Source organism: Schistocerca nitens, chromosome 8 (assembly GCF_023898315.1).
Source record: "Schistocerca nitens isolate TAMUIC-IGC-003100 chromosome 8, iqSchNite1.1, whole genome shotgun sequence".
NCBI classification, from domain to species: Eukaryota; Metazoa; Arthropoda; class Insecta; order Orthoptera; family Acrididae; genus Schistocerca; species Schistocerca nitens.
In genome coordinates this window covers 289690185-289978542 of record NC_064621.1, presented here as the reverse complement: position 1 = coordinate 289978542, position 288358 = coordinate 289690185, and the positions used below count along the sequence as shown (strand labels likewise).

General features: G+C 43.9%; 1 protein-coding gene across 1 annotated transcript; it reads left to right on the top strand.

Moving 5' to 3' along the window:
* Positions 1-108894: 108894 nt before the first annotated feature.
* Positions 108895-266116, top strand: LOC126199528 (loricrin-like). The gene is made up of 6 exons (XM_049936449.1): positions 108895-109100; positions 113373-113444; positions 139622-139746; positions 232037-232137; positions 232249-232423; positions 265971-266116. Exons 1-6 carry the CDS (start codon positions 108895-108897, stop codon positions 266114-266116), a joined length of 825 nt encoding a protein of 274 aa, XP_049792406.1.
* The last annotated feature ends 22242 nt before the right edge of the window (positions 266117-288358 follow it).

Sequence of the window (288358 nt, the reverse complement as noted above, 5' to 3'; positions counted from 1 at the left end):
ATGCAGATGATATCGCCATAATTACAGAAAGGAAAGAAGATTTAGAAGCCGCACTCAATGAAATGGAAAACACCTTAAAAGAACAGTATGGAATGAAAATAAATAAGAAAAAGACTAAAGTGATGGTGAGTGGCGCCCTGAACTACAATGAACCCATACGAATAACAATAAAGGGAGAGAAACTAGGGCAGGTTACAGAATTTAACTACTTAGGTAGCAAAATAACAGCAGATGGAAGGAGCAAAAGTGACATTAAAAACAGAATACAACTTGCCAAAATAGCATTCAATGGAAAAAGAAACTTACTGACGAGTAGAAATGTTAGTTTAGACGTAAGAAAGAGAGTCATGAAAACCTATGTGTGGAGTACAGCCCTTTACGGATGTGAAACTTGGACTAGTGGAAAAGAAGAAAAGAGAAGATTAGAGGCATTCGAAATGTGGTGCTACCGGAGAATGGAAAAAATCAGCTGGCGAGACAAGGCTACAAACGAAGATGTCCTCAGAAGAGTGAAAGAAAACAGATCTCTTTGGCGAAATATACAGAAAAGAAGAATAACCTTCATAGGTCACATTTTACGGCATAACAATTTCATTAAGAGAATATTAGAAGGAATCATTGAAGGAAGAACTCGCCGAGGACGACCTAGATTAAGCTACATTCAACAAGTAATAAATGACATCGGGTGCCAGACCTATGCAGATATGAAGAAGAAAGTTGACAAAAGAACGGAATGGCGTGCTGCTGCCAACCAACCTGTGGGTTGATAACCGAAGAAGAAGAAGAGAAGAAGAGAAACCGGGGACGTAGAAACGACGGAGAGGCTTCGTCCCTCTGTGGCCCTCAGTGGTTCACAACCCCACAACAGACCACAGCAGTCCACCAACCCCACCGCCGCCCCACACCGAATCCAGGGTTATTGAGTGGTTCAGCCCCCAGTGGAACCCTCCCCCCCCCCCCCCCCCACACACACACACCGGAAAAGTCTCATACCAGACGAATGAAACTCCAAATGTTAGCCTGTTAGCGTAATTAGTAGAGTAATTATCGTGTACGTGTGCATGGAGACAGTGTTTTCGCAGCAATAGCCGACTGAGGTGGAATAAGAGAAACCAGCCCGCATTCTCCGAGGTAGATGGGAAGCCGGCCAGAGTGGCTGAGCGTTTCTAGGCGCTACAGTCCGGCACCGCGCGACCGCTACGGTCGCAGGTTCGAATCCTGCCTCAGGTATGGATGTGTGTGATGTCCTTATGCTCGGTTTACACTAGCAAGTTATTGCAGCAATTTACTTACGCGGAGGGACTTGACGCGCGATTTGCGAGTGTAAACATATCGCTAAGTCGACTTGCGACTGTAGCAATTTATTACGGAAGTGACTCGCTGCACGTTTTCCGCTTCCAGTGTGAACACCACGCAAGAAGTATCTGCAAGTAACTTGCAGCTTTTAGGATTTATTTCTATTTCCTGCAAGCAGGAAGCGCAAGTTATAGTAAGTATGTCGTCTGCATAACACTCATATTTAACATTTTACTTAATGTGGTGACTTAATTTTATGCCACCATCTTACGTATTATATGCAAACAAATTTCAGAAATGGAGGAGAAACGGGAATGGATGAAGCAGGATACAGAACATGATGTGTTGGTGAATGTGCCAACACCTTGTAGATAGAGGAGGCCGAAATGCACGCTATCTAACGCAGACGGGCGTGAATTCTGGAACAGGATAAGTAGTGAATTCTAACAAGAAAAGTATGCAGCTCCTCTAATACTTAACTTTTATTTATCCTTGTTGTGAATACAGCATTCTGGATGAGACATTTCATACGATAACTATCAAACCATGTAAGGCTAATGGCGCCTTGCTAAGTCGTAGCCATTAACTTAGCTGAAGGCTATTCTGTCTCTCGGCAAATGAGAGCAAAGGCTTCGTCCGTATAGGCGCTAGCAACGTCGTCGTACAACTGGGGCGAGTTCTCGTACGTCTCTCGAGACCTGCCGTGTGGTGGCGCTTGGTCTGCGATCACACAGTGGCGACACGCGGGTCCGACATGTACTAATGGACCGCGGCCGATTTAAGCTACCACCTGGCAAGTGTGGTGTCTGGCGGTGACACCACAGAACATTTTATTGATGCCGTGGAGAGCTACCCCGAAATCCGGAACGTGCATAACCGAGACTTTAAGGATAGAGTGAAGAAGAAGAGCGCATTAAATGAAATCTCGTCGATATTCGACACATCTATAAAAGAAGTACATAGAAAGTAGCATAACTTGAAGACACAACCCTTTTGCCACCTGCATCCACTCGATTGTTGTTTTAGGAGTCTATAAAAAGACAATGTGTAATTATTACATGTTCTATTTACTTAGCTTGTCACTTTCCATTTTATGAGCATTAGAAAAAAAACATTTTTATAAGCATATTATTCTATAAAATGCAGTTTATTTCAATAAAAATGTAATTTCATTGTGTTTTCACATACCTTCAAATAATTTTCCCTTTTCAAGACGTTAAAAAACGCTCTACACTCATCGGGTACGATCAGAGAAATCGTGCTGACGGGAATATGAAACAAGTACATTAGGGACTTGTATGAGTCTCCTACAAAGAAAAGATTTCAAAATTCAAACTTCTTTTGGTTGTATTTTTCACCTAAATAAATGAAATGCGTATTTTATTCGTAGCTCACCGGTAGCTATAAATCACAGAGTGACTAGCAAACGTTCCTTTGCTAAAATAGCAGTACCGACGTTTGTGTCTCGTTTTGATATGACGGGCGCTATTAACATCAACAAATACTCAGCATCATTTGAGGACACTTTGCAAAAGTTTTCAAAAGTATCCATGCTCTCGATACTAAGTTCTTGCAAAAGGTTATTACAGGCACCATTTTGCAATCTTCTCATTATCCACTCTCTAACCCAAATACTTCTCATTTTTCTTTTTCACGTTTTGCATTATAATTACAAGAGCTGCAGCATATCTCACCCGCCTGCTTGTCATTTTACACTTCGGCTGACACTCGTAGTGGTACTGAAAGCATATGTAAACAGTATCAGCAAGTTGTTGACGCAAGTTTCTTGCCAAAGAACTTGCGGAAGAATCTTGCTTAATTCTTGCGCTGCTCTGTAAACACAGCTGCAAGCGGCTAGCGATAACTTGCAGCAATAACTTCTGCAAGCGACTTGCTAGTGTAAGCCCAGCTTTTGATTAGTTAGGTTTAAGTAGTTCTAAGTTTCTAGGGGACTGATGACCTCAGATGTTAAGTCCCATAGTGCTCAGAGCCATTTTAAGGAATTCGTGAAGCGTTTATCCATTATCTCGAACATGTCTGGCAAAGGCGTTGTTGTGCGATGGATCGGAGGTAGTTACACAACTGCTGTGTGTAAGGAAGACGACAGATGGTGGAGATGACGGCTGGAGAAAGGGCGTTGCGGCGGGCTCATCCGGGTGGGCGCTCTCGACTCGTCGGCAGGCGAGTAATCTGGCAGGCAGAGGGGGCCGCGTAGTTAGGCGGAGAGAGGGCCGGCGAGAGAGGAGCCGCGGCTGGCGGCGAGGCGGTCTGATGAGTCGGGTACCCGCTGACCGCGGCTCGCTGACGCGCTCCGACCCCGGCTCCCAATCAATCCCGGAGGCCGTCTGCCGTCTGCCGTAGCTGCTGTGTGGCCGCCCCCGCAGGCGGGGTGCGACGCGCCGACCGCCACCCGACGCCTCTGCTTCTACATCTACATCTACATCTACATCTACATCTACATCTACATCCATACTCCGCAAGCCACCTGACGGTGTGTGGCGGAGGGTACCCTGCGTACCTCTATCGGTTCTCCCTTCTATTCCATTCTCGTATTGTTCGTGGAAAGAAGGATTGTCGGTGTGCTTCTGTGTGGGCTCTAATCTCTCTGATTTTATCCTCATGGTCTCTTCGCGAGATATACGTAGGAGGGAGCAATATACTGCTTGACTCTTCGGAGAAGGTATGTTCTCGAAACTTTAACAAAAGCCCGTACCGAGCTACTGAGCGTCTCTCCTGCAGAGTCTTCCACTGGAGTTTATCATCTCCGTAACGCTTTCGCGATTACTAAATGATCCTGTAACGAAGCGCTCTGCTCTCCATTGGATCTTCTCTATCTCTTCTATCAACCCTATCTGGTACAGATCCCACACTGCTGAGCAGTGTTCAAGCAGTGGGCGAACAAGCGTACTGCAAACTACTTCCTTTGTTTTCGGATTGCATTTCTTTAGGATTCTTCCAATGAATCTCAGTCTGGCATCTGCTTTACCGACGATCAACTTTATATGATCATTCCATTTTAAATCACTCCTAATGCGTACTCCCCGATAATGCATGGAATTAACTGCTTCCAGTTGCTGACCTGCTATTTTGTAGCTAAATGATAAGGGATCTATCTTTCTATGTATTCGCAGCACATTACACTTGTCTACGTTGAGATTCAGTTGCCATTCCCTGCACCATGCGTCAATTCGTTGCAGATCCTCCTGCATTTCAGTACAATTTTCCATTGTTACAACCTCTCGATACACCACTGCATCATCTGCAAAAAGCCTCAGTGAACTTCCGATGTCATACACAAGGTCATTTATGTATATTGTGAATAGCAACGGTCCTATGACACTCCCCTGCAGCACACCTGAAATCACCCTTGCTTCGGAAGACTTCTCTTCCGCGGCTAGTCTCGCAAGCAGACCTTACGCAATAAAGCACTACTACGCAATTCTCAAAATACATTCGGAATTAATTCTAGTGCCCAATTCCACTCGTCACCTTTGAGGAATAATGTCAGACTAGCGGCAAGGACGCTGCACAGAGGCAATCTTTGAAAAAAGGAAACGAAGTAATGCAGCCTACGATACATTTACAATTCCCAATTCACGCGGTTATTTACCGGGTGATCAAAATGTCAGTATAAATTTGAAAACTGAATAAATCACGGAATAATGTAGATAGAGAGGTAAAAATTGACACACATGCTTGGAATGACATGGGGTTTTATTAGAACCAAAAACATAGAAACGTTCAAAAAATGCCCGACATATGGCGCTTCATCTGATCAATAGCCAGTGCTTTCCGTCGGTTCTCTACGCTCGTCTACAGCTCGTTGTCCGTGTCAAAATGTTGTCTTCACAGCCAGCGGTTAATGTGAGCAGAGATGAAACTCAGGACGAGTCAATTACGGGCTGGGTTGTGGGTGATCAAACACTACCCATCGAAAACGTGCTGGAGCATCTTCATTGCGACTGCAGAGTGCGGCCGGGAATTGTCATGAAGAATGAAACGCGTGAGAGCCATGTTATGTGGGATGCACGACATCAGGCGAAATCTCTCACCAGGTACTCGTACTTGACGGTAGCCCTATTTTCTAGGCATCTTTACGTGTTCATTGTACTCTCAGAATTGAAACGAGCAACGTGCTGCGATCAACGGGCATACCAGAGACACTACCCAACGCATCTGTGCATACCTTAATCGGATTTTCACAGTGGTTTCCATTTCGCGACCTATTGGAACTTACTTTCTTAACAGTATTCGTATATTTTGCAAAACAAAAAATACAAGGCGTTTCTAGGGGAACAGCAACTACCGGGTGATCAAAAACTCAGTATAAATTTGAAAACTGAATAAATCACGGAATAATGTAGGTAGAGAGGTACAAATTGACACACATGCTTGGAATGACATGGAGTTTTATTAGAACCAAAAAAATATAAACGTTCAAAAATGTCCGACAGATGGCGCTTCATCTGATCAGAATAGAAATAATTAGCACAACAAAATAAGACAAAGCAAAGATAATGTTCTTTACAGGAAATGCTCAATATGTCCACAATCATTCGTCAACAATAGCTGTAGCCGAGGAATAATGTTGTGAACAGCACTATAAATCATGTCCGGCGTTATGGTGAGGCATTGGCTTCGGATGTTGTTTTTCAGCATCCCTAGAGATGTCGGTCGATCACGATACACTTGCGACTTCAGGTAACCACAAAGCCAATAATAGCACGGACTGAGGGGGGCCAAGCATGACGAAAGTGGCGGCTGAGCACACGATCATCACCAAACGACACGCGCAAGAGATCTTTCAAGCGTCTAGCAATACTTTGTGTTTTTTTTTTTCCTAATAAAACCCCATGTCATTCCAAGCATGTGTGTCAATTTTTACCTCTCTATCTACATTATTCCGTGGTTTATTAAGTTTTCAAATTTATACTGACTTTTTGATCACCCGGTACTTAGCCACGAATTATATCGAAACGAATTGGAGATAACGGAATGAAATAAGGGCAAAATAAAAGACAAATATCTGGTAAACATTGACAAAAGCGACATACTGCAGGGACTGATTCCTGACTGGAAATGGAGCAAAAAAGGTCCTACGAAGGTGCGTCGGAAAATGTTTCGTTGCCACGTTCATGAATGGCAGCTGGCTCTTAAAGCTAAAAAAGTCAATGCGGATGAGTAGGAAAAAGAAAAGCGTAATGTTTGGTACATTAATAGTGTCCTGCTTGACTGTTAAATCGTTTAAATGTCAGGAAATAACGTTATGAAGCGTATGAAATGGATCGGGCATGTGAACATTAGTTGGTAGAAAGGCGAATGGTTCACTTCGGTGTGCTGGGAGTATTTTAGGAAAGAGTGGTTCACCTTTAAAGAAGACTGCATATAGGAACCCAGTGCGACCTAATGTTGAGTACTGCTGGCGTGTTTGGGATCCGCACCGGGTCAAATTGAAAGAAGACATCGAAGCAATGCAGAGGCGAACTGCTGGATTTGTTATCTGTAGGTTGGATCTGTATGCAAGCGTTACGGATATGCTTGAGGAGTTCAAGTGGAAATCCCTAGAGGCAAGGAGACATACATTTCGAAGAACACTATTGAGAAAGTTTAGAAAACTGGCATGTGAAGCTGACAGCAGAACAATCCTAATGCCACCAATAGGCCTATAAATTTCGCGTATGGTCCAAAAACATAATATACGACAAATTATGGCTCATACGGAGGCATATAGCCAGACTCATCTTCAGATGAACCCATGTTAGCAAAACGATGTAAAGACATAAAATTTGATGTTTGTTTTAAATTAATACATTCGTGACTAAAATGGTTCAAAATGGCTCTGAGCACTATGGGACTCAACTGCTGAGGTTATTAGTCCCCTAGAACTTAGAACTAGTTAAACCTAACTAACCTAAGGACATCACACACATCCATGCCCGAGGCAGGATTCGAACCTGCGACCGTAGCGGTCTTGCGGTTCCAGACTGCAGCGCCTTTAACCGCACGGCCACTTCGGCCGGCTGACTAAAATGGTCATTACTAATCGAAGCAAGTCTCTCGAGTTCGAATACTGTTGTAAATACTAGATTTTAAACCACGATATTCTATATGGAATTTTAAGACAGACCAACTGTTTCAAAAATTAACACAATATTATAATTACTTTCAAATAGATGATGAGAAACCGTCAGTCGCGATAGATCGAAGTAGCTTCTCACTGATTCTCAAGTTTATTCATTACAACATGTTACTCAGCTAGGTACGCGTTGCCGTAGAAGCAAAATGGTAAAAATCAGATGAGCCTTTACGCGGAGCATAGGGCTCCCGTAGCGAATGAGTGAAGTCACTCACATCCACCTGCAGAGAGGGCGCTACTCGCAGGAAGACCTGCCTTGTGTAGTCACTACCGTAACAATTTGAACTATCGCGTAACTACAATCGATACCTAACCAGGCTCCATTTGAATGAATAACACAAACAAAAACAACTTTTTATCTTCCGATTTGGCTAACTATAGGCCGCGTAAAACTCAAGGTTTCTTGACCTTTCTCTTACTCTTTTCCTAATACATCTTTATTCTTTCATCTCCTGTCTTCCTCTTCTCCTCGAAACTGTAATGTATGGACCTTCTTTTTAGTGATTTCTCTTCGGAGGATTTTATGCTGTTGACTTTCTTTCTGAGCTGTTACCTGTTTTTTGACTATCATAAAAGTTCTTGTGCATTTCTTTTTAACTTTGCTACCCACTTAGAGGTTGAGTCTAATGATATGATGCAACTGAAGATATTTTTGCTCAGTGAGTTTCCATCTATACTTTCTAGCTGTCCACCACACTGTCGTTCACACATTAGTCCGTGATCTTTTCGGTGTTCTTGAAGACTACCTCGTTTCTCACAATCTTCCAAGTCCAACAAGTAGACTTTTAGGATCCCAAAATTTTGTTGATAATCTTCCTTTCCTTCTGTTCAAGTTCTTCCAACTACCCTTTTCCTTTAAAATCATACACTCAGAAGCATGGAGTCCTACTAGTTACTGAATTCCCATGCCTGACTTTGGCCATGTAGGATACCGCTTACTTGTTGTACCTGCTCTGAGTTGGTTTATAAGCAAGGTCTGATTTTCTGCCTCTTACTTTGACAGACTGTTTATCCAGTGATTTGGGTTGGGTTCATTTTCCTACGTATTTGAACTGATTCTATTTTCAGTCTTCCCACAACTTACCTAGAAATATTTCTGCCCTTGGCAGTGGCCGAGCGGTTCTAGGTGCTACAGTCTGGAACCGCGCCACCGCTACGATCGCAGGTTCGAATCCTGCCTCGGGCATGGATGTGTGTGATGTCCTTAGCTTAGTTAGGTTTAAGTAGTTCTCAGTTCTAGAGGACTGATGACCTCAGAAGTTAAGTCCCATAGTGCTCAGAGCCACTTGATCCATTTTTTTGAACTCTTTTCAGCAGGACTTTGGAGAGTATCTTATAAGCAACTGAAAGTAACGAGTTTTCTCTGCATATTGCTTGTAAATGCTCAGGGCATTTATAGTTCCAGTTCGTGCGAATAAAAAATCGTTAGTTTCATTTCGTGTTCCTTTGATGAGAAGTGAAGTGTATTGCACATTGCTGTCAATTGGTTCTGGGCAGCCTATGCACGATACGGATGCTTCCAGCAAGCAGAAAGCCAAACTCTGGCGCCCGGTAGAGGCAAATGGCGCCGTGAGCTGCACCATCAGCACACTCGTCACACCCGGCCGACCGGCCAGGCCGCCAGGTAGCGCCCCCGAAAATTACGCCAGTAAATCCACGTTTAGTGGCGCCAGCGCCGGCGCGGGCCCTAACGCCTTGTTCCGCCTGCAGCGGCAGTTTGTCATTAGCGCGGCGCTCCATTACGCCCAGACGCTGGCGCCGCCGCCGGCAGACGCCTCTCCCGCCGCCATACCCTCCCCCCCCCAACCCTCCACCCACACCTCGCGCCTTCCGACGCCAGCCGAGGCGCCGCTACCGACGCGGCGCGCTTTATGAAGTCGCTCGTAAAAGGCCAGGAATCCAATTAGAAGAGGCTTGCCGGCGACTTGCGTTGACAGGTAATCGCCGCGTACCCACTTCTGACCCTCTCCGCCCCTCTGCCTTTCTCTCGGCTCTCCTTTTCCCTCCCGTTTTCCGCGCGGCCGCGATTCCGTCACTGTCGCTTCCGCCGTCCGGGACGTCGCCACCGACGTACTCGTCGCGATGTCTCTCAATCCACCGCTTTCCCATGCGCAGGTTTATCACCACGTCGCAAAATAGTCGAGGCTGCTCGAATTTATTAGGTCGTAGCGTTTTGTGCGCGACTGATTTTCAACCGTGAACTTATGCTGCGAAAATATTCATCTCAGTGGCAAGGAGGACGAGCAGCTCAGTGTAGACCTGTTCCTGGGCTCCTCCGGCAGAGCATAACGGCGGAAGCTCTCTGTAACCTCACGGTAAACGACGCGCAGGAAAGCTTCTTCTGAAACATAATTGGAGCGAATGGAGAAGTCGGTGGACTGAAGTAGGACCTACTGCGAAGGAGACGATCTCTTAAAGAACACATTAGTGCCGTGTGATTACAATTAAATTGCAATTACTCACAGAAGTCCCGTGTGGGCTGTAATCATCGTATGGCAGCGAAACTCGGTAGGTATTCTAATGCGTTAATGAGAAACAGATTTGCCCTGGAAAGAAATTAGTTCCAATTTTGGCCGCAAGTTGCAAATCGGGCGCTTTGAATCCTAGAAAGTCGTATAGAAATGTTACCATATGTAATGGATTTAGAACGGAACGTGGTCAGAAGAGATCGCTGAAGTGAGTAAGACAAAACGTTTATTTTATTATTCAACTTCGATTACAGAATTTATTCAATATAAGCAGCGAAGACGTCGACGAGATACCGTACAAGGCCAGATTTGCACTAGGTGACCAAAATTGGAACTTATGTTTTCCCAGTGTGAATCAGTTCCGTATTAACGCACTAACATACCTTCCAAATTTCGCAGCCTTATGACAATTACAGCTCACGCTGAATCTCCGTGAGTAGTTGTACAAAAAAATGGTTCAAATGGCTCTGAGCACTATGCGACTTAACTTCTGAGGTCATCAGTCGCCTAGAACTTAGAACCAATTAAACCTAACTAACCTAAGGACATCACAAACATCCATGCCCGAGGCAGGATTCGAACCTGCGACCGTAGCGGTCGCTCGGTTCCAGACTGTAGAGCCTAGAACCGCACGGCCACACCGGCCGGCGTAGTTCTACATCTACATACATACTCCGCAATCCACCATACGGTGCGTGGCACTTGAATTGTAAACACCTGGTACATGGTATGACTGTTGATATTTTTAAAAGTATCGGGAATTCGATGTATAGATATTTAAAAAATGTCATTATCAGCTCTCGATATAACGAAGGAGAGAATCGATATGTCGACAAAAAACGTCGACGTACCTGCTTATAAAAATATCGTCTGTACTTTGTAAATATACTGAGAGCTTTAGAGCTGTATATTTAAGAATTTATGTATTATTAGATATTCTGTACATCAACAAGGTAGTAGCTTTCCTTTCCCCCTTAGAGCAAGAACTGAAACGAAAACGATGCACGTTCACGCTTCACGATAAGCACCTTGCTAACTATGTTGACTGCAAGTAAGTGGCACAATAAATGGTGTCCGTTGAGTCAGTCATTTGGTTTCGTTCCACATCAGGTTTGTCCGCAACACTTCATATCGACTTCCCGTTTTTTTCATCCCGCCAAGGCTAACGACCTAGGAGTTGTCGTGTCAAAACTGCGTGGTGAAGCTACACGTTGAACTTTCTGTCGGTAGCACCGAGCGCCGATTGGGTCAGCATTTCCCATCACACGTCTCCGCCAACCGTAAGGACCAATCTTGTTGTTTAGATTTTTGTTCATCATCTTCAGCAACTGTTTGTGATGAATGCTGATGGGAAGAAATAGCACACTAGTTGCGCTGAAAAACTTTTTTAACGCAACTGGTCTGCTATTTCTTCACGTCGGAAATATTTTTATTCCATTCACTCCACCACTCCCCAGTGCAATCGGTCTTCTTCTGTTGTGCCACATATACTTGCTTCACATAGTCAAAGAAAAAGATTGGATGTGATGACAGCTCAAAAAGTAGTAAGACTCCTTCACACGATGAAAGTAAAATTATGTTCTACTACAGTTCCAAAAGGAAAACTTCAAATATAAACCGAAAATTGTGAAAAATATAAAATAAGAATATCGGCTCTCGATATTGCTCTTTTGAGATCGACATATCGTGTCCAGGCGTGTCGATTATGCCTTCAACCAGACAATCGTCGGAGTCGCATTTGGAGGCAACCCGGTCAGGCTGAACGCCTTAGACACACTGTCCAACGAGTACAGCAAGGTGGAGGTTCCTTGAAGTTTTGGGGTGGCATTATGTGGGGCCGACATACGCCGCTGGTGGTCATGGGAGGCGCCGTAACGGCTGTACGATACGTGAATGCCATCTTCCGACCGATAGAGCAACCATATTGGCAGTATATTTTTGAGGCATTCGTCTTCATGGACGACAATTCGCTCCTCCATCGTGTACATCTTGTGAATGACTTCCTTCAGGATTACGACATCGCTCGACTAGATAGACGTAACTTCAACTAAATTCCTAGGAATTACAATTACGAAAAACTTAAATTGGAAGGAACACATAGAAAATGTTGTGGGGAAGGCTAACCAAATACTGCGTTTTATTGGCAGGACACTTAGAAAATGTAACAGATCTACTAAGGAGATTGGCTACACAACGCTTGTCTGTCCTCTTTTAGAATACTGATGCGCGATGTGGGATCCTTACCAGATAAGACTGACGTAGTACATCAAAAATGTTCAAAGAAGGGCAGCACGTGTTGTATTATCGCGAGATATGGGAGAGAGTGTCACTGAAATGATACAGGATTTGGGCTCGACATCATTAAAAGAAAGGAGGCTTTCGTTGCGACGGAATCTTCTCACGAAATTCGTATCTCCAACTTCCTCCTCCGAATGGGAAAATGTTTTGTTCACGCAGATCTACATGGGGATAAACGGATCACCACAATAAAATAAGGGAAATCAGAGCTCGTACGGAAAGATATACGTGTTCGTTCTTTCCGCGCGCTATACGAGATTGGAATAATAGAGAATTGTGAAGGTGGTTCGATGAACCCTCTGCCAGGCACTTAAATGTGATTTTCAGAGTATCCATGTAGAGGTAGATGTAGATGTAGACCAACCACTCTGAGGGATCTATGCCGAATCGCCGTTGAGTGGGACAATTTGGACCAACAGTGCTTTGATGAACTTGTAGATTGTATGTGACGTCGAATACAGGCATGCATCAATGCAAGAGGACGTGCTACCAGGTATTAGAGGTACATGTGTGTACAGCGATCTGGACCACGACCTCTGAAGGTCTCGCTGTATGGCAGTGTGTGGTTTTCATGAGCAATAGAAAGGGAAATGATGTTTATATTGATCTCTGTTCCAATTTTCTGTACAGGTTACGGAACTCTCGGAACCGAGGTGATGCAAAACGTTTTTTGATATGTGTATATTTTGTGTGAGGCTGGTCATCTACGGATGACAAGTGCAACATACATCCATTTGAATTTGAACCTGCTTTCTGTAGTCAACAATTGGTTTCCTTCTACAATTTGAACACCCCCCCCCCCCTCCTCCACGGTCTCTTTCTAACACGCGCGCCCACAGACACACACACACACACACACGCACACACACACACTTCCCTCCATCATCAGGTTGATGATTCGTTGATGCTCAGGACATGTCCTATCAACCCATGTCTTATTTTAATGAAGCTGTGCCACGAATTTCTTTTTTCCCCAGTTCGATTCAATACCTCTCCTTCCAGTACTTGATCAATCTAACTAAAAATGTCCTACGCACACAGCTCCCGTCGCTCCGTCGTTATATTCACTTAGACACCGGTTCATATGAACTTACTTTCCCTGACAACAGTAGTTCATGATGGATTTGTAAACCAGTTTGTCACTGACAAGGCGTAACACTTGTCCGCAAACCCTGTCGGTTTGTATCTATTTACGACCACAGTTGTTATGGACATGTTACGTGTCTACAATTCCTTCTAGACATGTTGGGCAGCCTGTGTTGGCACACCAGTGAATCTGACAACTTCATTTGTGGTGTAGTCATCGACTCGTCGAAAAAGGTAGCTCCTTTCTGCATCTATGCTCTGCAAGTCACCTTGCGGTGTGTGGCGGAGGGTACTTTGTGTACCACTTTTACTCTCCCCCCCCCCCCCACATTCTAGTGTTCCAGTCACCAATAGTTAGCTTTTTAACTGTGCCTGTATTAGTACTGTATTCTTGATGTTATCTAGTTATTACGCTGTTTTTCGCCAGACTGTTATTTAAGGCATTTCTGATGATCACCTTGCCGGGGTTTTCTTCGCAATTCTTGAGTGTGAATGCAACTTGGTTTTCCGATTTATTATGACTTTTAATAGATTCTCGCCACGTTCGTCTGTATATCATCCACGCAACGGCGCTGATGACCTTGCTGTTAAGCACCTTCACGCATAAATCATCATCATCATCTGCTCACCATTGAGCTGTGTAATGAGTGGTCTGTCTGCGTGGAGTTGGTAGAAACCTTTTGCGATAAAACGGGTGTTCCTCTCTCCTGAAACCAGGACGATCTGACTGCGTTAGACTTGCGGTAAAGCCATCACTTTTAAGGTTACCTGTAAGGAAGGAACATGTTACAACTCCAGAATGGATAAACCTGCCTTGAAATGAAAGGCGCCTTGGTTTCTCTGTCTGATAAGTCACATGACCCTCCTCCGATTTGAAAATTACGAATACCAAACAAGATGGCGTCTTCCAAAATGCCTGTTATATTGACAACATAGGGTCACAAGTTCCCTGCCCCCCTCCCCTTCCCCTCCCATGTGCTACTTCTCGATTTTAAAATTTCTGTTTATCGACCTGCTTTCGTTTTGCAAGGGTTCCACACGTAAGAACCAACCTGTAAATTGAAATACAGTAGATACCGTAAATTGTCAGCTACACCGTGTATACTTGCAACTGATGAGCAACTGATACAGTGGTCTTCACACACGAGAAAATGAGTGAAGTGAGAAACTGGTGATACTGCCGCCACGAGGGTTGTGATGTCCCCTGCTTCCGCATGACGTCAGTGACGTCGTCTGATGCCGAAACAGGCGATTACCAGCACAGTGTAGGGCGCCAGATAAATCACGAGTCGCATCCAATCAGATTTTCAATCTCCATCTTCTCCCTCGTGCCACTGCTCACTCACACACACACACACACACACACACACACACACACACACACACACACACACACACACACGAGACAGCTCCCACAGGCAATGACAGAGATAACGAATCCGACACCGACGCCCGCACCAAAATATGAGCAGTTTGCCCTTCACAGCTCTGCCCACGCATTTGCTCTTAATATCGTATTTCACGCCTACGCTCACCCTCTCGCATCCTCCACACCTACACGTGGCAATTTACATTAGGGTAGCTTCGTAGCCGCTTCCAGCTGTCGCATGTTTCTCCGAAAGACTGTATTCCACAAAGTTACTTCATATAATTTTAGTTTGGGCACATCGCTAACAATAAAACTACACGAAAGACCAATACTGTGTGCGGACCTGGAGTCGAACTTAGACATTCGTCTGTCGCAAGCAATGCTCTCACCGTTTGACTTATCCAGACGAAACGCACGAACGTCTGGCTTTATTTCTGCCTCTGTCCTTTTCCATAACAGCTTGTACTCTTTGATGGAGCGGAAGTTTGGTTCTGAAATCCACCGCAGCCCTTATCTCGGAAATAACTGTTGATTTGTAAGACTTAACTCACACATCTGTCAATGATTCCACTGAAGGACACACGGGGGTGAATGTATCATTAAGCATTCAATTTCCACGAAGTACGACAAATCACAGAAGCTGCAAAATGTAATACGTTATCAAAGAAGTGATACACGGAACTGCTGCATGTAAACCAAGAGATCTGCCAATCATTTAGTCATTTTTAAGTGAAATTTGACAACAGGAAAGCATTTGATGCAGTGAGTTTTTACCTTGGACCATCTAACAGCGGCGCGGGAGTAGTCACGCGGTCACAGTTGCCCCCCCCCCCCCCGTCGGAGGCTCGAATCCTCCCTCAGGCATGGGAGGCATGGGAGTGTGTGTTGTCCTTAGTGTAAGTAGTAGTGCGTAAGCTTAGGGACCGATGGCCTCAGCAGTTTGGTCCCACAAGACCTTGCCACAAATTTCCAAATTTTCCATCTAACATGTACATACCAGTCGATTGAATCATATAAATGGAAGTTCATTATGTCCACGGAGGAATTAAGATTTAGCCTCCAAAGTAAAATCAGACGTTCTTGAGTTTCTGTGAAGCCGGTTTCCGCTGTCATTGATTCTACGTCCTTGAGAGGACGCAGTAGTGTCGTGTCGTGTGTGTGTGTGTGTGTGTGTGTGTGAGTGAGAGAGAGAGAGAGAGGAGAGAGAGAGAGAGAGAGTTTGTGCTTGTGTTTGTGTGTGGCAGAACTTGTCTCATCTCCTGTGCCAATACATTAACAACAAACTATTGAGGTTCATCTAAGGCCTAACGGTACCGACTGACCGCTGTGTCATTCTCAGCACACAGGTGTCACTGGACTCTGATATGGAGAGGCATGTGGTCAGCAGACCGCTCTCCTGGCCGTTGACAGTTTTCGTGACCGGAGACGCTGCCCCCCCCCATTCAAGTAGCTCCCCAGTTGGCTTCAGAATAGTGCTACCCACTTGCCAGTATCTCTCGGCAGACCAGACGGTCACCCATCCAAGTGTTAACCTACCCCGACAGCGCGTAACATCGGTGATCTCCCCAGCTGAATTTCATAGAACACGCATGAGACGTGATACGTCCCACATTCCTTCCCCATACTTCCCCTTAAACTCTTGCTACACTGAGATCAGATTACTTGTATTTAATCTACACCAAGGTAACACTTCAGTCTTGTACATGAAATAGGTTGCAATTAGAACATAACTTAGCTGTTTACAGCTCTACTTCCATATAGTATTTTATATATTGTGTATCATGAATTCCACAGATTGTACAATGACTCACTTCGACATGACTTTTAATAACAATTTTCCTTTCTTTGCGACGTTTGCACAAGTTTCATCTAATTCTGCAAATCATTTTTTTTAAACTATCATAATTTTCGTATTTTTCCTCGAAGTTTGGTTGTGAACAGGCTGGTGCAGACTTATGGATTGTGGAATGCAACTGAGTCTCTTGGGGAGGGAAATTAGCATTCCCCGTCGAGGTTTTCACTGAATTTGAAACTATTGAGGGAGACTGCTAAAAACTCGTATGACTCTGTCCATAACTCCCCAATAACTACAGAGGCGCAAACCATTGCAACTTTTTTCACACACCCCACCTCACTTACGTCTGCAACCGCTGAAAGAACGTATTTCCGTTCTGTGTCTGTCGCATGTATTCTTTATTTGACATACCAGCGTCATCTTCTTCTACTAAATGGGCATGGAACACTTTCTTCAGGATACTGGAGATCCTTTGAACGCGGTTCACTGCTTGTTTCTATAATTTAAACTAACTCTTCTAAAATTTATCCCAAAATAATAACAGTGTGAAACTAACATTGTGGTGCCAAGGCTCTGATCACGATTTTAGGGTATTATTATTGCAATGAACACAGATATGGCATAACTTTTTTAAACGTTGGCTCTAATTTTTTAGTTACTTTGTTCCTACAACCAAAACACCTATGAAAACACGAATATATACATGAAAATTATAAATCTGCTGAGAAACAGCACGAAAACAATGCTAATTCATTATAAAGCAAACACAAGAAGTAAACAGTGACATTGTAAAAATGGTTCAAATGGCTCTGAGCACTATGGGACTCAACATCTTAGGTCATAAGTCCCCTAGAACTTAGAACTACTTAAACCTAACTAACCTAAGGACATCACACACACCCATGCCCGAGGCAGGATTCGAACCTGCGACCGTAGCAGTCCCGCGGTTCCGGACTGCAGCGCCAGAACCGCTAGACCACCGCGGCCGGCCAGTGACATTGTAGTTCGTCCCTAACAGCAAACAGCATCGTATTTCTCAATTTATCATGAGGAAACTCAGTTTGTTTGATTGTCTCATATGTGACTGATGAGGACAGTCCCATATTATATTCTAGCAGTATGCCATCGTGTGATTTTTCCGTCTTCCTTGTTGCCTTTCCGCCATGTCATCTGACAATGAAAGTTCAGGTCATATGGTAAATCTGGAATATCATTGCTATGTGGCACTAATCGCCTTGCTGACTTCAAATCAGGATACTCCCACATCTGTTTCTTGTATTTATTTAACCCTTTTATACTCAAAACACAAAAATAACGGTCGCCTTGATGGCTTCGCGGTTCCCCCCGTACCATTGGCACTCCAAAGCTGTAATTTCTCTTTGTCTCTTTTGTGCAGTTTCGAAGACCCTCCACGCAGCATTTACAAACATTATGGTGAGCCTTAGGCTTATCTTGGTCCCCAACACGAATACCGAAGTATGTCAGATATGTTTGCTACACAATGTTAGTGATGTTGTGCCTATCTTTCAGTGAAGTGTATTCACCACATACATAGCAGAATTCAGCAGGGGACATGAAGTAACTGCGCCGCGAAAAGCTATTACTTCATATTTCACAGCAACAAAACACAGAAAATATGAACCTAAAATACTACTGGCCATTAAAATTGCTACACCACGAAGATGACGTGCTACAGACGCGAAACTTAACCGACAGGAAGAAGATGCTGTGATATGCAAATGATTAGCTTTTCAGAGCATTCACACAAGGTTGGAGCCGATGGCGACACGTACAACGTGTTGACACGAGGAAAGTTTCCAACCGATTTTTCATACACATACAGCAGTTGACCGGCGTTGCCTGGTGAAACGTTGTTGTGATGCCTTGTGTAAGGAGGAGAAATGCGTACCATCACGTTTCCGACTTTGATAAAGGTCGGAGTGTAACCTATCGCGATTGCGGTTTATCGTATCGCGACATTGCTGCTCGCGTTGGTCGAGATCCAATGACTGTTAGCAGTATATGGAATCGGTGGGTTCAGGAGGGTAATACGGAACGCCGTGCTGGATCCCAATATCACTAGCAGTCGAGATGACAGGCACCTTATCCGCATGGCTAAAACGGATCGTGCAGCCACGTCTCGATCCCTGAGTCAACAGATGGGGACGTTTGCAAGACAACAACCATCTGCACAAACAGTTCGACGATGTTTGCAGCAGCATGGACTATCAGCTCGGAGACCATAGCTGCGGTTACCCTTGACGTTGCATCACAGACAGGAGCGCCTGCGATGGTGACTCAACGACGAACCTGGGTGCACGAATGGCAAAACGTCATTTTTTCGGATGAATCCAGGTTCTGTTTACAGCATCATGATGGTCCCATCCGTGTTTGGCGACATCGCGGTGAACGCACATTGGAAGCGTGTATTCGTCAGCGCCATACTGGCGTATCACCCGGCGTGATGGTATGGGGTGCCATTGGTTACACGTCTCGGTCACCTCTTGTTCGCACTGACGGCACTTTGAAGACTGGACGTAACATTTCAGATGTGTTACGACCCGTGGCTCTACCCTTCATTCGATCCCTGCGAAACCCTACATTTCAGCAGGATAATGTACGACCGCATGTTGCAGGTCCTGTACGGGCCTTTCTGGATACAGAAAATGTTCGACAGCTGCCCTGGTCAGCACATTATCCAGATCTCTCGCCAATTGAAAACGTCTGGTCAATGGTGGCCGAGCAACTGGCTCGTCACAGTACGCCAGTCACTACTCTTGATGAACTGTGGTATCCTGTTGAAGCTGCATGGGCAACTGTACCTGGACACGCCATCCAAGCTCTGTTTGACGCAATGCCCAGGCGTATCAAGGCCGTTATTACGGCCAGAGGTGGTTGTTCTGGGTACTGATTTCTCAGGATCTATGACCTCAAATTTGGTGAAAATATAATCACATGTCAGTTCTAGTATAATATATTTGTCCAATGAATACCCGAGTATCATCTGCATTTCCTCTTGGTGTAGCAATTTTAATGGCCAGTAGTGTATATAATGTGACTCAATACAATGTTAGATAATGGAAAATAATCAAACATAAATTGAAACTAATGAAAGATTCTCCTACTTAAGTAAGCGGAGACAAGTCAGACTACAAAGTTTATTTGACAAATACACTGTGTCTTAAAAAATGGAACCAGTTTGGAAAAACCGATGACGGATTCGGATTCAGCGACACCGACGGTTCGAGGTAGCTTCTGTGGCACTTCGGTTTTTTTTTTAATCTGTGTAGTTTTTGTTTAAGTGCACACTATTCCTTCTTTTTCTTCAGTAATAGCAACACGAAGGTTGAAATACAATTCAGTGCACTCGCTCCCGCGGTCCGTTGCTTGATGAAACAAAACAACAACAAGAAAATATATTTTAGAGTGACGAGTGTATCTCCTAAAGTTATAGATATTCGTGGTGTCCGTTTTGTCGGACACGTCCGACGGAGCAGAGACCATTCATTTCTATAATTCCATGGACGCGATGGCACTTTAAGAAAAAGTTTTAGTGCGAATGCACAACCGACGACCGAACTCCTATGGGAATCAGAAAACTGCGAGTAAGGTGTTAATGGGCGGCGGCTGCGATGCTGCCTGCGGGAAGTTCGGAACGTGAGTCTGAAGGAAAGCGTGTCCGGACAGCCGATGCCGTTAAGGCAACAGTTCCACAGTAGCGGGGAGTCCCGGTCCGGCACAAATTTTTAACTCTCGTTGTTGCATTGACACAACGAACCCGCCAGGGTAGCCGACAGCGCTAACGCGCTGCTTCCTGGACTCGGGTAGGCGCGCCGGCCCCGGATCGAATCCGCCCGTCGGATTAACGACGAGGGCCAATGTGCCGGCCAGCCTGGATGTGGTTTTTAGGCGGTTTTCCACATCCCGCTAGATGAATACTGGGCTGGTCCCCATGTGCCGCTACAGTTACACGCTCGCAGACATCTGAACATATTCGCACTATTCCGTGGATTACACTCGATGCAGACAGTTGGGGTACACCAATCCCGTCTCGGGAGGTACGGGGTGGCGGCAGGAAGAGCATCCGGCCACCCCTTAACATTAACATGTCAAATCCGATTAACGATGGCTGACCCTGCGTAACAATGGGACAAGGCTCAAGCGATAGATAGATGGATGGATAGATAGATAGATAGTTGCATTGACGCAATGCCCTGTGCACCTGGAAGTCATTATTTCCTTCCTATCTCTTTCCCATCCCGTTTTCTTTTCATTCCTTTCACCCCAGTTATTCGTCTCCTTAAGTATTTGCGCTTGTCGATGTGCCCTAAGGAAATAGCCCACGAGTAAGTCATAGAGACATTTCTCCACTACACTCCCGTCACCTCACGGATAGAGTTTTTTAACCCTCTGGAAGTAATTAGGCAGTGGATTATGTAAAGGCAGGCCAGGTGCGGAGCGCGCGTTGGTTCGACGCCAGCAGCAAAATGAGTCATCTCCGGCACAAAGCGACGCAGCTACGCCCAAGCTGGGAGATCCGCCCATGGCGCCTAATAACTTATTCCGGCGTTTGTAAATTGTCTCTGCATCCCCTTCCCCCCCCCCCCTCACCACTCCTACACTGAGCTGGCGCTACCCCGGGCATTATTCGCTCCATCGCGCCTCTTCGGCCGCCCCTTCCTTTATTTATTTATTTTCCTTTTTTTTTCACCGGCAGGTAACAATGGGGAACACGGACGATAGAGCCCAGTCTCTTCCGGCGCGCGCTATGTAATTAGTTTTCTCAGGAGACGTGGACTGAAAGGGCAGGTCAGGATGACCTTTGGCTGCCCTCACCGACTCGAATGCTCTGCGCCTTCAACAGAGACAATGCACAGAACAGGCGGACGAAACAAAAACAATAGTACTGCTTAATCTTCTTTATAGATCACACAAAGAGAAACCGTTTCGAAATGGTAGACAGTGTATCTCAGAAGGCAGGGGTGACTGGCTAGAATATATCACTAATAACACCAGGCGTAAGCGCAAGGTCTTCCCCTGTGTACAGAAACTTGTTTCTAAGTATCTGTACTAGACACAGTTATGCAGTTTGTTGCAAATAGTGCTCAACTCACTTTTTCCCCTGGATACACTTCCATATTTGCACCGTTAGCTGCTTTTAGAAAGTTCCGGCGATACTAAGTTCCTTCTCAGCTCTTTGCCAACATCTTTTACGTTACCGCTTCTACAGCATCTCGTATTAGTGACGTAAGAGTTTGCACTTCAGGAAACGGCCATCTGAATATTTTATCCTTGACATAACCCCTCAATGTCAAGAGGAATAATGTATGGTGGCATGTTGGACACGATATTGGACCGACTCTACCGGTCCACATGTCCGCAAGAGTTTCATGCAAGAACTGGTGATCAAATATCTCTCAGGATGGTGGTTCACCATTTTGTTGAAAGACTGACTGCCCATGGCTGAAAACCCTGTAACTTCCGTTAATGGTAAGCTCAGTAAAAAACAACGGTCCAATAATTACATTTTACATCAAGCCACATCACGCATAACACTGTGCTCTACCTGCTGTACCATGTTACGTGGTTTCTCAGACATCTGGACCTGAACATTATGCCTGTTTACTTTCGCAGAGATATGTAAATTCGCTTCATTTGGGGAAAAAAACCGACTCGTCCCAGCAAGTTCCCAGCAAAAGCTCAGCTCTTCGGATTGTTTAGCTTGCAAGAGTTGTGTAATATCACATTATATTACGGAAAAAACTACGTCATATACTCTGCTGTTTGTAGGAACCAAAAAGGTTACCCCTTGCATCAGAAAACCGAACATTATCGTTGCATTATCTATGATTTTTATTATATCTGTTGTTGAATGTAACGTTAATTACTCAGATACTTTTCTTGCTCTGATAAAGACGAAGAGTACTTATAATTGCGAATATTACCGTATTAAAACTCGATAGTAAGAGTGAATGTTGACTTCAAGGAAGAAAAACGAGTGCTCATCTCTGATAAATACTGAGGTGAGACTCGAGCGTAAAAATTACTCGTTCTAGTCATTCTAATTCCACAGAAAGTTTCAGCTACATTACGGCGACGTGGAGTTGGAGAGACGCTGGGGTGATTATCGAGCAAACCTGCAAATAAACACGGCGACTTTCAACTGACTCAAGACCACGCACCAAGAAATCTGCCACATCTCTTTACCAACATATTACCACATAGCAAAACACACACAAGGCGAGTTTAGTTTCAATGGACAGTTCAATACACCATTTCAAAACCAAGAACACGTGCTAATCTTGTCTCTAAAACAATAAAATAGAGTAAAACTAACAATTTAGTTGTAGTTTGCGTACACTGAAATTCAGTCATTTGTGTAAAATATGCCAGTAGCTTTAAGCGTCTCATACCGTCCTTTGATGCTCTTCACACCTGTCGTACCTCGACCGAAGGTCCTTCCGAACTGTTGCTGGACTATAACAGGAACCGTGTTTCGTAAAACCGCAAAACACATCGTGCTTAGTCCTGCATATACGCCATTGCGATAGCAGGACTCCTAAATCACGCTACCTGCAACAAGAGAGACAGAAAATAAATCAAATGCTCTCAGAACACATGTAGAAGTGTAAACCTAGAGCTTCGTGAGCGAAGCTACCATTTGCAAAGAGCCGCATGGACACACGGAAGTGCATCTACAAAAAACTTTGGGTTACGCCATCATTTGCAATGAACATCATTGCTGTATCTAGAATAGCTCCTCAGAAATAAATTATAGTTATGAGGAAAATAAGTGGGCTATTCATTTATTAAGATCTGGTCGGTTGGGAAACGGAAACCACAGTGAAAATCATAACTATTTTCTACGCAACTGTTAGCTACACCTCCCTGGTGCTAAAATGGAGAAGGAAGATAAGCAAACCTTTTTTCCTCAAGATTGGCTCAAGATTCTTGAGTCAGATGAGGCCGACATACTTATTTCACGTAATTCCAATGCATACAACTGTCTTCTTTAATTCTAAACACGCTGCTGAAACACTGTTGTCAATGCTGGCGTATAGGATATCCAAATGCAGTATGATCGAAGTATCTCGTACTCATTTAAAATTCTTATTGAGGCACAGAGGTATAGGAAAATGTCATTGCATTCGAGAAAGGAAAGACCGGGGCTGATGTATCCTGTGCTGTACTTCTCCAACATCAGTCATGTTTAGCAGTTGCAAAACAGAGATGTTGACGATGTTCCCACTTCTTCTACAACAGCATAGAGTTGTGTGAGAAAAATAAGCCAAAACCAGAGTTTTTTTCTCGAACTTAATTTTGTTATTATCTTGTACAAAATTTGAAGATGGAAATTTGTGGTAAGTTTCTATGGGACCAAACTGTTTAGGTCATCGGCCCCTAGGCTTACATACTACTTAATCTAACTTAAACTAACTTACGCTAAGGACAACACACAGACCCATGCCCGAGGGGGAACTCGAACCTCCGACGGGGGGGAGCCGCACGGACCGTGGCAACGTGCGTAGACCTCGCAGCTACCCAGCTAGGCTTTGAAGATGTGAGAAATGGTTTCTGTTCAGTACAGTGCTACTAGTCCAAACAATATTGCTGTCTTTGTAAAGAAGCACCATGAAGTAATTATTCGAATGTGATGTGCATGTCCAGACAAACAAATAATTACAATAACAGAAAAAATTGAGTGATTTGTTCAAGACAAAGAGCTTCCTAAATTGAGCACATCAATAACACGATGTCCAACATATCGCCCTTATTGTTATTAAGCTTGGCATTTACCGATAAAGTTGTTCGATGTCCTAATGTGGGATAGCGTGCCAAACTATGCCCAATTGGCGCATTATCGTCAAAATCCCGAGCTGGTTGGAGGGCCCGGCCCAGAATGCTCCAAACGTTCGCTGTTGGGAAGAGATCCGGTGACCTTGCTGGCCAAGGTAGATTTCGGCAAGCACCATTCGGCCTGGAATCTTATTGACTAATATGGAAATGCCGTGTGGCTAGGGTCTCCGGCGGGTAGACAAGTCTTTCGAGTTGGCGCCACTTCGGCGACTTGCGTGTCGATGGGGATGAAATGACGATGATAAGGACACCCCAATACCGAGCCCTTGAGCGGAGAAAATCTCCGACCCAGCCGGGAATCGAACCCGGGCCGTTAGGTATGACATAGCGTCACACTGACCACTCAGCTACCAGGGGCGGACATTGACTGGTGCAGAACTGTCTTCAGTGATGAGTCCCGCTTCGAACTGAACCCCGATGACCAGCAAAGGCGTGTCTGCAGGCGTCCTGGACAGCAGTTGGCTACCAACCTCACTGTCGCCCGGCGTACGGCCCGACAGCCACGAGTAGAGGTCTGGGGTGCCGTGTCTTTCCATAGTAGGACCCCTTTGGCTGTGAAATGTGGCGCCCTCACAGCACAGCGGTACGTCGACGTTATTCTAAATGCAGTTCTGTTGCTCTTCATGGCAAACCATCCTGGGCTTTCGTTTCAACAAGATAATGCGCGCCCGTACCCGTCGAGGGTTTCTACTGCTCGCCTTCGCGTTTGCCAAACCCTACCTTGAACAGCAAGGTCGCCGGATAGCTACTTAATGGAGAGCATTTGGAGCATTATGCACAGTGTTTATAACGCTTTATTCTCTAACTTCGAAAAATAGTCTTATTGTTATTCTACATGATTTTTGGAAAGAAGTGGAGTGCAAATAGCTCTCTGCCATTCAAACAAAGCTTTCTTTTGTGAAGTAAATTATGATGCACATAATTATGTTATCCTAGCCTCTGCTATTCCTGTGAAACAGATTCGAGGCAAAATTACTGAAATTACATCGGCCCTGTGGGGTTAAGACCGTATTGAAATTCGTAAATGAATTTTGCACTGTACCGCCATTATAAAACATAGGGCTTAATGTATTAATGATGAATCAAGCACGTTCTTGTTCGCAAGTACTGAAACTGCGATAGGTCGAGAAAGCCGACCGGTCGTCCGCACTTCCGTACAAGCGTCAGCCGACACTATTTGTAAAAATAACTTCAGTTAAAAAAAAAAGGAGCTACTCAGAGTACTCAATCTACTCGAATAACACTCAAGACTTGCTTTACTATGGTATCATTAAATAAAACGGATCGCAGCTACATCATGGTGCGACATCAAGTAGAGAGAGAATACGAATTTGCTACAGAATCGTAAATCATCGTCTTATGTCCATTACATTAAAAACAATGTATGCACAACTATGAACATTACACAACGATTTCTTTGAGATATTGTTACTATGGTATCAACGTTCGATACCACACTTGTTAGGGGTTGCAGATATCGACCGCTAATAGATATCGCTGGACCCGCGAGTCGGACTAGCGCCGCTCAGCGGCTTGTCAGAAGTATCTAGCGAGCTCTCTTACACTCTTGCTCTGGACGTCAACTAGGAATGTAGCATAGCCTTCAGCTAATAGAAAGCAACCTCTAACAAGCTGCTTAGTCAAGTATGGCATAAGTAATTCCACTCTAGATATGTTTGTAATTATACGTATGCGGCATATGAAGAAGCCTGTAACACAAGTGAAGTACAATATGTATAATTTTTTATCAACGACTACTAATTATTTCAGTCGTTGCAAATACAGACTATGCATCCAGCTCCTTATCGACTTCACTGCCAAACCTGCAATATATGTTTCTATTTAGTATTGGCCACCTGTCATCATAGCAACTGACGACGAGAATCATAACAGTTACTCTTTGATAAGTTACAATATTATCTTCAGTACTTTGCCAATACATTAAAAACTTTACATCTTCTATTTCATATAAGTAGCTTCGAAAAAGAAGAAAAACAATTTAAAATACCAAAATAGTTAACGATGGTAAAAGGGAGAGCCGCAGACCTTCATACAGCTTGCAACTTGACGCTGCAACGCGTCAAATGGACAGAATTAGGCCCGATATCCCTCAGCAAGACATCCAAAAACTCTGTCAATCAATGCTGAGGCGATTGACTGCTTACATAATGGCTAGAGGTGGGCCAATGCTTTATTGACATGCTCAGTTTGTGAACCTCTTTCTCGTGAATAAATCACCCAATTTTTCTTAAATTGTAAATATTTATTTCTCTGTACAAGTACTTCGTCACTGGTATGGCACTTAGAACTTTCTTAATAAGTTATTTCTTTTCTGATTCGTCTCACAACTTTTTAAAATGATGAGGTGAGGAACGTAAGTCTGTCGTATCCCAATGTCTTTCCAAATTTTTTAATACAAATGAGTTAGTACAAAAAGAGATACATTGTTTTTTGATTCTCCTGGCGAGTGTGAGATATTCCGCTTAGGACTTTAGACATTTTGACTCTTTCATATTTAGATTTACATTTATCTATAGCTTGGTGGGTGGCTCTTGAAAAGGCGAACTGCAATTCCAACTCAGGTCAGTCCATGTTTTTTTTTTTTTTTTTTTTTCTGGCACTGACATTTGATGTTAAAGATGCTCACCGTGGATCAGCGAATGAGAAATGTCTCGTCCTGTTCTAGTAAACCAGAGATAACAACAGCAACGATGCTATGTGTAAAGAGACTGTGTGGTCCAATACGCGCAGGGAAGGTAGTTCTGAACGAAATTTAAACTCCGCTGTTCATTCCCGAGGCGTGCCTCTACAGCGCTGAAACAGTGCTGGGCTCCATTTGCAGCCTTGTTTCGCTGATCCCGACGTTCCGAGTGAGAGTAGAAAAATTTCCGCGATTTTGCCGCGCCCACTCGACACCGACAAATCATGCGTCCGTCACCGGCTTAAAATCGCGACAGTTCTGCCACTATTGAAGCGCCCATTTCGTTCCCCTCGCACACAGTCTGGATTTTTTTGCGACTTTTTTTGCGAAAAAAAGGGCGAAAGTCCCCACTTCGCTCTACACCGCTGAAATGGAATGAAGCTAAAGTGGTACAATGCTCTGTACCTACGGCTTATTGTTTTCCTTTCATTTATTCATGATAGTAAATCAATTGTGTCAATACGCCGGCACAGGGAAAGCTGGCAGAGCGGGCGAATTGAGTCGCAATCGGCCGGTTTGAGTGTAGTGGGGAGGATAATAGGCGCCGCCGGGCTCCACGAACAATACTACCGCTGGCTTTGCCCCCTCTTTCCCCTCCCTTCCATCCCACCCCCACCACAATGCCTCCACCCCTCCCGCCCCCACATACACCTACTCGCAGTAGCTCCGGAGGGGAGGGATGTAGAGGAAGAGAGGAATCAACAGAAAGAGGGGGGACTGCTACATTGTCCTCGCTTTTTATTTAATTTTTTTCCGGTTCTTTGATTTCGTGGCGGCAGTGCAATAAAGTAATCACATTATCCGACTTTTGTACCCAGACGCGGAGGGGATTGTGATTTTCGAGGCGAGCCGAGAGCCTCAATTGCTTTAATCTAATTACTTAATATTGTTCGTGCGGGCAGATTCCGTGGCGACTGCATGCCCAGAAGCCGACGTCGAACGTCGCGCCTGTCGAACAGCTCAAGTTCTGCGTCTCGCACACCGTTTTCTTCTATTCTGTACCATTTTTTTCTACCTGTACTCCTTCCGTGTAGTTGTCAAATTTGTCCAGTAAGTACCAATTTCACTCACCCTGACGGAACTATTACCTGTGTTGTTCATGTTAATTATGAATTTCGGTTGATGCGGTTCAGATAATTATGTAAAGGAAAGGAGGGGGTAGAAAGGAAAGGTAAAGAACTAATGATGATAGCTGTATCGGGATCTGATGCGGAATCAGCGGCGACGAGTGAAAGTTTTGCCAGACTGGGACTCAAACCCGGATCTCCTGCTTACTGGGCAGTTGCTACCCGGACACAGGGTTTAACGCAAATGCGCGGACTAATTCGGGCATATCCGAATGAACAGACACGACGCGTTCATATAACTGTTTCACAGAAATTTATCCAAATATTTCCGCCTAAAGCAAATTTAATAGTCCGTGGTGATCACAAAACTGGTCTCGTACAGCTTAAAGGTAGAAGCACGTGCAAAGTCTGGGCTTCTACCTTGTTCACCTACACTCCTGGAAATGGAAAAAAGAACACATTGACACCGGTGTGTCAGACCCACCATACTTGCTCCGGACACTGCGAGAGGGCTGTACAAGCAATGATCACACGCACGGCACAGCGGACACACCAGGAACCGCGGTGTTGGCCGTCGAATGGCGCTAGCTGCGCAGCATTTGTGCACCGCCGCCGTCAGTGTCAGCCAGTTTGCCGTGGCATACGGAGCTCCATCGCAGTCTTTAACACTGGTAGCATGCCGCGACAGCGTGGACGTGAACCGTATGTGCAGTTGACGGACTTTGAGCGAGGGCGTATAGTGGGCATGCGGGAGGCCGGGTGGACGTACCGCCGAATTGCTCAACACGTGGGGCGTGAGGTCTCCACAGTAGATCGATGTTGTCGCCAGTGGTCGGCGGAAGGTGCACGTGCCCGTCGACCTGGGACCGGACCGCAGCGACGCACGGATGCACGCCAAGACCGTAGGATCCTACGCAGTGCCGTAGGGGACCGCACCGCCACTTCCCAGCAAATTAGGGACACTGTTGCTCCTGGGGTATCGGCGAGGACCATTCGCAACCGTCTCCATGAAGCTGGGCTACGGTCCCGCACACCGTTAGGCCGTCTTCCGCTCACGCCCCAACATCGTGCAGCCCGCCTCCAGTGGTGTCGCGACAGGCGTGAATGGAGGGACGAATGGAGACGTGTCGTCTTCAGCGATGAGAGTCGCTTCTGCCTTGGTGCCAATGATGGTCGTATGCGTGTTTGGCGCCGTGCAGGTGAGCGCCACAATCAGGACTGCATACGACTGAGGCACACAGGGCCAACACCCGGCATCATGGTGTGGGGAGCGATCTCCTACACTGGCCGTACACCACTGGTGATCGTCGAGGGGACACTGAATAGTGCACGGTACATCCAAACCGTCATCGAACCCATCGTTCTACCATTCCTAGACCGGCAAGGGAACTTGCTGTTCCAACAGGACAATGCACGTCCGCATGTATCCCGTGCCACCCAACGTGCTCTAGAAGGTGTAAGTCAACTACCCTGGCCAGCAAGATCTCCGGATCTGTCCCCCATTGAGCATGTTTGGGACTGGATGAAGCGTCGTCTCACGCGGTCTGCACGCCCAGCACGAACGCTGGTCCAACTGAGGCGCCAGGTGGAAATGGCATGGCAAGCCGTTCCACAGGACTACATCCAGCATCTCTACGATCGTCTCCATGGGAGAATAGCAGCCTGCATTGCTGCGAAAGGTGGATGTACACTGTACTAGTGCCGACATTGTGCATGCTCTGTTGCCTGTGTCTATGTGCCTGTGGTTCTGTCAGTGTGATCATGTGATGTATCTGACCCCAGGAATGTGTCAATAAAGTTTCCCCTTCCTGGGACAATGAATTCACGGTGTTCTTATTTCAATTTCTAGGAGTGTATCTGCCAAATTCATATTTTAGAGACTTCAGTTTTACATAAGTATACATACACGCTAACACTGTGTGACCAAAACATTTGGAGAGATTTATTCTCCCATCTATACTGGCGCGCTTACTCATATTTCAGATATAGCTGAGGATCTAACTGCCATTCCTACCACAGGTGCGATGTTTTCGAAGTTTCTTTCAACAAATACCTTTCTTGGATGTTTTATAGAATTGTGTCTATGGTAGCTCGAGTTTCTTTCTGTCATTGTTTACTTTAGAAATTTGTTTGAACGGCGTTAATATTGTCATGAACGACTCAGCATGAGTCAGCTCAGAATTGTTGTGGTCCTCAGATACCAATACTCAACTATCCGTGTTTACATAAAAGTTTGGTTTGTAGACATGCATTATGTATCGACGTTTGGTCATAGTTATCAGTGCCTTTCATCAGAGTATATGACTGTCCCTCGTACATAGAACGGAAGCAGCTTAAATCACCGATCTACAGTCTCCCAACATTTCATTGTTACGAATTTCGCAGAAACAAGGCTTTTTCGGTATTTCTTTAAATGCACTGTTGTTTCTGTAAGTATATTTTAACAACAAGCAAATTATGACACAAAACTGACAAAATAACGCCACTAAAAGTTTAGAAAGTTGCATTCTAATGTGGCGTATGTTCGTGCCAGCCACTGAAATTGCGAAGACCCGATGTGGGTTATTCTGTATTCCACTTTCGATAATGCCTCGAAACGTTAAATTACACGTTACGGCATATGCGAGGGCTTAATTTTTTCAACATCCGATCATTCACGAAATGGAAACCACAGTAAAAATCAGAAATATTTTATTTGCAACCTTTAGCTACACCTTCCAATTACTTCTCTCCGTTGTGGCCGCTCCGGTTTAGGGTTTAGACATATTTTGTAGCTTGGTACCAACTTTCCAATATTCTCGTCATAGATTTCCGCCAGTTCTCTACCCAGGTCTGCAACTCGTTGTCCGTACCAAAACGCTGTCCTCATAGCCAGTGGTTCATGTGAACGAAGAGATGAAAATTGAAGGGAGCCGAGTTGTATAGTGTGTGATCAAAAGCTTCCCATCGGAAACGCTGCAGGAGCGTCTTCGCTCACACTGCAGTGTGCGACCGAGAATTGTAGTGAAGAAGGAAAAAATTGATTCGTATGGCTCTAAGAACAATGGGACTTAACATCTGAGGTCATCAGTCCCCCAGAACTTAGAACTACTTAAACCTAACTAACCTAAGGACGTCACACACATCCATGCCCAAGGCAGGATTCGAACCTGTTACCGTAGCAGCTGCTGGTTCCGGACTGAAGAACCGCTCGGCCACCGCGGCTGGCTAGTGAAGGAGGAGACGAACGACATTCATGTTATGTGGTCTGCGTGGAATCAGGCGAAAACACTTAGCAGACACCCATACCTGGCGTGAGACTCTATTTTCTATGCACCTTTACGAGCTCGCTGTGTGCTCTGAACTGAAAAGTGCGACTTGAAGTAATAGACGGGTATACTAGAGACACTGCGCCACACATCTGCGCAAAGAATCACTGCATTTTCACTGTTCTTTTTTCGCGCCTAATTGGTGGTTGAAAAAAAAAATAGCATTCATACATCGTCCGGATCTAAGTCCGTGTTAGCGTTCACATCCCTTGTTTTGATGACCTAACGCACAGTGTGATAGTAGGGGTTTGGGATTGGGGGCGAGGTGTTTCAGACACTTCATTAACTGTCATTGATGTGATATGTGAACCAGCTCGACTATTACTTTTTAGGCGTTCTCCTACACCCATGACACATAAGTGGAGGTGATTCCGAATACCCTTTCAGTCAAAATATCATCTACACGGGGCACCTTCACCCTATTCACAGCCAAAGGGAGCACACATCTTTCAATCCTTAGGTTAACATACGACAGCGGTGGCAGGTAAAAAATCTACAATACATATTTGACATCTCATGAAATACAAGTAAACCCCATAGCCACGTCACAACGCTAGGAAATAAAAGTGGTCTGGATCAAAGTAGACCAGTTTCTAGAAGAAATTCGACATCGATAACCTGCTGAGGGTGAGCAACGTCGTTGTCATGCTGCTTTATATTTTGCTTTTACCATTTGCTTAACATTCTTTCATATGTCTGCAATGAAGCAGTGTGTTTTGAGGTCCTAAATAATATTTCGAAGCAGTTAAGCAGTTCCTCTTCCTAACGAAACCTCTCTCTCTCTCTCTCTCTCTCTCTCTCTGTGTGTGTGTGTGTGTGTGTGTGTGTGTGTGTGTGTGTGTGTGTGTGTTCCAGAGAGAGAGAGAGAGAGAGAGAGAGAGAGAGAGAGAATGTCTGATAAACATATGCTACACAGAGTTGAAAGCAGTTATTGTCTCTGACCTCCACCGAACATACGCTTAGCACTATATTACAATTAAGTCAGCTTCATGAAGAATACCAGTAGTATGAGTTACAGCCATTATACAGAGAACCAAGCTTGTGTTCATGCTCTCGTGACTACGTTCATTTAAGGACGATACACACCTCTACACAAAAGTAATGCTTTGTAAGTGTTAGTAAGTAAAAGACCTCGAATAGTTTTCAGCCAAGGACTTCTATGTGTATATTTTGCAGGGTCTCAACACTATTGTTACGACTGCTGTCTGTTCATTAGACACTGTCTCCTTTACCGTGTTAAGAACACTTGTCCACCGTTGATAAGATGGCGAGATAATACAGCCTTTCCGCATAACGGAACTTTCCCGCTTTTTATAAAACTTTTCCAAATTTCTGGCGTGATAGAAAATGAAGCCTACTCATCTTAATTTTAAAATTTCCAATTAAAAGTTTGTCGCTTGTTTATAAGTTGTTTATTACGCTATGTTGTAAAAGAACAGGCGAAGAACTTTGAAGCAATTCAGCACCAGTATTAGATAGCCAAAGAAGACGCCGTATTTTTTTATACTTAGCTGTAAACCATTTTTATATGTAGTTACATTTTCATTAGCATACATTTCTTTCCATACTTCCGTTTCATGGTTTCTTTTAAGAATCCATTTTTCGACAGGTTCTAAAATGTGCTGGAAAGAAAACTTCTTCTAGTTGTCTCCACTGTCTTTCAGTTGTTAGTCACGTGTGTTGTGGCATTAAAGTCGACAGATGTTCACAGTTTGTTCACAATGCAAAGCCAGCTTACGGCGTCAAGAGGTTTAGCGAAACTATTCGTGGTCTATATCTTTGATAAAAGATGAGGGGCGTTTTTACTTTCGTAATGAAGTTGATAGGTTCTATAGCGAGCTTATCTGCCGGCATACTTCTTAATTGTTGAAACATCAGTACAGCATTTTCTGCGGGGAGAAAAAAATCGTTGTCACCTTATACATAATATGTGTATGTAACCGTTTAAAATGGTACGCAGGCTGAAGGATATATAAAAGTATCATTTGATACGGCGCATAATATGCGATCCATTGTTGGTTCATCTTTTGTCCCTGAAGAAAGCACAACACGTATTCTGTCTAATCTTTTCTTTTTTTAAAAAAAGCTGTTGTCAGTGAATGAGTGAGCAGATATATGATTATAAATAAAATGTTGATTCCAGTTCCTGAGCCTTCTCAGTAACATTTAATGGGTTATCGCATTATGTATGGAGCCAGAAAAGTCCTTTCCGATGCATGAAATACTAATGATTGATACGCTGATTTTCCGACGATGATTACAGTCATTCACATTACTGTTACGCATTCAATTCTCTTATAGATATTCCCATCCCTCATTCCCTTATTCTCGTCAGATTTTTAGATTTTTGGCTTCGTGTCTGCTGTGCACGCAGAGTAATTAGCGCACGTAATTAACGTGTAGTCACCAGGGTCGTGGCAAAGAGATGTATGATAGCCAGTTTACACGCATAGAGATTGCGAGCAATTAATCTTGGCTCTAAGCGTCCGTAAATAATGACTAATAGCGCACTTTTTAACAGAAAATCCAGCGACGTCAACGATTGGCACAGGTTTCCGCCCAGGTCGCGCGATGACGTTTCTAACAAAATATTTTGCCACAATACCTTCAATGCTAAGTAACTACTTCAAATGTGAAATAAAATTGTGAATCCATCACCGACATATAGTTATCAAAGTATCCTTTACATTAATTCCCGGAAACTACCTCTCATTCTCAATTTTTCGTTTGTCCGAAGTTATACATTCGGCGTATTTGGGTTGCCTCTTACTAGAAGAGTCATCAGCGTTGGCGTCTAGACGGTAGGTATGACACATTGTGAATGCATGTCTCATCTCATTCGGCGAGGAATAAAATTTAAGATTGTGAAAGTTACGTTTGTGATGATAGCGTCACCTATTATTTGACAACACACGTATTCATTGTTTCTGGGCAATTAACTGTGACAGAAAGCGCTGCACATAGCTCCTCCGTGCACGACTGGGCTTTGGTGCTGCTTATCTTACGATTTTGTTCATCCGCAATGATTTTGAGAAAATAATTTCAAAGGCAAAAAGACGATGTGCAGAAATACGCTGCCTGAGTAACTTATCTTGTGAGTTTGTCTCGCATCGGCGCAGGTGGACATGGTTATTAGCGTATGTGGCATGGTTGGCCGGATACCCTTCCTATCGCCAACCCGTTACTGTTTTGTAGCGCAACATACTGTGGCATACATTGTAGAACAAACATATACTTCCACAATTTTTTGGTCATCAGTCTTCTGACTGGTTTGATGCGGCCGGCCACGAATTCCTCTCCTGTGCCAACCTCTTCATCTCAGAGTAGCACTTGCAACCAAAGTCCTCAATTATTTGCTGAATGTATTCCAATCTCTAACTTCCTCAACAGTTTTTGCCCTCTACAGCTGCCTCAGGTACCATGGAAGTCATTCCCTCATGTCTTAACGGGTGTCCTATCATCCCGTCCCTCCATCTTATTAGTGTTTTTCACATACTCCTCTCCTCTCCGATTCTGCGCAGAACCTCCTCCTTCCTTACCTTATCAGTCCACCTAATTTTGAACATTGCTTCGATTCTCTTCTGTTGCGGTATTCCCACCGTCCATGTTTCACTACCATACAATGCTGTACTCCAGAAATACATTCTCCCGAATTTACTCCTCAAATTAAATCCTATGTTTCGTACTAGTAGACTTCTCTTGGCCATTACTAGTTTGCTTTTGATGTCGTCATTACTCCGCCTGTCATTGATTATTTTGCTGCCTAGGTAGTAGAATTCCGCAACTTCATCTACTGCGTGACCATAAATCCTGATTTTAAGTTTCTCACTGTTCTCAGTTCTGCTACTTCTCATTACTTTTGTCTTCCTTCGATTTACTCTCAATCCCTATTCTGCATTTATTAGATTGTTCATTCCATTCAGCAGATCATGTGATCCTTCTTCACTTTCACTCAAGATAGCAATGTCATCAGCGAATCGTATTATTGATATCCTTTCACCTTGAATTTTAATTCCACTCCTGAACCTCTTTTTTATTTCCATAATTTCTTCTTCGATGTACAGATTGAACAGTAGGGCGAAAGACTATATCCCTCTCTTACACACTTTTTAATCCAAGCATTTCGTTCTTGGTCGTCCACTCTCACTCTTTCTTCTTGGCTCATGTACATATTGTAAATTACCCATCTCTCCCTATACCTTACCCCTATTTTTCTCAGAATTTCGAACATCTTGGACCAATTTGCATCGTCGAACTCTTTTTCCAGATCGACAAATTTATGAACGTGTCTTGATTTGCACGTACATAAGCAATATAATTTCATTGTCTAATAATGGAAAAAATCGTACCGTCATTGCAGAATCCGATGAAATGGCAAAAATTGCCGAAATGAGCTCGACGAGAAGTAAATATAAGAGAAGCAGCCAAAACTTGAAGAATATATGTTCTCTGACCTGACATGTGCTGCGGTTCCATCAGAGAGCACGAAACGAAAAAGAAGAAATCAATATTTTTAGATAAATCGTGGTTTACTCGGAGGCTTACCAACAATCATTTTTCCCGTGGATGGTGTACAGCTGGTCTGTCCAGTAGGTGGGTAGGCGAGCCGGCGCGCGCCCCCGTTAGCTCGCTGGCTGAGAAGCAAGCGTTCGCGATAAAAAGGGGCGCTCAGAAGTCACTACGTAGCGCAGAAGAAAGGGGCCTGTGACGTGCTTCACAGCGCATGACACTAAAGATCTTACGAGTCCTTGCGATTTCCGCAGCGAGGTGCAAATTGGTTTTCTGTCGCCCATTGTTCCGCAATGGTCCATTGTTTTTGTAGACGCCATATTGCAACGTCGATTCGTCGGCTGCTCGTTAAGAGCGCGGTTTCGTCCGCGAATAATTGTGTCAGTACCTTTTACGGGAGCGCTGGAAGGTCTTTGACGCTCTGCATAGAAAGTCTCGGGGAAGGACTGAACCCTGTGGACTTCGAACCTGAAGATACATTGGACTGGAGTGGTTCAAAATGGTTCAAATGGCTCTGAGCAGTATGGGACTTAACTGCTGAGGTCATCAGTCCCCTAGACTGAGAACTACTTAAACGTAAATAACCTAAGGACATCACACACATCCATGCCCGAAGCAGGATTCGAACCTGCGACCGTAGCGGTCGCGCGGTTCCAGACTGTAGCACCTAGAACCACTCGGGACTGGAGTGGTGTCCCTCAGCCTTGACGTAGAATAATCTATCGTGTAGAAAGCTCTCGATAAATTCGATGCAATACCCGGGTTAGTCTGAGTAAGTGAAGTTTGCTGATCAGTTTGTTCTCCTAGACCAGATCGTACGCTTTCTGTACATTCACGAAGCCAGCTTCTGTCTGTCTGGAGCAGTTCACAGTGAATTGGCTTGATGTACAGAACGGAACAGGTAAGGGATAAAATGATGGTAACGGACGCTCTGCCACACAGAGTAGCTACGCCCCCCCAGGGGGTCCACAACTCTTTTGTGGACACGTGCGTAGCGAGCACGGGACCCCGAGCTAATGTGGCCCTCCTTCCTTTCCGGGCTGCATACCTTCCCTTTCCGCATCCTTCCCCATCCCCCATCTTCGCCCCCCCCCCTCACCTCTGGCTCTTTCCTTCCTTTTCTCCCCCTCTGGGGGAATGGTTTGTGCCTACGTCCGGAGACGGACGCTTGTAAATGTACCACATTCTTCGCCTTCCTTACTTGTAAGTCTTCATCCTTCCTTTGTCCTTTTCCTTACCTCTTCTCTCTACCCTTTTCTCCGCTGCGGCGTTTGAGACCTCTTCTTTCCTTTCCCTTTCTCTTTCTTCCTCCCTGTGCGTGTCTGAAGGCCGACCCACGCACTTCCATGCGTAGCCGGTGACGGGGTAACGCGTAATTCCCCGCCCCGGGTAGACAGGTAGGACACGTACGTACCCCCTGGTAACGGCCAGGCCCAGGGAGGGGTGATTACCCGAGCTGATACCTTCCGAAAGTGCCGATTGGTCCCTCCGTCCGTTTGTCGGGAGGTGTGACCTGAGGTGTGAACAATCACCTAAGGCGGGAGTGCCCTCAGAGAGGGCCCCCACAAGGGAGGAGCGCGCCATCGGAGACGCCGGTAATCATGGGGGATTCTTCCGCAATGGTTTCCTCATCTTCCACTATGTCTGCTCACAAACGTAAGGTCACTGAGTCTCAACCACAGTCAGTTCTTCCATCGTTGCCACAGTTCCTTGTTGTTTCTCGGTCTGATGAAGGTCACGACTTCTCCACGGTCAACCCTTTCATTATTCAGAAAGGTGTCGACGCAATTGCAGGTCCTGTAAAGTCTTGTTCCAGATTACGGAATGGCACCCTGTTGCTAGAAACACACAGTGCCCTCCAGGCACAAAAATTGCTGCGTACCTCACTACTACACACTTTCCCTGTCCGGGTGGAACCGCACCGTACCTTAAATTCCTCGCGTGGAGTCGTTTATACACGCTCCCTCGATGGACTGTCTGACGAAGAAATTCAGCACTACCTGTCAGACCAGGGCGTAACGGCTGTTCATAGGGTTATGAAAAGGGTTGACACGAACATCATTCCAACCCGCACTGTGTTTTTGACATTTGACAAAGTGCAACTCCCATCGAAAATCAAAGCCGGCTATGAGATAATTTCCGTTCGTCCTTACGTCCCAAACCCTACGCGTTGCTATCGGTGCCAGCGCTTCAATCACACCAGCCAGTCCTGTTCTAATCCGGCCAAATGTGTTACGTGTGGCAGGGATGCCCATGAGGGTGCTTGTCCACCTCCATCCCCTCGCTGTATCAACTGTATGGGTGACCACGCTGCATCCTCTAGAGATTGCCAAGTTTTTAAGAACGAAAAGCTCATCCAGGAAATAAGAGTGAAGGAAAAGGTGTCGACCTTTGCTGCTCGAAAATTATTCGCCAGTCGACAGCCCACCGTGCCTCAGACAGGCAAATACAGCACTGTCCTTGCTACTCCTCGGCCAACAAAGGAGGCGGCCACGCAAACTTGCGACCTCACCTTTAGTGCCACGGTCGTCAGGTCGGCCAGCGCGAAGATCGCCCGTTCAACTTCACCACTTTCGCCTGCCCACTCTATGGCTCACTCTTCGTCGGGTTCTACTAAATCTCGAGCCCAAAAGTCCGACACCAAGTCTTCGAAGAAAGAGCATACTCGTGAAGAGTTTTTACGTACGGCAACTTCACCACCATCGGTTCCTCCTTCCTCTAAACCTCATACTTCCAAGAAGGCTCCCAAGAAACCCAGTTCCTCTCCTTCTCCGCCAAGGCGTGTCCCATCCACAGCGCCACCTGGCGGAAATCGCCCTCGGCCGTCTTCTGTGTCGCCGAGGCGCACTGCTGGTGGCCGGTCAACCGGCCGATCGCTGGTGGCAGGAGCTGCTCCTGACCAGCCTATGGATCAGGATCTTCTGCCTTCGGCTGAATGCCATTCCATGCTGTCGGTCGCAAGCTCTGAGCAGTCGTTGAGTTGACAGCACCCTTGGTCGCATTCCTCCATTTTCTGTTCACCCTATGTCCATTATCCACTGGAATATCCGCGGCATTCGAGCCAATCGGGATGAATTGTCGATCCTCTTACGATCCTACTCGCCGGTCATCTTCTGTCTTCAGGAAACAAAGCTGCGTCCTAATGACCGCTTTGTTCTCCCTCATTTTCAGTCCGTCCGATATGACCTCCCCTCTGTGGAAGGCACTCCAGCACATGGAGGACTCATGATTCTTCTCCATGATACTCTCCATTATCATCCAATCCCCTTAGACAGTTCCTTCCAAGCTGTCGCCGTCCGTCTTTCCCTTTCTCGATACACGTTCTCTCTTTGTACTGTATACATTCCATCGTCCACACCAATGGCACGAGCTGATCTCCTTCATCTTCTTGGTCAGCTTCCACCCCCCTATTTGCTGGTTGGGGACTTCAATGCCCACCACCCGCTTTGGGGATCTCCACATCCTTGTCCACGTGGCTCCCTATTGCTAGACGTCTTCCACCAAGCGGATCTAGTTTGCCTCAACACTGGGGTCCCCACGTTTTTGTCTGCCTCCACGACAAATTTCTCTCATTTGGACCTTGCGATCGGTACTGTTCCGCTAGCTCGGCGTTTCGAATGGTTCGCCCTTGATGATACACACTCGAGTGACCACTTTCCATGTGTCCTTAGGCTGCAGCCTCAACTGCCATATATGCGCCCGCGACGCTGGAAGTTTGCCCAAGCCGATTGGACACTTTTTTCGTCTCTAGCGACATTCGATGACCGTCGCTTTCCCAGCGTCGACGATGAGGTCACACATATTACCGACGTTATTCTTACCGCTGCGGAACGTTCAATACCACGCACCTCCGAATTGCCCCGGCGCCCCCCAGTTCCTTGGTGGAACGAGGCATGCCGTGACGCAATCCGTGAGCGGCGACGTGCTCTTCGCATTTTCCGTCACCATCCTACTTTGGCAAACTGTATCCGCTATAAGCAACTCCGTGCGCGATGCCGTCGCGTCATCCGCGATAGCAAGAAGGCAAGCTGGAAATTCTTTATTAGCTCATTTAACACCTTCACTCCCTCCTCGGAAGTTTGGAGTCGGCTTCGACGGTTCTCAGGCGCGCCTAGTTTCTCCCCGGTCTCTGGGCTCACTGTCGCGCATGATACCTTAGTGGACCCTGTCGCAATTTCTAACTCATTGGGTCAGCACTTTGCTGAGATTTCGAGCTCTTCAAATTACCCGCCAGCGTTTCTCCCGAAGAAACGTGCAGCGGAAGTGCGACCTCTTGCTTTCTCCTCTCAAAATCGCGAAAGCTACAATACTGTTTTCTCCATGCGGGAACTCCAACATGCCCTCTCTTCTTCTCGCTCCTCCGCCCCTGGATCGGATGGTATCCATGTCCAAATGTTACTGCATTTATCAACCCATAGTTTGCGTTACCTCCTTCGCCTTTATAATCGAATTTGGACCGACAGTACCTTTCCCAGACGATGGCGGGAAGCTATCGTCGTTCCCATTCCGAAACCTGGAAAGGACAAACATCTCCCCTCTAGCTATCGCCCCATTTCTCTCACGAGTAGTGTCTGTAAGATTTTGGAGCGTATGGTGAATTACCGTTTAGCTTGGTGGCTGGAATCACGCAGTCTTTTAACACCTGCCCAATGCGGATTCCGAAAGCATCGCTCTGCAGTTGACCATCTTGTTGCTCTCTCCACTTATATCATGAACAATTTTCTCCGGCAACGCCAAACGGTAGCAATATTTTTTGATCTGGAGAGAGCATACGATACCTGTTGGAGGACAGGCATCCTCCGCACACTGTTCTCTTGGGGCTTTCGAGGCCGGCTGCCCCTTTTTCTTCGCGAATTTATGGCAGAGCGCACATTTAGGGTGCGGGTGAACACTACTCTCTCCCGTACTTTCTCCCAAGAAAACGGGGTACCCCAGGGCTCCGTGCTGAGTGTTGTACTGTTTGCCATCGCTATAAATCCAATTATGGATTGTCTCCTTCCCGATGTCTCGGGCTCCCTCTTTGTGGATGATTTTGCGATCTACTACAGCTCTCAACGGACCAGCCTTGTTGAACGACGTCTTCAAGGATGTCTCGATCGCCTCCACTCTTGGAGCCTCGAAACCGGCTTCCGTTTTTCTCCCAGTAAGACCGTTTGTATTAATTTTTGGCGACGTAAGGAGTTTCTTCCGCCCTCCTTACATCTAGGTCCTGTCAACCTTCCGTTTTCAGACGTCACTAAATTCTTGGGTCTTATGTTTGACAGAAAACTGTGCTGGTCCTCCCACGTTTCCTATCTTTCGGCTCGCTGTCTGCGAACGCTCAACACCCTCCGTGTCCTGAATGGTACCTCCTGGGGAGCGGACCGAGTGGTCCTTCTCCGCCTCTATCGCGCCTTAGTGCGCTCGAAATTGGGCTATGGAAGCATAGTCTACTCCTCTGCTCGGCCGTCTATTCTTCGGCGTCTCGACTCTATCCACCACCGTGGATTGCGTTTAGCGTCTGGAGCTTTTTACACTAGCCCTGTGGAAAGCCTTTATGCCGAGACTGCTGAACCTCCGCTGTCCAATCGGCGAGCGGTCCTTCTGAGCCGTTATGCTAGCCATCTGTCTTCCATGCCTGCTAATCCAGCCCATGACCCTTTTTTTGACGCCTCCTTTGATGTAGGGTATGCAGGCCGCTCCTCCTCCCTACTACCCCCGGGAGTCCGCTTCCGTCAACTGCTCCATTCTCTTTCCTTCCGCTTTCCTAAAACCTTCTTGACAACTTGGGGTACAGCACCGCCTTGGCTGCGTCCCCGGATCTGTCTGCTCCGTGATCTTTGTCAATTTCCCAAGGACGGTACACCTTCACTTGTTTATCGTCGGGCATTTGCTGCTCTATGTGCACAAATGACGGACGCCACATTTATTTACACCGACGGCTCAAAAACATCGTTGGGTGTAGGGAGTGCCTATATTGTTGGCGACGCCCCAAATCACTTTCGGCTTCCCGACCAGTGTTCGGTTTATACTGCGGAGCTTTTCGCTGTTCTCCAGGCTGTCCACTACATCCGCCGCCATCAGCGGATACAGTACGTAATCTGCTCAGATTCTCTCAGCTCTCTCCTCAGTCTCCAAGCTCTTTACCCTGTGCACCCTCTGGTCCACCGGATTCAGGACTGTCTGCGCTTGCTCCACCTGGGGGGCGTCTCGGTGGCGTTCCTCTGGCTCCCGGGACACGCTGGTATCTGTGGGAATGAGGCGGCTGATATAGCAGCCAAGGCTGCAGTTTCTCTTCCTCGGCCGGCTATTCAGTCGCTTCCCTTCACCGATCTACGGAGCGGTTTATGTCGCAAAGTTGCTCATTTATGGTATGCGCATTGGTCAACACTTCCCCGCAATAAATTGCGGGAAGTGAAAGCCCTTCCTTGCGCTTGGACCTCTTCCTCCCGAACGCGTCGTCGGGAGGAGGTAATTTTAGCTAGACTCCGGATAGGGCACTGTCTTTTTAGCCATCGACATCTTTTAAGCGGCGATCCTCCCCCACTCTGTCCCCACTGCTCTCAGCTGTGGACGGTACGACACCTTTTAATTGAATGCCCCTATTTTAATCCGTTACGCTCCCGTCTACAGCTATCGCCTGATCTATCGTCGATTTTAGCAGATGACACGCGCTCAGCCGACCGCGTTCTCCAGTTTATTAGTGACAGTGAAATGACGCCAGTCATTTGAAGTTTTATCGGGGACCATCAACCCCTCTCTGTAGTGGAATTTTAAGCCTTGTTTCTGCTTTTAGTGTCCAATTTTTTGAGTTTCGTTCCAATTTTTGCTGTTTTCAATTTTCAGTTTTTATTATTTCCTCAGTCATGGACCGGGCGCTAATGACCTTAGCAGTTTTGCGCCCTAAAACCAAAGTAAAAAAAAAAAATAAAAAAAAAATAAAAAAAAAAGAGTAGCTACGCTTATGGAATGCAGATGCTGATCTTAGACCTTCTGGTGCCTCTTACTGATGTTCTGTTTCGGCGAATGTACGCAGCGCAAGTGTGAGCGACTGGCGCCAGTAGGCAGTGACCGTGGAGCTCCACGGTGACCTCGCGGCTGCGCTCGCTGGCGCTTAGCAGCTCGCAACAAGTCGTGTGCGGACAGCGGACGCCGGCGAGTGGCTGGGCCGCAGCTGGGCTGAGAGCGCTGGAGGCTCATGAAATATTCCGCGTGTGCGCCGCCGCCGCAGCTGTTCAAACAGGAGGCGACTGCGCAGGCGCGCGGCCGGCCGGCATCATCGCGGCCTCAATAATTCAGTGCGCGCGGCCGCCCATCCACCCACGCAGGCTCCGCCGCGGCCATCTCTACCGGCACTTGTCCGCCGCAAAAACGACCGCCTGTCAGCTGTCACAGTCTGCTTTGCTGTCGTTAACAATCTGAGGAGTCACTTTTACGGTGCGAAGTTCATATCACGCCGAAGTATGAATTCGAGGTGTACAATTTCAGTAGCTACAGCAGAAGGTTTCAGATGCATTACATAGTTGTAAGACAGAGCTATCGGAATCATACTTTAGACTGCAGAATATCCAGTGGTAGATGCCGATTCCCCCTCCCACATCTCTCCATCGATCTCCTCCTGCCTACTCTATCTGTCGATCTCCTCCTCCCCCTCTCTCTGTCCATTTCCTCTCACCGAACGAGGTGGCGCAGTGGTTAGACGCTGGACTCGCATTCGGGAGGACGACGGTTCAGTCCCGCTTCCGGCCATCCTGATTAAGGTTTTCCATGATTTCCCTAAATCACTCCAGGAAAATGCCAGGATGGTTCCTTTGAAAGGGCACGGCCGACTTCCTTCCCCACCCTTCCCTAATCCGATGAGACCGATGACCTCGCTGTCTGGTCTCCTTCCCAAACAACCTAACCCAACCCCATTTCCTCTCTGTCTGCCCAGCTACTTCTCCGTCTTTCCTGTCTGCCCATCTCCTCCTCTCCTCTTTCTCTTCTCTGTCCATCTCATCCACTTACCTCTCACTATTCACTTTCTCCTCTCTCTCTCTCCCTCCCTCCCTCCCTCCCTCCCTCCCTCCCACCCCTCCTCTTCTCAAAGTGACCATCTGCAAGTGTATCCTCTGCAACAAACGCCGGTACTACACGCACAACATCCCTGTTGTGCTGGCAGTCTTGATGTCAGGGGCTCAAAAATCCATTTCACCAGTATCTCTGCTCCTGTGGTAGCTAGTAGGTTATAATCCACACAGTGCTGATTCCCAAGTAGCGAGTGGTACATGTACCGAACTTGGTTGAAATCGACACAGTGATTTAGGTGGAGATGCTGAATACAAACACACATCGCAGTAAAACCGAAATAATTGGAGAAATGTAGGAAATTAATGGGATGGGACTTGGAAAAGACCAGTCACTGACGAGAGTTTCGAAGGCAGCACTAGACAACAATTGGCAGAAGCAAGAGAAACGAATGAAATAGTTGAGTAAGCGATCGAATAGTGCGGGCAAAAGAGGATCAAATAGGCAAAAAGACAATTCCCAGCATAAATTATGGAATAACTTATGAAAATACTGAATTTGACGAAAATGTAAAAAAATCTCTAAAAATGTGTGTGACAGCAAAAGTATGATGGCAAAGCAGGAGTGGCTAGACGAGAAATGCAAGGCTGTAGAAGCAGGTAAGATTATAGGACAGATATATGCTTCATGTAGGAGCTTTGAAGATGCTTCTGAAGATAGGAGAAGCGCCTGTATGAATATTAGGAGCTGAGATCACAAGTCCAGGAAGGATACATGATGCAAACAGTACATACAGGATTATTACAAGGGAAACGAGCTTAAAGACAATATTATTGAAAGAGAAGATAAGATGCAAGATATGATAGAGTGAGACGAATTTGACAGAGCATTGAAAGATCTAAGTCGAAAAAAGACCTCTGGATTAGACGAAATTCCCTCCAGAATTATTGAGATCCTAGGGATATTCGCCCATGAGAAACCTAATCCACATGATATGCAAGATACGTGAGACACGCACAGCACGATACCCCTAGGTTTCATGGAGAATGTAATAATTCGAGTTCCAAATAAGGCACGTACTGACAGGTGGGTATATTACTGAACCTTGAGTTTAATAATCAATAGTTGCCAAATACTGATACTGATTACATATAGATTTACGGGAAGACTGCTACAAGGCGACCTCGGGGATGGTCAGTTTGGGGTCCAGAGGAATGTAGGAACATGTGAGACAAGACTGTCCACACGTCTTATATTAGAAGGTAGACGGGAGAAGTACAATCTTACGTTTATAGCATTCGTAATTTATAGAAAAATTTTACCGGCTTTCACTGGAGAACGAAGAGTTATCTACTGGTTGTACAGATACTCGACTGCACTAATAAAAGTCAAAGCGCGTGGAAGGGAAACAGCAGTTGAGAAGTTTACACTGAGCAGCAGTAAAGGACACCAAAGAGGAATCTGAGAAGGCAATTGAAGTTCAGAGTTAAGAAATAAAAACTTTGCGGTATGTCGATGACACGGTGTCTGGGGCGACAAAGGGCTTCAATGAACTACTGAACGGAGTGGATAGTGCCTCGTAAAGGTGTTATAACATGAATAGCAAGGGAAGTAAAACAAGAGTGATGGAATTTATTCGAATTAAATAAGATGAGGGTGACAGAATTAGATTAGGAAATGAGGCACTACAAACAGTCGATGTGTTTCGCTATTTCGCGATGAGCAATCTGACGATGTCCACGAAGAGAGGATATAAATGCAAACGGAGTAGAAAGAAAAAAATTCCGAAAAGATAAATTTGTTAGCATCTAATACAAATTCAAATGTTGGGAAATCTTTTCTGAAGGCGTTTGTTTGGAGAGTAGCATTGAACGGAAGCGAAACGTGGCCAATAAACAGTTAATTTTTGGGGCAACTTTAAGAGGCTGGAAGTAGAAGAAAATGCTTCACTTTCTTCTTAAAAGGAACAGGCTATTTAATTGTATGCAGGGTGCATGGCAGCTTGTTCCAGAGGTGGACAATACCAACAGATATCGAGTTCGTGGATGTTTTTTTACTAAGTCCTGTACCAGTTGAGACATACTGAGAACACTGCCCAGTTAAACAATGTAGGACAGTTTTATTGAAGTTAGTCCTACAGTGGAGAAAAGTTAATCGCTACAGTAGTTTTTGAAAGTTCATGATTAGCACAGAATTCACACAAGTCCAAACACAAGTTTAAGACCGTAATGATTAAACGGTCAAAGTTAATATTCACTCGGAAGTAGAACAAAATAACGTAGTGAAGGTCGACGCTCAATATTAAGTTCCTGGTCATCTCTGACGCTGAGGCCAAGCCCTGGTGATGGTGAAGGCAAAGTTGGGTGGTGCGGCATGGCGTCCTATGTAGCGAATACTTCGATCGACACTGATGCAGAACCGTGGGTGCAGTCGCCGCCTGGCCCGGATCCCGTACATAGGATTTTCTTTTGTTGATGGACACAGCTATGGTACTAGGTATTTGAGAATTTGTGCTTCGGTTATGATGAGATGACAAATGCTTAATCTCTGATGCAAGGTACTGAGGTGGATATACACCGAGGAGCCAATAAACTAGATATATCCTATGTTTGTCACGGAAATTATATGACCGCAGCCAGCTGGACGTTTCACATGCTGTGGCAATATGTTATGAAACTTTTAGAGCACACAGAAGCAAGCGGAATTCATTCTCCATGTGGCGACAATATTTTCTGCCCAGTTGAAATGCTGATCCAAAAATTACGTGATAGTTATTTACTGTCTTGTGATACGGTATTGGAATGCAATCGATAGGAACAAGAGGCAAGTTACTCCTTCATGATCGCATAAATGTTGCCACTCAGAGATTTGTCCCATAAGGAATTATAAAAGAGACGTTTCGATCATCCCTTAAAATGAAAATTTCTTGCCACAGCTCAGTTGCGTAAAGTTCTACGCGCAGTTTGTCGATAATCGAAGCTCCAGCACCGCTGTGTCATTACGAGCGATTGTAAGAGGAAATAAATACCCGTTCTGTGTTATGTATGCAAACGGGAGTGTGTTTTTATTTTCGCAGAGATAGCAGGCGTGTATAAACTTCATTTACAGAATATCGAATGGAGGGCGAGAGAAAATAAACCTGATCAATAGTTAATACTGTGCAAACAAATTAACCGGCCGCCCGTGGGCCGGCTGCGGGATATCGGCGTACCAAAGCGGCGTTCGCCCTCAAAGTCCGGCGGATCCAATTTGGCCACCTGAGGTGCAGCGACGGACAGTATTTCGTTACAGCGTGACACCGAGTGATACTGATGCTGTCGTTCATTAGTGTGGTTCGTAACAGGTTTTTGTGCTGGACAAGAGTTGACATTATGCAGGAGGAAGCAGCGGTTTTTAATAAGTGCGTTAACATGCGGATACTGAAAAGGTCACATAAAAAGGCTGGAGGGGGTGGGGGGAGGGGGCGCAAAGGGAAGCAGAAAGAGTGCTAAAGAAAATAACTGTGTGCACCATCTCAGCTTTCGTCGTATCTACATCTCTTTTATCCATACGCCACAAAGGACCTTACAGTGTGTGACGGTGGTTACTTCTGATGCCATTATCTGATCCACCCCTTGTCATCCTCTACCCCCTTTTTAATTCGCGAATACCGCGAATCAGTCGAACAAGTTATTGCAAGTCACCTCTTTCGTGCATGAATCGAATTTTCTTAAGATTCATCCAATGAATCTCAGTCTATTTGCTTTTCCTACAGTTTTTTTTATGTCGTCACGCCACTTTATGTTGCTGCGAATGGCTACTCCTAGATATTTTACGGTATCATGAAAAAAAAGATCGCTTCAATTCTATGGTAAACATTTATTTATAATGCCACTCGTTTCACGGCATTAGAGCCACAGCTTCAGGGACAGATCTGTATATAAACCAGAGCAATGCGTATAAAAATCCTGCTTCAGTTGAAATATAGTTGAACTGCATAGAAAACAGTATATAAAACTATATAGGAAAATTATGTGCTCGAATTTAGTTCATAGCTTAGTTCAGTCTCACTTTACCGCAGTTCACTTATTCTAGTGATTTGTCACCAGTAATGCATTCATTCAGTTATGGGTTTCTTCGCCTGTTTATGCACCAAATGTTACATTTATTTACGTTGAGAGTCGACTGCCTGTCCCTGCAGCAGCCGGCCGAAGTGGTCGTGCGGTTAAAGGCGCTGCAGTCTGGAACCGCAAGACCGCTACGGTCACAGGTTCGAATCCTGCCTCGGGCATGGATGTTTGTGATGTCCTTAGGTTAGTTAGGTTTAACTAGTTCTAAGTTCTAGGGGACTAATGACCTCAGCAGTTGAGTCCCATAGTGCTCAGAGCCATTTGTCCCTGCAGCAGTTGCCAATACTCTGCAAGCCTTCCTTCGGTTCGCTAAGGTATTCTGACGTTCTACCTTCTTACAGACAACCATATCACCTACGAACAGCCACACGGATAATCCAACGTTATCCATTAGATGCTTCATACGTATTGTAAACATTGATGTTGCTATAACTCTCAGTTAGAACGCTTTTGAAATAACATGTACATCTGCCGAATTTGCTCCGTTAAGAGCAATATGTTGAGTTCTATTGGCAAAAATGTCTTGAATCCAGTCACAACCCTGGTCCGGTACTCGATAAGCTCGAAGTTTTTTCACTAATCAGCATTGCGGGACGGGGTCAAATGCCTCCCTGAAGTCAGGAAACACTGCAGCAACCTGTACGCCGCTGCCTACAGCGCTCTGGATCTCGTCAACGAACACACAGAGCTGTGTTTCGCTAGATTTCTGTTGGCGGATTATAATGAACTTTGTCTCCTCAGAACTTTTGTACTTCAATTGAAATATTTGATTCTGTATAAATTTCGTCTTTACTTGAGTTAATTTTTACACTTGAACTATATGTACCTCATCCAAAGATACAATAATTTTGCAGATGGATGGTTGAGATGGCTCTGAGCACTATGAGACTCAACATCTGTGGTCATAAGTCCCCTAGAACTTAGAACTACTTAAACCTAACTAACCGAAGGACATCACACACATCCATGCCCGAGGCAGGATTCGAACCTGCGACCGTAGCAGTCGCGCGGTTCCTGACTGAGCGCCTAGAACCGCTAGACCACCGCGGCCGGCCAATTTTGCATATGTTTAATCACCAAAACATTATTTTTCTCATGGTATAATTATATTTTTATAGCTATTTATTTAGCAACTTCGATATTGAAACATGTAAATTAATAATTACAGTTGTCAACTGAGTTGAGTCAAAAACCACTTTATAATGACACTAATCTTATTACGCTCTAATTTTCATGTAAACAAAATTTCTGGTTTCATTTTTCCAATTTTATTATGAAAATTCAGTCGAAAGTTGTACAAAGATAATCTGTACACTTCAAAAATTTGCAGCCTTCATTATTAATTACTCGGCGTATAAATATTTATATACATAATTATTTCCAGAAAACATTATGTAAATTATATCTGAAAAGTAATTTCAATTAATGCAGCAACAATAAAATTCACCTTAATTACATCCCTTCGTAGAAGGATCTGGAAGATATGGACGTAATACTTATAGAAATTATAGGCGCCAAACACGCCTTAGAAGTTTTAGTTGTTGTAAAGATGGTCAATGTATCCATCAAGTTCTTTGTGTTATGTCGAAACGTTGCGCAATGCATTTACTTAACAGGTGGTGGTGTAGAAAGTGCCAAGAATTTATGAATTAATAATGTTGATTTCAAAAATGAACAATATTTCAGCGACTTTTACTGAAAAACCTTGGACTTGATAATTAGGAAGCATAAACAAGAACCGACTCCCTACACAATGAAACAGCCATAGCAAAAAAACAAGTAACATTTATCTGGTAATATCATGTATCTGTCCTTACGAAATTATATAAACGTTGACAACACTAGAATAGTTAGTTTAACGTAGGATATTTACTTTTTGAACCTTTATGAACATTAAGATAGTAAAGGATATATATAACATTATAGGATTCCATGCTGATTTTTATAGAGGAGACTTCGGTTTTCCAAAAGCGGCTTAATACATGAGCACAAAATTAATCTTCCTATTTCTACGACAGCTTCATGTCAATTATATACGCCTATAATTACGAACATCTGTCCTATGACTCTTCCTGAAAACAGGAATGGGCTGCATTATTTTCCAGTCTCTATGTACAGTTCGTTCTTCCATTTACCTGCGACAAACTACTCCTAGAATGGGAGAGAGTTCTTCCTCATGAGATCTGTAAAATCTTACTGGTATCTTATTAGGTCCACATCCCTCTAGACTATTAAGTGATTGTAGTTATTTTCTGTTCTGCAATCACTCACCTTAATATCTGCCAATTCGGCGTTCGTACGACGACTGGGAGCAGGATCTAGCTGTTAAAAGTCAGGACCTCGCCGTTTACAAGAATTTGTTTAGTTCTTTACAAAAAGTGTGAATTAATTTAGATATAACGTTTGCGGCCCTATTCGCTTCGATGGAAACATGTGACAACATCAAGTTCGCCAACCATTACCTTCTCGATCTGCACAGCAAAGTCTAATCTTTGACGCAGGTATTTAGATTTTGGAAGAGGAAATAATCCGGAGTATACACATAAGGCGAATAAAAAGATAGTCGCATTGTTGATAATTTCTTTTCACAGGGGAACAGGCGATTCATTGTGATCGGACTTCGTGTACGAGGTAGAAAAATCAGGAGAGATGAAGAGATTCAAACTTGGATTCGAATTGTTACTGATAGAATTCCTTATTTACTGTTTACTGGGATACTTTGGTTTGCAGTGAACGACACCACTGATACAGAAAAATATGATCAACACCGTCCTCACTGCTAATTTTCACGGAATCGATTGCGACCCTGAGATAGATAAACAAATGAATGTTCATCTTGCTAAAAAGGTTTTGGGTATATTCAGTGTTTGATAATATATACTGACAGGAATCTGTTCTCTTATCCACTTTTGCTCATGTCACTGCATTTGAGGAAATTTGATCATGCTCAAATCTGCATGAGAGATCGGAAAATCCCTTGTTTTAGGAATATACAGTCTTCCTTATATCAAGCAAGACGTCGCTTCCCTGTTATCTTGTTGCGCCACGCTGCTATCGGCCGATCATTGTATTCTTTGTAATTTTCTGTAGCTCAACTTTCATGAAAACATTCGTGCTGCTTAAAACGGATGTTCTACACAATGGCATCTTTTGAGTCAATTCGGTTATCTTTTTTGCTGAAAAATCAGCTTTGCACCCAGATTTAATTACTAATAATGAGTTTCTCCTTTTCGTCCTTCTTCCACTGATATAAAATCCTAGAGAAAAGTCCAAGATCAAGCCAGTCTAGCTCCGAACGATGCAATACAGATGCAATACAAAAGTATGTTTATTATTATTGTCGCTATTATTATTGTCAGTAGTAGTAGTAGTAACAGTAGTAGTAGCAGTGTACTGAAGCGTATCTGACACACGCACACACACACACACACACACACACACACACACACACACACGCTATCGTACTGCTGCCCGCAAAGGACAACAGTTAGGAACTGATGACTTTTAGCATGACTGTTCCAAATGGTGCTAATTACGTAGTTAAGTACTGTAGTCGTCCGAAAGACAAAGATTAAGGAAAATTTTTGAAAATCCTTAAGTATTGTAATGTGTTTTAACGGAAACTGTTAAGAAAAAAATCTGCTGTCACGCGTTCTTTGTGGTTCCCTTAATTAAGTGTATGATCCTTTAATATTTCTTGGAAGTACAGCACAGAACGTACACTCACGGATCAAACGTGTTTTGTCGATTAACATTTCAGTACATTAGTTTCGACGCAAGAAAGTCGTTACAGGTTCGGTTTCGACTTGAGACCTGTAATTATTGAACTCGTTCGGTAAGATGCGGTACTGCTGCTGCCTTCTCCGACGTTAAAGTTCGCCGAGAGTCACAACAGCGGCACAGTGCCTTGTTTCCGATGGGGTTTCATCGTTGCGCTGTTGCTTATAAACGCTTCATTTCCTTCACTTGGCTTCATTTCCTTTTCCATTTGCGCGGAGGTCACCGCTCCTGCGAGGCCGGGCGTAACGAAACGTTGTGCTTCTGAGCATCGTTAGCGGTCTTCCCCGTAACCGAAGTAAACGCTGCAGGCGGACACTGTGCTCAACATGCGCAAATGGGGCTTAGTATACATCGATAAATAGGCTCACCTTGTAAGTCGTTTATACAGGGTGTTACAAAAAGGTACGGCCAAACTTTCAGGAAACATTCCTCACACACAAAGAAGGAAAATATGTTATGTGGACATGTGTCCGGAAACGCTTACTTTCCGTGTTAGAGCTCATTTCATTACTTCTCTTCAAATCACATTAATCATGGAATGGAAACACACAGCAACAGAACGTACCAGCGTGACTTCAAACACTTTGTTACAAGAAATGTTCAAAATGTCCTCTGTTAGCGACGATACATGCATCCACCCTCCGTCGCATGGAATCCCTGATGCGCTGATGCAGCCCTGGAGAATGGCGTATTGTATCACAGCTGTCCACGAAGAGTCTCTACATTTGGTACCGGGGCTGCGTAGACAAGAGCTTTCAAATGCCCCCATAAATGAAAGTCAAGAGGGTGGAGGTGGGGAGAGCGTGGAGGCCATGGAATTGGTCCGCCTCTACCAATCCATCGGTCACCGAATCTGTTGTTGAGAAGCGTACGAACACTTCGACTGAAATGTGCGGTAACTCCATTGTGCATGAACCACATGTTGTGTCGTACTTGTAAAGGCACATGTTCTAGCAGCACAGGTAGAGTATCCCCTATGAAATCATGATAACATGCTCCATTGAGCGTAGGTGGAAGAAACTAAAATGAGCTCTAACATGGAAATTAAGCGTTTCCGGACACATGTACACATAACATCTTTTCTTTATTTGTGTGTGAGGAATGTTTCCTGAAAGTTTGTCCGTACCTTTTTGTAACACCCTGTAGATTGGTTTCTACAAGCCAGTCACTTCTTGAGCTTAAAATCTTCCTGAAGGACGCATAGTTCAGATTAATATGTTTGAAGAAGTTCTGTAGGTATTTATTATTAATTCTGGAAGTCTGTGACACACAGCCGTTACGTACGTACACCTCGCTCTCATCGAGACCTTTACAACCGAGCAACTTGATGGGAAAAACACACATTGGAAACAATTAGCGAGAAAATGGAAAGATAGAATGTGTCCATATGTGCAAGATACGTAAAAGGTTTCATGAATGGGAGAGTATGACTAACTGTAATAGTCTCGAAATTTTGTGAAACCTTATTAACCGCCGGCCGCGGTGGCCGAGCGGTTCTAGGGGCTTCAGTCCGGAACCGCGCTGCTGCTACGGTCGCAGGTTCGAATCCTGCCTCGGGCATGGATGTGTGTGATGTCCTTAGGTTAGCTAGGTTTACGTAGTTCTAAGTTCCAGGCGATTGACGACCTTAGATGTTAAGTCCAATAGTGCTCAGAGCCATTTGAACCAATTTGAACCTTATTAACCGTTAACGTTAGTCAACAGCAAACAGCGCGTAGCATATTCTGACGATAAATCTCCACAAGCACATGAATAATTAACACAGAAAATGATACCATTGGACTGCTCGGAAACAGCTCGATCACCGTATCTCTCTCCAATCGAGCACATATGGGGCACCATCGGGCCACAACTCCAGCGATAACCGTCCCTGCATTGCTGCAGGCATGGAACTCCATCACACACATTGAAATGCGGCACCTGTACAGCACAACGTACGTACAGTCGTATACTTGCGTTCAACATCCTGACTGTTACACCGGTTATTAATGCACTAGCATTTCACTTCTGCAATGGCTTACCTCGCGCTTATATTAACGTGTGATCTTGCACTATTAATCACTTAAATGTCTTGCTTAGCCAAATATATCTCCGAATTTTCATACCCTATACAATTTTTTTGTGAAATACCCGCAATTATTGTCACAAAATTTCGTACGTTAAAATGATATGCCCCTAACTTCGTCCTGCTAACGGTGACTACAGGGAGAACGACGCAACTTGATCGAGATTCTGATTTCGTTTCATAATTTATCCCAGATAGGGCAGTGAGCTTCTCGAAAGCGAGTGCATTTCAAAGAACTGCAACAAGCGATGCGAATCGATAGTATGACTCGACTTGCGATATACTACTGAGCTGCGCGCCTACATCCGCTTTGGTAACGACACACCTTCGACTCTGCCCGACCAAAAATTTCGCCCCACCCCACCTCCCTCGGTCCACGGAGGCAGCCACCTCTCCGACATCGTTCCATCAGCGGCGCGGCCGAAATGCAATTTTTGCAGAAATGTGTTAGGGAGGCGAACGCGTTGCTGGCGTTGGGGAGATAGGACGTATACAAATTGGGTTGGGGGCAGGGGTTGGACGCCAACGAGAGGAGGGGCAGGGGTGGAGGGGAAGGAGATGTTTGGGACGGAGGTCCGGGGGAAGTTGCCAGTGTGATGGGAGAAGGTCGAAGCCCTGGTGGCGTGGCAGGCGAGGGCCTGAAGATTGAATTGCTGATTAAATATTGGCCACCCTGCTGGTAGACTTGCTACGCAGGACGTAGTAGCTAGCTAGTTCCGCAGCGTAATTACCACGTGCTGCACCGGCGGGCGGCGCGTAGACCAATGAGAAGCTGAGAGTGGCGACTCCTGCCGACCGGTGTAAGGCGCACGCGCGCGCGCGACGCCAGAGCGCGGTTACATGGACGGGGCGTGCCCCAATCAGTGCTAATTCCGAGTTTAGCCAACGAGACAGAAACTGCAGCCGCGCGCCGGCGGGACGAGGGGGAACCCCCGGCCGAACGGCAAACGGCATCCAGATGAATCGCGCAGATTGGAGCCGGCGGTAGCCAAGCCGATTAAAAACGGCTGCCTCGCTTCCCGCCTGCACTCGCCGTATTCTCGTTTCCACGTTCCCTCGCTGTATTTCCCCGCCCTTTCCCAGGCCTTTTTTTCCTCTTCCCCCGCTATTTTCCTCGTCAGTTGCTTGCTGAACTGGATTGAAATGTAAAAATAGAGTGAAGTCAGCAACGTTTAGCAGTTCGAGAAGCGGGCACTCGACCTTTTTTTCTCGTCGCAATCGCTTTCACTACGGGGAACTAAAGGTAAATTGCTTGCGGCCGCGAGATGAACACGGAAACGAAGCTGAATTTTTAACTCAACATGAACGCAGTATTTTCCACGCTGAGTTAGTGAATAATACAGGCTCTTATAGTTCTTTGTAACACACGTGGTTAGGAAACACCTAGTGACTCCGAAAACCGACTGAATTTTAAGAACGATTTAAGACAGTTGTTTAGGACATGCTTTCATACACTCATCAAAAGTGTTAGGGCATCTCTGTGTAATGCAGAAGCAACCAGTTGATGACAGGAGACACCCAACAGTATAAAGGGCGGCGGGGATTGCTGGGTCTACACTGGAGAAACAGTAACAGCAGACTAGGTCGGTTACGAGAGTCACTGACTTCGAACGTGGAGTAGCCATTTGACGTCACGTGAATAACAGATCCATGAGGGACATGCACTTCTAAAGCTGCCCAAGTGCTCTGTGGGTGATGTGATTTTGAAATGGAAACGTGAAGGAACAACCACACCTAAATCAAGACCAGGTGGACATCATACACTGACGGAAAGGGACCGTCGAGCGTTGCGTAGAATGGTTCTAAAATATCTCATGAAATCGGTGGAAAGAATCACTCGTTAGTTCCAAAGTCCTACTAGCAGTCTACCTGGAGCAGTGACTGTGCGTTGGGGGTTAAAAGTAATCGAGTACAATGGTAACAGTTCCTCATAAGCAGACACATTTCTGTAGTCAGAGGTAAGCGGCACTTGAGATGCTACGACGAGCGACGCCACCAGGCAGTGGACAACTGGATATGAGTGATTTTGAGTGGTGAATTACACTAGACCGTGTGGAAGCGTTTGGGTTTGGCAGATGTCTGAAGAACAATACCTACCGTCATGTGTAGTGGCAAAAGTGAAGTACGGAGGACAGGTAGGTCCGAACAACACGCAAATACTACGGGCATGTTTTGGGAACCCGGAGGGACAGAGACGTTTTTTTTGTGGAACGCTACTGACAGAATGTAGAAAATCGGCATTTGAAGCTGCCTGTTGAACGATTCTACTGCCGCCAACATAAATTTCACCTAAGGACAACAAAGGTAAGGTACCAGAAATTAGGACTCGTACAGAGGCATATAGATAGTCATTTTTTTCCCCGCTGTATTTGCGAGTGGAACAGGAAAGAAATTGTTATGATGCGGGTCGGAAAATGTTACATTCCGAGTAGCGAAATGTCAAGTCCTCGTTTACAGTGATAAATGGGTGGAAAGTGGCCAATGGTATCTCTTGCCGTAGGAATCTGGACAGGCAATCAAAAGATCAGTTGACACAAGTGCCCTTAAAATAAACATAATTTACAAAATCTTGTTGCTGAAGACCACTTGTGGCAGCCATGGCTAGCTACAATACTGGCCACTAAAATTGCTACACCACGAAGGATACGAGCTACACACGCGAAATTTAACCAACAGGAAGAAGATGCTGTTATATGCAAATGATTAGCTTTTCAGAGCATTCACACAAGGTTGGCGCCGGTGGCGACACATACAACGTGCTAAGACGAGGAAAGTTTCCAACCGATTTCTCATACACAAACAGCAATGGACCGGCGTTGCCTGGTGAAACGTTGTTGTGATGCCTCGTGAAGGATCAGACATGCGTACCATCATGTTTCCGACTTTGATAAAGGTCGGATTGTGGCCTATCGCGATTGCGGTTTATCGTATAGCGACATTGCTGCTCGCGTTGGTCGACATCCAATGACTGTTAGCAGAATATGGAATCGGTGGGTTCAGGAGGGTAATACGGAACGCCGTGCTGGATCCCAACGGCCTCGTATCACTAGCAGTCGAGATGACAGGCCTCTTATCCGCATGGCCGTAACGGATCGTGCAGCCACGTCTCGATCCCTGAGTCAACAGATGGGGACCTTTGCACGACAACAACCATCTGCACGAACAGTTCGACGACGTTTGCAGCAGCATGGACTATCAGCTCGGAGACCATGGATGCGGTTACCCTTGACGCAGCATCACATTCAGGAGCGCCTGCGATGGTGAACTCGACGACGAACCTGGGTGCATGGATGGCAAGACGTCACTTTTTCGGATGAATCAAGGTTCTGTTTACATCATCACGATGGTCGCATCCATGTTTGGCGACATCGCGGTGAACGCACATTGGAAGCGTGTATTCGTCATCGCCATACTGGCGTATCACCCGGCGTGATGGTATGGGGTACCATTGGTTGCACGTCCCAGTCACCTCTTGTTCGCATTGACGGCTCTTTGAACAGTGGACATTACATTTCAGATGTGTTACGACCCGTGGCTCTACCCTTCATTCGATCCCAGCGAAGCCCTAGATTTCAGCAGGTTAATGCACGACCGCATGTTGCAGGTCCTTTACGGGCCTTTCTGGATACATAAAATGTTCGACTGCTGCCCTGGCCAGCACATTCTCCAGATCTCTCACCAACTGAAAACTTCTGGTCAATGGTGGCCGAGCAACTGGCTCGTCACAATACGCCAGTCACTACTCTTGATGGACTGTGGTATCGTGTTGAAGCTGCATGGGCATTTGTATCTGTACACGCCATCCAAGCTCTGTTTGACTCAATGCCCAGGCGTATCAAGGCCGTTATTACGGCCAGATGTGGTTGTTCTGGGTACTGATTTCTCAGGATCTATGCACCTAAATTGCGTGAAAATGTAATCACTTGTCAGTTCTAGTATAATATATTTGTCCAATGAATGCCCGTTTATCATCTACATTTCTTCTTGGTGTAGCAATTTTAATGGCCAGTAGTGTATAAGCAGAGACCCAGCCCGGGAGTGCGCCTATGAACACTGAATGTTTGCTGGCAGAGCTAGCTATCAACAGCTCGGTAACGTTCGGCACCACCTAGCAGCACGAAACTAGCTTATACCACCGTCGTGGCGGTTTTGTTGTTCGTCGGCCTGGAAGTTCTTCATTGGTCAGGTCATTCTATTCTAAGCGCCGCTTGCGGCGCCTGCGGGAAGCTTTATCGAGGCACCGGCTCCCACAGTATCGATAAGCTGCGATATTACAGAAACAACTATTAGTGGAAATGGTGCCCTCGGCCACACACCATGGGTATAGATATAGATGTAGGTGTTTTTCGTGATTAGTGTCTTGTCCCCTTATTGTGCTTAATATAACGGTAAATGTGGAAGGATATGAACACTCTTTACAGCATAGTAGGCAGCAATTCAGAGATGGTTATTGTCTAAGTATGGCAATGCATGCTCTTATAAAGCAGCAGCTGTGACTCAAGTGTTTGTGGATAATAACATTTCTGAAATGGACTGGCCTGCTCAGAATCCCGACCTGTAACCAATGTAATACCTTTGGGATGTATTAGAACGTCGATTAAAAGTGGCGAGAACAGCGTCAGACGTTGTCGTCAGCGTGAAGGATGGTTCAAATGGCTCTGAGCACTATGGGACTTAACATCTATGGTCATGAGTCCCCTAGAACTTAGAACTACTTAAACCTAACCAACCTAAGGACATCACACACAACACCCAGCCATCACGAGGCAGAGAAAATCCCTGACCCCGCCGGGAATCGAACCCGGGAACCTGGGAACCCGGGCGTGGGAAGCGAGAACGCTACCGCACGACCACGAGATGCGGGCAACAGCGTGAAGGACGCCGAGATGCCACGGACTGGAGTGAGACAGAGAGTTATGGGTCAGTTCAGCTTTCCTCAGGAATAGATACAACGGCTCTATGACACCCTTCCCAACCGACTCAGCTAATGCGTCCAGGTCAGAGGGCGTGCAAAGTCATACTGATATGTAGTCTCATGGAGCCAACTTCTTTGTAAATTTGATTCGATTGACAGGTAGTTTATTTTCAAGACGACAACGACAGTGAGAAAGGAATCTTTGAAAACGCCCATTCGCGTTAAGAAATGTTGCAATTAAAACTGAGTTCATTCCATGATAAACGTCAGTCGTTTTACTGACTTTTATTCAAAAGGACAAGCTAATGGATAGATTAGAAACAACGAAGAGTTTATTCATCGTGTAACTCATAACTTTCTGGAATACGAAAAAGAACACCAATAAATTCCCAGAAGAAAAACAGTTGAATGAAGTTGCAATGGACCCAGTTCGTTAAATATCACCTCGCTTGTTTATTAACAGATACATTCGTTTCTATTTTTTCCTTAATCTTATGGTACACCATTGTTTATGTGATCTTCTACTTTTGGTCTGGTTCCCAATCACGACTACTTACCGCAGAAATCGATAAACAGATCTTGAAACAAGTTTGCACTTCGTAGCTGTCAGATGAATCCTTACGCTATCCTGCGCTAATTTGCTGGAAAACCAGCCAGCGAGGTATCACTGCTAACAGAACAACAACTTCATGAAATATGTGAGGGGTTTCCGAGTAATCAGATATTAACAAGCACCCCGCCTGAGTAAGTCACAAATTTAAACTTATGGAGGGTGATCTTTCAGATAATAATACAAAGGGAGGAAAAGAAGAGGCTGTAAAGAAAAAAGGGAGAAAAGTGGCAGGCGCGCACAGACGGCTGGAAGTCCGTTAGAAATCGGTTAAGGAACAGTACGGCATTGTATCTACGTCAGTATGCGGAACAAATACAGCGGAAATTTAATTTACAAATTACGGTGTGATACAAGTGAAAAGGAAAATGGAAAAAAGTTATTCGAGAATATTGTGAGTAATAGCAAGTGTCTTTCAGAAGCCAATCAAAGATATTTTTCCATGGAATCTATTTATTTCGTTTGTACACTTTTTGTGTTTCAGACCACTTCATTCGTCTTCAGTTTGTAAAAGTCTCTGGTAAACCCATTACGAAAATAAATCACAAGTCTGTCTGTGAATTTAAACCTCAGTCTTACATTATATTATCCAGAATAGGCTTTCCGAAACACCTCTTCATTGAAAATGAAATGAGCGTTTGGTGTCATTGGCCGGGAGGCCCCTTGCGGGGCAGGTCCGGCTGCCTTGGTGCAGATCTTATCACATTCGACGCCACATTGGGCGACCTGCGCGCCGGATGCGGATGAAATGATGATGAAGACAGCACAACACCCAGTCCCTGAGCAGAGAAAATCCCCGACCCAGCCAGGAATAGAACCCGGACCCGTAGGACGGCAATCCGTCACGCTGACCACTCAGCTATCGGAGCGGACACCTCTTCATTTTTTGCCGAAATAACAAAAGTGTTAGTTAATCAGCAAGTTTTCGGCAGAAGGTGTCAAAACACACCTCAGCTGCGTAAGCTACAAATTTGAACATAGGCAGGGCGGTCTTCCAGAAAATAACACAAACGGAGAAGAGCAAATGGCTGTGAAGAAAAAGGACATATAGTTGAGTTAATTCACTTAATCATAAATTTAAAAAACTGTTAGTCATCTCTTCGTGAATAAGCACACCTATATACGTTGCTTTCATCGATACACTGCATTCGTTAATGTTTCTGAAAAGATTTTACGCCAGTCGTCGTAATGACTCCGAGAAGGGAAATATGTTCATTGTCTGGATGCTTACAGTGATGTCCCCAGTAATGAAATTTGTGATCTTCCAACCAAAGAATTTGCTACTGATGGAGATACGATTTGAACTGAAATCGTCAAGTATGGGTTAGAGATGGATGCTACTCAGAGCTATGATAGAAAACTGATCACCGAAACGGAAGCAGATGACAAGATAAAAACGAAGAATTACTCAACGGTTCGACCAGTAGTTCTTCAGCCAAAAAAATCCCTAAAGATTCAGTTTCTAAACACCTTATTCTTTAATAGACACACTGAACCTGAACCATAAGCTTTTTCAGAAGACTCTACACGGGCTACACAGAGCAAAGTCACGTTTCTGCTCTTCTCAAAGAGAAGGATTCAGACCACCATTTCTTTGTCCACCACCACCATCCCCCTTCCATTTCTCTCTCTCGCGTTCTAGAAAACGTGCAGGTTTCGGAACTAGGTCACAAGCTGTCAAGCTAGGCGCCTACACAGTTAGCAACGTGGGAACATGTAACTTGTGACACGTTCTTCAGATGTACTGTCACTGCAGATATCTCTATCGAACACGTCATGTGCTTAAGAAAAGGGTGCTGCAATGTCTGAACTTGATTCGAGGGGGTTTCTCACTGTGCTGTTTCCCCTGTCCGTACGAGAGAGTGTAATACTGTGTCTGTGTGTGTGTGCGCGCGCGCAACAAATCGGTCAAATTTGTACATTATATGGATTAGTAACCTGGCCCGGCGAATAAAAGGACTAAAAAATATCTTTCCATTTCCTAAACAGCTGGAACGACGAGCAGCGATGGGTGCATAACAGATTTGCGGAGGAACAGAATTAGCCGATGGAGGCATTGACGTGCAAGTACTTTCGAGTAGATAAGTAAATAAATATCAAATGTTCAAATGTGTGTGAAATCTTATGGGACTTAACTGCTGAGGTCATCAGTCACTAAGCTTACACACCACTTAACCTAAATTATCCTAAGGACAAACACACACACACACCCATGCCCGAGGGAGGACTCGAACCTCCGCCGGGACCAGCCGCACAGAAATAAATATCAACATTATAAATAAAAAACATGTAGATACAATCAGATGTTTCAAGCATTTAATTGTATGAACAACAGATGTGCTTGATCGATTGGTTATTGTTCAGAAACCGATTACCGTCTAGATTAGACCATCTTCAGACTGTTAAAAGCGTGATCAGCCGACCTTCATGGACAGGTTTGGTCTGGCACTCAGCTGATAATGTTTCATATAACCTGCAGATGGTTCAGTCTAGACCAAATTCGATTGCCGGCCGTGGTGACCATGCGGTTCTAGGCACTGCAGTCCGGAACCGCGGGACTGCTACGGTCGCAGGTTCGAATCCTGCCTCGGGCATGGATGTTTGTGATGTCCTTAGGTTAGTTAGGTTTAAGTAGTTCTAAGTTCTAGGGGACTAATGACCTAAGATGTTAAGTCCCATAGTACTCAGAGCCATTTGAACCATTTTGAACCAAATTCAATTCCTGAATAATAGAAAAAAGCAATTGCAGCTGCTGTACACATAAATAGTTTCCTCAAATACCTTAAATTTGTCAACCACCACTTGCACGAAATATTACAACCAAAGGCTATATCTAACACCATTCGATATAGTGTAAAGGACGTATTAGTTGACTTTAAGTTTCTAATCTAGTTTTTACTTCTATCTCATTATCAGCTACGTACTTCGCACTACATAATCTCTAAAAAAATTGATGGAATACACTGTAAATTCTATTTCAAAATCTACATATACATATCGCAAGCCACCACCATATGGTGCATGGTGGAGGATATCTTGTACCACTGCTGGTCATTCACTTTCCTATTCCACACGCAAACGAAGCGAGCGATAACCAAAGGTGTATATGCCTCCTATGAGCCCTAACTTATCTTCCCTCTGCAGTCCATATGTTAGATTAACGGTGGTGATAATCGAATCGTTCTGTGGTCAGAGACAAATGCCGGTTCTCTAAACTTTCTCAATAGTGTTTTGTGCAAAGAACGTAGCCTTGATCGAACCTAGCAGTAACAAATGTAATAGCATGCCTCGAAATTTCTTCGATGTCTTCCTTTAATCCGACCTGGTGTGGATCTCAAACGTTCGAGTTGTTTTGAAGAAAGGGTCGCATAAGTATTCTATACGCTCTCTCCTTTATAGATTATCTACACTTTCCTACAGTTCTACCAATTAAACACAAGTCGACCACTCGCCTTACGTGTTCGATTTGGTATCGCTTTGCAACGTTGCACCTAGATATTTAATCGACGTGATTGTATCAGGTAGCACGTCACCGTTACTGCACCATGACTATTAGCTAGCAAACCACTGTTATTGCATTCTAAGAAGACAAGATTGTTTTTCCTACTTGTAATCATGGGCGTAAATTTTTCCAGTTTTAGAGGAAGTTGCCATACATCACACCTAATCGTAATTCCGTCTGATTCAACTTTTACCCTCATACAAACACTCAACAACGATACTTTTCCCCACACGACCGTCGCATTTGTTCCTCACACTGTCGATCAGATCGTTTACGTATGTAGGGAACGGAACGGTCATTTCACACTTCCCTGAGGCACTCTGATGGTACCCCTGTCTCTAACAAATACTCGCCTTCCAGGAGAACGTAATGGGTCTTATTACTGTAAAAGTCTTCGAGGCACTCACTTACCAGAGAACCTATTCCATATGCTCGACCTTTCGTTAGCATTCTGCATGGGGCCACTGTGTTAAACGCTTTCCGTAAATCTCAAGAATACGGAACCTGCTAATTCCCTTCGTTCATGGTTCGCAGGAAATGCTACGAGAAAATGGTTAGCTGAGTTTCACCCGAGTGATACTTTCTAAAGCCGTCGTGGTTTATGGACAGGAGCTCTTGTTTACTAAGGAAATTTAGTGTATTCTGCAGCAAACCGACGTTGCGGATATTGGTTGGTAATTATGCGGACTTTTTTTATCCTTCTTACATCCGGGAGTTATCTGCATGAAATATTTGCCTGGGAGAGAGATTCGCGATGAATGCAAATTAAGTAAGAGGGCAATACCGAAGACTACTCTCTGTAAAACCGACTATGAATCCATCGGGACCTGTCGAAGTACTCTTATTTGTTTTCAACTCCTTCAGTTGCTTCTCAACGCCAGGAGTGGCTATTGTCATGACCTCCATACGGGAGTCTGAACGAAGATCAAACGATGATATATCTATATAAATCTATTGCGCAAATTTTTTAAACGCGACATTTAGAACTTCGGTTTTCCGTTTGCTGTCTTCTATTGCCACGCCACACGGGTCCAAGAGTGACTGAATAGCAGCTTCAATTCGCTTAGCGATTTTACGTAGTACCAGAAGTTTCTAGGGTTCTAGACTAGTTCGCCAACGTATGACGGTGGAATTTATATGCTTCGCGCCCCCATCTTTTTATACACACTCGAATTTCTACTAACCTTTCCCTGCCGACATTTGCGCGTCCCTTTTTTGAATCGATAGTCAAAGACTGCTGTTTCCCCTGAATTTTGTTATCAAATCACGGTGGATCTTCTACGACTTCAGTCAACTTACTCGGTACACACTTCTGCGGAGGGTGATTTAAATTCAGTTTAAGTTTTGCCCATAATTCCTTTTTGGCCATCATATTGGAACAAACTGAAATCTATTCATTTTCAAAGTAGAATACTAAGAACTGCTCAGTTACTTTTTCCAGCATAGAAGCTCTGGTTGCCGTCTTGATGGGTTTATTACCTTTAGCGACCATCGTCTCTATGATGACACCATGATCGTTAATCCCTGTCTTAATACGGACACTGTCTATAAGGTCATGCCTCTTTGCGAATACAAAGTCTAGAATACTTCCATTGCGATATTGCAGTGCTGCACAGGCACTGAAATATCGTATTTATCTGCCGATAATGGGCTAGTAACTTTCAATTAAAATGTCTCAATTGTACGGAAATATACATCGTGGATCTACCAGTGCGGGTTGTAGACACGGGATTCTGGCGGTGAAGCGTGATCGGATAGCCTAAAGTAAGGCAACCGCTCCCAATCGGCTGGAAATCCGCCTTGCACAAATTTTCATTGACATCATTCCATTATACAGACGATGGTTGTCCATATTCGCATCTACGAATACATTTTATGTATTTTCATTCCGTGTGTGTTGTTAGAGGCTCAAGAAAGTTTTCGGAGACTGTGTTCAGAGCTACTTCAAAAGACTGTCCGTCCTTACCACCTAGAATGAATTGATACACGTCCGTGTCTGTGCGCTGTAGGCTAAAGTCACCTCCTATTAGTGTTGAACGATCGGGGTATTTCAGCGCTGCTGAGCGTAGACGTTCTTTGGATGATTTTCCAGCCTCTGGCTAAGGTAACCTCCAGTGGAAGGTTGTACGCTTGCGCTCATGTCAGAAGTTGCCCCCAACTGGCTGCGCTAAGTACGGCCACTTACAGAATGAGAAGTGGTGACGCTTATTCCTCCTGACGACCGTTGATCTCAGATACGCACGTAATGGCTGTCAACTGCGCTAAGTGTAAGCTGCGCGTCGACCTGCACTACGCACTCACGCGTAGACGCACGCACGCACGCACTCACGCACGCAAAGCGCGTTGGATTATCTTAAAAGTTCCCGTTGCTCTCTTTAAATGCGACGTCGCCCTCGTTTTGTGCCTCTCCTTGAAAGCGTGAACTACTTACGTAATTGGGGACCCACTTACCTACTCCTGCGTCAGTCGTATGTAAAATTACTGCATCACTTGCACAGTTCTGTTGCAAAGTTGTATATATTCGGACCTCATGATCGAATGCTAAAGCACTTGCCTGAAAACTGCGGGATCGAATACCGACCGGACCACAAAAATTTTCAGTCTGCCTTTAACCCAGGCTTCAAAAATAGCTCGGAGCACTATGGGACTTAATTTCTGAGGTCATCAGTCCCCTAGAAGTTAGAACTACTTAAACGTAACTAACCTAAGGACATCACACACACCCATGCCCGAGGCAGGATTCGAACCTGCGACCGTAACGGTCGCGCGGTTCCAGACAGTAGCGCCTAGAACCGCTCGGCCACCCGGCCGGCAACCCAGGCTTCACTTCTCACTGATGTGACGAGTCACTACGAACGACACGTGGTTTGGATTCCACGTTAAGCTGAAGATCTCCTTTCCCTTGTCGGATAACTGAAGTAGATTTAGAGACAAGCAAGACGTCGAAACGGCGTCCAATTGAAAGAGACGCATCAGGCCGTTGAGGCACACGAAATTAATATATACAGTGTGCAACGGGTGTAAGGGCAGATATTTTTATACGTAGCACCTTTAAATACATCAGTGTGGTAGTTGTTTTTTCACAGCGTCCAACAGTCTTCCCACGAACGCGTCATAAACCTTACGAAAAATTGGAAATTTGTGGCAAGGTCTTATGGGAGCAAACTGCTGAGGTCATCGGTCCTGAGCTTACACACTACTTAATATAACTGAGACTAACTTTCGCTAAGGGCAACACACCAACCCATGCCCGAGGGAGGACTCGAACCTCCGACGGGGGGGGGGGGGGGGGGGGGGGAGCCGCGCGGACCGTGACAAGGCATCTGAGACAGCTCGGCTACTCCGCGTGGCTAAACTTTACGACCCGATGTTTCTTGCATGGCCGTAACTTGACCACGAAGTGGCCTACAGCTGTCAGTGTCGACTAATCGTTTTGCGTCCACGTGCCACGCAGATAAAACTTGACATATAATGTGAATTGCTTATCCAGAAGAACACTTTTGATTCATACTCAAGTACAGTTCCATCAGTGTGATATGGAGGCTCTCCGACAGATGGTCACAGCATGGGCTCACACGAACTCCAGCGGGAGTAACAAAGTTACGCACAAATTCCCAATTTGAACGTTGATATGAAGTCTACACAAGTTCTCCTTAGAGGCCTGTAAGCATTCCATCCAGTATCACACCACTATTTTTAAAGAGTGTGTTTTGTTATAGACATTTTGTTTCTCCCTTTTCTTGCTAACGAGAAGAGAAATCACTATGAATCACAGAGGAGAATATGTGGTTTACGATCTCTCGATCTCTGAGGAACTAACGTAGATAATATGACGAAGAGTGAAAAAGAGAAGGGGGGAAACACAGAGGGATGGAACGGGAGGGAAGATAGGAGGAAGGGCTGGGAGAGAGAAATGAGCCAATTTCGGTTTCCCATCTTTTCTGGCAGATAGTCAAAATCGAATTGGTAGATATGACGCCGGGAATTCGCAGCAAGTGGACGGGCGCTGGGGCTTATCGGCTGGTCTTAATATCGTTTTTATATCCGCCCTCCAGCGAACCCTCTTCGCTTGCAGAACACACCATCGGCCCTTCCTCCAGCACTGGAAAAAGTGCCGGCAGTCACCCGCTAACTCGGAGCTGCCCCCCTCCCTCTTACCCCCTGCCACTACAGCACACATAGCCACACACACACACACACACACACACACACACACACACACACACACACCACGTACCTCACGTACTGCCAGGCACGCAGTCAACCCCATAAAGTTACTGATGCGATAGATAAATCAGATGGTAAATATCCAGTACTCTCCTCCCACTTCCGCCTCACCCCCACCCCCACAAACCCAGCTGTACCACCCACTCTCCGCTGCCCACGTGGCGGGGGGCAGACCATAAAAAAGCGATTCGAGTGTGGTAAGCAGTAAAATATGGAAGGCGCGTAGCTGGTCGCGTTTTATCTGCCAGCGCGTGTCAATAAAGGGTGCTGTAGGGTTGCAGGCGGTGGGAATGGCCGCGTACCACGTGTAACCCTGCATTTGCGGCACGAGCAAGGGTTTTGTGGCGTAGATATTGATTTTACACTGCTCCACTGTTTCTCGCAAAGAAAGTAATCTGAAAGGTGCCGAGTGGGAAGTTGATCATCTGCTGGAAAATGTTTCTCTGAAGAAGCGTGCTATCTCTTTCCTTTTTTCTACTCCTCCCCCTTCCCTCTTGCATCCCTGATGATTGCTTTCCTTGTCCTCTTATTTACCTCTTGTTAACTTCTCTTATAAGCTACAAGGCAAAGACGGTACTTCAAAAATGGCTCTGAGCACTATGGGACCTAACTTCTGAGGTCATCAGTCCCCTAGACCTTAGAACTACTTAAACCTAACTAACCTAAGGACATCACACACATCCATGCCCGAGGCAGGATTCGAACCTGCGACCGTAGCGGTCGCGCGGTTCCTGACTGTAACGCTTAGAACCGCTTGGCCACTCCGGCCGGCAAAGACGGAACTAATGTGATTTCACTGTAATATCTCCACATGTCGACTATCCCAGGTGGAAGTACACTTTCCATGTTCTACAACACCCCAATAAGAGACACGAATGCTTACTCCAATTTTTTACCCCAGTCAGGTGGGAAGAACACGCACAATGCAATTACCAGAAAACTTACGTTAATCCCTTTTGTTTAAAATACTGTATTAATAACTTTGAATGCAAATAGTACAGAGCTCGTTTAATGAATTGCAAAATATTCACAATGTTAAACATTCGACATTAACATACAGTGTATCGTGCTGTCTAACATACAGTGTGTCGCTCTGTCATCAGGCTAATCTCTTACGAAATTTCGTATACCTATTTCTTTTGCTTTAGCCAACAACTCCTGGTCATTCTTAACAAATTCAAAAAAAATTCTTGACAACTCGAACCGTAAGTTACAACTCTCACATTTCGCCTTAACGAACTGTTATTGACATGGGGTTTCCATGGTTAGCCCTTTTCCGATATTTCTAAATGAATGTATAGCCGTTTAACTCGCTTAAAAGATGAATTACATATAATTAGTTCGATGTTAATCGTATTCATACTACAAACAACTAATGTCGAATAGAGACTGTTAACTATTGAAGTCTATTGTCCTACTGTGATATGTAGACTGTATTATTACGTTGCTTTGATAACTGACTTCGGCTACAGTTGAAATAAGGAAGATTGATCTCAACGTATTTAACAGCGAGATATAGGACAAACATGGATGTAATTTCGACTTATGTGTTACGCACATAATATAAATTAGCGGAAAATATAAACTACAGGATTTTAGCGTTCGTCCGTGGCTGATACGGAATAATTTTTTTAACCTCAGAGTCCTCGCGGTAGCATGCTACAGTAAAATCTTCTGGGTTTACAAGCCGTGTCACAATAAAACACTTGAGCTTTCTATAGCTGTGTACGGCATCGTTATCATGAGTTAAAATCACTAACTGTGATTTTGTCTACTGATGACGATGGCGTAGACAGCAATAGAAAGCTCAAGTGTTTTATTGTGACGCGGCTTGTAAACCCAGAAGATTTAATTGTACTTTTTTAACCTTTAAATATAGGAAATCCTTTACAATACAGGACGGTTTGCATCGCTACATGTTAAGGGGAGGTATTACAAATGGACGATGCAAGCGTAACCGTTTATCTAGAAATATTTTCAATTATTCTATAGGTAAACGCTCATGAATGTTCTTAACCGTTATAACATCGCCTTACTTATTATTTTAAAATTTATTATCTATTATTATTATTGTTTATTACTCAGGTTATGAAACTTAATAATACATTTTCAAGACATAACAATAATTTTAAATAAATTCGCTATACGTTTTTGGCTGTCTATTAAAAATTTACTCCAGCTCATTATAAAAAATGGCACTAATGGCTCTGAGCACTATTGGACTTAACTTCTGATGTCATCAGTCCCCTAGAACTTAGAACCATTTAAACCTACTGTAGCGCCTAGAACCGCTCGGCAATCCGGCCGGCAGCTCATTATCAATTTTAAACGATGTCACTACAATTTCAAGCCGTCCGCTACACAGTTCTAATTGTACTTGGAAGGCAATGTGTTTCACTGACTGGCACAGTGCCTCATTATGATCCTTCTTGGCGGTATATCTGTCCTTGGCGTGACACAGCAGCTCGTCTCATATCTACTAATTTCCTCTGTTCATCAGACGAGTTGGCATAGTGCAGAAGAGAACAAACTCACGTTAGGGAATACCGGGATAAAAAAATCCTCTTGTCAACCAGATTAAGGTTCCTCTTGGCTTCCCTAAAGCAAATAAGGGGAACGCTGCGCTGCTTCCTTTGAAAAGGACACAATCATCGGTTATAACTGAGCAAGTGTTAAGCATTGACTGATCTCAGCGACGACAGAATGTCAGCTACCTTCCTCCCATTTAGGACTGTTCAGTTTTGTTTTCATCCAACCCCATAAACAAAACTCTAACAGTATTAGGATTGTTGATCTTGCTATCTCAATGATGGCACACCTGCCACTATATTAGCCGTCACGTAACGACTCACTCAAGGTCACCTATTGCGTTGTAACCAACGGCTCCCCATGGACGAAAGACACATAAAGCAAGGAAAATTTACAAGAAGGCAAAGCTCTAAATATTTAGAAAGGTGAAAGCTTATGCAGGCACAGCTGAAGGCAAACAGACATTCATACGGAAGCGAGTGCTCACTTCTTATCGACACCTTTGTGTGGCGCTCTTCCGGCGGATCCAAGTCTGCTACAGAAATTTGGTAAAAGAAAAATCTGCCAAAGTTTTGCATTCCTTGCTGCGACAAGGCAAGGCAATCTTCCAGATTTGAAAAGCGAGACCAAAAGCTAACAGCTCTCCCCTCGCCAAGTAACAGCGCGCCACGCGGTCAGTCTAACTCACCCTTCTTCGACTGGAGCACAGCTGTGGACGCTTCCCGTACCGGCGGCAGACTGCCACCCTTTTTCCTCTCCAGCCTCCTCTACGCTCCGCGTGGACCGGAAAACCCAAAGATGTCATTTCCGCCACCAACCTAACGCAGGTGGATTTCTCACAAGTAGCGCAAACCTCTTTGCCTACTTGACCACTACGAGAGTTGGCTATTCTGTACAACTGCTGCTGAATCTGTATGACTATCGCAGACTTTCTGCAGCAGACTAGGCCACCGTCTAGCAACGTGACACACAACGACATTCAATCACACCACTATGAGTTATGAGAAAAGATAAACAAGGAAAGAAAGAGAAATACTAGTGAAAATGGGCTACCGGACTAATGAAAGGTGTCTACAGGACCCTTTCAGCGTCTCACCCCGCTCACACCTGGACGTACCGGCTGATCTATAGTCACAGTTCGCTATTTCCGTCTGTTTGGTTTTGCTTTGTTCCATTAACTCGTTCTACTTTACATACAGTTATCAGTGATAGTGCTTAACTACAACACAACATTGAGTATGAGGGCTCGGAAAAGTACATTCTTCTGCTTCTAAATGACATATGTCTTAAGTTCAGATATTTGACGATGGACACAAATTTCTTGTGGAAGGAAGGAATATTCCCACCTCGTAAACTACAGTTTCGCACGCTATTCATTTATTGAGTAGTGATTACAATAATGATGTGATTTATCTGGACAAAACTTGGGTTTCGAAAACTATACGAGCACATATATTTGGCAATTCTCTAAAGGAAATGGTAACCCGGGAATAACTAGAGGCACTTTTGTGCAGGGAATATCGGTGTTTTGAGTTACGGGCATAATGATGGAGAGTCTGAAAGAATGGCAAATACAAGTCCTCCAGGCTGAAGGGAATGTTCTCGGTCGTTTCAAGGTGAGCCGTCGGATCAAGAACCCTGGGGACGGCAAGCAAGTTCCCACGCGCTGCTGCATACGGAGTATCTCGCAAGGAAATCTAGTTTACAACTGACGGAATACAGTAATGATGTCTCAGTTGTAACCAAAATTAATTTTATAATCTTCTTAACAGCTTTCTCGCTGGAAGTTTGTAAGAGATCCATTACAACGCAAATTCAACAGCGACGATATTTTTCGTTGCATTCGTGAAACAATTTTTACTCCTCTTACGGTATTTTACTTTTTATCTCGGAATATGCTGACAAAATGTGCATAGCATGCGTCTCCAACCGTTGATAATGTGCATACATTTTTTTCAGTCCAAATATATTAATTTTTCTGTCTGTTTCCTCAGCTGAAATAAGAAAAATAAATTTTCATAAAAATATCTTGGCTCGTTAATTTTCATTTGTTTGTTTGTTTATTTATTTATTTCGTAACGACCGGCTTTTGGAGAGCGCTGCACCTCATTTTAGACAAAACACAGAAAATGTATGAGATTTCTTCGAAAATTTTATTAATATTTTAAATTATCACTAACTCGCGATGCTTTAAGACGGTGAGATGACCTCGCTTTGGCTATTTCTGTGACCCCTGTAGTTCACCGGTCGAGTTCGACTGAGATGTAGCCTAACATGTTTAGCAGGATGTAGTTGGACTGAATCACGGCAGAAATATGTTGCAGTCTATGTGGCTGACGTAATATCTCAACTATCATATATTGCATAACAGCTATGTAACTGTGTCCTATAAGTCATTCTTCAAAAGTATCAGCGTCCGAATAGCATAAAACAAACATGAAAAATAATGTTAGGTGAAAGTGTTCTGTCTCTGAAACAATTCGGAAGGAAGGAAAATTAGGATTTAGCGCCCAGTTGCCACTGAGGCCTTCACAGGAGGAGTTCAATTCGAAATAGTCGAGGATGGGGAACGAAATCATTCGTATCCTCTTCAAAGGAACCATCCTGACATTTGTCTTAAGCGATTTATAAAAACTACAGAACACCTAAACCAGGATGCAGGGACAGTAATTTGAACCGCGAACGCCAATTCCCTCGGAATAAGGCAAATATGTGTGCCAAAGTTTTCCTCAAATAAGCTCACCAAACATTAGCTTTACCCTCAGGCGCATACGTTTTATTGTTGTCCATGCCCCATTTCCGACTCTAATCACCCCTTAGTCGACAGAATGTAAAGGACAAAGCCTTCTTTATCTTTCTTTCGATATTATTGCTGCATCAAAGACCAGTAACAGAACTGAGCGGGCAGCCAGTACTGTTAGGTACCGGTCAAGTATGCCGAGCTCTGTGCATTTCGCGAGAGTGCTGGCAGTAATAACTGCTCTTCGTCGCAGATATCTCTGATAACACATATTTATCCAGTCTGACTTCATAATTGCTAAGTATTGCAAATACAGTATGGTTACAAAAGGAAATTGCAATGTGGGTCACGACAATCAGTTGTTCCTGGTGAGTATGGGGCTCGCCCACAGCTCAAATGTTTACTGCAAAATTACGAGCCAGATATGTTAAGAATGCTGTAAAGTGTAGTTATTTCTTTGCTAGCAGTTCATATCTTCCAATAATGCTGCAAACGGTCCTGCGGCTACAAGGCTTTGCAGTTCTTCAGTTGTTCCATTTAGCTTTCTATCTGATCTCCATTTTGCAAATTTCTTCGTCTTCCAAGTCATGTTTTTGTGTCCAGGAGGGGACAAGCCGAATTCTCATAAGCCCAAGGGCTCTTAGTTTATTACTTGTGATGCGCAAATCTTTTTCGTCATATCTGTTCTTAAAACGTTTAACAAGAAGAATCTGTGAATAAAAGATTGTAACCTACGGAAAATATATCGTAGATAAAGTATTATTTACAAGAAGTATGTCATCTTTTTTCGTATAATGTCATTCCTAAACCGTCTAGTCCCGAATTAAGAAATATATATACATTCTCTATATTTTTATCTGCACTGTTACCGCCATCTTTTCTATAGCTAGAAATATTCCTTTGCGTTACCGGTACACGTTTCGATCAATTTAACTCTCAACTGCTTCCCTCGACTCATTTTTTTAGTCTTCTTCTTCTTCAACTCTTCTCCGTTCCACCTAACAGATTGGTTTGCATACTGTCGAAGGATGACGGAGTGGGTCTAATGGACTCAAGTTCGGGTAAGCAGAGTAGCTTCTGATTACTCTTTTACCGACTCCGTTAATGGACTTCGGAAGCAAGAACAAAAATTAGTGCTCCGTCAGTATCGGTGGCCGACAGAACTACGGGTTCCTAAAGATACAGGTAGCACACCACAGCACACAGAAACTAACTTCCTACCTTCAATCTTTTTGTTTTGAGGTGAAGTTCACAGAGAAGATCCAAAGAGAAATGGTGCTTTTCGACACGGGTTCGCTTAGGAAGCACAAGATCGTCACGGAAATACTCACCAGACTCTTGATATTGATAAAAAATGACGAAGAAGCTTCTTGAAAGTCTTCGTCAGGATCTCAGCCTTGTATCTACGTAGGTTTAAGTGTAACGTTGATCGTCAGAGGAAACATGTAACTGGAAACATTTGACACGTAATGCCATAGATGATTATGAAGATTTAAGCGGATGAATAATGTACGAATGACGAAGCAAAAATAGAATTGGTCAGGAAATAATGTGTACAATAGTTTCACCAGAACAAGGTCCTATTGGTTGGACATTTGTTACGACAACTTGAAATAGTTACCTTGGCGCTGGATTGACAGCAGAGTATAGTAGGGACAGAGAGAGGCACAGGTTCCAGAGGATGTCGAGTCTGGCTGTTGAAAAGAGAGTAAATGGTAGGCACAGTATAGGAGCATATGGAGGATCGTAGGATTCGACATACTGATACTTTGAAAAAAACTTGAAGAAGTTTCTAGAAGCATCAAATAACGTGTTGTCTCCTTCCATATATCTTGTCATAAGACCTTATCTAGAAAATCAGAGAATTTATCTCTCTTCCGGCGGCTTATCGAACTCACCGCCTTGCCTCTCACCTATAATCGCTGCAGTCTTTTTCTGATGCTGTCTTATGAAATGCTATAAAGTTCGGTTTTTCTCCATCCATTTGAGGGTGTTCTTGTTTGATCAAACACTTGTTAAACGTAAGACGAAAATAAAATTAAAATACGAGAATAACGCAGTGCTGTTGCCACAGGCCGGTGTAGGTAATGTATACACTATAAAAGAGACAGATAAAAGAAGAGCAGCCAAAAGATGAGAAATACATATAGATTTACAAAAACCATATCACACTGACCCAATAAAGGGTGTTTATCGATGTCTTTACGGGAGCACAACAAATGAGATACATGTTGCTGCGATTAAAGTTTGAAATGGGTCCAATAAGATCAAAGGCTTTTCACAAGATTGCTGTATAGTATCTACTCTGTTTAAATTTTATCTGAATAAAGTTCTTAAAGAATTGATGAAAAAGTGAGGAAGAATGGGCCTACACGTTAATGGGGATTATCTGACGACTTTACTATTCGACGATGGTCCAATAATGTTGGTTGCAAATGACTACGATAGAGAGTACGCAATGAAGATAAACTTGTAAACATTCAACAACATCAGAGTAACATAATTTAGTTCTAAAAAAAGTATCTCTCTATTGGAAGTGAGCAACGGACATTATCATAGATGAAAATAGTACTCAAATATGTCCAAGTATAAGTGTTTGATAGTTATAATCGAAGATCAGGGTTCAAATAAAAACGGACTAAGGCAGAAGGCAACATGAAATAAACAAGCACTCAGTAATCTGAATTCCATCCTTTGGTAAGATAAAATTAAGGAAAAGATAAAAAACTTTTATGAATTAATCACACAGATCATTTGTTTATATGGAACGGAATCCTGGGAGATGAGAAAACAAGTCAGAAGAAGAGTAGAAACCGTGTAAATGAATTTTTTGAGACGTAGTTGTAGAGTTTAAAGGCGAGAGAAGATCGCAAACAGAGGAATCGGGAAGCGAATGAAAATTCCCACGTACATCACCGAAATGGTGGAAAAAAGGCGTGAAGTGGTATGGGTTTGTGTATGATTAGGGGATGACCTAGGGCCGAAAAATGTACTTCGTTGGCAACCTCGTTACAAAATAAGAGAGGAAGACCGTGAGCACGTGGAAGACAATACACAACGAAGAAATTTGAAAGAAGACGTATACAGTGATCGAGAGTCGTGGATATGAGGTTGCGAGAAAGGGCCTAAAGAGCTGCAAACAACTCGCAAAAGAGATTGCACGACACATGTAAAAAGTCACTTTTTTTAAATTCAGTTACCGTCTCCCATTGCGAAGAAGTAGTTTGAAATTCGACTAAAAATCGCCTCTCTACTGGTGGAAAAGCGTGGCGCCCTGCGACGCTACACTCGGGCTCGGCGATGCTTGAAACCGCATGATGTAACACGTGGGGAGGTAACACCAGAGCTCAGGTAGCCTAATGACATCACATAGGCTCCAAATTTCCCACCAAATCTGCCAATAGAATCGTCGACACATTTGGAAGGTCGTCACACCCCGTCTTACCCACATTTCTCCTCTGCTTTTGACATCTCCGCGATGGAGTTCAGAACCACGACCCCACTGTCGAAATCACGTGGTTTACTTACGGGTGAACGATAAAAACATTTCAGACACGCTGCGGCTTAGAATCGACCCGAAGAGGCCTCAGTAGGGGGCATGAAGGGTGTCCATGAAACCCTTCCCCTAGGGTCTTGATTCCCAAACATTTAGTGGAAAATGACAGATCACTGTGCGACCAGCAACAGGGTGAAGTCTTGTAAGGTATCAGGCAAATCCAATACCTTCCATGAAAACCCTGAAATGATAGCGAATCCGGCAGTATGCCACATAGCTCCGAATAAATCCTGACATTAAATTAACCAAAGTAATAGATCAACGAGTGAGCAAATGGAGTACCACACACTAACACAACAACGCCTAAATGCGTGTCATACCTTCCCACCGTGAAACAGACGCAGTTCCGAGGGGAGAAACGAGAACAGAAGCTGAGAGCAGAACCGTGTAAGCCAGAAGTCCCTACGATAAAGGACACCCACATCGCCAGCGGACCGCCAAGACCACCCCCAGACCATGTTAAAAGATAGAGCCCTCCAGAAGAAAAGTATAGATCTTACGATAATGCTAAAAGGGCCACACCAGCTGCAAGTCTTAGCGTGAGACTAGACGCGTCTCTGTTACGTTGCAAACGTTAAAAACATTGCCCCACCACGAAAAGTATAACGTTTCTCATTGGATAGACAGAATTTTTGTAGGCGGAGCTTAAGGTTAACATTGAGACCCTGATTGGTCAGTTGAAAACACAGCCAGATACCTTTTTCTTAAACCAGCGTCGGTAAATTGTAGTAAAGAGAAGTTGGAGGGGAGTTGCTTCCGAGACGGCGAGGTGTGTGGGGCTGCGCCGCCCGCCGCCCCCTGACACTGAATAACTAATGACAAGGTAATGAACGCACGCGATGCCGCGTGAGAGCGCATAAGGCTTCACTCAGAACTGTAGAAGTCTCATCTGTTACATCCCCTTTTTACGTAATACTAGTGTCGATTGCCAATTAAACTTCGTGGTATTCACATTTGCTATTAGAAGTTAAAAATCTGAAACGCGATGATTTTTCTGTTATATAATTATTGAGAAGCCACATCAGCCATTGTAATTTACGACAAGTTACATGAGTAATTAAAGATAATTGAGGGTCACTGTAGACCATTTTTAATAGTTTTCTCTTTTATGAAACTTCATTTAAACCTAGGTTATAGATGTGATATGGCATAGGTCATCCTTCGATCCATTATAGAACTTGAAAACCCATTCAGGGAATATTCGTTCACATTTTTGTTCAACGCAATTGGTTTTTATCATCCTGTATTAAAATATTTCCTTTTATCAATAGTGCAATTTATAAACAATGTTTTCCGAGTAGAATAAAAATTCCAGTCGTAAACTTAACTACTTTCTCGACGTTATTTTACCAGCTAACTAAAAATAGGAAAGCCTTGAACCCCTTCCACTAAATTTAGTTAGTATTAAGATTCTTTTACAGGGAGTGCAGTGGAGCTGACGCTGAAATCATTAAGTATTTGATTATATCATCGCTAGTCTCACTGGACTCTTCTGGACTCTACATGTCATGTGTGGTCTGGCGTCTCCTTACGAACAACAGGTCCCAGGTTCAAACTAGTCAATTCCCTAGGAAACATGCTCAGAGCGTCGTTGCGCGAAAGTGGTAGGGAGACACGACTTATTACAGACACCACGCAGAATGGTAGAATCTTGACAATCTTAAACACTGCTGACACCTTCCGGACGATTCAACCCCTCTGTAAGGACGTCGTGGGCCTGAAATCCCTTTGAACGTGATACGGTGCGAACACAATTTTTGCTCTGATGTCTAGGGTCGAACCACTATGGACCGTTCAGAGCCTGTATCTACATAATCAATCAGCATTTCACAGTTAAGTGCCTTTCAGAGGGTAAACAATTCGAAGAAAATGCAACAGCACTAGCTGGCCGCTAAAACAGCACTAGCTGGCCCTTGTGGCCGAGCGGTTCTAGGCGCTTCACTCCGGAACCGCGCTGCTGCTACGGTTGCAGGTTCGAATCCTGCCTCGGGTGTGGATGTGTGAGATGTCCTTAGGTTATTTAGGCTTAAGTAGTTATACGTCTAGGGGACTGATGACCTCAGATGTTAAGTCCCATAGTGCTCAGAGCCATTTGAACCATTTGAGCAACAGCACTGGCCTGGCACACGCTGACTGCTACCGTCATGTTGCAGCGCTGCTCCGTCGCTACTGGAGTACTGGTTACTCGTCTTGCATCACTTGTCCACTTAATATATATCTATGAATCGAATATCGCGTTAGACTAATCTGGTAGCACTCTATCGAATGGACACGTAACGCTCTGCTTTAAAAATAATTTTGTTTGTAACGTGAAACAAACCGACGCATTCCGCCGACTGGACTTCGCATGAAAGACATTATTAGCAGTATTTGTTTGGGCTGACCACAGCAACTCTTTGCAAAAAAGAAACTGCAGATATCTTCTATTACTGACAAGGGAACCTCCCCATCGCACCCCCCTCAGATTTAGTTATAAGTTGGCACAGTGGATACGCCTTGAAAAACTGAACACAGATCAATCGAGAAAACAGGAAGAAGTTGTGTGGAACTATGAAAAAAATAAGCAAAATATACAAACTGAGTAGTCCATGCAAAAGATAGGCAACAACAAGAATAGGATGAGCTCAGGAGCGCCATGGTCCCGTGGTTAGCGTGAGCAGCTGCAGAACAAGAGGTCCTTGGTTCAAGTCTTCCTTCGTGTGAAAAGTTTATTTCTTTATTTTCGCAAAGTTATGATCTGTCCTTTCGTTCATTGACGTCTCTGTTCACTGTAATAAGTTTAGTGTCTGTGTTTTGCAACCGCACCGCAAACTTACAGTTTGGAAAATATGACCTTGTTATTGAAGTCGCGAACTATATTTGCTGGATTCATATTGCCCACGGAATACATCTCACGTATTTAATGCACTCTCGTCCAATGTAGCGAGCAGTCAACTGCCAGCCAGGGAGCCTCGTTAGCAGGAATACTCTCTCTTCCGTGCGCTGTAGTCTAATGACGTCGTTTGTTTCGATGTTTAGGTGTAGCGCGTCGTACTACTGCGCAGTTATCTCGCATCGGACGTACGGACGGACAAATAATAATTGTCTGAAAGTAAAAAATCAAACTTTTCACGCCAGGGAAGACTTGAACCAAGAACCTCTCGTTCCGCAGCTGCTCACGCTAACCACGGGACCACAGCGCTCCTGAGCTCGCACTGTCATTGATGTTGCCTACATTTTGCCTATTTTTTTCATAGTTCCACACAACTTCTTCCTGTTTTGTCGATTGATCTGTGTTCAGTTTTTCAAGGCCTGTCCATTGTGCCAACTTATAACTAAATCTGAGGGGGTGCGATGGGGAGGTTCCCTTGTGAGAACATATACTGATTTTCAAAATACAGGTTTGCAACAGAAACATTGTGTACGTTTTCAGCGGTACCCTGTTCAACAACGCCATAAAATTCTTTGCTCGATACCGCAGATTTAAACGTGTTTCAGTTTCTGTGATACATGCTATGATGTGCAAAAAAAAAAAAAAAAAAGCCGAAAGCAGTTTTCATTAAAAAAGGTCTCCATGCCATTGGAGATGTGCCCTTGCACGCAACAAATCATCTGCCGGCACAGTGCCCCACTGAAGTGAGTCAGCAGGTCAGCAGAAGTGCTTCTGCAGTGTTGTTATGCGGGCGTCGCAGATGTGTCAGTGCCGGCGTGTGTTGACCGGAGGCTTCGCCCACGCACCGTCACGCAGTCGCCGCGTTGTGGACCCTGCCATAGGGAAACCACATTGCTGTCTCCCGACACAACGTCTAACCATTAATCAGCTGAAACCTGGCTTCACTGGAAATTATTGAGCGTGGGTTCGCTCTCTGCAGTATTCTATTTCGAAACTCTGCTGATGTACTTGACTCATTCACTTTACGAGATTTGGTGACTCCCTTTAAGTGCTGTTGGTAAATATTGGGATTAATAATTCAACATGGCTATATATTACACCTTTTATTTTTAAGCACTTTTCGATTGACTCACTAATGGAGGGAGGTGGGCTGTTTTGAGGCTTGATTATCGCCCTCTTCACCCAAGTTGGGTTACAAGTTTTATTTTTAATTTATTACGATTTCGTTGTTGATCTTAATGTGCTTATAAATTATTTTTGGCGTAATACTTTACAATCCTTCGTTAGGCTCTTTTTAAAATTCTTAAGAGTTGCATATTGTATTGCATTAGTTACATAGTATAATAAGCTAAATTTAATTTCTAGTGTATAAATGTTTTGAGTAACTGTTGTCATGTTGTACACAGTACCGAAGAGCAGGGAAGTTAAATTCTATTTGCATGTGGTTTTGTGGAGTAGATATTTCTACGTTGGTGTACTATATTTAATGCAATCAAAATTCGTTATTGAAGGAGTTGCGTGGTATTGCAATGTTAGCTTGGTAAACACCTTTGTCATGAAGCATTACATAGTAAAGGCGCTTCGGTCTGGAACCGCGTGACCGCTACGGTCGCAGGTTCGAATCCTGCCTCGGGCATGGATGTGTGTGATGTCCTTAGGTTAGTTAGGTTTAAGTAGTTCTAAGTTCTAGGGGACTGATGACCACAGATGTTAAGTCCCATAGTCCTCAGAGCCATTTGACCCATTTTTTTAGATAGTAAAATCAGAGTTCATTGTTTAATGGAGTTATTTAGTATCACAATACTGCCAGTTCGGCTTACTCCTTCGATATATACAGTCACAAGGGCGAGAGAGAGGTAAAGGGAATGGGATTGGAGGCTATTCTGTATTTTACTTATATGTCTAAAGTGCTACATATATAATGATTATCTAACCTACTTCTTATATCTATCTGCATTTTAAGTTGGATTTTGCTCTAGGGTTCGTGTGTATGTGTGTATTTGTGTTTGTGTGTGTGTGTGTGTGTGTGTGTGTGCGCAATGGTATTAGTTAGGAATGTCCAGGTGCGTAGGTGCAGCTTCCCCTAATGTTAGGGTGTGTACTACTAGGGATACATCTGGCTAGACGTCAGCTGCATTTTGGGCTACGGTTTTTGCAGGGTATAGATATTTTTACTTTGGTTTTCCCTATATTAGAGGGCGTTATTTTAGCACACGGTCTACGTCGGCTCTGTTGTGTAGTAGAGTATGTGTAGCCCACATCGAGATCTTAGCTTTACTAGTCTTGACTGTAGGGAGACTAATCTTGCGATTTCACTGTGTGTTCTTGGCTGTATGGATTGTACTAAATTCGTGTTTATTTGTTGTGGCAACAGCCAACAAGGCGTGATATTATCAGGGTACTATTGTTTGGCTCCTTAATAACTGATAATACTCAACTTCTCCGATTATCCTCCCCTTTGATACGAAAAAAAGAAAAAGAATCCACTATAACAGTCTGTGAAGATGAGACACTTGCTGGTCGTGAAGTGTTCAAAATAAACATGAGTCAAAAATTTAAGACTGATGTCTCTTTCCAATTGAAATTCAAACTCTGGACAGCTGAAAGCAGGTGACGTTTCACTGTAGGTGTACTGTAGGCCTTAATATTTGTTGTTTTCGATAACTGTATTAATAAATCTGTTTTCTTTTTTTTTCAGGTCAGTACTTCATATTTACCTGCCTACTTCATTACATTTACAGGTATGTATCTGCATTGTTAGAAAAGTGTTAAATGTGTGAACATTTATAAGTCACAATTGCTTATCTTTTCTGCGTTTATTGTTCGAAGTTTCGTGGTAAAGTGTAATATATTGCGCATGTAGCCGTCAGTGAATATTTGGCTCGTGTAAAGTGGTTTTACACGTAAGGCATACTGCATTATGCGGATTCGGTTTCATATTAAAGTGAGTATTTACTACTTACAATATCAAGTGCCCAAGTTAATTAAGCTGTGAGTCAAAAACTTTGTCGTAGGAAGAACGTAGATATAATATGGATATAGCTAAAACAGTAAAATTCTTTATTCAGCATTCAGCTTCTTAGAGAATGATGAAAGTTTTTAGTTACACTGTTAATGAATTACCGTTTCAGAACAAAATAGTTCTTCCAAGCAGAAAGTTTCTTCGCTCTTCACTGTTGTAAACAATTATCGAATCTTATTTTTAAATCGGCGGTTCTGGAGTCTAGGACAAACAAATGTGTCAGGCACAAATCTCTCCTACTTTGCGGTGTACACATATCACCAGAGAACAAGAAATATTCTTGACTAGAGGTTACTTGTCAGTTTCGTCGCAATGTGTATTCTAAAGTTCTGGAGCAAAATCTGAGATCCAAGATGATGTGAATATAAAATTGAACTGCATCCCATGGGCTACCAGCATAATCTACTGGGTGTACGTAAGTTCTGTCGAACGTCGACTTCAAAATCAGACCGAATCACTTTTCAGGCATCTTACAGTGGAAATCAACCTACAATTTCTTGATGTGAATGTACACCGTCGCGTCCTAATAGAGCAGTTTAAAATATAAGAATAACATTTATTCCACTTGTATGCACCTGATGATGATTCTGAATTTTTAGTGGAATAAAAACGTCGTTTGTGTATTTGAGACCAAGAGGTAAAGATTTTCACAAAGAATTTTCAGTAATGTGGTCACGATTAGGAACACAAAAGTCACATGACCATACCCAAATGGAATAAGGAGCTCAAAAATCACTGAAGGTACCATTCTGCTGATCCATTGCAGGAGGTATTTAAGTCTCGAAGATTTGCTAACAGCAGAGAAATGCGTGTTCGGGTACTGTATCACAGTGGGTTCCAATAAGTATGGTTAGCGACGGCTGTCCCTTACTGAACATTTTGTTTTATTCCCTGTCCCTGCAGCCATCCCTCCCCTCTCCCGCAGCCCCCCCCCCCACCAACAAAATATAGTTCTTAAATATCTCGACGCCTGTCATTTTTTCTTTATAGGAACATCACACCGACACAAATTAATCAAGATTTTTATTAAACCAATGGCAACATTTTTCAACGAAAAGTTGGAAGACGAAACTTTCGGTATGATGTATAAGTGTGTGAACTATTTCCGATAAAGGAAATAAATCACGCCAGTTCGTAATACAGAGAAAGCTACATTTCAGTTAAATTATATTTGGTCCTTAATTACTCTATTGATTTAAAATTTTGCTTTATGTTGCTGGCTCTTGCGTTATGATACTGGCATACGGTTTTGCCCACTTTAATTGACGTTATCGTTTGTGATATTTCATGGTTAGGAAAAACGGGTCCATTATAGTCGGTTGTTATGCTGATTATATTTGAAGATAGTGTTCTTGCATTTATCAACAACCTATTGTAATTTCTTCTATCCTTTTTTGTTCAGTCACATACAATGTAGCGGTAACTGGCACATTTTTAAACCTTTTAAGCCTTTTCATTCTTCAGACAGAGAATTTACCTATAAAATATATTTCGGAAATTTTGTTTTACGTACCTAATGATGTGGGAGCAACAGTTAGAGTCGAGAAATAACCTTTCAAGAGGAAACTAGTGTTAAAGATTCGACGCAGTACTTCAATATTTCTCTCCCGAGAATGAATAATAAGGCGATTATGGATAAGGAACGTGGTGCGGTGTTCTTTTCCAATTAAAAGTTTCATAAATTGTCAGTACGGCACTAAGCCTATTAATTGCGGTTGGTTGGTTTTTAATTACGAACGAGTTCTAATTAAAATTTTGCTAGAAGACTGGAGAGAGTGAAAAATGTTTGGTGGTCGCACTGTTTTCCCGCACCGCTGTTGAAAATCTCTGATCACCTGTGTGCAGTGTCCGCGTTCTGAGCGGTGAAACAAGTTTCTACGGAAATATTAAGGCGCCAAAGTTTTAAGAACTGTATTCAACACGGAACTTTCTATAATATAATTTCTGTGTTAAATTTGATGTCATATGTTTATGTGCGCACAATTTTAAACCCATACGCTACCGAACAGAGACGTTAGGAGCACTGCCCACCGTGCTGCGGCCATGTGAGGTGGTAAGGAAAGTACGATTATATAAGAGGGGCAGAGACCAATGGGGAATCTATTAGGTGACACGTTACGACTACAAAACAGGAACATCTAACGGAGCCCTGCTGTCCGGTACCGGGGGGTAAAACTCGAATCACATCTGTTCTTTCACAGACTCGTGAAAGAACTATGAACAAAAACCGATGAGGTCGAATAGGACTCACATTCCAAGGGTTCCGCACAAACTTAATTATATATACAGACAATAATATTAATAATAATTTCTCGTGGCTCGATGACCTGGCGCAAGCATTTCTAGTGGACGCCACTTCGGCGAACTGCGTGTCGCTAACCTACCCAAGTTAAACAAGCCGGGAAAGAGACCATTCAGTGGAATCCAAACGACGTGTGGCAGCTTCTCGCATAGTTGAAAGTTAGGCTAGGTTAGAACTAAGACTGAAAATGTTGTGTATTCGATGCCGCGATCTCTGAGTTTCTTGACACGCGCTTTACCGCCAGACCACCAGGCGATTACCGTTATCGGTAGTTCACCTGAATTTTTTGATAGGTGGATTTCTGAGTATCGAAATACTATTTGTGAAATATCGCATACCGGCAAGATCAATGACAAAAGTCGAAAAACGACATCTTTAGTTTTTGTCAGAAAAAACTACGTGTGAAGTGCCCCAACGCAGACGAGAGATATAACAGGATTTACTGCCAACAATATTTACTTGAAACGTAAAAAAAAGGCTTACACCATTTCAATGTAAGTTTTATGGAAGTAATCCTGTAAGTCGAGTTCTCTCAAATATTGAATTTTTTAGTTGTGTCACTGTTGTTGTCGGAGTGCAATATATGATCGCAATGGGACCATAGACTTTAGTATTCAGCATAAATTTCAGCTCGATACCTCTATCAGTTCCTGAGAAAATTGATCTAATACTTGGACAGACAGAAGGACAACAAATGGCAAGAATGTGTATAGTGTAACTACAAATTAACAATTTCGGTTTTTTTTTTTTTTTTTTTTTTTTTTGCTTGACTTATACTCTTAATCTTGCTTCTTGTCTCGTTTCATGATTTTAGGTTAACAGGGAGTATCCTGTAGGTTTTGATGGGCTAGTTTGCAAGTATCGAAATAAGTGACATAACTGACCTCTTAGATTGCATTGACTTAGAAACTTGAGTTTTTCACTCCGCCGAGGGAGCGCAGGCATTAGTATGTGACATAAATTTCAACTTGAAACCCATATCTGTTCCTGAGAAAAAAGTATCTCAACAATCGGAGGGACAGACAGGAGGACCGACAGACAGACAGAGTGACGGACGACAAAGTCATCCAATAAGGATTCAGTTTTTACAGATTGAGGTACGGAATTCTTAAAAATGCTCACGCTGGGAAAGAAAATCATCCCACTTAACCTGAGTAGTGAGCTAAAAGTCTCTATTAATCTTATTCTATACGGGAGTGCGGTACCGTAAAAGTCATTCCATGGGAGTGTAGTCTGGGGCTTGACTAGTAAAACCTGCAACAGGTCAGCTCAGACACTACAGAGAGAGAGAGAGAGAGAGAGAGAGAGAGAGAGAGAGAGAGAGACTAAAAGAAATTGAAAACTGCTTTTCGAATCACATACTCGGGTTGCTTATGCAGTTAGTTCATTAGTAGTAGGCACATGGCTGCAAACCCTTTTATCGAAGTGACGAGGAATTTTATTCGCTTGGTTATGCATTAAAAACCATCTTCTCAAGCCAGCTGGAAATATAGACACTTTGCCTGTGCACGAGTCTGTCAAATGGTGGGGAGGGAGAAATTTCTGGGTTCACCTATCAGTTAACTCATAGGTTACTCAAAATGGCGCTAAACTGCAGAAGTTACAGTGGCAATTGGTTTCAAAAATTCGTGCCAAGACGACGCCGACTTCTCAGACGGCCGAACGCCTGATGCCACACCAGTGACGTCAGCCTGTGGGTGGCCAGGCCGAACTCTCCTTTGGCTGGAAGTATAAGCAATCATCGGCCTTCCTGGCCCCGCTAATGTTCAGGGCAGGGACCTTTCGCTCTCGAAGAAAGCATACAGAAAGCCGTCACACGGTAGTAACCATCATTTTCCAATTCAAGTGTTCGTTTCCACCACCTTGGAAGCAACCACGCACAGAACGCTCATAGCAAATCCGATCTTGTTTATGACGCAAAAATTCGGTTTCAAACGCAAGAGATGAGCCTCACGATTTTGTCGATGTTAAATCGCTAATCTTTATCGTTCTGCCCCCGTCCGTGTATTCGTACATATTTCTACTCGTGGCTCTTGACCTTAATTTGTAATTTGAATCCTAAAGTTAGTCTTAATTAAGCTGCATCAGAGCTCTCTCGTGACAAGTTACAATTTTTATGTTAATATTCTCTGTCTTTTCATGCACTTGTGTCTTGGCCCAGGCTAGTCTGCGTATCGCCTGTTTAGTCAGAAACTATCGACTGGCTCGTTACCATTTATTTGTATCGAGACTACCTCTCATTTCAACGTAGTTACGAGAATATACCTGATTTTCTTTTAGCTGTCTGTTACTGGTCTGTACTCTCCCCCTGTCGTCCTAACTACAGTTAATTTCAACCAGCAATCGAAAACTCTGCAGTACGAGAAGAATAATCAGACGCCATCACGGTCTTGAGACCAGCAGATCATCAGGTGACATCCTCCTATTAAGATGGTAGTTGGTAAGGAATACAGTGACAGGCAGAGTTCAGTTAAAAAAGGACCACTGCACTCTTATGAGGGGGTGTCTAATTTTTTTTGTCGTGCAAGCTATAGCAGATTTAGATTTAGGGGTGTCCTAAACACTAATTCCGTGACTTCACCTGTCTTCCCTCATTTAACTTTTTGACAGAAAATGAGTATACGGCTGAGTAGATTTGAACTGATAAATCCAGCTCGTCGGCAGAGTAGCGTCCAGTGACAAATTTTCGGGGAAATTGTGCGCGGCCGTGGGAGTGCAGAAGCCGCAGCGTGTGGGCGGGAGACGGCGCGCGCCCAGCCGTTCCGGCCCATCCATCTCGCCGGCCAGCGCCGCCCTGGCCTCCCGAGACACCGAATTAACGGCAGTAATTACGGCCGGCGCTCTGCCCTCGCCGTGGCGCTGCCCGCCAGCCCTGACACCGCCGTCCACCGTTGTTTGCGACGAAACACCGGCTGGACACCCGCGTCGGGCGACGCTGTGCGCCGCAGGGCAGCCTACACTGGCCACTGCAGGCGCTACACGCTACCTGGTCAGCAGGCGACAGCGCACTTAACAGAGGATCCAGGTTATGGTGGCTCTTGGGGCTTTTAACTCTCCCTGTTTAGGACCGGGTGAGTTCAGTTGACGAAAGGTCTACAGATTGATATTCTTTGAGACAAAACATTACTCTCTCGGAAAAACGGCTTGGCTTCGTATTTTCACGGTAGTGCACTAATATTTTCAAGTGCACTAATTTCATTCGAACTGAGCAATCTGGCTTTTTAATTAAATGACATGCAGATTCTAAGAGATTAGTCCCATTCGTAGTTATCTCGGTGAGATGGCTGCAATCGAAGCCAAAATTTTATTTATATTTCAACTTTATTTTATTTTGAAAAGTATCATTCTTTGTAAATGTTGTAGATAAACAAAAGAAAAGAAAACTGTAAAAAGATGAAAAACGAAAATTGTAATATGTACGACCTCTTTCAAACACAGGTAACAGGTCCATAATTTGGCAATAAATAAATAAATAAATAAATAAACAAAATCGAAGCCAAACCGATATAGCTCGAGTCACTTATTCGCGTTCATAAAAAACAGCTCACCCACAATTCAACGTAGGAAACACTAAATCGACAGATGTCATTCTAAATTTTTATTTTTATTTTTATTTTGAGTCATCTATCTTCAGAGAAGTTCAATGGTTCGATGCGGCCCTTCACGAATTATTCTTATTTTACAGTAGTATTGGCACCGTACGTCCCCAATGATTTGTTGGATGTATTCGAATTTCTGTCTTTCCTCTGCGGTTCACACTAGTAGCAATGAAAATACTACCTGAGATCTTAACCATGCACTCTCATCCTGTCACTCCTTCTTGTCAGTTTCTTCGGATGTGTCCCTTTCTTCGCCGATTCTGTGAAGAACCTCCTCATTCCGTACGTCCATCTAATTTTCACCATCCTTCTGTAGTACTACATATCAAACTCTTCGATCCCCTTCTTCTCCAGGTTTCTCACCTTCCACGATTCACTACCATATAGTGCTGAGCTCCAAATGTACATTCGCAGAAATTTCACGTTATGTGTTATCTTGCTTCCTAGGTAACAGAATTTTTCTCTGTGTGTAGTTCGTGGTCCCAATTTTTATGTTATGTTCATCATTGACTATTTTCAGTTTTATTTAATTCCGTGACTCTAATCGTTCCCTCTCTGTATGGCGGCTACAACTGGCATCCTCTTAATATCGCTTTATTTACCATATTAATTTTTATTTCACGGAGAGGCCGTGTATTTTGATATTTTGTCGAATTTCCGAAAATTCTCATTGGATATTTATTTCTTCCCATTTTACACCAACTACCAAGTAATGTATCTGGTGCACAGAGGGGTGAACTATTAGTTTCGAGATTTCTGTACAATTTAAATGTTGCTTCCACGAAAAGTGGAATATGTAATGAAGGCACTCTTTCATATGCGCTGCTGGTCAGTAAAGTAACGTGAGCAGGAACTATAATGAAATTTTACTTGTTCTGGGGTATTCAGTGGACAGAGCTGCCCCTTAGGACAACAACAACGACTGTAGGCTGGATGCCATCGAATCAGACAGAGCTTGATTTGCAGGTACGGGTACGTCGTTCCACGTTGATTAAAACGATCCTAGAGTTAACCAAATGTAATGACTGTTGAGTGGTTCTGTTTCAGTGTCTCTGCAACACACGACGAGATGATTTCCGTGAGTGGGAGATCAGAAGAACATGTGGGCCAGACAACAGTCAAATGCTTTCTGTGTCGCGGTGGGTCAGCACAGCACGGGCAGCATGCGGTCTTGCGTTATCTCGTTGAAAGATGACATCATCGTGGGATTATTAGTGGCAGATCTGCGACTTGGTGCCTCTTTGACGCTCGGCGGTGACACCAGCGGTAGCCTAAATCGGTGGAGCGCCGAAAGTGAAGACAGCTGGTGGGTCTCGATGAGGCAATATGGTTGTGTAGGGCAGTACAGGAGGTTTCGAAGTTTCTTGTCTGGTGAACGGCACTAAGATGATCTGGGATACCTCAGTGCTTACCAGGATTTGATGGCTTAATCAGCATGTGGAAATGCCTCAGATCAATGGTTTCCCTGCACGAGTATTATGGAGATAGATGCGTTACGTCAACTTGAGTGTTCCTAAGCCCTATACTTCTGCTGTGTTCAGTGGCGGTCTGCATTTCCGGTTGCTCAATTCATGGAGTATACTAGCCGTGACAAATTATTCTAATTTTAAGATTCTTGGCTTCGAACGCTTAAAACTGTACCGCTGAATTGACTGTATTAGTACCATGTGTTATTCGTGTGCTAGCCCAGATCGTTTCTCATTCCGCCGTAGCCTTTCTGGGTGTTATGGAAGCCACAGGGCACGCCTTGGTGAGACAGATATGACATCTTATATTTTTTATGTGGAAGAAGTACCTTGAGTCTGAAAGTTCGGATCGCATTGGCTAGCTTACCATGCAGATGTATATACAATCTTTTTCTTACTATAATAAAGGCGTCTCTTCACTATTAAAATAAGTGAAAATTAACTGAACTAATTGCTGTTACCATCCGACGTCTTTTTGATTAAACTCTGCGTGCTGATGTTCGTAGCACCTTACGTAAAATTCATTACGTAACATCATTGCTTAGCTTACGACATGAGGCAGCTGTGTTACTACCATCGGAAACTATCTTCGAAAGCGGTTATCCTCGTCAACGCTTTCATCGTAACTGTTTTGAGACTTTGGTAATTTCCTGTGGCTGTCAGCTTTTAGGGGTGTTGGTTTCCAAGAACTAATTGTGGTTATTTTCGGATTACCAGAAGAGATGTGTCTGATATATGATGACTTGGATCGGTCATAAGAAACTTCATTACTAATTGTTAAGCCTGTGACATTTTATCGAAAAAGTTTAATTATTGTCTCCGTTACTTCGGTGTAAGGTAACTTAAAATACTTGACGTCCCTTGTGTGCAGGGTTTGTTAACAGTGTTACTGAACTTTTAATTTTAATTAATAATCATTGGTTACACAGCTAGATGTCTGATGTAATGGCTCTGAGCACTATGGGACTCAACTGCTGAGGTCATTAGTCCCCTAGAACTTAGAACTACTTAAACCTAACTAACCTAAGGACATCACAAACATCCATGCCCGAGGCAGGATTCGAACCTGCGACCGTAGCGGTCTTGCGGTTCCAGACTGCAGCGCCTTTAACCGCACGGCCACTTCGGCCGGCTGCTGATGTAATGATTGGGTTTGTTTAAATTACTATTATTGGTTTTAGATTCTACTTATCGAGGAATTTTAAGAAACTTGAAACCTTAAAGTGATCAGCAGTAGTTTGGAATTCAAGATGTTTATGAATTGTTTTGATTTAATGTTCCCTTAATTTGTACGCTTGGACATCAAATAGAGAAGAGTGATCTAATATGTATGGTTAATAATTTAATAGTCTGTGATTACCTTGTGATTATTCAATTTTAATAAATGTTTGAAAGCCTCAGTCCGCCATTTTAACACCCAGTCCTCGCCCTATCTAGCCATTTGGTACAACGGGGACTTCGAAGGTAGGGCCACAGGCACCGGCCTTAACACGATGGAAGTATCAAGGCTCGTTTACAGATTGCCGGCTATGCAAACCAGAAGGGATCGTATTGGCCACCGGTTGACACCACGTATTATCAGGTCAATTTCTGAGCCACAATCCTGCCACTGTCGAATCACGGCACTTGATAATAGACCTCCCTTCTTACACTAGGCATGACGCGATCTTCACGCAAGGATACGGCATTCACATGTGATTTCTCAATCGGAAAGCCGCTGCTTAACCTTTCCATATATACATATCACACGTAGAGTACACCTGTATTCTCGATGGAGTCGCGCTGAATTGCTAATCATTTGCGTATTGAAACATATTGTACACTTTATGTCGATTTGGACTGTCTTGCACGCTGTCTTCATGGAGATGAAAATTTAATGACCGGCAGTGTAATGTACATAGTCGGGACGAATCTGTAAAGTCTTTACAGCTAACAACATATTTTCTTTATGTCTTTTGCTCAGAATGCAAACAACAAATAACTTAATTAAAGTCCCGTCGACGTTTCAGGGAAGCGAGTAAAAAAAGATATAAGACTGAAGGGAAAAGAGGAAGAGAAAGAGGGAGACGAAAGACTGCATGTTGACTTCTCGAGAGGGGCGTCTTCACGCTGTGTTAGCTTTTGGGACTTGGTCGTATTTGCATAAAAGTCGAAACGTTAGTGGACTGCTTAATTTTTCTGCGATGCTGCGAATGCGTAAACAAACACGTAGCTCCGACAAAACTTTTCTTCCGCTGCAAAAGTTTGTGAGCACTTTTGAAATTTTTAAATTTTTTTTATTTATTTATTTACCTTTTAATTAGGAACGTCGACTCGACGTGGCAGCCGTGCCACGGTGGACTGGTAAGTGGTGCGGGGGTGGAGGTGCGCGCCGACGTGCGGTCGCAACTTGTTGTGCTTGCGGGGCTGGAAGCACGCCCAGCTGGCGACGCTAATAGCCTATTAATGAAGACGTAGGCGGTGGTGCCGCTCGCGCCGACCAATCACGCCAGGCTGCTGCGGTATTGTGGGAGGGAGTCGCCGGAGTGAAACAGGCAGACGCTGGAACCGCTGGAAGGTTGGTGGCAGCAACAGGACAAGGAGTTCCCATGCACAATGTAGCGCTGCGGCCTGCCCGCGAAGTGCGAAAAACTGTCGGTAGTAGGTGCGTGCGAGAAAGAGACACCGAGCTTTCCTCAGGATAATATTATCTTTTCTCGCTCGCTGATATAAATAAACCAACAGCCGTGGCGCCTAAAATTTCCAGAAATACATAGCGTTCCAAACGCAACACTATATTTCAATACTAAGATTTATTTAATCTGAAAACATTTCTTGCGTTAGGAAAACATAGTCAAGTTCTATAGACGAGGGACTGCCGGAGTGGCCGTGTGGTTCTAGGCGCTACAGTCTGGAGCCGAGTGACCGCTACGGTCGCAGGTTCGAATCCTGGCTCTGGCATGGATGTATGTGATGTCCTTAGGTTATTTAGGTTTAATTAGTTCTAAGTTCTGTCTTGAAGGTCATTCGTCGGGGGCACAAAATTTCCTCGTTAATAGCATTTCTAATGTTCGAGATTTGAAAATCGTCTTATCAGCATCTTACCTATTTCGTTAATATAGTAACTCATACATATTAATTTCATGCAAGCTCGTTGCAGTTTACTATCTCTGATCTGCTGCTATCCAGCTTTGAAGAAGTATGTAACTAATTCACGAAGCATGAACTCAATGAAGCTGTACAATCAGTTTCAAGAATTGCTTGGGCTTCAAGATGTTATTTAGCATAATTCTTTCATGACTCCTATGACATGCCACATTAACAATGCATTTTTCGTAATTTATTATGTCCAGCGATACTAGTGTTGTTGCTTGCTTAAGTTTTGCTTCAGTCGCATAGATTATCGCTGCCTAGTTATATAAGAACTGTCACTTGAATCATTAATTCACTGGTAACTTTACAATTATCCTCACCAGAACGAATACAAAGTTATTTTGTCCTTGAAATATTCTAAATGTCATTTCCACTCAACTACTGCGTAATAAAGTCACCTTAAATGCAGTAATACAATTGCGATAGTGCAGAGATCTTAGTACCCCGTATGACTTCTTGCGATAAGTAGGTTAGGTGACACTTCAGTTCAAAATAAAAAGACTTCACTCAGTCTCAAAGAACTTTTCCCTTGCCGGCCGAGCGGTTCTAGGCGCTACAGTCTGGAACTGCGCGACCGCTACGATCGCAGGTTTGAATCCTGCCTCGGGTATGGGTGTGTGTGATGTCCTAAGGTTAGTTAGGTTTAAGTAGTTCTAAGTTCTAGGGGACTGATGACCTCAGAAGGTAAGTCCCATAGTGCTCAGAGCCAACTTTTCCCTCGATTGATCATGCGTAGCATTTGTTCTTCATGTAGAATTTTAGATCTTCAAAACAGCAGTATCACACACCTCGTTAATATCTCAAACATTAACGACGTATATTAACAGATTCCAAAAGATCATGGCCAAATCTGAACAAGAACTGAATAAATATTTGAATGTATTACAATTCAAAGTTACGGACTTCATGTATTCTCATTAACGTACGGTTGGGCGAGTCGCTTCAGGATGTCTTCTTTGGAAAACGAACGTCGATTCGACACTAATGTAGCCCAACAATGATGGTTGCGTCATGACAGGAAGACTGTTACTTCCCCCTCAGCCTCCTCCCTCCTTCTTCCTCATCCCATGAAACAAAATAAATAACAATTATTTTTTCACAGGATAATATCATGATACAAAACCTTTTCCTTTTTTATAGCGTTATGAAACTTACGACTATTTACTGTCCATGTATCGTCTGGCGGAGGATGATTGATGGTGCAATCTACCAATCACTGTATGGTCGCAGTGTCCTGTTCCCCACTCACAAAAAATGAACTTTATTCCATTATAAAAGAGTAAGAACAGTTTTTTTTAATCAGGGTAAAAAGTAAGTTACGAACATGCATTTATTTTAGCATACGGTATCATGCAGACTGGTGTAATGGATCCCTCTATCAATCATCACCTGTTCATCTCCATTATCTACATCAACATAACTTAACCCTCTACTGCCCACCGTGACTCTGAAGTCACGTCAAATTTTATCGTTATATTTCGCATTAGGATCGTTATTTCTTTCTTGACCAGTGTGACTTGAGTGTTACAATATGGCTGCTTTATACACAAACAATGTAACTGCCCACTGTGACCTCAGAGTCACAGAACTATTTTTAAAAAATAATTTTTTTCAAAAACAAAAATTCACCTGATATGTGTTAAATACATTATTCTCTAACATTCTGTGCATATAAATATTTTTTTCTACAGGAAATAATAATTTGGGCAATAGAGGGTTAAGTAGCATGGGGCACATTTCGTGTCGGACGCGGATGACTGGAAAATCCTTGTGCGTTTAGAAAATGGTTCAAATGGCTCTTAGCACTATGGGACTTAACATCTGTGGTCATCAGTCCCCTAGAACTTAGAACTACTTAAACCTAACTAACCTAAGGACATCACACACATCCATGCCCGAGGCAGGATTTGAACCTGCGACCGTAGCAGTCCCGCGGTTCCGGACTGAGCGCCTGAACCGCTAGACCACCGCGGCCGGTGTGCGTTTAGAGAGCGACCGGTATGGAGCGTGACCGGGGGGTAGCCACCACGGAAACCGCCAGCTGATGGGACTCCATTCTTCTTCTAAATCCGTAATTGACGTGTCTATATGCAAACAGGGGAGCGGGGAAGAGGTGACGCAACAAAGGGGAGGCAGTTGATCTTTTCGCCGAATGAACCACAAAGAAATGACACGGCGTATAGGGTGAGGATTTAGTTCGGTACGTGGGGAGGGCGCGGGGTCTGGATATGCTTCGCGACTGCTTGAATCCCCTCCCCCCCTCCTTCCTCCTCATCCCCCACCAATCCCTTTTCTCCCCAGTGTTACGTAGGGTGCTACCGACAAGAATGGTCCGCTGCTGGGCTGGGAATTGGCAGCCACTGTGGTGTAAAAATTAAAGTTAAGGGCCAGCGCGCTATTGTTGTGGCGTTCGCGTGTGTGTGATCGCCTCGGCGTATCGCGGTCCGCCAGCTGCGTCCCGTCCCTTGTTTTGGGAATCGATGTGGATTAGCCCCGGCCGGACGCAGTGTACGCCGACGTATTGTGCAACGGACTCGCCGACCATTCTGTTTGCCGCAGCGCTCTGGCCGCACAGCACGCGGCCCTGTGCTCGCTGGTTCATACGTTTGCCCTACGTGTCGGGTAGTGTTCCCACTCTGAGCAATCTGATCGGCATGTAAAAGATGCCTCCTTCCACAACGTTGAGGTTTAAAGACTACCTCCCTGCAATAGCATTAAACGATGCACGATGCAAGTTCCACGTTATTTATGTAATGGCGTAGAGGGACAATCAATATTTCGTATAACTCATGTCCAAATTAACAATTAATCTACTCATTAACAAGTATAATATCATATTAAAGGTTTAACAATGTTAGACAAGTGTTAAAGTTGTAAACGCTAGGCATCCTCATTAGAGTTTAAAATTACCGTAAGCTACCGTAGACTATCATAAGTAACCGTAGACCACGGTAGTTTGCCTAGTAGATTAGGTCAGTTAAGGTCGTGCCCACATTACTTCTGTGTTAGGTGTGTTGCATACCTATCGGGCGTTACCTCATAACGATAGCATAAAAACGCAAAACAAAAAATATAGTAAACATCGCTTCAATATCTCGTCGTACTTACATAAAACATGTTTCTATTATTCATAAACAACTTTCGCATTTATCAATAACAACAAGAAACAAATCTGTAAGGACATAAAATACAGAACTGACTAACTCTGAATGACATGCGGCTCTAATTATGTGCAAAACAAACAAACAAACAAAAATCAAGGAGAAGTCATCAGCTCCCAGTTTCTCTCTCACACATACATTTATGTTTCTTTCCCTACCAATGCTACGAATCCTGCAGGTGATCCCACCGTTTACCACGTCATTTATGTAGTGTTCCAAACTTACCGTAGTTCGGTAGACAGCAGCTCTAATAGAGACACATTCCACGCAAACTACACAAACGGAATTCATCCTGTATTCGAGACAGAGCGCTTAGCGACTTCCTTCAAGCTCTACACATAATTTCAAAGGTTTTCCAGACTTTTTCTCGCTGACATCAAACAGAAGATAATGAAGGGAACAAAGTTTATCATGTACTATATTTTCGTTGCTCACATAATGAAACTTCAGGATCAGGCATGACGTTTTAACCACTGAGGTGCCTGAATAACTGTATCATTTTACGACACATAGTTCACATTGTATGACGTCACAAGCACTGATATTGTGACAAATTCATTTTTCTTAAAACGGAGTGCAACATACCCTGACTATACATAGTACTTCGATTCTTTCAGTAGTCAGGGGTGTGGGTTACTTGCTTGTAATCAGAGATGAGAGTGGGGGGGTGGTGTAATTATAAACGATTTTACGAAAATTTTCAAATCGAAAATTACATTTGTGTTGTATCGCACATGGTCCACTCTGTGCCGAATACAACCACACAACGCATCTTCCCTCTAAAAAGACATATTATTCACGGATCCCGTTATTGTTGTAGACCTATTTGATTTTCTTTAATGACTCAGAGATGGGACAACGAACTGTAAACAACACTCATTCACTGTCAACTTCAGTAGTGTACTCTCCAGAATAACGAAGTAGGAAGTAGGTCACTTATAATAAAGTACATTTCTCGAAACTAATTCCATTACTAAACTTTACAACTTACGGGTCAAGTACACGACGAGAGCGAGGACTTCATCGCTTGCAAACCAGTAATCAGACAACGACAAAGAATATAAAGTAAAACACGAAACAAAACAACTAATTACTATATTCTCCGTCGATTCACTATTTTCACACATTAATACCTGTAACTGTATAATAAGAAGTAATCGCAAAAATGAGACCCATAACTGAGAAAGGAGTGCGTTTAGTGGATACTAGGAACGGATTTTGAATGTCTTACTGACGTATATCACAGCATATATATTGCTTTTGAGACAGTATTGTTTACCAATGAAGATGAAGCTTCAGCAACAAAAATTGACTTTTAGAGACCATCCTTAATACTTGATTACCAATTGCTGTAAAATTTACGGTTGCAGTAAGGTACAAAAGAGGCCATTTTGTACTGAAATTGGTATGTAACATATCACTGGAGATCAAATAACAGTAATCTGTAAATGATGACTACCTTTGAATAAATTGTGGGTCGTACAATTCACGATGGTTTAGTAGTAGAGTTGCGCTCAATAAAAACTCCATTGTGCTAGTTTTGGTACTTACATGTATGATGTAGTAAATGCCAGGATCACCGGTAGTATTGGTAGCATCAGGGGGAAAGAAACATAAATGAATGTGTAAGAGAGAAACTGGGAGCTGACGACACCTCTCTGTATGTTGTTTGTTCGTTCTGCGCTTAATTAGAACCGTACGATGCTCAGCTTAAGGGGAACCGGAGGTGGTCAAATCCAAAAAATTACGATTTTTTTTGCTACCGAAAATTAGTTGGAACATTCCTCTTTAATGTAAACTTTTAATTATTGTTCTACTCGCCCTAGAAGTGGAGTTATAACCATTTTCCCCCACGCCTGCAGAGAAAATGGGCGGCAAGTGAATGCATCTAACACGCTCTCGTGACTTCCTGGCGAACTGCTTGGGATTTTCTCGGCCTGTTACGCATACAGCGCCTTATGTTACGCATACAGCGAGTGTGCAAGGGTTGGCTACATTGTTTTCTGTGACAAATGAAGCGCTAAGAGCGCGGAACATCATCTCTTTGCTGTTTACCGTTTCGAATTAGTTCAGTGTTGCGCCTGTTTTTGGTAGTATTATACTTCTTGTGTAAAGCGTTGTTCTGGTTACGATACCACGTTTTAGTAACCGTGTATATAAGAAGAGGAATAACGTAGGGAAAAGAAAATTAACACTAATACCAAGTTGCGATACCACAATTACTGAAACAGTGCGTTCTTCTGCTAAGCAACACATGGCCGGCCATAGCCCTGTGACATCTTCTAGCAAGAAGCTGACTGGTGGAAGTGACATATTTCGTGAATATGTTAGTGACAGTGATGATATTAACGAAGTACTGAATATTGGATAATTATCTTCTGTGCTGAAAGAAAGTGTTCTGCGCAAAATGTGTTCAAGTGTAGGAGTGGGACTAGAGATAACAAAGCACTTTGGTTTAGCTTGTGAGATGAAGATAATCTGTGCATGTTGCAAGTATCAAGTGACTTTCTACAATTCACATGCCAGTCTCTTTGGTGGAAATGGACGATCTAGAGTGTTTGATGTGAATGTTCGACTGGTGTATGGTCTTCGATCCATTGGAAAAGGGTCTGCTGCTGGTAAACTGTTTTGTGGTATTATGAACTTGCCATCGCCTCCAAGCAAATTTGGGTACTACTGTGAACTGCTAGGATCCTCTGCTGAAGATGTGGCTTTGAAAACCATGAAGGAAGCAGTGGAAGAATCTGTAGAAATGAACAGTGGTTCTAGGGATTTGGTAGTGGCATTAGATGGTTCCTGGCGAAAGAGGGGTCATAAATCCCTGAATGGGGTTGTAACTGCTACTTGTGGTGATAGTGCAAAAGTGATAGATGTTGCAATATTATCAAAACATTCTAGGTGCAAAAATAAAATCAAAGGAGAGCACAGTGGAACCTGTGAGGCAAATTTTAGTGGATCAAGTGGAGCAATGGAAGTGGATGGAGTGAAACAAATTTTTGAACGTTCAGTTCCCAGATACAACGTTAGGTACAAATACTACCTTGGGGATGGTGATTCCAAAGGTTTCAAGACTATAGAGGAACTGAAACCATATGGAAATGAATTTGTAGTTGAAAAGTTGGAATGCATTGGGCATGTGCAAAAACGTATGGGTGCACGGCTTCGAAGGCTCAAACAAACTTTGGGTTCAAGTAAGCTCAGTGATGGAAAGACAATAGGAGGGAGAGGCAGGCTTACTGATGAGGTGATTGAACATCTACAGAGATACTATGGGTAAGCTATAAGGCAAAATACTAGTAATGTTAGTGACATGCGAAAAGCAGTGTGGGCATTGTTCCTTCATACTGCCTCTTCCAATGAATACCCTCAACACAGCCTGTGCCCAAAAGATTCATGCTGCAAATATAATGCAAAAAAGGACTATGATCACAAACATGGTTTGCCAGCAGCTGTGATAAATGCAATAAAACCAATTTTTCATGGCTTAGCACAGCCAGAATTGTTACACAAATGTCTACACGGAAAGACGCAGAATCCTAATGAGAGCGTAAACAATTTGATTTGGAAAGTGATTCCTAAATGGGTGTTTGTAAGCATAAAAACACTGCACTTTGGCATTAATGACGCAATAGCAACCTACAACCAAGGGAACAGTGTGAAGTGTGAAGTTCTGAAGGCATTAGTATTTACAGCTGTGGTGAATACTGTACGAGCACTAAGAAATATTGACAGAGAAAGGATAAGTGGAGCAGAAAGAAGAGAAAGGCATATGAAGTATGATGGAACAACAGGCCAGAAAAGAAGACAGAAGAGGAAGCTTTTGGAGGATGAAGAAGAAGACCCTGATAATCCATCCTATAGTGCAGGAATGTATTGAGAAACTGTGATAGCCGTTTCCCGTAAATTAGAATTTTTCGAATATAAGGAACATTTTCTCAAAATCCACTCAAGCTAGAGAGATGAAATTTTTATACAGCACTCCTAGTGGTCAAACTTACATTGTAACACAGCCATTTGGCAATATGTTCAGTAGTTTCATTTCAGTTTAATTATAAAGCAATTATTTGTAAAAAAAATTTGGGTCATTAATAAAAAAAATAATTTGAAGGAAACTAGAAAAGATACTCCAAAATCCCTCTGTCATAACTGCAATACTAAACCACTCTATATGTAAAAAAAATACAAATTTTTGTATTTGGTAGTTTATTCATAAATGTTCCTCAAACTTAGTGATTTGAACATGAGAAGCACAGGCACCTCCGGCTCCCCTTAAATCTATTTCGTATTTTAGATCCTTACAAAATATAAATTGCATTTTAAAAGCAGTAAATAAGAGCTGACCGCATACTATCTACGTCCTTATGTTCGAAAATCAATTAAGTTTGATGTAAATACAGTTTACATCCACAATCACAAAAAATCGATATAATTGTTATTATTTTGTACTCAATAGAACGTTCTTCATCATGATCAAAAGAAACAGTTTCCTTTTATTATTGATAGGGTGCGAAAGCAGTTTATGAATAACAGAAACATGTTTTATATCAGCTCAACGAAGTATTGAATCGATGTTTGATGTATTTTTGTTTTGAATCCTTTTCTTAATTTTATTTTTTTTTTTTTGAGAAAATTGCGTTTTCTAGCTCTATGTGATAATTTTTTTTCTGTTTTTATATTGTTACTACAATATCCCTCTGTTTCATTTTACATATCAGCGATTTTCGAATAAAACTTGAAATAAACATTGACAGTTTTTAATTTTGCTACAAATACCGTTTTTTTAAGTAACAGACTGGAGAATAATTGTTGTTGTTGTGGTCTTCCGTCCAGAGACTGGTTTGATGCTGCTCTCCATGCTATTCTATCCTGTGCGAGCCTCTTCATGTCCAAGTAACTACTGCACCCTACATCCTTCTGCATCTGCTTAGTGTATTCATTTCTTATTCTCCCTCTACGATTTTTACTCTCCACTCTTCTCTCCAGTACTAAATTAGTGATCTCTTGATTCCTCAGAACGTATCCTACCAACCGATCCCTTCGGCTAGTCAAGTTGTGCCACAAATTTCTCTTCTCCCCAGTTCTATTCAGTACCTCCTCATTGGGAAGCAATCAACGTAAATCTTTTTCCAGTTTTATTTTTTGGTTCGTGGATAATATTTTCTGATTTTTTAAAACGGAATTCAGTCATCATTAAGTTCAAGATCCTAGAAGTTAAAGTTGTTCTGTCCAGTATCATATTTGTCTATGAGGGAAGTCGTGCACTCTCCAAATCGTTTCTGACATCAGACAACAATTTTCTTAATCTATAGCATATTGCTCCTGAAGTAATAGCACAGTTTCTTGGACTTTGGCAGATTAATAAAATGGCGGACGTTTGAAACAAACACGTAGTTTTGTTCTATGCTTTTGGCACAGTTTTTTGCTATATCTAATGAATAAATTAAAGTAAAAAAATAGGCTACTACTTCTTGCGGGCGCGCCCGAGAAGTAATTTAGTTAAATTTATGTAAAAAGATTTACTGTGTAAAAAGATGTGTAAAAAATTTACTTTGATATCTTTCTTATTTTTTTTTTATTCGTAACAATCGCTTATTTTGTAGGATGAGTGAGGAGAGAGTACACTTAAACAGGCAATTCTAGGCAGGTTCCAAACCACAGTAAAACTCGACATTTTTCACAATGACGAATATTGTCATAGTGATACGTGACAGATAAAAATGTAATGACTAACCAGCGATAGAACTCGGGACCTTTGGATCTGAAGTCAACAGTTAACCACTGTGTCATCGATCTCCTCGATCTCCTGGATGTGTCGATACGATGCCACAGAATTCTCAGTGTGGTTATAAAAATGTTAGTATCGGACTGGGATATTTAATGGACCTGATGCGTGATTTGTTTTCTCTGTTAACAATAGCTATTTTCCTTTTGGGAAGCTGTACAATGGAATCAGCAGAGGATAGCATTTTGAATGACTCAACGACCATTGGAAAGGCCTACTACGTATTCACAGAATCCTATAATTTGAAGGACTGTACTACTGACACACCATCGCCAATCAGCACAGATTCGTATTAGTCGGAACTGCGTTTACTTTCAGTTACGTCACATGTCCGGAAGAAGACGTACTTCAAGCGCTTTTCATGCTACCTTGTAGTATATTACCATCGCAGTCTAAAATGACCGCAGTCTCTATAGGGCATTTATTTCGCACACGAGAGAACTCTTTGTGTCCGTTTGCGCTCGCCATTCGTAATCCTGATATATTTCGCGTTTTGCACGAATGGCAGCTGTGTGGGTTTGCTTTGGCATGTGCGAACTGAATTATCTTCCACGCGCAACAGCCATTTATATTACTGTCCTATCTAATCTTATGAGCTCATCAGTCCCTTTGTCACAAACGTCACATTCACACATTCATTGCATTTTACCTCAGATATTCGACGTGGCCATTTTTTTGGAAATATAATTTATTCCTTTTTTTAGTGTGACAGTGGGGCTTGCCATTTTCATTCAATTCTGCTAATTCCGCAGCATATCTGCGTGCCCGATCACGTCTCGTATTCAGCAACAAACTAAATGCGATTAACAGGTAGCACTTTGCGTCGCAGAGCTTTTAGTGGCCTAAATAATTATAAATTAGATAAACTGTTGTTAGCTGCGTCGGTTCGTCTTGAACACAAAAAATTATCATTGCGGTGAATGTTCTTTGGATGAGGCTTATAGAGGTGTGGTAACAAACGATGTATTGACTGTTCCGTACCTTGTCAATACACCGTCATGGCGATTGTTTCTAAGCTTTAAACCCTAAAATACTTCATTAACGGAACGAAAGAAATGATTTGTTAGCATTTTACATTTCTTTTTTTTTTTTTTTTTTTTTTTTTTTTTTTTTTTTTTTTTTTTTTGCTTGCTTCATTGTTCAAAAACTAAGAACTAATACGGGTGAGAAGTAATCACCAGAGTTCCAAATTGGTGTTGTGTTTTTTCCTTTGTTAGCTGCATCTCACATACGCCGCTAAAAATGTTAAAACGTCCCCACAATTGCGCAATAATTATGATTCTAAGAGGGCATTAACCCTAACAATTGCTTCATTTTGTTAACAACCACGTCATCCGCTTTTTAACTTACCAATGGTGACAATATCTTTCCGCTTTATTTATGTATTTATTTAACTGGATCTGACTAGAGCCATCAGGTCCTCTGTTAAATCGTAACACATATACAAAACGTATTTTATCTCATATTTTCCTTACAAATAATAATTTTAATATGACAAATAGTATTAAAATGATATGAGTGTCTGAAGTGAGAATGTGAGTAAATAATACTGACTATGAACCATAATTCAGGAACCATGGGTGATAGGGTATGTGCTGTTCAGTATTCCAGTACCACTTTTATTGAAGACGCTTTGTAAAACTGACTATTCTGCCTTTTTCCTTGACAGAAAGCAGTCGATATTATCCATAACATAGAAGAGGTCGCACGGTTTTGGTAATCTGGCAAACAGATTCGTTGCCTCTTTATGCCGAGGTAGCTCGATATCACCTGGTTTTTCCACTGATAACATGTCACATTGTTGTGGTACTCTCTGAGAGATAACACTCCACCGGACAGACTGCCCTAGGTCTACCAGCTTATTTTGTATTCATTACTGAACTGCTTCGGCTGTTTAACCATTTTAAAATGTTTAAACTGGGTGCTTCATATTTCGTCTTGCTGAAATGTAAGCCCAGGGTGGCTACCAATGAAGGGCAACAAAACGGGGCGTAGACTGTCGTCGACGTACTGCTGTCCTGTAGGAGTGCCGCGGATGACAACCAAAGGGGTCCTGCTGTGAGAAGAAACGGCATCTCAGACCATCACTCACGGTTGCCGGGCCTTATGCCAGGCGAAGTCAGGTTGATTTCCCACCGCTGCCCGATACGTCTCGCTTGTCATCGAGGCTCAGTTCGAAGCTTTGTAGCCTTCTAGGGGTTGTAGAGAGGACTTAGTGAAGTTTCGATGAGGAACCCATTTCCTGAAATGCCCTGTTTGATTATAAAATAATTTTGACGACTTGGTCACTTACAAATCTCTCGATTCGCGGCACACAAACAGACTGAGAAGAGGGCACCGTCTTCAGTCCTTGTTGTAATCATGACATCACATTGTAATCATGACATCACGTAACACCTTCGTTCGATTATAACAACGGTAGCAAGAAACTGGTACGCTTTCAGTTAGGAAGGCTGGCTGGTTGTGATGCTCCACGGACGCGCCGTACTCTCGACTTCGAAGAGGGCGTCCTTCGTCGCGTGGAAGAGAACCCAGCGACAAGTACTCAAATCATTGTCTGTACCCCTGGCTTCTGCAGAGCACCCACGTATCAGCTTATTGTCCCTGCTTTGCACTTACGGTGAAGTGGGAGATTTGAAAATGAACCGATTTTCAAACTTACTTTACATCAAAAGGTGTATTTCCGGTCGCGTGTTCCTTATCAACACTTCGTCTACTAACGCCAATCTACAACTCCTGCAAGCCTGTACCGGGAATTGTGGAAAGCCCCGTATACTAAAAACTATCAAACTTACATCCTTATCTACAGCACAAGCATTCATTAACGCACACAACAGTAAAAAGGAGTCGGACGGACTTAATTAATTTACAATTCCTACATTCGAGGCTGTTCTGCTAATTACTTTTAGGATGCCTTTCAAATTTTGTGTTTTACGCATTAGATTTTAGTAATTCTGCTCTCATATATAGCAAACCTTGAGGAAATTTGGTTCTCTGCCTCGTGATGACTGGGTGTTGTGTGATGTCCTTGGGTTAGTTAGGTTTAAGTAGTTCTACGTTCTAGGGGACTGATGACCATAGATGTTAAGTCTCGTAGTGCTCAGAGCCATTTGAACCATTTTTTAAGGAAATTTGGCAGATGTTCATACACGGTCCAGTCACATTAATGTGACAACTTGTCACAAGCCTGAATAACCACCTTTTGCAGAGCGTACCTTTGCGAGACGCGAAGGAAGAGAGTGAGTGAAGTCTGTAAGATATCAACAGGGATGTGGAGCCATGTCAACTCCAGTGCGCTAGCTTTCTCAGTTGAGTAACCATGGCGCGAGCAGCCCAAGCCAGGAGGTCCCGTAGATGCTTGACTGGGCTTCAAATGGTTCAAATCGCTCTGAGCACTATGGGACTTAATATCTGAGGTCATCAGTCTCCTAGAACTTAGAACTACTTAAACCTAACATCACACACATCCATGCCCGAGGCAGGATTCGAACCTGCGACCGGAGCGGTCGCGTGGTTCCAGATTGAAGCCCCTAGAACCGCTCCGTCACACAGGCCTGCTGATTAGGCTTACACCAGGGGAGTTTAGTGGCCAGGACAGTACGGCCCTCGTGCTCTTTGATCCACGCACGTGTACTGCGAGCCGTGTGACACGTTACGTCATACTCCTGGTAGATGCCATCGTGCCGAGTAGAAACAAATTACATGTAGGGGTGTACATGGTACCCAACGATAGATGCATGGTCGAGTACACGCGGTAGTTCCCTCCTGACTGCATCATTCTGCCGATTGTTGCAGAGTGTTCGCTTTCAGACGTTTCAGGTCATACACGCCAACGGCCATCTGTCCGGTGGAGCATAAAACGTGATTCGCCATTCGTAGGACGTCCAGTTGCGGTACTGGCGTGCAAATTCCAGCCTTCGTCGCCGATGCATTGCATTCAGCATGGGTGCATGGAGCAGGCGCCTGCTGCGGAGGCCCATATGCTGAACAATCGTCGAGAAGACACTATTGGTTCACATGGGCAGTCAGTTGCTCAACAATTTCACCTGTTTTCGACTGCACGCATCTCCTTTTGGACGTCAGATACGTAACTGGTTCTCCACTTTACAACGAGTGCACCGTTTTCCGCGTCCTCCCCTCCTCCGCCCCCCCCCCCACCCACTCCCCCATTCCCCGACACACTTTATGTACCCTACACTGCCAGTGATACCATCAGCCTTGTGTGAATAGTTATTGCACACTGACGTCGAACATAGACGGTGGTCACATTTCATGGACCGTTTATACCTCTGACTATGTGCAATTTTAAAATATACGTTTGGCACCCAGAATGACTTACAATTTATACCCTCTTTGAAAGAAAATAAAGAAAATGTGGTTCCCTTGGAGTAGGTAATTAGTATCTGAAGCAGAAAGCCCCTTCATTGTATGACTACGCGATCGCATATCAATCGCTGGAAACTGTCACGTACCTTAAATAGCTGGGAGTATACGTAAGGAGCGACTTAAAGTGGAAGGACCACAAAAACTAATCGCAGGGAAGGCAGATGACAGATTGAAATGCATTGGAAGAATCCTCAGGAATTATACTCCACCCAGAAAATAGGTAGTTTACTAAACCCCGTTCGACCAATACTGCTCGTGTGTGCGAAATCCGCACCAGATAAGATTTTTAGAGGATATCGAGAAGATCGGAGGAAGAACAGGTTTACCAGCAAGCTCGAGAGCCTCAAGGAGATACCCAGCCAACTCCATCATGGGATGGTTTACAGTTAAATTTCCGAGAGCGTATATACCTAGAACAGTCAAACAGTATAATGCTTGGAAATTTGTTGTGAGTTCTGTGGGACCAAACTGCTGAGGTCGTCGGTCCCTAAGCTTACACACTACTTAACTAACTGGACAACGCATACTCCCATGCCCAAGGGAGGACTCGAACCTCCGACGGGGGCAGCCGCGCGATCCGTGACAAGGCTTCCTCATAAGCTTAATACTTCACGAATAGACTACAATCAACAATTAGAAAGATATTAAAAGGTGTCGCGAATTTGAGCCTAAAACTTAATTTAGAAACTTCGGTAAAAAAGGAGTTGGTAAATTTGCGTATCGATGTTGTGTGTGATGAGATGGACCTCGAGAGATAATAAAGAGATTATGACGATACACAGGTACAGAAGTATTTTTTCCTGATTTTTGCGATTCATTAACTAGTTGCATTGGGAGGTTATCAGTGATCGACAAAACGGCTTGTCCCGTTAAAACTAATTGTTTCTAGGAACTTGAGCGCTTTTCCCTGCAGGAATACATCTGTAAGACGAAACTGGTCGTCAGGAGGTGCCAGTGAGCGGCTACTTTACCGTTTAAGTGACAAAAGGTTTCTTTCAGGATGAAAATGATGTACAGGTCTTTATGTACCAATAAACACGTTACCTTTGCTACGTATTTTCAAGTCTACCGGGAGGTATGGGATGGTAAATACCGCACAAAAAAAAATTATACAAAGAAAACGAAATACGCTCATGGACAAGGTGCATACAGAAAGGTTGTGGGTATCAGTCAGTGATTAATTTGTCACGGTCATCGGCGATCACATGACACTCAGAAAGACAGTGTGTGCACGCTCTGTTTTAACTCTGCAGGAAGTAACTGTGCTCAGTTTAGAGGTGAATAATGTTTGTAAAATTCTTTCTAGGATACTATCGTGCCTCGACGAGTTGTACGATGTCCGCGTAGTACAGACTTATGTCAAGAATAGCGCATTTTGCAAGCAGCTGTGGCCGACCGAACGTCATCCAGGGAAGAAATCCGGGCACGTGTTGCAAATGGTGTGCAATCAAGGAACATTAACAACCCTCTCCTTGCAGGAGAGCTAAGATTATGTATGTCTCTGGCAAGCTACCCACGACACCACCAAGCACGGCTACTGCGTTGTCGTAAAAGAGACGACTATAGACTGTGTTGGCGCTCTGTTGCATTCAGCGTTGAGAGTAGCTTGGTTGGTTGGTTGGTTGGTTGATTGATGTGGAGCTGGGGACCAAACAGCGAGGTCATCTGTCCCGTTGTATTAGGGAAGGATGGGGAAGGAAGTCCGCTGTGCCCTTTCAAAGCAATCATCCAGGCATTTGAAAGAATCGATTCAGGGAAATCACTGAAAACCTAAATCAGGATGGGCGGACGCGGAATTGAACGGTCGTCCTCCAGAATGCGAGTCCAGTGTGCGATGAGTGTTGGTTCCGTCTGTATGGGAGTGATGGACGTACACGTGTACGGAACCGAGAGAGGTGGCGCAGTGGTTAGCACACTGGACTCGCATTCGGAAGGACGACCGTTCAAACCGGCGTCCGGCCATCCTGATTTAGGTTTCCCGTGATTTCCCTAAATCGCTTCAGGCAAATGCCGGAATGGTTCCTTTGAAAGGGCACGGCCAACTTCCTTCCCTAATCCGATGGGACCGATGATTTTGGTGTTTCGTCCCCTCCCCAAAACCAACACGTATACGGCGTAGACCTTGTGAACGGCCAATTCCGGAATGCATTCGCCCACGACACACAGGTCTCACCTCACGCTTTGTGGTATGGGGAGTCTTCAGTTACAGTTCACTTTCGCATTTGGTGCTCCTGCAGGGTACAGAAACCAGTGCGCTCTACACTGCACGTGTTATTTTCCCCGTTTTACTGCGATTTCTTCGGCAGGAAGCTACAGTAGGTGCTTTTCCAGCAGGACAATGCACATCCACATACGGCTACCGCGCAGCAAGATACTCTTCGCGGTGTGCAACTGCCCTGGCGAACAAGATCATCTAATCTGTCGCTAAATGAACACATATGGCACATGGTCAGGTGAGATCTTACTCGTTCATCAGAATCTGCAGAAGCCATCGCAGATTTGCAAAAAAAAAAAAAAAAAAGCTGTAAGATGCTTGGGACAATCTATCTCAGGATGTTTTTGGCACCACCGTGATCGTTTGCATGCGACATTACACGCCTGCATTGCTGAGAGATGGGGCAACACTGTGTATCGATGCGATTATTTGGGCACAGTTGACCTGTGTGTTTCATTTGGTCTGCACTTGTTGTCATACACGCCTACAGTGATGAACGACCTGTCACATCACTTTTCAATAAAATGGCCTTGTCCCTGAGGGTGTTGCACTTTCCTCCTAAAAGAGTGCTTAAGCAGGAGCCCAAAGTTAATTACGCTTGCGAGTATGGGAAGAAGCTGATGCCTAGGTCAAAGCCTGGACAGGAAACGAAGCGCTCGTTTTAGCAACAGCAGACGGCACGAGAGGGAGGTCTATTACGCTGTCGCACATTAGGGCGCGATTATCTCCTGAACAAAAGACATCGATTTCTAAAACATCCGTAGTGCTTTTGAGACTGTAACGCTTGGAGGGTTGAGCAAAGCCCCGGTTGAAAGGACAAGCGTTCTTGTTCAGCGTCAGCCACGTTGGAGTAAGGACGACCCTGCCACCGCGGAGCGGAGATAAATTGAAATACAACGGTACCAAAGATACAGACGAAACAAATGTGTAAATGAAATAGGAGGCGGGAGGAGAAGGGTAGTTTGGGGAGCGCGGCGGAAGGGGTGGAGGTGGGGACGGAATATGCACCGCTACAGGACCGCGCGCATGCGCCAACGTTCGGACGACTATGGCGTGGGGGCGGACGGTGGAGGGTGGCGTGGGAGGGGGAAGCAATGTTGAAATATTCATTAAATGTTCCACTCAGCCCCTAAGGGGGCTGCTGGCGGCCGAGGCCCCCTGTGTGCAGAGCAGAGCAGGCGTATCGGGAAGCCGTGGTGGCGGCGGCGGCAGCGGCAGTGCGTGGCCAAGTCGCTTGTCCGCCACAGCGGCGGGGTGGGTCAGCTCCTTTTTTGAATTCTGCCCCCTTTCCCACCGCCATCTCGTGAGCTGCCTCCCAGCGCCAACTACTGTGCTCTCTCTCTCTCTCTCTCTCTCTCTCTCTCTCTCTCTATCTCCCTCCCTCCCTCCCTCCCTGCCCCTCACAGTCTCGCAACGTCTGGTAGATAACCATCTCAATCTGCAGGCTACTTTTCTGAATGTATATGGCTTGTTTGACCCGGCGGCCAGACCATGCAGGCAGGGGCGAGATAACTTCATTCCCAAACAGAGCGCGAGTGCGCTCGCATTGTTCGGGAAAATATCGCCGGCAACCGATAGGCTCGCCATATGCCAAGCTGTGGCGGCTGCTTCATCCCTCCCTCCCTCCCTATCTCTCTCTCTCTCTCTCTCTCTCTCTCTGTGTGTGTGTGTGTGTGTGTGTGTGTGTGTGTGTGTGTGTGTGTGTGTGTGTGCATGCCGCTCGCGTCCCACGCCTCGCTGGCGCGTTAGTGAAAACAGCCCTTCCGGGAAATACTCGCGAACTGGGATTGTTCTTCGGGGAACTAACTAAACGACACTTCCCGGCGTCGTTCATATAAGGTGCAAACGGCGACGAGGTTCCCTCTGCTGAATAGTGAAGCCTGTCCCCATGGATCTCTGACAAATTATTTCACTTTCTGCCCGCGAATTTTGTTCGTTTTAGTTGTGACATTGTTATTCTGAAGAGAATAGATACAATTTATAGGAAAAGACGGGTAATATTCAATATTTAAAAGAATGAAAGGGAAAATTAGAACGGAAAACCAAGAACATTGCATTAGAAAGAGTTTAAGAAGACAGGAAGGCTGTCTTTCGCCACTGCTGTTCAATCTGCACGTCGAAGAAGCAACGGCGGAAATAAAAGAAAGATTTTGAAATGGAATTAAAACTCAGGGTGAAATGATATGATGAGAGGCGCTAAAGACATTGCACCCTGTAGTGAAAGAGAGAGAGAATTTCAGGAAATATTGAATAAAGTGAACTGTGTAATGAGCCCACACGGTAGACTGAGTGTGAGTTAAAGAGAGACGAAAGTAATTGTAAATAGCAAAAAATGAAATTAGCAATAAACTTAACATGACAATTAGTGACCACGAAGTATGCGGAGAGAACAAATTCTGCTAACATGGAACGAAAATAACGCATGACGGGAAAGACAAGAGGTCATTCCCGGCCGAAAAATTATACCACTTTCAATTGAGGAAGGAATATCTGAGAATATACGACTGGAGCACAGCATTGTACGGCAAAACTGGAACAGAATGGCAACGTTTCGGTTGTGCTTTAGAGGGGTGTTGAAAGTTAGGTGGACTGGTAAAATAAGAAAAGACGTGCCTGTCAAGAAGAAGGAACGCGATGACAGGACATCTAACACATCATGGAGCAACTTCCATGCTACTTGAGAAAGCTATAGAGGGTGCAAACTGTAGGGGAAGACAGCATGAAATATATCCAACAGATAATTGTATATGTTCGTTGCAAGTGTTATTATGAGATGAAGATGTTGGCAAAGGAGAGGAATCAGTGGCGTGTGCATCAAACCATTCAGAAGAATAATGACCCAAAATGAAATGAAATTAAATTAAAATAAACGTAATCCCCTGAGTGACGGCAGTTGTCTTGCAAGAGCGACTGGAAAGAACGGATAGTCTCTTGAAAAAGGGTTTCAATATGAACGTAATAAAAGTAAACCAAAGGTAATGTAATGCACTTGAATTACATTGGGCGATGATGATGGAATTATATTGGGAAATAAGACACTAAAAGTAGTAGATGAGTTCTGCTATTTCAGCATCAAAATAACAGACGACGGCCAAAATTAAGAAGATATAAACTGCCGACAGGTAATAGCAACAGCAGGAAGAACATTTCCGAAAAAGAGAGATTTGTTAAAGTCGAATATAAATTTAAGTTTACATAGCCTTTCTTAAAATAAAGTGAAACATGGACGATTAGCACTTCAGACAAGGAGGAAATAGAAGCTGCTGAAATGTGCTGCTACGAAAGAATGCTGGAGTTTGATGGATAGATCGAATAACTACTCAGAAAGTATTTCACAACTAGTTAGAAAGTACTTAATCGATTCAGGGAAAAAAATAAATTTATTGATTAAAAGAGCTGGTGATAGGACACATCCTGAGTTTTGAAGGAATGGTCAGTTTGATAATACATGGTAGTATGGGGCTAAACACCAAGGGTTTAATACAGTAAACTGGAGCAAATAGATGATGGATGGATTAACTGAGGTGGCTTTCACAGGATGAAATAGCGTGAAAGCTGCAACAAGCATTCGAAATGAGGTCCACAATGACAACAACTGTGACTTACATGCTTTACTGACGCGATATTTCAAAGTGATTCTACGTCCTCAGAATTACTAGGAAATAAATTCAGAACATTTTAAGCTAGAACATCTACACAGAATCAAGAGAGAGTAATTTAAGTACGAAATTGAAAAATTCTACACCGTATTAAGGTCGTTGTAAGGCAGTTTATAACTTAGCGCTACAATTATCTTGTATTGAAACGGACTATTACGCAATTTTCCCGACAAAAGATTCTGTGTCCTGCTCTGGTACTCTATTTTCCACATTTAAGTGACACTTAGATAGTACTTGGGTTGGTGGAGTGGAGAAAAATTATCTGGAACGAAACGAATTCACTGGCATTAAATAATAATATGAAATTGTGGGAGAAATTTCTCAAACCGTACATCCGCAGCACAGAACTGCAAGTAAAATGTGGATCAGCAGAAACCTATAAAATGGTGATAAAATTAGGTGTACACATAAAGTATGAAATAAAGCGAAACGAAAATTCCTGGTCTTTACAAGTTTCTTGAAGAGGTACTAAACAACGCAGAAGAAAACTAGGTTCACAACAAGAAGCAACATAGGGCAGACAACGATTACAATATATCACGCTATCTGTTGTATGCGTGTAGATACCAAAACATTTAGAAAAGGCAGGAAGAGTTTAAAGACAAATCGTATCGAAAAAAAATCACGAAAATCTCCTTACGTTAGTTATAAAAGCTCTATTATAATTAATAGCGAAAACTGGCCTTGGTAAAAGTAGACGAGTATGAAAGGGGAAGTCAAATGAAAATGAGACAGATGGAAAAAAAGTAACTAAACTGTTTACTGTTTCAAAAGTAGTTCAAATGGTTCAAATGCCTCTGAGCACTATGGGACTTAACATCTGAGGTCATCAGCCCCCTAGAACTTAGAACTACTTAAACCGAACTAACCTAAGGACATCACACACATCCATGCCCGAGGCAGGATTCGAACCTGCGACCGTAGCAGTCGCGCGGTTCCGGATTGAAGCGCGTAGAACCGCTCGGCCACCGTGGCTGGCTCAAAAGTAGTCGACATAATAGTCAATACATTTATCATACTGTGAGACAAGTCGGTCAGTGGTCTTGTGGAAAAATAATTGCGTTGCCTGGGAAACCATGATTGTACCCAAGTGTGCATCTCCTCGTCGGAAGCAAATCTTTCTTCAGGGTTCAAAAAATATGAAAATCGCATGGGAAGATTTCGGAATTGTGTGGAAGATGTGTAAGGGCTTCCTAACAAAATTTCTGCAACGAAGTCGAAACAGTCTTGACAGCAAGAGGGCGGGCGTTATCATGCAGCAGAATGATGCCGTTGTCCAAAATTCCTGGGCGTTAGGACTTCAATTTTTGCGAAGTGCGGACCCTTACAGTCAAAGAGGAAAAGTAGTTCAAATGGTTCAAATGGCTCTGAGATGTCGTGCCTGTTGTTTTGACTACGCTGCAGAAGCCACACTGAAAAGCCTTTAGATATCCTGTATACAGTCCCAGGTGCTCCTCATGCGATTTCCATATTTCTGGAGATCTGTAGAAAGACATTTGCGGCCGCCAGTTTGCTTCGGATGAAGAGATGCACTCTTGGGTACAATCATGGTTTCGTAGGCAGTCGCAAATATTTTCCCATGAAGGAATTAGCCCTATTGTCTCACAGTGGGATACATGTATAAACACCTATGACTATTAGTTTTGAAATAATAATCAATTAACTATTTTTTCCATCCTTTGACTGCCTCTCAAAAGTGAACAATATTAAATAAAAATGAGGTGAAATCCTACGAATAACAGCCACTGCGGCAAATTGATATCATTAAAGAAGCTAATTTCAGTTCATTTTCAGTTATAAATACGATTGCCTTGTCGCTATCACAATTATAAGAGTAAGCTGAAATTAAGATTGGCTTCAATTGCAGCTATTGTTCTGGTAGTAGATGTGGTGGTGGTGGTGGTGGTGGTGGTGGTGGTGGTGGTGGTGGTGGTAAATGGTAAGTGGTAGTTTTCAGTGCTAGTTTAGTATTCTTTGTATTTGTATTTATCTGACACGATCTAAATACACAAAAAAAGACGAGTAATGAAACTATTGTGAAGAAAGACATACTTTGGCTACGGGGATTACCGAGCTTCGCTTGGAGGCAGAAACCCACACCGGAACCGATAATCTGAAAGAGGATTATACCAAACCCAGATTAACGTCTCTGCTTTTCAGCAAATATGGAAGGGAACCAGCCTACTTCCAGTTAGTGATCCGAAAAATCTGAGATACTCATTATACTCAGCCTGCATAGCGGCAAGTAGTTTCGGACAGTGTGAACACGTCTACAAAGACGAACGTTCTTTGTATAATGCTGTAGCTGGTTTCAAAACGGTTCCACCAGCACTTTGATCTGTCGCCGACCTGGTGAGCAGAGATGGCGTATCAGTGCGGACTGCTTCAAAGCAAGTGGTCGCTGGCTCAGCGCAAATACCCGTTTGCACTGTGTGCGGACGACGTCTGCGTAAAGACCGCCGCGTGTGTCCAGAATTACTGAGCAATGTCCATGGGTAGGACGGCTGTGCTGCCTTGCTGCAGCGGTGGAAATATCCCCTTACTAGGGTAGCTCGGTAATCCCCGTAGCCAAAGTATGTCTTTCTTCACAATAGTTTCATTACTCGTCTTTTTCTGTGTATTTAGATCGTGTCAGATAAATACAAAGACAAAGAATACTAAATGCTAGGGACATAATAGGATGTACATGAAAGTTCGTCTTAGTGACGTCAGTTAAAGCAGAAGAAAGGGAATGGAATATAGTTGCATTTACCTTCGTAGATAATACAGCCCTAATAATGAAAAATACCCTCGTATCGTAACACTATTGCCAGCGCTACACATGAAGGCAGGTAACGTTCTCCAAGCTTTCGCCAGACCAAACCCTTCCATCGGATTGCCACATGGTATAGTGTGTTTCACCAGTAAAAATTACTATTGCAAGAAAATGAAACGCCTACGGCCGTCCTTGTGATCTTATTTATTGTGTAGCTACCAGTTTCGGCACTTCTATGCGCCAACTTCAGGCCTTAGTTGACGCCAAATTGATAGCTACACAATAAATAAGATCACAAGGATGGCCGTAGGCGTTTCATTTTCTTACAATAGTTAACAGCCGTGGTCCGTAGGATCTCTAGTCGAAAGGACGGACATACAAAAACTTGAGTACAAATTCTTCGCTCCCAACCGTCCACTATCGGGTGGAATAACTCTTTACACCGCCTGAGTTCTGCTATCTATATGTATTTCCCTTTGAAGCACCACAGCGCTTTGTCCGTCTGACTTCTAGCATGGCTAATTGGATGTTTGAGGATAGCTTTTATTTGTTTGTCGATGTGATTGATTGTTTATATGTCTGTACCAAATGTTCAAATGTGTGTGAAATCTTATGGGACTTATCTGCTAAGGTCATCAGTCCCTAACCTTACACACTACTTAACCTAAATTATGCTAAGGACAAACACACACACTCATGCTCGAGGGAGTACTCGAACCTCCGCCGGGACCAGCCGCACAGCCCATGACTGCAGCGCCCTAGACCGCTCGGCTAATCCCGTGCGGCTATGTCTGTACCTATTATTCCCTAAATTGTCTGGTTATTGTGGTCTATTATTGTGGTCTATTATTTGATGCATTGGGGTAATGTGTGCCTAGCTGATGAATTAATTGGTGGGGCGAAGTTGAAGTCCTTTCATATAAAGTTACCGACTTCCTTTTAATGTATGTGAGAATGGATGGTTCGTCTAAAAATTCTTTGAAATGTGTGTTCGGCGTGTATCTATCGGCCTCTGCTATGGTACGGAGGATGCGGTTTTGGAGAGTTTGAATTTTATGCAGATGGGTGTCTGCCGCCATTGACCAGACTTCTGATCCATATAATACAGTAGGGAGGATGACTGCCCTGTGCAATCGTAGCTTTGTTTCTACTGTCAGCTCCCCACCCTTTAGGAGCGGGTAGAGGCGATTAAATGCTGTACTGCCTTTGTTCCTGGCCCTTTTTATTTGTTTCCCAAATGTCAGCTTTTTATCTAACTCTTAACACCGCCTCAAGCGTCGCTTAGCGTTAAGTACAAAAATATGTAGTTGGTGAGGAGCTGCTCGAATGTTATACCCCGTTCGTTGTAACTCTCTATGCACAGCCACGTGCTTGCTGGACTGGTGGTATCACTTAGAAACTCACGAGTGATTTTTTCCGCTGATATGCAATTTTTTAAAATGACCCTCCGCAATGACAGACCGTCCTTGTCCGTCAGTACATTACATCTGAGTGGTCTTGATTTAGCTGTGGCGATTTTGGCAGCTTTCGAAGGGTTGAAATGTTCCGATGAATTTGTTACTCAGGTGACTCAGTGACTAGTCCACGTTCTATGTCGATGAGCTTTCCTGACCGGACTCGCTGTGCTATTACTGCTCCTCTTCTGACGATACTCTCCGCCTATTTTCCTGCTGAAAGGTGCGCCTCTAGCGAAATATAGTGCTCAGTTAAGCTTTACATAGGTGTGTACATATACTTTGTATCACATGGTCTTCAGATAAAGAACAGCAAATGGTATATAATGCCTCCACCCGTACTATTAATAATGACACACCTTATGTTTTCTGAACACATGCTGTCGGACAGCTTCGATTTGGGCGTGTGACTGTCTCCACCGAGACAAATCCAGCGGTGCCAGCAGCGCCGCGTGGTTGGCGGCGGATACAGCTGGCAGTGGCACGGTGGCACGTGACCAACAGTACGCCTGCTCGTAATTTCCGCCGCAAGCTGTGACGTCGAGGGGGCGGTGGTTGGCAGTTGTCGACGGTTGTCGGGGACGTGCAGATGCCCCCAGAACTGCCTTGCCGCTCTCCTGGCACCACGTTACTCCTGCGATGATCGCGTGGAAATGTACAGAGCATAAGAAGAAGATACCGGTTAACTGCAGGAAGCTTTAGAGGATACCTTCAGGAACAAATAGAGGTTCGAATCACATGAACTCCGCAGCTTCTACCTGCTCAAAACACGAACTTCCAGTACTTACCCAAAACTGCCCTTACCGCCAGTACTTTGTCAACTAGCAGCAGACGTTTAGTTTTCTGTTGACCCTTCTGCACAAGAAAGAAGGATGAATATGTGCTGTTTAAAGGAAAGAAAATATAACGCGCTACAATTATAATGGCTCTGAGCACTATGGGACTCAACTGCTGAGGTCATTAGTCCCCTAGAACTTAGAACTAGTTAAATCTAACTAACCTAAGGACATCACAAACATCCATGCCCGAGGCAGGATTCGAACCTGCGACCGTAGCGGTCCTGCGGTCCAGACTGCAGCGCCTTTAACCGCACGGCCACTTCGGCCGGCGCGCTACAATTGAAGGCACTTTTATTCAGAAGATATTGTAATGATAATGATAACATTTAAGCCTTATACGAAACACGCTTCAAAAAGCCCATTTCCCATTTCACAATTTTGTTTTGGATGAATATTCGTGTTTGTTTAGTTTTATTGCCGGTTTCTGGTATTGAACCTGAGCGAAAATTGTTTAGCCAACAGTAAAATGGAAGTGATTTCTGGCGTTCCCCAAGGTAGTGTTGTAGTCCCTTTGCTGTTCCTTATCTATAGAAACGATTTTGGAGTTAATCTTAGCAGCCGTCTTCGGTTGTTTGCAGATGACTCCGTCGTTTATCGACTAACAAAGTCATCAGAAGATCAAAACAAACTGCAAAACGATTTAGAAAAGATATCTGGATGGTGCGAAAAGTGACAGTTGACCCTAAATAACGGAAAGTGTGAGGTCATCCACATGAATGCTAAAAGGAACTCGTTAAACCTCGGTTACACGATAAATCAGTCGAATCTAAAAGCCGTAAATTCAACTAAATACCTAGGTATTACAATTACGAACAACTTCAATTGGAAGGTACACATAGAAAATGTTGTGGGGAAGGCTAACCAAAGATTGCGTTTTATTGGCAGGACACTTAGAAAATGTAACAGACCTACTAAGGAGACTGCCTACACTGCGCTTGTCCGTCCTCTTTTAGAATACTGCTGTGCGCTGTGGGATCCTTACCAGATAGGACTGACGGAGTACATCGAAAAAGTTAAAAAAAAAGCAGCACGTTTTGTATTATCGCGAAATATGGGAGAGAGTGTCACAGAAATGATACAGGATTTGGGCTGGACATCATTAAAAGAAAGGCGGTTTTCGTTACGACGGAATCTTCTCACGAAATTCCAATCACCAACTTTCTCCTCCGAATGCGAAAATATTTTGTTGACACCGACCTACATAGGGAGGAACGATCACCAAGATAAAATAAGGGAAATCAGAGTTCGTACGGAATGATATAGGTGTTAGTTCTTTCCGTGCACTATACGAGATTGGAATAATGGAGAATTGTGAAGGTGGTTCGATGAACCCTCTGCCAGGGTTTTAAATGTGATTTGCAGAGTATCTATGTAGATTTAGATGTAGATGAGTTAAATTCTGTTTGCACTCTTCTGAAATTAAAAAGTCTGGAGAGGTAGTCCGCCTTATTAAAGGCACGGTTTTACAGTTTGGTTTACCCAGACGTGTTCCACGATTGTATTTTCTGTCTAGTGTGGTATTTATTTATTTTATTTCTAAGATGGCATTATTACTTATGTATGTGGGTAGCTTTAAATGTACCTTGCTTTGTATTGCCTGCCATGGCTTTTGATGGTGTAGCTACAACAACACGTGAAATAGTGGCAGAAACTTTCTGCTTCACTGACAAATCATACAAATTGCGCGTGTAACAACAATAAACGGCATCATCGAAAGAAATATGGACTTTAACACGACGTAACGACGAAGTAAAACATTATGACATCAAAATACCGTGGCAGGCTGTTTAAAGCTTTGTGTATGTAAAGCTACCATCATACACAAATAGTAGTGTCATGTTAAAAAAAATAAAAATAATAGTAATCTCACCAAAGATAGCACATAGAGTGGTGTTACAAGTCTGGTTAAATAAAATTTCAGGGAGGAGTCTTCCATACGACGGAATTCCTCTCCAGTTTTATCTTAGCAGACACGAGAAGTAAGATGAGCTACAACATGAAAAAGATGATTGTCTTCTCAAATTATTCACAAAAATTTTAATTTTAGGGCTCGCCGATGCGGAGCAAGAGTTAAAACTAGAGTAAAATTCTCGCAAGTATTTGTGGTTCTCTAAAGCCTCGTATGCCCAAAAACATTTCTCTCGTAAGAAAATTTTTGTTATGAGGTAGTCAGCGAACCGTGCGAGAAATGGATTTTCTGAAATGACGCACATTATATCTCAGACCACATCCTCTTATGTCTTGATGTAAGCTGTAATGAAGCCACTTCCCTTTCTCACACACTGTTTTTATTGCAATTATATACGGACTTTGTGGGAGCAAGTGTAAGTTCAGGCTGCACTTCTAAAGTGACTTTTCGTCTCACTGTCGCGATCGAGAGCATTAGATGAATTTCCGAATCACATCTGACTATAATCTGATGAGTTTTGATCCCAATACGGCAACACTGCTTTTGCAGCAGTTGATGAGTTTGACTTGGTTGTCCGTAGTTTTACAATGACGTCAGTGGAAATTTCGGTCACATTCAGCTGGTTAACAACAGTCTGTCTGGTTCACATAAGGTCACAACGTACAGAGGATTGCTTTTTGCGAAACTGAGGGCACAGTTAGTTAGTTAAAAGATGATGTTAGAGAGATCATTATCCCACTTTCACGGAATATGTATTACGATTTTTGCGCGTTTTTCACTGAGTGCTAGCCATTTACGGAATACTAAAGAGTATGGTGGTTTAAATTTAATAAATATAATATTATTAGTCTTAGTCACTTCTCTTGTTACAAACATAGATCGAATAGCAAAGTAAACGGCTATTTACATTGTGCTACGCATGCTACCAGTATTTAACGGAAGATTAGTGTACTCAATAGAAGGATTCTTTCAAAAGAAATGATTTCAGATTAAATTTAGAATTTGGTTTGCTATACGTCACATATTTTTGTTACTGAAAAATGATTAAACACTGCTATGGCTCAAAATTAACGTTTTTTTTAAAAAAAACTTGGACAGCTGTTGTACTGGCTATCGCATATCATAATTTTTAACAGTGCTGTAATGGTAGACATAAGTAAGTGCCCAACGATGGATTTGCTACATCACACACTTGTTTATAAAGATCATGCTCGAGTTTGGAACTGAACTCGTTAGAAACTGGCAGCAGAGTATAGAACTGCTGTGTAGACAATATTGTTATTTGCTGCATATTGTACCCTGAGTGGCACGAGAAACCGAAGACGAAATCAAATAGTAGGACAATGGAATGCCCCCGTATTGTATCACGAATGTAAAACAACTGAATACGTAGGAATTTTTTCCTGTACCTTGCGGAAGGACAGCAGAAGCTTAAAACGAAGTTCAGATCTGGCTGCAATAAGCGATCCCAAAATTTGATGAGCGTAAAAAATCTCTACAACGCAAGTTAGAAAGCTCAGGTGATGAGGAGAAGATGCTAGCGTTGGAGAAAGAATTTTGGGCATTAAGAATAGTGGCTTTGGAGTGTTAGAGTTCGATTTCACCTCTAGGTGTATTGTTTACATTCCTTCTGTAGACTAGATGATACAGTATAAGAATTTAAAAAATCGTGCAGTTTGCTAGCTTTCGAGACAGGTGGGTCAGTCAGTATCAGATAGAATCTGCACGGGAAAGTAATGACCACTCCTGTGGTACAGCAGCCAGCCTAATTCGGTATTTGGGCGTTAAACGAATGAAAGGACGTGTTGCCCCGTTGTTTGGTATCCACTTTAAAGTTTAGTTCTCCTTATACCGAACTGGATAAGTCGATTTAGAGGGAGGAAGAAGACAAGGGGCTTACCACCTCTAACAGGACCATACCGTAGATAAGAACTGCCGTGTTCAAACCAACCCTCGGGTTGATGGCTGATTACGTTTAAGGCACATTACGGACTGCGCGCTCATTTGCGACTTGGACTGGACAGAACCCACGGAGAAAGTGCACGGGTGTTTCAAAGGCGCAGACAGCGCACAGCACCCGTGTCCTCCAGCAGAGGACGGTAATGCGCCTTCATAGTTTATGAGAGCTACTCTGAGTGTGCGCTTCACGCCATGCTACCCGACCAACCAACTCATAAAAATGGAAAAAAATTAAAATTAAAATGAAAGGCGCTGTGATGGACAACTGGAGTAGCAAAATCTGGGAGTACCGCCGGTCTCTACGTCGCATTTACCGTTATAGACTTATCTTAGTAGCATCTTTTTTAAAAACTTTTTTTGTAGCTGATTATGAGAACCAGCTTATTCAGATGTCTCGTACTAAATATATGAGACTATTATTCGAAGAAACCATAGAAAGTATTATCCATTTGCGTAGGATAGTGCCCACAAACTAAAACCTTGTCTGACTGATTCGTGGGCACCTTTCGTTATTCTGGGACCTTTATCAGATTAACAGGAGGCATATGTGCCCAAACAGAATCTGCTCTGTTCTCTACAGGTTCGTACAGCCAATATGAGAACATCACACAAGTAGCCAAAAATGTCCAAGTGAGAGGTTGCGAGGAAAACGTTACGCATGGCAGAAATGCTTACCATCATATGTGATATATTAATCTCCTCCCCATCCCACCCCCAATAAACCTCGTATGATAACATCTAACAAGGTAAAGTACTGGACTAACATCCGGATGGACGGCCTTGGACATTCAGGTTTTCCGTTGTTTCCCTGAACCGCTTCAGGCAATGGTAGTATCATGCCTTTCAAGAGGACACAGCGGTATTCCTTTCCTTCACTATCCAAAATCAAGCTTGTGCTCCGTTTCCAATGACTTTGTCGTTTATGTAATGTTAACTCCTAATCTTTTTCCATCATATGATAACCATGAGGGTACAAAAACATTTTCCTTCTTTTGCACTTCGAGGTTTAGGCACTTGTGCCTGTTCCGTCTTCACTTTTCACTGACACCTCGTTGTGGGTCTTTCTATGTCGCTTCTTCCTTTTGGCTGGTAAAGAATGGCCTCTCTACACTTTTTCTTTGTAGGTGATTTTTTTTCAATGTATTCATTAATATTATCAATATCTACTTGATTCGTAATATCCTCATTTCTTATATGGTCTTTCCTGGTAACACCCCTCACTTTCCGGAGAAATCTCTTTTCTGCTGCTTTTACTTTGTTTATTTTTATCATTTTTTTATACGGATCCGTGACTCACTCACATATAGATGTACAGCTGTAACCACAATTTTATAAAATTTTAATTCCGCATCTTTCTGTGCTTTGTTTCGGAATGCTTTATTTATAATTCCGCATATTGATTAATATTGGTTAACCTTATTTTCTATATTCTTTTCCATATCGTAGCTTATATCTCATCCTATAAAATTAAAGCTGGAGACTTGCTATTATGGGTAATACCTAATGTTATTTCGATCGAGAAGTAGATTGGGGTATACAGATTAATGAAAATAAATACATCAGTATCCTTAGGTATGCAGATAGTGCAACAGTTTTGGAAGAAAGTTATAAAAAAAAAACAGTGTAAAAACTACATCAGTTAGGGAAAAGAGAATATAACCTTTATATACGAGGGGTTTTCGGAAAGTAAGGTCCGATTTGGCGTGAAATGGAAACCACAACGAAAATTCAATAGAATCGCGCAGATGTGTAGTACAGTGTCTTTAGTGTGCCTGTCGAACGCTTCACGTCGCTCTTTTCCGTTCAGAGCGCAAAGTGATTACGTAGAAATGCCTAAAACAACAGTGTCTCCCGCCAAGTATGTGTATCTGGTGAGAGATTTCACTTGAAGGTATGCAGCCCACATAACATAAATTTCATGCGTTTCTTTCTTCATGAAAATTCTCAACCGCATTCTGCAGCAGCAATGTTGACGCTCCTGCAGCGTTTTCGATTTAAAGTGTTTGATTATCCACTATGTAGCCCTTAACTGGCTTCCTCCGATGTTCATCTCCGCTCACATGAACCGCTCGCTACGAAGACAACATTTTGGCACAAACAACAAAAGGCTGACCAGCGTAGGGAATTGGCGGAAAGCACAGGCGGCTGCTTTCTATTACGAGGGTACTGAAAAGTCTGTACAACGCCATTATAAATGTCTAAGTCGGGGAAGCGACTTTTTTGAGAGATAACTGGAAGGTGTGACTAACTGCTGCGAAGAATTTTTTATTTTTATTTTCACTGTGGTTTCCATTTCCCGACTGATCGGACCATACTTACCGAGCAGCCTTCGTATCGATATAAAAACTAAAATCATGGCTCATCACAGGAAACATTCTACCCGCTCAAAAATAATAATAGGCAGTACTAGAATTCGCAGTTACATATGAGTGTACAAACAGTCGTCCTTATTCCTTAACATTCACGGAGAGAATAAGTAGTGGTGCTCCTGATGTTGTCAGTGTGATGTGTCCCTTCTCTAACATCCCACCATCCACACCGCAATTAATACTCAAAATTTCACTTTCTTCATATTATTTCCTTTGAGGGATACATTACATTTCCGAGAAGACTGAAAGCTGTTTTGAACTCTAGCGGTTTTCCTACGCGGTGTTGGGCGTGGTAATGAGTCGTATTTTTGATATTTTACATATATTTGTGCTCCCATTGTGGATACAGATGTAAAGACAGCTGAGTGGATTTGGTTCCGGTTTCGCTCTGTGTTAACACGGATCACGGGCGTACAAGATACCGGAAGATTAAGCAGTTCCGCCTGACGTCGGGAGACAGTTGTCAGCGCAGACGTTTCGGAGGTCCAAGCTGAGCGTCGTCAGGCGCTCGAGAGGGAGGCGGCACGCGCCGCTGCGGCGGTTCGGCGATCTACGCGGACGCGGCCGTGGCGCCCGGCCGGTCGGTATTGATCGTGCGCCCTCGGCAGTCGTCGGGCGGGCTCGGCGAGCGCTTTGGCGGCGGCAGCGGCCGGTTGCTGGCCCAGTTCTTTGCGCGGCCCCCGGGGAGCGCAGCTGCGCGGATTCGCAGCCTCTCTGCCGGGATAAGCCGCTAACTGTCTCCCCGCGTCCGCGAATACCATTAGAAGCGGCCCGGCTTACGGCCCAAAGCCAGCCGCCGGAACACCCTCATTTTCCGCCCAAACTCTCTCTCTCCTCTCCTCCGCTTCTGTGGCTAGCGTTTAATAGCACATTGCCGTTCTTCTTCCTTGCGATACGACAAATGTGCGTTGTGCTCTTATCCAGACTTCTCCGCCTTCTCCTCGCTTTCTCCTTCCCACGCCCTTCATCTCCAGATGTTGTGCACACTCCTGCTCGCACTCCTACTCTTCCTGCTTCACCTTCTCTTCAGCTTCATCTTATGCGCTTCTTCTCCAGATGTTGCTCATATTCCTGCTCCACCGCCTGTTGCTCGCCTTTCACATTCTCTTCAAAGTCTTTTTGCGCAATTCTTCTCCACATGTTGTACTTCATCGTGCTTTTCTTCCTGCTCGTTCTGCTTCTGCTTCTCTTCTACTTCTTTCTGTGCACTTCTGCTCTTTCGTCCCTAGGGTCCATCTTATTACGTAAGACTAGCTCGAGCTCTGGGAATGTCAGTTAGTGATTTGGAATACTAAGTCACTGAGAAAGTCGATTCTGTAGCCGAGTGCTAAGCGTGTCCGAATTCGCACGGAAACCCTTCATACTGGCAAAGAATGTTTTGTCTCACCATCAACCGTATAAGTGAACCACTTGCCTCAGCGTAAGCCAAAATTGTTACGTGCAAACATAGTGCTCGCCATTTCACGCATTAGTGTTGCTTGTTCCCAGCCATAAAAATCCACTAGTTACGTATCGAGAACAGAGTTGTAAGACTACTGTAGGCAATCGTAAGTAAGCATAGACTACGGTAGTTCTAGTATCTTTGGTCAGTCAAGATCGTACCCATGTTACCTACCTTAGGTATGATGCATACCTATCGGGCGTTACCACTTAACTACTGCTATCTCTATGCATGCGATCGGGGTATTACTAGATTCCATTGGAAACCAAAAGCTGTAAACCATCTACAAACTGAGCAAGGATATATAAAGGGCAGCGTAAACTAAGGGACTTTTTTTTCTACATAGTTATCCTCCTGTCTGTTATTTAAAAATAAACGGTATTTACAGCCAAACTGAACATGTCAATGTTTAACTCAGGTTTTATTCGAACTGTCGGTTTGTAACGTGAAATAGAGGGATATTGTAGTAAAAATAAAGAAAATAATACAGACTCATCACATAGTGCTAGAAAACGTAACTTCCTCAACAAAAAGGCAAAATAAAAATCCACAAAACAATAATATATCAGTCAGCGATTCGATTCTTCGTCGAACTCACATAAAACATAATTCTGTTATTGATACACAACTTCCATAATTATCAATAACAACAGGAAAATCTTGCCTTTGATCATGATGAAGATCGTTCTATTGAGTACAAAATAACAATGTATTAGCCCGTAAACTGTACTTCCATCAAGAGTAATTGCTTTGATTACATAAAAGCTCGTAAGTTACACGATTAACTAATTTTTACTACTCATAAAATTCATTTTATATTTTTATGATGTAATATACATGATGTACAGTTCTAATTATGGACAAAACAAACAAACGAAGGAACAAAGAGAAATCGTCGGCTCCTAGTTTCCCTCTTAAGCATTCATTTATGTTTCTTCCTCTACTAATGCTACCAATCCTACCAGTAATCCTACCATTTTCTACGTCATTTATGCAGTGTACCAAAACTACCGAACTGTAGTTTTGGTAAACCGCTACTCCAATCGGAAAACGTCCATAATCCGCAACTACTAGAGACAGTGCCTTGCATCTAAACCTGATCCGCCCGATCGCACATAAATAACACTCCTATTACCGTAAGCCGGCCGCTATGGCCGAGCGGTTCTAGGCGCTTCAATCCGAAACCGCGCTGCTGCAACGGTCGCAGGTTCGAATCCTGCCTCGGGCATGGATGTGTGTGATGTCCTTAGGTTAGTTAGGTTTAAGTAGTTCTAAGTCTAGGGGACTGACGACCTCAGATGTTTAGTCCCATAGTGCTCAGAGCCATTTGAACCATTTTTTTTTATTAACGTACACCACGCATGCCAAGACCGATCGCCTCCAAGGTGCACTGTGTCGACCATCCAACAACTACGAGTCCATCAGCTTGAGTACGCACAGCCCGCACTAGCTCTTCCCTCGAACAGAGACAACAAGTGACTAGCTCTAAGGCACTGCTAGCCAAGGCCCTCGTAGACAAGACACTGGCGGGCGGGACGCTCAGGGACAAGAGCGCCCGTACATAGTTTGCTGAGGGATTAAGAAGGGGGGGGGGGGCGGCAAACCGTGGGGTATAAAGTATTTTTAATTCCTTGGAAGACAGAAGGTGACTTGTAAATAACCATAATTAACTTTCAGTTTGGACCCTGTTAAAAACCTGTATAATAACGTCTTCTAAATCTTTTCTTAAAAAAAAAAAGCCTGGCTACAATATTTTTCCTCTGTATGAGAGGTTAAGTCGGGTTCGGGTAGGGGGGGCGGGGTGGGGGGGGGCGTTGTTAGGAGGGTGGTTTGCTCAAAGACTCCTGTCTCAGCCGGGCAGCGTGCGATCCTTTATCCTGAGTCACGCAAGAAGCCGGGGTAGCACAGCATCGCGCGCGCTCGCATATCTTTGACTGTCGACAGCTACCGGCTCGAGGTTACTTGCGTGAATTTATTGTAAAAAGTTATCTTCGAGTCTCCAGAGGCTATTCTAAAATAATTCCATATCCGCTGTATTAGGAAACGATACAGTTATAGCAAATATAACTAATTTTTCGATTGCGTACAGGCCTTAAATATGAACAGTCTCTCTAATAATTTCTGCAATCCTGTTCCATTTATGTCCCGACGATATATAACTTACTGGCTGATAACTAAAATGGGCTATTTTCCACTGTTAAAAATACGGCTCGGATCTACATCTACATCTACATTTACATTTATAATCCGCAAGCCACCCAACGGTGTGTGGCGGAGGGCAATTCACGTGCCACTGTCATTACCTCCCTACCTGTTCCAGTCGCGTATGGTTCGAGGGAAGAACGACTGCCGGAAAGCTTCCGTGCGCGCTCGAATCTGTCTAATTTTTATTCGTGATCTCCTCGAGAGGTATAAGTAGGGGGAAGCAATATATTCGATACCTCATCCAGAAACGCACCCTCTCGAAATCTGGACAGGAAGCTACACCGCGATGCAGAGCGCCTCTCTTGCAGAGTCTGCCACTTGAGTTTGCTAAACATCTCCGTAACGCTATCACGGTTACCAAATAACCCTGTGACGAAACGCGCCGCTCTTCTTTGGATCTTCTCTATCTCCTCTGTCAACCCGGCCTGTACGGATCCCACACTGATGAGCAATACTCAAGTATAGGTCGAACGAGTGTTTTGTAAGCCATCTCCTTTGTAGATGGACTGCATTTCCTAAGGACTCTCCCAATGAATCTCAAACTGGCACCCGCCTTACCAACCATTAATTTTATATGATCATTCCGTACGCATACTCCCAGATATTTTACAGAAGTAACTGCTACCAGTGTTTGTTCTGCTATCATATAATCATACAATAAAGGATCCTTCTTTCTATGTATTCGCAATACATTAAATTTGTCTATGTTAAGGGTCAGTTGCCACTCCCTGCACCATGTGCCTATCCGCTGCAGATCTTCCTGCATTTCGCTGTAATTTTCTAATGCTGCAGCTTCTCTGTATACTACAGCATCATCCGCGAAAAGCCGCATGGAACTTCCGACACTGTCCTACCGGATTGTCGCTATTCTTACTTATTACAACACTCAAATAGTATTTTCGGCCAATCTTCTCCCAAAATATCTGTTATTTTTATGTAATTAAAGCTTAAAAATAATACATGAAAGTTTTCGGTCACGTGATCGAAATGGATCTGTTTTGATGGAGCTTTGGGAACGTCACAGCTTAGGGGTAAGACGAAGCTATGCTACAAGAGTCTTGGCTGAGGTTGCTAGTGTTGTCTTTCTCTGCATACTGTTCTTATACCTTCGTCTCCAGTACTACGGTACGCCGTAATTTTGTCTTCTTAAGGAACACAGCGTTTTCTGTTCCGAAAATAGGAAACAGGAAAATTGCATTACATAGTGACTGGAACGGAAGTATTGTGACAGAGCAATATGTCGCACAATTGTCTTAAAACTGAACGTGATTATTTACTCGGACCACTCTGAGACATTTTTTCAGGGCAACTTGTGAAAGCCTGCAAAATAAAACATAGTGGAAATTTTTTCATACAGAAAATAATACTAATTATTAATTCCTGTAGTTGTTGTCAGAACTACTGCTGTTTTCCAGGTACTTCTCTCCTTGATTTTCAAATTTTCAAACAGCCTAATAACACTATAAAGCATGTAGTTGACGTATCATAGTCTTAAAATACTGCTCTTCTACTGGATACTTAACTGCCGCTGAAGCACTACGATTTAAAAGTGATTAAGCAGTATCAGCTTTTATCATACTATCCTGGTCATATTTCCTTTCCCCGAAGGTTCCAAGCAGTGTTCAATTTTTCTCTTTGTCACAATCATACAACTTAACAACAGGCTCAATGGAGACAGATAAAAGTGCCAAATTACTGTCTTTACCGACTTGTTTGTAAGGAATAATGTGGCTGGAAACTGTTAAATGAATTCTCAGATTCTTCAGACTAAGGACTACATCGGGCATGAAGCAGTTTCGTAAAACCATCCGTGAGATTCGTCTGAGATTGATGAGGTATAAAATGAAGCTAATAACTCAAAATGGATATAGAAATATAGTATGGTACAGAATTTAAAGCTCTTACGTAACTTAAATACAGATAAAGTAAACTTAAGAACACAGATGTATTAATTGAAGAGACCAGGAAGGGAAAAGACAAAACAAATGCCGGGAGAACTTTTGTTGGAGTGTCGATCGAGCTTGCGAACATTACAGTAGCAGTCTAGCACGCTGTCTATTACGCTACAGGTGACAGCATGTTCATACGGCGTGGTTGCTTCCATTAAAGGGGTACTCGCAGAAATAAACACAAGTAGTGACCACTGTCTCATCTGGAGCTCTACGAGCGAGTTGCAACCAAATTTTACGCATCTTCTCATTCTTTGGAACATTTGAAACCATTTTTAGGAGTTTTATAGATGTGTTTGTACAATGTGTTACTGAACACCATTTTAATTTTTTTCCGAAACATAAATTCCTAAACAAGGTATCACTGTGAATGAGCTTTACGACAGTAGGAGCAGAATGCTAGCCAGTGACGTCACAGGCATCCCATGACTCAAATGGAGCGTTTTCGCAGGCTTTCAAATAGTGTGAATTTCATTTCCTCTTCTTTTTTTAAAAAAATATTGAAACTCGTGAAGAAAAATAAATATTATGAGAGTAAAACGATATAGGTAACTATTGAAGACTATTTCCAGAAATAGTCGAATGCCCTATTACTTAATAGCCAACTGCAGCAACGAAATCACCTACCAACTTCGCAACTACGGCAACGCATACCCTTCAGCTATGAGCAATTTTTTGTCGCCTACTAAGCTGTGCCGTCTGGAAGAATCCTGGGCAGCTGACAGATATTTAGCACCCACTCCTGCACAGGTCAGATTGCATACCGCTGCTTGCAGTGTAAGAGAGTACTGCAAACTCGTGCTACGTGCAATTTGTCGACCAACAAGGAAAGTATGTAGAAATTTAGCTTCCTTCCGCGAAACCCATTCAGCGAGTACACTGCGCAGTATACAGTGAATGCTTGCTAGCCCGCTACAGAAGAGTATGAATGCTGCAATAATAGCAGAGGGACTGGCTGAGAAGAAGAACCGGGATAGTGGTAGAAGAGGAAGAGAGAGATAAAGGGGAGGGAGAGAGAGAGTGTGTGTGTGTGTGTGTGTGTGTGAGAGAGAGAGAGAGAGAGAGAGAGAGAGAGCGAGAGAGAGAGACGTAAGTTAGCGCGGTGGCTGGCTGGCCGGCGGTGATAAAGCCAGGCGAGTCATGCGTCAGGCTCAGGCGCGTGATTAGCGCGACGGGCCTTTTTAATGAGCCGTTATTGTAGGCGGCGCGATTTATTGCCGTAAGCCGCGGCGCGGCCAGTGCGATACACGCCTCAACGTGCGACCCAATTGCGATACCAGCGCCAGCAGAGCGATGGCCCAGCCCGACCAACAAAAATAAAAGCACAAGCAGCAACGATCAAGCGGCCGCGCTCCTATACCCCAAACTGCGCCCTCAGCTCCACCACCAGCGTCCATTCATAGCAGTAACCCTTCTTTCCGTCTTCCTTCTTTACTCTTTCACGTCTGTTACTACACGGTCCAGTCACTTTAATGTTACCACCAGCTACGTTCGACGTCACCATGCAATAAACACTCACAGACGGAACGTGGCAGTACTAGCAGTGGAGGGTATAAAAAGAGTGTAGGGAGGGACGTCGGAAATAATGCGGTCGTTTTCGTAATGAGGAAACGGAGCGATTTATCTGAAGTCCAAAAGGGCATGATTATTGACTTCTGGGCCACGGTTGGAATCATTTCCGAAATGGTTCAAATGGCTCTAAGCAGTATGGGACTTAACATCTGAGGTCATCAGTCCCCTACACTTAGAACTACGCAAACCTAACTAACCTAAGGACGTCACACACATCCATGCCCGAGGCAGGATTCGAACCTGCGAACGTAGCAGGTGCGCAGTTACGGACTGAAGCGTCTAGAACCGCACGGCCACAGCGGCAGGTCTCATTTCAGAAATGGCTCGGTTTGTAAACTCGTAACACGTGTATATTTCTATAGTATATTGTCAAACCACAATTTATGAATGACGTTTATATTTTATTAATAGGATTAAGTAGGAATAATTAATATTTGTCATGTTGGAAATAATTGTGGTACCAGGGAATGTCTGCACCGAAGTATTGTTGGCAAGAGAGCCCGCACATTGATACAATTTTAAAAAGGGCGGAAGAGACAGCGTATGGATACATTTTAAAAAGAGCGGGAAAGACCGCGCATTGATACGTTTTGTAGCGTTAGCAGGGATTGTCTGCACCAGAAAGCATTGTTGTCAGGAGAGACAGCACTTTAGCGTTCGTAGGAAGTCAGTAGTAAGCGAGATGTGAAGCGAGTCGGTAGCAGGTCTGAAGCGAGAGGTTGAGAGGAGCGGTGTGCCTGCTAGCCACAAGCTATGATTTACAATAGATTATAAACGGATGTACGGAGACATCAGCTAACTATTATCATAAGAGGAACTAATATTATTGAATTAATTTTTTGAGAAACTCAAGACTACTGAAGGTATGTTTGCGCATTGCTAGTTGTAAGATTATTGTAAGAAGTAAGACCCATTTGAACGTTTGTAAAATAATTTCATTCAGAATATAATTAATTTTTGCCAGCAATATTGCATTACTGATTATAATCCATCTCAAAAACCATCAACGTAAAATTTCACAAACTTTTATTGGTGTACAGAGAAAGTTTAACTATGAATTACGTAACTTCAGTCAAATTAATTAAAGAATAACGTCAGCTTTGCTATTAAAGAATAACGCCAGCTTTGGTAATAAATACAGCCACTTATTATGGCAGCCCACCAGCAGCTAATAGAGTAAAACAGAGTAAGTATATTCATGTCGCAGTTCGATGTAGCAGTCAGATGGCGATCCAGTAACAGTAAAAAATGTAAGGAACAGTTTTGGGTTACTGCAGGTAATGACTGAAGGCCACGACGACGACACATTCTATGTGTCGTCGAAATAATCAGAAAATAACTTTTAATAAGCAGCATTTAAATTCGTATGCTAAGACTGACAAAGAAGGGAAGATTTCATTTGTTATTATTAAGCAAGAGGTAGAAATCCTAAGGGAAGGTTTCATAGGTTATTGTAAAAGGGAAGGTTGCGTGACAAAAGAGATATAGAGGAGACGGGAAGGTTTCAAACTGTTGGCGTGCCACCATGGTTAAAGTATACCATGCGTGGCAAAATGGTGCTATCCAAAACCGGCACCGAGTCTCCTGGGTTGCACCAGGGGCCATAGATGTCAAGGTTGAACGACTGCTGCAGAGATGTGTAGGGGCGAATGGACGTGCAACTGTTGAGAAGCTGACTCTCCACAAGACCCAAGGGGCTTCCCTTTTCAGTGAACTTTGCTACGTACGGGCCTTCGTGAGTGGAGCTTGCACCCATGACGACAGCTGTTCGTCGGCGACGAATGCTGTAATTTGCACGTCAGCACAGCAACTGGACGTCCATTGAGTGGCGACAGGTGGCCTTTTCAGATGAATCACGTTTTATACTCCATCGCAATGAAAGTAACACCATACAGTAACCATCGGAAGTGTCCAGGTAGGAGGAAGGAGTGTTGTGGCCTGGGGAATATTTTCGTGGCATTCCTTGTGTGACTTTATTTCGGAAAGCACAAAGGATCAGCACAAGTATGCACCTGCCCTTGTGGACTGTGCAGCTTGTTTTTCCTTTGGCACAATGGCATCTACCAGCAGGACAATGCAATGTGTCACACAGTTCGCAGTGTACGTGCGTGGTTCGAAGAGCATCAGCATGAGATTTCCGTACTCCCTTAGTCGCCAATCTCCCCTGATTCAAATCCAGTCGAGAATCTTAGGGATCATCTGGAAATTGGTGGTAAGACCTTTGGGACCAAACTGCTGAGGTCATCGGTCCCTACGATTACACACTACTTAATATAACTTAAACTAACGACAACACACACACACCCATGTCCGAGGGAGGACTCGAACCTCCGACGGGGGCCACAGACCGCGCGGCTGCCCCGCGCTAAGGACCACCTCGATTGGGTTATTCGCGCCATGGGTTCTCAACCAAGAAACCCAGTGCAGCCAGCCCCGGCACTACTTTCGTCATACATCCACATCCCTGTCGGTACTTTCCAGAACATTATTCAGTCTCTTCCTACAAATTCCGGCTTTTGATAGGTGGACGCATTAATGTGGCTGGACAGTGTAAAATGTTGTTCAGAAGTACTTCTGGATGTCCACAAGACGACTGTACAAAATTATAAGACATACTGCGAATAGGAGCATTTCAGCGGATAGGGCATATCTCCAAGATTTAATGGCCACAATCTGTGTCGCGTCGAACGTCAATGCGTGTCTACAGTCAGCAGCAGTTGGTGCTGTTGCCCGGCAAATTGCAAAGACTGCAGCCCGCTTCGCAGGTTGGTCCATTGGTTTCCCTATATGCAGGCGTGAGCTTATTCGACACGACAGTATGGAGTGGATACGTGTCTATATATTCCGACACACCTGCACCCTCGTGGTGCGCTAAGCAACTACGTCTCGGTGCGTACTGCGAATCGAAACTTGGAGAGATGCTGTATCCACTGATATGTGTCATTTTTCCCTCTGTCCTGTATTTTCTACACAGCACTCTTATGAATCCCTGAAGATAGCTACGATAAACCTTAAATTTAACAGTTTACACAAAGACTCTGGCCACAATTATTATGTACTGCAGTTGGCAAACGTGACAATGAGCCTCATGCTACACACCTCTACAGCTGCGCACGAGCGCATCTTTTTCCGCAGATACAACCCGGTTTATAATTCCGAGGAACATTAGGAAGAAGATGACGTATTTCTTTCTTAAAAGGAGAGACACATCCGTTGTAACGCACTTCTCTTCATAAAGCGTTTCTGGCGATAAAGCGTAAAAACTTCCAGGACAAGCTGACGCTGTAATTCATCGCGAGGAACGGCACTAGTTCCCACTCTTGAAAAGAAAGATGAACTAACTTTTCTCCTCGCCGCCTCTCGAGCTGCTGTTGCCGCCATCTATCGTCAGAAATGGGAATGAGTTGGGTGCTCGTAAGAGGAACGGGCGTAAACCAGTTGCCGAAATGCCGCGAGTGAACGCGAAGAAATGGAATGGGCCACTCGGCACGACGAACGTTAGCGCCCTTTGAACGGTGCAGGGAGGGACGGAACTGTGCAGTGCGTGTCAGATATTACGCATCAAAACTGCTAAGTAGCCTACATGCGCGTCCAGGATCGAACGCTGTCTGAGGGATACAATTCTCCTGTCGTTAAATGTTGGGTAAGAGTTATGGGGAAACGAAAAGAGAGGAAAAACTATAAAATTTCGATTAATGCGCCTAATACTGCAAAATGCGACCTGCGTTCCTTAAGATGACAAAATTACGGCGTTCCGTCGTACTCGAGACGAAGGTATGAGAACAGTATGCAGAGAAAGACAACACGTACTTTCAACACTGATATCCGCCGGATCCTAAAAACGATCGAGATAAGCTGCCATCACGGTGTTCTAAGCAACCTTCGGGTTGATGACAACTTTACCTTTTTGTATCGCAACAGCAGCAGTAGCGACATGTTTTAACTGGTGTGACATGCAGACTGTAAACAGTGTCCAGTTGTGCCTCGGTCTACGCAGATGCAGCTGACTTCTCAGATGTACATCGGTCGTAGAACAGTTTGATGTTTATCTAGCTATGACACCTTATGGACCGTCTTCGATTCTCTTCCTAGGTATAGGATCTGCAGGTCAGTGCCTGGAGATCATTTTCCCAAAATAGTGAACGTAATTTAAAAAAATCGTCTTTGAAGATTTGAACGTTTCCGAGCGCTGTTAAGTACTAAACTATCATAAAGGGTGCGTCAGAAGCATCTGACATCTTTGGAAATAATCAACAATTCAGGGTGAAATGTGTTTCTTTTTTTTTCGGGTTCCATATCTCAGTCGGTAAAAACGGTACCCTAAAAGCATCACTTTGTTGTTCGTTTGTTACTCCTTTTTCTACTTAGGAACAGGTAGAATTATGCAGTGAAACCTATGTCAAATACTAATGTCTACAATATCCTGGCGGTGTAAAAAATATAAGTTTGTAAGTCAATGCAATTAAAAGACACGGCCCTTTATGTCACATATTTTGATATCCGCAAACGCACTCTTCTGAACCATACAGGTTACTTCCCGTTGACTTAGAGTCATGGAATTTAAATTTGGCAAAAAGTAATATTTCACAGTACACGTAAAGCAAAAAAATCAAAGAATCTTTAGTCTTTAGTTTTATTACATTTTTTTCCATTTGTTATCTACTTATCTCTCTGTTCGTATCCTAAGATCCCTTTTTCGCAGAAATGGGTAGCGGTATGAAGTTGAAGTTCATGTCAAATTCCAAAGTCTACAGACCCCTGGTGATGTAAAAAATTAAAGCTTTTAAGCCAATGCAGTCAAAAGATACAGTCATTTATGGCAAATATTTTGATACTCGCTAATCTAAATCTATAGATGAGCTTCCTATATAAATCATTTAGTTTGCTGGGAACCCTGAGAAGACGTATCCTTCGAACACGTTTACTGTTTTCTTATATACAAATATTCTTGTGGAGAATTATTGGGTATCGCTGTTTCTTGAAAATAACATTTGGTAAGTGTCTACCTTTCTAAAAAGCTAGAGTTGTAAATCTACTGTAGGCAACTGTACACTATCACAAGTAACCGTAGACTACGGTAGGCTTCCTAGTGGCTATGGTACCTGCGTTACTGTAAGGTGTGTTGCATACGTATCAGGCGTTATCTCATAACGATAGCTTTCTTTACATATGCGATCAGTGTCTTACTAGATTCCCCTAAAAACCGGAAGCTATGAACAGTCCGGAAAGTGAGTGAGGATATATAAAGGGTCAGGAAATCTACTACACATTTTAGTTCTACATAGTTATCCTCCTGCCTGTAACTTAAAATAAACAGTATTTCTAGAAAGGTGTAAATTGTCAATGTTTAACTTACATTTTATTCAAAAATCGTTGATTTGTAACGTTGATGTAGTAAAAATAAAGAAAACAATACAGATGTATCATATAGCGCTAAAAAACGTAAGTTACTTTGAAAAATCTAAAACTAAACAAACCACAAAACAATAATACATCAAACATCCCTTGAAAACTTCGTTGAACGTATAAAAAACATGTTGCTTTTATTGATAAACGACTTTTGCATTCGTCAATAACAACGGAAACTCTTGCCTTTGATCATGATGAACATTTTATTGAGTATAAAATAACATCAATGATTTTATATAAACTGTACTTGCATCAAATGTAATTACTTTACTTGTATAAAAGCGAAGAAGTTATGCGATCAACTAATTTTTGTTACGTATAAAATGCAATTTATATTCTTTAAGGATGTAAAACATGCAATATACTACACTGAATGATGTACGGTTCTAATTATGTGAAAAAGAGAGTGAGAGGAGGGGGGGGGGGAGGAAGAGAGAAGCCGTCGGCTCCCAATTTCTCTCTTAAACATTCATTTTTCTTTCGCGATCAAAGCTACCAGTACTACAGCAAATCCTACCATTTACTGTGTACTCAACTCCACGCAGCTCTGTGAGAAACATTTTCATGTAGTCTGTCTGGAAGAGTTGACACAACTCACCGTAGTATACCGTTTGAAATCTCCCCCGTATGCACTTATTAATTCGATCTTTTAGCTCGTCGGCGCTGGGCATTTCTCATAAACTTTCTGTTCAAGATACGCTCACGAAAGATACTCAGGTCGGCCGAACGAGCAGGCCAGTTGGATGTCTCCAAAGCGAAAGATGACTCTGCCTGGCAATGTTTCATCCAGGACTCCCACAGAAGGACGTACGTTATCGGTTGTTGCTCCATCATGCTGACTTGATGACGCACAAATGTTTGAAACATGGCTATGTAGCGCTCAGAATTTACTGTTACAGTATGGTCCTTATTTTAAAATGAAACACGAACGTATAATGCACACGGAGGAAACGGCACACCATCTTGTCGCTTTTGCGCTATTCACTGGACATTCTATCAAAAATGGTTCAAATGGCTCTGAGCACTATGGGACTTAACATCTGAGGTCATCAGTCCCCTAGAACTTAGAACTACTTAAACCTAACTAACCTAAGGACAGCACACAACACCCAGTCATCACGAAGGACATTCTAGCATTTCACACGGAGGGTGTGCAGCCCAGAAGCGACAGTTCTGTTCGTTTACATAACCAGAGAAGTGGAAATGCACCTCAACTAACATCAGTAACCTGTTCCAAATGTCCTCTTCAACTTTTAGAAGCTCCAAGAACTCAGTACAAAATTGGGGTCTCATCGTCTTGGTCTTTTCATTGAGCTTATGAACGCTTTGTACGCATGGTAGTGAAGATCGTCGTGCAGGATACAGTTGATGGCGGATGCTGATGGCCATGATGTTGAGCGCCCCCCATAAACCAACATCATCATCATCATCATCATCATCATCTGCTATTAGCCAACGCAAGTTCGACAGATTGCCACGAAGCGCACCGTTGAAGTCTACGCAGGATGTATCACGGTGTATGGTACTGAACGAGGACAGCCAGCATGTTCCATCTCGACACACATAGCAACAGAGTGCTGCGACTAGGAGTATCAAGTCGACCAAATCTGCGTCGAAAATTGCGTCGTGCTGCTGTGACGGACTCTTGTCTTCATAAACCACTCTTTCTCCGCGGTGTTCCATAGACCTGCGTTCCATCTCAGAGCCACACTCCAGAGAACACTGCCTAATATGATGCTTCATATCACAGTGTCGCTTGGTGGATGTCCTGCGACTGCAAGTTTAATAACCTGCAGTTGTTTGCGGAGCTCCCTGTAGCTTTTTAAAATCTTCTCCGATAGGTGAGTGTGTGGCGAAATAGCCCAGTAATCGTAAAGTCCCGGATTCGAATGTCGCTGGTACCATCGATTTTTTACTTGAATGTTAATTAACAAATATTGGTGCATAATGTTTAATAAAAATGACATTCATCTAGTTGTAATAACAGATAGTATAAAAAAGGAAGTATGCCGAATAAATTAAAAATTGGAACACAAACGCGGAATATCGACTAAAAAATAGCTTTCTTTTATTTCTACCGATTGAATAGCATCATTCGTGTAATTGTTTCATTTAAAAACACAGCTTTTCGCTAGTATATATCAAATTTTAATTTCCTTTCATACGACCGGTAGTAAAAAATAAAGGTATTATTTTTATTAAAAAGTTATATGTCAATACTTCTAAATTAACGTTTCCGTTTTTTTATAGATATGGAATTAAAATAAAAGTAAAAAAGCAGGTACCACTAGCCAGATTCGAATCAGAGATTTTTTTCTTTTTTCAGACTTAGCTAGATTTTTCTCCTGTGTACAAGCCCCTTAACTGTACGGTGCGAGCGAGTCCTCCTGTCGCCGTGAGTCACACGATAACAGCAGCGAGAACCGCTGTCGAAATACTCCCAATAACCAACGACAGCACCTGGCTGGCTGCCAGAGATTCACTGTAAAATCTTTAATGAAAACCACTTGACGTGCCTTGTAAATAATTTAACAACCGGCTTCATAGCTTAAATCATGATGTTAAATTTGCAACGTAGACAGGACCTAACATTGTTCGGCTACGAATAAATAGGACATAAAACCTATAATGGGCTGGCTAGATTGTGACCTTCCATGTAATGGTTAACCAGCTATGTTCGGCCTACAGTCGTCTTTTTCGAATAATTTTTGACTGGATGTTCCAGCCAATTAGTTTGGGCGGATATTTCTTGACGGTTCACATAGTGTCTGAAAAAATTCTTAGACACGTTTGACGAATCGTGAAGCCATCCTTTCTGCTTACCTGCCGAATCGCTAACTACTCATTTCTTCGTAGACAAGGAATATAGGACCCTCTTCATGTCGCAAGTTTAATATCATGATTTAACAAGTAACTAATTTGCTCTACAGTGAGATGGAAAAAGCCATAGGATAGCGGTACGCATACTTACAAATGGCGGTAGAATCGTGTACACAAGGTATAAAGGGACAGCGCATTAGCGGAGCTTCCATGTGCTCAGGTGATTCTTGTGAAAAAGTTCCGACTTGATTATGGCCGCACGACGGAAATTAAAAGACTTTGAACGCGGAATTGTAGGTGGAGCTAGGTGCCCCGGATATTCCATCTCAGAAAGCGTTAGGGGGTTCAGTGTTCCTACATCAACACTGTCAAGAGTGTGCCGAGAATACTACATTTCAGGCATTACCTCTCAACTGGTCAGAAAATTCCTGATTTCAGTTGGTAAGAGACGATGGTAGGGTCTGAGTGTGGCATGGCCCAGACGAAGCCATGGAGCTAACTTTTCAACATGGCACTTTGGAAGCTGGTGGTGGCTCCGTAAGCGTTTGGGCTATATTTACATGCAATGGACTGTGTCGCCTGGTTGTATTCGGCTACTTGGAGACTATTTGCAGCAATTCATGGACTTCATGATCCCAAACAACGATGGACTATTTTTGGTTGTCAATGTGCCATGTCAACCTGCCACAGATGTTTGCGACTGGTTTGAAGAACATTCTGGGCAATTGGAGCGAATCATTTGGCCATCCAGATCCCCCGACTTGAACACCATCGGAACATTTATGGGACATAATCGACAGGTCAGTTTCTGCACAAAATCCTGAAACAGTTTCGCAATTATGGACAGGTATAGAGGCAGCATGACTCAATATTTCTGCAGAGGACTTCGAACGACTTGTCGAGTCCATGCCACGTCCAGTTGCTGCACTACACCTGGTGAAAGGAGGACAGACACGACACATGGAGGTATCCCATGACTTTTGAACATCAGGATATTTTTCACTATTGATTGCATCTATTTGTAGCGAACGCTGCTTTCTAATTTAAGGAATCTAAACTAATGATTTGGCTTCTAAGCTACGAAATAGTTCGTAAAATAGACTATTTACAAGAACAGAAAAATTGTTCAAATGGCTCTAAGCACTATGGGACTTAACATCTGAGGTCATCAATCCCCTAGACTTAGAACTAATTAAACTAACTAACCTAAGGACATCACACACATCCATGCCCGAGGCAGGATTCGAACCTGAGACCACAGCAGCAGCAGCGCGGTTCCGGACTGAAGCGACTAGAACCGCTCGGCCACAGCAGCCAGCTACAAGAGCAGTCAGCCGGTTAGCATTCCAGATGTCTGCTTCTGGCTGCGGTTGTCCCTCATACAAGATAGTGTGTCGCCGGAGAATGTCTGATCTTGTGCTGTTGGCTGTGGCAGCAGCGCGGCGATATCAGTGTGGCGAGTGCTGCAGCTCTCGCCGGCCGCCCCCGCAGCCCGCCGCCGCCCCCGCTGCCACCCCAGCGGCTCCGGCAGCTGGGCCGTGCGCTGCCCTGCCAGTGGCGGTAATCTTAATTAGTGGCAGCGCGGCATCGCTCAGATGCCGTAATTGCGAGGGAGGGATTTCCGGCACGTGGTCGACCCGCCGCCCACCTGGCACTGCCGGCTCGGCCGCCGACCGTCGCGTTCTGAACCTCATATCGCCAGCGGCAGCATTCCGTCGCTCCTCAGTGTCGCATCGTATTCAAAGAGACACATTTCAAAATACGACCTTTCAGGTAAATTCCGTCCGCACTTCTGCTTTATTATTTATCGGTCTACTCACTAGTTTGATATTGCCCGCCACATCTTCTGCACTGGCCTTTTCCTCTACTAGTAGGATTTATACTTGTTGTTGTTGTTGTTGTTGTTGTTGTTGTCTTCAGTCCTGAGACTGGTTTGATGCAGCTCTCGATTTATACTTAATGACTATAATTACTTGTTGCATATATTCCACTGACTGACAGTCTCCCAGTTTTTTGGCGTCTACGACTGACTATAGCTTCACGGAAACCCTTGCTTGATTATATCGCCACACCCTCTAAAGGTGGCGGATTTTAATCAATAATTATAGTAATTAAAGTGTAAAAATCTTCTGATGCCACATATTTGAATTTATAAATAAATGTCGAACGTTATTACACTACTGGCCATTAAAATTGCTACACCACGAAGATGACTTTGCTACAGACGCAAAATTTAACCGACAGGAAGAAGATGCTGTGATATGCAAATTATTAGCTTTTCAGAGCATTCACACAAGGTTGGCGCCGGTGGCGACACCTACAACGTGCTGACATGAGGAAAGATTCCAACCGATTTCTCATACACAAACATCAGTAGACCGGCGTTGCCTGGTGAAACGTTGTTGTGATGCCTCGTGTAAGGAGGAGAAATGCATACCATCACGTTTCCGACTTTGATAAAGGTCGGATTGTAACCTATCGCGATTGCGGTTTATCGTATCGCGACATTGCTGCATCGCGTTGGTCGAGATCCAATGACTGTTAGCAGAATATGGAATCGGTGGGTTCAGAAGGGTAATACGGAATGCCGTGCTGGATCGTATCACTAGTAATCGAGATAACGGGCATCTTATCGGCATGGCTGTAACGGATCGTGCAGCCACTTCTCGATCCCTGTGTCAACAGATGGGGACCTTTGCAAGACAACAACCATCTGCACGAACAGTTCGACGACGTCTGCACCAGCATGGACTATCAGCTCGGAGACCATGGCTGCGGTTACCCTTGAAGCTGCATCAGAGACAGGAGCGCTTGCTATGGTGTACTCAACGACGAACTTGAGTGCACGAATGGGAAAACGTCATTTTTTCGGATGAATCCAGGTTCTGTTTAGAGCATCATGATGGTCGCATCCGTGTTTGGCGACATCGCGGTGAACGCACATTGGAAGCGTGTATTCGTCATCGCCATACTGGCGTATCACCCGGCGTGATGGTACGGGGTGCCATTGGTTACACGTCTCACTCTCCTCTTGTTCGCACTGACGGCACTTTGATCAGTGGACGTTACATTTCAGATGTGTTACGACCTGTGGCTCTACCCTTCATTCGATCCGTACGAAACCCTACATTTCAGCAGGATAATGCACGACCGCATGTTGCAGGTCCTGTACGGGACTTTATGGATACAGAAAATGTTCGACTGCTGCCCTGACCAGCACATTCTCCAGATCTCTCACCAATTGAAAACATCTGGTTAATTGTGGCCGAGCAACTGGCTCGTCACAGTACGCCAGTCACTTCTCTTGATGAACTGTGGTATCGTGTTGAAGCTGCATGGGCAGCTGTACCTGTACACGCCATCCAGGCTCTGTTTGGCTCAATGCCCAGGCGTATCAAGGCCGTTATTACGGCCAGAGGAGGTTGTTCTGGGTACTGATTTCTCAGGATCTATGCACCCAAATTGCGTGAAAATGTAATCACATGTCAATTGTAGTATAATATATTTATGAAGACAGTAACTGTTCTCGGAAGAACAGATACTGTTGATGACCATGCAGCTGCACGGTCATCAACAGTATCTGTTCTTTCGAGAACAAGTTACTGTCTTCATATATATAGTTAAAGGCTACCCAGCCATTGACCTTCGTCTGTGCAAATGCGCACAGGTTGCCCAAACTCTTACGGGAGTCGCCAAAACGTGCTCGAGTAATGAGCGGATGGGCAAATGTCTATAAGGTGCATTACGTATGTAGAATTGTGGACAGTTGGGAGTGTGAGTCTCACGGGAAGCGTGCAAGGGATAAGTCCCTGCAGTAGCACTATTCATCTGTGTCCTCGGTGCTCAGATGGGTAGAGCGTCTGCCATGTAAGCAGGAGATCCCGGGTTCGAGTCCCGATCGAGGCACACATTTTCAGCTGTCTACATCGAGGTATATCAACAATACCTGTCGGTTTAAGTTAGTAATCATTTATAATATATTTGTCCAATGGATATGCGTTTATCATCTGCATTTCTTCTTGGTGTAGCAATTTTAATGGCCAGTAATGTATTTATTTCATATTTGATGGAAGAACCATCGACAGATATGAAATAACTAGTAATGATACGTGGGTGTAGCTACGGTATTCCTCCACAATTTTTGCGCATCGTTGTATCACTTCATTAAGAAGTTAGTAATTCTCACGAACGTGGGGGTTCTCGGTTAAAAATAAGCCCTTGTGGACACTTGAAAGGCGAGCCACTCATGGATACACTAGCGAGACGGTTTGAACCGTTAGACCCAACGCATCAGAGTAACCTCCCCAAAATTAAGATGAAGACATGTTTCTTCTGTAGCTGTAAATTCATGTAATATTTTTGATTGCTCCTTGCCTTCTTTTACCTGGCCTTATCCTGTTTCGTCACGAGGTCGGCATCTTTTTCTGGATTTCACAGTCTTAGTGGTAGAGTGTGGCCAGTTGCCTTCTCTTTTGGCACTCCTTGTGCGCCGGGATGGAATTTGTGAATCTGTCTTCGTCGAGTGTTGTCCCATGTGAAATTGGGAGAACTTCTTCGGTATGTTTGCGAATCGTGGGTAACTACCCCCCTAATCATGTACTCGGATTTGTGATACTGCCAAGAAACCACTCCCAAGTTGGCTGGCAAACCGACCCTTGGCGTTAATCCGCCGGGCTGACTCGATCCGAGGCAGGCGCGTCTCCCTGAATCCAGGAAGCGGCGTGCTAGCGCGCGCGGTTTCCCGGCGGTTAGTCCACGTTTTAGCTACATTAATGTGACAATGTGACCACCGCCTATTTGCGACGTCAACGAGCAATTACCACTCACAGGCAGCAGTGGAGGTTAGGCAGGGCATGTGTGTGTGGCCGGGGGGGGGGGCTTCATATCTCTGCCGGTACCTTCCAAAACCTCACTGAAGCTCTTCCTTCACGTGTCACAACGGCCCTCGCTGCAGGCGGTGGCTATTCAGGCTTCTGACAGATGTTCTCCTTAATGTGACTGGACGGAGTGTTTTTATTTGCTATTAGCAAGTTTCAACCTCACGGTCAATCATCATAAGCATACTGTTCATACATGACGCTTAACATGTAAACGGTTACTAATAAGTGTGAGATTGAAATTGGCCAGTAGTAAATAAAAATACAAAAAAAAAAAAACACAGCGTCAGCGGAAATGCCTTCATTTAACCAATGTGTTAATATTTGTTGGCTGTGAAAGCAGTAATGTAAAAACGACAGAATTCGGTTTGGTTGGCTGTAAGAAGCAGCACCTCTCCAGGCTGTCTATAGTTTTCTTTGAGTGTCGAAGTTTTGCACAGCAATCAACACTAGCGGTCGCTCTCATTTTGCTGGTTGGTCCTCTACTGGCAATACGCGTTCCCGCTGTTAGTACAGTCAGCCTCCGGGACATGTGAACGTGCAGTTTAGACACCACTTGGTAGTAGTTTGCCTGATTGCCTGAGTTCGAGGAAGGCTGCCGGATACATTGAACAAAACGATTTACAATCTTATTGCTCCCTAGCTACTACGTAGTGACCGAACGATGTCTGCTGCATACTTAACTAATAATTTTTTGTAGCAACACTACTTTTTCCGCTTATTTGAATTCTTTCTAATTTATTAACAACTTTCCCGTAAGTATTTGTGGGTTTCTGTAGAACAATTTGAGCATTTAAATAGATCTCTGCTGTTCTGTCATGTCTTCAGTTCTAAACCACGGTTAACACAGGGACCTCTAATAGTGAATGTGCTCGTTTCAAGCCACGCCAGTGTACATACGCTCTCTTCTCATTTGTGTCTTAACACTCGTCCTGTCGTTTGGCCCCTTTTCTGCGGAGAATCTCATTTATTACCGATCCACATTCTTCTGAAACAGCAAATCTCATACGCGTTGCGTTCCTCTTTTTTGAATTTTGCGCAGTCCATTATTAACTTTCAAAAATGCTGTGTTCTAGACTGACATTCACAGTACTTTCTCCCTCGTATAAATTCCTTTGTTTGGCACTAGTAGTCTTCTTTTAGTGAGGAATGCCCTCTTTCTCTTGCACCGGTCTGCTTATTATATCCTCCGTGCATCGACCGTCATGTAAAGTAGTACTTGGCGGACGATACAAGGAGCATATAAGTAGCACTAATTTACTTCCTTCGTCTACTATGTGCCCCCTCCCCCCCCCCCCCCAATTTTGATGTTAAGTATATCACAAATCTCATTTCTGCAACTCCTTATCGCTTTTGTCTTTTTGTGCTTCACTGTCTGTCCATATTCTGCACGCATTCGGTTGCTCATACCAATAACCATTTTCTATTATTCTTCCTTACTTTCACTGAGGACAACAATGCACTGACGTTATTACCAGTCTTTTTTTATTTGTGCACGTCATGGCGACTGGCACATTTGACGCAACAGTGTTACCATATTTCTTACCTCGTTTCAGAACACAATGTTTCTGTCGAATGGGAACAATTATAAGGCATCAGAAACGCAAGTAACAGGAGGTATCAAATCTGGAGAGGAAAGTGACTGGTCAGGGAACGAACGAGACATAACAGGGGATATTTTGCCGAAGTGTTGGAAGGTACAACGGAAATAGATAGCGATGAGGAAAACTGAGGTAGTGTAGAGCAATTCACAGTATACTGATACGCTTTTGGATCGAAGGAATACAACTGGGATGAACCGAAAGGAAGCTACGCCGCTGATCACTGGGGTACATATAACACTACGTCGTAAATACAGCATTATACAGGGTGCATTCACAGGGTGTTCCCAAAACTATTCGATCAGATTAACACAGGAAACAGAGAAAATAAAAACAAATTTATTCGATAACGAACATATGGCCTCTGAAGTCAATTTGCAATTTTAGGGAGCATTCTGTTAGTGACGGTGCTAAGCTGTTTTGTCGGTGTCACTGACTGTAGATGGTTATTGAACAGCTCTGGGCAGTGCAGCCATAAGTGCTGGATGATGTACCTCTGAATGTTAGACAAAGGATGTACTTTAAGCACGATAGGGCGCCAGCATGTTTCAGAACTTCTGCGAGGAATCGTCTGAGAGCCAGCTTCGGGAATAGGTGGTTCGGCCGATGTGACCCTGTGTCCTGGTCGCCCAGGTCCCCTGACCTCATATATTCGGATTTATTCCTCCGAGAGCATATGAAGCAGCTGGTGTATGAAACAATTGTGGAAATAGAAGAAGACCTCGTCGCTAGAATCGCTTTCGCTGCTGGTACCACTGCCGACATGCCAGAAATCTTCGAACAGACACGACAATCAATGGTCCGACGATGTACTGCGTGCATACAGACCAATGATCGCACATTCGAGCAGTTCCTGTGAATACCACAGCTGTTATTAGCATGCTAAACTACCTTCTGTGCTAATCGTCCTTATCATCATTACTAAATACAGTTGTTTGTATGCTTTCTACCTCCTGTTTTAATTTGAACAAATAGTTTCGTAATGCCTTGTATAGCCCGGAGAAGTGCATTATTATAAAACAAGCATCTGAAATTCCTATTATATCTGTTAGAATTACACATTGGCCTCCAAGCTTGCTAGTTCTTCCATGAGATGTGTTCGAGACAGAGAAGATTGATGCTCACCTACCGAGACTCCGTTTCGTTCTCCAGAGAATACCTTTCACAGCTAATAATTACAAGAAATTTCTGGAAAGTGGCAGTACCTAGGTAGCATCCTTCTTATCATAAATTCACAACAAAAATTTCTGGTGGGACTTAACACCACAGTAAACAAGAATTAACCACTGCGTAATATATAACTCTTTTTTTTTTCATTGCACTACTCTTTATCTGACCTGCATTAGACGGTCTGATGTAATAAGAACTTTGGACCCATCTGGGCGCGTTTACAAAATTATAAATTTTCCGCTACTTTCTGTATGTAAAGGAAGTTAACTCTTGCTCAAAACTTGTACGCATTCCTAATACAAAGAAGGAATAGGGAGGTGTTTGCGCCGAAAATAGTTTCATACACATTCACACGAGGTGCCGCCTCTGGAAATAGGAAGAATGACCTACGCTTTACTCCTTTTACAGAAATAAAAGCAATTCCAGTGGGAATAAATCTGACGTCACAGCGAACAGTGTAGCTGCCGCTCTGGTGGAGGACGCCGCTGGTGTTGGCACAACTGGAACCGCCCAGCACTGCCAACTTGGACGCGTCATTAATCTTCACGCTATCGGCTCCGATCTCGGGGCTTCATAAATTTTTGTCTTGGACCAGCGCCCGCTGTATCTCCAAGTCTTCTGTTCCTTTTCTCAGCTAAGTGGAACATTTGCCGTCGCGAGGAGATCCTTGAAATGCTGCCACACAAATATTTGGCAAGCCGTGCTCCTGTAGCCAACCGTTAGAACTACAGTTTGTGGCATTTTATGTTACAACTAAAGTCTTTTTACGTTACACCATGAGCTGCGAATAAACAAACATTTGTTTACTATGAGTTTCAGTTTTATCTAATTATCATTGGACAACATAAAAGATGTTACTGCCGTTCTTCAGGTACACTGTTGTTTTTATTGCGTTTATTTATGTTGCATTTATTTGGGACTAGTTCCGAGATCGCGCCCCTTCGGTCCTATGGAATCATGCTAGTTCAGATCAGTCAAACTGGAACCTGGCATCATCATGGATCACAAGCCATTAAGGGCCACTGTCGTTAAAGGGAAAATGAACTTTTACACTCTACCAACATTAGTACCCCGTCCATTTCCATATCCGCTGCTGTTACGTGTAATGTACTCTGGATACTGATGAGTAGCAACTAATACGAAATGAACATTAGTCGAGTGTATGAATTATTTTGCACTTTTAGCGATCGTTACGCACAATGGCGTATTATAAATTGATTATTAATAATAAAGTCACAGCAGTAATGATGTCATATAGACTTCAATAACCATTTCTACGTTGTCTGATCATAATGACGAGATAGACGGAAACTGGTAGCAAATAAAAGTGTGTTAATAGCACAAGTAACTATGTTTAAATATCTACGTTCTATGCGGCGTCACCAACACGGTAATACGTTTTAACAACATTTGGCGCTGTTTTAAAGATTGCTATTCATTATTTATGAATGAGTTGTGATATCCGATGGGCTGCGTCCTAACGAAAATAGAAAACAAGAGGTCTGTTTAACCTTCAGCTAACGTGAGCTACTGGTAACTGAAAGGTTATGGATTCTGCTTCTGTTGAGACGTTTATCCTCCGTTTTTTTTAATGCCACATGTTCTCTTATGGAAACGACCACGACTAATACTGATTCAGTTATCAAAGTGAGTTCGCCTCCACGCCATCTTATCGTTAAATTACTATTTTCGTTTTACCGGCGATCAAAATGAAAACTGAATCGTCAAGACCTTCAGACAGAAAGGGAAAAATAAAATGCTGGCCACCGCTTGTGCGATACTTGTGATATCAATTTTCGCAAGTCTCATGCTTCTTAAATAATGAACCATTTACATTTTGAGGGTTGCGTGGTAAATTTTCCTGACACGTTCAAATTATTTACGCATAAAAGTTTTATGTGGAAAAAAATATATCGGTGGCCATCTTTCAATGCTACCGATATGAACTACCGGCCACTTTCAAACTGAGACGAATAATGAGACATGATAATACGACACTTAAAAATAGAATAAAAAGTCTTTAAAATATTAATTTCCCCTCCAAATAGTTTTGTGTGTCTCTTTAAATTCAGGTTTGTTGAAGTGAACGTATTTAAGTAATGTGTGTAAATTAAAAAATTATAAATCGTTATCGTCTTTTTATTGATCGCTTTCATTGAGGTATCTTTCCATCTTTTTCATCTAGTCAAAAGCCTAAATTTCCTCTGCACTCAGATCAGTAGTGTCTGCATGTGTATGGGGGCGCAGGTGATGGGCTCAAGGATGATATGATTTCAAATGATAGAGTATGGAGGTAAGATGCGATAGTTACCGAGAGACAAAATGTTAGTACGGGATAAGAAAAGATGCAGGACAGCATGAAACCAGCAGAGAGACTACAAACTGCAGAGAAGTGCCTCTAAACCCAGAACATTGGTGATGAAAGCTCAGAAGAAAGTTTTGAGGATATTGTCGTGTGGAGACCCATAGAAATAGATGACTTATTGGGCAACTTGTTGGAAAAAAAGCAGAGTAAGATAGAGGTAGTTTGGAACAGAAGAACAAAACTGAAGAGAGGTTAAAATATAGGCAAGGACTTAGCCAAGCATTTCTTTTAATTAAAAAGTTCGAGAAGACGCGCGTGATCATAAAAGGGAAAATGAAATGCGCAGATGTACGGAGTACTTGGTTAAAAAGAAGCATTGGGCAGCATTACTGAAAACATCAATGTGAATATCTCAAGGAAACAGTAGAATGTCCTACAGTATTACAATATAAACAGAGTTCTTTGCATAAATGTAGTGTACTTTGCATAATGTAAAACAAATTAGGCTAGTATTGCAGTTTTGTGTACATAGCAAACATCTTTAGTGAGAGGCTCTTGCCTTCAAAGTACAACCAATTTAAGGCGACACAAGTCGGCTTTCGATCCTTCAAACCCTAAAAACCGTTCGTTATTAATACGAACAATCTGGTTTTTACTCCTCATTGTTCCTAAGCTTTTAGACGTATTACAATGGAAGCAAATATCAATTTAAAGATGCTTTATGGACCGAGAAGGATGGTTCATTCAAATGGAGAAATTTTCTGTCATTCCAAACACCATCTTATAGTCATTCCACTGAGATCTCGTCATCATCGCCCAAGTCGCAGGCAATGACTTCAATACCTGAACGAAATCTTCCGCGAATAAACTGGGAACCGTTTGGCGCATAGCAGCTGTTGATGTTACCACTCCTGACTGGCGTCATTAGCATTTCATTGACGCCAGTAAACATAGATATGTATTGCAACAATTCTGATTAGCATTTACAGCACGGAGAGACGGTGTTTTGCTGTTAAGAGCCGTTCTTGCGCCCCCATCAGAATACCGGTTTCGCCCCACCACATGAGGCGGGCCTGTGATTGTTATCCAACGTAGCCAACGAATACATTTAGTCACAACTCGAAGGCTGTCCACAAAGATTGTTCCAATCCGTACGGCGAATACTGTTTTTCAATAATCAAGCACAGTCTACCTGCATATGGTTACTAATCTCCGATCAAAAAAGCTCCTCATCCTACAACATAGCTGGTTACTCCAATCTGCCTCTCTACTCCTTCCCGACGCAAATCAGTGCCTATCGAACTGCTGTAACACACGCTGAGACAAACACTCAGTGTACGTTATTAGCGTTACATGGCAGGGTATATGTATTCCATTCGTAGTTATTAAAATATACTGTTTCACCAGACAATTTGCTGCTTCATCAACTGCTTCGGTAGAAGCAGGAAGAAACTTCGACTGATACTAAGCCCTATCGCAGTAATGAACTCTGTAGGAAAATCACTGATAATCCGTAATTCTTATGCATAAATCCAACATATAAACAAGAAATTTTGTTATCAACTGCTACGAAATCCTTGAAAGATCTAGTTCTTTCTAAGCATGCATGAAAACACATACAACGTGATTCAGCTGCACCTATCTATGGGTTTAATGCAACCTGCAACTCCTTCAAAAGCTGCGTGTGACATTTCCATATTCTCTCGCTCGCTATACGCAGATTTTGATCTAGTTCTTTCTAAGCATGTATGAAAACACATACAACGTGATTCAGCTGCACCTATCTATGGGTTTAATGCAACCTGCAACTCCTTCAAAAGCTGCGTGTGACATTTCCATATTCTCTCGCTCGCTATACGGAGATTTTAGTCATATAAAAACAATGAACAGGACATTTTTGTAGGAAATTTAATGTAGTTAAATTTGGTACTGGGATACGTTTTAGCTGGAGAATACGGTTTTAGTTACTCATGAAGAACGTATTTGAAGATTGCTTTTGTATGTTTTTCTTGAATAAGTCTAAAATTATGGGATCTAGCGAAAACGTATCTTCGCTAAAAAAAATTTAACTAAAGTTTCCTACAAAACGTTCTTGTTCATTTTGTCTGTATGACCAATAGTTAGAGTGTAGCAAGGGAGAGAATAATAAATCCGTGTGTGTGGTATTTGAAAACATTGCAGGTTGCATGAAACCCGTACGTAGAGGCAGTTGAATCACGCGTTTTACTGGGAAGTACACCTGTAAATGATTAAGAACTAGTTGTTAAAAAATTGTCTCCATCTGGGTATATAAAGAGTGTGAAAGAATAATATATATATATCTCCAAAGAACGTATCTGTCGGTAATGTGGTAATATGCGTAGCCAGTTGGCTTTGGCCTCGGGATCTTCGCCCGACGTTTGTTTGTAGATTTTCTTGAGGTTTCACCAGCACGAGTGGCTGGCGCAATCGAAGACTCGCCCTCCATTGCTGATGGCGGACTATAGTCGAACCCAAGACCGGAAAATCAGCCTCGCAGGAAAGGTCGGAGGGCCTCTCCTGGTTAACATCGTTGTAGTTCTCCCCCTCACGGCCGTTCGTTGCAGCACGGGAATCCAGGAGCCATTTGCCCTGAGGCTTTCTTCTTTCTTACAAAAAAGCAATGGTTACAAATTTCGATGGCTTCCCCGAACAAACTGGCATGATATCTCTTCTCCACAGATGAAAAAACGCACTATGCTCGCAGTTTCTCCACAAATGATCTTAAAAACCATGTTATATTCATTTTTTTTAAAAAAAGAAAAAGAAAGCGAGTCACGCGTAACTAGCAGCGAACTCTTCAGTACGCAGACTAGCAGAGTGTGGATACTTTTTGGTTTTTTAAACATATAACCTCCGAATCGTGCGTATTGTCTTCTACCTTGGTAGAGCAGTTTCAATAAGAATTCTTCAAGACGCAGGAACTCACCTTGCCTGGTCCGCTTCCTCCCTCCGTATGATACGTTTTCAGCGACCTTATCATTCAGCTTCTCGATTGTAGACAGGATGGCCGATGGAATCCCCAAATATTTTGCTGCATTTTACTTTTTTTTTTTCAAAATACACCGGACGGCCTTTGTAACTTTACTGCGGTGAAAGTAAAACACTTGTGCTTCTTTGAACTCACTTTTACGACTGATGTACTGTGGGAAGCTATGCATTGTTAATAAAGCAAATGTTTCGCGAAGAGCTAAATGACAAAACAGCTGTCTGAAAAATCATAGAAAGTTAGACACAGTGTTAAATAGCTGCTAATTTCGAATTATAGAGTGTCTGTGGGACGACGTGTAATGGCAATCGTTTCCATTTATCGATTATACAAAACGCATCGGATTTCTTCGATATGTCAACTTTTTTTCGACAGAGTTGATAACAAGTTCTAGAAATTCGATTCATCGAGGTTCGGTATTACCATCTGTCATAGAGGAGCCTGAATACATCCGAAACGGTAAAGGGAATAAAATAACTTTGATGTGCCAAATGGTATCTGGTTGCTGCAAATCCTTCCTTGGTAATTTCCTGTCTAAGTTCCCTGAGCTCTCCTGTATAAATGTGTGCTTTCCTAACTTGTTACGACCTTGATAATGCGTCTCCAAATTCGTTCGACGTCCGCTGTAATGCATACTTCAAAAGGACTCCAAACGCTGACGTCTAGAATGTCTTCTTCGCAGACGCCGCGCACCCCACCAGAACCCTTCCAGCAAATTCAAGTACAGCCCTCGACTTGCCGTCCACAACGGGAAACAGAGGCTTCCAGAAACCGCAGGGGTTGCTGGATGCGGAATTCTGTTTTCTCGCAGTGCGCCTTTCACGGTGCAAGAAATCTAATATCGACTCCACCCGGATGGTTTTCTGCGTTGGAGAGCGTTAGCGATTGCGTGTCTGGATAAATGGCCGCAGCCATCCTATTCCATTGAAAACTGATGTAGATGCTTAGGAAGGCATTCATGTCATCTTGTACTCCTTCACTTTACGTATCAGGGTATGTAATGATGTTGAGAATTGGACGAGGGTATTAGAAAAGTTCGGTACGAGTAACTGCGCTTGTGCTGCATATTAAACACCTAAATAAATGAAAGAGGCAGGGAATGGAGGAGAAGAATGGTTAATGTATTGTCTCCTATGACCCCACCGTCGACTGGACGTTAAGCCGGAATCTTCCTCGCTTCTTCGACCAACAACGCCACCCCTTTGGCACGGGTTGGCAGCACAGTAGAGCCTTGCGGTCGCGCACAGCTGCCTACAGATCAGGGGCACAATAGCATGACTTCGTATAGAGTCGAGTATCTGGCGCTGTTCTCGCAGTGTGTTCATTAGCAACTCTCGGCTTGCATTTCCGCACGGGCGCCTTCATCTAGGCATCATACGTAATTCATCCCTACGTAACTGGGATCTAAGGAGCTGCTACTTTTTTGGTAAACCGGAAGTATGAATTTTTTAATAAACGTTTGGGATACGATGCAAGCTTCGTCAAATTCATTCACAGCGTTCTCGTAATAAAATAAAACTTCATATTCTAATTTTCTATTCACTGAAGTAAATGTGATGCCGAAAAACTTATAGCGTTTCCTTGTAGAGTGCTGCAAATAATCGTCAGTACCCGACAGTGATAATGAATACCTTAAAGTAGGGTTTATTTACGACACGTTACAGCCTCTTGGTAATGCATATCCCACTCGTAGATGAAAAGAAATCACTCTGAAATTATAGTGAATATGAACAGGGAAAATTACACTGACCATTTTAGTGTCTTAGAAACTCTGAAGCACAGGAACATTTAGCCAAACTAACGAATTTTGAGAAACAAAATATTTTCATTATTTTCAATTTCATAGTTTAAAATGCTGTCATGAGGAGATGAACTTGCTAACACTAATTCTGTCAGTCTTCCAAATGCATGTAAGAAAAGGAATCCTAGAGCTCATATCCCTCAGGAGGACCTCAAACAACTGTATCAAACATGTGAAGCCGAACAACTGCATGCATTAGGGCCAGAGATGGACCAACCCGTTACTGACTTGCTTAATCTGTGAAGTTCTTTCTCTTGAATAAATCATCAAATTGTTTGTGAAAATGTAATCATTTGTTTGTCTGTATATCTGTATCACATCTAAAGATTTCGGCCCCGTTCGTATAATTCCTCCGTGATACGTCTTGTTTTTATTTTTATTTTTTCTCTTCTTCTTCTTAGAGGATATTTAGAAATGGTTTAAAAATTATTTAAAGACTGAATTTATTGACAGTATTCATATAAAAGCAAACTTTTTGACTCGTGCAAAATAGCTAAAAGAAATAAAAACGTAAATAACAATTTTTAAATATGTTGAAGACAGGTAACGATCTTAAAAGAAAGCGCAGCACTCTCATCAAGAATGTGGTGGATTTCCAGTGGAGAGAAAGAAATATTGAAGGGATGGGAGAGGGGGAGAACAAATATGTTGAGTAGGATTGTAAGGTGTGGGGGGCGAGCACAGGATTCGTCTGGTTGTATCTACGGAAAAAGGAAAGATGTTTTGCCAAGTAGAGCAATAAAATTATTTGCTGTGCATACCAGAGATATTTTCTCACTTACACTTTATTCATTTTAGCAGATCATACGTTACCTTGATATACAGAATATACAACAAAGATACTTTTTTTTAAGAAACAGATGTTGTAATAGTCAGAGTATTTTGCTCGGATAAATTTAAAGCAATCTTTGCATAAAACGCATACCTTCCAAACTAAGGCTTTCCATCTTTACCAGGAAACTTTAAAATGGAAGGAAAGAGCATAATAAATCGAAGATCCGTGCCTTATTGAGTACTTCTAGCAACTTGGTTTCTGCCATGAACCGGTGAGATATTTCCACCCAGTCAAGCAATGGACTGAAGAAAACGAGAATCAATGGACTGAAGAAAACGAGAATCGTTCAGCAGCCTCTACTTAGAATGTCCAAATATAACTACAGTACGGAGCCACATCGATAGTCAATAACATTACGAAACATACCTCGGAATAGAAAATAACAGCCTTGTAGTCCGAAAGCGAGCGTGCGCCAAGTTCGCACGCAACGGCCAGATTGTGTGCACTTGTTGGACACTGCGCCAAAGGCGCCAGCTTGTTGACGGAACTTCCGAGTCCCGTCCTTCAAACTCCGAAATTAAATTTTTTTAACATCCCTTTGCCTCGACGAACTTTGTCGCGGAAGGAAAGGTCATCACTATCTCATTAGTTAAATTCTGGCGGAGCGGACGAGACTTCTTCTGTGGGCCGAGCGCCAGCTGCCGCGTTTTGAAATTCAGATGAAAGGCTTAGCCTTGCCCGCAGCTATCACTGCGAGGCGCGGCGCTCGCGTGTTCTGCAGAGAGCGCTCAAGGTGGCCGCCAAAGGGCGAACCGCGCGAGGCAGAAGTCACAGCGTGATGCTAGCCTGCAGCAGTAGGTAATAGAGTAGCCATTGTGACGCACATACATGTACATCAAGGTATCTACGCCTACATGCCTACTGTGAAGTGCGTGCCAGTGAGTACTGCCCACTGTACCTCGTGTTAAGTTCCCTTTCCGTTCCAACCGCGTCTGAAGAGCTGGAGAAAGATTGCTTAACGCGAGGGGCGGGGGGGGGGGGGGGTGCAAAAATTCGATTTTTGGGAAAAAATATCGTTTTGTTATCTCGTAGGTTTTGCTATTTTCCTTATTTCGTGGGTAGGACAAAATCAAAATACTGCAGATAAAAATACTGTTCTTTCGGATATATTAGAAAGAACACACACCATTTTGATCCAGCAGCCATCATATTTGTAAGGCAAGAAGGCCATTGGTCTCTTCAGTGCAGTTCCACACCCGGTTCGAACTTTTGCGGGAATCGGTGAAATGCCGCGAGTAATGAGAATGATGATCAAGGGCATTACATTAGTAGTGTGTGGATAAGTTGAGAATTTGGGTGTGTCTGGAGGCGTGCTGGCTTGCTACGATAGTCCGTGCAGTTGCAATGGCCATTCTGCCCGGGTAGCTTAGTGGCCACAGCATCTGCCTACTAAGCAAGAGACAGGGTTCGAATCCCTGTTCGGCACAAATTGTCGACTTTCCTCATTGATTTTTCAATCAATTGCCGCCAACAGCCAATGTCTGTATTTCCTTTGTGTCGTAATATTTTTCTCTGACGTTGGCCGCGCGCAGCAGCCACCTTCGAGCAGCACGACAATAAAGATACAATTTCGATAAGAAATCTGCAGAAGAACAAAGGTGTGAAATGAGAAAGAAAGGATATTAACTTTTAAATAATCGGAAATTGCTGCATCGTGTTTTTGTGTGTGTATGTGTGTGTGTGTGTGGGGGGGGGGGGGCGGGGGACAGGGTTCTGGAAAATGCTGCATTATGCACTGTAGACAGAACGATGACAATAATTGTGCTTGACACTATCTACATCTTTACTTCACAAGCCACCAGATGGTATGTGGCAAACGGTACTTCAGATACTCCAATACAACTGTCTTTTCCATTCGCCAGTGGTGCGTGAGAAGAATGATGATCATTCAACCTCCTTATGAGCTCTAATTTCTCGTATTTTCTTGTACCAATCACTCCGCGAGACTTACGTGGCAAGAAGTAATATGTTGTATGATTCTGTCAGAAAAGTACTTTCCTAACTTCAGTAGTAAAACTCCTTTGTTGTAGTGTCTGTCACTGGAGTTCGTTGGTTCTCCGTATCTCTCGTGCACCGACTGAATGATACCGTGACGAAGAGTGCCGCTCTTCATTGAAACTTGCTTACCTCTTCTATTAATCCAGTCTGATAAGTGTCTTACACCGATGAGCAGTAATCAACAATCGATCGAACAAGTGTTTTGTTAGTTACTTCTCTCGTATGTGAATTACATTTGAGTGAGATTATTCCAATTAATGTGATCCTGACGTCTACGGTTCCTGCTATTTTCTTTATATGCTCATTCCACTTTAGGTCGTTCCGGATGGTTAATCCAAGATATTTTACTGTAGATGTTTTACTGTAGTTACCAGTTTTGGTAATCTGTCAGCGTAATAGTACAGTAGTGGATCTCTTCGGCCATTTTGCCCAACATGATACATTCAGGATCAACTGCCGGTTGCTACATCAATCATCGTTCCTCTACAAGCCTTCCTGCATTTGATTTAAGACTTCTGACGTTGCAGGCTTACTATGGGCAACTGCGTCATTTTCCAGTAACCACATACAGCGTTCGTCGCCATTCACTGGATCATTTATGTATGTGGTGAACAATAACGGTCCTATCATAGTTCCTTGCAGTACTCCTGAAATTACCTTCATATCTTATCGATTGTGTTCCGTTATGAGCAACGTGTTTTCCACCTGCAAGGAAGTCACCTATCCATACACAAATCTGGTACAATACTCGGCAAGCTCGTCTTTTGTTCGCTTGACTACAACACGTAAATGCATAACGTACCTTCCTATATTTCAGATCGCATTAACATTTAAGTATGATTGCCGGTTTTCGGATTAAGACCATCGGCAGGCCGAGGCTCTGAAATATGTAGTGCTTAATAAAGATTCATGTATGACGTGTTCTGGGCAAGTTTAAAATCTAACACAAAGCAACTGTAGGAACAATATAAAATGATGGGTCACCCAGATGACATGCACGAAACGCTGTGTAGTACCATCATTCCTCATGTGGTCCATAATAAAAACTTGTATACGCCATTTGTGGATTACTAGCTAGTCCTTGCAATGGCTCTACACGTCATTTGGCTAACGTCAGATTTTAAGCTTTCTAACTGTGTGTCGTACATCAGCATTTGCAAATATTTTATACAGAGTGTATCAAAAAGGATCACCGGATCTTTTTTTAAAAAAATCGTAACTATTATGTTATTTGAGATAAATGGCTCTGAGCACTATGGGACTTAACAGCTATGGTCATCAGTCCCCTAGAACTTAGAACTACTTAAACCTAACTAACCTAAGGACAGCACACAACACCCAGCCATCACGAGGCAGAGAAAATCCCTGACCCCGCCGGGAATCGAACCCGGGAACCCGGGCGTGGGAAGCGAGAACGCTACCGCACGACCACGAGATGCGGGCTATTTGAGATATGTGCGTGAACAACGTTCTGTTGGAAATCTCAAACTCTCGAGTTTTACATGGTTCCCGTTAGGTAGCAGCAATGTGTGCCCACTTCAGTTTTAGTAAAAATGGTGTTGGGACAACAGAAAGCGTTTTATGTTCTACATTTTGCGCAGTGCGTGCGGGTCGGTAATAAATGTTCAGCGTGACTTTCGTACAAGGTACGGTGTGGGTCCTCCTCCTACGGCACAGAGCATTAGACGATGGCATGAACAATTCCGAGAAACAGGCAGTTTGTGTAAAGGCAAATCGTAGGGACATTCCCGAAAGTCTGACACAGACGTCGAATGCATCCGCCATAGTTTCACAAGGAGTCCGCAGAAATCTGTTCGCTATGCCACCGACGTCCGTCTGCTGTGTGTTGCGTAGACGTTTACTCATGAAAACATACAAAATTCAGTTACTGCAAGCTCTTCTTGAAGTTGACAAACAAAAACGTCTGGATATTACGGTATATCGATAATTTTTACTTATGGACCGTCTGACAGCAACTGAATAAAACACAGAGTCGTAAGTAAAAATTATCAATACACCGTAATATTACACGCGACTCAGGAAGACAGGACTAAAAAAGTTGAAGATGTCAACAACGTGTGGAGTTCTGTAATTTCATTCTTGGCAAGCTGGAGGATCACAGTTTTATTCCACGCTTAGTGTTTAGCGACGAGGCAATATTCCATTTAATTGGAAAGGTGAACCGTCATAATGTGAGAATATGGGGTACGCAACAACTACATGAAGTTGTACAACATCAGAGGGACTCTCCAAAATTTAATGTGTTTTGTGCAGTTTCCCAGGAAAAGGTGTATGGTCCATTTTTCTTTGCCGAGAACACTGTTACAGAAAGCACATATCTCGATATGCTTGAGAACTTTCTTTTCCCTCAGTTGGAGACTGATTCGAACGACTTAATTTACCAACAGGATGAGGCACCGCCACACTGGCATCTGGAAGTGCGGTAATTTCTAAATAAAAGGATTACTGAACGATGGATCGGCCGCACTGGACCAAATCATTCAGCCTTACATTACTGGCCTCCAGGGTCGCCAAACGTGACTATATGTGATTATTTTTTGGGAGGGTTTATAAAAGACTGATTCTGTGTGCCTCTGTTACTAGCAACAGCGATTGAACTGAGACATCGCATAACAGCAGCTGTGGATTTTGTAACTCAAGATATGCTCGCTGCAGTGTGGGAACAATTTGAATGTCATTGTCATATGGCTTGCATCTCAAGGTGAGCACATTGAACACCTATGAAAAGGTATGGAAAAACTTTTTGAGCTTGTATCTGTTTATTAGTTCCAGAAATGTAGACATACCAAATCAGATTATTCTTTTTATTCACTCTGTATATCAGAGCCTCAGCCAGACGATGGTCTAAAACCGAAAACCGGTAATCATAATTAAAAGCAAATAAAAAGTTAATGCAATGAGGACTACATTTTATGAAAATGCGATGAGGACTACTTTTTATGAAAAGGCTGGAACCAGAAAACTGAATTTTTTTTAAATTCCGATCTTGATTGTTTTTTAATGCAATATTGAAATATTAGTCTCCGTAACGATGTCCAAAATTGTCAAATACTTCCTGAAGGAATACCTTATCAATTTCTGCACCTTTGTCTCTGAGTCTCTGGATCCATACACTACGGATATTACTTAGGCAGAACGAGGATACGTCTATCAGTCTGCACCGAAACCTGCGTGAAGGAATGATTACGTTAAAAGCCGCGAAACATTAATTTAGCGAGGATAAGCGGCGGTGCGCGTCATTAAGATGGTTTCCAAGTATCAATCACAGGTCGTTGGCGGCCGCTATCGCCCCGGGCTGCGGCCCAGACAAACTGCGGCGGCCTTATAACGACGATTAATGCGGGAAATTTCAGCGGGCGACCTCCGCCCTGCCGTTCTCTCCATTAATTTTCGCCAGCGGACTCCGATCGTATCTGCCCGCCAGCACGTTCCGTTAAGCGAAGAGCAGAAGAAGGCCGCTGGCGACTTCTTCTCTGTTGACTAGAAGTGCAGCATGAACGGTAACCCGGAAGTGTTGACAAGTCGAAGATACGGACTAGTACGCGACTCCTACATTTTCTAGGAAGACAACAATTCTTAGAGTGGGCCCATTAAACACGGTAACTTCGCTGTAGAGTGACAAGCCGGAATATAAAAAGCTAAAATAACGAATTTTGAACAAGTCTTGAGACTGCAGATCTGCGTAGCAGATTATCAAGATACTATCTAGGTCAATTCAAGTGAACAACAAATACTGCAGGTATGTGGCAGCATTTGTGGCTCTTGGAGCCATTACGTTATTCGTACAGATACACCTGTGATGGGAGAAGCTGTAAAAGCAGACTTCTGACGTCGCAATATGGGATGAAGAAAGCACTTCAGATATTGCCAAGATGATGCAGAACTCGCGGGAAATCGCTCCTGTAGAGACTACTTGGGCTCAGACTGGCTGCCCGCATCTCGTCGTCGTGCGGTAGCGTTCTCGCTTCACACGCGCGGGTTCCCGGGTTCGATTCCCGGCGGGGTCAGGGATTTTCTCTGCCTCGTGATGGCTGGGTGTTGTGTGCTGTCCTTAGGTTAGTTAGGTTTAAGTAGTTCTAAGTTCTAGGGGACTGAGGACCATAGATGTTAAGTCCCATAGTGCTCAGAGCCATTTGAACCATTTTTTTTTTTTTTTTTTTTTTTTTTTTTTTTTTTTTTTTTTTTTTGCTCAGACTGGCCGCTGTGGTGGAAGCTAGAGGGGATAATCGTCTTGTCTGGGTGTCAAGTCGCTAATGTTCATTTATCAACAGTAACTAAAGAAATCTTCAGATACCAATAAACTCCCGATTCTTTAAAGAATCGAAATACCACGTATAAAAGAGTTCCGAACATACGATTACTTTACAAATAGTTGACTTAAGCACGTTTAAGAGAGTGCCGCGCGGAGTGACCGCGCGGTTAGAGGCGCCGTGTCACTGACTGCGCGGCCACTCCAGTCGGAGGTTCGAGTCCTCCCTCGGGCAAGTGTGCGTGTGTTGTTCTTAGCATAAGTTAGTTTAAGTAGTGTGTAAGTCTAGGGACTGATAACCTTAGCAGTATGGTCCCTTAGAAATTCACAAACATTTGAACAATTAGGAAAGTTTTGAAATTATGCTTAAAGTTAGTCGGGAGTCGCTAAGTGCTCTCATTCTGAAACACTAGATGAATATAATATGGATAATTTGCACTCCAATCAATAAAAAAAGAAAACGAAAAAAGAACAGAAGGGTTAGTTTTTCACGCATCTCAGTGATTGTGACGTTCTATCTCCTGAACTGTAAGTCGTACAAAAATACAATTTTGAAGACACTTTCAGCGAAATATACAGATACTATCTGCAAACGGTTTTTCTGATAGAGTTAGTAGTAAAGAAGTATTAAATTAAAACGTCGTGATTGATGCTGAAGTTTGGCTGCTTGAACAGCGAAAATAAAGTAAGCGATAAACATTTACTCTTTCATAATTTTGTGGGAGGTGGCAGAGAGAAAATGTTTAGTAAAGGTTTGAAACCGTGTATGAAGTCTGTTTGAAGTTGCTAAGTGCTCTAATTCTCAAATACTGGATGGATATAATCTGTCCTTGATAGATGAGGGTGCGAAATAACAATGAATAATAAGCAAAAAATGATATCATAAGTTTTATGTTTTCTTTCCATCCGTTATTGGTTGGATAGCTTGGTGATGTGTGCTCCTGCACGTCAGCTTCTTCTTCTTATTCTTCCTCTTCTTCTTCTTCTTTCTTCCTCATCGCTTCTCCCCAATGTACCGAGGTCCGTCCTATTGACTGGCTCTCTCCATTTCGTGTGATCCAGTGCTTGGTCGAGTAGAAGACCGCTATCTTGATTTCTGTCGCCTTTATAAAGTTCGGCATCTCAGAGGTCGTTTACCATAGTCTTCCAACGAAAACTCATTTACCATCGTCTTCGGAGGAAAATCTGCCCTTTTTTATTGTTACTAGATCTGCTCAAAGTGCGTGTCCAAGTAGCCACAGACGGTTTCCCTCACTTTCTCAACGACATGTGCTACTCTATACCGCAAACGAATTTCGTCATTTGTCATTGTCATGTCAGATGTCCACCGAAGCATTTTGGTTTCCATCGCAACTGGTTGTTGCTCTCCTTGTTCTATGGCAGACCAACATTCTAACATTCTGCGCCGTGCAAGACAAATGAGCGGATTCTAGAGTGGTATATTTTCAACCTGAGTCGGTAAGGTACCTTTCCATCATAAAGCATTGCCCGCCATTTAAGACATGCAATGCGAACGCGGTTAGTGATTTCGGGATTGAGTGAGCCCTCGGCTTCGATTGTCTTTGGTAGATCTGTACAACTGATCTTGATTATGTCCGTGTTATTGACATGAGCTGAAGGGCTATCAATCTTCTTGACATTGGGGCGTAGTCCGGAATGTTCGTACATAGCGTTTCTCCCGTGCTTTAACTTGTCACTGAAGGTCGTTCTCGTCTTCAGTGCCCAGTGCAACATCATCAGCATACGACAATGTCCAAGATGCTAATTACTGAAATACTTGTGACGCGTGTCCATCAATATGAAGAAGAGAAGTAGAGAAAGCGTTGATCCCTGAGGTACACTCACTGGAACAGGAAGTCACCTGATACCGCAGCAGAAGGTAGTACTCTCTGAACTGTGCTGGACCAGCTGTACCCATTCACTTAGATCTTCAGATGCGTAGTGTTCTCGGAGGGCAAACCATATGAGGTCACATGGTAGTCAATGAAAAGCCTTTTCCAGGTCCGTGAGAGAGATGTAAAGATGGTTTGATTTATCACATAATGCCTCGTGATGACTGGGTGTTGTGTGATGTCCTCAGGTTAGTCAGGTTTAAGTAGTTCTAAGTTCTAGGCGACTGAAGACCATAGATGTTAAGTCCCATAGTGCTCAGAGCCATTTAACCATTTATCACATAATATTCGAAATGAGGCAGCAGCGCAAAATACACACTACTGGCCATTAAAATTGCTACACCAAGAAGAAATACAGATGATATACGGGTATTCATTGGACAAATATAGTATACTAGAACTGTCATGTGATTATATTTTCACGCAATTTGGGTGCATAGATCCTGAGAAATCAGTACCCTGAACAACCACCTCTGGCCGTAATAACGGCCTTGATACGCCTGGGCATTGAGTCAAACAGAGCTTGGATGGCGTGTACAGGTACAGCTGCCCATGCACCTACAACACGATACCACACTTCATCAAGAGTAGTGACTGGCGTATTGTGGCGAGCCAGTTGCTCGGCCACCATTGACCAGACGTTTTCAATTGGGGAGAGATCTGGAGACTGTGCTGGCCAGGCCAGCAGTCGAACATTTTCTGTATCCAGAAAGGCCCGTACAGGACTTGCAACATGCGGTCGTGCATTATCCTGCTGAAATGTAGGATTTCTCAGGGATCGAATGAAGGGTAGAGCCACGGGTCGTAACACATCTGAAATGTAACGTCCACTCATCAAAGTGCCGTCAGTGCGAACAAGAGGTGACCGAGACGTGCATCCCATATCATCACGCCGGATGATACGCCAGTATGGCGATGACGAATACACGCTTCCAATGTGCGTTCATCGCGATGTCGCCGAACACTGATGCGGCCATCATGATGCTGTAAACAGAACCTGGATTCATCCAAAAAAAATGACGTTTTGACATTCGTGCACCCAGGTTCGTCGTTGAGTACACCATCGCAGGCGCTCCTGTCTCTGATGCAGCGTCAAGGGTTACCACAGCCATGGTCTCCAAGCTGATAGTCCATGCTGCTGCAAACGTCGTAGAACTATTGGTGCACATGGTTGTTGTCTTGCAAATGTCCCCATCTGTTGACTCAGGGATCGAGACGTGGCTGCACGATCCGTTACAGCCATGCGGATAAGATTCCTGTCGTCTAGACCGCTAGTGATACGAGGCCGTTGGGATCCAGCAAGGCGTTCCGTATTACCCTCCTGAACCCACCGATTCCATATTCTGCTAACAGTCATTGGATCTCGACCAACGCGAGCATCAATGTCGCGATACGATAAACCGCAATCGCGATAGGCTACAATCCGACCTTTATCAAAGTCGGAAACGTGATGGTACGCATTTCTCCTCCTTACGCGAGGCATCACAACAACGTTTCACCAGGCAACGCCGGTCAACTGCTGTTTGTGTATGAGAAATCGTTTGGAAACTTTCCTCATGTCAGCACGTTGTAGGTGCGCCACAGGCGCCAACCATGTGTGAAGCTCTGAAAAGCTAATCATTTGCATATCACAGCATCTTCTTCCTGCCGGTTAAATTTCGCGTGTGTAGCACGTCATCTTCGTGGTGTAGCAATTTTAATGTCCAGTTCTATATATATATATATATATATATATATATATATATATATATATATATATATATATATATATATTTCTGTGGTGTTTGGGAACGGATGTACTTCGTGATGCCACCGCTGGGAGAGCGGCACGGCGCGGTGTGGCGCTGTGCGGCGAGGCCGTCCTAATGGAGCCATAGTCGCTCGGTTGGCGGCCCGGAGGCTGCTCGCAAATTGGCGAACACGGCCTGGCCCACCGTAAACGTTTACGACGGGCGTCGCCGGCGCAGGAAGCCTTTGAGGCACTCCAGAACACCGTAACTATAACGATCGTCTTGCGGCCGGCCCGTGCAAGTTAGGCGCGCTCGGCCGCCCCTCCGGCCGGCTACGTCACGGCCGGCGGGCCCTGGCGCGGCTTGGGCCGCCGTCGCGTCGCCAACTTACCCGGCGGCGCCAGGCGTCTCTGCATAAAAGTGCTCGAATCTCTTCCTAGCGTCACTCAACTTCACCAGCCGAAACAAAACTCAGCCAGAAAGAGCGTTCGACAATGTAAAATGGTGCAAGATACTCGAAATTTTCTGCAAGACACGAGTAAGCTATAGGGAAAGACCTGTGATATACAACCAGCGGAAAAAATGCTCTTACCGGATCACAAAAAGGCTAATATGCCCCTGTTTTAAAAGATTGACTGAAAATTGGAGTACCAGATGCTTGATTCCCCCTTCTTCAGCACCATTAAAAATGTTGGTTCTCTTTTTAACATGCAACATGTCACTCCCACACACTCCCTAACTGTAGCTCGCTCACGCCCTGTAGTCCATCGCTGCAAGCCGCTCAAACCCCCCCCCCCCCCACGTCCATTCTTACTCACTCATTCAGTCGATCTCATTCTCATTATCTCTCTTAGCCGAGCATTTGAATGAATCGATTCAGGGAAATCACGGAAAACCTAAATCAGGATGGCCGGGCGCGGGTTTGAACCGTGGTCCTCCCGAATGCGAGTCCAGTGTGCGATGAGAGTTGGTTCCGTCTGTATGCGACTGATGGACGTACACGTGTACGGAACTGAGCGAGGTGGCGCAGTGGTTAGCACACTGGACTCGCATTCGGGAGAACGATGGTTCAATCCCGCGTCCGGCCATCCTGATTTAGGTTTTCCGTGATTTCCCTAAATCGCTCCAGGCAAATGCCGGGATGGTTCCTTTGAAAGGGCACGGCCGACTTCCTTCCCTAATCCGATGAGACTGATTACCTCGTAGTTTGGTCTCTTCCCTCAAAACAACCACCAACTCATTATCTCTTTGTGCCTGACTGTGACGGTCTTTTGTATCACAGACATAGTCTCCTTCGCTCTGTACTTACTGCTACTGTCCCATCAGTTCCTTCCCATTGCTTCTGTCTCTTCTCGCTATCACTGTCACTCTCTTCCTCGTTGTCATTGTCATAGACTCTGTCTCTCATTACCACTGGCTCTCACCCACTTCCACTTTCACCTTCTCTTTATTCCTCTCCCACAGGTATTGTCTCATTCTCTCTTTTTCTAATGCAATTCTGTCACTTTAAAATATGTTCCACTGCCTCTCTCTCTCTCTCTCTCTCTCTCTCTCTCTCTCTCTCTCTCTCTCACACACACACACACACACACACACATACTGCTATTTCTCCTTCGCTCTTTCTACACCACACCTCTGTCACTTTTCTCACTGCTACAGTGTCCTCTCTCATCATTAATTTTATTATCGTGCCAAAATTTTTAAAGGTGCCGAGGAAGCTAGAATGAAGCAGCTAAAAGACTGACTGAAAAATGGGGTTTTAAAACAGCAGGATATTAACTTTTCTGTGCTGCGACAGGACGATTTTCCGCTGATTCTCTTCACCTCCCTGCTGCAGCTGGCCGTGTCACTCACATGGAAAGAACTTGGCAGTAAAACTTTGATAGTTTATTTTTGTGAAACTGAAATAACGTGAAACTAATTTTATGCCTCAGACCGGACTTTAAGTTCACGGAATTTTTGCATGTGCTTTAGTACAACAGCATGGGGTTGACAGCATTCTTCTAATGACAATGGAGACACTTTGCAGCGTATTTCTCCGCGTTACGTCACTGTATAATATGTTTTCGCCTCACACCGGGGCCGGCCGAAGTGGCCGTGCGGTTAAAGGCGCTGCAGTCTGAAACCGCAGGACCGCTACGGTCGCAGGTTCGACTCCTGCCTCGGGCATGGATGTTTGTGATGTCCTTAGGTTAGTTAGGTTTAACTAGTTCTAAGTTCTAGGGGACTAATGACCTCAGCAGTTGAGTCCCATAGTGCTCAGAGCCAGAGCCTCACACCGGATATTACGTGTGTATTTTACGCGTAAAAGTAGCATACGGAAACTTTGAACCTCTGTATTTCAGAAACAGATAAAGATATCAAGAAAATTTTCAAGGTTGTTTGAGATCGAGGTCTTGGGGATTTATCGTACAAATTTCATCCATTTACTGTACATAGCGGTGTTGGGGTCCGCGGCTCGGTTTTGGTTCCCAAAAGCCATGGTTCTCGTGTTTTCTCGGAAACTGCTGATGAAGTACGTGGTGCCCCCACAAACTCCACCACGTATAAAGTAAAAACAATCAACTGATTCGCTCCATTTGCCTATACTGGGGGAAGTGTATAGTATTCCAAATTTGACCCTGCATTTTATCACAGTAACTTTGAGACGATCCTTGTGATGGATATCAAATGGTCCCTAGCAAAATAGCTATCCAAAAGACTTGCCCCCTACCTTTCTATCAACATCAATACCCGAGTTATTTTATGCGCGGCGTTGTGGAACTTATAAGGCAGCACATGCAGTCGCATGGCGTACCGATATGTACAAGTATCAGAAGGGGACAGTAAGAATCGAAGACTAAGAACGAACTGCTCAGATTAGAAGGGTATAAGACAGGGCTGTAGTTTTTCGATTGTGTTGTTCACCTTATGCCTCGAAGAATCGCTGACGGAGATATAAGTAAGTTTGTTTCAAGAGTGGAACTGAAACTCAGAGTGAAAAGATACCAATGATAACACTCGCTGATGACATTGCTAACGTCAGTGAAAGTGAGGCAAAAAGAAAAGGTCCGCGTTATGGCCCTGTTGGGTCAATCGAGACCGGTCGACGCCATGTCATCCTCTGCTGCTCTTCCGGACGTTGTCGGCTCTCTCGACCCTGGAGCCGCTACTTGTCAGTCAAGTAGATCCTCAACAGGCATCACGAAGGTCAGTGCCCTGCCACCAAGGGAAAAACCCTGGAAGTACCAGGAATCAAACGCGGGTCCTCCGTCATAGCAGCCAAACACTGACCACTGAGCTATTGAGGGGGATAGTGAAAGTAAGGAAGTCCTCTTAAATAAATTAAATACTCCAATGAGCAAGCTCAATGGATTGAGATTGAACAAAAGAAAGACCAGAGTAATGAGTAGCAGAAAAACAGGGTGAACCAAAAGTATTTGCACAATTATCAATAGTTTATTTTACAAAAAAATGTAGAACTTACACATTTGTGACTTGTGATAAATTAAAAAACAGACCGCTAAATTTCTGTAACGATTTCTCTAAACTTTCATATGTGCACTGTTTTTTGCTCGTAGAATGTCTAATCGATGTTCTACTTCACGCCATATGTTTGACAAAATTTCTTGAGTAATACCCTCGAGAGCATCTGTTTTTCTCCGGAAAGTATTCGAATCAGGTACCTGTGAAGCGTAAATCTTGTCGATTACGTTATCCCACAAAGAGAAATGTAAAGACGTTATGTTCGGTGATCTTCCAGGCCAGGCAGTGGGACAACCTGTCAGGGAATGTTTCATTAAGAAAATTTCTAATATATAAAATCCTACGCGGTGGCGCAGTATCTTGTGGGGTAACCACATCAGGCTGCAACTCTCTTAGTTGCCGTTCCGTGAGTTGTTCCAGCATACCCAGATACATGTTACCTGTTACTGATTTTTCAACAGAAAGAAAGGGCCAATGACTCATTTTCGCATTAAACCGCACCACATATTCATTTTAGGGGAATCGCTAACGTGATCTAAGCCAATGTGTGGACTTTCCGAAGCGCACATCTTCACACTGTGCTTTTTAACTTTACCTGATGCATAGAAAGCAGCGTTATCTGAAAACCAAAATCGTTGAAGATACTCATTAGTGGAATCGGTTCGTGCCGATATCTCTCAGTCGCAAAAGCTGCTCCACAAGTTCCATCATTTTGTTACAATGCGTGTCTCGTATGGACCTTCCGTGTATACTGGTGCAGTCTGTTGTCTTTGCACTGTGGTCCTAGGAATCCCTAATTCACGAGATGTGCTTCGAGTAGATTTGGAAGAGCTTCGTATGAATGCCTTTGGCACAGCTCAGTTACTCCGTTCACTGACCTAAGGCCGCCCTATACGCGGAAGATCCAACACTCTGCCTGTTAAATCTTCATGTAACACGCAACGATATCCATTCTATCGGGTGCTTCTCTTCCTTATTGCCTTCCAAAATTTCGCTGCGCGGCTGAGCAAGGTAACTGAAGATTTTGTCTCGTGATACCACAGAACACACTGCGCCTTCTCCTCTCGTGACGTCATATTACATATACATAAAGCTCCAATAACTGCGTTTATCTCTTTCTCTACCAAACTTTGTTAGTTATACGTTCGTCAGAAACTTTGCATACATTCAGATTCCCCAAAAACTTAAATAATTGACACTCTAGCAGACACATTTAGAACATAGAAAATTCCTTTCACATTTAGTTGAAGTAGAAACTCCCGGTCCTTGTCCAACAAACACAGTTAGTACTTCCCCTTTCTGACAAGAAATAACAAAAATTCGGGTAGCAGGATGACTAGTGACACTAGACTAAGTCAGATCGCACTTAGCATAGTCAAAAAAGCAACGGATCGTCGCCCATAACCAAAGAACAAATAACAGGATATATATGTAATGGCATGAATATTGTGAAACGGCCATAAGCCACCCACTATTTTAACAGGCAACTTGCCAATGAATATTTGTCAACATTTTGGCGTATTGTGTAAAGCCACACAATTACAAGCACTTCCTAGCTCACAATCAACGCTCTGTGGGCTCAAAATGTAAAATACATAAATACAACTCCTTAAACTAAACTAAACCAGTTATAAGAAAATGACCCCGCACAAGATAAGCACTCCATCAAATACAGTTAGCCTTGCGTTCATTCACTTTCCTACGCAGCACGTAAATGCAGAAATCCCACAAACTCCGCAATTCCTATTCCACACCCCATTACAGCACACAGTCTCTCCATTACTCCGGCCAGTTGTCCGTTATATTGACGAAAAGCACGGTGAAGGTTGAACCACAGCAGCACTGATGTGTACCCCGATGAACACATCCTCTCCACTCGGGGGTCAAAACTCCAGACTAAAAGACATAGCAGCCGTCACTTTTCCATTACCGAATGAAATTTTCATTGAGCCCGTTGGCAGCATGCTGACATCTTGACCTGCCTACTTGGGTATGCAGAAAACTGTAATACGGATTTTACTTAACAAGAACGATACAAACATCTAATTGACCTGCCTACTTGGGTATGCAGTAAGCTGTAATACGGATTTGACTTAACAAGAACGATACAAATGTCTAATTATATGTCCCACATTTACGTGCACATTAGTGTGGAATCATTACCAACAAAAAAACATCACAAAGGCGTCAGGAGTGTTCATTAAAATGTTTAAGTTTTGTTTTCTTCACCAATTACTACTTCTTTATTTTCCCAGTATTCCGGTTCTTTTTCTTTTGGAATATGAAATGTTATCACTGTTTTCTGTCCCTCACAGAATCATTGAAAAAATCGCTTATGCACCGTTAGATGTGAGCAGAAGTAATATATTTACATATAGCAATTATTGTGTGTAATAGCTCTCCTGCAAAAAAAAAAATCAATGGCAATGTCTGTTTACAGTTTTTCATTAACCGTAGAAGTTTTCGTTTTATAGCACAATTAGGTTAACATGACGAGGAAAATGCATGTACGTGTAATGTTATGATAACTCGGCACTCTGGAATTCCTGCTTTGTTTTTGCGTCATCTCTATTATCATATTGGCAGAAATGTACGTGATGTAGTGATGTTTTTTTTCTGTAAATGTACGTGATCCTTATTACTGAAACGTTAGTGTTTACATTTTATCGCATAACCGCTCGGCACAAATGCTATGACGAATAATACCTGATTCGATATTTTCCTCCATCTGCACTGCAGTTCTGTGGACGCTCGCGTGATGTAAAAGCTAACCCTGCAAGCCGCGCAATATTCCACATTCCGGTTCAGAAAACGAGCACGATATTTGCCATCGCCGCTTCGATGACGATAAGCAGCGGATCGTCTACAGATAGCTGCTTTATTAAAACCGCAGATATTTAATTCCGAGCGTTGTTCACCAGATCATGCAAAACTCACTCGCTCGTCGCCGCTATCGGTACAAAAATGAAGAAAAAGTTTTCTGTATTGAATCTCGATAGTATCGAATCGCCTGGAACGTTGCACTGTAAATATAGTACTACAGCTTAGGGGCGTTGTGGCGAATGTGCGGCTTCAACTTTACCATCGCATTTTGTTTCTAGATTTTTTGTATTATTTCGTTTTGCCTGACAGCTCAAACAAAATTGTTGATACTGGGTGTCACTGGCCTTACTTTCGAACTACGCATTATCTTTATTTCGTACTAGTCTTTTACCCACGGCTTCGCATACGTGTAGGGCACATACGTTTTTCACATCCCCATCTCCACATCCGTCTCCTCCTCCCCTAACCCTCTATCCATCTCATCCTCCTCCCTGTCTTTCCATCTCATTTTTCCCATCTCTCTTCATCCGTCGCCTTGTCCCCCGTCTTTTTTCTCTCTTCCCCCCTTTCTCTCTCTTCTCCCCTTTCTCTCTCCAACTCCTCATTCCCCCATATCTCTGTACGTAACCCTCTACCTCTCTCACTAACCATCTCCAACCCCCATCCCTCTGCTCAACCATTCTCATCTACATGTATAGGCTCTGGAAGGCTATGTTGTGCAAGGCAGCCTAGATGTCAACCATTACCAACCCTTTCACTCCAATCCGTATTGGAGCTGCGTGGTTCTTATCTCAACATTACTAAATTTCTGGCAATAAGTTGTAAGTGTAACAAATTTGGTTGGCTCAAATGGCTCTGAGCACTATGGGACTTAACTTCTGAGGTCATCAGTCCCCTAGAACTTAGAACTACTTAAACCTAACTAACCTAAAGACATCACACACATCCGTGCCCGAGGCTGGATTCGAACCTGCGACCTTAGCGGTCGCGCGGTTCCGGACTGTAGCGCCTAGAGCCGCTCGGCCACCCCGGCCGGCCAAATTTGGTTGAAATCGATTCAGTGGTTTAGAAGAAGATATGGAAAACACACACATCCACTTTTTGTGTGTGTTTGTTAAAAAGTTTTACTCTCTTTTGCCAATGGTTTTATTCTTCCAGAATGAATTTTGACCCTGCAGCGGACTGTGTACTGATTTAAAAATTCGTGGAAGATTAAAACTGTATATCAGACCATGTCTCGAAATCAGATCCTTCACCTTTAGCAGACAAATGCTGTACAAACTTAGCTATACAAACATGAGTTTTACCCACGAAAGACAAAGGTTCCTTGCTTAGGATCTAGTGTGGCACACCTTGTCTAACATGTTACACTTAATTATTCCAGGTGTCTTTAGTGATTATTGAGTTTCCATTTGTTTGTTTGTTTGTTTGTGTGTGTGTGTGTGTGTGTGTGTGTGTGTGTGTGTGTGTGTGTGTGTGTGTGTGTGGTTTTCAAGCGTGCTGTCAAACGATTTTCACACGCCCATTACCATAATTTCCTGAAAAATCACATAAACAACGATGATTCGTCAAACATACAGTAAGCGTAAAAGATAATTATATAATATGTACGATCTATTTTAGATTGATCACAACATTCAGTACCCATCTACAAGCAAACTGTGGATTAAGACAGCGATGACAACACTTTCTGATGTTTATGATCATTACTGGTTAACAATGGACTCTACCGGTTCAGTGCACATTAATATTTGCATCTTCTCTATATTAAACAAATCTGTATTGATAGCCACAAGAAGCTTGGGGGTAAGAAAGAATTAATTTATGAATTGTTCTGCAGCTGCAGTATACGCGTGAAATTTATTCTTCCTGGTTCTCATTTTCATTAATGTCAATGTCTCTATAACCAGGTCGTCGGTTTGTATACCAGAGTGTTTCATCAGCCATGTTCCTTGCCTTCCCCGTCCTTCGAACTCATTTACCCCATTAAAGTCATACATATAAACTAAATTTATTTCACACAGGACTTGAAATCCGAACGTCACTGACCGACCGCCATGTCATCCTCAACCCACAGGCGTCAGTAGATGCGAATATGGAGGGGCATGTGGTCAGCACACCGCTCTCCCAGCCGTTGTCAGTTTTCGTGACCGGAACCGCTTCCTACCCATCAAGTAGCTCCTTAATGGTCTCACAAGGGCTGAGTGCATCCCGCTTGCCAACCGCGTTAGACAAAGTGGACGGTCACCCATCCAAGTGCTAGCCAAACCCGACAGCGCTTAACTTCAGTGATGTAACGGGAACCGTTGTTATCACTACGCTAGGGTTGTTGGTACGGACGTATAGCTCAACGTAAACTCTAAACTATGTTGCAACTCAACAAGTATTCCTCTATGGGCCACCAAAACAAGAAACAGTCCGCAATCATTTTGTAATTTGTTATTTGTCTGCATAAGTGGTTTCCAGACGGTGGTATGTCTTCTGCTCTTGGTATGCAAGGACATTTAAGATGGTACACGTACCAAGGAATAAACATGTACCGATATACGTTACTACTTACAACTGAAGCATGTAGATGTTCTTTCATCACAATCTAAATTTGAGAACTGACTAACTACTGAATTTTAATTCTGGTTAATCATCAAAGTTTATTTGTTTCTGATTTTTTTACTCTAATTTACTACACTCCATATTCAGTTTATTACTCTCCTGCAAAACTGTTTTATTTTATTTGTAATATAACAGTTTAATAAATATTTTTAATGTAATTCCTCTCTTCCTCACTGAAAATTTTTGTGATGACCGTCTTAATTTAATTTCAAATTATTTTCTACAGTCAAGTACCACATGGGAGCGTCAACGGCTCTGTAAGAAAGTGCTTCCGTGAAACCTTACTGCTTGTGTGTTACACATCTACCATACATAGTAACTGATCAGCACAACGAAATCCCATATGCGTGTTGTTAGCACTGAACAAGATAGCAAAAATCGTAACACCCCCCCCCCCCCCCACAAAAACCGTGCAGCAGTCGTTGCGCAATCTTCCTCGCAACCCACCTCCCCAACTCAGGGTTAGTTAAAAATAAGCAAGCTATAGCTATATGACCAAATTTCTAAAAATGTGAAGTGATACACAATGACAAAAAGTCTGGAAACCTCTGCTCTACGGTGTTAACTCTTGCTTAGTTATTTCTTTACAATGATAAATGCTGTAAAACTTGCTGGAGTATAACATGACTGGCAATTATTAACATCCTCAGAATTAGAAAGCTTATATGTTGTGTGATTTGGAATTACGCTGTGTTATTAAGAAATGATGAAACATGTTTAAACTTAATATGAACACGCCGCGCCGGCCGCGGTGGTCTCGCGGTTCTAGGCGCGCAGTCCGGAACCGTGGGACTGCTACGGTCGCAGGTTCGAATCCTGCCTCGGGCATGGATGTGTGTGATGTCCTTAGGTTAGTTAGGTTTAAGTAGTTCTAAGTTCTAGGGGACTGATAACCACAGCAGTTGAGTCCCATAGTGCTCAGAGCCATTTGAACCATGAACACACCAAGCGAATATGTAAACATAAATATATTGAAAAAGAATGTAATTTGCTAATCAATAAATAAAGAAATCCTCTCAGGACCTATCAGCCGATTTTCCGGCAGAATTTTCACCCCTGTTCTGCGAAAGACAGTCTTGAACATCAACGGCGGTTCCTTAATTTCAGTGCGCTATAACCAGTATAGAATGAAAAGTACTGGAATTCTCTTCGTGCTACATTTCTTACCGCTTTCTCGTCTCATCTGGCACAACTTCCCTTCCGTTCCGTTGATGGGAGATGAAACAGAAAAGAGAAAAGACCGAAAATTAAATTCGTTCCTCAGCTTGAGATTCCTAAGAGTGGGTTATCGGCAATTATTAGGTTTTATTTTCTCTCGTTTGTGTTTTAATGGGCAGCGCGCCACACGACGTTGCTCCATTAATTACTATAGTCGAAGTCGTCTTCGCAGTGGAACTTCCTACGTAAATCCAATCTTGATAATAAAAGAACGCTTAGCACCAGCCCAGCGCGTTACACTAGGATTTCGCTTACAGAAGTTCTCCGCAGAGTAGGAACTAAGAAATTGCACAGCGAGGTAAATGCCGATCTGCATCTGCCCCAGAGTTCCGTCCGAAAAGTTTCGCTAGCGCGAGACAAAGTGAATTATGTGCGACAAAGACCTATAATTCCTCAGCAGGAACTTGACACTGCTTCGAATTCTTAAATTGTGCACGACCTATTGAATCGATGTTATTCAGTTCTGTGATTTAAACTGCTCTTGAAGAACCGCTGTATGAGAATGCAGTCTGTTAATACGCAAACTATTCTCGTAATTACCGTGACAACTACGGATAAAACCTGTATATTGTCATCGTCACCACAACGAGAGGAAATATTAGAAAACTATTATGAATTTCTGAATTTTTTCGTTTCAGTTAAAGTGCACGAATAACACGCTGTTGACGGTTACTGTTTCAGCCTCTCTCAAGTGTAGTATTGGCGCCACATACGTGCAAAACAGCGTTGAGTTTATTCTGTATAGAAGACTGTGATAGATTCATTTCCTCCCATTGCCAGACATATACATCCTCTAAGCTTATTCATACGTTAGTCTTCACTTAGAGGCATCCATGGTGTTCTGATGCCATCTAACTAATCATCCTCACCAATGCTCGATGATTTCTTAATCCAGCAAAGAACTTCCTTGACTCATCGACCATCAATCCCATAGGCTATACGCCCTTCAAATGAAAAAACTTAAAGATTATTTTCTGTAAAGTAAAGAGAAAATACATGTAAATGAGATGGGAAGATACGATGCTACGAGACGAATTTGTCAGAGAACTGAAAGACCCAAGTCGAAACATGCTACCTGGAGTCGACGACGTTGGCTGGGAAATATTTACATTCTTAGGAGAACATACCGCGACAGAAATATTTTTCATGACATGCAAGAATCCAAAAATAAAAGTAACGTACTGAATATTGTGTCACATTGCTGAAACCTAGGCCCACTTCTCATCCATTTTATCACGGAAATTTATATATGAGCTAGTACCCATCTCATTGGTACGTGGAAGCTGCTAAAGGAATACCACCGTACAGTTCCTATAAATATAGCAAATATACAGCCTAAAGTTATCTTCATCAACTGGATTTTCTGCTCTTGCATTCGCTGTGTTTGCAGTTAAATTACTGACGTAAGTTCCGCCTGTTATGCAAAACACTGTTTTTTCGTGTCTCCCAATCATGTTTCAGCACTTCTGTCACATCATTAGTGGGTTTTGCTTTATTCAAGTCTGTGAAATGTGAAAATATATTCAGTGATAACTAAACTACAAAAATTACACCTACAGACAGTTTTTGTTTCTTTTTTTCGTTACCTTAATTTTACATTTTACGGTTATGTAACAGTACATTATCATGCACGGGTAGCTTGTCATCTGCAACCAAATGATATTAATGTGAATGTGTTCACTCGCAAACCAAATGAACACAATCTCATCGCAGAGGACTACCTACCAGTATATAATAATGTACAGATGGTCCTGCATTACCCTACAATGTAAAATTACGCGGTAATTACAAAAATTGTCTTAAGGTCCGATTATTGTAGGCTAACTACCAATTAACAAATGTTGACATTTCATTGACTTGGGGAAGGGGTATCCCTACCAATGATGGCACAGATATGCTTAAACTTGTTTGGATCATAGGAAAATGGCTCTGAGCACTATGGGACTCAACTGCTGAGGTCATTAGTCCCCTAGAACTTAGAACTAGTTAAACCTAACTAACCTAAGGACATCACAAACATCCATGCCCGAGGCAGGATTCGAACCTGCGACCGTAGCGGTCTTGCGATTCCAGACTGCAGCGCCTTTAACCGCACGGCCACTTCGGCCGGCAGGATCATAGGAAAAAGCAGTGTTTTGCGCACTTGTGTTATCTGCTTATAACATTTCAAGAAATTTCAGTCCAAAGCCAGTTTTTCAGGGAGTAACTGCTAAATGTGAGCATTTATATTTCTTTGCAGGTTTAGTAGTGCACACCCATAACTCTGTTCCTCAAAGAAAAGAAGGAGAATTGAAAATTAAAAGCTCTGTCGTTCGCCTTCGTTAAGGTCATTATGGAAATGGGACGGAGAGTTCGTTTTCACAAGTAGTAAAAGCTTTCTTACGAAGCAAGGCCAATAAAAAAAAGAGTGCAATGGAGTTCTGGCTCAGATGCACAATAAAACGGCGATACGGGTTTTTAAAGTACCCTCTTCGCCTGATTATACTTCGCCAGTGGTGAAAGAGGCGGTATTTGATCAGCAAATCAAAATTCGTTACTGGAATGACTAGACTGTGCTTTTGCAGTGGTGAGCGAAAACATTGTGACTCCTTGATTAATAGCATGTTGCTCCATCTTTGGAATACAGTACAGCAACGGCTCTATGTGGCGTGGATTCGTCACATGCTTGTTAAGTTTCCGGAGGTGTCTTGCACAGGTCGCGTAATTCCGTAAATGACGGGTCGATGGTTTGTGGGCATGGAGATGACGCCCTATAGAGTCCCACACGTATTCCATCGGGTTCAGATCGCGCGAATATCGTCGTCAAGGTACCACTGTCAGGCCCCTCAAACTACTGTAAAACGATTCTGGACGAGGCCCACGAGAAAGACAGGCCGCCCGTCACAGCGCTTCATACTACACATCTTAAGACTGCCAGCAGGTGTTTCCGGCAGGGAGCGAGTAACTATTTCAGGCGACTTTAGTCATTTTTAATAGCGCATTTAAAGACATGCAAGGTCTCGATAGCACACGACAGTGCTAAGACATACTAATTTCCCGTGGCCCCTGCACAGAGCCGAGCATACGCCAAGTGTGTCGTACAAGCCCACTAGTATGACGTCATACGTTCGTTGCGGGGCCCGTATTTCTTGTGGGCCCCGATTTTGACCTTCTGACAAGAACACTTGTCCTGCTGAAGCCGACAACGGGCATGAAGATATGTAGGTGGTCCGCAATAATGTTCGGATTGTATTGTATTGTACGTTAACTGGGGGCCTAGAAACGACGGAGAGGCTCCGTCCCTGTCGCAGCCGCAGTGGTCCACAACCCCACGACGACTACCGCAGTCAACTTCACCCCTCCGCCGTCCCACACCGAACCCAGGGTTATTGTGCGGTTCGGCCCCCGGTGGACCCCCCCCCCCCCCCCCGGGAACGTCTCACACTAGACAAGTGTAACCGCTATGTCTGTGTGGTAGAGTAATGGTGGTGTGCGCGTACGTGGAGAACTTGTTTGCGCGGCAATTGCCGACATAGAGTAGCTGAGGCGGAATAAGGGGAACCAGCCCGCATTCGCGGAGGCAGATGGAAAACCGCCTAAAAACCATCCACAGACTGGCCGGTTCACCGAACCCCGACACAAATCCGCCGGGCGGATTCGTGCCGGGGACCAGGCGCTCCTTCCCGCCCGAAAAGCCGTGCGTAAGACCGCACGGCCAACCGGACGGGCTGGACGTTCGGATAGTGCATAGGTCACATGATGTCTTTGACTGCTGCCATAGCTCAACTGTATGTCCCCCGTAGCATTATACTGCCCCACACTAGCATGTTTCTTTGCCGTGCTGCACTTTTCCACCTGTACTTTCTCGATCGCCCTTATTTCCCTTTCCAGCTCACATGTTCTGCCTTCGTTTACAGCCTCATTTCAACTACTTGTAGCGCTGCTCGTCACATTTTCGTACATGTTCCTGCACCACATGTGGCAGCAAACATGAAATCATTCGTCAATGATGTTACTTAGCCGCTGTTCCGAAAACAGCATCGTTATCGTTGTTTTCCACTTGAATATTTAAAACTCTCATCCTGATTAAAAACTTCTCTTGCAATATTCACAGTTCCTTCATTTATCCACAGTCTATCACTGTCGTCTTTACGTTTTAACATTCATATCACGTTCTTCCCGCCGCTCTTCAATTATTCCAAACTGCTGCTGATTATCTTCTCACCTTCAGCTAATAATCCTTCCATCTACTGCGAGTCCTCCTACATCTTGGACACCTTTACTATTTCTTCTAGATAAGTTCAGATGATTCTGAGCACTATGGGACTTAACTTCTGAGGTCATCAGTCCCCTAGAACTTAGAACTACTTAAACCTAACTAACCTAAGGACATCACACACATCCATGCCCGAGGCAGGATTCGAACCTGCGACCGTAGCGGTCGCGCGGTTCCGGACTGTAGCGCCTAGAACCGCTCGGCCACACAGGCCGGCTAGATAAGTGCTGTACTACTTTTCAACAGGACCTATTGACTGGAAACTGTATTACGAAACAACGCCCCTCAATACCGGAACCTGGCGTTGCAAGTTGCCTACCTAACTGCATTCCTAACGGCTTCCTCGGGCCAAGAAAAAAACGATTTTCAATATTTCACGTATTTATTCTCAAAATTTAAAAATAAACGCTGTAATAATTTACTAATTAAGAGTTATAATATTATGTTAAAAGTTCGGCACAATAAGACAAATATTACAATTAGAACCTGTATTTCTCTTTTGTTATAGTAACTCATGACGCGCAAATACCCGAACTTTATTCCTATGACACGCAAATACCCGGACTTTATTCATCAAGTAGTTAAGAAAGAGAGCACTTAGCGACTTCCAGCAAACTTTACACATAACTTCAAACCATTACGAAAGTTTTTCTTGATGACATTCCATACAAAATGACGAAAGGAATGACGTTTATTGCTTACTACATTTTTGTTGTTTATGCAGTAAAACTTGAGCATCAGACATGACGTTTTAATTTATTAATTCTTTGCTACCTATTCTATTGGCAACAGAGTTTGCAAATGGTATCCACATACAACACTGAATGTACCGGAGAAATTATACCATTTTACGACTCGTAGTTCAGGAAATGGAAATGCCGTGTGGCTAGGACCTCCCGTCGGGTAAACCGTTCGCTTGGTGCAAGTATTTCGAGTTGACGCCACTTCGGCGACTTGCGTGTCGATGGGGTTGAAATGATGATGACAAGGACAACACAACAGCCAGTCCTTGAGCTGAGAAAATCTCCGACCCAGCCGGGAATCGAACCCGGGCCATTAGGTATGACGTTCCGTCGCGCTGACCACTCAGATATCAGGGGTGGACTGTAGTTCCGGAGATATGACGTTACAGACATTTAATGCGTGTAAAACTAGCTTCTAGTTAAAATTGAACGCAATGAAACTTCAGTATCAAGTATGACAACCTAATTTATTACTTCGGTACTACCAACACTATTCGCAACACACTTTTCAGACAGCATCCACATACATCACGGAATGTACCTACAAAATTACATGATTGTACGACACACATTTCAGGAGACATGACCTCACAGACATTGAGATGCGTGAAAAATTAGCTTTTGCTTAAAAAGGGAGCGCAAATTATCAGCACTATATTCATGGAGTATTTCATAATTAGAGCCCTCAGTGACTTCCAACAAACCTTAATCATAGTTTCAAGCTTTTTCTAAACTTTTCATCGCTTACACGCTTAATTTGTAAAGCTGTCAGTCCTTTGAAGCTGTTTTATGCATGGGAGATCAGTTCTTTAAGGAATAGTGGTTTACTGGTGAAACCTAATGAGCAAACACTTGGAACTGAGAGCAAAACGAAGATAGAAATGTTACAGGCTAAAGAGTCAAAGAAGCCCCAAAAAAAAAAAACAGAAATTATCTGCCACTTCGTTCTTCATCATTCATGTATGTTTGACCACAATGGAAGAGTCTGCTGTCCCCAACCACTACGTTACAAGGTAATTAATCAATGCCATACACTTCCAACAGGTCAGTGTGGATTGTTGTTGCATTGTTCCCCTTCCCCTCTTCAGATGCAGATAATTCATTGCCGCACGATATTCCTATTTATTAAGAGTGGCACAATTTTATTTTGGCTGCTCTATCGTAATGCTAAGGTACTGTGGCGCAGGGGTCCTGTGTGTACAAAGACTATACACTGTACACATATACTACAAACAACAAAGGAAACTAACTGCATAACTCCATTTTTGTGGTAATTAAAAATTCATGATTAATCTTTTTACTCTTGTTTCGAGAGTGTTAATATTTGTTTATCAGAAGCCGACATATATTCACCCTTAAGCAATTTGTTATGCCAAACGAAATGAAGCAATGTAATATTCCGTTGCAAGTTTACCACGCGCCTCTGCCGCCACGAAGCGAGCAGGGTTGCCGATTTGCGACATCTGCTGCAGTGGCTGCTGCTGCCTCAGATTCAGCCAATGGGAGGCGGGGACCCATAAACCGCCCCCGCGGGCGCCACACCGCGCCTCTGCGTTAATGCCCCCGCCTCGCCACCCCACACGCCCACCCCCACCCCCGCCTACCACGTTCCATACAGCGCGCGTCCCTCAGGAAGCTGTTGCATCAATTATGATAATCTGGAATGGAAGATGGAGGATGATTACGGTTAACTAACGCAACGCCAATTGCGGCGCCCGCAATAATGAATCACTCTATCTATCTGCGTGCTGAATCAACTCGGCGCGCTGCCTGCGGCGGCAACAGCAGCGGCGGCGACGGTGCTGCCACCCGCTCCCCTTTCCGCAGGCAATAATTCACTTTCTTGCCGCGGCGCGGAGCCAGTGGCGCGAGCGACGTTGCCGGCAACAGCAGCAGTGGCAGGTCGCGTGGTCTGGCGAACTGCAGCTGGCGGCTGTGGTTATTACGGTTTACGGTTCGTCGATATTGGGGTCGTTGGGGCGGCGTCGCAATTCGTGAAGTTCGAGCGCTCCTCCATAACCTCCAACATGCTTTCAGAGGCGACCTACAGTTAGGTCGTAACCGTCGCCAAATAACAACATGAAACACCGACCCTTCACTCAAATCTAGCGCAGCTCCACTCCCTCCTCGTCCTGCTGCCATCTCTCTGCATCCCTACGCCTTGTTTCCATCCACACACACTCTGCAAGCCGCTGTATAGTGCTTGGCGGAGGGAACATTGCACCAATATTGTCGAGTGTCTTTCCAATGCCATCCACGCATTGGGAGAGGGAAAAACGATTGTCTATAAGACTCCGTGCTTGCCACATTCTCTCATATCTTACTCTCATGACAGGGGAAGGTGGCGCAGTGGTAAGCGCACTGAACTAACTTTCGGGAGGACCATTGTTAAAAACCCCATTTAGTCATCCAGAATTAGGTTTTCCGTGATTTCAAAAATGGCTCTGAGCACTATGCGACTTAACTTCTGAGGTCATCAGTCGCCTAGAACTTAGAACTAATTAAACCTAACTAACCTAAGAACATCACACACATCCATGCCCGAGGCAGGATTCGAACCTGCGACCGTAGCGGTCGCTCGGCTCCAGACTGTAGCGCCTAAAACCGCACGGCCACTCCGGCAGACTGTGCTTAAAAATGTGGTCCATTACATCATGCCCTGGTCAGCAAGAATACCAGACGTTCGGAGTCACAATTTTATTGACGAAACAAGGCGATTATTAAAAGTTTTGCCCTTTGCAATAACCATTTTAGAATAATTTTTCTCCACAGCCTTCACCGTTATGTACAACTGTGCATTTACAAAGCTATTTATCTAGCTGAATAAATGCAATTATTTGTAATCAAACTACCTAATAAGGACTTATAATCGTAGTCTTAGAAAATGTAATTCCTTGTTGTTTCTTTCGTTTTGATAGTTTTATATGTGAACCACTGATGTCGATATGACGTCCGATCAGGAAATGTGGCCTCCGGACTTGGAGAAAGTGTCCACCGTGGTCAGTTTATTTATTATCTCTTTACCCCAAACACATAGTTACTTTCATATATCACGCATAATACTACGGAATCACTTGTAAATCCTTATATATGCAAAGCTATCAATGCTCAATCCATCCATTTGTGAAAATTTTGAATTAATTATTAATTAATTGCATCATTTGTTCTGTAGTGTTCGGCGTCGCTGGAAAACCTGATTGAAACGGTCTGCTGCAGCCGCTTGGTACTTTCTCAGATACTAGGACATCAATATGTCTTGATATTAAGTACAGAAATCAGAGCAAGAAATATGTAATTCTGGTACGATGGAAAATACGATTGAGACATTGAAGGACGATAACTGCAGCAGCAAAACAATTTAAAGTTTCATTAATAAGCTCAAAAGCAGAATTCTAGGCAAAAACAGAACTGCAGTATTGCCAAAAAGATTATAGGGACTTTCAGGAGTGCGTTCAATAAAAAACATGAACAAGAAATCCTTATTTATATTTTTCAAATGAAAAAAGGGTTTTATGGATTTACAGTGAATTTCCTATGGAGATTAGAATTTTAGTTGCTACAGGAGAATGTAACACCACAACATTAAATACTAATAATCTACGCCAAAAACTAGCAAGCACTGGCAGCATTACCTCCTCAGGTACGAAAGAGTGGCCACGAAGTAAATCTTCAGAGATATCACTAAACCCGCCCAAAGATGTAAACAACCATGCATGAGCAGCGCCTATTACACGGAGGGGGTCCGACAGCCGATCATTTTCAGTCATTCCACCAAGAAGAAGGTACTCGGCTCATGTTGTCTGTAGTTCAACCATGCCTAGACGGCCAATACCGCGGTTCGATCGCATCCGCATTCTTACTTTAAGCCAGGAAGGGCTCTCAACAAGGGAATTGTCCAGGCGTCGCGGAGTGAACCAAAGCGATGTTATTTGGATATGGAGTAGATACAGAGAGACAGGAACTGTCGATGACATGCCTCGCTAAGGCCGCCGAAGGGCTACTACTGCAGTGAATGACCGCTACCTACGGATTATGGCTCGGAGGAGCCCTGACAGCAATGTTACCATGTTGGATAATGCTTTTCGTCCAGCCACAGGTCGCCGTGTTACGATTCAGATTGTGGGCCATAGGCTGCATAATGCGCAACTTTACTCCAACAACATGCCGAATTGACCGCTCAGGATTGGCATCAGGTTCTGTTCACCGATGAGTGTCGCATATGCTTTGATCCAGACAATCGTCGGAGACTTGTTTGGAGACACCCCGGTCAAGCTGAACGCCTTAGACCCACTGTACAGCGAGCGCATAAAGGTGGAGTTTCCCTGGTGTTTTGGGGTGGCACTATGTGGGGCCAACGTACGCCGTTGGTGATCATGGAAGTCGCCGTAACGGCTGTACGATACGTGAATGCAATCCTTCGACCGATAGTACAACCATATCAGCAGTATATTTGCGAGGCATTCGTCTCCATGGACGACAATTCGTGCCCCCACCGTGCACATCTTGTGAATGACTTCCTTCAGGATAAGGACATCGCTCGACTAGAGTGGCCGGCATGTTCCCCAACATCAACCCTATCGAACATGCCTGAGATGGATTGAAAAGGGCTGTTTTCGGACGACGTGACCCACCAACCACTATGAGGGATCTACGCCGAATCGCCGTTGAGGAGTGATACAAACTGGACCAGCAGTGCCTTGATGAACTTGTAGATACTATGCCATCACGAATGTGGGCACGCATCAATGCAAGAGGACGTGCTACTGGGTGTCAGAGGTACCGGTGTGTACAGCAGTCTGGACCACCATCTCTGAAGGTCTCGCTGTATGGTTGTACAACCTGCAATGTGTAGTTTTCATGAGCAATAAAAAGAGCGGAAAATGATGTTTATGTTGATCTCTATTCTCTCGCCGACCGGTGTGACCGAGCGGTGCTAGGCGCTTCAGTCTGGAACCGCGCGACAGCTACGGTCGCAGGTTCGAATCCTGCCTCGGGCTTGGATGTGTGTGATCTCCTTAGGTTAGTTAGGTTTAAGTAGTTCTGGGTTCTAGGGGACTGATGACCTCAAATTTTAAGTCCCATAGTGCTCAGAGCCATTTGAACCACTGTTCTCTCCTTAGCCACTTTACCCACTTTTCTCTGCGTTGGGGGATCTATTTTCCCTCTCATTAATTTATTTGTTGTGACTCTCAGTTAATGTCCACGCTATGAAGCCGAATATAGGTTTGTGTTTCCAGCTTCGTTTTCCATGTAACTTTTTTATTTAACGATTTCATCCACTAAAACTTTCGATTCACTTGGTGCGATTTTCGGTTTTACTCACTTTCACTCTCAAGCCTCCCAGTCGTTTCCCTGTTGCAGCTCTTCATAAACCCTACGGCGGGAGCAGGCCGAAGCACGGAGAGCGTAAGGCCGCACGCAGTGTTACCCTAGCGTTCGGCGCGACCGAGGCAATCTATCAAATTAGCCAGTAATTTGCTGCAAACATAATTATCGGGACGCGCCGTTGCACGCCCCGTTTTGCCAGGTGCATTCATAACTGGGGGAGGGGTGGGAGGGGCGTGCATGCGTGGATCCGGCTCACCGCCCCATTGATGTCGATCCATATCTCTGTATAGCCAGACCTCCCAGTTATCCCACCTGCCCGGTGTCCGACGTGGAGCTCGCCTAGCTGCCTCTGCACGCGCACCTAACTACTGCCGGATTTACATGCAACACCTACTACGATTCCCTCAGAGCTCTGTGTAATGAGAATACTAAAATGCTGCGAAACAGCGTGGATGTTCTCTTGTGAGCAAGTTTCCTACGTTACTGAATTCATCTTTCTTTGGTCATAACGTTCCTATTTGTGAGCTCGTGGTCTTTAAATGGAATTCTGTGTGTCGTACAAAAGGTTTTTAATGTTCTATTCGATCATATTTAGGATTTCGCATCTGAAGACTACCTGTGAACCAGATCAATTGACTGTATAATGCGGGCCCAGCCGAGAATTCGATTTGTGAGCCGCGCACTGTCACGATTGCTATAGCTGTCTCATCTGGCTGCACACTTCCCCCACCGACGCGCCACACTGTCAGAACAGAAGAAAACTGCCAATGGACCACATTTAAACGGCAATGCAGTCGCACAGCGTACTACTTGTTTCTATATTTCACAAATTCTCAACAACACAGGTCACAAACGAAACAAGTTTTCACTATTATGGCGTGCTGAAGACATACTTCTATCTAGTACAAACTGTTGGCATACGAACAGATGCATATTTTCTTACAACTTTGCACTCAGGCTGCCACATAATCATGACTTATTTAGTTTCGTGAACGAAAAAGGTTTTTTACCCATAAGTTGCTCGACGAAGTATTGTAGCACTTTTGCAACCTCATTGTGGAGACGAGTAAACTCTGCCTGAGGAAAATGATAAGGCCGTCCTGGACAGTTTTAACATAAAATGATTTTGTCTTTAACGTGACAATTACGCTGCAGACCTATCAGTTATATCTACACACACACAGGTACGCAAACAGTTCTGAAAAGAGCTCGAAAACAGATGTAAAATTATCAGTCTTCGAGAGTTATAGGAAACTACCCTTGAAGTTAGTTCAGAGCCGTAATGAACTATTCCGAATTCGTGTTTTCTTTAAAGTCAATGAGATTAGGGAAATGTATCGTATTTTTTGTCAGAATTATCCCTTTCGCAATCTAATTTTATTTTGGAATTCATCCCCATCAAATCAGAAATAAGTTGTATCTCATCTTGCAATGTCTTGCTCTGGGCAGTGGGCAATCAAATACACTTAAAACGAAAAACGGAAATCCACTCTGCATGTTCTTATTTTAGTTCCCGCACTCGTTTTCCCTTCATGGCTTCAATAATAGCGCATTTTAAATCGAAAAATCGTTCCACTAATGCCTCTTGACTTAACCAACGTGCTTCGCAGTAATACGACCATGTTAAGCCGCCTTACTCTTCGTTTAATTCCATCGAATTCCATCGAATCCTTTTGCAGCTGATAGTGGAATAGTGCATCCGACTTCATAAAATTTATTTTTCATACCATCAATTTAATCACTTCTACATGCCTTCTGATTTAGCACAAAGTGCTTGTGATGTACAGGACAATCAATCCCATCTGTCGAGCTCGCTAATTTTATCCTCTCTCATCGTCGACTAAAATTTTTAACTCTTTCTGCATGGTACTGTAATTTCGTTTCATTTCACATTTGCAGTACCCGTCGATTATGCGACTGCGTAACAGATACTGAGAATTCTCATTCGTTTCTTGTGTCATTCCCATTCAGTTTTAAAAGCTTGGGCGATAGTTCGCTAGACTTCCCCTTTTTTGTGCAAACAGCCACTGGACTTGTGAACGCACTTAATACTAAAATGTAGACTTTCACGGCCGGAAATGTCATGTGCATTATAATTATCCGGGCTGTAATGCCGTGGTCGGGTGATGAATTCTGTGTTAATTCCCAACGTTTCGTCCCCGTCTGCGGGAAACATATTCAAGGGGGTCTATAGCTCGATGGAAGTTCCAACACACCCACTGGCTCGCTACTGACTGCCGCTACATTCCGTGTCCGCGCGCTCCCGCGCCGTGGCGTGACGTCACGTGTTTTGAAAACGTCAGTGCAATTGGCCGCTGTCCGTTGCCGTCGATCGCCGTTACCATCACCCAGTAGTGGACGGGTGGTACACATCTTCTTTAACACCGGCATCCATATACCGTTTAATTTCACGCCCTCCTCCTTTCGATTGAAATTAGGGCGATTTCGATTGCCTCCCTGTAGAGCCTTTCGTAACATCCGCTTGTGGCCGCTAGTACTTGCGTCTCCTCGAAACGAATATGGTGGTTCCCTGGCTGGAAATCAAGCTCCGCAACAACTGATCGTTCCGTTTCTCCTCTTCTATAATTGCCCTTGTGCTCTTCCAGACGTTTTGAAACAGTTCTTTTAGTGGTACCCACATAAACATCTCCACAGTTGCATGGGATCCTATACACACCAGCTTTTTCCAATAGTTTGCGAGCGTCCTTGGCAGGCTTAAGGTATTCTTGTATCTTCCTGGTGGGCTTGTAAATTACGGTAATATGCTGTTTGTTAAAAATGTAACGGAAAGAATAGGGAGGATCTTGACGAAGCGGAAGATTAAAAAAAAAAAAACACTGATGATCGTGATATTTGTCGCCGAAACTAGTTTGGGATAATAAAGAAATAAATGAATAACAAGGTGTTTTGCATCAAGGTGGACTCAATTTGTGATATTACTGTTTGACTTTGTGTTCCGCTGTTACCCGCATATCGGCTGCACTGTTTGCGGTGTCCAACAGCATACCGACTGAACCAACAAAGAGTGGGATCACGTGCTATTGTCGGATGATAGCAAATTCAGTCTGAGTAGTGATTCTGTAAATACCCTCAAAGGGTGAGAGGTGGGAACCCGATAGCACCCAGGAACGCCATCGAACATCATAGTTTTGGTGCTGCAAATGTTATGGTGTGGGGAGACATAATGTTGATGGGCGTACTGGCTTCCAAACGTTTGAACATTGTACACTCACTGGTCAATGTTGATATGACACTGCACTCCTCCCCCATGTGCGTCTTTTCAGGTGTGCATTTCTCCAAAACTTCCTTTTTATGGATATAAATGTATACCGTTTCCAACAGCGCAGGACGAGAAGCTCTTGGAACGAGAGGATATACGGTGAAAGGGTTGGCCTGCCTGTTCCCCCGACTTAAATCGAATCGAGCACGTGTGGGATGCGTTGTGGAGGCGTATTGCATCATGTCCACATACACCAACGACCACCTAACAGTTGTCAAGGGCTGCGGTGGAACTGCTTACCAACTCGTTACCAACCTTGTGGCCAGCAATAAGGAGTACTGCAGAGCAAGCATTGCCGCCAGTGGTATCACACATCCTAGTAAGAATCATGATCCCCCTTTCCTGGGAATCCGTATAAATCGCGGTGACTTCAATCTACAACTACTGGCCATTAAAATTGCTACACCACGAAGATGACGTGCTACAGACGCGAAATTTAACCGACAAGAAGAAGATACTGTGATATGCAAATGATTAGCTTTTCAGAGCATTCACACAAGGTTGGCGCCGATGGCGACGCCTACAACGTGCTGACATGAGGAAAGTTTCCTACCAATTTCTCATACACAAACAGCAGTTGACCGGCGTTGCCTGATCAAACGTTGTTGTGATGCCTCGTGTGAGGAGGAGAAATGCGCACCATCAGGTTTCCGACTTTGATAAAGGTTGGATTGTAACCTATCGCGATTGCGGTTTATCGTATCGCGACATTGCTGCTCGCGTTGGTCGAGATCCAATGACTGTTAGCAGAATATGGAATCGTTGGGTTCAGGAGGGTAATACGGAACGCCGTGCTGAATCCCAACAGCCTCGTATCACTAGCAGTCGAGATGACAGGCATCTTATCCGTATGGCTGTAACGGATCGTGCAGCCACGTCTCGATCCCTGACTCAACAGATGGGGCCGTTTGCAAGACTACAGCCAACTGCACGAACAGTTCGACGACGTTTGCAGCAGCATGGACTATCAGCTCGGAGACCATGGCTCCGGTTACCCTTGACGCTGCATAACATACAGGAGCGCCTGCGATGGTGTAGTCAACGACGAACCTGGGTGCAAGAATGGCAAAACGTCATTTTTTCGGATGAATCCAGGATCTGTTTACAGCATCATGATGGTCGCATCCGTGTTTGGCGACATCGCGGTTAACGCACGTTGGAAGCGTGTATTCGTCATCTTCATACTGGCGTATCACCCGTCGTGATGGTATGGGGTGCCATTGGTTACACGTCTCGGTCACCTCTTGTTCACATTGACGGCACTTTGATCAGTGGACGCTACATTTCAGATGTGTTACGACCCGTGGCTCTACCCTTCATTCGATCCGTACGAAACCCTAAATTTCAGCAGGATAATGTACGACCGCATGTTGCAGGTCCTGTACGGGCCTTTCTGGATACAGAAAATGTTCGACTGCTGCCCTGGGTAGTACATTCTCCAGATCTCTCACCAATTGAAAACGTCTGGTCAATGGTGGCCGAGCAACTGGCTCGTCGCAATACGCCAGTCACTGTTCTTGATGAACTGTGGTATCGTGTTGAATCTGCATGGGCAGCTGTATCTGTACACGCCATCCAAGCTCTGTTTGACTCAATGCCCAGGCGTATCAAGGCCGTTATTACGGTCGGAGGTGATTGTTCTGGGTACTGATTTCTCAGGATCTATGCACCCAAATTGCGTGAAAATGTAATCACATGTCAGTTCTACTATAATATATTTGTCCAATGAATACCTGTTTATCATCTGCATTCCTTCTTGGTGTAACAATTTTTATGGCCAGTAGTGTAATTGTATTTGAATAAAAGAGTAATTTCTGTTCGTTTCACTGCGTATTTCTTTTCAGTTACTTTCTGTTCTATGCTGTAGTAGTTCTTTCTGTGTGTGGTCTAAGTTTCATCATGCTATGTATCATGGCCGTGACACATCGTGCGGAAGTTACTTTCGGCCGCAAGTTTTACACAGCAGCGTAGTTTGACTAATAGAAGGGCACCACCCTATGGTACCTCGGCTGGCCGATTAAATCAGTAGACCTTACTCCCACAGAAAATATCTCGAGTCGAAACAGCTAAGGAAACTTAGTAATCAGTATACCCACAATTTGGTTGCGCTACGTGATATAATCGTAAATGAAGGGCTTCACTGCCATACGTAAAGAAACTTGTGGCTACTCTTCTTCATCGAGTTGTGGCGATTCTCAAGGCCAGAGACGGTGACACACGGAATTAGTGTGGTAATCCAGCAGTTGATTAATTTTGCAGTCAGAATATTGACGCAAACGTTGTTTTTTCCATTATGATAACATTTATCAGGGTTTCCCGAAAAACAGTTATGAGCAACACACCTCCCCCTTCTCTTCCCAGCGCGTCTAGGAATTTTGGTGATCAGAGAACAAGAGGAAAATTTAAACATCTGGTGCTCTTCTGTCAGACAACACCATACTGTGCTGCAGTTCTGGAGCCTCCCTCGCGAGACGTACCTGGTTGAGACTGCACACGCTCCACAAGCGGAGCAACCTCGTTTCCGCCTAACTGTGTTTCATTTCCATTTGCGAGGAATTCCGTCCCTATTTGGTGCGACGTCGAGACTGGGCGGGACACGGCCGTAAAGCACGCTGGTCCGGGGCGGCAGCGTACAAAGAGAGATGAAACACTACCTGCGACATTACGGCGCGGCCCGAGATAAATTCTGGACGTGAAGGAACGGAAACAAATACTGGCGGGCATATTAAATTCCTGCGAGGCGCTGCAGACGCTGCTAATGTGTTCTTGATGAGGCGGGCACCACCTGGTCGGCGACGAACCCACCTCGCCGCGGCTAGGTGCTGCGTGGCGCCTCGGCGATGGCGGATGCGCTCGCAGCTGTCTGTATAAGAGTCGCTGCTTCTTTCTCGTGCTGCCGTCACCAGCGGTATGTCGTCTTACGTCATTCTTACATGTGCCACGTGGACATGCCTCAGACTAAAGTACGAGTACAAAGTGCCCATTAAAGTAAGTAGCAACTGCAAAAACGATACCAAATAAAGAAATTTTGCTCACTTTACTCTGGCAGCAGCAACGGCTCTAACCTTTGGTACGCTGCCAGGCCACTACCACTGAATTGGTCACTTGTAAGTAAACTTGCAGAGATTGAAGAGAAATCTTGGGGCTGTTATAAAGGATGGGAAGGTCGTTCTATAGGGAATTGAAGGGCCGTACTGCAGAGGACATATGTGCCTTAATATAAAGGACTGGAGGGCTGTACTATTGACGAGTGGAGGACCAAATGTATAGGACTGGAGGGATGTACTACAGAGGAGTACTGGAGGGCCGTACTATTGACGAGTGAAGGGCGAAAACGCCGAGGACTGGAGGGTCATCCTATAGATGACTGGAGAGTCGTATTGCAGAGGACTGGAAGGCTGTGTTATAGAGGAGTGGAGAGATATCCTGTAGAGGACTCGAGAGCTATCCTATGGAGGACTGGAGGACCATGCTATAGAGGTCTGGATGGCTATAGTAGACTGTGTGGCTGTACTATAGAGGAGTGGAGTGGTGTGCTGTAAGGGTTTGGATGGCTATGTTGTAGACACCTGGAAGTGCGTACTATAATGGACTGGAGAGCCCTGCTATAGCCCTGCTATAGCGGACTATAGGGATAGGGGAGTGAAGTGGCGTGCTATAGAGGTCTGGATGACCATACTGTAAACGATTCGATGTACGAACTATAGAGGGCTGGAGGAAAGTACTACAGAGGACTGGAGGACCGTCCTGTGGAGGACTGGAGGGAGATACTATAGAAGGCTGTCTTGTAACAGGATTGGAGACCGGTCCCTTACAGGACTGTAGAGGACTCTAGGGATGTATTATATACTGGAGGGACTTACAACAGAAGATTGGAGGGCTGTCGTATAGAGGATTGGAGGGACTTACTATAGAAGACTGGAGGGTGATACAATAGAGGCCAGGTGGATCGTATTGTAGTGGACTCTAGGGCCATACTATAGAGAAGTGGAGTAGCGTGCTGTCATGGTTTGGATGGCCGTGCTGTAGTTTGGATGGCCATGCTGTAGACACCTGGAAGGATGTACTATGGCGTGCTATAGAGGACTGGAGGGAATTACTATAGAGGTCTCGTGTGCTGTACTACAAACGGCAGGATTGGTGTGTTACAGGGGCTTGAGAGCTGTACTGTAGAGAACTGTTGGGCAAACACAGTTGCATAACACGACAGTAACTACCTTGGCAGAGAAATTAGCTTCGTTCCATTTTTTGTCAGTCCTCGTGAAGGATCTGAGATACATAATGACGCAAGGGGTGGGTTTTATTGGAATTACGAGAAGAACAGGTTTCACTGATACACAGCCTACATTGTTCTGCTTCGAAAAATAGTGTGTTTGAAACATGAGATTTTCATACTTGTCTCACGTTAACCGTTTCAAAGCATCTGTCCGAAACACATTGCACACATTTTAATGCAAGCTGCCTAATCGCGCAGCTCTGACTGATCCACTCTCGCTAGGACCCCACGGCATCACATATCCTGTCAAACCATCAGTATGGCGATCAGGCAGATCACCCGCGCATCGGAGTGGCGTAAATCAAACGCAGGGTACGAGTGTGTTTCCACGAGGAGAAGCCCAGCGAGTTGATGTCCATTGTTATGAGCAGATTAGACGCAGCACGCCTGTCGATCACACCAGCTACGCCTCCATTGAATAATCGCATTGCCTCCGGCTGACTCGGTAATACTGGTTTAAATTACGTACTTAGTGTTGGATGACTTTCCACTGCGAACACCACTCTAATAATTTCTGTTGATTTCGCTGTGGGTATTTGTCAGACACTCTGCTACACAAAAGGGTTAATAACCTGAAACCTAGGACGCAGAAATAAATAATCAGTTAAAAAAGTGGCAAAAAAATGAGCCTTTTCCGTACAAACACTGTTTAGCGTTGGTTAATGATACTCTCTGGATTTCAGGTCATGTCTGATGGGGTACCATTTCTAAGGTATGATAGAACACAATAGCGTCTATTAAGAAAGGTCCTTCGTAAAGATGTCAGTATCCAAGTCACCAATGTTCAGTGGACTATTATCACGAAACAATAGGATTCAGGTCTTTTGCTGGTATGTACGGTTCTTCTTCTTTAGATGACAGTACTGTCCTCCTCTCAGTCCTATCCCTTCTCAGCATGTTTCCCCTCTTCCTTTACGTAACATCCTATACATCTCAGAACCGAAAAGAGCGATGTAAACCGATCGATGGACATACTAGAGACATTGCCAAACACATATGTCCAGAACTTCATCGGATTCCCACAGTGGTTTCCAAAAATCGTTCAAATGTGTGTGAAATCTTATGGGATTTAACTGCTTAGGTCATCAGTCCCTAAGCGTACACACTACTTAACCTAAGTTATCCTAAGGACAAACACACACACCCATGCCCGAGGGAGGACTCGAACCTCCGCCGGGACCAGCCGCACAGTCCATGACTGCAGCGCCTTAGACCGCTCGGCAGTGGTTTCCATTCAGCGCCAAATAGGACCTTACTTTCCGAATACGCCTCATAAATGTGCGTTCCATGACCATAATAACTGATCAGAGTCTTTAAGTGTTCTGTTGTACATGATGAGTTATATCAAAACTTATACCAAAGTACCAGAATGGAGCATTTCAAGATTTTCATTTAATTATTGCAACTGTCAAATGCAGAGTTAAATATGCTTTTATGGTCTGAAGCTTGTCAGATTGTAATCGACTGACAAAATACCAATATGCAAAGCTGTGAATTGAAGGATCTAGTTCTTAACAGTCATTAAAGATATTCAACAAACCCTACTCAAAATATTTTTAGAATTTAGTTTCCTAGTATTTTATTATCCCCCTTCATAAATAATAAATCGAAGTAAATTTGTAATTAAATTTCCTGGTATTATGTATCTCTCTTTTTCAATTATAAATCGAAGTGACTCTCTAATTTAGTTTGTTGGTGTTTTGCTATCATCGTTTCTCTCTCTCTCTCTCTCTCTCTTTTTAAAGAGATCGTCATGATGAAGACTTGCATGGACGTCCTCAAGAGTTTATCAAATAGGGGACAAGATTCCAAATATGCCATTTTTGATATAACTAATTTGTGGACTCTGAGAACATATCGTTCCCAAAATACGTATTTGTTGGGAAATACACAAAAAAATGGTTCAAATGGCTTTGAGCACTATGGGACTTAACATCTGTGGTCATCAGTCCCCTAGAACTTAGAACTACTTAAACCTAACTAACATAAGGACATCACACACATCCATGCACGAGGCAGGATTCGAACCTGCGACCGTAGCAGTCGCGCGGTTCCGGACTGAGCGCCTAGAACCGCTAGACCACTACGCGGCCGGCAAATACACAAAGCTGAGTGTATCTTAAAGTTTGATAATAACCCAACCAATAGTTTTTTGGAGGCAGATTACTGTCAAACCTTAAAGGTAAGCATATTTTATTAGTACATCCAATTTACATCTTAATAAATAATTCATAGGAATTTGGATCTAGGAAACTTTCGAAAATAACAATCCAGTTGCTATGTACAACCAACTCTTAACGGCGTAGGACTGAATCAAAATGATCCTCGTCTCCCTCGTTAGGTAGAATACTGTGTAGCCATAGCAACTGGACTGCAGAAGTCATAAGTGATAACTCTAAGGCTGGTTGTTCGCTGGGTTGTACGGCATATATTTTAAGAAGGTCCAACCACCTCTGGACGTTGCTATTTTACCATTTTTCCCTCTCTTCCAGCGCAGCAATTTGTGGAAATTGGTGTTTCTTTGTATTTTGGGCCCACAGAATACAATCTACGGCCATGTTCTTCATACTCTACTGGATTCGCTCTATCGTGTAAAACTGACTGGAGTCTTGGCAAGCCCTCACTGACCTAATGACATCAACAGTTCCAGCAGGCAAAGGGGTTGCACTTGTAGGGACTGGAGAGGGGTGCCTTGCTGGTATACTGCAGCCGTATTTGTACTATCTTGGGTATGGCAAGTGTTCCTTTCTGTAGCTCGTTAAGGACTGTACAAGGAAAAGACAGATAAAAATCGGGTACACTATTTCAGCAATTTTCTGTAAAGGTTCACATCCCTCACGAATCTAAAACAACACCGGAACCGTCGCTATGACAAGAAACCAGTGTAATATCCCACGAACAACGTGGTAACCAAACAATGTGCTGTTTACTGAAGGCGCAGAGTTTCCCCCAGGATTCGGCAGTGGTAAATCTGCGGTCGAGCAGAAGCAAAGGCAATCATTTCTACAAATATCTAAGAGTTTTGAACTGATAAAAAGTCTACAACAGATCCAGGTGGGGACAATTGCCCCCCCCCTCCCCCCTCCCCTCTTCCTACCCCTTCTTATGGACGTTTCTGATGGCTTGGTAGTATGTCGTAAAACAGTTACTACATATTTGTGACGCAAGGAGGTGGACCAGGGTAGAAATTCTTTTAGCCTAATTTTTGTTACCAGCTTAAAATGTTCCATAGAAAATATATTTTTTAAGATAAACTGTGCCATAAAAATTAAAAACGTGAGTTACTGTATGGGGATCTTGCGCTTCCGAGCGCTCAAATGCAACTGATGTAATGCTGTAATAGTTACCGACGGAATACGGCTCCCATCAGTTTCGAGTAGTATCACAGAGGACATTATTATCAATTAAAATACTATTCTCGATAAGATTTCTCTACGTATGACGAGTCCTTTACGACAAACAGTCTGAAAGCACGTGCTTGTCCTGCGTCTGCTTAACTTGTCGTTTAACTTCTTTTTTATACGAAGTGAGTGCTTGAAAATGACGAAAAACCGTGTTTACACGGATAGAAAATGTTCCAAAAGTAATCCAAATTGTGCAAAAAACGCTACGGTTGGTAAATGGATGCCAGTTAATCGACATAAATTCGTCAAAATGAGAGTGTTCCGACATCGGCGAAAAAGAAAGTCGATTGTACAGTGCTGACATTGCCGATTAAAGGTTTGTTCAATTTCATTGTTACAAAACACAGATTCAAACTTTAAACGCTTGTTTTTTCGAAACAACATTCTTCAAGTTGGCCTGAAGTACAACTCATGAAATATGGGTGCAATTATTTTATACCTTCTTGCAACTTGTTTGTCGGCGTTTTTTCTACTGTAGTACGTAGGATATATTTTAATATCGGTTTACGGTGCACGGTTTAATAACGTCTTTTTGTTTGAATATTCCTCTGTTTCAAAGCAGTTTTTTTTAAAAAAACATTATTCTATGCCGAAAATTGTGGCGTTCAGCGCTCCCACCAATTGCCTCGCACTCCGCGAAGGTCTTTTATGATGTCTCATAGTGCCCTCTGTGAGCAAGCTACCTGCTTACAAAAATACATAATACAAACTTCCTGGCAGATTAAAACTGTGTGCCCGACCGAGACTCGAACTCGGGACCTTTACCTTTCGCGGGCAAGTGCTCTACCACCTGAGCTACCGAAGCACGACTCACGCCTGGTACTCACAGCTTTACTTCTGCCAGTATCTCGTCTCATACCTTCCATACTTTACAGAAGCTCTCCTGCGAACCTTGCAGAACTAGCACTTCTGGAAGAAAGGATATTGCGGAGACATGGCTTAGCCACAGCCTGTGGGATGTTTCCTGAATGAGATTTTCACTCTGGGCTCGAATCTCAATGCGGCTCACAGTTTTAACCTGCCAGAAAGTTGCATATCAGCGCGCACTCCGCTGCAGAGTGAAAATCTCATTCTGGAAACATCCCACAGGCTATGGCTAAGCCATGTCTCCGCAATATCCTTTCTTTCAGGAGTGCTAGTTCTGCAAGGTTCGCAGGATAGCTTCTGTAAAGTTTGGAAGGTAGGAGACGAGATACTGGCAGAAGTAAAGCTGTGAGTAACGGGCGTGAGTCGTGCTTCGGTAGCTCAGATGGTAGAGCACTTGCCTGCGAAAGGCAAAGGTCCCGAGTTCGTGCCTAGGTCGGGCACTCAGTTTTAATCTGCTAGGAAGTTTCATATCAGCGCACACTCCGCTGCAGAGTGAAAATCTCATTCTGGAAACATCCCCCAGGCTGTGGCTAAGCCATGTCTCCGCAGTATCCTTTCTTTCAGGAGTGCTAGTTCTGCAAAGTTCGCAGGAGAGCTTCTGTAAAGTTTGGAAGGTAGGAGACGAGATACTGGCAGAAGTAAAGCTGTGAGTACCGGGCGTGAGTCGTGCTTCGGTAGCTCAGATGGTAGAGCACTTGCCCGCGAAAGGCAAAGGTCCCGAGTTCGAGTCTCGGTCGGGCACACAGTTTGAATCTGCCAGGAAGTTTCATATCAGCGCACACTCCGCTGCAGAGTGAAAATCTCATTCTGAATACATAATACAATTTTAAGGGTATGCAATAAATATTTAAAGTAAATTTTGTATATTCTTTGTTTTATATTGAAAAAGAAAATCATAAATATCGCTTCCAAAATCGAGTGCACCCTGGTCTGTCCCCTTAACTGTTCCGTTGCGACGAGTTTCACCTGCCAGCAACCAGAAACAATACGACTGAAGTCAGCTTGGCAGGACATCCTGCCGATAGGAAAGGATGGCGGACTGCAGGAAAACGACGATTCATACCGGACAGCGTCCGTGACTGCAACTCCATAAATATCGACTGTGTCCTCAGAGACGAACAAACGTACAGAAGTTCTGGAATAAGCAGTTCCGCTGGAAATCCTCCCCCGTCACCCCCTCCCTCGGTGCCCACTCCCTCCTACCACCCCCACCCTCTCCTCGACCTGTATTTCGATCCACGCCCGACACACCTCGCATGATTTATGCGGCTGCAGCACGGCGAGAACAAAAGCAGTTTGCACGACCGACATTCCACCCCCGCTGACGCTCAGCATCGCTTCCGCCCCCAGTAGCGCGATTGGTGACGGAGATTCGTTCCGCGGATGTCAGCCGAGGTGCAGCATTTTTTTTTATTTCCGTCTCTTTCCCCCCGCCCGCCCCCCACTCGGGAAGAGGGAGGGCCCTAACTGCTTTATTGAGCACCCTCCAGGGGAGGTGCTCTCCCTCTACCCAGAACTCTCGGGTTTATGGCCGGCTGCTGGTGCTGAACCACATTCTGCATCCATACCTCTGTTCGCCCTGGGTCTCTGCGTAGCTGAGACTTTTTCGGTTTAGCGGACTACAGTCACCTATCTGCATGAATCTAGAAGAAAACACTGTGTTCAAATTAAGAATGCTCATTCAGCTATTTGTTAAATATTACATTACGAAATCATTTCATTTATCAAATGAGAACCACTGTAATAGCAACAATGATAATAATAATAATAATAATAATAATAATAGTACAAATCTTCGGAGTGGACGAAACTTCAGTGACTTGCGCGACCCTCATGGCTGTGCAGTGTCGGCTGCTGTTATCGTATGGCGTCGAAACTTGGCAGATATGCTAATGCATTAATGCGAAACAAATGTACGCTGGAAAAAAAAATTATTTCCAATTTTGGCCACCAGGTGCAAATTTGGTGCTGTACAACATCTCGTAGACGTCTCCGGTGCTCGTATTGGACAAATTGTGTAAACAGCGGTTAATAATAAAATTAAAATTTTGCCTTTCTCGGTAGTTTGATCCTTCCTGCTTACGTCCCTTCGATATTCATGACAAAAAATGGCTCTGCGCACTATGGGACTTAACATCTATGGTCATCAGTCCCCTAGAACTTAGAACTACTTAAACCTAACTAACCTAAGGACATCACACAACACGCAGTCATCACGAGGCAGAGAAAATCCCTGACCCCGCCGGGAATCGAACCCGGGCGCGGGAAGCGAGAACGCTACTGCACGACCACGAGCTGCGGACTATTCATGACATATGGAAACATTTACATACGTTTTCTTCCAGTCACAGAGCCAGGTTTGTGTCTGGAGTCCATAGCTGGAACTAATTTTTTTCAGCATAAATCGGTTGCGCATTAACGCATTAGCGTTTGTACCAAGTTTCGCTGCCATGCGATAATTACAGCCCATGGTGGATACCTGCGAGTAGCTGAACTTTAATTGAAACCACCTGGTACCTCCGAGGTTCAGCAGACTACTGTGCAAAAGCTACAAGTTCCGCAAAAAAAAAACAGGTAGACATCATTGGGTCCAACATCCCTCCATATGCTCTGTCTGGGCACCGTCTATAACACAGCAAACATCAATATGTGAGGAAGAGCACTCTCGAGCAGTTCATTTAAGTTGCTGCTGCTGCTGCTACGACTGCAGGCCACTTCAGAAATCTGTTCATGGGAGTGCCTGTATGTATGCACGAACTAAATCAGTCCGACAGTACATGCCAGATGATACGCATATCTAAATGTTCTGACATCTATGCTTGCTATTGGAGCTCTCTGTAATATTCTGAATCGATACTTAGAGAGGTGTTACGACTACTGATTTGTCTCATTTTTCTGAATGTCTTTTACATTTTGCGGAGAAATTTTCTGAAATCCCGGAGGTACTTATGAAGAAAATTGCATGCTGTGTGAAAACCAATGGATATACAACACTCCCTCGGAGTATGTGCAAAGTTACTTGTATGTCTGAAGATTCCTCTCCATGCTATGGTGTGTTCTGTTTGCTACAGTGACACAGCTGGTCTGATATTCAGCACGCTCGTATACGCTTCATTAGGCTGCACTGCGGAACTGTATCGAACGCCTTCTGGAAGTCAAGCAGTGCGGTCTCAGCCAGGGCTCAGGAATCCACTGCTTTCTCGGTCTCGTGCTGGGTGGAAACACGACAGCTCCTGGCGAGCTAATGGATCGCAGGAGCGCCCCGACCAGCTGGGTGCGCAGCGCCGGGCTAGCCAGACAAGCGCGCGATCGGCCGGCAGCGCACTTAAATCAGAGCGAGGGCCCAGTTTATAGAGGCGCGCCGGCTGCACGGCCTCTTCCAATTACGCTAATGGACTCACTGCCGGGCTGGGGGCTCGCGGCGAACACCTCTAGGCGCTTCGCGGCTGGACGTGCAGCAGAGACCGCTCCGGAGCGTACTTCGGGTATCATTAGTCACCACTAGAGCTGTAAAACTACCGTAGGCTACCGTACTCTCTCGTAAGTCTACGGTAGTTTACCTAGTAGCTTTGGTCGCTTAAGGTCGTACCTATACATTAAGTGTCTTGCATACCTATCGGGGGCGATACCTCCTAACGGTCGTTTTCTTTACGTATGCGATCAATGAATTATTGTACTAGATTCCCCTAAAAACCGAAAAAGGTGAACAATCAAGAAACTGCGTGAGCATATACACTGGAGCGCCAAAGAAACTGGTATACAGAGATACGTGAACAGGTAGAATACAGCTCTGCGCTCGGAAAAAAAAGAAAACAAGTGTCTGGCGCAGTTGTTAGATCGGTTACTGCTGCTACAGCGGCAGGTTATCAAGATGTAAGTGACTTTGAACGTGGTGTTATATTCGGCGTACGAACGATAGCACAAGCGTCTCCGAGGTAGTGATGAAGTCGGGATTTTCCCGTACGACCATTTCACGAGTCTACCGCGAATATCAGGAATACGGTAAAACATCAAATCTCCGACATCGCTGCGGCCGGAAAAAATTCTGATAAGAACGGGACCAGCGACGACTGAAGAGAATCGTTCAACGTGACAGAAGTGCAACCCTTCCGCAAATTGCTTCAGATTTCAGTGCTGGGCCATCAGAAAGGTCCGCGTGGGAACCATTCAACGAAACATGTCGATATGGGCTTTCGGACCCGAAGGTCCATTCGTGTAGCCTTGATGACTGCACGACACAAAGCCTTACGCCTCACCTGAACCCGTCAGCACCGATATAGGACTGTTGATAAGCGGAATCATGTTGCCTCGTAGATGTAGACAGACGGAGTTCCTAACTCCTGACCGTTCTTGAGAAGTTGAAATACGTATACTAGGTGCTTTTTTTTAATATACACTGAAGCGCCAAAGAAACTAGTATAGGCAAGCGTATTTAAATACAGAGATGTCGCTGCAACCGGAAAAAGATCCTGCAAGAATAGGACCAACGACGATTGAGGAGAATCGTTCACTATGACATAAGTCAACCCTTTCTCAGATTGCTGTAGATTTCATTGATGGGCCATCAACACGTGTCAGCGTGCGAACCATTCAACGAAACATCATCGATATGATCTTTCCGAGCCGAAGGCCCACTCGTTTACCCTTGATGACTGCACCACACAAAGCTCTACGCCTCGCCTCGGCCCGGCAACACCAACATTGGACTGTTGACGACTGGAAACACTTTGCCTGGTCGGATGAGTCTCGTTTCAAATTGTTTCGAGTGAATGGCCGTGTACGGGTATGGAGACAATCTCATAAATCCATGGACCCTGCATGTCAGCAAGGGGCTGTTCAGGCTAGTGGAGCCTCTGTGCAGTTGGAGTGACATGGGACCCCTGATACTTCTAGATACGACTCTGACAGATGACACGTTCGTAAGAATCCTGTCCGATCACCTGCATCCATTCATGTCCACTTGCATTCCAAAGGACTTGGGCAATTCCAGCAGGACAATGCGGCACTGAATACTCCCAAAATTGATACAGAGTAGCTTCAGGAACACGCTTCCGAGTTTAAACACTTCCGCCGGCCACCAAATTCCCCAGACATAAACATTGTTGAGCATATCTCGGCTTACAACGTGCTGTTAAGGAGAGATCTCCACCCCCTTACCGAGAAAGGTGGCGCAGTGGTTAGACACTGGACTCGCATTCGGGAGGACGACGGTTCAATTCCGCGTCCGGCCATCCTGATTTAGATTTTCCGTGATTTCCCTAAATCACTGCAGGCAAATGCCGGGATGGTTCCTCTGAAAGGGCACGGCCGAAATCCTTCCCCATCCTTCCCTAATCAGATGAGACCGATGACCACGCTGTCTGGTCTCCTTCCCCAAACAACCAAACCAATCCACCCCCTTGTACTCTTACGGATTTGTGGACAGCCCTGCAGGATTCACGGTGTCAGTTCCCTCCAGCACTACTTCAGAAATTAGTCATGTGCATGCCACGTCGTGTTCCGGCACTTCTGTGTGTTCTCGGGGGTTCTACACGATATTAAAGAAGTGTACCAGTTTCTTTTGCTCTTCCATGTACAAAGGGCCAGGTAACCTACAGAACATTTTTGTTCTGCATAGCTCGTAAAACTAAATAGATATTTATTTTTCTATTTATTTCGTCAGTATATGACATTATGAGGGTTCCGTGGTTCTGTTACGAAGTTCAGGCACGTTAATGTGAGCGCGGCCTATATTCGACGTCAACATGCAGTAACCATTTACAGAGAGTGGGTGGCAACACCAGCAGGGTGCTTCGCTTACTGAACGTCCCTCGTAGCACCAGGTTCTTTGTAAACCTCTCGAATTTGTAATCAATACTGTAATATCACAGCACCCTTCTGGGCGCTTCCCTGTTCTTTACCAGGTAGTGTAACATCTGCGCTATTTTCCATGTCTGATTCCGTGTCGTAGTAGCGCCGAGATTTTATACAGTAGACAATTGCTATCACTTTACCGCTTCACCTGACGGCTTTTCATTTATTGCGATTGGTTTAGCGCCGGTCCTTCCGCTCACACACCAGTGGATTGAGCAGGTGCTACGTATCATCTGCATATAACTACTTATTGTTAGTATGCATACTTCATGTTTCGGTTCATTCAGGTCATTACTCGAGTACTGGAACTTGAGTAAAAATTGATGTCTGGTATAATCCGTGTCGCCATTGAAGTCTTGGGACTGTCGCTGTGAGCTGCTAGGTGGCAGCACAGTGGTTGCGAGGCTGCGCTAATGGGCAGAAACAGACTGACACCTGACATCATCTAGGCGGCGCCTATTAGCGGCCCGCTGACGTAGCGCCAGCTCCTGCGGTTCGCGGCCACTGCCGCCGCGCGCACGCGTCCGCCCGACTGCAGCACGTATCGTGTATCCTGTTAAAGCCATACATACAGACTCCGGGAGATCGTATTCCCCGGCCGGTCCCTCGGGAGCCATCCCGCGCCCCTAATGGCCGTTCGGGGACCGCGGGCGATATATATCGCGAAAGAAGCGCCGGCAACGGAAGGCAGGGGAGGGAGATCTCGCACAGGTTCAGCACACTCGCCGAGGCTTACGGGGAGCCAACGCCGCCGCCGCCGCCGGGTTCGAAGGGGTGGGTGCAGTCGGCAGGGGCGGGGGGAGGGGGAGAGACGAGTCGCGGGGGATTCCCCGAGGCGAAAGTCAGGGGCCGCCAGCCACCAGTCAAAGAGCGGGAGGGGATATGGATAAAGTCAGGCTGCAGGAGCTGCCAAGCGCTGCTCGCTTCTACCCTGGAATGCATAAAACAGAAATCCTCCTCACGCCATCACTTCTGGCCAAAAGTGGACCCTCCGTCTGAGGGGAGTAAGGCGATCCTGCTGTAGTGTGGGTTGCAGCGGGAATGGACTGACGTTGAGATGTTACGTGATTCTTCATCGACGACACTACTTCTACAATTTATTGCTCTTTCTTGCTACCTAACAGTCACGGATGGACGTGACAGGGAGACATCCGAGCCACCTTGACAAGTACACATGAAAGAAGCCAGTTATTCATTCAGGTTGTAAGAAAGTTGCGACAGCTGAATGAAATTAGTCTGCTATGATCCTTCATGTGGAGGAACGCTACAGCGCTGAGTATGTTCGGAAAACGACTACAGTACAAGCTACCTCTCTTTTCCTGTGTGCAAGTGCTACAAATGGTTCAAATGGCTCTGAGAACACTATGGGACTTAACATCTGAGGTCATCAGTCCCCTAGAACTTAGAACTACCTAAACCTAACTAACCTAAGGACATCACACACATCCAAGCCCGAGGCAGGGTTCGAACCTACGACCGTAGTGGTCGCCCGGTTCCAGACTGTAGCGCCTAGAACCGCTCGGCCACCCCGGCCGGCTGCAAGTGCTATCTGACTGTGAATATTATTATGAAATACACTTACCTCTCGTCTCGATTGTTGGAACGGTGCCAATACCGGCCCATTCCTGCCAATACTAACATAGCCTTCATTTCTCTCTCTCTCTCTCTCTCTCCCTCTCTCTCTCTCTCTCTCTCTCTCTCTCTCTCTCTCTCTCTCCACACACACACACACACACACACTCACGTACATCCAGATCCACTCGATAAACTGTTTGACCAGCGAGAGGCGTGGTCGAGTGGAAATCTAAAGAAAGGATCCCACACACGCAAGCATTTATGTACAGCGTAGGCAAATTAAAAAGTCGCCTGAAAAATATTTCACGCAAGCACGCACGCTCCTACCTCTTCCGCTCTAGGTGCGGATGAAGTACGTTGGGTTTTCTGTCTTAAGATGCGTGAAATATTTTTCAGGAGCTCTTGTAGTTTGTCCACCCTGTACAAGATAAATTTATTCATGTTTCTCCCTAACACATGATTTTTAACGACTGTTTGATGTGAGACACACCAGTATTCGTATAAGGCACTTATTAACTAAAAGTAAAACAATTATGTCTCGCCATAAATAGGTTTTGCCTTTCCATATCATTATCTCATTTACTATAACGCTTTTAAATATAAAATATGAATCGTGAAGAGAGGAAGAAACCCGTCTACTGATGGTTAATTTTACCTTTACCACGACTGCAGAAAAATAACTGGAAACATTTACTTCAAAAAATATCTGGGAGTATGCTTATGGAGCGATTTGAAATGGAATTGGCACATAAAATTAAAAGCATGTGAGTGAGGTGAGACTCACTAGAAGAATCCTCAGAAAATGCAGTCCATCAACGAAGGAGTAATAGTAGTATGGTACTCTGCCTTACGGCAGGACTTCTCATGGGTTAAGCCTCTTCCACTTTTGTCTGTCCATAGCCAGTCTTTTCGTTTCTGAATATTTGTCTCCTTTGATATTGTCCAGCATTTGATATCTTCTTTTTCCTCTTCCCCTTTTTCCCTCCACCATTCCTTCTATGCCTTCCTTCAATAAACAGTTCCTCCTCAAATGGTTCAAATGGCTCTGAGCACTATGGGACTTAACATCTATGGTCATCAGTCCCCTAGAACTCAGAACTACTTAAACCTAACTAACCTAAGGACATCACACACATCCATGGCCGAGGCAGGATTCGAACCTGCGACCGTAGCAGTCGCGCGGCTCCGGACTGAGCGCCTAGAACCGCTAGACCACCGCGGGCGGCGGTCCCTCCTCACACAAGGTCCAATCCAGTTCCGTTTTCTCTTGCTGATGACTTTCAGCATGTTTCTTTCTTCACCAACTCTTCTTAATACTTCTTCATTCCTTACTCACTCTTCCCGTTTCACTTTTTCCATTCTTCTCCATATCCACATCTCTAGTGCCTCCAGTCTTCCTTCATCAATGTCCAGTGCAACGTTTCAGATGCAACATTCGGCAAGTCTTTTCGTCAGATCTTTGTTTAGTTGTCCGCAAAGTGATTTCTGTTTCCTCTTGAATCTTTCTTTTGCCATTGCAATTCTTTTCCTAATTCCTGTTGATCAATACATATCGTCCATTATTACACTTTCCAAGTAATTGAAGTTATTCACTTGCTCTATTTCCTCTCCCACTATTTTCATACGGCATTTTCTCCCCTTTCCTCCAGTTACCATGCTTTTCGTTTTCTTCTTGATACTTTTCGTTCCATATTCTTCTAATTTTGTGTTTCGATCATCTGACATTTGTTCCATCTCTCTTGCACTCTCTGCCAACCATGTCGTCTGCTAATCTTATACACTCCATTCTCCGACCCCTAAACAAACTCCTCTCCTTCCATCAAAACATTCATTAATAATTTCCTCCAGATAGATATTGAACAGTGTTGGTGATAAATAACAACCTTGTTTTTACAAAAACCTTGTTTCTACAAAACATTCGTTCTAGCAATACTTGAATATTGCTCTTGACTGTTATAGGATTCATAGAGGGAATAGAGAACATCCAAAGAAAAGCAGCCCGTTTCGTTACAGCTTCGTTTAGTACTCGCGAAAGCGTCACGAAGATGCTTAGCCAACTCCGACGGCAGGCACTGAAAGATAGGTGTTCTGCATCACTGAGAGGCTTACTGTTCAAACTCGTAGTACGTACATTCAACCAGTATATTGCTTCCTCCTACTTAAATGTCTCGAAAGGACCATTAAGATAAAATAGAGATATTTAAGCCCACATGGAGCCTTACTGGCGCTCGATCTTCGTGCGGACCATACTCGTCTGGAACAAGAAAAGGGAGAAATGATAGCTGTACACGAAGTATTCTCCGCCTCACTCTGTAAGGTTGCTTGAGGAGTACAGATGTAGGTGGACCTCTTGCGTAGCTGTTACCAGGACGTCTCGGCCTGCCAAAGAGTCACATTACTGGAATTGTGCACGGCCCAGAGTTCTTCTAAGTCGCAGAGCCAACATACGCGCTCCAAGCAACAGACCCATGATTCTGTGCCCATGCGACGAAAGGTGACCCAAACATTTCACAAAAGATATTTTTTTAGCGCAACGCAATCTGACTTTCAGTAATCCCTACAAGAGAATGGCCCTGACTAAATTAACCTATACGTTTCACAAATCACTTACCTCACAAAAATCTTCGTTACTCGAACTACTGAAATACAGCGAGCGCCACTACTGCTAGCTAAATAAAAGATTCAAACTACGGAAGGCACTAACTACTGATAGGCATAGTTAGCAAATGAAAGATTTTCGAGAAACCACATAAAACCTAAACCTTTCTGGTCGGACAGAGATTTATAGTACCTTCCTCCTGAATGAATGCGAGTCCAATGGCATACAGTTGCGCCCCTTCGATCGTTCCCAATAGAAATGTCGGAGCAAGTGAATTTAACGTATTTTATGCGGTTTGGGTGGGAACTGTATACACGAACTTCCTGAGCGTAGTGAAGCCTAAAGCGGTAGAAGGTGAAAGAAAAAGCGCATCCAATGATTGTATAAATTTTTTATTTATTGACTCACTAACGACTTCGAGATTTTTTTTCTCGTTTTCAGCTGGTTGCCCTCTTTACAGTGTCGTAATACACCTTAAAACATCACTTTGTGTTACGGGTACTAACCTGTCGCAACAAGGGAATACGTCTTGTATGTAGTCGAGTAATACAGAAAACCTTGGTGAAAAATACAATAAAAACACAACTTATCTTTCGGCATTTAGTTACTGCTTTTATAATTATATATAGTCTGTAGCAGCATATTGTAGCTAAAACAGCGTCTAGTAAACACAAATAAGAAACCTTCGGCTCTTGATTAACGCAGGTTTTGTACTTTTTTAATCTCTACCTTGCATTTTGCGTGTCGAATCCAACATCTCCCGTCTATAAACATCAGTCCGTGTGGTCATTGTGTCAGATCAACGACCGATAAGCCAATGCGTGGACTGTTTCAGGTGTTATTCATCTTCCTGTCTCGGGAAACAGCACACTGAGCAGGTTTTTAATTCCACCACACGTCGAAATTATGACATAGAAAGAAACGCCGTCGTAGGAGTAAAAACAGCGTTTGCATAGGCTTCTTCTTTATGCAGTGTGCACGTCGAGCTGCCCGCAGAGTCTTTGTAATTTAGTCCAGTACTTGTCACTGTTGAAACATTTCCCTCGATGTGTGGGAGGTAACGCAGCTGCCGTTCTCTTTGGACTTCAACCGCTCGTAGCGTGCAGCCGTCTTATTTGTCTGTGATACGGAATTATTTTCGTGGAACGACCAAGCTGAAAAGTTATGCGTTCTATACTGCTAGGTTCTTATCACGCCAACGCCTCATTACGCTACCCTTTTCCGCACAAAATTTGTATTACTTTACTCATATATGGTAGATCACGCATGAGAAATACATCTCGGGAAAGTATTCCAATCTAATTCACACAATGTCGTGCGGTAATATGGCAAAGTCGCGAGATCCATGCGAATTACATAGATACGGCTTTAGCACACACCTCTCTCTTCATAAAGAATCGAATAGTGTTGCTGCCACTAATGTACATAACTCGTAAGATGCCAACAAAGTCCCAAAAGCAACGGCAGTCACTGCCGTCCGCAACGCATGCGACCGCCAACGTCATAGTTGCCTGCACAAGTCGATCAATCCATCGACTTTACTCCATAAAGATATCTGATCGAAAGAAACCGGACATCCCTGTGAAATCCGGACCTGACCACTAGATGTCATGACGTGCCGACCGGGCAGTATAAGAGGAGAAAGGGAGTGTTGTATTGTCAGTAGAGAAGTAGTAGAAGTAGAATTAGTAGTTCAGGAGAGCTCAGTGATTTTGGCTGTGAATTAGTAGCTGGATGTCACCTGAGTAACAAATCCAACTGGGACATTCCAAACATTCTCAACCTGACCACGTCGACAATTGTCCATGCGATTGTAAAGAGGAAACGTGAAAGAACAACCATAGTTAAACGAAGGCCAGGCATACCTCATGGACTAACGGACAAGCACCGTCAAGCGTTACGGAAGGTGGTTGTAATAACTCACACTAAATCTGCAGAACAAATAGCTCGTGAGTTCGAAAGTGCTACCAGTAGTCCAACTAGCAAGATATCTGTGCACGGGGAGTTAAAGAGGATGGGGAACAATGGTCGAGCAGCTTCTCATAAGCCAGGCATTTCTACAATTAGCGCTATGCAACGCTTGAGGCGATGTAAAGAGTGAGGCCATAGGATAGTTGATGGCCACAAACGCGTGATTTGGAGTGATGCGTCACGCTGTACCCTGTGGCAAACCGATGAAGTGTTCGGGTTTACGAGTGCTTGGAGAACGTTACTTGCCATCTTGTGAAGTGCCTCTAGTGGTTACAGAGGAAGTGGTGTTACAGTATCAGAGACTTTTTCGTGGCTCCTTATTGTGCCTTGGAAAAGGTTAAATGCTGAAGGATATGATCACACCATTGTGTGCTGCGTAGAGTAGAGGAACTGTTGGGTGACGGTGATTGTTTGTGTCAGCGTTACAATGCACCCTGTCATAAATGAGTATCTAAAAGGCAATGGTCTGTAGACAATCGTATTCCTGAAATGTAGTACCCTGCTGAGTGACGCAATCTGAATCCAATGGAACACCTTTGGAATGAATTATAACATTGACTTCGTTCCAGACCCCAGCATCCGAGATCAGTACCTAGTCGGGTTTCGGCTCTTGAGGGAGAATGGCCTGTCGTTCTTCTACAGATATTTGGACACACCATTGAAAGTATCCCCAGCAGAGCTCAAGCAGTCATAAAGACGAAAGGTGGACGAACCCCACATTTATGACCACTAATAGTGGAACTATGAAAGAACAAACAGTCCTCTTTGCAGAACTGGGTTTTTATTTTTTATTTATCCTCAAATGAGATGTTTAGCATTGTGCAAGACTCTTTAGAGTGACTGGAAAAATATGTTGTTAAGCATAAAGGTTGCCGCGTATACTAGAGTCCCAATAGGAAACCGCAGTGATCATAATTGGAAAAAAAAAGAAACGAAAATTGTGCGGTGTCCATGATAAAGAGCATCAGAATAAGTATGAGTAAGTATTTTATCATGCGATCCATTATATATTGAAAAAAGTTCTGCTAGTTATAGGTGTCGGGACGCTTTGGTCAGATAAGGTATAAATAGACACACTTACATGGACAACTATAGTTTTGTCTGGGACACCCTGTCCTTGCATTAATTGAAAATAGTACTATCCTCCCTCCTCTACGCCCCCCCCCTTCCCTCCTTCGTATCCCCTGTTTTCTGTCCAAGGTTTTCGGGAATATTCCCCCGGTGGTAGGTTAAGTGCTAGAGCTGGAAACCGCCTCCCAAATATTCCCAATTGGGACCGCTTCTGTACCATTACCAGCTCCTTTGATATTCCTCTGGGAAAAGTGTGTCTACACAGGATCTGACGCCGGCCGCGGTGGTCTAGCGGTTCTGGCGCTGCAGTCCGGAGCCGCGGGACTGCTACGGTCGCAGGTTCGAATCCTGCCTCGAGCATGGGTGTGTGTGATGTCCTTAGGTTAGTTAGGTTTAAGTAGTTCTAAGTTCTAGGGGACTTATGACCTAAGATGTTGAGTCCCATAGTGCTCAGAGCCATTTGAACCATTTTTTTGAACAGGATCTGAACTTGAACGTACCGCTCCGTCCTTAGCAGCAGTGAATGAAAAATATAATAAAAATATGAAAGAGCAGTCCGAAGCGGAACTATTAGCGATATTTGTTGTTATGTACTAGGAGAACGAGGACCGCGGATCCTTCCCAACGTAGTACCCAACGGAACGGTGACAACATGAAGTGTTGTGCGGAGAAGACTACATGAAATTTGTAAATACGGGATATCCAAAATTTCTGTGGTCAAAATTATGTAGATGATAAGAGGATCGTATTCACTCTTGTACACAGTATTTACTCTATATGCAGACAGCAGCAACCCTCTGTTGCTCAAGCTTCACACAAGTTCTCCTGCGTACCGTACACACCTGGACGAAAAATAGTGGCAGAAGTATAGCTGTGAGTGCGTGCCTGTACAAAAATGGTTCAAATGGCTCTACGCACTATGGGACGTAACATCTGAGGTCATCAGCCCCCTAGAACTTAGAACTACTTAAACCTAACTAACCTAAGGGCATCACACACATCCATGCCCGAGACAGGATTCGAATCTGCGACCGTAGCGGTCACGCGGTTCCAGACTGAAGAGCCTAGAACCGCTCGGCCACTGCGACCGGCGTGCCTGTATAGCTCAGTCACTAGACTATTTTCACCTGAAAGGCAAAGGTCCCATATTCGATTCCCAATTCGACACACAGTTTCAATATGCCTTTTAATATGCCGGGAAGTTTGATGTCAGCGCACATTCCGCTACAGAGTGGCAATTCAGTCTGGAAGTACCGATACATTTCACAGCTTATTTACTTTCCGTCCTCTAGAATCCTCATCATTGAAGTGACGTTAAATTCTAGTTCATCGTTAACATCCTCACGAGTCAGTGAATGTACGCATCGCTGCTCGTGGCTATCATCACCCGTATTGATTTTACTTCTGCTGCATTGAACCCAAACATCAATCGTGTGCATTTCAGAGACGTTCTTAGCGCGAACATAAAACATAAAACATGAAACACAGTCGCGCAAAACCAATTTCTCTGCTCCGTGGTAAGTATCCTGCAGCACGCCTTTCATCAAATTCTATAATTATCCGAGTTTCCGCCATTCCCTGGTTTTCCTCAGCTTTGCGAAAACCAGCGTACTTAGCACTGGGGCCTTTAAAACAGAGATTCCCACTATCGCGAAAGCAGGTGCAGCTAAGTACCTCACTGCTCCGTAAAGACTGCTGCTGGCGTCTCTACGTCAGAGCTCGCCTGCCCCGCATGCGAGCGGCGATTAACTTTGCAGCAGGCGGGCCCGCCTCCGATACGTTACGGGATTAAGTATTGATACTCAAACACGGGGCACGATTAAACTTGGATCTCAGCGCCGCTCTGGGCGGACTCAGGCAGGTGGACTCTTGTCACCGGGAGAGGGTGGGAGGACTGCCTCAAATGTTTCCCCAGTCGCCGTGTCTGCTCTGGTTGCACCTGGCATGTCACCACCCCGCGGACTTGTACCGCGGTCTCTACTGTAGCGGTGCAGTGATCAAAATTTAATACTGAGGTCTGTCTCCTGAGTACCGAAAGCTACCGCTACTAGATGAAGCTCGCATTTGTATATTCTGACCCCTCACCCGCACCCTTACCCTCATAACAACTATTTAAAGAAAAATTTCGAAAATTAGTATTGAAAGATATTCCAAACCACTCACAGCTATGTTTATTGGTCTGATGTAATTACATTTTTCTGCAGCCGTACTGAGTGTCAAGTTTATCTTCGATGAGGATAGAAACTGAAGTAATGAATTAAAATTTGTGGCAAGGCCGGGATTTGAACCCAGGTCTTCTGCTTACTAGGCAGATGTGTTAGCTACTACTTAGTGATGGCTATGGTATAGGGCAGTGATTCCCAACAGGTGGTCCGCGGACCCCCAGGGGTCGGCGACCTATGCCAGAGGCTCCCGCAAGATGCTATTAGAATAAAAAATATATTAAATAAATTTCATATTATAACAGATTTTTAGTTTTGGCCGGTTCCTGCACGAACAGAGCTTCAGCGAACGCTAACTTCTGCGTCTAGTGTCTTCCTGGAACCAACTGACACTAGCACACTCTAGCGCAAAACGAGAATTAGACAGATGCAAATAGTTCTGCTGTATGCCGTTAGACTACGCGCGCTGCCTCTTTGCAGCTGACAACTGACAGTCACTTTGCACAGAAACTCGCATTACAGACGACAATTGGCCATTGCTAATTTATTTCCATTGCTTTAATAGACAGTATTGTTTACATATTCAATATTCTGTACCAAAACAGTAGTGTTTGTAAACCGTTGTTTTTTTGGGGAAGCTACAGTTCGCGTAGTTAAAATTGGACCGTTAGTTAAAAAGTGATTCGTTAAAACGACAAAGGCCTACAGATAATGCATTTTTTATACAAAACACCCAGATTTGAAGACAAAGATTTTGAGCAATAATCCAAAGTTTAAAAATAACAATGATGGCTAAATGGAAAATGATTTAAGTACAATATTTTTTCAATAATCAATATGTCAATGTTTTTTCTAAGTACCAAAAATAGAAAACGTATAAAAAGACTCTAAGTTTGGCATTATTAGGTACTTGATACTGTGATATGACAAGCTACCAATCATGCTCGATGATGGGGTTCTCAAGAAAATTTTGTTGGGGACCCGTGGTCTACGGTATTCCGTGCAGAGGTGCCGGCCGCGGTGGTCTAGCGGTTCTAGGCGCTCAGTCCGGAGCTGCGCGACTGCTACGGTCGCAGGTTCGAATCCTGCCTCGGGCATGGATGTGTGTGATGTCCTTAGGTTAGTTAGGTTTAAGTATTTCTAAGTTCTAGGGGACTGATGACCATAGATGTTAAGTCCCATAGTGCTCAGAGCCATTTGAACCGTGCAGAGGTGTTAGCCACAATTCCAAAGCAATGTAGTGGATAACACATCTGTCTAGTAAACAGAAGACCTGGGTTCAAGTCCTGACCTTGGCATAAATTTTAATTCAATACTTTGGCATCTATCCTCATCGAAGATAAAGTTGATACTCATTATGCCTCCTGGAAAATTTAATTACATCAGCTCAATACATCACCTACGCGTGAGGTAGAGGTAGGATTTCCCCAATATGGACTAAGATGGGTTGCTATTTTAATTTCGGAGGGCCTGGACAGTACTGATGATTTAAGAAGGGGAAAATCAAGATGGCTGAGGTGTGAATTGAAGCTTGTGTTAGGGAGAGCACTGGAGCAGCCTCTGCAGCTGTGTTAGGCGAAATCCCACGCTGTTGTAGTGGGTAACAAATCTGTCTTTCAAGCAGGAGGCCTAGATTATTTCGGCGTATATCCTTAACGAAGGTAAAATAGCGTTTATATTGGATTCAGAAATAGTTCAGCTATGTTAAGCTTGAACTTGAAAGTGAGTGGGGCAGTTAATTATCTTCAGTAATTTTTAGTAAAAAATTTTGCCAACTTAGCTCGTTTGTTGACTATCATTGTAGATTCTTCTCATTCTTGATACGGTACTCTCAGTGTTTGATTCCATTCTGCAATGGCTACAAATACGTCTCCAGGGGCCGGCCGGTATGGCCGAGCGGTTCTAGGCGCTTCAGTCTCGAACCGCGCAACCGCTACGGTCGCAGGCTCGAATCCTGCCTCGGGCGTGGATGTGTGTGATGTCCTTAGGTTAGTTAGGTTTAGGTAGTTATAAGTCCTAGGGGACTCATGACCTCAGAGGTTAAGTCCCATAGTGCTCAGAGCCATTTGAACCATTTTTAAGTCTCCAGGTTTTCTGTCTCCATACATTCATCTATATTAGTAACAATTTTTTTTCTCTCTGTTTGTGTGAACATGCGTATCTCTTAAACTATGATTTCGATGGGGTTTCACAGGTAACTTTAGCGTAGCTTGGGGCAAAGTGCAGGCTTTATTTCATGAAAATCGGATAACGAAAAAAGAAATATATTGTGGTTTACGGTTTTATCTGAAACAGTCGGCTATGTCTGTTTCTACGAACACGCTGATCTCCAAAATATGAAACAATCAATAGATGGAGCTGTTAGTTTTTTTTATTATTTTTTTTTACGCAGTCACGTGTATTTCTGGAAGTTTACTTGAGTGACCGAATTAAGGGCCCTAATTGCATCTTCACGAATGCTAACTAACAGTGAATTTACTTGGTAGGTTATACGCGTTTACTGATTTCGATTTCTGTTCTGAAAACTCAACAACATTGCTTTGCTTGTTTTGAAGAGTTTTATTTATATTCTTTGCTAGGAAAAACAAATTTGCTTCATGATTTGTGGGCCTACCCATCACATTCCGACTTAGTTTTGTTTACGAATAAAAATACCTAGAAAATCGTCAACTTTACCTGAATACACCAGAACTGCTAAAAGATTAAGGAATAAGCTGTTTCAAGAATCCAGTGAAGATCTGAGGCGAGACTTACTGCGGCTCGAGAACATCAGCCTTTAGTTCGCCCTTTGGAAACTGCTTCCGAAAGCAATGCATGGCATCACTATGATATAGAACGTCATACATTATCTGTCTCCTCAGAATTCTCGATATCGTTTTTAACGTGTACAGCTCCCAGTGAGCGTATGGTATGCCATAACCATAAGCAAAGCACAGGCCAGAAGATGGATGTTGCAATTCTGGACCTGAGTTTCAGTTGCTTTTTGTACGGCCGACTCTGCGTAGCTTTCTCCCACGGTAGTGAAGCAAAGAAGCTCTTCGATCATCTCTCCAATCATACTGCTTCGAACGTTGTGCACACAGAGGCTTTAAAGCCAAAAATACATTTCACGCCAACAAATTCTTGGCCACAGTTATAAATAAATACCCCAGCAACGCCAGGGTTTAAGCTAGTTAAATAAGAAGTTGTTGTGGAATTGTATATTCTCTGCAAAGCACATTTATTCTCATAATGCACTTTCAACAGAGTGATCTCTCAATATTTTAGCTCATTCCGTCCAATTCGCTACTACAACTGCGACTTACGACCCACGAGTACGATTTACACGCGCCAAAACGTTACACACACAGTATTTGGACAATAATATAAAAATAAAACTTGTAAAACAGCGATAATACAGAGAGAGTCGATACTGCATTTGGACGTCTAAATCTGCGATTTGGCATTTCTCTTTACAATTGTTTTCAGGCTTAATTACAAAAATAGCAATGACAATAATTTGTAATGTAATTACGACTTAAGATTACACTGAAAATATGAAAAATAATTTTGTTTAACCACTGATTCAGTATAAATCTTTATGTTTGAACATAAATAGGGTAATGCATTGCTAACTAAAATATATGTAATTTTCAGAGAAATGTCATAAATATCGTGGTATAGAAGTACAATTATACTCACTAAGTTGTACTACCAACTCTATATATTTCCACCATAGAAATCTGTGTAACTATCAGTCTTTCAGTTGATAATGGCTGTGATTACTGATACATTGCTATAGTTTTAGTCAGAAGCACTGACAGCAGCTCTACTTCCTCTTCCTCTGTTATCATATCACAGCTCACTTTGGTCTCCTGGCATGTCTTCTACTAGGTGCGTCCGAAAAGTTATGTGATTTGTTTCAGAAAATAAAGGAAAAAAGAGTTTCAAACAAGGTACCTCCACTGGCGTTCAAAATAGTCAGACAGGCTGAAGAAATGAATTAAAATTTGTACCGCAGCTGGGACTTTTTTTTTAATTCATTTTGTTCGATATTGTTCGTTGCGTTTGGTCTGGGCGGACGTCACAAGACATCCGTTCAAGTTGACTGTTGATTCTTTGACTCAGTTTTTTTTTTTATTACAGAGAGCACGCAGTCCTCTGTCCTACGTCTTCTTGCTTACTGGGCAGTTGTGGTAGTCATTACACCACCGCAGCAATGTAGCTATCATACTGGCTCAGTCTGTCCTAATCAAGTGCTCTCTCTAACACTTCAATTCACATCTTCAGCTTATTTTCCCCTTCTTAGATCTTTACTATTGCCAAGACGCCCTAGTATTGGAATAACACCCCAGAATTGGACGTAATGAGGAAATCCTGCCTCTACGTGAGGCGTAGGTGATTTTTAGATCTGACATACTGCTGCGGTGGTGTGACGGCTAGCATACCTACCTAGTGAACAAGGAGACCTGGGATCAAATCCCGGCTAAGGCACAAATTTTAATTCATTTCTTCAGCTTCTATCATTATCGTACATAAAGACGAGACTCAAATGTCTCGCCAAAAGTTTAATTACATCACTTCAAAATAATCGCCATTACCTACAGCGCACTTCCGAGATCGGTTGGGAAGCTATTTAAAACTGTCGGCAAATGCTCGTTGCGGTATCCTTCAGAACACAGTGGTCACCCATTGTTGTATACCTGCAACATCTTCGTGCACAAAATTCTCACTAGATGCAGGGTGACTGTTCTTCAATAACCTCCTTATAGTAGATTTCTGGCGCCGGCAGACTTTTTTTCATTTTCCCACCTCAAATTAACGTTGAATGCCTATGCTTTGCATATTTTTAGCATGACTACGGTGCTTCGAGCGATTCGACAAGAAGAGTTTGCTGACTGTTTCCTGCAGCTTTACAAGCAATGTCAGAAGTCTGTTGTAGCTAATAGGTATTTTATTTGTCACTTTTGTTTCCTTTATTTTGTGAGACGATTCTCCAAACTTCTGAGACGGACCTTAAATTGTTTATTGACAGATCAGCAAAAAAATTTACAGTTTTTCGTAAGTTTCTCTGTGGTTCCAGAAGACGACTGCATGAAAATTACCAGACCAACAGAAAAATGATGCATGTCTATGGCTAGAACATCTCTCAGGGTTTCGACTGGTAATGCGCGCTATGGTGTAGTTGCACAAGGGATCAGGCGTGTCAGAACATGTAGACCAGGGGTTCCCAAACTTATCGTCTGACGGAACATCTTTTTTATTTTGAAGGTTTATAAAATTTTTGGAAAATAAGAAAAATGTGATTTATTCAGTGATTAAAATCATATTTGGGAGGGCTATTTGGAAAGTAAAGTCCGCTCGGTCGCAAAATCGAAACCACAGTGAAAATGTGATGAAGCTTTGCAGAGATGTGTTGGGCAGTATCTTCAAGCATGGGCTTTGATCGCGTTTTCACTCTTGTTAGTTCCGAGCGCACAGTGAACCTGTAGAGATGCCTAGAAAATAGTGTCTTCCACCAACTATGAGTGCCTGCTAAGAGATTTCGCCCGATTTCGCTCAGTCCACATAACGTAACTGTCATACATTTCCCTTCTTCATGTTATTCTCAACCGCACACTATAGAGGCAAAGAAGACGCTCCAGCAACGTTTACGATAGGAAGCCCCTCTAAGTGTCATCTCTACTCTCTGGCTATGAAGACAACATTTTGGCACAGACCAGCTTAGAGAATTGGCGAAAAGCACAGGCGGCTGCCATCTATGAAGAGGGTATTGGAAATTTGGCAAAACGCTACGATGAATGTCTAAATCGGAAAGGCGATTATGAAGAGAAATAGCTGCAATATGTAGCTAATTGTTACAAATAAAAGATTTTTTATTTTCACAGGGGTTGCCATTTCGTGACCGTTTGGACTTTAATGAACGAACAGGCTTCGCAATAACACAGGTACCATAATAAAATTAAGAAAAAAGTATCGTCAAAATGTTGAAACAAACGGCATGTTTTTCGCAGAGCACTTATTCACTTCACGCGGAACACCAGTGTTCTGCGAAACGCAGTTTGGAAAAGGTTGATGTAGACAAATCATCTGTTCTGTATTGTCGCATCGAATTAGCTTGCGCTTGCAAATGGACAACCCAATGAACAGATTTACAAAGCGAGCTGCTGTCACGCCTTCCCACGCAATTTGTGTCAGCGAATTCAGTGAATGGCAAGCATGTATTGACGTTTGCCGTATCACAAACGTTGCTCATATTGATCGTCTGTAATATGAGTTAAAAACTTGGAGCGATGCTATAGCCAAGGACATTGTCTGCTCTCTGTATTTTCAGTAGTTTTCACACATTTGGCTTCTGAAATCTCGGAGGTGCTTATCGATAATCCTGCATTTATTTGGTTGGTGGATAAGTTCGTAGTTTTTCCCGTAAGTTTAATAAATACAACAGCTACAGATAACAGAGACTTCAGCAGTCAGTAATATATTCTTCTTCACTATTTACTCAGTCTGCCAACGCTGGGATAACTTTTCCATTCCGCGATTGTAGAAATCGCGTGGTTTCTAGGCGAAGAACTCGTCGAGCCATGTTCGGAGTCCATTTTCATCCAGAAAGGAAGTTCATTGAAGGTAGTTTGATATAGAGCGGAGTAGGTGAAAAATCTGAGGGCACAAGATCGGGTGAACAAGGTGGTTCCGGAATGATTTCCCAACCCAACCCCTGTATAGTGTTTCTTGTCAGTCTTCCAGAATACGGGCGGGCGTTATCGTGGAATAGCATCACTTCACGCAGTCTCGTCTGCAAGATGTCTCAGTGGTTGACAATAAATGTCAGCAGTGGTGGTTACACCTCGGGGGTGCAATCCGTAGTACACCCCATCGTCGCTGTCCCATCAGATGCATAACACCAAGTTTTGTGAGTGAGCGCAGGTCTTTGTATGGGGAGCTGTTGCTTTATTTGGTCTCAGCTGTTCCTTTCTTTTCCTTATTTTAGCATAAAGACACCATTTCTCGTCACCACTAACGGTACAGTATAGGAGTCGTTAGTATTGTTCATGACCCAGTTGATGATGAGCAAGCAGAGATGCACATATGGGGACCCGCCGATTTTTGTGGCTTTGGCTTAGAGCATACGGACCCAAACTCCCAATGATTTAACCTTCTCCATGCAAAATTCGCACGATGGTGGAATAATCACAGTTCGTAAATTTTGCCAATCCTCCAATACGCTGACGTGGATTATTTTGGATTAATGCGTTTAAGCGATCTTCATCAAAACCTGAAGTTACTGAACGTGGAAAGTCACTAGTGTCGAAACGATCCTCCTTAAAAGAAGAAAACAATTTTCTTTCCTTTGTTCGTCCATCCGCATTATTCCCACCCACGGCGTAAATGTTCCTGGCTGCCTCAGCTGCTGTCACCGCTCTACTGAACTCAAACAAGAATATGTCGGAAAGGATCCGATTTCTGCACTTGGCATACCATTTTCTAGCGTCCACATTTCCAATCAGTATCTCAAACTGACAAAATGACCATAAGTAATCTTTGAAAGCAACAGTGAACCACAAATAAGAAATGAAAATCGATAAATGAACCCATAGCTACCGGAATACCAATATGCAAAACAAAAACGCTACGAACATATGAACCATGTAGTGGCTACGTAAGTAATAATGTTCAGTAACGAAAGTAACGCGTGACAGATATTTTGTACTGGGTATGTAATTTGTAGACTTAGAGAAAGCTTTTGACAACATTGACTGGAATACTCTTATTTCAAATTCTGAAGGTGGCAGGGGTAAAATACAGGCAGCGGAAGGCTATTTACAATTTGTACAGAAACCAGATGGCAGTTATAAGAGTCGAGGGGCATGAAAGGGAAGCAGTGGTTGGGAAGAGAGTGAGACAGGGTTGTAGCCTCTCCCCGATGTTATTCAATCTGTATATTGAGCAAGTAGTAAAGGAAACAAAAGAAAAAGTCGGAGTAGGAATTAAAATCCATGGAGAAGAAATAAAAACTTTGAAGTTCGCCGATGACATTGTGATTCTGTCAGAGACAGCAAAGGACCTGGAAGAGCAGCTGAACGGAATTGACAGTGTCTTGAAAGGAAGATATAAGATGAACATCAACAAAAGCAAAACGAGGATAATGTAATGTAGTCGAGTTAACTCGGGTGATGCTGAGGGAATTAGATTAGGGAATGAGACGCTTAAAGTAGTAAAGGAGTTTTGCTATTTGGGGAGCAAAATAACTGATGATGGTCGACGTAGAGAAGATATAAAATTTAGACTGGCAATGGCGAGGAAAGCGTTTCTGAAGAAGAGAAATTTGTTAACATCGAGTATAGATTTAAGTGTCAGGAAGTCGTATATGAAAGTATTTGTATGGAGTGTAGCCATGTATGGAAGTGAAACGTGGACAAGAAGAGAATAGAAGCTTTCGAAATGTGGTGCTACAGAAGAATGCTGAAGATTAGATGGGTAGATCACATAACTAATGAGGGGGTGTGGTGTGCTTACTGTAAGACCTTCAGTACACACACCATCAGATTATTTGACTTGTCGCTCTAACGAAGTAGGCGAGTGTCAGCAATATGTCTCGTGGTCTTATCGTGGCGTGTTTATCTTCTGCCGTTAGGTCAGACGATAGAAATACCACTGGCACGCTTAGAGTAGCAGATTGACGGTGACCAACTTTAAAAAGAACTTGATTAATTTTCATACACATTTATTAAAATAATAGCAAGCATAAAATTCCAGAAGGAGATTTTCACTCTGCAGCGGAGTGTGCGCTGATATGAAACTTCCTGGCAGATTAAAACTGTGTGCCCGACCGAGTCTCGAACTCGGGACCTTTGCCTTTCGCGAGCAAGTGCTCTACCATCTGAGCTACCGAAGCACGACTCACGCCCGCTCCTTCCAAAGGTAGGAGACGAGATACTGGCAGAAGTAAAGCTGTGAGGACCAGGCGTGAGTCGTGCTTCGGTAGTTCAGATGGTAGAGCACTTGCCCGCGAAAGGCAAAGGTCCCGAGTTCGAGTCTCGGTCGGGCACACAGTTTTAATCTGCCAGGACGTTTTAAGCATAAAATTACTTAACTTGGTTCTGGATGATATTTACAATTGACAATCTGAAGTTCCTTTGGTATTGGTACGTTAATCTTATTCTCACATATATCTCTGATACTTGACAAAAGAGTTTATACATTTATCTTCAGGGCTATGTACAGGAATATGGTAATCTTATTAGGCGCAGACTGAAAGTTGACTATAGACTGGTACAGACAAATGTAGACTCGTACAGACTGGTACAGACTAATGCAGACTGGTACAGATTGATGCAGACTGACTAATCGGAGGTCTGTCCACTCGTTATAATACCACGCGCATTCATGTATCACTGCGCTAGTGTGATCCGCGAGGAGAAAAGGTTCTACGTTAGCAGCAATCTCATTGGCTGCGTTACATATTAATACGCGGATCGGCGGAAGCAGAATTTGGTCCGTCTCTATGGCAGCGCCATCTCGTAGTGCAGAGACGGACGAGCGCTGCGCCTGCGCTGTTGTGCTTAGCGGGGCGCTCTCTAGTGGGAAAGTTGTGTACGCGCTGACTACGCGGAACTATGTACACATCAGGAGGTACTGAAGAGAATCGGAGAGAAATGTGTGGCACAACTTGAATAGACGAAGGGATCGGTTGGTAGGGCATATTCTGAGGCATCAAGGGATCATCAATTTAGTATTGGATGGCAGCGCGGAGGGTAAAAATCGTAGAGGGAGACCATGAGATGAATACACTGAACAGATTCGGAAGGATGTAGGTTGCAGTAGGTACTGGGAGATGAAGAAGCTTGCACAGTATAGAGTAGCTTGGATAGCTGTATCAAACCAGTCTCTGGAGTGAAGACCGCACACACATATGTATCTCTTCAGTAACGAATACATACGATACGGAATTTAGTCGTTAATTTTACCGCGGTAATACTGTGGCGGTCAGAGCTTGGTAACGACTCGCATTTCCCCTCGCAGTGCCCGTAAACATAATGCTCCCGAGCGGTGTCGTGGATCGAGAAGCTGCCCGTGAGGCCGCTCCGCGCCGCGGACGCCCGTGCGGGTGGCACGCAGCCCCGCAGCGTGGCGCAGCACGTGCGCCACACGTGTGCCACGGCTGCTGCGCGCTGCAGATTAATTAAACGTGCGCCGGCAGCCGCGGCCGCAGCCGCGTTACGGTAATTGCCGCAAAGTACTGCGCAGGCGGCCTCCCGCCTGCAGATTACGCTGCGGTGCGGCCGGCTCCTGTACTGCGCCGCCCCTGTGTCCACGTGAACCGCGATGCGCGTGGTCGCCGCTGTTTGCGCACGCCGGGCTGCGAGTTCGCTGCTCGTCGTCAGCTCGTTAAGGGCCGTTCCACAGCGCCCTCTTAGCTGCCGTGCCCAAACTGCGACTCTTGTTGCTGCCACTGCACTTGCTGTATGTTTTCATATTCTCGTCACCGTTAAATAAGCTAACCGGACAAAAACTTAGACACCTCTAGAGAAATCATTACAAGCATCATTTAATACCGTGTAATTCCGCCCCTGGACTTGGTATGCTCTAGGATTCGATTATAAAGTGAGTCCACAAGCTTGTGCAGGAACGTCGCTGTCAGGTTAACCCATTCGTTGACGATCTGGTCGTACTGTATCAACAACTTGCGGAGACGCTCATGTTGGCGTTTCACCCGCTGTTCCAGGTTTCCTGTGGCGTTCATATCAGATGATTTTGCAGACCATTCCAATTGTACTAAGCTGGAGGAGCGTTCAGAAAACGAGTCACATATTCACATACTCCTCCTGTCCGGTGACCCCTGATGTTGTAGTTTTGAAAAATAGGGTATCAATAGCATACTCATCATCCAGATATTGACTGAAAGGCAACGCCTGATCAATCAGAATGTGTTAATAATTGTCCTGGTTCATGTTAGCGTTCACGTATTAACGTTTCCCCATTAGTAAATTTGTAAAAAAAAACTGTACATTTAAACATTTATTTAAAAATAGGCGTACAACAACCGACACGTATTCCAGTTCAACATTGTGGTCAAAATTTCAAAGCATTCGATCAAAAAATTATGGAAATTTGGAAATTTGCGATTAAGAACACTTAGAGTATCTATACGGGGTGAACATTAATCTCTCTCTTCTCAGCGATCACAGGCCATGTAGACCACGCGCTGCATCAGCTAGCTGCTTCCACTACCTTCTATCTCTCGCAGCCTCTCTCCACACTGCGGAAATTCCTAATGCTGCGATGTCCTTCTCTGTGTCTTCTTTCCACCTTGTACGAGGTCGGCCCAATGGTCTTGCTGCCTGGAGAGTTCCTTCAAATGCTTTCTCTGTGATTCTGTTGTTTTCCATTCTAGCCGCATGTCCAGCCTACTGCAGTCTCCTACTTTTCAATTTCTGGATGTTAGTGGGTTGCTTCATTAACTGATAAATTGCATTATTCTTTCGAATTCTCCATACGCCATTCTCCAACACAGGTCCCCAGATTATTCTCATTAATTTTCTTTCGAAAAAACTCAGTTTTTCTCTTTCATTCTTTGTAAGCGTCCAGCTTTCTGAACCGTACAGTACTATGGGGCAGATGATAGTGTTGTATATCTTCAACTTTGTGGTGACTGACAACGCTTCAGTTTTGAGTGGGTTGCTTAGTGAGTACAGACATCTTGACCCTGAGGCTAGTCTTTCATTTATATCCATTTTTATGATAATTTTACTGATGAAACGTGATCCAAGGTATTTAAACTGGAGAAATTCAATGATACAGGGTGATTCAAAAAGAATACCACAACTTTAATAATGTGTATTTAATGAAAGAAACATAATATAACCTTCTGTTATACATCATTACAAAGAGTATTTAAAAAGGTTTTTTTTCACTCAAAAACAAGTTCAGAGATGTTCAATATGGCCCCCTCCAGACACACGAGCAATATCAACCCGATACTCCAACTCGTTCCACACTCTCTGTAGATATCAGGCGTAACAGTTTGGATAGCTGCTGTTATTTCTCGTTTCAAATCATCAATGGTGGCTGGGAGAGGTGGCCGAAACACCATATCCTTAACATACCCCCATAAGAAAAAATCGCAGGAGGTAAGATCAGGGCTTCTTGGAGGCCAGTGATGAAGTGCTCTGTCACGGGCTGCCTGGCGGCCGATCCATCGCCTCGGGTAGTTGACGTTCAGGTTTCATAACTAACCTTTTTCGTAGGACTCTCCATACAGTTGATTGTGGAATTTGCAGCTCTCTGCTAGCTCTGCGAGTCGATTTTCCTGGGCTGCGAACAAATGCTTGCTGGATGCGTGCTACATTTTCATCACTCGTTCTCGGCCGTCCAGAACTTTTCCCTTTGCACAAACACCCATTCTCTGTAAACTGTTTATACCAACGTTTAATACACCACCTATCAGGAGGTTCAACACCATACTTCGTTCGAAATGCACGCTGAACAACTGTCGTCGATTCACTTCTGCCGTACTCAATAACACAAAAAGCTTTCTGTTGAGCGGTCGCCATCTTAGCATCAACTGACGCTGACGCCTAGTCAACACCGCCTCAAGCGAACAAATGTACAACTAAATGAAACTTTATAGCTCCCTTAATTCGCCGACAGATAGTGCTTAGCTCTGCCTTTTGTCGTTGCAGAGTTTTAAATTCCTAAAGTTGTGGTATTCTTTTTGAATCACCCTGTATAATAATGTATAACGAAACAATCAAGTCAAAAAACGATGCCCTAGATTCTGATTTAACAAGCTAATTCACGACGGAATCACACAACATCTTTTATGTACAACATGATCGTACAACGTTCACGTTTCCAAAATCCAACTACTATTTTCCTCACTGCATCATTCTAGAAGCCATATCAAACTTACTTCACAAGATGCCTGTAGATTATGAAGAATTCAACCAGACCATCCATACACCAAAGCTTCCCACACGCACCAGGGATGATTTAACAACTTGATATACCAAATAACTGATCAAGCTATCGTGTTCAGATAATGTCCATAGAATGAGACTAAAATATCACATGGGCGAAATTTCTAGTTTATCAATGATAACAAAGAGAAAAAAACGCCAGAACATCAGGCAACTAATCTCACATGATACATGAAATGCATTCGCAGTTGCGAACATGGACAATCGTCAGCCGTATAATGTAATGACGACAATGAAAATTTGTGCCGGACTGGCAGTCAAACCCTGATTTCCCGCTTCGAGCGGTCGCCTTACCATTAGGCTACCCCAGTTGTAGACACATTTTTGACGACATATGGAAATTTGGCGTGGTCCACGAGAAAGACAGGCCGTGGCGCGTAAGTCGTAGTACGTGGCACTGTAGGTCTTACGAGTGCCAGCAGCCGTCTCAGGAGGGAACGAGTAACTATTTCATATACTTTTAATAATTCTTGACTGTGTTTTTAAATACTTCAAATAACTATACAAGCTCTCGATAACACACATCAGTATTAAGACTTTATTGAATACGTTTTCAGTGAATTATTGATTTCCCATGATCCCTGCACGGACCCCAGCGTTCGCGCATTGTGGCGGTTAAGGCTACTAGTGTGACGTCACAAGTTTGTTGCAGGGCCCGTATATCTCTGAAGTTTGGGTCTGACCGTGAAATGTGCTCGGGTACCATAATGGTGAGGCGACAGCTCGCGATAAGTGGAAAATCCGGGTTCGCGTCCCAGATCGGTACAAATTTTCATTGTCGTCATTCCTTTATACAACTGATGGTGGTCCATATTCGCAGGTGCCAATACATTCCATGTATTTCCTAACGGCTGCAGTGGCCGCCGTGCCCAAATGAACATTCCATCGTACTTATTAACGACACATCACTGTAAGATCGTATATAATTGCACCCGAGGTTTTTTCGACCGGAAGGTTTTTCCCTCAGCCGTAATGAGAAAGTCCAGAATTTAGAGGGACGAAGATAAAATAAGAACATGTCACTGCAATCCGTTTACAGCAAAACCCATTGAAATTAAATAGGCACCGAAACTCTCCTAAATAAATTGTGACATCACAGAACAAACTACATCTACTGTCTGAAAAGGACTATGCTTTCCTGCAGCTCACGATCTCCCTCAGAGGGAAAATAAAACATAAAGATTTGAGTAAAAGAACTTAATTATGGAAGTTACCTTGTATAATTTCTCTCAAAGTCCTATCTGGGAGTAAGAACCAGTAATTGCAACTTCAAAAAGAGAATGTTCGCTGAGAAAACGCAAACACCTCTACTATAATTGAACTATTAATCCAAAGTTAACGCTTCATTCTTCCGTTTATGTTATTTTTAAATAATTCTCATCGTCTCGGATAAAGATACATTTCGGCCAAAAATTGAAACATTTAAACCGATATTTAGCACACCAGGTAACGTTTGATTTCGAAGGAGCCGTGTTTGGAAACTAAATTATTAGAACTCAAGCCCACCTGTTACGAACCCTGTTCTTATTTTATGCCAAAATACGTTATAGCACCTATGAGCTATAATTATTCAGTGTTTTTATTAAGTACTTGTTTTTCGGAATGTTAGGTTCGGTAGGATCTTCTTTACATTATTGTACAGCAAGCCAAAGCTAGTTTCGTCTCGTCTGTGCTCATTTCTATAGAAGCACACACAGAAACACGGTACATGATTATTATTAACCTTACTTCCATGTTAGAGTTTCGAGCTTTTTCAGAATTCAATGTTTATCTTTCTGTTGATGACAGCACAAAGTTTCTGTACTATCGCTGATCATTAAAACGAATACTTACTTACGTAATCTAAATCTGAATAATAATCTAAATTACTCGTATAATCTAAATTCCCATAATTCAGAATTTATATCATGCAGTTTTTCAGCTCACGGCATTGTGATTATCTGAAATTTACTCACTGCCTGAATATCATACTCTCTGTTCACTTTATTTTATTTCGTGTTTAATTTAATCTGGAATTCATTTCTGCATCTAACAGAGTTGTCTGCATGTTTTATTCTTAAAAACTATTTACGATTCCTGATTTATAAAGATGCGAGCTTTTGATAGCGCATCAGCAATTAGCGCAGACTGCAGGATGATACGCACTTCGTAACGAGGGACGGTGAAAAACATTGAGCATACTCTTACGCACAACCAAGAGATGAGTGCAGCGCTTACGATATTGTTAGTTTTCAGGTTTCAATTAGCAGCTGATGGCGCAGGCAGCGGCTGATCGTCGACCCACTGCTATCGTAGCCAACCATTCAATTCGCGAAATGAGTTTCCCTGTGTCAGACTGCATTCTGCAAATTGAGGTGGACCGCCACCGCAATTCTGACTATTCTGCATATAGTACGGTCTAGTTAGCATACACAGAGTGAAGCGATATGCAACACTATACCTACTGGCCTCAATTGATTTCCGTTCCGCGACCGATGAGCACCGCGTCCTAGAATATACGCTCTGTGCCAATACGAAAGTGACAACAGGAGAACGACTAACAGGATCAGTTACCAAAACATAGTAGTGCTCTGTTTTGTTCCCTTGTTGTGATTAGAAATCCGTGTTCTCGGAGCTACGGTCTACGTTACAATGTGTTTTTATGCAAACCGACTGTAGTATTTGCCTGCATCCCTGGAGAAGAAAAACACTGACTTCAGAGAAGAGCCTCGGCTTGGAGGCAACCCATCCTCGTCACCAGGTTGCCGGTCGTATACTTCAGAGATTGCCCTTGTCGGGAACAGATTAAACAAGCTCGCCTCTAGTGGTAGCATAGAACAGAAGATGACTTGCGGACCGAGGGCAGACTTCATGGTTTGGTAGTTTCGTAACGACATAAATATATAGTAGTACACGAACATGTGCATTCATACATTCACGGAAAAAGTATTGGTAGGATAAGACCTTCGTGTACTGAAAAAAGAAAGACAAATGCTTCAAGGTCTTCTTCACACCATCTCATAGAATATTACAGTCAAATTAAATTCCAGATTTGATCATCTAATTGTTCTGGCGCCACATAGTAGGAAAAATGTTTCTTGAATTATACGCTAGTATAACGATTAGTAGTGAAACGCAAAAATACTTAAGAGGAATTTGTCCGAAGCAAAGACAGTACAAGCCATGAACGAAGCTTACAGTTTACTTCTCAAAATGTTTTTACGCTGTTTTATTGTACAGTAAGTAACCATTTAGGGTATCAGTTTTTTATACGTGTGCAATGAATGTCTCTTGCGCATATCAATTCAACTGTTATTCAGGTATTGGTTACCTACATATATATTCATGTTTGAGTACGAGATGATGGTCAGACGACTGAAACTGCTTGTATAAACAAAGTATTTACCAGCAGCTCAAGGCGGTAATATGACATTTTTCAAATAATCTCTGTCCCTTCCCCTTAAAGACCCTATGATTTCCGGAAAGGGACCATTAATTCCCACATGAACAATCCCTTCTGATATTGCTCCGTTTAGTCGCAATAATAGTTCACGATTTCCTTGTGGTAAAAGAAGAACCGTCACGGTTCGCTGAGGCCACAGTACTTTAATCGCAGAGCGGGAAAAAGTGTAAAAAATCAAAGTAGAAATGATAGCCTCCTCAAGAAATGGGATTTTCTCAAATGCCATTGATGCAGTTCAACACAACAGGCAGACACGGAATTACGTATTCACCATCAGAGTTGCCATGATTGCACAATAATGCATCAAGTTGGGAGGAGGGGAGATAAGACTCACTTTGGCTCAATCCTATCCTGATACTATCAGATACAGATGCGCTCTTCCAGAGTAGACGCAACTGAATTGCTCCAGTTAACCACGTCGTCCATCACTACTTCCCTGGAGTATCTACATTATCTAATGATATCTAATACCTGATTTCTAATAATATAATAATAATCATAAAATATCTCTATCTGATTTTTCCATTTTCTTAATCCCAATTACAAATGTAGCATTGCAGTGGTACGTTGTTTTATATCCTGATTGTTAACTAAGAATATTTTGATCAAGTGTCACACGTCTGAGTGCCGCATCATGGTTTCAGCGCAAGAAACGTGTAACCTGTGAACTGCCCTGTACTCGCCCTTCGCTCTCCAAGTATCCTATGCCTTGCTGTGATACCACATAAAATTATTTTTCAAGCGACTAACGATTTTCAGAACAAAAGATTGATATAACAGTTTGTTTGCTGGGGCATGCGTGGAGTGTAAGGCCAGAGAAGGAGACACTGTTTACCCGTATCTCTTAAACGCCTCAAGAGATTTCTGTTAACCATTCAAACTGTTTAATAACTTATCGTACTTAACGTCTTTTTACGGTGTTCAGCTGGCTTATCGATAACTACTTTTACAGGACATGACTAAACTCTTTCATCTGTTCTTTTCATCCTATACATACCAACCGAATCGTTCAATGTTCTCATATGAGTGGTCTATCGTCTCGTGTTGTCTCTCCACGTTTCCTTGATCTAAGACTTTACTTCTACTCCTTCTTGTCTGTCCCTGTCTTATTTCCTCTCGCCTTTCTTCCTGCGACGTTCTTTGGTTGCCATCTCAAGTATTTCCAAGTCTCCCTGACACAATGATAACTTGTGCAATGACACCATCAGACATACTTCGTTCAACACATCACACAGTGTCCATTTCCTGACTCAGCCACGTATGATTTAGCCTCTTAACAAGCACTTTAGAACGAAAAAAAAATTTCGCTACCTGAAAGAAAAAAACTGAAGCACCTACAAGAGAAGGACGAAACGAAATGAATATTCTCGGGCTGAGAGGGTATGTATGTTATTTCAGTGAGTATAAAATCAAGTCGAATTTACAAAGACCTTGGCAGTACGTTTCCCCTTATCATTGTGACGTTAGATCCCCTCTAGCCTGGACTCACGCATTGATTCGGTTGGGAGGGTTTCATGAAGCCGCTCTATCCTCTACTGTTGTAACTCAACAGTTGTAACTCGTCCTTTTTTTCTTTTTCACTTGCTGCTTACTTGTACCGACCCACCGCCTGCTTGTTTACGGTGGGTCATTTATTGCCTCTTGGCCGCTATGGCCGGTGTATGGGACTCGAGTAGCAGCTCAACCCGGCGCCCACATCTGGTCACACACCGTTGCCCGTGTCCCGCCACGTGGAGGCGCGCTTATTGTTCATTTTTGTATTTTGTCGTTTGCTCGATATCCTGAATATCGCGCACTGGGACAACAGGCTGGCCATGGTAATATCTCCAAATCACGCAGACAGTTAGTAAAGAGGCATACCATGTGTGGATCAGCATTGTCCTGTTGAAAAATGACATCACGATACTGTCACATGAGGGTTAACACATGAGCACACTAGATGTCCATGACGTACGGTACTCCGTCACATTACCTCAATCACTACCAGCAGTGAATTGAATTCATATCCGATGACTCCCCACACCATTACGCGACATCTCTGCGCCTCTTCAAAATATAGGAAGAATGGGAGCTCATCCTGGTCATCCGTGGTAGTCCAGAACCACGATTCATCACTGAGCACAATGAGACGCCATTTATCAACAGTCCATACTTCCCAGTCATGGCGGCATTCTAAAAATATCAATTTCTGCTTCTGTTTTTATTTTAACAGCAGTATGGGCATGGAACGGTAATTCCCTGGTCTGGGTGCTTCTTATCTCCGACCAACGGTGTGAGATGACACAATGTTGTAGGGAGTCCATTACTTGTACTCAGATGGCAGACGCAGATATGAAGGAGCTACATTTTGCTTGGTGCACAATACGGCAATCTTCTCTTGTGCTAGTTTGACGTGGTCGATCAGAAGCTACATGCCCTCACATTCCCATGCAGTCCAATATCGGGCCACAGTGGCATCCAGATTTCCTACAAATCTCAATGTCATACGATTCAACCAATCTGCACTAATGGGGACCCACAATGATGCCCATTTCAAACACTGTCAGACGCTGATAACGATGTTTCACACGAGTACGCGGTATCACTGTGTCCTTCACTGTTATCATTCTATGTCTAGTGGTGTTCACGCGCTTCATGTACCGTAACTGGCTTGGTAACAACACTAATCATGAACAACGCTGATGCACTCTGGGGTCCTTTCTATCTGCCATAGAGAAATGCAACTGTTATCATTTACATACACACCATGGTGTGCACGTATACGACTCGGGTGGGCAACCGGCGACCCACGGGTCGGTTCCGGCCCGCGATTGGTTTCAACCCCGCCCGTAAAAGAAATCCATGGGACAGAGAATGAGGCGCTGGTCATGTACACTGCCTGGAAGCATTTTGGACAGTTCCGCTGACGCACGGCATGTCTCTGGTTTGCTTACTGTCCACATGCACATGCCAATTTCACTGCCGCTGGATTTTAACACAAAGAGAAACACGTTTCCAGTATGAGCGCGAAGTTATGGCCCATATGCGTATCGAGACCGGTGGAAACAGCTCACTACCTCGCAGGGCTGCGGGGAGAAGTATTTTAGTCTGAGGATCACTGGATCAGTGCTGGCGACATACACGTTATTTTCTGTACTGCTTACTGCCTACGTCAGTGCTACACATTGATAGATCGCAAACGTGGTAGCATAGATTTCTGTCGTTGGTTGACTTCTAAAGTTCTGAGCAGGTTGTTTCTTAATTTCGAGCGAGTGTTCCCGTGCATCTGTACTGGGCTTATTTGCAAAATGTCTGACACTAAGAAGAGAAAAGTCCATTCTAAATATCGCCAATTCCAGGAGAAATGTTCGGAGAATTATTTCTTTGCCTTGTGGAAAGGCAAGTAAGTTTGCTGGTGGTGTAGGGGATCACTGTCTGTTGCGAAGGAATATAGTATGAAAAGCCACTTTCCTATACAACACGTTTTTCAAAAAAACTTACAGGAGAACTGAGGAAATATCAAATTAAAATATTACTTTCCAATTCGGATAATCAACTGTAGCGTAGACCACTCAATTGTTACGAATTTGGGAGGAATTTATTTACAATTTAAAAAAAGTACGAGTGCCATAAAGCAGTGTTTTCGTTACCGCTCGGCAGGGGCGCTGCTAGCAAGGCAATCCTATCGGCTCTTCACAAGGTTCATAGCTGTATCCATTTAAGATGTGGTCGTATTTCACTTTGTTCTCAGTAGTTCTTGATTTCTGGATCAATATAAAATGACTGTACTCTCAAAAACGCGTGTTTTGAGGCATAATTTGTTGGTGTGATGTCTCGGGAAAGGAGTGCCACTCATACAGTTACGTTGACACATAAATACTAACATCAGACGTTATAATTTCGATTTTAAACGCCAGGAGCGCTGCTGTCGTGCCACTTGACGAGGTATCTCGCGAGATTAAGTTATGTGCTTCAGGCCTGCTGGCCACCGAAGGTCGCCAATGCCTGGTGTACGAAGATCTTCTGGGTGCTTCCATTTTTTGGTAATGTAATGGCGTGTGACGAGGGCCTCCCGTCGGGTACACCGCTCGCCTGGTGCAAGTCTTTCGATTTGACGCCACTTAGGCGACTTGCGCGTCGATGGGTATGAAATGATGATGATTAGGACACCACAACACCCAGTCCCTGAGCGGAGAAAATCTCCGACCCAGCCAGGAATCGAACCCGGGGCCTTAGGATTGACAGTCTGTCGCGCTGACCACTCAGCTACCGGGGGCGGACCATTTTCTGGTGAGGTGGCGAGTATATAAAAAGTGTCCCTGTGGAAAGTATGTGTCCAAAACCAATAAAAGAAAGTGCTACACCTGCATACATGCGGAGCAAGTTTCGAACAGCTGTCCACATTTCAAAGCTCCCTCGAATCATTCCCCACAGCTGCGCTCCGTGTCGACTCGAGACTGAAACGGCGGCCACTCTGTCCACAGGGAAGGGCCGGCTGTACCCGGCGTACAGCCTGAGCGGCTCGGAAGGCGAGCCGGGCGCGGCGTCGGTGGCGGCGCCGGACTACCGCTCGCTGCGGCACCCCGCCCACCACCACCGCGAGCGCGACCGCGACCGCGACCTCCACCACCACCAGCTGTACGGGCACGCCGTCCAGCCGCAGTACCAGCACCAGCTGCAGCACCTGCACCACCAGCAGCAGCAGCAGTACGCCCAGATACAGGCCGGCGGCGGCGCGGCGGCCGGCGGCGGCGGGGGCGGTGGGGGCGGCGGCCTCTCGGACACGCCCACCTCCGAGAATGCGTCCGACGCTACGCTGACCGACTCCGAGCTCGCCCTCGCGCGCGACTCCACGCTTCTCGTCCATAACGGTCAGTCCCGCTGCGCCGCTCGCCCCTGGCTGCTTATACTTAACTGCAGTACACGGCAGCACGGTGCCGATCATTGAATATTTCTGAACTGCCTAAATTTGTTACGATAAATCGAGAGATTCCTTCCTGATGAGCATTGCAGCCTATATAAATTCAAGAAAAGTAAAGTGACTTCATCGAAAAGAAGCATGTGTACGTGCCTTCTGGCTTCTTATTGTAAAGTAAACATTATCTCCCCCCCATGAACCATGGACCTTGCCGTTGGTGGGGAGGCTTGCGTGCCTCAACGATACAGATAGCCGTACCGTAGGTGCAACCACAACGGAGGGGTATCTGTTGAGAGGCCAGACAAACGTGTGGTTCCTGAAGAGGGGCAGCAGCCTTTTCAGTAGTTGCAGGGGCAAGAGTCTGGATGACTGACTGATCTGGCCTTGTAACACTAACCAAAATGGCCTTGCTGTGCTGGTACTACGAACGGCTGAAAGCAAGGGGAAACTACAGCCGTAATTTTTCCCGAGGACATGCAGCTTTACTGTATGATTAAATGATGATGGCGTCCTCTTGGGTAAAATATTCCGGAGGTAAAATAGTCCCCCATTCGGATCTCCGGGCGGGGACTACTCAAGAGGACGTCGTTATCAGGAGAAAGAGAACTGGCGTTCTACGGATCGGAGCGTGGAATGTCAGATCCCTTAATCGGGCAGGTAGGTTAGAAAATTTAAAAAGGGAAATGGATAGGTTAAAGTTATATATAGTGGGAATTAGTGAAGTTCGGTGGCAGGAGGAACAAGACTTTTGGTCAGGTGAATACAGGGTTATAAATACAAAATCAAATAGGGGTAATGCAGGAGTAGGTTTAATAATTAATGAAAAAATAGGAGTACAGGTAAGCTACTACAAACAGCATAGTGAACGCATTATTGTGGCCAAGATAGACACGAAGCCCACGTCTACTACAGTAGTGCAAGATTATGAAGCTTCCACAGGGTAGAGTAGCATGGAGAGCTGCATCAAACCTGTCTCAGGACTGAAGACCACCACAACAACAACAACAGCCATTATCTGCAGATAAGAGCGCATCTTACTTTACTTTCTGTTTTGCTATTTCACATACGTGAACTGAATGTACCTGCTCTGCAGTAAGGAGCGAGCGGTAGGTTCCCACAGGCAGATGATCATCTCGCGCTTTCGGAGCTGCGGATACAGAAATCGCTCGTGACGTCAGCAAAGAGATACGTAGGGAAAACACATCTATTCTGGCACGAATCAAGTAATTGTTATTAATAATTACTTGGTAACGAAAGTTGCCTTTTGCTACTCAGGCTTTAGGAGGAGTCTACAGGCCATAAATACCATCTTTCAGTAATTTTACGACGCCAGGAAACGTTGATATTAATAAATAGATAACTTCGGCAGAACCGAAGATGTACGAGAGCTCCTCGCAAAGTAAGGTCCTACCGACAGTGAAAATCAAAAAGTTTTTTATTTGCAACAGTTAGTCACATCTTCCAGCTATCTCTCTAAACAGTCGCCGCTCCGTCTTATACATATGTCGTGCGGTTGTACAGACTTCCCAGTACCCTCGTCACAGACAGCAGCCGCCTGTGCTTTCCTCCAGTTCTCTACGCTGGTCTGCCATTCGTTGTTTGTGCCAGAATGTTGTCTTCGTAGCCAGCGGTTCAAATGGTTCAAATGGCTCTGAGCACTATGGGACTTAACATCTATGGTCATCAGTCCCCTAGAACTTAGAACTACTTAAACCTAACTAACCTAAGGACAGCACACAACACCCAGCCATCACGAGGCAGAGAAAATCCCTGACCCCGCCGGGAATCGAACCCGGGAACCCGGGCGCGGGAAGCGAGAACGCTACCGCACGACCACGAGATGCGGGCCAGCGGTTCGTTTGAGCAGAGATGAACAACAGACGGAACCTATTAAGGGCTGTATTGTGGGTGATCAGACACTTCAGATCAGAGACGCTGCAGGAGCGTCTTCATTGCCCCTGCAGAATGCGGCTGCAAATTGTCTTGAAGAAAGAAACGCATGACACTTGTGTTATGTGGGCTGCATAGCTTCACACGCGAAATCTCTCGCCAGACCCACATACCCACACACTTGGCGGGAGACACAGTTTCCTTTCTTTTTCTTTTTAAGGCGTTTCTAAATGATCACTTTGCGCTACGAACTGAAAAGAGCGACGAGAAGCGATCGACGGACGATAAAGACACCGCCAAACACATCAGTCCAAAGTTCCATCGAATTTTCACAGTGGTTTCCATTTCGCGCCTAATCGGACCTTACTTTCCGAATACGCCTCGTACGGTCTTATGCGAACTACACCGATTGTACGCCCAAGTTACAGACTGTGCGCCATAGTCAAAAGTCGTCGATAGGACGCCTTTCGATCTAGTCTCGCTGCAGACGATACTCTTGTATAGTTATTAGTTAGCTTATAATCAGTTAGTTTATAATCAGTGCAAACAAGTTCATTTTATGGTGTTTCTTCAATAAACGCACAACGACATCCCGTGTAAAAATCATTTGCACAGAAGAACTTCCTCCAGCTTCATTGCGTAAAACATAGACAGTAGTATTGCACTTTCAGAAGCCGACGGCGCTGCTGCGGCTCTGCAAGGGAACATAAAACTACGATAGCATTTCCACATACCAGGTAGGAAGGATTTCTACTCGGCGGCACACTATGTCAGCTCAAGAACGGACTGGCTCAATAATAGCAAAACTCGGGTGGGAAAGCGTGGCCAGCTACACTGTACACACCTTGTACAACCATATACGGACTCACCAGCTAAACCGAGACATTTCTGGAGGTTTAGTACGAGTGGGGGATTCTTGCATCATTCCGTGATTGTGTCCATTGAGGATCCTAATGATGTTATGTATTCCCACAGGAGACAGTAGTACTGGTCAAAATTAGAAGATAAGGTCGTATGATTATACAGGGTGGTCATAAACAGTCTGAAAGACGTATAAGAGTGTTGCACGGTAGACTGCGCTGAGAAATAATTGATACGAAAAAAATTCGCACGCTGCACCGTTTCCGAGTTAATTAGCGTTGAAGTTGGCCAGTCAGGCTGTTACTCGCGCACATTCATGCGGCCTGTCAGATAGAGTTAGTGTCAGCTGTGTTCATAGCGTAGATGATAGCGCACAAGATTGCTCTGTCCTTGGTTTGGGTTTGGTCCTTACTATTGTCCCATGTCCAGTTTTTGCATCACTGTCTTTTTCAGTTTGGCGACGTCATTCTGGCGGGCCGTTTGAGTTTCCACGCCTGGTAGGCAAGCTTCAATGCTAATTAACTCGAAAAACGGTCCAACGCATCGAATTTTTTTCTTAACAGTTATTTCTTAGCCCAATCTACTCTTCAGCTCCTTAAAAGCTTTTCGGACGGTTACTGACCGCCCTGTATATTGGAAAACAAATACGAATTGAGATAAGGGCCGTTTCAATTGCGACGAGCGATGTGTAGCACATTGGTGTGCAAAGCTCATAGACGAAAGTAACTTTCGCATGATCTGTCACCGTCAAGTAACACAGCTCGATGAAACTTTGACAGTACATAGAAATGCTACAGTAAACTACAGAACGTAACTGGACGAAATACGTACTAAGACGAACAGAAATGACAATTTTATTCGAAAAATAATTACACTGGAGTCACCACGATTCATTATTGTCACCTGGACATTATCAACGGCGGGATATGAATCTAAACAGCGTGTATGCTCACCACTGACGGCAGTCAAATGCTCTGCAGCGTGCGTCCATTCTGCCCATATAGTTGGTAGGCTGTTCTTGTAGTAGGGCATTCCATTCCTTAATCAACGCGATCGACAATTACTGATGGTCGTTGGTTCAAATGGACATGTTGCAATTTGTCTTACGAATTCATCTTACAAGTGGTCGCTGGGGTTTACTTCGGGGAAAAGGGCGGTCCAGGTCATTTGCCTATTATCATCTGTTCACCAGAGCTCCACTATGTACACTGTTCGGAGCGGTAGACTAACCGATGAGTGTCCTGTGTTCAAGAACCTGAAAGTCAGTACGCTCATGTAACATTGTGACTGTCCAAACCATAACACCAGACCTCCAAAGCGATCATGTTCGACAATGTTCCTGAGAGCAGTACCTGTTTCCACCTCTCGCCATAAGAGGATAAGTCCAGAATCGCTACTGAGACTGAATCTCGCCTCATCAAAACAGAGCACAGGACCCACTCCTCGTTGGTCCAGTAGCTGTACTGTTGGCACTATCGCAAACGGCGCTATCGACGTGCGAGAGTGAACAGAACCTAACGTACTGGTCGTCAGGAAAAGAGAGCACTCCTATGCAGTCTCCATGCCATTGTGGAGAGTGACAAGAAAGATCCCTAATAAAAACGTGGGAAGTTTTAACAATCGAGGCTGAAAAGGACGTCGATTGAAAAGTTTTATAACGCTTTGAATCCCAACTAAGAGAAAGTAGTCTTTTTCGTTCATTATTTACGGGTATACAGTCCATTAAGAGCAGTCGGTAATTTTTCATGGGAAAATTTGGATGGATGAGTATTCTGATCCCATTTTTGTATAGGAAGTTTAAAGTCTATCTGTTTGTGCAAAAGCCGCGCGGGATTAGCCGAGCGGCCTAAGGGGCTGCAGTCATGGACTGTGCGGCTGGTCCCGGCGGAGGTTCGAGTCCTCCCTCGGGCATGGGTGTTTGTGTTAGTCTTTAGGATAATTTAGATTAAGTAGTGTGTAAGCTTAGGGACTGATGACCTTCGCAGTTACGTCCCATACGATTTCACACACATTTGAACATTTTTTTTTTTTTGTTTGTGCAAAGCTACAATCATTATATCGTGTTCGAGAAAGGTCTAATTATAACAAAATGGTACAGCAAGAACAAGGATGAACCCGTAATCGAGGCATATGAAAGCACAGAGCAAATTCGTGTAGCAGATGAGCACTGAGTCATAAGCTCTTTCACGTTTTATTTTCCGCGTTTCCCTGAACCGACTAAGGCTTCGACAGGACTTGAAGCTCCTCCCTTTGCTTCCTATCGTCACATCTTTCCATGCAGATATAGCGTTCTGTTTTCTGCTTTTCACCTAACAAACAAGGAAATTATGAAGTAAGTATTCTATAAAGAACGTCTCTAAAAATATTTAAAAAATCGAAAATCTTTGATAAGTTGTAGTTGTACCCATCTGATAACGTTTCTATACTTAGAAATTAGTAGTGCGCTTCGGAATATGTAAATAACTACATTGGTAGCAAAAGCAACTGCGGGTAATGGGACTCTGTACTTCTCTTAATGACAACTGATAACTCGTGAAATATCACCTCTACATCCAGACAATGATAGAATAACCCTGCGGAAAATGCACTTAATCCACGGTGTTGTTTTCATGAACATTTCAACATTTTTTTCTCTCTTTTAAAGAAACATTTCACTGAAAACTTTAAAAAGTGCTTAGTGCGGTAATACAAGTTTCAACAGATCACAGATGCCGTTAAAATGTTGTACCATTCGTTGAAGGCAGAGAAACACACAAGAGCTGCTTTCAAGTATTATGAAAATATTACAGTAACCAGGAGCGTCTACAGAAGTCTGCAAATTAGTGCAGTAAGAAACATCTCTGTAGAGTTACTACTTTTTAGTCTGGATGATAAAGGCTCTCTTTACAGCTGTCGCTGGGTGTAAACTTTGAAAGCAAAACTTCTCAAGTTTATGACACGCTGTGAGTTTTGAGGACACACGATAGTTCTAGACTTTAGTTCCGCCGTTGGTGGAAGAAATAGAACGCAGAGGGTAGGGTGGGAGACGGTAAGATAGAGATAATAGAACGAGCCATAATCTCGTTGTTAACCGACTTTGGATAACGTGCAGGAGATTTAAGTAGCTCATTACCGTTTTATTGGACAGTAAAGAACGTCTCTAAAAATATTTAAAAAATCGAAAATCTTTGATAAGTTGTAGTTGTACCCATCTGATAACGTTTCTATACTTAGAAATTAGTAGTGCGCTTCGGAATATGTAAATAACTACATTGGTAGCAAAAGCAACTGCGGGTAATGGGACTCTGTACTTCTCTTAATGACAACTGATAACTCGTGAAATATCACCTCTACATCCAGACAATGATAGAATAACCCTGCGGAAAATGCACTTAATCCACGGTGTTGTTTTCATGAACATTTCAACATTTTTTTCTCTCTTTTAAAGAAACATTTCACTGAAAACTTTAAAAAGTGCTTAGTGCGGTAATACAAGTTTCAACAGATCACAGATGCCGTTAAAATGTTGTACCATTCGTTGAAGGCAGAGAAACACACAAGAGCTGCTTTCAAGTATTATGAAAATATTACAGTAACCAGGAGCGTCTACAGAAGTCTGCAAATTAGCGCAGTAAGAAACATCTCTGTAGAGTTACTACTTTTTAGTCTGGATGATAAAGGCTCTCTTTACAGCTGTCGCTGGGTGTAAACTTTGAAAGCAAAACTTCTCAAGTTTATGACACGCTGTGAGTTTTGAGGACACATGATAGTTCTAGACTTTAGTTCCGCCGTTGGTGGAAGAAATAGAACGCAGAGGGTAGGGTGGGAGACGGTAAGATAGAGATAATAGAACGAGCCATAATCTCGTTGTTAACCGACTTTGGATAACGTGCAGGAGATTTAAGTAGCTCATTACCGTTTTATTGGACAGTAAAAGTATTCCACCGTGCCCTACCATCATTTCATGCCTCTGTACTGGTAACAGGGCAAGCTAATAAGAGCTCACCTGTGCCAGCAGACACAAATGGCATTGAATTCACCTCCTACATCAGAGATTTTATTTCAAGTAAGACGTTACATAGTTGTATAAATGGCATAGTGGGCCTCGGTTATTTTTCAATTTAATAATTCGGATTTCATATCACTATTCACAAAGAGGAGAAGTCGGCGAATATCTAAGAATGTCAGTCACTATATGTGGCAAACCAGATCAACGCAAGGAAACTTACAGATAAGTCGGGCAAGAATTAGTTCTGATGATAGGTAGTAGTCACGGGAGGTGGGTAGGCTTATAGTTACAGGAAAAATTAATAGCATAGTACCAATTTACACATTTCGTGAGACTGAGTGTTTGCTTTGGCAGGCAAAAAAAAAAAAAAAAAGATTAGGAAAAGTATGTAAGATTTCAACAAAGAATATCAGGTGTTGATGGCTGACGGAGAAGGAAACAGCGTGGCTAAAAACGAAAAGTACAGTATCATGGATGACACTACAGTACCACTAAAATTTTTGTCGTTTATGGCAAACGAGGAAACAGGAATCTCACTAAAACTGAGGTTGAGAGGTTTGTAGCAACCACCAGCTATTGCAGTCGCTCAGTAAAGAGAATAAAGAACGATGGGGGCAAACATAGCTGTAAGTGCTTCCCATGAGAAAGATGGAGAATAAGGAGAATCGATTGCTGTTTTTAGACAATAGTGCCGAACAGGTTGGCAAATTAGTTATATAATTCTTTATTTTACAGTATCGTAGTGTAATATAATTTTATAATCTTTTATCGTTTGTCGAATCAAAGTCGAGCGTGAATTCTGGTAACAGACTCTTTAAATCTGTACTAAATTAATATTAAGTAAATTCTATTTCTTTATACATAAGACACGTTTATAACAGCAGAATAACATCGCTGATTTCTTGTTGATTCCACAGGTAGCATACAATCCTTTGGAAATTATATTTTGAGATTCATGTAAGACGTACATATTTAAAATGTTGAAACCAGTTAAATTCATCACTCCACATGTTTCAACGTTGAACTGAGTATTTATAACAGCTAATGACTGCAATACGAAGATAGGTTTTGTGGGAGACCTTCTCATTTGACAACTTTGAAAACTGCAAGTACTATCAGAAGAAGTTGAACTGAAACTGAATGAAACGTCTGTTTTCAAAAGTAATATACATTCAACTAACACTAAAAAGCAGAAAAATCATGTTTTGCACATACAACTGTTCCTCAAACGTACCAGGTGAATTAATATTAATGAAATATTAATCCTGACATCAAATTCTCTGTATCTTCCGAAATATTACATACTCGCAAAATGTAGGACCAGTTTCGGAATCAGCAAGAAAAAATTGCTTTGAGATGAGAACTTTTGCAGTTCATTTCACAGTCGTTTTAAATGTCGTAAAACTTACATTTATTTTATTTTGCTAAGATGGGAAAACGAGCTGTGGAGGAAATAGTGCACTCAGACATGGTTACTGCCACATTAATGCACATTATGACTAATTTAATATACTAAGAAAATCTGCCTTACATTAAAACCAATACAAATTAAAATAGTACGAAGCATCAGCCTCTTCATTCTAATACGGAGTGCATATTTATGTTTCGTTTCTGTGACCTCACAACTCGTAAACCGGTGGGGAAAGGCATGTTTATATGTTGTCTTTTGAGAGGTGCCAGTAAGAAGTTCAGAGAGAGTTGATGTTGAGGTAGTAGGCTGGTGAGACAAACAGTACTTGTATTTTTGGGAATGCCTTCTAAAAGTAGGTTGGGAACAGTGCAAAAACATGACCATTGTCTGTTGTTATTGTAAACTCTGGTTAGGAACTATGTTGGCATAATAAACGTCGTAGAATGGATACATCGGTCGGACCTGTTAATAGCTACCCAAGCATTGGTGAACTCTGAGACCAAACTCGCGGAATGAACTACACACAGTTTAATTCATTATGTAGTTTATGAAATCCAAAAGATGAATTTGCGGCGTCTGTTGAATGGTGGCTCAGACTAATTTGTTATTGCCCTCACTACAGTAGTAAGCAACACTGTATGCTACACTGCATTTTTAAAACTTTTTGTTTTATGAGATTGCTCTGTGATAGCATGTGATCAACGTTGTTTCCCTTTGATTGATCCTTTCTTTATGCGATAATTCCCTTTTTGATGCTCTAATTCAAATTTTTCCCACTTTGAAGCAAGCATGTCTGAGTTACAGCTTCCATAGGTGCTGTTACGCGATGTCTCAGTTCATTCACTGTTATTGGTAGTCTTTTATAAACCCTCACAAGAAATAATCACATGGAGTCAGGTCCGATGGCCTTGGAGACCAGTAATGTAAGGCTGAATCATTTGGTCCAGTGCGACCTATAGATTGTTTAAAATCCTCTGATTTAAAAATTTTCGGGCATTTCCAGATGCCAGTGTGGCGGTACACCATCACACCATCCTGTTGGTAAATGAATTTGTTAGAATCAGTCTCCAACAATGGGAAAAGAAAGTTCTCAAGCATATCGAGATATGTGCTTCCTGTAACAGTTTTCTCAGCAAAGGAAAATGAACCATACACCTTTTCCCGCGAAATTGCACAAAACACATTAAATTTTAGAGAGTCCCTCTCATGTTGTACAACTTTACGCGGTTGCTCTGTACCCCATATTCTCACATTATGACGGCTCATCTTTCCATTTAAATGGAATGTTGCTTTGTTACCAAACACTAAGAGTGGGAGAAAATTGTCATCTTCCATCTTATCAAGAACGAAATTACAGAACTCCACACATTGTTGTTTGTCAACTTCAAGAAGAGCTTGCAGTAGCTGAATTTTGTATGTTTTCACGTGTAAACGTTGGCGCAACACATACCAGACGGACATCGGTGGCATGGCGAACAGATTTTTGTGGACACCTTGTGAGACTATGGCGGATGCGTTCGACGTCTGTGTCAGACATTTGGGGACGACCCTACGATTTTCCTTTGCACAAACTGTCTGCTTCTCGGAATTGTTCATGCCATCTCTAATGCTCGGTGCTGTAGGAGGATCCACACCATACGTAGTACGAAAGTCACGCTGAACAGTTAAACGACCCGCACTGCGCAAAACGTAGAACATAAAACGCTTTCTATTGTCCCGACACTATTTTTACTAGAACTGAAGTGGGCGCACACTGCTGCTACCTATCAGGAACCATGCAAAACTCAAGAGTTTGCTCTTTCCAACAGGACGTTGTTCACGCACATATCTCAAATAACATAAAAGTTATGATTTTTTTTAAAATCAGATGATTATTTTTAATACAACTTGTATATTACGAATAGAGTTAGCAACATAAAAGTAATAAAATGTATTGATTGTGGAATACAGGGGCTACAGATGTAGGTGTAGATCAACGACAGAGACGTGTGATTATACGATGGTTCCTGACAGCTGTAGCTCGTGAACGATGCCTGCGGCAGAACTCCTAGGCTGCCAGCCACAAGTAGCGGCGGAGCGGCCCCGGAGGTCGGGCGCAGCTGAGCTTCGGACGCGGGGGGCCGTCGTCTTCCCTGGGGACCGCGATCTGCCGGCGATTCCATTTAGCCGCCAGCCGACCGGCCAATCGAGAACTCGTCCTAAGAACATAAGCTCATTATGGAGCCGGCGCGACCTAAGCCGCGCGGCCGGCCGGCGTTTCGTTTTCATTTCGCGTCTCGCCGCTGCCCCTGCCGCCGCCGCCTCCGCTACCCGCGACACGTTTTACTTGGTTCGCCACGGCGCTGCGCTGACAGGCGCTTAGCCGGACCGCCGTCTTGGCTGTCGCCGCCGGCCAACCAGCACTTTCAATAAACTGTCCGGCCTGTCTCGGACGCCGGCTCTGGGGAATTTCTGCGCTGTAGCTCGCCTCACCCCCCAAACCCCCGTCACCCGCATCCCAATAATCAGCCTCTCACTTTTATTTTCGGATATGTGCTGACTCTATACTGTCCCCATCAACCTACCGTAACAATATATATAAACATTGCAAATGAATTTAAATTACACTGAAATCAAAGCGCGCGCCTTTCACTACCAGCGATCAAACATGCAGCTAGCAAATGGTACGCGGATATAGAATCGCTGTGATATTCCCTTGTCTGTCTTACCACGGATAACACGTCACTCTCTCGATTTGTACTGGAATATCGGGACACATAAAGCAACTAGTTCTGTTTTTTAGCGTTAGAACAAGACACTGCAGTTCTAACAGTTCTACCAACCTGGCGTCTTCATGTGATTTCGCTGTTCCAGCACGGAACAAGCACTTAGATTTACAGGCACATGGCTGCTCTGCAAATCACACTTAAGTGCTTGGCAAAGGGTAGGCCTTTATTTCATTTTTTGTGGAGCTGTATGGGATATCAGCGACACGGGTCGTAGTTTATGCAAGGTGTACCGTGTATAAGTGCGGATATTTTCATATGTGGTATCTTAGTATGTACAGACATTGGTGTGTTGGTTTCTTTTTTTTCTCTGCGGCAAACAGTTTTCTCACAAACGCGTCAAAGGCTTTAAAAAATGGATCAAATGGCTCTAATCACTGTGGGACTTAACATCTGAGGTCATCAGTTCCCTAGACGTAGAACTACTTAGACCTAACTAACCTGAGAACATCACACGCATCCATGCCCGAGGCAGGATTCGAACCTGCGACGGTATCACCAGCGCGGTTCCGGACTGATGCGCATTGAACCACTCAGTCACAGCGGCCGACTATCCTGAAGGCAGGTTACACTCGTATTATTTCTTATTTATAGGAAACATACAGCACAAAAACATATTTTTTTTTTACTGAAGGACGTTCAGTAATGGTTATAATGTTCGACTTAGACGTCGAAATCTACCACGTCGCTTCTAATCAAGAATTTTTATCTCCTATAGTGAAAACGTTAATCTTTGTACAGAAGCTGCCATCATGGCCGCTTGTACGTAGCAGTAGTAGCTTTATTCATCCGTGGATCTCTTTTTACAAGGATATAGGACATTTGAAAGTATTTACAAGTTTAGACCAATTTAAAATAAGCTAATTTGTATACAAGTACATTTAAAACTTCTTGTTAGAGACAGCCATTAGATTTACTCCTGGTCTACATTCCTTTTTTTACAAATAACTTATTAAATAATGTACACACACACACACATATATATATACGCGCGCGTCTGATCTTTGGGCTATTTTCTGTGCCACAACTTCCCATTTGCTATCCTGAAAAACTAAGTCAGTATCCCTCTATAATGAATGAGATGTTGAGCTCAGGAAGACGAAGAGGTGTTAGCGTTGTGCTATGCATTGCTTGGGGGTAAGTATTTATAGAAGAGGAAAAAGGAAGGGAAAAAACGTAGTGTGAAGGTGTTATGTGGAACGTTGGATGTTTTATAATCATTATTATTATTATTTGTGTAACTTTTTTTATCAAACCCCTACTCTGTTTTTAAATAAGTGTATTTTTGCAATTTCTTTGATCTCTTTTGGTAATTTATTGCACAGTTTTATTCCTTGGTACAAAATGCCGTTTTGAGTTTTACGTTTTTTTTTTTTTTTTTTTTTTTTTGTCAATGTAAGTTGAGTCTAGCTCTTGTCCCATGGTCATGGAGCTGTTTGTGCAGTAATTACCAATGTTATTTTTGATGTGTACAACTGACTGGTAAATGTATTCACATAGTCCACTTAAAATCCCCAGTGTTTTGAACAGATCAAAACATCAGATCAAAACCAATTGGAGAACGATTTAGATAAAGTATCTGTATAGTTTAAAAATTGATAATTGACCCCAAATAATGAAAAGTGTGAGGTCATCCACATGAGTGCTAAAAGGAATCCATTAAAGTTCAGTTACACGATAAATCAATCAAATATAAAGCCGATAAATTCGACTAAATTCCTATATATTACAGTGACGAACAACTTAAATTGGAAAGAACAGATAGCAAATGTTATTGGCAAGGCGAAATAAAGTCTGCGTTTTATTGGCGGATCACTTAGAAGATGCAACACATTTGTCCGTCCTGTTTGGGAGTAAGCTGCGCAGTGTGGGATCCTTGCCAGATAGCGTTAACGGAGTAAATCTAAAAGTACAAAGAAGGGCAGCACGTTTTGTATTGTCGTGAAATAGGGGAAAAAGTGTTACGGAAATGACACAGGCTTTGGGATGGACATAATTGAAACAAACGCGTTTCTCGTTGCGGGGCGGGATCACCTTCTTCCTCCTGCGAATGCCAAAATGTTTTGTTGAAGTCGACCTACATAGTGACAAACGATCATAATAACAAAGTAAGTGAAATTAGAGCTCGCCCGAAAGATATAGGTGTGGTTTTTTCCATGCGCTGTTCTAGGGTGGAATGACAATTGTTGCGACGAACCCTCCGCCAGGCACTTACGTGTGATCTTCATACTAGCCACATAGATGTAGATGCAGAAGATGACTGTGTCGCGTATTTATGTTCGTATATTGCAAGTTTTAAAGGCGCTGTACGTATCGTGAACCTCAGCAGTTTTGGTCTGTGGCCAGTGACCCCGCGGCAGCGGTGGGGCGGCAGTGGTCCGCGTGCGAACAGCACGGCGACCGGCCTCAAGTTTCGTTTAGGCCCGGAATTGGCTGGCGCCTCCCCTGAGCGATGATGGGTCGCAAATTGAGCGCGGGATGGCGCGCCGGCCGCGTATTGATTCCTCTCCTCCGCCCTGCTCCGCTACGGCCCAGCCACGGGGACGCACTCCGGGACCCGCTCGGCGGGCATCTCTTTCCGGTGGAGCAACTAGACAGCTCAGCGCGCTTGTGCCGCTACCACTTATAGTGATAAGCCAAATCATTATGACCACCTGCTTAATAACTTGTTTGTCCGCCTTTGGGACGAAATACACCACACTGATTCTTCGTATCAGGGATCTGACAGTTAGTTGGTAGGTTTGTGACGGTATGTGGCACTAGATGTCTACGTACAGGTCATGTAATTCGCGCAAATAATGGATTGGATTTGGATTGTTTGGGGGAGGAGACCAGACAGCGAGGTCATCGGTCTCATCGGATTAGGGAAGGACGGGGAAGGAAGCCGGCCGTGCTCTTTCAAAGGAACAATCCCGACATTTGCCTGGATCGATTTAGGGAAACCACGGAAAACGTAAATCAGGATGGCCGGACGCGGGATTGAACTGTCGTCCTCCCGAATGCGAGTCCAGTGTGCTAGCCACTGCGCCACCTCGCTCGGTCGCAAATAATGGGCCGATGATTCGCGCACGCGATGATGGCACCGCATAGCCACCGAGATGGGTTCTATAGAATTTACATCAGGTGACTGGGGTCGCCGAGACATCAAAGGGAATCACAATAACGCCCCTCTAACCACTGTAGCACAGTTCCGCCTCCGAGAGACGGATACTTGTACTGCTGAAAAATGACTTCGCCATCGGGGAAGCCATCAACCACGAAGGGATGCAGATGGTTCGCAGCTGTCAGCGTGTTTTCGATTTCCACCATTCAAGCGCAGGGGAATCACTCCCGCAGCATAATACTGCACCCACCAGCCTGCGTCCTTGGTGAAGCCGCCATTAACCTCGATGACGACGTTTATGGAGACGCCTGTCGACCTAATGTAGCAGAAATGTGATTCACACGAAGATTCGGCGCATTTCCATTGATCAACTGTCGAATCCCGGTGGTCATGTACTGAGACGTCGTTGGTTCAAATGGCTCTGAGCACTATGGGACTTAACAGCTGAGGTCATCAGTCCCCTAGAACTTAGAGCTACTTAAACTTAACTAATCTAAGGACATCACACACATCCATGCCCGAGGCAGGATTCGAACCTGCGAACGCAGCGGTCGCGCGGTTCCAGACTTAAGCGTCTGGAACCGCTCGGACACACCGGCCGGCGAGACGTCGTCGGGTCAACATGTGAACAAGTAGGATTGCTCTGCTGCGTAGCTCAATGTTCAACACTGTACGATCAACGGTGTGCTCAGAAACAATTGTCCGTGCACCAGCACTGTGCTCTTTGGCCAGAGATGCCACAGATCACCATCCATCTTAGTTTACAGAGCAGACAAGCCTCCGAACCCCACGTTCTGTAAACAGTCGTGAACGTCCAACAACGTAGCCCATAATGGTAGTTTAACTGTCCTTCTACCATTTTCCATAGATGCTCACGACGGTAGCACGTGAACATTCGACCAGTCTCGCGGTTTTCGAGAAACTCGTTCGAAGGCTCTGCGTAAAACAATCTGCCCTTAGCCAAAGTCGCTTATCTCAGTGTATTTCCTCATTTGCAGCCAATATCTTAGCTAGGGTGATTGACCATCCGTGTCTGCTCCGCTACTTCGTTACCGCTTCACATGCCCGCAACGCCAACAGGAGGCATCCAATGCGGTACAGTAAGTGGCATCTGCTAGACATTAAACAACATTACATCAATGATAATGCGTGCACTTCTAAATCAGCCAGTTATTTTGTTCCACATTTGTCTCATTTCACCATTATTATTTTTATTAGACTCCTGATTTCAATATTAACCCTTTCGCTTATACAGCAGTCTCACAGACGGCCGTTTCAATTCGTTTACTGCCTTTCCGGCTGTCAGACGGGCGGAGCAGCTGTAGCTACACCATCTGAAAGCTGAGAAATCGATCTATTTAGTTGTGTATAAAATACTCGAGTTATTTAGATATTTTGCGAGTTATAACCAATTGTTTTCAGGTTTAGTTACGTTCATCCTCCAAATTCCATCACGAAAACATCCTCGGTAAATTGTTTAGTGTTAAAGGAAGGAAGAAGAAAAGTGATACGCGGTATGAGTGTAAGAAATGTCTGGTCGCACCGAAAAAGGCTGTATTTTTGCAGGTATACGATACCAACAAAAAATTCTAAAATAGTATTATCGTTATTCCTCATCACTTCAGTAAATAGGAAGAGCGTTTAGAAAACTAACATTGTAATTCCTTCAAGCCGACAATCAATTCTTCAAACCTTATGTTTTTTTTTTCTAACACCAGTGATCTTAGCAAACTGCCTGTGTTTGTCCGAATTATGTCCTTCTACGATACGGTTTTGTTTTTAAATGCATCCCCATCAAATCAGAAGTAAGCTGTTTCAGTGTCTTATTATGGGCAGTGTGCATTCAAGTCCAGCTAAATGCGAGGTCTTCAAATCACTTCGGATGTTCTAATTTTCGTTTCTGCTCTCGTCTATTATAAATTCAACAGTAGCTGGTTTTAAATCGAAAAAATCGTTCCAGGTGTGTCCCAGACTTAACCAATGTGCTTTGCAGCAGTACGAGTGTGTTAATATCTCCTCACTCTTCGTTCAGTTCCATCGAAAACTGTTGGAACTAACATTAAAAGAATGCGTGCGACTTCGGAAATTTTACTATTTGTAAAACCACTTTAGTCACGTGCTCTGTGCCTGCAAACTTACCACGAAGTGCTTCTTGCTGGATGATTCCCGTCTGTCGATCGTTATAATTTTTTGCTCTTTCTTTTTCAACTAAGTCTTCAATTTCTTTCTACATGGTTTGTAATGTCGCTTCACAACAAATTTTCAGTGCCCGTCGATTATGTGACGCATAAGAAGTATTGAGAATTCTCATTCCTCTCTCCTGTCATTCCCATTCATTTTTAAAGGTTTGTAACAATAGATGGCTGGACTGCCTCTTTTTGTGCAAACAGCCACTGTATCTGTGAACGTCCTTCGTACCACGAACAAATAGCGAAGGGTAAACCGCGTTGACACCACGATTCTGCCGAAATGAAGAGAATTGTGCCGACGAAATATGCCACACCACAGTACTAAATGAAGTGTCGCGGTAAACCGGGCACTTCCGAGAAGGGCTGAGCAAAGCCGATACAGGCCGCTCACAGCGTGCTGTTGGTACACCGTGGCCAGCCCTGAATTACACACAAAGAATCAGTTACATAGGAAGTTTAGTAAATACAAAAAGAAAGTAATAACATTAATACAGAGATTAATACGCACAACAAAATAATAAACGTACAGGAAGAGAAAAGACAAATAAACACCAATATAATTCCTTCATATTCTGTGGAGAGCCCAGTGTAAGGTGGTCTTGACCGCTGTTTTGTTAGCTGCAGCAGGATTACCGTTAGTACATGAAACCGGCAGGTTTCTGCAAACTAGCAACTGTTGTTGTTCGAGCAGGTGACCACTCTGGCAAATTTCATCATTACTACCGAAGCCCCATTTCCTGAAGTTGACTTTGCATCGTGACACCCCAGCTCTCAGTCTGTTCGGCGTCTTCTGTGTTACATAATGCAGGTGTGGACCTGTGCTTGGTTCCTCTTTGACATTCTTCCGGTGTGATTGAGACAATGAACCTTGCCAAAGTTCCACTCGGCGTGTACGAGGACATAGAGGAACTGCTGTAGTTATCTTTCTTGATCTCAGTCTTGGCCTTTGAGGCTCATGTCCTAACAGGAGATGTCTGACATCTGTTTCCTATTTCTGTTAGGTGTGTGGAGCAGTAGGGGGGAGTTGTCTATACTGTACCGGTTCCTAATCTGAACTACTGCAGTAAAATTTGTACCTCTTTTACTGGCCGACATTTAGTGAAGTCAGTGTGAACTAAGTGCTTCTATAAGCCATATTGTCAGCTACGAGTTTTGGTTGTCGAGGAACGGATAGTCTGAAGACAGCGTTGATTTTATTCTACTTTTCATCAAACTTTTTGCGAAAGAGGTGAAGAATTTGTGTTGTAAGTGGTGACATAATGTATTATTTATGGATGAATGTACATGAAACTATCTTAGTTTCAGAGGGTAATGAATGTGCATTCGTTGTAGTTCATTCGTAGTTAATTAACAAAGATAAATTGCCTATGATGTACCGCTGTTAGTTTCCGATATTTTAGCAGTACAATTTGAGAAACTTGATGGTGCAAATGGCTCTGAGAACTATGGGACTCAACTTCTGAGGTCATTAGTCCCCTAGAACTTAGAACTAGTTAAACCTAACTAACCTAGGGACATCACAAACATACATGCCCGAGGCAGGATTCGAACCTGCGACCGTAGCGGTCTTGCGGTTCCAGACTGCAGCGCCTTTAACCGCACGGCCACTTCGGCCGGCGATGGTGCAGGGAGCTGTAAAAAATACGTGCAACATTATTAGTGCAACTAACGTTTGAAAATGATGTGGTGAATTTACTAATGTGCTCTTTGTCCTATGTTATTAATTAAATAATCGTGTTGTGTTACAGTAAGGCAACAGAAAGTCGTTGTGGGATATCGAACACAGATGAATTACATTTAGCTGTAACAGTACATCTGAATGGATGTTATGGATTCACACTCATAAAATATCCCTAAGACAACAACTGAGAGTCATGATGCAAAAAAGAAAACGAAAATGCAGACTGCGATGCAAAGTTTTTTGATCGCAGTAAACAGTTTTACAACGAAGTAGAAATCGAACTGGAAGAGCAAATCGTAAAACAGAGGAATGGCATAGCGAGTTCTGCGAAAAAGATCGAGTGGAAGAAATTATCATGTGGTGGCCTTGAAACATCCTGATTGGTACGACGTGTGCAGGGGTGGAAAAAGGGAGAAGTAGTGCATTGCAGTGCCTGCAAATAGCGATGTAAGAACTGAAACTTGGAACTTTTCAAGGCCTATCCACTGTGCCTACTTGTAATTAAATCTGAGGGGGGGTGCGATGGGGAGGTTCCCTTGTGAGAGAAACGGCGTGCCTGCAAGACCGCCACCGAGTCGTCGTTGTGAATTGCAGCGAGACATCACTAACGTCAGTGGTATCGACACCCATTGCAGCACTGCAATCTTCGGTCGATACGACAAAGGGAACCAGTTGTTTGTCTATCACCACAATGTCTGCAAAGGTTTCAGAAGCAGCAGTGAAAAATTTAGCCGAACAGTAGTGTCTCGGAGCGCTGGACAGGAAGTGAAGGGAAGGGGAGAGGTATTGCCAGTGTTAATTACCGCGCAGCCGGCAGGAGCGTGGCCTTGTAGCGCGGCGCCGCGGACACGGCTACGGCTACCGGTATGGTACGGTGGTTAATTTAAACCTGCGCACAAAACGCGCCCTGATAAGCCCGCGGCAAAGGGAGCGCCGCTTTGCTGTTTGCTGTGTTTCGCCTGAGAGATAAGCCCGCAGCCAGGAGAGCACCTCGCGCTAATCAGAGGGCCCGCACGGCCGGCTGCCGCATAAAAACCAGATAAGGCGGTTAGTTAAAACGGGCCGGAATAAACGGGCAGATGTCGCCAGAGGAGGCGAGCGGGGCGTTCTGTTTCCACGAGCCAGCTGCGCCCCCCTGTCCGCCTCGCAACCCCAGTCCTCGACGCTCTCAACAGGCAGCAAAAAGAAAAAAAGAAAAACGCATACTGTGTTATTGACAACAACCCTGCGAGAAACTTTCCTGGGTCTTGTTAAGACGACAACTGCGAAGTATGCCGACCTACGGCGGAAGTACAGATTACACTAGTAAACTTTCGCAATGGTAGTGCCTATTAAAACGTTCCTTTTAGCACAAAAGAGTACGTGGCGTTGCACAGACCTCTTACACTCGCTACCCTCACCTTGCTGCTGTATGTTGCTTGGAACTGAAGGCAAGTCTACACTCAGTCGCAAAAGTATTCGGACAGCACGTAACGGCGCATAATTTTGCAATTTGCCGCATGAACAAATACAGAAATTGCACTTCGTAATGTATTTGGGACTCTGGGTACGATATCGCAACGTGAAATACGCGTCAAATACGAAGAATTGTTGTTGGTCATGTGTCTGTTACGTAATATTTCCTGAAAACGGCATGGGAAGGTGCAACAAAAGTATTTGGACAAAGGCGGACAACGTGAGAGAATAGTTCATTCCGAGGCGCACAGAGGGTGAAGCGACTGCAGTGTGTCCGACACTTCCGCGAGACGATAGCGATGATTAGTAAACACGTATCGCGAGCCTGTGCAGGTCGACGATGGGACGCAGAGGGAACTGTTCTACGTTCGAGCAAAGGCAACTTGTCGTTTATTATCACGCGAAGGGGAAAACCTGCAGGGAAATTGCCGCAGTAGTGAACATGGAGAAAAGTACAGTTCACGACATTATTGAACGGTTCGAGAAAGAAGACCGATTGAAATTCCATTGCAGTACGGGACGGGCACGGACATTTTCACAGAGAGATGAACGTGTGATTGTGCGAAAGGTACAACAGAATCCGAAAATATTTGCCACACGAATTGCAAGTGAGGTGGAGGGAGACCTCGGTATAAAAGTTCATCCCGAAACCGTGCGGAGAGTACTACGACGATCGCAGTACCATGGTCGAGTGGCACGGCGAAAGCCATTCATAAATGCAGTGAACCAGAAGAAACGTATGCATTTTGCGAGGGAATACGCCGAATACGATCAGGCTTGGTGGAGTCGGGTGATATTTTGCGATGAATGTAAATTTACATTATGGCAAAGTGACGGAAAGGCAAACGTTTGGCGAAAGACCATTCAAGAGCTGAATCCCACGAACCTCAAACCAACAGTAAAGTTTGGAGGTGGGATGCATGTCCGGCAGTGGTGTGGGTGATATAGTGTTCTTTGATGATACGATGAACAAGGAAGCGTATTTCAATATACTGTGAGGACACTTGAAGCAGAGTGCACGACATCTAGGTATAGCGAACAATTTTCATTTTTATCAGGATAATGATCCCAAGCATACCGCGCATATTGTACAAATGTGGTTGCTCTTCAATTGCCCGCAAGTATTGCGCCCCCCTCCCCAATCACCAGACCTTAACCCAATCGAACATTTGTGGGATAAATTGAAACGGACCCTCCGCGCGGCCAACATCTATACGAAGGAGACCTTGAAAGAGAAACTGCGCCAAGAATGGGCAAATATAGGCCCAGATTTCACGAGAAAACTCGTGGAAAGTATGCATAGTAGATTGGAGGAGGTATTCAAAATGAAAGGTGGACCCACAAGGTATTAACATTTTCGTCGTACAACTTATGAACATTTATTGGACAGTGTCCGAATACTTTTGTAGCAGCAGGGTGTGCAGGATGTTTCATTTTTGTTGTTAATTTTACTGTTATTTATGTTTTGGAAACGAAATAATACAATAATTCTTTTGTAATTAATGTTGTTACGCACTTATATTGCTAATAAATATGTTTGGGTTTCATAGTCAGTGTTTCTCGAGTACTCATTGTGATACTTCCCACTGTCCGAATACTTTTGCGACTGAGTGTATATCCGAGCGTGAAAGCGCATACGATGTTACACGAACGCTTCTGATAGAAGCCGAAGTGTTCGCTCGTCAGTGTGATTTCAAAAGGCAAAAACGTCCACAGCCACCGCGCCGCACAGATTGTATATTTCTAGATTCCCGAAAGGCTTTTGGCACAGTTTCTCCCAAACGATGTCTTATCAAACTGCGTGCCTATGGAGTATAGTCTCTGTTATGCGACTGGGTTCGTATTTCCTTTCAAAAAGGTCATAGTTTGTAGTTATTCACGAAATGCTATCGAGTAAAGCACAAATGCTATCTGGCAGGAAATTAATGGAAGCCACTTGCTGTTCTTAATCTATGTAACCGATTTAGAAGACAATCTGAGCAGCTCTCATGGGCTGTTTGCACAGGAGCTGCCTTTTACCATCTAGTAAAGTCAAAACCAATTGCAAACTGATTTAGACATCTGTATAGTGCAAAAAGTGGAATTTGACTCCAAATAATGGAAAGTGCCAGTTCATCAGCGTGAATACTTAAAGGAATCCGTTAAATTTCGGTTATATGAAAATTCACACAAATGTAAAACCTGCAGTCAGCTAAATACAACTGCGAACAACCTAGATTGGAACGATCAGGTAGAAAAAAAATGTGGGATAGGCGAACCAAAAACTGAGTTTTATTGGCAGAACACTTCGAAGATGCAACAGGTCTATTAAAGAGAGTGCCTACACTGCGCTTTTTCCTTCTAGTGGAGTATTGTTGCGCCGTATGAGATCCTTATTTGCACCTGGGAGGCAATAGTTCGTGGACAGTGCATTCCTGAAAGGGACTGACCTGTCCAGAGTGTCGATCTGAATCCAATGGAACACGTTTGGGATGAGACAGAACGTCGACTTTTCTCCAGACTCCAGCATCAAATATCACTACCATCTCTCTTTTCGAACCTTAAAGAAGAATGAGCTGCCATTCCTCCACAGACACTCATACATTTCCTCGGCAGAGTTCGAGCCACAGAGCTTAGAAGTAAGTAACGCGGCCTTTCCCGTGGCGAAGGACCGGAGGGTGTTTGACCAGAACCCCCCCCCCCCCTCTCGAAACCTGGGTACCTACGCCGCGCAGCGCAGCACCAATCTCTCTGCTGTTTACTCTGCGTCTGATTGTTTACTGGTTTCACCTTTAGATTTGTTAGCTTTCAAATTAATTACTTGAATTTCCGAGTAAATTCAATTACATTGATAACGTTGAGAAAAAAAACAATATAGGTAAGGTTGTTCCTGGAACTGGGTAGCATGACCTGAAAGAAATTCAGGTAAGTGCGCGTAGTACTTGCACATGGAGGGTTCTGTGAGAACTTAATTATGCATATGGACAGTTCATCCATCCCAAGAATCGAGATTTTTGACGATTTTTGCCTGTTATCGATAACGATATTAAAATATGGTAAGATGTCAAAATACGTGACAAGCTCGTTCGCCGTTCTTTTCGATGAGGTCGTACTTTGTCATCCATAAAAATGAAGTCGTCTCCGAATGCACCCCTGGAAAGACGTACATAGGGACGGAGTAAAGTGTCACAGTAACACTGACCGGTGAGTATACTCTGTTCAAAGACTTAGAAGTCAGTACGCCCAGACACATCACAACACCTGGACTGCCAAAATGATAACGTTCGATTGCCACATTTCACACCATGTAAGTATCTCTTATGAAACATTTTGCAATTCGTTTTAATATTTTGATGACTTTAGTAGATAGTAAAGGGCAGCATCCTCTGCAAACCGGCTACTAGGGCTGTTCCGATTGTTTCCTTAGTCGTTTAAACATATCTGATAAACACTTATTAGTGAACGTTACTATGTTACAAAACTTTTGTTTGTGTAAGTATATTTGCTTGTGTCCTACATGACAAAAACTATCCCGACATCTAGTAGCCGTAAATACGACGTGCATCCACCCTTCGCGTTTATGACGGCTAGAACTAAGGAGCGTAGAAGTAATACGTGCGAGGTGTGTCAAGCATCCCCTTCCCTCTGGGTGCCCACAATCACAGACGTGCTGGCCGAGTCACACAACTCGAATCGTACAGTACATGGGGCGGGCGAAATATCAAATCGTCCGATTTGCCTGAAAAAACCTTTTATGTTGATGACGCAAAACTAGATCTGTGTCTGTAGTTAGTTTCCCAATAAAACTTTGGCTTTTCACGTAAAAAATAAAAGGCACTGTTTTTCGATTCGCGCTTGGTCTCCACTTTGCAGTCTTTCTAATTCGATTTTGAGGGAACTGATGGGGAAAAAAAATCCGCATTTTAAAGCCACCCGTTGTAGTTCGGTAACGAACTTTTTTTTTATTGTCCACAGATTCTGTGATACCTGAAAGTAAACTACAACATCGCACATGTTTTGAGATTTTTGCAATGTAAAATATAGTCCTTGGCCAGTTTACGTTTGGTGCGTTTTATGCCATACGTTACTGCGTATGAAATATAGCTAACATATCGAAATTGTTTTTAACAGTCAAAGGAGAACCATACCCATTTTCATTCTCTAGAAAATACGTAAGATATATTGGAGATTGTCCGCTATGAGGTTCGTGCGTACGCACCACACGCGAAGCTATTGCCGCCTACCATGTAGAGCGCGGAGCTGCATCGTGTTTCTCTGCTCTGTATGCTGCCAGTACAAACCGAAGCTGGAAATGAAAGAAAAACTCAATGAAATGAAAGGATACTGGGAATCATGAATCATGAGCTCATGACGCTGATTATGTTTTTAGTTCTGTACCACAGTCGGAAAAAACTGGGCCCTTATAGGGTTCAAAACTGGTTCAAACAGCTCTGAACAATATAGGACTTAACATCTGAGGTATCAGTCCCCTAGAACTTAGAACTCAAACGTAACTAACCTAACCTAAGGACATCACACACATCCATGCCGCCGCGCGGGATTGGCCGAGGGGTCTGGGGCGCTGCAGTCATGGACTGTGCGGCTGGTCCCGGCAGAGGTTCGAGTCCTCCCTCGGGCATGGGTGTGTGTGTTTGCCCTTAGGATAATTTAGGTTAAGTAGTGTGTAAGCTTAGGGACTGATTACCTTAGCAGTTAAGGCCCATAGATTTCACACACACATCCATGCCCGAGGCAGGGCAGGATTCGAACCTGCGACAGTAGCGGTCGCGCGGTACCAGACTGTAGCGCCTAGAACCGCTCAGCAACTCTGGCCGGCAAGCCCTTATAGGGTCATTTTGTCCTCCATCCTCCTTTCTGTCCGAGTGTTGAGACCTCTTTTTTTTCTCCGGATCGGACAGACTTATCAGGTTGAAAGCTATGTCACATACTAAGGACTATGGTCCTTTGGCGACGTAAAAAAATTCAAGCTTGTACGTCAACGTAATACAATCCCATCCCATGGAGCACGTGTTGTTTACGTTAGGGAGACGTAATGTAGCACTTCCACATGACCGAGCTAGGTGGCACAGTGATTAGCACACTGGACTCAGATTCGTGAGGACGATGGTTCAAATCCGCGTCCGGTCATCCTGAATTAGGTTTCCGTGATTTCCGTAAATCGCTTCAGGCAAATGCCAGAATGGTTCCTTTGAAAAGGCACGGCCGGCTTCCTTCCCCGTCCTTCCCTAATCCAGAGGGACCGATGACCTCGCTGTTTCGTTCCCTCCCAGAAACCAACCAACCAACGTCCATATGCACCAAAGACCATACAGCAACTGCCAATCGCGCTGGTGGAGGGATGAAACCCCTACCAAAAGAGCCCCTTACCGTCCTTATGGCCAGCATTGAGAACATGTTGCACATCATGCATTGCTGTCCTTGATGATCACACACCATATTGAGAACCATGCCCCACCTTTTGTAATGTCCAGGAGACGATCATAAACCGCAGTGAATTCAGTGACTTTGAATAAAAGTAACGTTTCTGTTCGTTTCATTGCGTATTTCTTTAGTATCGTCTGACCTATACTGTAGCTGTTCTTTCTATGTATGGTCCAAGTTTCATGCATCTATGTTACTGGCCATTAAAATTGCTACACCACGAAGATGACGTACTACAGACGCCAAATTTAACCGACAGGAAGAAGATTCTGTGATATGCAAAAGGTAAGCTTTTCAAAGGATTCACAAAAGGTTGGCGCTGGTGGCGACACCTAAAACGTGCTGACATGAGGAAAGTTTCAAACCGATTTCTCATACACAAACAGCAGTTGACCGGCGTTGCCTGGTGAAACGTTGTTGTGATGCCTCGTGTAAGGAGGAGAAATGCGTACCATCACGTTTCCGACTTTGATAAAGGTCGGATTGCAGCCTATGGCGGTTGTGGTTTATCGTATCGCGACATTGCTGCTCGCGTTGGTCGAGAGCCAATGACTGTTAGCAGAATATGGAATCGGTGGGTTCAGGAGGGTCATACTGGACGCCGTGCTGCATCCCAACGGCCTCGTATTACTAGCAGTCGAGATGACAGGCATCTTATCCGCATGGCTGTAACGGATCGTGCAGCCATGTCTCGATCTCTGAGTCAACAGATGCGGACGTTTGCAAGACAACAACCATCTTGACGCTGCATCATAGACAGGAGTGCCTGCGATGGTGTACTCAACGAGGAACCTGGGTGCACGAATGGCAAAACGTCATGTTTTCGGATGAATCCAGGTTCAGTTTACAGCATCATGATGGTCGCATCCGTGTTTGGCGACATCGCGGTGAACGCACATTGGAAACGTGTATTCGTCATCGCCATACTGCCGTATCACCCGGCGTGATGGTACTGGGTGTCATTTGTTACACGTCTCGGTCACCTCTTGTTCGCATCGACGGCACATTGAACAGTGGGCGTTACATTTCAGATGTGTTAGACCCGTGACTCTACCTTTCATTCGATCCCTGCGAAACCCTACATTTTAGCAGGATAATGCACGACCGCATGTTGCAGTTCCTTTGCGGGCCTTTCTGGATACAGAAAATGTTCGACTGCTAACCTGGCCAGCACATTCTCCAGATCTCTCACCAACTGAAAACGTCTGGTCAATGGTGGCCGAGCAACTGGCTCGTCACAATACGCCAGTCACTACTCTTGATGAAGTGTGGTTTCGTGTTGAAGCTGCATGGTCAGCTGTACCTGTACACGCCATCCAAGCTCTGTTAGACTCAGTGCCCAGGCGTATCAAGGCCGTTATTACGGCCGGAGGTGGGTGTTCCGGGTACTGATTTCTCAGGATCTATGCACCCAAATTGCGTGAAAATATAATCACATGTCAGTTCTAGCATAATATATTTGTCCAACGAATACCCGTTTACCATCTGCATTTCTTCTTGGTGTAGCAATTTTAATGGTCAGCAGAGTACTTTCTTTCTTAGGTTTTGCACATCAGTCTATTTTGCTTCTCCGTAGACGGTAAGACACGTCACGAGCAGTGAGCACTGTGTCGCGGCTCGTCAGGGGACAGCCGGTGGTCCGGATCGAGGTGCGGCAAAGCGGGCCCCGTGCGACGGCCGGGAATGCGCGATGCAGTATTCATCCGCCATTTGCATACAGCTGCGGCGGCCTCGCCGGCCTCCCATTAACCGGGCGGCCTGATCGATTTCACAAATCTTGCGGTATCTCGCACATCGCTAATGAACACAATTTGTATCTGGTGCGTCAGCGGAAGGGGCCCGCCGACGTCGTCGTGTTTACGTTGCTGGCGTTATCGGGAACCGTCGCGATGCAATTAGGCGCTTTGCGCCGTCTCTTTTAATAATTCACCGCCGGTGAAATATTAAGCGGCGAGCCGAGGAGCAGCTGCTCACGATTTCTCTGTGGGAACCGCCTGATAGCTGACAGCCGCGTAGCAGTCGCACCTTGATATCTATTACGGTACTCTGCTCCGTCTATAGAAAAAGAAGGCACCCGTTTGTTTCCAGGTGAAACGTTTATACAACTCACACGGCTGTGACGGTAGAATTTAAAGTGAAGGTTAATTCAGACTTCTTCTGAATTACGAATTCCCTAATTATTTCTGTGATACACAGTTGGAGTCCACGAAGAGTCTGATTTGAGTTCACTGCTATTCAATCTTGTAATTAACTACGGCAAACATGTACATAAACACACTTCACAGACACTCTTATATGGTCACGACATGGTTCTAATATCGCAATCTCTAAACTGAAGCGCCAAAGAAACACGTACACCTGTGTAATATAATGTAGGGCCCCCGCTAGCACGCAGAAGTGCCGCAACACCACGTGGCATGGACTCGACTAATGTCTAAAGTAATGCTGGAGGGAGTTGACACCATGAATCCTGCAGGGCTGTCCATAAAAACGTATGAGTACGAGGGGGTGGAGCTCTCTTCTGGGCAGCACGTTGCAAGTCGTTCCAGATAATGCCAATAATGTTCATGTCTGGAGAGTTTGGTTGCCAACGGAAGTGCTTAAACTCAGAAGAGTGCTCCTAGAGCCACTCTGCAGTAATTCTGGAGGTGTAGTGTGTCGCATTGTCCTGCTGGAATTGCCCAAGTCTCTCGTAATGCACAATGGATATGAATGGATGCAGGTGATCTGACAGGATGCTTACGTACGTGTCACCTGTCAGAGTCGCATCTAGACGTATCAGAGGTCCCACCTCACTCCAACTGCACACACCCCACACCATTACAGAGCCTCCACCAGCCTGAACAATCCCCTGCTGACAGGCAGGATCCATGCATGCATCCATGAGACTTTTTCCATAGCCGTACACATCCATCCGCTCGATACAATTTGAAACGAGACTCATCCGACCAGGCAACATGTTTCCAGTCATCAAAAGTCCAATGTTGGTGTTGTCGGGCTCAGGCGAGGCGTAAAGCTTTGTGTCTTGCAGTCATCAATGGTACACGAGTGGGCGTTCTGCTCGGGAAGCCCATATCGATGATGTTTCGTTGAATGGTTCGCACGGTGACACGTGTTGATGGCCCAGCATTGAAATCTACAGCAATTTGCGGAAGATTTGCACTTCTGTCACGGTGAACGATTCTCCTCAATCGTCGTTGGTCCTGTTCTTGCAGGATCTTTCACCGGTCTCGGCGATACCTATGTATTTAAATACGCTTGCCTATACCAGTTTCTTTGGCGCTTCAGTGTATATTTAAAAAAAATCACCTAGTATACATATTTCAACTTCTCAAGAACGGCCACCAGTTAGGAACTGCATCTATCTACATCTACATGACAACTCTATAACTTATGCTTAAGTGCCTGGCTGTGGCTTCGCCGAATTAGTTCCACACTATTTCCATACTGTTCCACTCTCGAATAGCGCGCGGGGAAAACGATCACTTAAATATTACCGTGCGTACTCTGATTTCTCTTATTTTATTACAATGGTCATTTCTCTCTTTGTAAGTGGGCGTCCACAAAATATTTTCGCATTCGGAGGCGAAAGTTGGAGACTGAAATGTCGTGAAAAGGTGTGGCCGCAACGAGTTAACTGACTTCCGCTCCAACTTCCGTATCACATTTGTTTCATTGTTTCCCCTTTGATCTTTTTCGATGCCCTCCATCAATCCTATCTGGCACTATTCCCACAGCGTACAATAACACTCTAGCAGAGGACAGGCAAGCGTAGTGACGCGGTATCTTTAGTGGGTTTGTTACAACTTCTAAGTGTTCTCCAATAGAACGCAGTTTTTGGTTTGCCTTTCCCGTAACATTACCTCCCTGAGGAATTTAGTTTAACTTAGAGCCTTTAGATATGTGTGGTTTATAGTGTAACCCAGATTAACGAAGTTCTTTCGTACTCGTGTGGAGGGCTTAAAAATTTTTCATTATTTAGGGTCCATTGCCTCGTTCTGCGCTACGCAGTTATCTTGTATAAATTATTTTGGAACTGGTTGTGATTTCAGATGGCGCTGCTAAACGGTAAGTTACAGTATTATTTGAAAACAGTCTAAGAGGACTGCTCAGATTGTCTCATAAATCATTTACATAAATTAGGAAACCATGGGGCCCATAGCACTTCCTTGGGGAACGCCAGGTATCTCTTCTGTTTTACTCGATGACTTTCCCTCAGTTACTACGAGCTGTGAACTTACCTGAGAGGAAATCACGAACCCAGCCGCACAGCTGAGACGATTCTCCATAGGCACGCAATTTGAGTAGAATCCTCTTGTGAGGATCAGTACCAAAAACCTTCTGCAAATATAGAAACATGGAATCAATTTGAGATCATCTGTCGATAGAACTCATTACTTCATGAGAATGAAGAGCTAATTGTGTTACATAAAAACAATATTTTACGAATCAGTGTCGATTATGTGTTAATAGATCGTTTCTTTCGACATTTAAACAGTGACCTCATAACACCAACCGGTCAGTTCAAATACATCGGATCGGTAATAAAATCCTCATCTCCAACGGAAGTAGGTATTGAAAACCGTAAAGAAATAAATAAACACCTGGGAGGCTGTGAAACGGAGGCCACTAAGAGGAGTCATGTACGATGCGAAAGCACCTGTCGAAGTCCGATGAACTACATAAAAACAAGCGATATGAGTAGCCGTAACGCACGGTTCAGAATCTGGGGTGATGGACAAATCAGACTAAGAAAGCTTGGGTTACAGGGGCAAGGAGGCTAAGCTGGTCTAGAGGAGTGAACCTAGAAGAGAGGGTAAGAAAAGGACCATATCCGCGGCTCGCTTGAGATAGCAAACGCAACGGAAAATTTCCAACTGTCACCTACGATGGTACAGTTATGTTATTCTTTGGAGCCTAACCATGTGATAAGAACAGTACTTGACATAAAAGAACAGCAAAACGACCTATGGCCCCAACTGACTACGTGTTTGAGAACCCTAAAGAACAACCCACCCTGAAGTTCAGAGAGGCGTAGCAAGACTAGGAGAACCGACTCGGACGCATGGGAAATACGGAATGATAGGGGAAGAAGAAGAAGAAGAACAAGAAGAACAAGAACAAGAAGAAGAAAATTTCTGATACCTTGTTAGTGTTACTGTTCTGTATAAAGCTCGACCACGGTACGCGGTGGGACGGTAGACCGACATGCTCCAGGGTACGGCCGACCCATCTTTTCTTTGGAAGTGCAGGATTGATTAGCTCTAGTTCCCAATAGCATATGTCAGAAATTTCTTTGGCGGGCGCAGCCGAAGTCAGTGCCCAATTAAAGCCTGTGGGCAGTGGAGTGGGCATTCTGGGAAAACCAGAAGTGGAGTCGAGTCGAACTGAACCTTAATGGCAGATACGGGTTCGTCATCCCACGCTGATTCAGATCATCATTGTAACTGCTGGAGAGTGTTGGCCTGCAAGTCTCTCGTCAACCCCCATATACTTTCATTCTGTGAAAAATCTGGAGAACTTACTGGCTACAGCAATAGTCGTACGCGTCTAAAACGAGGAAGATATTGGCAGCGTCTGGTTTGGCGTTGTCGTCTGAAAGATAATACTGAACGCAGGCTTTGCCACCGGTCTTAACATGTCTATAATGTAAAACCTGCTGTCCAAATTACCGGCTATACGAACCAGAAGTGATTGTGTTGTTACCCAATGGCACTCCACATCATCACGCCAGGTATTAGGCCAATGTGTTGAGAACGAATACAGTTTACCAACATTCGTACTCCTGGGAGCCTCCACAAACTGACGCATTCGTGGTGATGCTGTACGCAGAACAGGGATTAGTTTGAAAAGACGACACAGAGTTGCCGCTGTGTACAACGTCGTCTTTGGGCGCATCATTGTCAGCGTACCTCAATCTGATGCCACCTCAAAGGAGGCCACATAACAGTGGTCCCTACGCTGATAGTCCTTAATGCTCCATACTTTATGGCAGTTCCATTGTGGTCACTTATTCTGCTGCAGATAACCGTATTTCGTGATAAAGATGCGTGGATGTGCGATCCTGCACGCTCGAGCGAACAACATATCTGTCCTCTCGGGCGCTAGTCACGTAGGGCCTTTGAGCTCCTGCAAGGCGTTTAGTATGGCCCTCCTGAACCAATAGATTCCTTACTTCCATAGTAACCGTGGTAAACTGACCAACTCCGACAACAATTTCACGAAACATAATACCGCAGTCTCAACTTTAATGACCAGCCATGTAGCTGAAGATATTGAGGTCTGTGAAGGTCACAAGAGAGTATCACAGACGCCACAACGCGAAAGCTTCGCCGTGCTGCGCGCTGACCTCGTTTCAGCAGCGACGCAGCTGCACAGTACATCCGCCCGAGCGCCGATCGCGGCGTCGGACATTCGCCAGCGATTTCGGGGCACGTAGTGTGGATGCCGTCCATAAATCGCACAGCTCAGTGGGCAGTATCCCGCTGCACGCTGCCGGAGATTTATAATATCGTTTATGTTTTACTGCGGCCGAGACCGCGCTTGCGTTAAATTTAGTGCTGCGGCCGAAATACAGATGGCGTTCAGAGGCGTGACGGATACCAGCTGACGCTCTAACTAGTTCTGCTGAAAATGTCAACCCTGGTCACTGCTGGCAGACACTGACACACACACACACACACACACACACACACACACACACACACACACATTCATCCATCCATCTTGCCTTCGTTTTCTACAAAGGGTCTGAGGAAATGCTACGTATATCTCCTCTTTACGAGGGAGACATGGGCAACGGTAGATAACTCTCTCTCTCTCTCTCTTTCTCTTTCCAGCAGAGCGTGTACTGAAATAATAGAATAAAACCGCGTGCCCATGTCCTTCACTGCTCTACATCTGACGGTTCTAATTTCGGTCCACTGCGCCACTCTAATCTGTCTCGGAGAATCATCCGAGAGCACATCGCGCTGCGGTGGGAGATGTGGCGAACTGTAATGGAACGCCTGTGGTTGAGCGGCGCTGGTCTGCCACTTATTTTCGCCCGCTTTTATCAGAACAGCACAGATCAACTAGGTAAGCTATGTTGATTGAGAAATGTTAGAAATACATTGTGGCAACTTGAAATGCTGAGTCCGTCGTTGGGTCGTTCTCGAGTGGCTCAAATAGTAGAACACCGCCGTGCACAGGAGGAAAACTAGAGACGATATTGGTGTCGTTATGTCGTAAAGATTTATGTCCAGTAAGGGTTCGACGAAACTTACTTTAAAGCTAACATAGCATAGCATTTATGTAAAAGTTACAGCGAACATTTTGCTTGTAACAAAAACTATCCCCCATGACGTCATATATCAACCCCAGATCTTTGATTGGGAAGATTTTCAAACACAGTGTGTGTATTAGTATATCATAAAACCAGCCAATATTCATTCACAGATAACTAGTTTCGCTGAAGTGGCCATTTTCAATTTACAAATTAATACTTTGGTTTCTTGCTGTCAAATACATAATTGATTACCTGCAGCGTCTGCAGCATACATGTGCGTTATTGTATAATACATTTCAAATTAGTCACTAAAGATGCAGTTTAAGATAACACACGCATGTGTATGTGACAGATGCTGCAAATTAGAACACGAAAGAAGCTTCCTAAGTCATGATGTAGTGTTAATCCGTTACTTGAAGGCACACACACACACACACACACACACACACACACACACACACACACAAACGTAGGTTCTTTGTCGTCAAATACATAATCGACACACACACACACACACAAACGTAGGTTCTTTGTCGTGAAATACATAATCGATTACCTCCAGCGTCTAGCATCTGTCGCATAAACGTGCGTTATTATGTCATCCAATTTTTATCAGTCACCAAAGATGCAGCATATATGTGACGGAAGTTACAACTGAGCCGGCCGGGATGGCCGAGCGGTTCTAGGCGCTACAGTCTCGAACCGTGCGACCGCTACGGTCGCAGGTTCGAATCCTGCCTCGGGCATGGATGTGTGTGTTGTCCTTAGGTTAGTTACGTTTAACTAGTTCTAAGTTCTAGGGAACTGATGACCTCAGAAGTTAAGTCCCATAGTGCTCAGAGCCATTTGAACCATTTTTTGAAGCTGCAACTGAAATTCGCAAAGGAAGCTTCCTTAGATTCGATATAGTGTTAATACGTGACTTCAAGATAATCACTTTACTGCAAAAAGATCTGTTTGTAAATATTATTACAACAGCTTTCGTTTGTTCCATAAAGCCGTTCTTTAAATACAGCACTAACTACAAGGAAATATTTTAAAGCAAATATCGTTAGCCACTTCTCTCCGACACCACTTGTCTTCTCAAAGTATGAGTTCTGGTTACCCCACATTACCTATTTTTATCCGCAGCCTCCGTCACTGGGTCCCTAACAAGAACAATAATATTGTTTGAGAAGAGTGAACAAGTAGAGACCAGATATAATTCAGCTGTCTCTCTCAACACGGGGTCTCAATAAAATGCTGTAACCGATAGTTGCTGCGGCGTTACTTCTCTCGCGGACCCGAAGTGCCACATGTTCAGCTACACAACGAGAGCTAGGGCAGGCGCTCCCCGCGGTTTCGTGAACGTAATTTACAGTCGGGATTTCTCAGAAGGGCGTTGCTACGTCTGAGACATTCCGTAAAAAAAAAAAAAAGTACGCTTATCATGCAGGGTGAGCTTTTTTTTGCTTCATTTCGTCGCGCAGCCTGTGAAATGCAGAGCAGGCACAAAGCAGATGAACGTCCAGTTCGTTTGGCGTGGCTGGGCGCGGCGCTGCCGGAGCCGGTGGGGTTTTATGGCGTGGCCCGGCCTCCGGGCTGGTTTACGATTGCGGGGCCCGGAATATTATGACAATTTCCCGGGCAGCGGGAGCCGCCGTTTCGTTTCGTTTCGTTTCGTTATCTGGCGGCGGGCAGCTCGCCGCGGGGGACGTGCTGTCGGGGGCCGTCCGACCACCACCTCCACAACCCCTACCACCCCCCTTCCCCCCTACCACCCACACCCTCGCTATTTATGGTAGCTCGTGCCGTGTTTACAGCGGGCGGCACCCAGCTCTGCTCTGCTGTCCGGAAGATTCCAACCGCTGCTGAGTACCTAGCAGAAGCGCTGGTAAACGTTTGGCCACAGACGAACCGAGCATGACGTCGATATACTGAAACCAACGACTTAGTCAGCTCACTGGCGACATCATCCCTTCACAATCATGTTTCGGAATACCGCTAATTGTTTTATCTTGCGTGTAGTGTTTTCACTAAAGATTTATTACAATTGTGAAATCTTCGGCATAGTTTGGTTGCAACGAAAGCTGCACTGAGGTGATAAGTAATGAGATACCTCCCAATACCGTATCTGACTTCCTCTAGCTCGGTGTAGTGCAGCAACCTGACGAGGCATGGACACAACAAGCCTTTGGGCGTCCCCTGTAGAAATATTGAGCCATGCTGCCTCTATAACCGTCCATAATTATGTAATTGTTGGCGATACAGGATTTTGTGCACGAACTGATCTCTCGACTATGTTCCATAAATGTTGGATGGGATTCATGTCGAGCGATCTGGATGGCCAAACCATTCGCTCGAATTGTCCGGACTGTTCTTGAGACCAATTGCAAACAACTGTGGCCAGGTGACATGGTGCATTGGCATCCATAAGAATTCCATCGTTCTTTGGGAACATGAGGTTCAAGAATGGCTGCATATGGTCTCGTACCAGAGGACCCAGTCCATTCCATTTAAACACAGTACACACCATTATGGAGCCACCGTCAGTTTGCACAGTGCCTTGTTGGCAACTTGGCTCCATGGCTTTGTGGGGTCTGCATCACACTCGAACCCTACCGTCAACTCTTACCATCAGAAATCGGGACTCATCGTGCTAGTTGGACCAGAGGACCCAGTCCATTTCATTTAAACACAGCACACACCATTATGGAGCCACCGTCAGTTTGCACATGCCTTGTTGACAACTTGGCTCCATGGCTTCGTGGGGTCTGCATCACACTCGAACCCTACCGTCAACTCTTACCATCAGAAATCGGGACTCATCTTGCTAGTTGGACCAGAGGACCCAGTCCATTTCATTTAAACACAGCACACACCATTATGGAGCCACCGTCAGTTTGCACATGCCTTGTTGACAACTTGGCTCCATGGCTTTGTGGGGTCTGCATCACACTCGAACCCTACCGTCAACTCTTACCATCAGAAATCGGGACTCATCTTGCTAGTTGGACCAGAGGACCCAGTCCATTTCATTTAAACACAGCACACACCATTATGGAGCCACCGTCAGTTTGCACATGCCTTGTTGACAACTTGGCTCCATCGCTTCGTGGGGTCTGCATTACACTCGAACCCTACCGTCAACTCTTACCATCAGAAATCGGGACTCATCGTGCTAGTTGGACCAGAGGACCCAGTCCATTTCATTTAAACACAGCACACACCATTATGGAGCCACCGTCAGTTTGCACATGCCTTGTTGACAACTTGGCTCCATGGCTTCGTGGGGTCTGCATCACACTCGAACCCTACCGTCAACTCTTACCATCAGAAATCGGGACTCATCGTGCTAGTTGGACCAGAGGACCCAGTCCATTTCATTTAAACACAGCACACACCATTATGGAGCCACCGTCAGTTTGCACATGCCTTGTTGACAACTTGGCTCCATGGCTTCGTGGGGTCTGCATCACACTCGAACCCTACCGTCAACTCTTACCATCAGAAATCGGGACTCATCTTGCTAGTTGGACCAGAGGACCCAGTCCATTTCATTTAAACACAGCACACACCATTATGGAGCCACCGTCAGTTTGCACATGCCTTGTTGACAACTTGGCTCCATGGCTTCTTGGGGTCTGCGCCACACTCGAACCCTAACGTCAACTCTTACCAACAGAAATCGGGACTCATCTGACTAGGCCACGGTTTTGCATTTGTTTAGAATCCAAACGATATCCTCAGGAGCCCAGGAGAGGTGCTCCAGGCTGTTAGCAAAGGTGCTCTCGTCGGTCATCGGCGGCCGATTAACGTCACATTTCGCCACACTGTCCTAACGGATACGTTCGTCGTTCGTCCCACATTGATATCTGCCATTATTTCACGCAGTGTTGCTGGTCTGTTAGCACTGACAACTATACACGTATGCCTCTGCTCTCGGTCGTTAAGCGAAGACGGCTACTGCGTTCTCCGTGGTGAGAGGTAATTCCGCATTCAAAGTTTGTTAAATCCCGTCGTGAGACAATAATCACGTCGGTAAACTTTTCACGTGAATCACTTGAGTACGAGTAACAGCTCCGACATTGTAGTGCTCTTTTAGACTTTGCGTACGAAATACTACCGCCATCTGGATATGTGCATTCACCACGCCTCGCAACAACTCCACTGATCTAGTGTTCATACAGTAGAGAACTTATTTGCAGTTGTTTTCAGCAAACAGTTCCAGATTCCTGCCTACCCTATCCGTCAGATGGGTCATATACGGAGAGCAAGAGCGGCCCCATCGCATTACCATGATACAGTCTCGTCAGTACCTTCGTCTCTGATAAACACTCGCCGTACTGAGTTCTGCTACTTGAGAAGACTTCGAGCCACTCACGTCCGTGGTGTAATGGGTGTAAGTGCAGATGTACGGGGTGATCAAAAAGTCAGTATAAATTTGAAAACTTAATAAACCACGGAATAATGTAGATAGAGAGGTAAAAATTGACACACATGCTTGGAATGACATGGGGTTTTATTAGAACCAAAAAAACACCCCATATTGCTAGACGCGTGAAAGATCTCTTGCGCGCGTCGTTTGGTGATCAAAAAGTCAGTATAAATTTGAAAACTTAATAAACCACGGAATAATGTAGATAGAGAGGAAAAAATTGACACACATGCTTGGAATGACATGGGGTTTTATTAGAACCAAAAAAAAACGCCCCATATTGCTAGACGCGTGAAAGATCTCTTGCGCGCGTCGTTTGGTGATGATCGTGTGCTCAGCCGCCACTTTCGTCATGCTTGGCCCCCCAGGTCCACAGACCTCAGTCCGTGCGATTATTGGCTTTGTGGTTACCTGAAGTCGCAAGTGTATCGTGATCGACCGACATCTCTAGGGATGCTGAAACACAACATCCGACGCCAATGCCTCACCATAACTCCGGACATGCTTTACAGTGCTGTTCAATTATTCCTCGACTACAGCTATTGTTGAGGAATGATGGTGGACATATTGAGCATTTCCTGTAAAGAACATCATCTTTGCTTTGTCTTACTTTGTTATGCTAATTATTGCTATTCTGATCAGATGAAGCGCCATCTGTCAGACATTTTTTGAATGTTTGTATTTTTTTGGTTGTAATAAAACCCCATGTCATTCCAAGCATGTGTGTCAATTTGTACCTCTCTATCTACATTCTTCCGCGATTTATTCAGTTTTCAAATTTATACTGACTTTTTGATCACCCGGTACATTTGTATTGGTGACTGAGGTCGCGGCGCTGAACAATATTCATTAGTATTTACGTCATTTGCAGACTAATAATTGTAGCTATCCCTTTTCATTTGTTCTTAGGTTGATTAGTACCTCCAAGCACATGTGGCATGAGCTAATCTTATTTTTCTCAGGGCAGAAGGGCAGGTACTGAAGTGTGGACGCATGGGTGCTGAACGGGTAGTCTATACTGAGAAGTGTAGTCCACTCAGTGGTGAAGTTACAACCTTGTAGCAAACACCAGGTCCTAGTTTGTGACGTGTTTGTGGGAAGACTGCTCTGTGAAGAAAAAAAAATACCCAATACGCTGATGACTGTATATATTAAGGTACCACATATACCCTGTATGTGAGAGTCTATTCCATATGATCGGACCTTCTTTAACAGTTTGCAGTGTGTGTCATTCGCTTTCCCGGAATCTAGGAATATGGACCCTGCCTCTTGTCCATATATGGTTCGTAAAATATCGAGCGATAAAAAGACAAGCTGTGTTTCACGCGAGTGATGCTTTCTAAATGCCGGCCGCTGGTGGCCGAGCGGTTCTGGCGCTACAGTCTGGAACCGCGCGACCGCTACGGTCGCAGGTTCGAATCCTGCCTCGGGCATGGATGTGTGTGTTGTCCTTAGGTTAGTTAGGTTTAAGTAGTTCTAAGTTCTAGGGGACTTCTGATCTCAGAAGTTGAGTCCCATAGTGCTCAGAGCCATGTGAACCATTTTTTTGCTTTCTAAATCTGTCCTAATTTTTGGACGGAAGACTTTTCCCTCTCCTGGAAATCTATTACATTCGAACCCAGAATGCGCTCCAGGATGCTGCAGCCGGCAAATCATGACACCCTACTTTGTCAACCGTGGACCAGCCGGAAACAGCTCAAAACATCCGAGCTGGAAAGAATAAACAGGGGTGGAAGGCAGCGCCCCGATGAAGAGGATCTCGAAAAATTTGAGTCTCGCCAGGGACAGTAGGTTGTTAGAGGAAGCCGAGCAGACAACTCCAGCGTAGAGGTGTGTTCTCCAGGCCGGGGATGAGCCAGCTGGATGTGCCTCACACCGTTTGCACCGCCCCTGGGGTCGGCGTCGGTCCGGAATCTAATAACAAAATGCAGCGCGCTGGGCGGTAACGTGGTTTGTATCGAGCGCCGAGTCTTGCCGACGATGCTAAAGCGATTAGCGATCCGGGCCGGGCCAGTTCGCCCCCGCCACCTCACCAATTCCCGTCGACTCTCCCCGGTCGCCGCGCCACTGCCCCGCCGCCTTTCCAAAGGACGCTCTCGCAGTACCTGCTGACGCGGCTTTAAATAAATTCCAAATTTTCGCGGAAAATGCGCGCCTGCGCTAATCAGCCTCTGTACCAGACTGCACAGGCAACAGTGATTGCCAGTCGTCAAAGCTGGAGACAGCCGACTGTTAATGAACACAGCGGTACACTTGTCTCTTGTCGCTACGTACGCTCTTTAACCCCGTAAACATAAGCTTCTGCTGTTGCAGCACGGATGAAAGTAACCAAGTTACGTTTCTTATATTGGTTGGTGAGTCGACGGACGTCGAAGGAAATGAACAAACAGAGCCAACGGGTCGCGCTGTGTCTGACCTCTGATGCGGAATTAACTGCAACGAACTCAAGAGAAGGGTCGCGGCTGCATTCCAGCCCTTCAAGAAGGAGTTGACGTGTTGAACAGAAATACCTACAGGGGGTTAGGTCAAGAAATCGAAAAGTATACTTTTGTATCCCGCCTGGAAGGCGGCGCGTAGGTCTGCTCCTGAAAACTGAAAGTTTGGCCGAATGAAGGAAGCGAGTAGGAGCAGGAAAAGGTAATACAAGCCGGTACTGCAAGAAAGTAAAAATGGTTTACTGGTGCATGAATATATACAGGGCATACATAACTTTGTAACGATGAGCAAGCCTTAAACCAGTTGCTGTTTAGCGTCCGAAAACCGCAAACCAAACACACCGTCGTAAGTGAAGCAAAGTATATGAAGCAAAGCTGAAGCGAAGTGTCCCGGCCGACTGCTCTTGATCAAATGGGGTGAATCTGGAGCGGAGCTCGTAGAGCTCCACAGCACCGGCTAGAGGCAAAGCCTTCTAAATACAAGGCCTACACACAGTGACCATAATGGCACGTGACTAACCGTTGGCCATCTTATCTTTAGTCGGCAGTCCTGTTGGCGTGTATGTTGTGTTGAAAGCGTGTGCCACGTGAAACTGATATAGATTTCATACAGTATTCGCCTACAGTTCTTCGAAATATGGGATACAAGTGTTGCGTTCCCTTTTTCCAGGGAAATTATAAATCCCATAAAGGCATGAAAGTGCACATGTTTCTATTTCCCAAATGTGTGAAGTTGAGAAATCGCCAGATTGCAGCTATTCCCAGACAGGAACTTGTGTCTACGCATCATTCAAGGGTAAGTAAACGACAAAAAATTTATAGCGTGTTATTTGTTTCCATTGCACCAGATTGGCCAATTGTTTTTAGTAGAAGTTACGTATCATGTACCAGTATAATTTCTTTCACAATTCTGGACCATTGCTGCGAGGTTAATACGAAGCTGTCTGTGAAATGTCTCTCATATTTGCAACTATTGTCACACAGAATAGTTATATTAATTAGTGTGGCTCGAAAATGTTTAGTATTCCTTATCATTCCTTCCAGATTATTGAGTTTTCAGTACTTTTATTTGGAAGAACTACAGAACGATTTTGTTCAGTTTTACATATACAGCTATTCGGAAATAATTTCAATTTGAGTAATTCAACTTAGAAAATTGTCTTAATGAATTCAGTGTTCGACAGATTAAGAAGTATACAGGGTGTTACAAAAAGGTACGGCCAAACGTTCAGGAAACATTCCTCACATACAAATAAAGAAAAGATGTTATGTGGACATGTGTCCGGAAACGCTTAATTTCCATGTTAGAGCTCATTTTAGTTTCTTCCACCTACGCTCAATGGAGCACGTTATCATGATTTCATACGGGATACTCTACCTGTGCTGCTAGAACATGTGCCTTTACAAGTACGACACAACACGATGGAGCTCCTGCACATTTTAGTCGAAGTGTTCGTACGCTTCTCAACAACAGATTCGGTGACCGATGGATTGGTAGAGGCGGACCAATTCCATGGCCTCCACGCTCTCCTGACCTCAACACTATTGACTTTCATTTATGGGGGCATTTGAAAGCTCTTGTCTACCAACCCCGGTACCAAATGTAGAGACTCTTCGTGCTCGTATTGTGCACGGCTGTGATACAATACGCCATTCTCCAGGGCTGCATCAGCGCATCAGGAATTTCATGCGACGGAGGTTGGTTGCATGTATCCTCGCTAACGGAGGACATTTTGAACATTTCCTGTAACAAAGTGTTTGAAGTCACGCTGGTACATTCTGTTGCTGTGTGTTTCCATTCCATGATTAATGTGATTTGAAGAGAAGTAATAAAATGAGCTCTAACATGGAAAGTAAGCGTTTCCGGACACATGTCCACATAACATATTTTCTTTCTTTGTGTGTGAGGAATGTTTCCTGAAAGTTTGGCCGTACCTTTTTGTAACACCCTGTATAAACCAGAATTTCGAGGTAAGTGCATTGTTATTAAGTCAACAGCACCCTGTGACACGAATTTTAGTCAAGGATATAGGATAAACAGTCTTTTCATGTTTAAGGTTCTAAAGTTCTGGAGAAATAGGGAAATAAAATATTTTTCGGGTTTTCTGATTTATTAAACATTATGTCAGGAGGTGCTCCATTTCGTTGAATGATCTGAGTTTCGTGTGAGGTCAGAAAATTTTGAATTGGAGAGGAAAATTTACGAAAAGAACCGGGGAAACAAATTCTTAAATTCTGTAGGAGCTCCAGCTGCATTATTTAAAACCAAAAACGTCTGCTTGTTGTTGCATATTGCCGATTTTTTACTGCAAGAAAACGTAGCTCCTGACGTAAAAGACAGAATATAAAATTATAGTTTGTATTCAAGCCTAGAAACGCGTATTAACGCAAATTGTCAAAATAATTTTACATCTTGAAATAACATCGGGCAGTTTTGTTCAGTTACTTTACGCAATGATATAAATTTTCATACTTTCATTACAAGGCCATGTAGAAGAGGAAAGCACGAGAATCCCTATGCGGTCTCAGCACTAAAACTCGTAAAGTTCGTATAGCTACAGAGTGCTTTACAGGAGTGTTGCGATACAGACCCGGCCATCAGTACGTGACGCCACAAGTGTGCGCGCAGGCCTGTAGTCTAGGTGGTGGTGTTAGAGGGCGCTGTCGTCGGTGTCTTGTAGTAGTGCCAACCTAGCAGAGCGCACCTACGTTGTGGCATCGTAGCTATCGATACCACACACTGTGCTGTCCACCTGTCAGGACTGCCATTTTCGTGCAAATAAAAATATGGAAGGAGAGGCATACATCAGCAGTCGCAATCCCATTCGTTTCATTACACATCCAAATCTAGATTTCATTACACTTCCAAATCTAGATTTCGGCTATAAATAGCCATCCTCAGTGCATTTTCGTTACAATTGAACAGACTCGTGGCAGTTCATGTCACCATACGTTCTTACAAGTGAATAGGCGCCTGCTACACGAAAGTATTCCTCTGACAACCTCCAAAAAGTTTCGAAAGGAAAAATTTTATCGCTTACTACATTTTCGTTGTTCGCGCAGTAAAACTGCCGCATGAAGCATGATGTAGTTACTTTCTTACTACTGATTCTGTTCTCAACTTATTTCGCACACATTAGCCACTCATACTACTGGATGTACGACCAAATTTGTATCATTGTACAGCCCATAGTTCAGGAGATACGACGTAATAAAGTTTGAGCTGCATGAAAATGAAACTGCAGGGCAAAACAGTCTAGAGATAAGAATCAAATATGCGTACATTTAAGTGTGGAATATGTGAAATATATTTTACTCGTAAGTATGCGTGCAAAGCTATGGGTAAAAGGCTCATCTCAAACCCCTGGAATGATTTCAACCAAATTCGGCACATATATTAGTTACGATCTGGAAAGAAGTACAGTGGTTGGTAACAACAACCATCCTCCTATTGGGATGAGTGTGATAATGTTCAGAAAGAAGGTAGGAGGAGGAGGAGGAGATGAACGGATAGTGAGGGAGGGGAAAGGATTTGGACGCAGACATGGGGAGGAGCAGATAGGCTAATAGAAGGTTGGAATAATCTTATGTATGTGTATACTCGGGCAACGTCGGGTATTCAGCTAGTAAACAAATAAAGAAATCGACAGCACTAGAGGTACTTTAATAGATTCCTCTCTTGCATCACCATCTGGCTGAGTAACATCCTAGGCCTGCTTCGCAGCTCACCACTCGGAGCCGGCGTTTCGGCGCGGGGTCGGCGCGCCATCTTCGGGAGTTTTTGGGCCGCGGCCCGCCGCAGCTTTTCCAGCCAGTGAGCCGGCCCGTCCGGCGGCTCAGGCCCCTCCTTTCCTCCTGGTCGCCGCCCCTTTTGTTATGTTTGCTCGCCAGCCATCCCGACAGCGGCAGAATTCTGCAATATCTGCTGCCGCTTGTGTTTTTGCTGGCCGTCACCGCTTTGGAGGGCTTCCAGGGAGAGCAGAAGCCTGCCAGTGCTGCAGGCATCCGTAAGGGGCTCTTTTTATTCCGATTATTACTTTTCCCCTTCCTCTGCCCCCTTCAGCCCTCCCCCTGCCCCACCATATCTAGCTTCCTTCTCGCGAGCCACAAGACCCGGACGAGCTGCCAAGGGAACACAATCGGCAACCTCGTTGTCTTCCACACTTCGCCTCCCCACATCGCTGCTCTCAGCAGTGCCAGACCGTGGATAATGGCAACGAGGGCGACAGTTATAAATCTGACGAATCCGGGGAGCCCCCGGCAAGCTCCATACTTGGGCCGGTCCCCTTCTGTCCCACAGAGCAACACTATTCGAGAGCCACTTCCCAGCGGAGAACGCGAGCGTCTTCGACAGAATGTGAGGAGAGCTCAAGAAACAATGCGCTGCACACAACAAAGACCTATCGTCAGCTCTGTGTTTCGCAGACATCTCGTGGGAAATAACAGTGGGCGAAACTGGCGTAAATCTTTCCGTCACACCTTCAGTAGTATCTTCGTTCTCATTACACTTCACCTTGACACATTAATCTCCTTCCTACTGTGGACTACTGAATAAAATTTACACATAATAAAATCAAATGACTCTCTACGCAATACCTTAGCAACACTTCGCTTATAGAAACTTTTAAGCAAAAAAATTGTAAGTGCTAGTAGGATTCGCGTACTGAGGATTCAGTACAAACTTAATTATACGTCAAGACCGTTCATCCATTCAGGGAATTGATAATTTCAACGATTTTTGTTTGTTATCGATACGGGTAGTGGCGAGATATCGGTCCCGGTAATTCCAAAAATGGTTCAAATGGCTCTGAGCACTATGGGACTTAACTTCTGAGGTCATCAGTTCCCTAGAACTTAGAACTACTTAAACCTAACTAACCTAAGGACATCACACACATCCATGCCCGAGGCAGGATTCGAACCTGTGACCGTAGCGGTCGCGCGGTTCCAGACTGTAGCGCCTAGAACCGCTCGTCCACTCCGGCAGGCGGTAATTCCAAGACCGTATCAGAATCTCTACAGTAGTTCCTGAGACTAGCCCGGAAGATTTAACAACAAATTTTTTATTTACTTACTAAAACAATACTACAACTTACATCCTGTATTTCCATGCAGTAATATTTTTCTGTTATGTTTTATGACGGATGGTGAAGAAAATGTAAGTGCTAATGGCAAAAAGATTTTTCTTACGTGATATAATTAAAGCTTAGTAATTTTCGGACTTTTTTCCTTTACTTGTGCGCTGAAGTCTTGCTTGTTGCCAAATTTCCTGATTCTAGGATAACCGGAAATATTTAAAGGTTTTGATGTCACTTTGCGGGTATCAGAATATGTGAGAAATGGCAGCATCTTTTGATTGCATTGATTTAGAAGCTTAATGTTGTATTTTGCTAAGGGGCCGTACATCTTAGTATATGACATAACTTTTAACACGATATGCCCACCCGTTCCTGAAAACAGACAGACAGAGGGATTAAAACATTTTTGATATGATATAATTACAAGTTAACAGTTTCCGGATTTTTTATTTTAGTTACTTCTTGCCAAATCTCATAAATCTAGGTCAACGGGAAGCACGCTATAGATTTTAATGTCTGAGTTGCGAGTATCAAAATACGTTACATAAATGGCCGTAAATTTTTATTGCATTTACTTGGCAGCTTAAATTTTTTGCAGTGCTAAGAGACCATAGACATTAGTATGTGACATAAATTTCAACTTGATACATCTACACGCTCCAGAGAAAAAGTTTTTACTGGCTGAGGTACGGAACCCAAAACAGTATGAACACTTAGTTAACAGCATGATGGTCCTCATTTGAAATGCTGTGCAGCAGAGGATTCTGCTTGGCATGGATTCAACAAGTCCTTACTAGTTTTCCAGGGGTATGTGTCAGCTGATGTCTACGCAAAGGTCACACAAGTTCCCGCAAATTGCAGGGGGTTAGTTTTCGGGTGCGGAACTGGCACCCGATAGCGTCCCAAATGTGGTCATCTTGATCAGATCAAGACTGCAACTTGACATCATTATCGTACTCCTCAAATCCTCTGTAACACGATACTCGATATTTGACACTCGTAGGTGTTCCGATGGAAGATGGCATCGCCGTCGGTTAAGACATAGCACTCGAAAGGATGAAGGTGGTCCTCAACAATTTTCAAGTGCCTGTAGCTGTAGTGTACCAACTGCAGGTCCCATGAAAACGTTGGTCAGTGTTCCTCCACGCCAGAGGCGCGGTGCACGTTTCGAGCAGTCATTCGCCTGGATGAGGGCATATCCGGGCATCATCATCAATCTGGTGTAACAAGAAACGTGATCCATCGGATCAGGTGACACATTTTCGAGCCCCAAGACCCTAAGGTGTAATTGACGATGTCGTTGTGTCAAAGTGCGAACACACGGAGGTCGCCCACTCGTTTTAACGTCCGTCAACCGCTATCCATAGATGCTCACAACAGCAGCACAATAGCACGCGAACAGCCGATCAGCTTAAACGTTTCCAGGATGCTCGTTTCCAGGAGGTGAGCCATAACAGTCTGCCCTTTACCGAAGTTATTTGTCAGTTGTATTCCTCATTAACGAGACTCTTATTGACGCTAGAATGATTCACCATCCATCGCTTCTCCCCATAGACCTCTGAGCTGGAAGTATAGTATGGCAGCGAAACTTGGTAGATATGCTAATGCGTTAATGTGAAACTGATTTACGCTAGAAAAAAATTAGTTCCAATTTTAGCCACCAGGTGCAAGTCTGGCGCAGTACAGCATCTCGTCGACGTCACTGGTGCTCATCTCGTACAAATTGTGAAAGTAGCGATTAATAACAAAATCAACATTATGCCTTTCTCATTTGTTTAACATTTTCCGCCTAGGTCCCGTTACTGATCCATTAGATATGGAAACATTTATATACGTCTTTCTTGCATTCACAGCACTGGATTTGTATCAGGTGGCCAAAATTGAAACTATATTTTTTTTCAGTTTAAATCAGTTCCATATTAAGGCATTAGAATATCTACCAAGTTTCTCAGCATTACGATAATTACAGCACACACTATACCTCTGTGAGTAGCTGCACTTTAATTATAACCACCACGTCATGTGCTCGCAATGCAGTAAGACAGGCTTTGATTTCGCGATGGGCAGTGGTCATAGCGTTTTGAGTCATTAGTGTATACTGGGTGCTCAGATATAGTCTGGAAAGTTTGTAAGTGCGTTAGGGCGTTGCAGTGTACGTTGTGCTGAGAAATAACTGTGAAGAAAAAAACTGTTACGTTGCGCCGTTTCCGAGTTAATTACAATTAAAGTTAGTCAGTCAGGCAGATGTCGGCGCAAATTCACAATTAGTGTCTGCTGTTCTACACTCCTGGAAATTGAAATAAGAACACCGTGAATTCATTGTCCCAGGAAGGGGAAACTTTATTGACACATTCCTGGGGTCAGATACATCACATGATCACACTGACAGAACCACAGGCACATAGACACAGGCAACAGAGCATGCACAATGTCGGCACTAGTACAGTGTATATCCACATTTCGCAGCAATGCAGGCTACTATTCTCCCATGGAGACGATCGTAGAGATGCTGGATGTAGTCCTGTGGAACGGCTTGCCATGCCATTTCCACCTGGCGCCTTAGTTGGACCAGCGTTCGTGCTGGACGTGCAGACAGCGTGAGACGACGCTTCATCCAGTCCCAAACATGCTCAATGGGGGACAGATCCGGAGATCTTGCTGGCCAGGGTAGTTGACTTACACCTTCTAGAGCACGTTGGGTGGCACGGGATACATGCGGACGTGCATTGTCCTGTTGGAACAGCAAGTTCCCTTGCCGGTCTAGGAATGGTAGAACGATGGGTTCGATGACGGTTTGGATGTACCGTGCACTATTCAGTGTCCCCTCGACGACCACCAGTGGTGTACGGCCAGTGTAGGAGATCGCTCCCCACACCATGATGCCGGGTGTTGGCTCTGTGTGCCTCGGTCGTATGCAGTCCTGATTGTGGCGCTCACCTGCACGGCGCCAAACACGCATACGACCATCATTGGCACCAAGGCAGAAGCGACTCTCATCGCTGAAGACGACACGTCTCCATTCGTCCCTCCATTCACGCCTGTCGCGACACCACTGGAGGCGGGCTGCACGATGTTGGGGCGTGAGCGGAAGACGGCCTAACGGTGTGCGGGACCGTAGCCCAGCTTCATGCAGACGGTTGCGAATGGTCCTCGCCGATACCCCAGGAGCAACAGTGTCCCTAATTTGCTGGGAAGTGGCGGTGCGGTCCCCTACGGCACTGCGTAGGATCCTACGGTCTTGGCGTGCATCCGTGCGTCGCGCTGCGGTCCGGTCCCAGGTCGACGGGCACGTGCACCTTCCGCCGACCACTGGCGACAACATCGATGTACTGTGGAGACCTCACGCCCACGTGTTGAGCAATTCGGCGGTACGTCCACCCGGCCTCCCGCATGCCCACTATACGCCCTCGCTCAAAGTCCGTCAACTGCACATACGGTTCACGTCCACGCTGTCGCGGCATGCTACCAGTGTTAAAGACTGCGATGGAGATCCGTATGCCACGGCAAACTGGCTGACACTGACGGCGGCGGTGCACAAATGCTGCGCAGCTAGCGCCATTCGACGGCCAACACCGCGGTTCCTGGTGTGTCCGCTGTGCCGTGCGTGTGATCATTGCTTGTACAGCCCTCTCGCAGTGTCCGGAGCAAGTATGGTGGGTCTGACACACCGGTGTCAATGTGTTCTTTTTTCCATTTCCAGGAGTGTATTAGCGTAAATGATCGCCCACGAGACTGCTGAGCCGTTCGCTCGAGTTCGATCCTTCCTACCGGCCTCTGTCCAGTTTTTGTATCGTTCTCTTGTTCGGTTTTAGGAAGCCAAACGAAGAACAAATCTGGTGACATCATCTTTGGCGGCCCGCTTGAATTTGCGTACGCAACGATATGATTGGGTACCTCCTATGCTAATTACATTGCAAAAGGCGCAAAGTACCGATTTTTTTCTTAACAATTGTTTCCCATGCACAATCCAACCTGCAACACCCTTACAATGTTCTAGACTTCTTCTGAAAACCGTGTACAACAACTGATAATAGATAAGGTACTGCCATTCTATGACAAATAGCAGTTGAAGCTCTCGATTATCCAGGTTAATACGGACGCTAGAGAATATGAATATCAGAAAAATCGCATATAAGCAAAAATGTAAGTTTTATTCAAGGGAACTGTTATTTATTGCATTTGCTGAAATGCTAAATGTTTCATTTGAAAGCACACTGCAATACTCATAAGCTGACAATTTATTTACAAAATTATCACTGTGTATTAAGTATCACTTACTTTCATTTCATTTTCAGAAAACAATCGTCCATTTTTTTCTTGACGGCGGTTGATATACTCAGAGAGTATCAGTCGAATTTTTTCCCATATTTTCTAATAACGGATCAGGGCTTTTCAGTGCCTCAATGTGCGTGATACCGGGTTCTTCGATCGCCTTGTCTTCGCTATCTTGGTCTACCAAACACACTTTGTTCATTATATGTGCGTCACTTAGTTGCCGAAACCCTGGCTTACAGACATCGCTATTTAATCACCCGTGGGTGTTTTAAATGTTGAATCAAAGCAACCTTCAGCCGTCCAAAATTTCCAATTGTTATTTTATCGAGGAACCAGTTTCTGCGGTATATTAGTCCATCTTCAGACCACGTGACCGAAGTGTAGGAAGATTAGTACATGTCGTCCAGTCAATATAGGGGCAGCATTGAATGACCAGTACCCGTAGTTTTTGACACAACGATCCCTTCGATTATCAGAAAGTGATGATCGAAAGGATCGCTGTGACAAAAATCTACGCGTACCAGTCACTGAATATTGGCCCCTTTTTCTAACTAGACCAAAGCTGGGAATCTTCCTATCACACAGGTCAGAGGGCCTGAAGATGACATAATATATCGCCGAAACTTGTTGCTCAATTAAATAACAACTGGAAATTTAGGCGGCTGAAAGGTATTTTGATTCGACATCCAGTGCTGAACAGCCGAGATCCCGTAACCACGTGTATAAAGACGGACGTACAAAGACGTGGGTGTTTTGATCATATACGTTGTGCCATCCAATAATTTGCGTTATAAACTAAAATATTAGTAATAGTAATAATAGAATACTTCACGCTATATGGATACCATGCAGGCCAGAAACTATGAGCGCAGATAAGCATCTTAATTTTCCTGTAATTTGGAAGGTTAATTTATTCCTGAAAAGGTGCTTCAAATAAATGATCGGATTCGATTGGTTGCTTGATTTGGGGGAGCGGACTACACAGCAAGGTCATCGGCCGCATCGGGTTACGGAAGGATGGGGAAGGAAGTCGGCCGTGCCAGTTTCAAAGGAACCATTCCGGCATTTGCCTGAAGCGATTTAGGGAAATCACGGAAAACCAAAATCAGGATGGCCGGATGCGGGCTTGAGCAGTCGTCTTCCGAGTACGAGTCCGGTGTGCCAACCACTGCCCCACCTCTCTCGGTGATCGGATACGAGTTTTAATATATTTACTGCTCGTGGAAATGAAGTATTTTTTAGCTTCTGTGTAACATCACATCTTGAGAGATGAAGTAGACATACAATGAAATTGGTATAATATGATATTGCTGTCTTTTGCAGCGAGTTGAAGCTATACAAACTTCTCGGATTTCCACCGCTGTGATTTCGTCGAAATGGCATAAAGATTCGACGAACTCACCCGGCTGTAATCCTCATTAAGTTCTTATATTACATAATAATAATAATTTAATCCTTCGTTGAAATCACACATCAGTGTTTTAATCTGTTCATAACAACGTACAGGTGTCACATAACAGCATGCAGCCGATAGAAAGTTCCTTTTGTACCGATGCCTGACAATCTATGTGGCCCACTGCCGACGGTGTTTTTTTATTATTTTTAATTTCCCTCCGACGCTGGCATTTGCGATGAGTCCGTCAGAACGTTAATAACATTGCGAGAGACGGCGAGCGCAGATCATCACTTTTTCGATTGGAGGGTCGGTTTAATGAGAGATAATTTCCAAACTGGCAGTCGTCCACAGTGTAAAATTTTCACAGCAGCAGCAGCAGCAGCGACGGCCACGGCGGCACCAGTGCGTTAACACAGGTTTAATTCCATTAGCAAACATTTATTGTTGTACGGCGCGCGTGCGCGCAGCTCCGCAAACACAGCTGATGGCATTATCTTCATTAGGTAGTAATTGCACCTTTTTTTCTCGAAACTGAAATATTATATTCGCATTCTGCAGAGTACAGTAAACATCGACGGCGGAACGCTCTCCGATAAAACATAAATCCTGTAATTGCGTGCGAGTACAAATTTCGTTTCACTTTTTTCCCCAGTTGCATATAAATGAAAAGAAAAAAAATGTGCCAACTGACAGGGATCAGTAGAGACCGCTGGTGCGAGCATGTATCACGGGTAACGTCCATGGTAAAATGCGCAGCAGTTGGGTTGGAAGTTTCATTTTCGAAACCACGCATTCTAACCTACGATGTTAGTTAGAAAGCCAGTCAAATGTAAAAGTGACAGATGTCTGAGTAATAATAGTAGAAATTTGACACTTCTTTTTCGCCTTTGGTGTAGAGGTCAATGTCAGCGCTGTGCTTAGCTTTAACGCCTTCCTATATTCAATTTTTTTCTATTTTATTAGTTTCCAACATTTCGAGGATTTTGCTGCTTAGTTATTTGAGGATCATAAACAGCGTCAGACGTTGAGTGAACGATGTGGTTGACGCTGACATACCGCGTACTCGTGTACTCGTGTGGAACAGCGTTATCAGCACCTGACAGAGTTTGAGAGAGGTCTCACTGTGGATCTCCATTTGGCCAGACATGGTAGTGGCCAGATTTCTGCATGGGACCGTGAGAATAGATTTTGGTGTACCACATCCGACCACAACAATGGAGGATGGCAGTACTGTGCATCAATCACGTCGTAAGCGCTTCGTATCTGCGCCTGCCACCCAAGAACAAGTAATGGACTCCCTCCAATATTCTGTATCATGCCGGACGATTGGTCGAGACGTATTTACCGTTCCATGTGAAGGCACCCTTTAACATCGCAACACAAACTTCTGCGTTTGGAGTGGCGACGTGATCGCGAAGCAGGAACTGTTAATGAATGGTGTCACATTGTGCTGAGTGGATGAATCGCGGTTCTGCACTATGCCAACGTGGTGTCGACCTGAGGGAGAGATTCTATTTTCCCAATGTTGCTCCTGGGGATATACTGTGGAAAGCCGTCACGTATGATTTCAGTCACAGCTGGTAGCTATTCAGTTTAATGGCACAATGATACACCACTGACATCATGCGTCCTCACGTATTACTTGTCATGCGGCAGTAACGCGGTTCTATTTATTAGCAGGACAGTGCCCATCCACACAAGGCACCTCAGCGTGATGTTGAGGTATTCCCACTGCCAACAAGATCTCCCTAACTGTCCCGAATAGAACTTGTGCGGGAGCAGTTGAGATGTCATCTCCACTCAATTGCCAGCATCTAGGAATTTTTGGAGGAATTACTTTAATACTGCATATTGGTAGACCATCTCCACGTTAAGGAGTTAACATGGAATGAAGAACAAAGCAGTACCAACAGCGAGATTCGATCTATCTACCTCGTGTTTACAAAACTAAGTGCTGTGGAGCTTTTTCAATACTAGCGACCGTACAAACTAGACAGACTGTTAGTGCTATTGGTACAGATATTCTTATCATTCATACCTTAACATGTACTCACTTCACTATATCAGTTGTTTTTTTTCTGCGTCTAACAGTCTTCCTGTAAAAACACCACATAATTTACTAGCCGATGTTTTCTGAACGGTCGTAACAGCTCCACAAAGTGGTGTACGCCTGCAAGTATAGGCTACCAGCCTCACGTTCACGAGTCCTTACTTCAATACCTGACCTACCGCCTAGTGGAAAATAAACATTAACGACTTGCTTGTGCCACAAGTACTTGAGGAGGTACTAACCAATCTAAAAAGATGCAACTCGTAATAGCTACAATTATTACTCTACAAATGAAGTTAACACTGAAGTAATGTTGTTATTCACTGTCCTAAGTCGACAACAGAAGTATCTGCACTTATTTGCTGTTTACATGATATGTTGAAGTTCTACTCGGGCCCTACATATCCTGTCAATATGAAACAAACCGGCGAGGGGAAGTTCGTACGGTAACGTTGTAAACGCTAGATAGCGGGGCGGAACGTTGTCAGCTCCGCACCCTGCTCGGCGCGCCTGTTTTGCGAGCTCGTAACTTTTACAGTCGCGCCGTCCTCGCCGCCGCCTCATGAAGTTGTTGCGTTGTTCTGCAAACAATTACTCGTATCTCTCGCGGCAGCCGGCTGGTTAACAAGAGCTCGCCGGAAGCCAGCCGCGCGCCGCGCTGCGCTGCTACGCGCGGAAGCGCCGTCAATTTACCTTCCTCTTCCTCCTCCACGGCGCAGCGCTGGCCCGCTTCTGCTGTGCTGTGTGTTGAGCCAGTCTTGCCAAACAGGTCCCCTCCAGACACCGGCGCCGTTTCCACTGTGCTCGCCTTCCCTGAGAAACCTGACTGCTCAATACAGGCAGTGTCATCAATAGTCGTTCTCGACGTCGCTACTGGGGCTGTTATCAGAGTGAAATAAACGCAGTCCTAGGAGCACACACACACACACACACACACACACACGCACACACACACACACACACACACACACACACACACACACAGAGAGAGAGAGAGAGAGAGAGAGAGAGAGGGGGGGGGGGGAAGAGGGGGAGAGAAGCCGGGGAGAGAGATTTTTGGCAACATACCTTTCTACGGATCGGAGCGTGGAATGTCAGATCCCTTAATCGAGCAGGTAGGTTAGAAAATTTAAACAGGGAAATGGATAGGTTAAAGTTAGATATAGTGGGAATTACCGAAGTTCGGTGGCAGGAGGAACAAGACTTCTGGTCAGGTGACTACAGGGTTATAAACACAAAATCAAATAGGGGTAATGCAGGAGTAGGTTTAATAATGAATAGGAAAATAGGAACGCGGGTAAGCTACTACAAACAGCATAGTGAACGCATTATTGTGGCCTAGATAGATACGAAGCCCACACCTACTACAGTAGTACAAGTTTATATGCCAACTAGCTCTGCAGATGACGAAGAAATTGAAGAAATGTATGATGAAATAAAAAAAATTATTCAGGTAGTGAAGGGAGACGAAAATTTAATAGTCATGGGTGACTGGAATTCGAGTGTAGGAAAAGGGAGAAAAGGAAACGTAGTAGGTGAATATGGATTGGGGCTAAGAAATGAAAGAGGAAGCCGCCTGGTAGAATTTTGCACAGAGCACAACTTAATCATAGCTAACACTTGGTTTAAGAATCATGATAGAAGGTTGTATATATGGAAGAACCCTGGAGATACTAAAAGGTATCAGATAGATTATATAATGGTAAGACAGAGATTTAGGAACCAGGTTTTAAATTGTAAGACATTTCCAGGGGCAGATGTGGACTCTGACCACAATCTATTGGTTATGACCTGTAGATTAAAACCGAAGAAACTGCAAAAATGTGGGAATTTAAGGAGATCGGACCTGGATAAACTGAAAGAACCAGAGGTTGTACAGAGTTTCAGGGAGAGCATAAGGGAACAATTAACAGGACTGGGGGAAAGAAATACAGTAGAAGAAGAATGGGTAGCTTTGAGGGATGAAATAGTGAGGCAGCAGAGGATCAAGTAGGTAAAAAGACGAGGGCTAGTAGAAATCCTTGGGTAACAGAAGAAATATTGAATTTAATTGATGAAAGGAGAAAATATAAAAATGCAGTAAATGAAGCAGGCAAAAAGGAATACAAACGTCTCAAAAAGAGATCGACAGGAAGTGCAAAATGGCTAAGCAGGGATGGCTAGAGGACAAATGTAAGGATGTAAAGGCTTATCTCACTAGGGGTAAGATAGATACTGCCTACAGGAAAATTAAAGAGACCTTTGGAGATAAGAGAACCACTTATATGAACATCAAGAGCTCAGATGGAAACTCCGTTCTAAGCAAAGAAGGGAAAGCAGAAAGGTGGAAGGAGTATATAGAGGGTCTATACAAGGGCGATGTACTTGAGGACAATATTATGGAAATGGAAGAGGATGTAGATGAAGATGAAATGGGAGATACGATACTGCGTGAAGAGTTTGACAGAGCACTGAGAGACCTGAGTCGAAACAAGGCCCCGGAGTAGACAACATTCCATTGGAACTAGTGACGGCCTTGGGAGAGCCAGTCCTGACAAAACTCTACCGCCTGGTGAGCAAGATGTATGAAACAGGCGAAATACCCTCAGACTTCAAGAAGAATATAATAATTCCAGTCCCAAAGAAAGCAGGTGTTGACAGTTTAATAAGCCACAGCTGCAAAATACTAACACGAATTCTTTACAGACTAATGGAATAACTAGTAGAAGCCGACCTCGGGGAAGATCAGTTTGGATTCCGTAGAAATACTGGAACACGTGAGGCAATACTGACCTTACGACTTATCTTAGAAGAAAGATTAAGGAAAGGCAAACCTACGTTTCTAGCATTTGTAGACTTAGAGAAAGCTTCTGACAATGTTGACTGGAATACTCTCTTTCAAATTCTAAAGGTGGCAGGGGTAAAATACAGGGAGCGAAAGGCTATTTACAATTTGTACAGAAACCAGATGGCAGTTATAAGAGTCGAGGGACATGAAAGGGAAGCAGTGGTTGGGAAGGGAGTGAGACAGGGTTGTACCCTCTCCCCGATGTTATTCAATCTGTATATTGAGCAAGCAGTAAAGGAAACAAAAGAAAAATTCGGAGTAGGTATTAAAATCCATGGAGAAGAAATAAAAACTTTGAGGTTCGCCGATGACATTGTAATTCTGTCAGAGACAGCAAAGGACAGTTGAACGGAATGGATGGTGTCTTGAAGGGAGGATATAAGATGGACATCAACAAAAGCAAAACGAGGATAATGGAATGTAGTCGAATTAAGTCGGGTGATGTTGAGGGTATTAGATTAGGAAATGACACACTTAAAGCAGTAAAGGTGTTTTGCTATTTGGGGAGCAAAATAACTGATGATGGTCGAAGTAGAGAGGATATAAAATGTAGACTGGCAATAGCAAGGAAAGCGTTTCTGAAGAAGAGAAATTTGTTAACATCGAGTATAGATTTAAGTGTCAGGAAGTCATTTCTGAAAGTATTTGTATGGAGTGTAGCAATGTATGGAAGTGAAACATGGACGGTAAATAGTTTGGACAAGAAGAGAATAGAAGCTTTCGAAATGTGGTGTTACAGAAGAATGCTGAAGATTAGATGGGTAGATCACATAACTGATGAGGAGGTACTGAATAGGATTGGGGAGAAGAGGAGTTTCTGGCACAACTTGACCAGAAGAATGGATCGGTTGGTAGGACATGTTCTGAGGCATCAAGGGATCACCAATTTGGTATTGGAGGGCAGCGTGGAGGGTAAAAATCGTAGAGGGAGACCAAGAGATGAATACACTAAGCAGATTCAGAAGGATGTAGGTTGCAGTAGGTACTGGGAGATGAAGACGCTTGCACAGGATAGAGTAGCATGGAGAGCTGCATCAAACCAGTCTGAGGACTGAAGACCACAACAACAACAACCTTTCAGGTGTAATGGTCTCGAAAATTTTCTCACTATTGTGATTCGTGCTATGATAGATTACTCTAGAGAATTTCGAGACGGCGGTATGGTGACGAAAAATTTCTTTGAGACCCCCCCCCCCCCCCCCCCCCCGAAAAAATCTTGGATTCGACTTTGTTACAGTAACTTACGCGCTGTCTTACAAGTTTTGAAACTAGAATCAGTGCATGATTGTTCGGTATGCAAGATATCCTTCAGTGCACGAGAAACTCGGGCAGGCAACTCACTGTTATTCTCTGTTTACTCTCTCTCTCTCTCTCTCTCT

Bases quoted from the DNA above. Each gene is read 5' to 3' on its own strand.
- LOC126199528 (XM_049936449.1), top strand. From the start codon at position 108,895: ATGGCGTGGGGGCGGACGGTGGAGGGTGGCGTGGGAGGGGGAAGCAAT. The intron at 109,101-113,372 runs GTGGGTCAGCTC...CTTCAATTGCAG, and splicing joins TTGTCCGCCACAGCGGCGGG to CTATTGTTCTGGTAGTAGAT. The intron at 139,747-232,036 runs GTAATCTTAATT...CTCTGTCCACAG, and splicing joins GCGCTGCCCTGCCAGTGGCG to GGAAGGGCCGGCTGTACCCG.